This window comes from Salvelinus namaycush, chromosome 28 (genome assembly GCF_016432855.1).
Source record: "Salvelinus namaycush isolate Seneca chromosome 28, SaNama_1.0, whole genome shotgun sequence".
Lineage (NCBI taxonomy): Eukaryota > Metazoa > Chordata > Actinopteri > Salmoniformes > Salmonidae > Salvelinus > Salvelinus namaycush.
The window spans coordinates 38,564,114-38,852,471 of NC_052334.1; the positions used below are offsets into that span (position 1 = coordinate 38,564,114).

The window sequence follows — 288,358 nt, forward strand, 5'->3', positions numbered from 1 at the left end:
ACCTTACAGTGAAATGCTTACTTACAAGCGCTTAACCAACAACGCGATCAGTACTGTGCGTTGCCGTGAATTCCTTTGACTTGAGGACTGTGAAGAGACCCCTGGTGGCATGTATTGTGGGGTATGGATGGGTGTGAGCTGTACGTTATTTGACATACAGACAATCTGGAATTTCACAACTAGAAGAGAAGCAGTTAATCTCCTGCAACCCTCAACCAGGCAAATCTGGCATGCATGTGATGTTAGCTCTGTATGTGCAGTCAAGGGTTATGGCATTCTGCTCTGTTGAGCAAGCTACCAGTGAACTACCAGTGAAAACATTGCACTCTAATCACGTTAATAGCTACGCTATAACATCGCATTTCACTATACAGCCAATATTGGGGCCGTGAGTTGAAGAGTAAAACATAACATGCATACAATGACTACTGTACCTTACTGTACCTTACTGTACCTCGCCGCAATCAATATGTCAACACAAAGACAAATCCCATCTCTTCCTCTCGTTGAATTATATGATCCGCCCCACACCGTCATGCTATTCAGCCATTGGGACATCTGTGAGCTCGTGAACGCAACGATTGCTTATGGATATTGTCAATCATCAAGGAGGGGATTTGATTAATGCCCCGACTTTGATTAATGCCCCGATTGGTTAGCGTTGATTGCATTAGTTTTCAAAACGGTCTGCCTCCCGGGCGTGAGCCAAAGTCGGCTAAAACCAAAGTGATGTAGGGTTAAGCGCGTAGAATAGTATTCTGTGTTTTCACATTCAAAAGTGATTGATTTAGATAAAAACACTAACTGCCTTCTCAATGAAAACTAGTTTGAAAATTCGAGTATATGTTGTATGTTTCTGAACAACTCATCATGCTGCCTTGTTGACAGTGATGCCGAGCGGTGCAGATTTCTGTTTAACCGCTTTTGCCCGTTCACGTCGCGGGCCATAGGGCGGTGCACCGCGGATCAGCTTAATCGAACTTCCTCAGTGATGCAGACGGTTACTTTGAACAAAGATTAGTTACCTTTTCAGTAAGCTACTCCTGCATTTATTATTAGAGCTAATTAAATTAATGATGTCAACTCCCTAGAGAAAGAAATCACACACTGCACATGGTGTGGGGCGGCAGGTAGCCTAGTTGTTAAGAGCGTTGGGCCAGTACCCGGAAGGTTGCTAGATCAAATCCTCAAACTAACAAGGTAAAAAAAACTGTCGTTCTACCACTGAACAACTTGTTCTTAACTGACTTGCCGAGTTAAATAAATAAAACATAGGTCAACAAAAACAAACAATGGAGCAAATGCATCCCTAGTAGCACTTGATGCTGTTCAAGAAGAAGCGTTCCATTAAAGCTAGAGGCCAGTAGTAAAGTCTCCTACGATATCAATAATGTCCTTATTTCTGTCATGACAAGACACGAACTCATTTTGTAATTGAATTCTCACCATAGAATTAGGCTATTCGGAAAGAATTCATAGCCTAATTCTATGGTGAGAATTAAATTACAAAATGATTTACAGTTTAATACATTTTAGAATAAGGCTAATGGGGTCTGAATACTTTCCGACGGCACTAAGTGTAATGGAACTTAGTCTTGATCAAGAGTTAAGACCTAGCAAAGCAAAGCTCGGCATAACTGTCAACAAGGCAGCGTGCTGAGTTGTTCAGAAACATACAATATCCTTTTCCATAAAATATACTCGAATTTTCAAACTAGTTTTCATTGAGAAGGCAGTTAGTGTTTTTATCTAAATCAATCACTTTTGAATGTGAAAACACAGAATACTATTCTACGCGCTTAACCCTACATCACTTTGGTTTTAGCCGACTTTGGCTCACGCCCGGGAGGCAGACCGTTTTGAAAACTAATGCAATCAACGCTAACCAATCCGGGCATTAATCAAAGTCGGGGCATTAATCAAATCCCCTCCTTGATGATTGACAATATCCATAAGCAATCGTTGCGTTCACGAGCTCACAGATGTCCCAATAGCTGAATAGCATGACGGTGAGGGGCGGATCATATAATTCAACGAGAGGAAGAGATGGGATTTGTCTTTGTGTTGACATATTGATTGCGGCGAGGTACAGTAAGGTACAGTAATCATTGTATGCATGTTATGTTTTACTCTTCAACTCACGGCCCCAATATTGGCTGTATAGTGAAATGCGATGTTATAGCGTAGCTATTAACGTAATTGGAGTGCAATGTTTTCACTGGTAGTTGTTAGCTAACACACAGACACTTAGTTACTGCTGAGTGAGATTCATTGTTAGCCTGCTAGCTAACGTTAGCTACCGTAGTTAAATTGATGCGCTCGTGAACCCTGTGTAGGCAGTACAACAGGAATACTATACTAGTCAGACAACACCCATGACGCTGATCGTTGACCTTGTTAAGTCAGAGAAGCAAAGTTAGCTAACTAGGTTTTAACGACGTCAGATGGTTTTATAATATAGATAGCTAAGTTAGCAGTATGGTTTAGCCAGGCAGATGGCTAGCTTGTTAGCTCCAAGAACTGGCTGACTGTCCGACATGTTTTCTTACGAAACCATCGAAAAGGCGGTTAATACGAACCAAGTATTTGGCCTATATACTAATGGTTATTCTCCACATATTTGAAATACAATAGCAAAAAATGAAGTAACTAGTTAGAAATCGCTAGCTAACTGATAACGTTAGCTGTGTAGCTAGCTCATTATTCATTACTAACTCCTAGTCACCTACTCCTAGTTAGCAAATAAACCAGGTGCTTATTCATTACGCCGATTATTTTGCAAAACTTGTCTCAAACGAAACGGGGAGGGACCTACCTGAATTTGTCCAATATAAACTCTCGTTTTAATAGCAAAACATTTTAGTTGTTCAACTGTTTCGACTGATTAACGTCACACCCCAGGACTTATTGTCTCGCTGCCTGGCTTGGTGGACTTTGCCGTTGTTCATGACCATATTTCTGATTTTGTCTTTATTTCTTAGTGTTTGAATGGATATTACCAGGTCCACGGAGAAATGGGTAAAGCAAGACAAGGTTATTGTGGAGCCCTCTTACATTTTGTCATCTGTCAACGAATCTAGTTGGTGCACTTCTAATGCACCCTCAACTTTAAGTATAGCTAGGTTCATGTATTTAGTTAGCTGTTATGGAGTTGTTGGAACTCCTTTCCATATTTTGACGACATGATATGGAATATTATACATATACAAAGTGAGAGTGCATTAATTGGACAAAGAAGGTTATGAAACCTTGAATACATAAACATTCAGTTTGTCTCTGGGAAATAAATGGTAGTTGAGCTGGTAAACTAGCTACGATATTTCTCTAAACTACAATGTTCTCTCTATACTATACAACTGGTGTTTCTTAGCTATGTTGATGATATTTTTTTCCTGGCTGTTATTTTTTTTTTCTTCTCTTCATGAACAGCAATTCATTGTAATCTTATTTAATATTTGCCAAATACAGACTTTTTGCTAATATGCATCACCATAGCCTTTTATTATTTTTGACCACAATGGATCAGTATTGTGAAAAAACTAACTCTGGTCATCCTAGAGCATCATATCACAGACAACTCTAGAGCAGCGAATGGATTTGGCTGATGTCGATTTTTGTTTTGCTTTTTCAAGGAGAGGCCTCTGTCTTCCTCCATGATGCTGTCGAGTAAGAAGTCAGACGCAGGTTCATCTTCCTCTGCCGCTTCCACCTCCTTGGCGCCAGGGGGAGCTGAGCGGTCCCTTGAGGCCCAGGCCCCGGCCCAGGTGGGGGCCCCTCCCTTGGCCCCAGGCGCCGTGGAGATCAAAAAGAAGGAGCGGGCCTCTCCTAGTGGGGAACCTGGTGGGCCCCCGCAGCCCCACCTCCCTGGCCCCGGGGGGGTGGACCTGGACACGGCCGAGGGTCGCAGGACAAGCCGCCGCAAGCGATCAAAAGTAAACAACCTATAATACCTGTCCACCCATCTTAGCGCGAAATGGAATAAGTCACTCCAGGCATGTACCCCCATCAGCCCTAGACCAAGAGCACATTGAATGACTAATGATAAAGTTAATACAGTAATCTTGGTATGTCGATCTAATTAGTGGTGAACAACACCAGAGCAGTACAGGGAGCTTGACCATTTGCTTCATCTTAGGTGAGCCGGAACGTGGTTTTAATGGAGCGTTTATTGTGCATCTTGTTGCAGGTGGAGTACCGCGAGATGGACGAGAGCCTGGCCAATCTGTCTGAGGACGAATACTACTCTGAGGAGGAGCGCAATGCCAAGGCGGAGAAGGAGCGCAAGCAGGTGATCCCGCCACCGGCGCCGCCCATTGAGGAGGAGGTGGACAGCGAGCCTGAGGAGCCCTCTGGTGAGTGTGAGTTGGACTGTGCGAAAGTGCGTGCCTGCAAGTGCAAATGTAACATTTGGGCAGCGAAAGGTGTGTGTGTGTCAGGACGGGTGTTGAGGGTGGCGTGTTTGTCGTTTTTCAGGTGTGGAGGGAGCTGCGTTCCAGAGCCGGCTGCCCCATGATCGCATGACCTCCCAGGAGGCCGCCTGCTTCCCGGACATCATCAGCGGGCCCCAGCAGACGCAGAAAGTGTTCCTGTACATCCGCAACCGCACAGTGAGAACACACCTACTTCATTAACAAGACTTGCTTAGTTCTGGAGAATATTGTACATTTGAATTTGGGTCTGAAATTGTGGCAAATTATTTGTTTCAGCTCCAACTTTGGCTTGATAACCCGAAAATCCAGCTAACCTTCGAAGCCACAACACAACAACTTGAAGCGCCATACAACAGTGATACTGTGCTAGTGCACAGGATACACAGTTACCTGGAGAGACACGGCCTCATCAACTTTGGCATCTACAAGAGAGTCAAGCCTTTACCAAGTGAGTACATTAGCCTTTTACTATCTGCCTGCTATACTATAGTAACTGCATGTACAATGCTTATGCTCACATTTAGATATGGGCATTTCCATGTAAAAAAAAAAAGTCCCAAGAGCTGTTCATAGGACCACATCAAATTTGGTGTCAAATTAAAGCTGAGTCTGTTTTTTTTCTTTTAAAGGAAGGTGTGTATATACAGAGGTAAGGGGGTCTTAAAAAACAACTAGCAGAAAAGGTCTTAAATGCTATTAGTAATACATCAAAACACTGTTGAAGTAAAGACCACTGCGAACTAATATCAACATTTCATTTTTGCTATAATTATTATCCTTCTGTAAGTTTAAGAAATATTACCTATTGCCTTGTCATTCTGTTACCAAAACCCCACATATCTTTAAAGCCCCCACGCAGTCTTTGTAATGCTTTTACGTTTTTTAAATTATCACTATGTCTAATAAATCAGTTTATTTAATGAAAATAACTTCTAAATATATTTGTAATCATTTATTTCCTCCAATCTGATTGTGTGGGTGTTAGGGCATACGTTTGAATATTTTAACACACAGCCCTGATTGGCTGATAGGATGATCTAGAGCCCACCTCCTTTCCCAGATGAACAGTCATTGGTCTATTATAAACGGGTCACGTTGTGACGTCATGATGTGGGACAAAAGTTCCATCCCACCTGAACAGGCTGAAATTGCAGGCATTTGTTTTCATTTTTTTTTTACACGAAGTGCATTATCATAATGTTATTTCGACCTCGTAGTGTCGAAATATCATGAGGGAGTATAATGAAAGTTCACAGAAGTAACAAGTGAAGGTAGACCTACCAATTATTTATAGTATTTTTACTGATAAAGATGTGGTTTATGATTTATGAAGTGACCACAACCAAATTGGTAACATAATGAGTAGTAGAATGACTTCAACTGAATTGGCTACAATGGGAATCCATAGTAGTCACAAACCACAGTTGGATCACCTGCTACTGTCTTGCCTCCCACTGGCATACTGTTATGTTCAGCTAATAATTGTTTTATTTTTCTTTCTGTCGCGTGCTGGTCAAAGCAAGAGTGTTAAAACAGCCTGGACAACCCGCCCCCCTCTCTCTCCCTGTCGCTCTCTCTCTCCAGTTAATGTCACCTGTCTCGACCCTTACTGACACCTACCCATGAGCCCCCTCTTTCCATTTACTGTAACCAGCCATCTCCCCCACTGAGTACCGGACGTCCATGGACGCTGAAAAGTATTTGGTCAGTCCAAATCGGAACCAATTGTCGTTCTGCCCCTGAACAAGGCAGTTAACCCACAGTTCCCCGTTAAGCCGTCATTGTAAATAAGAACAGATTCTTAACTGACTTGCCTAGTTAAAGGTTTAATAAAAAAATGATATAAAGAATGTAGGTAATCTTGCATTTTACCAGAGAAAAGGCTAAACTGAGAGAATTTCCAGCGGAAAAGTACTTTCACATCAGTCGGAGCACTGTCTCCTGATAGAATGCTCCTTCGTGAATTCTCATCTGAGTAGAGAAGTGCAACTGAAGAAAAAAGCATCTAATCAACAGTGGCATTATTTTCAATTATAAAATGGGTTGTTTGGATCCTGGATGCTGATTGGTTAATAGCAAGGAGTTATAATTTGGGGGTTCAACCCTAAACCTCATGTGACTCAACATAATTTGTTTTTATCGATGTGTCAAAATAGCTGGTTATGTTTAATCACTCTGGTTCCCCTGTTCCCCTGTAGCAAAGAAGACAGGCAAGGTGATCATCATCGGAGGGGGTGTGTCTGGGCTGGCGGCCGCGCGGCAGTTGCAGAGTTTCGGCATGGATGTGACAGTACTGGAGGCCAGGGTGGGTCAATAGCGCATCACACATCGATACGAGCCCAACTTCATTGGGGCACGCTGTAGCAAAACACTTTGCAATTGAAAACTAACATTTTTCGTATTGGACAAGGTGAGAAATGACATCTGATTTCTTCCATTTTGTGCCAATTGAACACGACCTACATCTAACCTTCAGCTAATACAGTGATACTGACCAGTAATGCAACGTTTTGGCCTGGTGGAACAGCTAATGGTTAGGGTTTTCCTCTTTGTTGTGGTAATTTGGTTGTTGTTTCCTCTCAGGACCGTGTTGGGGGGAGAGTGGCCACGTTCCGGAAGGGCAACTATGTGGCTGATCTGGGGGCCATGGTGGTGACCGGACTGGGTAAGGCATTCATTCATAGACACACACACGTGCAGGTGGTAATGAACATTACACGGAAGTGAAAATGAATTCCTGTGCCATCCTGTCATCCCCCCCCCCCCCCCCCCCCCCCATGCAACAGTTCTATAACTCTAACTTTCCTATCCTGTCCCAATAAAAATCACTTCCATCCCGTGCTCATTTTAACATGCCCAAATCAGAAGTAACTTCCTCCGTGAGCTGCTCGTCTGTCTGTCCCCTGCTCCTTCCCTACGCTGCATTTGTTCCATGTGCTCTCTCTGTGTGTGTGTCCATAGCAACGGCTCCACTTGGACGAGAGAGAGCTATTTTCCATTGCCTGCTCAGCTGAAGGGCCTATTTTATTTATATATAGTGATTGAAAACAGAAGAACATGTGTTCCTGTTGGAGGGGCAGGGGGGTAAAATCATGTCCTTCTAAAACTGCTTATAACACACAACTCCGTTTAAAATAATTCCTGTACTGCCCGTTCCTGTGGGCTGTTAATCCTCTCCTGAACTTGGCTCTAGAATTTCACTCCAGTTCCTGTAGGAATCTCGCTGGAGCCACAAGACCCATGGGAGTCTTGTTCCTATGTCAACCTCTAATGTACATGATTGAAAGCCACTTTGAACAGTCATTTCAAATGGGCCTGCGATGACAGCTTCTCACCAGCAGATGGTGGTGTTGACCATGTAAATGTAGTCTGGGCCCATATGAGCCAAGTGTCTGAGTAGGAGTGCTGATCAAGGATCTGTCCATATACATTTCTTCATTATGACCTAAAAGGCCAAACTGATCCTATATCAGCACTCCTACTAAGACGCCTTGTGGATACAGGCCCTGATCAATGTAGTCTGAAGAAATAGGACTGGACAGGCAAATTACGGTTTATCACTTCTTTGTTTCATGGAAGACTGTAAAAAACGACAATTGAATATGAAACCGTGAGATTCCACAAATGTGTTTCAAATGATACCAAGTTTGGTCATATTCAGTTTGTGTCACATTCAATATTTGCAAATAAAAATCGCCGCTATCTATCCAGCCAGGCTGTTAAACTATGACATTACTTGTAGTTCTAACATTGCAATCTAATATAGTTTATGTGATATTGAGGGCATAGAACTAGTCTATAGATTCTATGGCGGTAGGCCAATATCCTGATGTTCTATCTGGTGTGTTCTAGGAGGGAATCCCATGGCGGTGGTCAGCAAGCAGGTTAACATGGAGCTAGCCAAGATCAAACAGAAGTGTCCTCTGTACGAAGCCAACGGTCAAGCTGTGAGTGTTGCATCGCTAGCTATTTGGGTCACTCACTTAGTTTGAGTTATGAGGTTTAGGCCACACACTGCATATATGCCAATGCACTGCAGTAGAGTGAAATGCTTGTAGAACATTATAACAAAATGAATTGTCGTATTACATTGGTGTTTTGGTGTCTCGTGCAAGCATGCTCGACTTTGAAGTGTCTGCTAACCACAAATGTAACCTACAACCATTGTACTGTATATAGAAATATTTTATTTATGTTCCCCCAATGTTAACTCTCTCTGTTTTGTTATTTACCTCTTGTGTTGAAGATGTTTAGATTTCATCCAGCACACCACTATGTGCTGTGTTAGCTAGCTGGGCCCTTACTTTGTCCGCAGGGCTGCTTGTTTCCGCGGAACGCAAGCAAAGCGCAGGGTGGATTCAGTTAACCACTTAGCAGGGTGGATTCAGTTAGCCGCTTAGCCTAGCGTGTCATCAACAGCAGCTCTGCCCTCTCTTTGTTGAGACCAGACTCTCCAAATGTGCTACCGCTAAACTGGAAATAACCAGCAGTGTCCTCTTCCAACTATTATTTTCTCCCTCTGTCATGCAGCGGTAGGATGTTTGGGGTTATTTTCAGGCCTGGGTCATATTCATTAGGGCCAAACATAGAAAAAACGTTTTTCAACCGAAAATGATTACTTCTTATTGGACAAGTTGAGGTAGTCCCTACCTGTCTCAGTCCATTTTATTTTGTTTGGTGCCTAATGAAAATGACCCTGTTCAGAGGTGGTAGTCAGGGATAGGGCAGCTGGTCACTCTCCACACAGCGCAACTGGTTTCCTTTTCTGCAGGGGAAGCTAATTAAGTGTCCTTTTTTCAAGTGTGGTTAAATCTGTTTAACATTTTAAAGGAAAGAGTCACACATTTTGAATCATATGACACAAAACTCATCATACCGGCTGTATTTCTGCCTGCTAGTGCGGCGAATAGTTCAAACACATGAACATATGAAATGACCCCGGGAATCGAGAGAACAACATTGCTCAGAGATGCACAAATACACCCGTTTTTTAAAATGTTATATTGTATCTTTCCTTTAAGTTTGTTTATTTAATTTGTTCATTCTCTCTCCTCTCGACCCCTCCCGTGTTTATCATCTGGTGGACCGCTAAAGGGTGAACGATGCACAAGTGTATGTATTGGTTTACTACATGATAACATTGTTCACCTATTGTTAATAATTAATGTTGAATCCTATGTCGGTACACTTTGAAGTAGACCGTAATAGAACTGGGTCTGTCCTTGAGTGTCCTGAAAGGCACCTGTCTGTTAACTGTCTGTAGAAGCCTTGTAGTCAGCAATAGCTTTTCTTTCACTTTTTTCCCAAGAGGTATATTTCTCTTGACCATGTCCCAGTGGTAGAGGAAGCGATTCCTTTCTAAATTGGATTGTTATTCCTTATGCCTGCATGTTCATGAATAACATAAAATGCTATAATCATATTGTTCATTATTAATATTCAATTCTAGAATCCTAATGTTCATTGTTGATCTAATCATCAGGTGCCCAAGGAGAAGGATGAGATGGTGGAGCAGGAGTTCAACCGTCTGCTGGAGGCCACCTCCTACCTCAGCCACCAGCTGGACTTCAACTTCCTCAACAACAAGCCTGTGTCCTTGGGACAGGCCCTGGAGGTGGTCATTCAGTAAGTGTTTTGTCCCGGCATTTTGTCCCGGCATATGCAGGGCGTGGCAACTTGCACAAATTCTGCGGCGATGGTTGTATTTAGTTTTTTAATAATAAATAAATAAAAATATCCCTCTTTCTCAACGGCACATATCAATTCTTAGGTGTTCTTTTGACTGGTAACTTCCAATAGGTTGCAGGAGAAACATGTGAAAGATGAGCAGATAGAGCACTGGAAGAAGATAGTCAAGACCCAAGAGGATCTCAAGGAGCTGTTGAACAAGGTGACCATGAGTACCACTGTATCTCAGAGGTCAAAAGAGCAACATAAGTAGCTTTAATGTAGATGCCTGTGGATGTACTCTTTCCCTCCTTTTAATCTGTTTTCTCCTCCTTTGTCTATCTACCTTTCTCTCTTCCCCCTCCCTCATTCTCTCAGATGGTGGGTACCAAGGAGAGGGTCAAGGAGCTTCATCAGCAGCACAAGGAGGCCAGTGAGGTCAAGCCCCCCAGAGACATCACTGCCGAGTTCCTGGTCAAGAGCAAGCACCGCGACCTCACTGCACTCTGCAAGGTGAGACCACTCATGCTCTCACCCTACTGTAGAGGCAGAGGATAGGTTTCTTCCATTTTTCCCAGACCTCAAGTGGACTCCTGATGTGGTTTAAGCATTGTTGTGGCCTTAGAACATCCTAAAACAGATTTGATAGGGCCCTACTTGTTCCATACAAATAGCTGCAAGCAGTTAATGGCACATTACTTTGATTACTTTCCCATTTGCTTATTTCTTTTTCCAAAACAAACTCCATTCTTGTACCGTGTGGTACTTCCTGCAGACTCACACACAACGTGGATAAGCCATACATTTAACAGCTGGAGTCATTAGCTGGAGCATCACCTATTTCTAGCCTCCAGACACAATTCGATTCAATTAAATGTGTTCTCAACGTATGTTTTCAATTCAACCATTTTTGGGCAATTATCAGAGTGTTTTTCAGAGCCTAAAATGAACACCTGCCAAATGTGGGTAGATTTTGGCATTGGTGGGTAAGATGTCTATTTCACCAGCCACATTGGCAGGTGGTCAGGGCTCCACAGTGTGCGCAATTCACTCGCATTTGTGAATAGAATGGTCAAGTAGGATCTGTGTACCCGCTGTTGATGGCATTTCAATCGACTAATGAAATAAATGTTACTCAGATTTCCCAAATAATTGTGGTCGTTATATAGCAAGTATCTCCTCCATTCAAGTCTTAACTTCATTTGAGTAAACTTATTAGGGGGAAATATAGAGCTTAATGATTATAGCCAACTTGCTGCCACAGTATGAGCTTAGCGTAAACCATGTTAATATATTAAATGGATGGATTGGATTTGGGTCATTTAAAGGGATACTTCGGGATTTTGGCAATGAGACCCTTTGTCTATTTCCCCAGAGTCAGATGAACTCGTGGATGGATTTTTGTATTTTTGTATTTTTTTTATCTCTGCATGCAGTTTGAAGGAAGTTGCTAACTAGTGCAATTGCTAACTAGCGGTCTACTAGCATGCTAGTAGATACCCATAGACCTGATAACGCTAGTTAGCATTGGCTCACAAACTAACTCTAACTTCTTTCCTACTGGAAACGGAGACATAAAAATGGTATCCACGAGTTCATCTGACTCTGGGGAAGTAGATTGCCAACATCCCGAAGTGTCCCTTTAAGCCAAGGAGACAGAAGTGTACTTGAGACCATAGGGGCACAGCCTAACTTTCACTTAAATCTAATTTTCACCTAATTTCCCATTGACGTCAATGCACGACTAAGTGAAAATTCGACATAAGTAGAACTAAGGATGTGCCTCAGAGACAAAAAATGGTAAACAAGACGGTTTCAGCAGCATGTGTTTGTGGTCCAATGCTTTGCCTGTGTGTATCATTAAAGGCAGTACAGCCTCACTTTCAGCGCAGATAAAACTCCACCTCAAGTGTATTTTCGGGAAGCAAGTTTAAACACAGCTGCTGTCTGAACTCGAGTCGTCTTTTGGTCGACTGCCTCCTGAAAAGGCACTTCTAAGGCTTGACTCAGCTTGGTCTGTCTGGCTGGAAATGGTGTGCATGCACACACACACACACACACACACACACACACACACACTGAGAGCGTGTGTTGTACTCGTACAGGCTAGAACGGGGTCGGGGAGGCCTTGAAGGTGGGTGTCAATGGCTGCACGGGTAGGTGATGAAACCTGGACAGGGTGACTCAGTCCATTAAACTGAGTGGGCTGACTTTACTTTTAACCTTCTTGTGTGCACAAATAGATGTACCCCAGTGTTTCCCGTTCTATTGCTCAGGTTGGCCCCCATGCCTGAAACCAGTCAACTTCAAATGGATTCCTGAATGCTCCATTGGCGGCCTTTGTGTCTTGCCAAGAAAAATAAATGCGCGCTCCTAGTTTTTTTGTTTTGTACCTTTACCACTTTTTTCCGCAATTGGTAGTTAGTCTTGTCCCATTGCTGCAACTCCCGTACTGACTCGGGAGAGGCGAAGGTCGAGAGCCATGCGTCCTCCGAAACAACCCTGCCAAGCCGCACTGCTTCTTGACACACTATTCGCTTAACCCGGAAGCCAGCCGCACCAATGTGTCGGAGGAAACACTGTACAACTGCCGACCGAAGTCAGCTTGCAGGCGCCCGGCCCGCCTACAAGGAGTCGCTAAAGCGCAATGAGACAACGACATCCCGGCCTTAGACCGCTGCGCCACTCGGGAGGCCTCATGTCTCAGTGTTAAACTCCTTTCTCTTCCCCTCTCCTGTAGGAGTATGATGAGTTGGTGGAGTCGCAGGTCAAACTGGAGGAGAAGCTACAGGAACTGGAGGCCAACCCACCCAGGTAACACTTGAACACCTTCGCTCCACTGTAAAGGGCTGCTGTTGTACTATTCTTTAAGCATGTGGGTGTGCTCTATCCTGGGTGCCAGTCTGTCTCTGCTCTTTCTTATGGAATTGTCGTGGCAATGTTTAGCTTGTCAATGACAATGGAGTAGGCTAAAGTACAAACAGATCTGGGACCAGGCTAGATGTGCTCGCATCCATCTGATCTTTTTTTTCCACCCTCTGCCGATCTCTCCACAGTGACGTGTACTTGTCGTCCCGGGACAGGCAGATACTTGACTGGCACTTTGCCAACTTGGAATTTGCCAATGCCACGCCCCTCTCTACTCTCTCACTCAAGCACTGGGACCAGGTACACTCGCACTCACTCATTACTCACTTAGGTCCAGTATGTAGCTTTGTAGTTGACCTGACCAAATTCACATAGAATGTGAGTTATAGATCTGTCATCCTCAATGAAAGCCATTCTGATAAGCGGTGGATCCATTCTATGTGTAATACTTCTATGCTCCTTGTCCTTAAGTTTCGCTTTTGCGTCTTGCTTTCGGTTTGTACACCAGCTTGAAATAGCTGAAAAATGTTTTTTTTTGGTTATTGAAAGTATTCAGACCCATTTGACTTTTTACACATTTTGTTATGTTACAGCCTTGTTCTAAAATTGATTAAATGGTGTAGTTTTTTTTCCCTTCGTCAATCTACACAGAATACCCAATAATGACAAAGCAAAATCAGTTTGTAGAAATTATAGGGGAAAAAAGAAAAAAAACTATCACATTTGCATAAGTATTCAGACTATTTACTTTGTTGAAGAATGTTTGGCAGCGATTACAGCCTTGAGTCTTCTCGGGTATGACGCTACAATCTTGGCACACCAGTATCAAGGACATTCAGAGACTTGCCACGAAGTCACTCCTACGTTGGCTTAGCTGCGTGCTTAGGGTCGTTGTCCTGTTGGAAGGTGAACCTTCGCCCCAGTCTGAGGTCCTGAGCGTTCTGGAGCAGGTTTTCATCAACAATCGCTCTGTAATTTGCTCTGTTCATCTTTCCCTCGATCCTGACTAGTCTCCCAGTCCCTGCCGCTGAAAAACATCCCCACATCATGCTTCTGCCACCACGCTTCACCGTAGGGATGATGCCAGGTTTCCTCCAGACGGGAAGCTTGGCATTCAGGCCAAAGTGTTCAGTCTTCATTTCATCAGACCAGGGAATCTTGTTTCTCATGGTCTGAGTCCTTTACGTGCCTTTTGGCAAACTCCAAGTGGCCTGTCATGTGCCTTTTACTGAGGATTGGCTTCCGTCTGGTCACTCTACCATAAAGGCCTGATTGGTGGAGTGCTGCTGAGATGGTTGTCCTTCTGGAAGGTTCTCTGATCTCCACAGAGGAACTCTGGAGCTCTGTCAGAGTGACCATCAGGTTCTTGGTCACCTCCCTGACCAAGGCCCTTCTCCCCCGATTGCTCAGTTTGGCCGGGTGGTCAGCTGTAAGAAGAGTCTAGGTGGTTCCAGACTTCTTCCATTTTAAGAATGATGGAGGCCACTGTGTTCTTGGGGACCTTCAATGCTGCAGAATTGTTTTGGTACCCTTCCCCAGATCTGCGCCTCGGCACAATCCTGTCTCGGAGCTCTACGGACAATTCCCTGGACCTCATTGCTTGGTTTTTGCTTAAACGTGCACTTTCAACTGTGGGACCGTATATAGACTGTATCCAGGCTGTATCACAACCGTTTGTGATTGGGAATTTGGCCCAGTGTTGTCCGGGTTTGGCCGGTTTAGGCCATCATTGTAAATAAGAATTTGTTCTTAACTGACTTGCCTAGTTAAATATGATTCTTAGCAACCAGGTAATGGTAGATTGATTTGTATATATTGCTGTGACGGTCATGGAATTTTGAATAATGGTTGTTTTGTCAGCCAAATGACCACGGTTACCCTAAGAACCATTTATATAGCAAAAAAAAATAAAAAATGTAGATTTTCTCCTCCGCTCCTGACTGCATGTGCAGAAACGTGATGTTCTATGTTTAGTGTTTTAGCTAAGCTGACAGCTAGCAGAGGGAATAGCTATATCAAGTCAGTGTTCCCTGTTTTTGGAAAGCCATTGGGTGCATGCAATTCATGATACTTGTTTGCTACCCCACATTGATAATGTGACTGTACGTCTGAGGGCATAGCTGGATTTGTTATTAGTGTCCCGCTCCTTGAATGCGGCAGCTTTAGCTCGGTGCGGATGTTGCCTGTAATCCATGGCTTCTGGTTGGGATATGTACGTATGGTCATTGTGAGGACGACGTTGTCGATACACTTATTGTTTTAGCCGGTGACTGAGGTGGTATACTCCTCAATGCCATTGGATGAATCCCGGAACATATTCCAGTCTGTGCTAGCAAAACAGTCCTGTAGTGTACATTCCACGTCATCTGACCACTTCTGTATTGTGCGAGTCACTGGTACTTCCTGCTTTCATTTTTGCATGTAAGCAGGAATCAGGAGGATAGAATCATGGTCAGATTTGCCAAATGGAAGCTGGGGAAGAGCTTTATCTATCTGTGTGTGGACTAAATGTGGTCTAGAGTTTATTTTCCTCTGGTTGCACATGTGACATGCTGGTCGAAATTAGGTATAACGGATATAAATTGCAATAAAGTCCCCGGCCACTAGGAGTGCCGCGTCTGGATTAGTATTTTCTTGTTTGCTTATGGCCTTTTATACAGCTTATTGAGTGCGGTCTTAGTGCCAGCATCAGTTTGTGGTGGTAAATAGACAGCTACGAAAAATATAGATAACTCTCTTGGTTAATAGTGTGGTCTACCTCAGGGGAGCAATAGCTCGAGACTTCTTTAATTTTATACATCGCGTACCAGCTGTTATTGACAAATATACACGCACCCCATCCCTCTTCCTGCCGATGCATGGAAAACGCAGCCAGCTTTATAATCTCAGTGTCGTCGTTCAGCCACGACTGTGAAACATAAAATATTACAGTTTTTAATGTCCCGTTTGGAAGGATAGTCTCGATCGTAGATCATCCAGTGATAACCATCTGTTCTATTGGCCAATGTGCAGAGGTGGTTTACCCACTCGCGGATGAATTCTCACCAGGCACCCCGACCTCCGCCACCTGTATTTCCGTCTTTTCTTCATGCAAAGGATGGGGATTTGGGCCTGGTCTCGGGGAAGCAGTATGTCCGTTACGTCAGACTCATTAAATAAAAAATCTTCGTCCAGTTCAAGGTGAATAATCGCTGATCTGATGTCCAGAAGCTCTTTTCGGTCATATGAGACAGTAGCAGCAACATTGTGTACAAAATAAGTTAGAAACAAACAAATAGCACAGTTGGTTAGGAGCCCGTAAAATGGCAGCCATCCCCTCCTGCACATTTTATTTTGAGTAAAGTTTGTCGCCTTAAAATGTTTTTACATCAACTTCATTTATCTATTTTTTTATATATAAAAACAGTTATTGCCATTTTATTTTCATGAGCTTCATCCATAATCGTCGGTTACACGATTATACAATTACTACAATTACTACAATTACGTTCTAGCCCTATATATTGCGCCTTTAAGATTTCTTCCTGCAGTACATGGACTTTCCCCTCCCTAAACCAATCCATCTTGTCCTGGAAATTCTCTCTCCTATTATGCACATCCATACTAGATCCGATTTCAAACACGTACTATACACGGCTATTAGACACCAGATCTTGTTGAATTCATTCCTTTCAAACCACCAGGCTATAGTCCCCGTAAACTGCAAGTACCCTTCTAAGCCCTTGTAAACCAATCAATCAAATGTATTTTTATTATCCCCTTTTTTCATCAGCAGTTTTCTCCTTGTCCCTGTAAACCATATATAACCCACATTTTGTGTTCTCCCTCCCTTTTTCTCCTGTCCAGGATGACGACTTTGAGTTCACAGGCAGCCACCTGACAGTGAGGAATGGCTACTCCTGTGTCCCTGTGGCTCTGGCCGAGGGCCTGGACATCAAACTGAACACGGCGGTACGACAGGTCCGATACACCGCCTCTGGTAAGTTTACAGGATATTTGTGGGTAGCTGCGTTTATGCTTGTTTGTCAATCTGTGTCTTTTTTTTGTGTTGTCTGTCTGGGTGTGTCAGTCTGTGTATTCCTTTGTTCATGTGTTACCTGTTAGTGTGTGTTAAACGTGTGTGTGGTGGGAAACCTGTGTGTGCAGGGCCAAATTAATGCAGGGCCTTATCAGGGCTGAAGCCCCTGGGCCAAGGCCCGTGGGAGGCCCAAGAGGCAAAAAAATAAAACATTGAGGAAATACAGTGCATTCGGAAAGTATTCAGACCCCTTCACTTTTTACACATTTTGTTACGTAACAGCCTTATTCTAAAATGTATTAAATAGTTGTTTCCCTGATCAATCTACACACAATACCCCATAATGACAAAGCAAAAAAAAAAAAAAAAATGAACTTTTTGCAAATGTTTAAGTAAATATTCAGACCCTTTACGCAGTACTATGTTGAAGAACCTTTTGGCAGCAATTACAGCTTCAAGTCTTCTTGGGTATGACGCTACAAGCTTGGCACACCTGTATTTGGGGAGTTTCTCCCATCCTCCTCTGCCGATCCGCTCAGGCACTGTCATGTTGGATGGGGAGCGTCGCTGCACAGCTAATTTTAGGTCTCTCTAGAGATGTTCAAGTCCGAGCTCTTGCTGTGTCAGTCAAGGATATTCAGAGACTTGCCCCAAAGCCACTCCTGCATTGTCTTACCTGTGTGCTTAGGGTCGTTGTCCTGTGGAAAGGTGAACCTTCACCCCAGTCTGATGTCCTGAGCACTCTGGAGCAGGTTTTCATCAAGGATCTCACAGTACTTTACTCTGTATTTCCTTCGATCCTAACTAGTTTCCCAGTCCCTGTTGCTGTTAAACATCCCCACAGCATGACGCTGCCACCACCCATGCGTCACTGTAGGGATGGTTCCTGGTTTCTTCCAGACGTGACACTTGGCATTCATGCCAGAGTTCAATCTTGGTTTCATCAGACCAAGAATCTTGTTTCTAATGGTCTGAGTCCGTTAGGTGCCTGTTGGCAAACTCCAAGTGGGCTGTCGTGTCTTTTACTGAGTGGCTTCTGTCTGGCCACTCTACCATAAAGGCCTGATTGGTGGAGTGCTGCAGAGATGTTTGTCCTTCTGGAAGGTTCTCCCATCTCCACAGAGGAACTCTGGAGCTCTGTCAGAGTGACCATCGGGTTCTTGGTCACCTACCTCAGTTTGGCCTGGCGGCCAGCTCTAGGAAGAGTCTTGGTGGTTCTAAACGTCTTCAATTTAAAATGGAGGCCACAGTGTTCTTAGACCTTTTTTTAATGCGCTGAAACTTTTTGGTACCCTCTGTCAGATCTGTTTCTCGACACTCCTGTCTCCGAGCTCTACGGACAATTCCTTCTACCTCATTGCTTGATTATTTATTTTTTGCTCTGACATGTACTGTCAACTGTGGGACCTTTTTTATATAGACCGGTGTGTGCCTGTCCAATCAATTGAATTTACCACAGGCGGACTTCAATCAAGTTGTAGAAACATCTCAAACATGGTCAATGGGATCAGGATGCACCTGAGCTCAATTTTGAGACTCATAACAAAGGGTCTGAATACTTTAGGTGTTTCTGCTTTTTATATGTTTTTATATTAACCGACACACTGAACAAAAATATATAAATACAACATGTTAAGTGTTGGTCCCATGTTTCATGAGCTGAAATAACAGATTGCAGAAATTTGTTAACATCCCTGTTATTGAGTATTTCTCCTCTGCCAAGATAATCCACCCACCTGACAGGTGTGGCATATCAAGAAACTGATTAAACGGCATGATCATTACTCAGGTGCACCTTGTGCTTGGGACAATAAAAGGCCACTCTAAAATGTGCAGTTTTGTCACGACACACACAAATGTCCCAGGTTTTGAGGGAGCATGCAACTGGAATGCCTACTGCAGGAATTTCCACCGGAGCTGTTGCCAGATAATTTAATAAGCCATAAGCCTCCTCTAACTTCATCTCAGAGAATTGGTCAGTACATTCAACTGGCCTCACATCCGCAGTCCATTTGTGTGGGAGAGCGGTTTGCTGCTACCAATGTTGCGAACAGTGCGCCCCGTGGTGGGGTTATGGTATCGGCAGGCATAAGCTACGGACAAGGAACACATTTTATTGCATTTTATCGATGACAATTTCAATACACAGAGATACCGTGACGAGGTCCATTGTCGGCCATTCATACACTGTCATCACCTCATGTTTCATTGGGATAATGCACGGCCCCATGTCGCAAGGAGCTGTACACAATTCCTGGAAGCTGAACATGTCCCAGTTCTTCCATGGCCTGCATACTCACCAGACATGTTACCCATTGAGCCTCTTTGGGATGCTTTGGATCGACTTGTAGGACAGCGTTTTCCAGTTCCCGCCGATATCCAGCAACTTCGCACCGTCATTGAGTGGGACAACATTCCATAGGCCACAATCAACATCCTGATCAACTCTATGCGAAGGAGATGTCGCATTGCATGAGGCAAATGGTGGTCACACCAGATACGGACTGGTTTTCGAATCTACACCCTACCTTTTTCTTTTTAAGGTATCTGTGACCAACAGATGCATATGTGAAATCTGTAGATTAGTGCCTAATGAATTTATTTTAATTGACTGATTTCCTTATATGAACTGTAACCTAGTAAATTCTTTGAAATTGTTGCGTTTTTATATTGCCCCCTAATATTGTACAATCTGTGTCGCTTCTTTGCCCTGGGCTATTTGTTTGAATTCAAGACCAGATTGATCTGTTTGTCGGAGTAGCCACTCATTTAGGTCATTTGTGTTGTATTAAAAATTATTCAGCTAATGTCTTTTGTCATGTAAATGACGTAGTATTGCATGAAATGCGTTTTTTAAAAGGCAAACTCTTTATTCGGAACCTGCAACCAAAAAAAATTCAATTTGTGGTAACCCTAAAACGCCTCTGCTGAACTGTAGCCTATGCCACATGGCAAATATTATGGCTTTATTATAAAGGGCCTTCTTCAACAGGAAATTTACGAAGCATTGAATTGCATCTGGTGCACAGATTTGTTTTGTGGGGGGGTGGGGACCTGTGTGTGTTTTGTTGTTTGACTAATTGCGTGTGTGTCTCTCGATCTCCAGGCTGTGAGGTGATTGCGGTGAACACACGCTCCACCACTCAGACGTTCATTTACAAGTGTGACGCGGTTCTGTGCACCCTGCCCCTGGGTGTCATGAAGCAACAGCCCCCCGCCGTCCAGTTTGTTCCCCCCCTGCCCGAGTGGAAGACCTCTGCTATCCAGAGGATGGGCTTTGGTAACCTCAACAAGGTACGGAAACACCCCTCCACTTGGCTTTGCCACACTGTCTGTTATTTTTGGTGTTTATCCATGTGGATTGAGATGAATGTAAGACTTGAGTCTTGCTGCTGTACAAATCGATGTCTAAAAAAAGCCTCTTGGCTCACTTGTTAGTAAACACCTAGGAAGCAAAGTAAAATCATAGATATTTCTCGCTGTCAAGACATGTATTTCACTCATTCACTCACCCTGTCAATTTACATGAGCATCTTCATTAGCATCCCGAGGCACCACTTTGCGTCCAGCATGAATCAGCCCAGGTGTTTTGTACATACACAGTGCAAAAAAACAAGGTTACCTCTCTCCCCAAAATAGCATTTTTATCCTGGTTTATATCACCCCTGGGAGGGAGAGTTGGAGTGTGTACGGGTGGGTGAGTGAGGGTTTTGTCAATCTGTTAGTAATCAGATCAGAATCCATCCTCCACTTTCTCTCTCCCTCCCTCTCTCTTTTCTCACTGAGCCCCAATGTGCATCATCTACTGCAGCGTTTCCATCTCCTAATTCGGCTGCAGCAGAAAATGCTGCATCATTATGCAATGTGGTGCCTCGTGGCCACCAGAGGGAGCGCTGCCTCTGGAAACAATTGAATAGAGCCTAAACTCCACAACCTTTTGGTCAGCAAAATAGTCATAATGAAAATATTTTTGTGTGAAGTGGGTCTTAAACAAATTAGACGAATATAGAACAGTCAGTTGGAACCATAGAACTGAATGATATAATCTCTATCTAATTCTGTGTTTAGTGCAATGATGAAATGCAGTCGCTCAGGCTTCTCACATTTGGTCAAGTTCCATCTTTCCCTCGGGTGTCTCTTATGAAACAGTTCTCTTCTGATTCATCTGACTCTTCAGGGTTCTTTCCATATAGTGAACAGTGCCAGATCACTAGCATCATCAGAAAGGCCCAGAGCTCAGAATTCCTCCCGCTCTCCCAGTCTCCATGCTCCGACCTGTTTTGTTACCTCGCCACAAGGCCATCAAACCAGACTTATTGCCCAACTCCAAACTTTGCCTGGGAAACTGCCCTGACTAGATTGTGTTTTTGGTGTGTATTGAATCACTCATGCTGATATTGTGTGTCCCTCCCGTCACTAGGTGGTGCTGTGCTTTGACCGTGTCTTCTGGGACCCTAGTGTGAACCTGTTTGGCCATGTGGGCAGCACTACAGCCAGCAGGGGAGAACTCTTCCTCTTCTGGAACCTCTACAAAGGTGAGCACAGTGAACCAGGCAATTCTCTCAACACTGTGGCAATTGGGATCTTTCTCAATCAAATGTAGTTTAAAAAGCCCTTTTTACATCAGCAGTTGAAGTGGTTTACAGACACCCAGCCTGAAACTCCAAAGAGTAAAGCAATGAAGAAGCACAGTGGCTTGGGGGAAAACTCCTATTTTCTTAGTTTTAAATGTCCGTCCTTTCATCTCCTTCATTGCACCGATCTGAAAGAACTGACCAGATGAAAGGCGGCCATAATGATGAGCTCCTTACACCATGTAGTTTTCAATTGTCAAGTCGTCCACAGTGCAGATGAAAGGGAGGACGCAAGGAGAGGCTGGATTTGTAAGCAATTGAGATCGAGACGTGGTGACATTTTGGATGATGTCACCCATTTTGACTTGGGACAGAATTTCATTCACCTATGCCTCTGAAGTTCATCAATGTGTTTCCCCCCCCCCCTCCCAGCACCCGTACTGCTGGCACTGATGGCAGGAGAGGCGGCTGGCATCATGGAGAACATCAGTGACGATGTCATCGTCGGACGCTGCCTCGCCATCCTCAAAGGCATCTTTGGAAGCAGTGCAGTACCTCAGGCATGTGCGAATTGGCTTTCTTTGGACATAGAAATAGAATTACACTCAATATGGCTGCTGGTCCACCCATCACGGAATGTTGACTTGAATCTGAATTTTTGTTATAGTTATGTTTCTACGAGTCATCTCAAACCACCAGTCAAATACATAATGAAAAAAGGTCATGTAAGCTAATCATATGTAGTTATTCATGTTGGTTAGCTTTGGAACTGTTTAGTATTTACCAACCATGCTTACTGGAATCTGATATCGGCATGGAAACTCACCGCTGTTTGTTGTCACGGCAGCCCAAGGAAACGGTGGTGACGCGTTGGCGTGCCGACCCCTGGGCGCGGGGCTCCTACTCGTACGTGGCGGCCGGTTCCTCTGGTAACGACTATGACCTCATGGCCCAGCCCATCACCCCTGGCCCCGCCATCCCCGGAGCGTCACAGGTAACACATCTGACCACTGTGATACATTACGAGACAGTTTCCCGGATAGACATTAAACTTAGTCCTGGGTCAATAAGCATGCAGTGGAGAATCTCCATTTTTAAAGTGCTTTCTGGTCCAGGACTAGTCTAAGTCTGTGCCCGGGAAACGGTACTCTATACATTACATATTAGGGATTAACACCGGTAACCAGGATCCTGGGACCACTTCACACAGGATCTTGGGACCACTTCGCACAGGCAAAATCCAAGAGAAACTTGGTTCTGTCTGTTTTCCACCAGACACTGGGAGATTAATTCACGTTTCAGCAGGACAATAACCTAAAACACAAGGCCAAATCTACACTAGAGTTGCTTACCAAGAAGACATTTGAATGATCCTGAGTGGCCTAGTTACAGTCTGCTTGAAAAGCTATGGCAAGACTTGTAAATGGTTGTCTAGCAACAATCAACAACCAATTTGACAGAGCTTGAAGAATTTAGAAAATATTATGTGCAAAGCTCTTAGACTTACCCAGAAAGACTCATAGCTGTAATCGCTGCCAAAGGGGATTCTAACATGTATTGACTCAGAACTGTGAATACTTACATAAATTATTTATTTATGTATTTCATTTTCAATACATTTGCTAATATTTCTAAAAGCATGTTTTCACTTTGTCATTATGGGGTGTTGCGTGAGAAATTGTGTGGAGAAAGTCAAGGGCTATGAATGCTTTCTGAAGGCACTGTATTAATTTAAACTAATGTTGAGGACAACGCAGCAGATGTGGGTGGCAGCGGAGTGAGGAGACGAAACAGCCTTTGGTCATAGAAAAAGTGCAGCGAGAAACTCTTAGTTATGATCAACTGAAGGATGAAAATATTGGAATATAGTAGGCTAATGGAATTGAAGGCATGTATCAAATTATTCCTTACACTGAAATTCCCAAAGTCATATCCAAATATTTAAAGCAATCGTGGTGTTTGTGTGTGTGGTCTCCTAGATTATCATTTCGGCACCGTTTTGATTGGGACAGTGCCATTGCGCTGCTTTGAGACAATCGTGGGGGACTCTAGATAACTAGACTGACACGGATAGATTTTTCACTGAATCTCTGTTTGGATATTCGGTAACAATTAGGCTGGGGAGGTGAGCGCTAATGATCATATATTAGCTGATCAGAACATTTTGCTAGCATGTTATACAAGTGGATTTTGTTCTTCAGCCTTTCCTACTCATGACCAAAAGTCTGTGACTTCTCTGATAATCAATCAATGTGATTTTTTTTTTTTTTCACTGAATCGGCCTGTAGAATCGGCCTGTGGTTAATTGATCTCTGGCTGGACAGGTGGAAGTGGTAGCTTATTTGTTTGCTCATCTATCGTCCCAATCTGACTGAAACCCAACATTTTGACTCCTGTCTGGCATGAAAATTCCTAACTTTGTTCTGTAATCCATTGGTTTTATTATCAAAGCACGTCTCGCCTGTGCACGTCAAAATACTGCTGTAACATTTCACCCGTCTCTTGCTGCTGCCCATAATGAGTGTTTCGGTAGGGAAGGTTTGATCAACAAATGGTATGAATATATATAACAGAACAGAGTTGGTCACCGTTAAGATGCGTTACCTTGATATTTAAACAATTTCCTTATAAACAAAGACGATAATCCTCATCTGAATCATTAAATGGCCCATTGCTCTAAGCCAATGAGAATGTTGAATATTACCACACGCTAGAAAGTCGCTCTGCACATTTCATGAATTTTTTGGGCCAATCCCATTCACTAAACCACCAGAGCATGTGTGCAAATCTCATCCTCCTTAGCCAACCCACAATTATTTGACCAAACCGAGTGGTTCCCGACACAGATGTTTTAGGGTCGTTCTGATGTTGACACACTAATTGACGGGAACACTCAAATTTATGTTTGGGATGATGAGTGTGTCGTTTTGATGGTTTAGTTTTATTATTTTTTTCCCATTTTTCGCAGCCTGTCCCTCGTCTGTTCTTTGCTGGGGAGCACACTATCCGGAATTACCCGGCCACGGTGCATGGTGCCCTGCTCAGCGGCCTGCGAGAGGCGGGACGCATCGCAGACCAGTTCCTGGGCGCCATGTACACCCTCCCCCGACAGGCCACGCCCACCGCCGCCCTTCAGCCCTCCCCCGGCGTCTAGACCCCTTTCCCTTTACAATGTCCTTCCATGTTCAAGTGATGTCAGTGACTCCTGTTAACAAAGACTCTTTAGATGTAAAGAATGTGCCTGTCATTTGTGTGTTTTGTTTTAACCCCACCAATGCTAATATATGGACAGAACAGTGAAACCCCAATGTACATTCCCAAAGGACGAGCCAGCACCAGCACATTACTTAGCCTGTTCTTGTCCCCTTAATATGATGACATCCACCACCACCTCACTAAGTCAACGCTGTGAGTCCTCATAGCTGATGCAGCTAGGCGGAACCTTCAATGGAAGTCTCAGATGGTTCAGTCTCCCTTCCGGCTCTGCTAGCTAACCTCCGTGCTGCTAGAGTGTGATCAGTCATGGATGAGGGTAGGAATTTGCCTATTTGGAGGGACAGATCTAAACCAGGGTCTACTATGAGCAGGGTAGCCAGTTCCTACCCCAGTAGCTGACCTTGTCCCAGCAATAAAGATGAATGGGCTGGAGAGGAGGAATGGAATCCAGAAACAGAGGGCAGCCGATCAAGCGCTGCTCCCTACCTACTGTACTTGTAAAGGGCAGGTGCGCTGCGCTATCTACCAACACAATTGCACTCACTCCCATTGAAACTTTTTCCCCCCCTATTGAAATGCTAGTTGCTGCAATGTTGTAGCCTACAAGTGTGTTGTATTGATTCTTTTAAGGCTAATGTCGCTAATGTTAGTTGTGTGCTTCCTGCTGAAGAGGACCTCTACCATGTAGGGTTGGAGTAAAGAAAATAGCAGTTTGTATTGAAATGCAAAGAGATACATACTATGATGATTGTTGAGAGAGAAATTAGTTGTGAATGTTTTTGTTAATTATTTTAACAGCTAGTTTTGATATTTTATTGTTATTGCATACTTAAAAAAAAACATTTTTGCCATAAAAATAAATACATCTTGTGTCAAGAAAATTAGTTTCTTACTGAACAAGTTCAGATGGTGTCTGCAGTGTTTCACTCAGCTTTCTTCCATTTCATCCCTAGTTAACACAATCCAGGTGGTTATGAGTGGAGGAGACTAGCTTCCTGACCAGTGTCTACACACAGTGTGCATCACAAGCTCTCATTTCTCCTGAAGTGTACACTCGTTCACTACCCACAAATCTAAAAGCATTGGATTGGGAGGCATGGGCTAGTGGGAGTTTCTGCCATATTTATTATACCAGTAATTTCCTTTTAAAATCAATATAGGGATGTGAACAAGTGCAGACTTTGGGAGGAAGGAGAGATCATTGGGACTCCCCACTAGCCACACATCTCTGACCTGCGTGGCCTTCTGTGTTTTATGTAGTGCTGACTCCCTGTCATCTTCCTGACCATTGGCCTGCTCCCTGGAGCGTGTATGCGTGTGGTGGCTGCGACAGGCTTTGGCAGCTTACGCCATTGTAGGGGTCTGATGGACCAATGGAAAAATTGCACTGGGAAGTTTGGGAACATAGCTCAGTGCCAATACCCCTATATTAGAGGGATTTTCCCTGTGCATAGAACTGTGGACCACAGAGGTTTGACTTAACTATGGTAACTTTGGTTGGAAATGTATTGAAATAGCTCTCAAGGTTGGCACTGGGTTATTTCCATGTGTGGTTTACCATGGGGCTCAGGGTGGCTGGTGGGCTTTGTATTATCTATACACACACACAAGTTTCCATTGCAGTTCGGAACTTTCCTCTCCTATGGGCAGGTGTGTGTCTCCCTGCTTGCGAGATATGTTAGACAAAGCTTTGAAGGAGGCTGCCTTCGGCGTGTCTGAACAAATCTCCAACAGCCATGTGACTCACACAGCAGCCTGTACAGATGCCACAGGTAGGGTGGAAATGTACCCAAGACTCTTGTCACGTGACAGTTCCAAGAATCAGCTAGAGGTATCAAACTCATTCCATGGGAGGCCTAGTTTTTTCATTTGAATTAAGACCTCGACAACCATGTGAGGGTGGTTCCTTGCTAATTCAGTGACCGTAATTCCTCCAAGTACATCGGAGTGAAAACCCGCAGACATTCGGCCCTCCGTGGAATGAGTGTGACACGTGGCCTACACTATTGATACTCAAACCCAAGTCAGGATGATAGAATTTATGGAAAAGCCTTAGATCACATTGCAGTAGATGCCAAAAGGCAGGTACTAACATGTTGCAAGAGTCATGTAAGCTTATGTTCATTTTAGTTCTGGAACCACTTGAAACACCTGCAGTCACATCCGCATAACATAACCTGTTTTAACAATTTAGCAATATTTACTAAATTAAACTGCTAAGGTTTTCATATTCAAAATTTGGTGGTTGAAGTGGAGTTTTCTTTCTCTGTACCAACTTACATAATTACCATTTTGCATAGAGTGATTTATTTGCATGCTTGACTTCACACATACTAGAATACTCAGGAAAACCTGCTCAGAAATTCACAAGTCCCTCCCTAGGACATGACCTTTAGACAAATTATGACCTTGAATGAGACCTTTTAACCCCTGGGTCCATATCCATAAAGCGTAGGAGTGATGATCTAGGATCAGGTTGGCCTTTCAGATCATAATTGATACGATTATATCGACTGGTGGGGTCCTGATCCTGATCAGCAATCCTACTCAGATATTTTGCGGATACGGGCCTTGATTTAGGGCTAGATTCAGTCCGTAGCACTAAAGATCCACGCTACAGCGCGATTGAAATTTAAAGGCAATGTTCCCTCGTTCGCGAAGACTGCATTTACCGTCAACACTTCATATGGCGTTTCAATGAAATGAAAACATTTTTGTGCAGACAAACTCATAAATATCCATGCTATCACAACTTGTGTCAAATGCACTCATTTGGATAGTCCAAATAGTATGAGCATCTACAGATGGACTATCAAATTTGTTGATAAGCAACTGCTTGTTAAGGTTAGGGTTAAGTTAATGGTTAGGACACGATTAAAGGTGAGTAGATAGTTGAAATATTACTGATAGTCCATCTGTAGATGCGCTACAGACTATTAAGATAAAGTGCTACCCATTAGTCTGAACTAGGCCAACCCATCAAGTTTGCAGCTGACGTTACTGATCCAAGCCACCAGCACCACTATAACCCTGATGCAAGACTGTCGGGGAACAATCCTAGCCTTCGCACAGCCAGGCAGTGCTGTTTAATAGCAAGGTGAGTGTGCTGACTGGGCATTCCACAAGGGTTTGTGGTTTCCACCTCTCACCTGATGTATTTGTCTGCTAGTTTGCTTATCTTGCACGTTGTCAAAAGCCTCTCTTTCGCCAAGTCTCAATTGCAGGTGATATAAAAGCAATGGAATTGTTGCTCTCACCCAAACACACTCGCGTGCAGTGCACTCACACGTGCTAGGGACTGGCGCTGTCAAATCCAAGCATGCAGAGGCCTTTAAACAAAGACCTAAACACTTGAGTGGACTTTTACACTTTCCCGTAACACAGAGGCATACACAGTACAGGTGCAAAGTATAGTCGACACGGACACAAAAACATGGTTACAAACAAGTTGCTTTTTTATTTGATTGGAATACATAGTCCGCTGTACAGTTGGCAGCTTTGAGAGACCTACATGCAGAGTGCGGGAAGGTTAAACATGCACAAATGTATTATTACTCTAGGACAGAAAAGCATCCCGCACAGTTTGCTGTGTATTACTGACACAGAAAAGCTTGGCGCAGCGACACCCATAATAACCTTTTTGATCTGATTTCATAACATACATTTCTCTCTTCGTTACATCTGTCAGTTCCCTCCCCCATTTAAGAAGCATTTCTATCCATTTATAAACACACTGCAATATAAAAACATGACTTCCAACTCCCCTAGTTGATTGTACAGGCCAAAATTCCCCTGTGTGTGTGGGAGTGTGAGTGGGTGTGTGTTGGAGAATATCCAGTTCTTTATAAGTGTGTGCGTGTGTGTGTGTGTGTGTGTCTTGAGGCCTGAACATCTTTTTCTTTGGCAGCATTTGCAAACAGCACACAAGATGAACAAACCCTGAATTTATGAGGGGGGGGGGGGCAGAGTAGCAAAAAACCTGGACTGACTGACTGATTCCTGAACCGCTAATAAAACAGGACGCCACATGGCAAATGACTTAAGACTGTTGACTCCTAGCAGACCCACTCCTGATAAAATGTACATTACTCTCATTCTTCAATGACTATGACACAAGGCTGGCTTCTGACAAGTCTCTCTCCTCTTGCCATCTCATAGCTCAAGGTCATGAGACATCTCTCGCACTAAAACAAAAAGAGGAAAGTACTCTCCAGGAATGCATTAATGAGAAAGATGCATACAGTATCTAGCAAAAATTACATCCTTACAATCAAAGAGGACAAATACTAAATATATTTCAATAAGGCCCACTTTACAAAATTACAAGATTTTCTTAAATAAAATCTATCCGATACAGCTTCCAAAATAAGACATCTTTTGTTTTACAAAACTGACACAAAATACATGGGCGGAAAACAAAAGAAAAACCCTCAAATTGAATATTTCCCCTTATTTCAGCACAAATAGTCGAAGAGACAGGGTATCCATCTTGGAAAACACTGGCGCTGTCTCACGGACTGTGAAATGGAAACACTGTGGAATGATTTTGGCACAATGTTAGAAGGCAAAGACACGGATGTGATCGAGTGCCATGCCTCACGAAATCATCACAATTGTTTAAAAAAAAAAATGAAGGACTTCATTATAATTTGTACAATAACAGTCCACAACTCCTCATGCTATCGGACGAGCTGTTGCTCCAAGCAACTTTTTCAATTTCAATCTGGCCGGTGCAAAAAAAAAAAAAAAATCACACACACACACACACACACACACACACACACACACACACAATATACATTCAGCAAAGAAAAATAATCACAAAGAGTGGAATAAAATTGTCAGGGACATGCGCAAAAGTGACTTTTGACAAAAGGGGGCTTACTTATGTAGGGTCTTTAGTTAAGTGCTGGTTAAGTGCAGATTACCGTTTCTGAAGTCCATTGACACCATGAACCCTCCACTTACAAAGGAGGCCTTTGAGGACCAATGCAAACTCATTCCAAAGAGCCATTTCCGGTCTCTGGCCTCCCTCCGTTAAGTACATTCTCCGCTACTTTGTAAGAGAGGAAAAAACAATGACGTGTAAATAACAGATGTTTATACACCAGAAGTTACAGAATGAGGAGTGTTAACCGTTCTGTTCTCACCTCAAAATGGTGGAGGTTCTTTCTGTCTAAACCTCGTATTTCTCCGACTTTCTCCTATCATACCTAATCTGACAATCTCCATACAGCAGTAATCTGAGCAGACAAAATATCTGTGATACTTACAATACCCAAACAGAGACATTTGGTTGGCTCTTCAGAACCATTGCCCTTTTTGAAATCCTGCAATACCTTATTTTGAATTCCAGCTGCGTGTGGACTCTCGAAAGACTCCAAAACAACATTCGTTAATACCCAGTTTACACTTGAGGACGTTCTGTGGTAAGGGGTGCTGATGACACATCCTCATCCCCTGCCTCTTCCCCAAATCAGAGCTCCTCAACGCACATCCACTCCTCTTGCTAACCCTTAGATGTGCATAGCGAGGCCATTTAGCAGTGGAAGTTATGGTAACGTTACGGTGAAGTGTTCATGTACACAGGGGCCATGTAGGGGAGAAGTGGACGTGCATTGCTGCTGGGGGGGATGGAGTTTCAGCCTTGCCCTTTAAAAAACGTCTTTCTTTGAAGCCCATCTCCGGGACGACCCTTGGAGAGCACATAAAACCTATGGTTTCCGACAGCTGCTGTCATCCTGGGACCCCCCCGACTCCCCTCGGAGTGTAGGGGGGCAGGGGAGACTGTATGGTGGGGGAAGAGGTGCTGGCCTTGCATCATAGGATCAATGATATGATGATACCCGACCCATGGCGACGTACGTCTATGGGAATGACCGTTGATGTGCACGTGCCTGGGCTCAACTTTGACACGGACCTCCGAAATCCATACCCTCTTAAAAAGGAGCTCAAGCTCACTAGCTAATTTACCTACTAATCAAAATATCCCCAGTGAGTGATTCACATCGAGAGTCTGCACAGACACTTTAATATGAGCATTATACATAAATCCCTTGGCTATGATAGACAACAACCACTAGCATGTGGATTTTGGCACATCAGAGCGGGCCAGTTTTGACTGGACACCCATCGACTGCCTCTGTCTCGGGCTAGTGCTGGCCGCTGCCAAATCGTCTCGATTTCCCCCCAGTATTTATAACCCTCCAAAGTCGAAGGGAAAGACGCGATTAGCTCCAGCCTTGACCTCCGAACTATCGGTTACCCGGGAGCTGTATATCAGTGTCTGCCGGCAAGCTTTGGCAGCCTGTAAAACAGCTCTCAGAACTAGCAATGCTTATCACGGGCATTAAGAATCGAGGCATTCTTGAGGTAGGGGAAGGAGGAGAGAAAGGGGGGAAACTGGAACCACTGTACTCTTCCCTTCTCAGAACCACTGTGCAGGACAGAAGTGACAAGGTCGGAAATACAGATTTGGAATGAGTGGCCGGCTGGCAGTCGTCATGCTGGTAACCGAGGAGGACTGGTCGCGGGGCCAAGTCATCACGTAGCCCTTGGCACATCAGCCCAGGGCTTCTGAACAGCATCAAGCGGTGTGCGTTTGCACTAAACACATGTTCGCAGACGGGCCAGAAGCCGTGTAAGGGGCCACATGGCAACACTAATGCTTTATGATGCTGAGCTGAGCCGGAGCCCTTCTAACAGGCGAATCGAAAGGGCAGAACATTTTGGGCAGCGAACATTTGTTTATGAGTCCCAAAACAAAACTATTCAATTCAAAAGATTGGAGGGTCTTGGTATTTTCTGGAAAATGTTCTTCTATGAAATATTCTCTCCAAATGTAAAAATCTTTGCAAATGTGTAATGAGCATTCATTATACTTGTCCACACAATAACCAGTAGACAAACCTTGACTAAAACTCTCTCTCTCTCTCTCATAACTCTAGAGCAGGATTATCACACACACAGCATTGACAGTAAGTGGAGGAATAATTATTTAAAAAAGGTAAACAAGTACATTGCTAGCTAGCAGGAGGGGAATTGCACCTCCAATTTCCACAGGGTTAGGGGAATACAAGGTGGTGATTTCAGGGTTGGTGGTCATTATTTTTGTATTCTGTGTGATGACTTCTTCCATTTCCCATTCTCAATACGCTATGAAATCTAAAGGCCTGTAAATGATAGGTCCCCATCACCAAACTGCAAAGGTCACAATGAAAAATAGGTATATGCATTTTGTAGTAAATAATTAATAAATATGAAAGCTACAGTGAAAATGCTGGTTGCCTGGTACTATACAGGTAAGGCTAAATTACAACAACTGACCAGTATCATGGGGAAACTTCTACCTCTCTGGTCAATCCCGCATAGTATACTTGAGATCTGACAGGCGAGACCTCTAAGAGAACTAGTGAACAAGCTGGCCGTGGAAGGATACGAACCGTATTACCACCTGTATTACCCCATTCCGGATCCAACGTCCTAGTCATTGCATAATAATACAGTGACTCTCCAATAGGATCTGAGGGGGAGATTCATTTGCTCTTTTGCTTTACAATGACAGCCAAGCCAACAAGCAAAGGCCATTCTCAGGTTCAGCTGCCATTCCTGAAGCGATATGGTAACCCTCCTACCAGAGTTTGTAGTTAGGAGTTTAGAGTTCACAGAGTATTGCCTGTATGAGTATTGTAGTGTGAATCAGACCTCAAAACTAGACTGGTGGTGTTTCTATGGCACCCCCATGATTTCTAGCCAGAGTGACACCAAACCCTCCCTTATCCAACAACAAAAAGTCCAGTTTCAATATTAAAACAAAATACATTTCTATAGAAAAAAAAAAAACAAGTTGAGTTGAGACGATTCGCACTGCGAACCCAGTCGCGTACATTTGGACTGATTGTTCCTTGTGGTGATTGGACAACACGAGCCCAATGCCTTGCTTCCTGTGCCTGATTGGCTGTTCACAGCAGCGCTGCAGAGTTTACAGCTCGATCCAGGTCAGCAGTTCCAGTCGGAGCCTGCATTCTGTGTCCAGTCCAGGGAGGAAGGTGTGCTGAAGCAAAGCACCCTAGGAATAGCAGTCCTCAGATGACTAATATTCAGTATATGCCCCCCCCCCAAGCTAAAATATGTGCATTCAATCATTCATCGAGTGCAGACAAAAGGGGTGGACCTTCTTTTCTGCCATTTGTCCCAACAGACCATCCGCTCTATTCCACAATTCCAGTTGGGGGGGGGGGGGGGGGGGGTGTGACGATGGTGAGCAACAGGGAGTGAATGACTGAGAAACAAAATGAAGCACAATTTGAAGGTTTGATCAAAGTCCTTGGCTATCATCTTCCGTAATGCTTAGGTACTGGTGTTGAAGGAGATATGTTGTATGCAGCCTATAAGTAAATAAGAATGTGCATCTATGACAGGGTCCTTATCTTTGTTGTTCTTAAAGCAGAGGGCATGCAGGGACACTGGAGGCACATAACTTCAAAATGCTCCTCTTATACATTACGTAGAAACATGCAAACTTCCGCAAAGCCCTACATTCAATCCTCTTTTAGGCCGACATTATGCATTCTCTGGGACGATAGTCATGTTTTGTGGGTTAAAAATGGCTTTAGGTGTGTGTGTGTGTGTACAATGTGCAAAATAATACCCTGCAAAAATGCTATGGTTGTCGGAAAAAGAACGACCAATAGTCGGTCGGGACAATATTTTGTGCCGATATTAGCCTTTCCTATTCTATCGGCGCAGCCGATTTCCCCTTTAAAGCCTCAGCGCACTTGCCTCTCGTGTGAAACTCCTGCAAGCCGGCACCGCTCATTGCTAGTTAGCCTGTCCTCAAGGAACCTCTGGGATGGTTGCTAGCTACCCACTCATGCTGCATATAAATTTAGCACACTTGAATAATGCCACATGGAATGTAGAAATGTTTAAAGTGTTAATTTACTGTTAGGCAAAACAATGTCCATACAGACTGCAGCACTTTACAAAGCAACATACCAATAGCTAGCGTTCATAAAGACAACTTTGCTAACGTCAGTTCACTACCCTAGAACTTTACTTGTGGTAGCTACCATAAAGCAAAACATGCTCATTTCAAAGCTGGTTGTCACCAAAAATGGTGTTAATAATTCACTGCTAAATGACTACATGAGTGGCCAGTGGTTTCTTCTCTCGAACTGCCTGGCTACATGAGTCCCGAGTGGTGTATTTTCTCTTAAAAAAGGTGCTACACCTCGAATTTCTCCCATGTGGAAGCTAGGTGAATTGTAACAGCACTAGGCTGCATTCAAAACAAATCTCCCCCTCCCCAGCATCCCATTTCCCCGTAACAAGGCGGAGGCTCACACTTTACTTCTCACACCTTTAACTTTTGGTTTTCGTCCACCAGCTTCAAACAGCTGGTAAAAATATATTTTTTGTTTTTGAAAAGATATTTCACAGCGATTTAGATGGTACAATGATTCCCTACACCAGTGGTCACCAACCGGTCGATTGCGAGCGACTGGTTGATCTCCAAGCATTTCTAGTCAATCACCAAACATTTCTGGGAAAAAACAATGATAAAGCCTTGCGTTCCTATTTTTTTTTTTTTATTGGTTTCTCGCTGTTGACGGTAAGTTTACCTGATTCAGCAGCCCTAGCGATGGGAAGGCAAATTTATCCTATTTTGAACCACGTGTCTGAAAGTAGAACTCCGACCTACCTGGCAGGCCCAGAAAGCAATTCAAGTGCACCTATAGGCCTACCGATGTCCAATCAGATAGCTCAGATCACTGCACTATTTCCTCGAGCAATAGACTGTAAAAAGAAGCAAAGTTGATACTGTGAGAGTTCAAAAAACATTTCAAACCATGGACTAGAGAGACTCAACAAATACATCAAAGAGTTTCTGTTTTTATGAGTAATTTCACGTTTAAGTTGCTATTCAGCACTGTCAATACTCTGTTCAACACTTTTATAAGCCATAAAATGCCCATTCTCCCTACTTCCACTCATGCTACAACCAGCACTGCTGCTGCAATAAATGAGTATAGCAAAGCTTGCGTTGTTATTATTAGTGGCTTGTCTTTTTTAATATCAAGGAATATTTCCCTTTCTCTGGTCATAGGAGTAACATGAAATAGTGCATGAAGCAGAAATACTGCAGTGAGACTTGAGTTTCGCCCTCAGATGGAAGACTGTGTCCCATTTTCACAGCAGAGGGAGGGAGAGCGAAGGGACGGTGAGTCGGGTGAGGTTCAACCTCACCGCTGCTCGCTCCCTCCTCAGACTGACCAATAGATGCAGGCAATCAGTCCAGTAAAAAAAAAGTATGCTCACTCAGCCTCTCAAGTAATACGACAAATGATCTATTACCAGTGTGATCATATATCTATAATTTCAAAATGAGAAGAACATTGGCACGGCAATTCAAGCATAGTCAATATGCAGTGATAATGCATTGGGCCTATAGCCTACTGCACAAACCTCATTGCTACATAACCATTTTTAACTGGTTAATGTTGCATAGGCTTACGTTTTTTAAGTCACGTTAAAAAAAAAAGAGCGGTAGATCTCGGCTTGCATTTTTACTCAAAGTGATCTCGACTCAGAAAAGGTTGGTGACCACTGCCCTACACTGTTAAGTGCTTGTTTTCTCACAAACTGAAATTGAGCGAACAGTGTAGAATTTTAACAACCGGTAAATGACCGAGCGACTTCTACATTGGCCGATTGACCCCTTTTCCACTAGATAACACAGCCAAAGTCAAAACAGCTTTCCCATTTTGACAACAGATGCCGCTCTGGCGGGAGAAATCACTAGGCGAATATCACAGCCAATCACAACACTGGCGGATAAGTAATACTGTGAAACACTTTCGTTCCATAATATTATGAAAATTTTCTGTAATTACAATGCAACAATTCAGAAGAATCCTATGTGTAGCACCTTTAAAGAGACAGCGCACGTCTTTATAAAAGAAGACAATAGGCTACTTTTAACATTTTGTTGATCACTAGGCCTAACAGGGTTTGGTAGACTACTTTCTAAATGGAATATGTTACCTGTCCAAAATTGTAATCAGTAACATAATAGGATGACTTTCAGTTACTTTTGGATTACTTTCCTCTTAAGAAGCATTCGAAGAAGACAAAAAGGATCCATCAAACACATTTGGTGTGTCATCATAGTGGTCTCTGACTTCTGGTCAGACTCCCTCAAGTGGAACAAACTTTACACTTGCACCTTTTTTCAATGATTCATTGAATGTCATTGAAAAAACAGAAAGGTATCACACTATGTTTTTCCCCACAAACATAATTGCTGAATTTAAAAGTAATCATCAAGTTTTTCAAAAGTACATGGTACATGTAATCAGTTACTCCCCAACCCTGAGGCTAACATGGTCCCAAATGGAAGGGAAACAGATTGTCATCTGTAGACCCATAGATCATTGAAATGAGCCCAAACGAGTTCAAAACCTGAATGCATGCAGTCTTATTGGGTATGATTTTACCTGTATTCTAAGAAGGCAAGCCTATGCCATCTTGATTTACCCAGTTTATCAAGAAATTAAGCATTCAAATCAACGATTACCATTATGTTATGTAGATAGATTCTTAAAAAAAAAAAGTTAAATTGATTGTATAATTGATTTATGGCTGTCTCTGGGAATTTATCAAAATGCTAAAATTCTATTATATTCATTATCGGCATAAAATATTGGCCATCGGCCTCCTTGACCTCCAAAAATCAGTATCAGTATAGGCCCGCCCTTAAACCCATATTGGTCGTTCTCTAGTTGTCGGTATAAAGCAAATGCATGGCTAACGCGCTCACCAAATTAAGTTTGAATAAGTCAAAGATCAGAGTAGATTTATTTTTAATCCAAGTAATTCACTCCCCGTTTCTGGTCACATGGGTACATCCTTTGTGCAGCTTAGGAGCTCCGCTGGGAAGTTCCAAAGTGAGGTCTTGTAACGGTCCACTCCAAAAGACAACAAATCCTTCCTTCCTGTGTCTCTCCTCCCCCCCCCCCCCACACACACCTCTAGGCCCAGTCACCCAAGTGATCATCTCTCCCTTGTCGAGTCTGAGGAATACATTATAATACATCTGGTAGGAGAAGATGCAGAAGAGGATACATTCACTGGTGGTGAGGTCCACACCAGAGCGATACTGTATAAGGGCATATTATAATACAACTGATGTTGTGTCTGTGCAAATGGAAGGGTGTGGTTGAAGGTTTCAGAGGGCGGCCATCTTGTTTTTGCACTCCGAGAGGCATGGGTAGGTGCTGGACAGGGACTTGAGATTTGTTTATTCTTCTGTATGGCTGCGACTGCTGTTGCTCGGGAATTTAGATATGCTTGATACAGTACATTTCTCCTTGTTGACGGGCTCCAGGCAGTTTGGGGGCATGGAGAGCTCTGGGGGGGAAAAAAAAGAGTGCACAAGTCGTATACTAAGAGAGGGCTGGGCGGCGTCATTCGAGTAGGAGTAAAACTTACACTTCCTTTGATTAAAGTAAGAAGTGCAGTCAAGCAGTCACTAGTGGCTCAGTCTGGAGTCACATTTTTATCCTCTGACGGAGTTCTAAAAAGATTCCCACCATAAAAATACAGTAGTTGTAATAGTCAAAAAAGTCAAATGTAATATCCTACCTGGACATTATGAAGCGGAGCTACTAAGACGGTTGGCCGGTTTAGTTGTCGGTCTGACGGTTGCTCCATGGTCGATTGCCGCGCCCGGTCATCCTCTCCGCATGGCCAGCCTGACCCCTACTGGACCACAGCTCTGGTCTGGAAGCCGTGGTTCCCGTTCCTCTGCTGGCCCCTAGGTCAGGCCTGGAGCTCCTCACTCTCTCCCTCTCGTAGGTACCCAGGTCACCGGGCGCCGCCCTCGTCCTCCGTGACCAAGAGCTGGGGTTAGTGTTGTCAGCAGCCTAGTCGCAGTGAAACAGAAACAACAAACACTTATAGGTCATTAACTCAACGGTCTGTGAGAAGTGAAACCTTGGCAAGCCGCTGCGACTGTGGATTTTGCCACAAAACAGAGGGAGAAAAAAAAAAAACTTAGACCGAAAACAAGACACCCCCGTGAGGAATTTATAATTTATATGGGTCTCGACTAGCAAATGAGCACCCTATAAAACTTGCTTGCATACCTTCACGCAACCTCAATGACCTTGTTCTAGGAAAGTGAGAGATGACAGTGCAGTTAGTAAACGTCTGAAAGCAAAGGCCTATGATTTCAGTTTTAAAAAGGCTGTAGTACTGTAATTAATGACAGGCCGCTGGAATCCCATCCTGCCTACCGCAGCAGAACGTTGCTAATTGCCCTTAATGGCCGCTCTGCGTCTCCTGGGGATGACGGGCAGGCAGACAAGAAGCCTGTTACAATGCAAGGGGCTGCCAAACGGGCAGGGCAGATCCAAGATGGCAACTTCCTGTTCTATTCATCCCAAAGGGAAGAAATGACCAGAGCACATTCTGCATTGACTACAGCATTACCGCTGAAGAGTTGGGTTATGCTGTGTTTTGAGTGTAACCATATGTAAATTATGCTTCATGAACACCAAATGTACAATGGTCATGTTCTTTTTTGGGGAATTGTTTTCAACACCAAACCACAGGATTATTTTCTGAGCCATTGAAGCTGCAACTCTTGACATTTTCCTGTGGATAGTGGAGATGACTCCTTATTCTAGAAAAAGATTATTAAAAAGATTCCGGGTTGGATGGGCCTACAAATATAGGTTATTTAAGTATTTCAGCTGAGTGGCTTAAATAAGGCAATGAGTGCAAAAACCCCAGAAGCTACTAGGGACATTTTCCCATAACTAAATTTTAATTTCAGAAAATATTTCTGCTTGTGGAATGTCGGAACGTTATAAATGTTGGTTAGGCAATTTGATCTGCCACATGAGCAGAGGAAATGTACTGGGAACGCCAAGTGCTGAGGCCCTCATCACAAACCTGCTTTGTTCCCGCTTCACTCAAATACCTTATGATTGGGGGCTGATATATCTTTTTTTGTAACAAAAAAAAAAACTAGATATCAAATCTGGCCCCACTTTTTGTTTTGAGATAAAGTGAAAAAGTTTGGGTGGGGTGTATTTCTTGAGTTAAGACAACAGACTTTTGATAAAGCCTCAGAAAATCACTCAGTTCTGAAAACACCCCTTCAGGCAGAAGTCATGAAAACGTTTTGGCTTATATTACAGCACAGAATCATGGCCAACTACACAGTTTACCTCAAGGACAACACAAATGGAGTGTTACATGCATTACATGCCTTGCAAAACAAGCCATTGCTTTGACATGAAAGCTGTCTAATTTTGGTTGCGTTTCAGAAGTACATCACTTAACGTTCCATGTTAGAAGCGAAGTGTGCCAAAGCTAGTCTCCAAGCAGACAATGCTCATTACACCCAAGGTAATACATTTCAGAGAAGCCTTAATTCAATCCGCTTATTAAAATGTATGTTTTGAGGTCTTTGTCCAGGGAAGACTTTAATAGCTCTAACATACCTTGTGGAACCCATTTCTCAATCACTTTTCTTACAGGCCATTGGGATCTCGTCTGATGTTTAAACCACCAACCAGCTCTCCTCCGTGGAATCGTCCAAGTTTAACTCCAGCGCAGATTGTTTTTCCAGGCTTTTTAGGTCAAGTCGGGCAAAAACCAACCAGAATGACAGCATGGGCCACGCATTTCACCTCGCTGCCACTGAGTTTGACTGACTCACACAAAGGATGTTTTCATATCGCAATCAGACAGATCGAGCTATGGTCCACAGCCAACCATAAGTTCACAGCCCATTCACATACCATCTGAGGTTTCTTAGTTTTACAGTGGGCTGCAAAAAACAACACTGACGTTCTGTGCTGTACTTGGAGGTGAGAATGGAGAGTTAGTGAGGCTGTATGCAGTCAGTCGCCATTTTCCCACTGGCCATTAAAACCACACAGAGACCCTTATAATCTTCAGTAGCTATTGATTATGTGGGGTTAGCCTGACAGAGGTCATAACAGGCAGAGGTTAAAACGTCTGGATCAACATCAATTTCTAGAAAAACAACTGATAGAAAAATGGACGCAAAAACGATGGCTGATCAATGATAGGCCTAGGCCTCATAGGCCTCATGATAGGCAGAGCTACTGTGCATTGTTGTTAAACACTCATTGATATAGCAAACCTTATAAAATGAACCATCACCCTGGGACAGCAGAGCTGTTGTATAGACCAGGGCTGACTCTATTTAGTCAATGGTTTGGTCGATAGGCTGTTGGTCGACCGAGATTTCTTTAGTCGAGCAGTCGCAAGACACCGGTCTGATTCGCGCCTGTCTCAGTGGACTAATCCAGGCCACGGGGATGGCACAGTCCATCACTCTAAGACAAGTGATACATAATATAACCATATACAATTTCAGTAAAAATAATTGTGCAACACTAATACATCTAATATTATTTTATAACAAATGTGTTTTCTCCCGCATTGGATACGGTCTCTGTCCGCGCTCCTGAATCATACTTTTCAGTGCGCCGTAGAATTGGCACCTTTCCCTATGTTGCTATGTGCATAATAGCAAAGTTAACCAGCATATTGGGATTGAGAACAATGGCAGCAGCAGCAGAGACGTGGAAACAACCCTTGCTTTAGCCTACGTGTCTAAGAAACTTTCGGAGAGGAAAGCAACTTCATTAGGTCTATAATCAATAGCCTAACTGTTAAATGTGCCTGGCTTTATAAATCATCCAAATATATCTACAGAAATAAGACAGATCCTGCTTCTGTTGACTGTTTGAGTGTTTGTTTAATAGCCTACTGATTCCGTGAGCACCAAGCCTTATGCAACGGCAAAATGTCAGAAAGCGATTTCACAGATTCTGCTGTTTTTAATCTTTGCTATGCTGTAATAAAGGCTTTAAATTTTTTTTGTCAGAACAGACTGGTATTACTTATAATTTATTTAGTGTTGTTTACACTGTTCCAAAGAGTAATTAATTATTTCATCTTTAATCAAATAGTGTGCTTAAAGCATCAGACAACTCAGTACATATGTAGTTGATTTTATTAAAAACACATAGGGTCTGTCTATATATGGAAAAATACTTTTAAAACAAGGACGACTCTCGGTCGACCAATATATATATATATATATTTTTTAGTCGGGGACAGCCCTAGCATAGACAAAATGAGAGAGATGTCCATGGTGGTTTTGATGGTCAACTATAATTCCCTTCTATATCCTAACCTTGAGATGCACATCTCCATGACAGTTGACAACGCAATTCCTGTCCATCCTATTGCCCTTCACCCAACCAATGGCTCATTGTAACTGTAAAAACACTACAATGATGCCTCAAGCCCTTTTCTAATGAATACTAACTACACAACTGGAATAAGAGAGGACGACTGCCTTTGGTGAAGTTAACAGAGAGAGGCATTTTGGAAACAAGCACTGTTGATTTGGAACAATATTCCCTTTGGGAGGGGTGCAGAGGCAACAATGAGTGATTGGAACACAAAAAAAAAATCACAACAAATTAGGTAGTTCATCAGGAGCACACAGCTGGTTTTGCACTTCAGGCACAAGTCGGTTGCATGGAAAGAGTTCATCCTATCAGGGAGGGCTAATGTGAGTAATGGGAAAGAGGATGGATGGAGGGGCTAAGATTAATGAACTGGACCGTGTTAAGTTCACGTGCTGGAATTGACTTGAGTTAAATGACCCTGAGGGCTCGCTCTCTCTCTCTCTCAGTTAAATGAATGGGACTCATTCAGGTAGGGATGAGGGCAGAGAGCCCATAGAGGTACGGGAAGCTGAAAGGGCCTTTTTTGGGGGGTGTTAGGCTGGTTTTAGGTGTTAGGCTGATTTCATTAAAGGCGTCCTCCAGCGATTCTTTAACTGTTCCTGTTATAAAGGGGATATCCCAAGTATAAATACAGTAAAGTACATTCACTAAAAGGGTAAAAAAATATATGTTTTTAGCAACATAGTGGCTTCTTTTTTTTTTAGACAACCCCAAACTTCAAGGAGTTGGTTTGATGGTCAAATGTGATTTCATCAGCCTCCCCCCTTGCTTAAGGAGCAATAGAAACCATAAGAGGAAAGACCCCCCCCCCCCCCCCCCTACTGACGGCTAACGAGGGGCAATTATAGATCTAAGGGCCGTGCTGCCGGCATGTTATTTATTTAATGTCTCGCTCGGCTGGAGATGAAAAGGTTGGTGGAGGGCTGGTGACCTTAGCATCGGAGCCCTGTGTTTGTTTTGACTGCGAGAGGAGCTGGGTAAGTTGCGTTGCACAATATCAAACAGAGCCTCGTCGGCCAACCAACAGATTAGACAATGACACTTCTGCAGCTTTGTTAAAGAGGGAGCCCTGACCAGACCCCTCATAATTAGCTGGACCCAGAAATGTACAGTTCAGAGGCTACAACCACAACAAGCATCACTGTTGTGTGATGACCCATAGATCTAGTCATGCCTGCTTAGTGCTTGTATTAAAGAAGCATAACTTGAGCTAGTATGAGCTATGAAGCAGACACAAAACGGCCCAGACAGACCATTCCAATGACAGCTTTATCAATAAGTTTGTTGTTTCCCCTTCATAAGATATGCGCCATGGAAGACAAATATGAACATGGCTGATAGGGATGAGGGGGCATTGGGGGGGGGGGGAGTTGTCATTTTCACCTTATCTATTTGAGGCCCTGTATAACCTTTAGCTGTATAACCTATAGATGTGCCTCCCCACTGCAAGAGGGGGAGAGGAATAATGAGGTCCTTTTGGCTAGAGCAGGGGTGTTCATGTGATATTTGAGTGACAAAAAAATAACATCTATGGGCTAAAAAAACAACTAAATAAACACATTTCTAGAAAGCATTATAGCTATGTGAATTGACATTTTATTTAAATTGAATGCATGCTTATCTCACATATCAGATTGACTCACATTCAACCAGTAAATGTGAACAAGTTTGTCTCTCGTGTCTGTTTTAATAAAAGTGAACGTGTCAGACAGTCGGCCTTCTCTCAGACATAATTGACCAGACTACATGCCATGCTTAATAAGCAGCTAAATATCTGACACCAGTTGTCTGCACTACATTGTGGGAAATGGAGTCAAATGGAGGCCAGCTACACGGAGGTGTGCCTTTGAACAATGCCCATCTTCAATTATGTCAGGAATAGCACACCGGTTGGCAGGTCACAGTTGGTAAGCTCTGGCACAAAAAATTACAAGGGGGGGGGGGAGAGGGGTCCTTGAAAAAAATAAAAAAATCCTCCCTGTTGAGGTCTTTTCATTTTCATCCTCCCTCTCTTTTTTGTCCCACCCTTTTCTCTTTGTGCTGACTTCAGCACCAGGAATCAGGCTCAGAGAACTGCTATGCTAAGCTTGAAGTTTTAGGCCCGGCGTCAGTGAAAAAGAGTGTCTGAACTCTCATGCAAAGTGGACACACCAGAAAGCTAGAGTTGGTGATTTCTGGACTATATTTTCCAAATAGCAAAGTAGGTACACACAGTGCTTTAATTGAGGGGGTGTGTGCCATACCCCTTTGTTAGCTTCAAGATGTCCTCCAGTGATTTTGTTAACGTTTCCTGTTGAAAAGATATATCCCAATTATAAATACAGTAAAGTACAGACACTAAAGGAAAAATATATGTTTTGAGCAAAAATTGAGTTTTTTTAGACAACTGCAAACTTCGAGTAGGACATTCAAGGAATAATTGGCCTTCACCCTTGCTTGAGGAAAAAATAGCAGAGCAATAGAGAACAAAAGAGAGAAAACAGTCCCACCCCCCCACTTGTGCCATGTCATGAGGATACCTGGACCACCTATTGAGATGTGCCTTTTGTTTAGTAAATCAGGTGTTAAATGAGGTGAAAAGGAGAATGAAATGCCACTAAGATTTAGCCCTTTTTAAATGTATTTATTTTTTACAGTGAAAATCTCAGAAATCCTTAGCAGAGGCACTCCAGAGACAAAAACGACAGCTGGGCCTGATTGAGAGGAGGGAGAAAAGGGTCAATCGTAACAGCAGTAGCCTATCAACATACTGTACAATTCCCCATGTGTGTGGCGCATACAGCCTAGTTTGAGCAGAACTATCGGTCGGGCAGCAAGCATGCGCAGCTCAAACAACTGGTTGTCCCGTGGAGCAGCTCACAGACGAATGACTGCGATAGAGTATTTAAAAAAAAATTTTTTTTTTAAAAGTATATTTATTTAACCTTTCTTTAACTAGGCAAGTCAGTTAAGAACAAATTCTTATTTACAATGACGGCCTACACCGGCCAAACCCGGATGACACTGGGCAAAATTGTGCGCCGCGCTATGGGACTCCCAATTAGAGGTCGACCAATTATGATTTTTCAACGCCGATACCGATTATCGGAGGACCAAAAAAAGCCGATACCGATTAAATCTGTATAATAATGACAATTACAACAATACTGATGAACACTTTTATTTTAACTTAAATTTAACACATCAATAAAATCAATTTAGTCTCAAATAAATAATGAAACATGTTCAATTTGTTTTAAATAATACAAAAACAAAGTGTTGGAGAAGAAAGTAAAAGTGCAATATTTGCCAAAGCTAACGTTTAAGTTCCTTGCTCAGAACATGAGAACATATGAAAGCTGGTGGTTCCTTTTAACATGAGTCTTCAAAATTCTCAGGTAAGAAGTTTTAGGTTGTAGTTATTATAGGACTATTTCTCTCTATACCATTTGTATTTCATATACCTTTGACTATTGGATGTTCTAATAGGTACTTTAGTATTGCCAGCCTAATCTCGGGAGTTGATAGGCTTGAAGTCATAAACAGCGCAATGCTTGAAGCATAGCAAAGAGCTGCTGGCAAACGCAAGAAAGTGCTGTTTGAATGAATGCTTACGAGCCTGCTGCTGCCTACCACTGCTCAGTCAGACTGCTCTATCAAATCATAAACTTAATTATAATATAATAACACACAGAAATACGAGCCTTAGTTCATTAATATGGTCAAATCCGGAAACTATCATTTTGAAAACAAAACATTTATTCTTTCAATGAAATACGAAACCGTTCTGTATTTTATCTAACGGGTGGCATCCCTAAGTCTAAATATTGATTTTACATTGCACAACCTTCAATGTTATGTCGTAATAATGTACAATTCTGGCAAATTAATTACGGTCTTTGTTAGGAAGAAATGGTCTTCACACAGTTCGCAATGAGCCAGGCAGCCCAAACTGCTGCATATACCCTGACTCTGCTTGCACAGAACGCAAGAGAAGTGACAATTTCCCTAGTTAAAATAAATTCATGTTAGCAGGCAATATTAACTAAATATGCAGGTTTAAAAATATATACCTGTGTATTGATTTTAATAAAGGCATTGATGTTTATGGTTAGGTGCAACGACAGTGCTTTTTTCACGAATGCGCTTGATAAATCATCACCTGTTTGGCGAAGTAGGCTGTGATTCGATGATAAATTAACAGGCACCGCATAGATTATATGCAACGCAGGACAAGCTAGATAAACTAGTAATATCATCAACCATGTGTAGTTAACTACTGATTATGTTAAGATTGATTTTTTTTTTTATAAGATAAGTTTAATGCTACTTAGCAACTTACCTTGGCTCCTTGCTGCACTCGCATAACAGGTAGTCAGCCTGCCACGCAGTCTCCTCGTGGACTGCAATGTAATCGGCCATAATCGATGTCCAAAATGCCGATTACCGATTGTTATGAAAACTTGAAATCGGCCCTAATTAATCGGCCATTCCAAATAGTCGGTCGACCTCTACTCCCAATCACGGCCGGATGTGATACAGCATGGATTCGAACCAGGGACTGTAGTGATGCCTCCTGCACTGAGATGCAGTGCCTTAGACCGCTGCACCACTCGGGAGCTGAAATAAATTGAACTAATTTCTCAAAACTCATGAAAAGAATGCATCAGTGAGTCATATATCCTCCAACTTTACGCCTGTTTGTGTGTGCCCATGTGTGTTGTAGCCAGTGCACATGCCGTCAATTCTAAGGCTTTCCCAAAACAACGTCCTGCTTATATGTTGACTCCAAAGTAGGCCTACCTGGCAGAAAAGTATCATGTAATTTGTAGCCTATCAATCAGGTGGAAATTTGTTTTTGCAAAGCATATTTTTCCAATTTTTTATAGTGTGATTTTGAGAGTGAAAACCTGAAAAGACTAGAGAACTCGGAAACCGGGAAACTGGAAATATGCTGAAATGCAGGCTCCGGTCAGCATTCCAAATAACATTTTATTGGTCGCATACAGATTTAGCCGATGTTGTAGCGAAATGCTTGTGTTCCTAGCTCCAACAGTGCAGTAATACCTAACAATACATACAAATCTAAAAGTAAAAGAATGGAATTAAAAAATATAGAAATATTTGGATGTGCAATCTTGGAGTCCGGAGTATAAATATGTATATACTGTAAATATTAAATGGGTAAAACACTATGTAAACATTATTAAAGTGACCAGTGTTACATGTCTATGTACATAGGGCAGCATCCTCGAAGGTGCAGGAATGAGTAACCGGGTGGTAGCCGGCTAGTGCCAGTGACTAAGTTCAGGGCAAGGTACTGGGTGGAGGCCGGCTAGTGATGGCTATTTAACAGTCTGATGGCCTTGAGATAGAAGCTGTTTTTCAGTCTCTCGGTCCTAGCTTTGATGCACCTGTATTGACCTCGCCTTCTGGATGATAGCGGGGTGAACAGGCCGTGGCTTGGGTGGCTGAGGTCCTTGATGACCTTCTTGGCCTTCCTTTGACATTGGGTACTGTAGATGTCCTGAAAGGCAGGCAGTGTGCTCCTGGTGATGCGTTGGGCTGACCGCACCACCCTCTGGGGAGCCTTGCGGTTACAGACAGTGTAGTTGCCGTACCAGGCGTAGATACAGTCTGACAGGATGCTCTCAATGGTGCATCTGTAAAATATTGAGGGTTTTAGGGGGGCCAAGCAGAATTTCTTCAGCCTCCTGAGGTTGAAGAGGCGCTGTTGCGCCTTCACCACACGATCTGTGGGGGTGGACCATTTCAGTTAGTCAGTGATGTGTACGTCGAAGAACTTGAAGCTTTTCACCTTCACGTGCTCCCTCTGCTGTATCCCAAAGTCCACAATCAGCTCCTTCATTTTGTTGACGTTGAGGGAGAGGTTATTTTCCTGACACCACTACCCCTGGGCCCTCACCTCCTCTCTGTAGGCTGTCTCGTCGTTGTTGGAAATCAGGCCTGCCACTGTTGTGTCGTCTGCAAACTTGATGATTGAGTTGGAGCGGGTGATTGAGTTGGAGCAGTCATGGGTAAACAAGGAGTACAGGAGGGGGCTGAGCACGCACCCTTGTGGGGCCCCTGTGTTGAGGATCAGTGTAGTGGAGGTGTTGTTGCCTACCTTCACCACCTGGGGGCAGCCAGTCAGGAAGTCCAGGACCCAGTTGCACAGGGCAGGGTTCAGACCCAGGGTCCCGAGGTTAATGTTGAAGGCTGAGCTGTAGTCAATTAACCGCATTCCTACATAGGTAATCCTCATGTCCAGATGGGATACAGTAGTGTGCAGTGCGATGGTGATTGCATCCTATTGGGGCAGTATGCAGTGGGTCTATGGTGTCAGGTAAGGTGGAGGTGACATAGCTTCAGAACAAAGTTGACTACAATTACAAAGTTGCCAATGTTTTTGCAATTGATACAAACAAGCGATATGGAGTTCTATTTTGCTACTTGTAAGCTACTGTCTATAATGTCTCAATATACACTGAGTGCACAAAACATTAGGAACACCTGCTCTTTCCATGACAGACTGACTAGTTGAATCAAGGTGAAAGCTATGATCCTTTATTGATGTTAAATCCACTTCAATCAGTGTAGATGAAGGGGACGAGACAGGGTTAAAGAAAGATATTTAAGCCTTGAGACAGTTGAGACATGGATTGTGTGTGTGTACCATTCAGAAGCTGAATGGGAAAGACAAAAGATTTGAGTGCCTTTGAATAAGGTATGGTAGTAGGTGCCAGGCACACTGATTTGAGTGTGTCAAGAACTGCAACGCTGCTGGGTTTTTCACGCTCAACAGTTTCCTGTGTGCATCAAGATTGGTCCACCACCCAAAGGACATTCAGCCAACTTGACAACTACGGAAAGCTTTGGAGTCAACATGGGCCAGCATCCCTGTGGAACGCTTCCGACACCTTGTAGAGTCCATGCCCCGACGAACTTAGGCTGTTCTGACGGCAAAAGGGGGTTCAACTCAATATTATGAAGGTGGTCCTAATGTTTTGTACACTCAGTGTATTTCATGTGCAGCCTAATGTGTGCAATTATGTGCCAAATCAGTGATTTAGTGTATTTTTATTGGGTAAGCATTAGAATAAGCCATCACAATATTTGCAGCCTTAAGTGGGAATATCCTCTACGTGCTCATCCATCATCAGTATTGTGAAATAATAATGTATAATGTTAAGGAAAGATTTGAATGGAGAAAGCTGATCCATTCTTTTGATCCTATTAGTATCGACACGTGTGCCAACGACGCACTTAGCGACCGCTCTCTCTGCGTGGTGTTTAAGGAAATATCGTTGGCCGTTGTAGGAAAAATGCATTGTTAAAAACACTCGTAAGCCTAAATTCCATCGCTATCGTGAAACCGGGCCCAGACTGTTTTCACAAGAAAGAGAAAAAAAAATGAGCTGAACATAACAGTATGCCAGTGGAAGGTAGGATAGTAATGGTTTGTGACTACTATGATTTCCCATTGTAGCCAATTCAATTGCAGAAATTCCATTACTGATTTGTCGGTAATTCCATTACCGATTTGGTAACAGAATGAGTTTTAGTCACTTAATTCGGAAACAAACTTGACATCAGTAAAAACACGAACTAATTGGTAGGTCTACCTTCATTTCTGACTTCTGTGAACTTTTATTATCCTCATTCCTCATGAGGGAGAGAAATTTGAAAATATCTCAAAGATACGTGGGTTTTTCGTAACAGAATTACAAGGCTGAAGGCAATGTTTCTTAAACTTACAGGAGGCAAAAAAATTATCCAAATATAACGGTTGATATTAGTTGGTAAATGTTGATGCATTTCTAATACCTTTTGAAGACTTTATCTGGTAGACCCTTGTCCATCTGTTCAACCAGAAAATACAAACATTTGCTTACTCCACATTTCTGGAATGGAAAAGGGTTGAAAAAAAATGGACTCTTTCACTTGACACCCAAAATGCACATGCTTCTATGAACTTCACGTTGGCGCTTATGGGTCCTTTTAGATGGAAATGCCCATATCCAACCAGACGTTAAAAGGCCTATTTTAACCATGAAAAAGATTTGTCTAAATTGAATTGTCCATGTTACACACAAGGATATACCATGACATTTGAAATGCTTAATTTAATAAAACAACACACTTTAGAATGTTGTATTTATGCATGGCGCACTGAGCTACTGGTGCTTCAGACGTCATGTGGCATGGACAGTATTGTTTACAGTTGCGGACTGTAAATGTAACCTAGAGTTCTGAGGATGCGCAAAGTGATTGTTTATTTTTCAAGGTAATTTTCTCTCTCATCAGTAATGCGTTGCGTTTTACATGAAAAGGCATTTTACTATTATAGGCCATTTAGCCCTTCGGTCAGCCCTGACAATGGTATGCTAATCAAATAGCGATTACAAAGTGGGTGGGTCGAGCCCTGAATGCTGATTGGCTGACAGCCGTGGTGTATCAGAACGTATACCACGGGTATGACAAAACATTTAATTTTACTGCTCGAATTACGTTGGTAACCAGTTTATAATAGCAATAAGGCACCTCAGGGGTTTGTGATATATGGCAAATATACCACGGCTAAGGGCTGCGTTGCGGCGTGCATAAGAACGTGCATAGCCCTTACACAGCCTGGAGGTGTGTTGGGTCATTGTCCTGTTGAAAAACAAATGAGAGTCCCACTAAGCCCAAACCAGATGGGATGGCGTATCGGTGCAGAATGCTGTGGTAGCAATGCTGGTTAAGTGTGCCTTGCATTCTAAATAAATCACAGACAATGTCACCAGCAAAGCATCCCCACACCATAACACCTCCTCCATATTTTACGGTGGGAAATACACATGCGGAGATCATCCGTTCACTTACTCTGCGCCTCACAAAGACATGGCGGTTGGAACCAAAAATCACACATTTGGACTCCAGACCAAAGGACAAATTTCCACCGGTCTAATGTCCTTTGCTCGTGTTTCTTGGCCCAAGCAAGTCTCTTCTTCTTATTGGTGTCCTTTAGTAGTGGTTTCTTTCTTCAATCATGAAGGACCCTCTGCACACATTGACGACAGCCACCCTCGAAGCATCGTTACCCATTGCTCCACAAAAGCCGCGGCTCTTGCAGAGCAAGGGGAACAACTACTTCAAGGTCTCAGAGCGAGTGACGTCACCGGTTGAAACGCTATTAGCGCGCACCCCGCTAACTAGCTAGCCATTTCACATCGGTTACATTAACATAATCACTAGTTAACTACACATGGTTGATGATATTACTAGTTTATCTAGCTTGTCCTGCGTTGCATATAATCGATGCGTTGCATGTTAAATTTATAATTGAATCACAGCCTACTTCGCCAAACGGGTGATTTAACAAGCGCATTCGCGAAAAAAGCACTGTCGTTGCATCAATGTGTACCTAACCATAAACATCAACGCCTTTCTTAAAATCAATATACAAGTATATATTCTTAAACCTGCGTATTTAGTTAATATTGCCTGCTAACATGAATTTATTTTAACTAGGGAAATTGTGTCACTTCTCTTGCGTTCTGTGCAACAGAGTCAGGGTATATGCAGCAGTTTGGGCCACCTGGCTCGTTGCAAACTGTGTGAAGACTATTTCTTCCTAACAAAGACAGCCAACTTCGCCAAACGGGGGATGATTTAACAAAAGTGCATTTGTGAAAAAAGCACAATCGTTGCACGAATGTTTCCTAACCATTAACATCAATGCCTTTCTAAAAAATTATACACAGAAGTATATTTTTTTAAACCTGCATATTTAGTTAAAAGAAATTCATGTTAGCAGGCAATATTAAACTAGGGAAATTGTGTCACTTCTCTTGCGTTCATTGCACGCAGAGTCAGGGTATATGCAACAGTTTGGGCCGCCTGGCTCGTTGCGAACTAATAAGCCAGAATTTTACGTAATTATGACATAACATTGAAAGTTGTGCAATGTAACAGCAATATTTTGACTTATGGATGCCACCCGTTAGATAAAATACGGAACGGTTCCATATTTCACTGAAAGAATAAACGTTTTGTCTTCAAAATGATAGTTTCCGGATCCATATGAATGACCTAAGGCTCGTATTTCTGTGTGTTATTATATTATAATTAAGTCTATGATTTGATAGAGCAGTCTGACTGAGCGTTGGTAGGCAGCAGCAGGCTCGTAAGCATTCATTCAAACAGCACTTTACTGCGTTTGCCAGCAGCTCTTCGCTATGCTTCAAGCATTGCGCTGTTTATGACTTCAAGCCTATCAACTCCCGAGATTAGGCTGGCAATACTAAAGTACCTATTAGAACATCCAATAGTCAAAGGTATATGAAATACAAATTGTATAGAGAGAAATAGTCCTATAATAACTACAACCTAAAACTTCTTACCTGAGAATATTGAAGACATGTTAAAAGGAACCACCAGCTTTCATATGTTCTCATGTTCTGAGCAAGGAACTTAAACGTTAGCTTTTTTACATGGCACATATTGCACTTTTACGTTCTCCTCCAACACTTTGTTTTTGCATTATTTAAATCAAATTGAACATGTTTCATTATTTATTTGAGACTAAATTGATTTTATTGATGTATTATTTTAACTTAATATAAAAGTGTTCATTGTTCATTCAGTATTGTTGTAATTGTCATTATTACAAATATATATATATATATATATATATATAAAATATATATATATATTTTATATATATTTATTTATTTATTTATTATTATTATATATATTTTTTTTAAATCAGCCGATTAATCGGTATCGGCTTTTTTTGGTCCTCCAATAATCGGTATCGGCGTTGAAAAATCATAATCGGTCGACCTCTACTCTGAACAGTTGAGGTTGAGATGTGTCTGTTAAACTCTGTGAAGCATTTATTTGGTCTGCAATTTCTGAGGCTGGTAACTCTAATGAACTTATCCTCTGCAGCAGAGGTAACTCTGGGTCTTCCATTCCTGTGGTGGTCCTCATGAGAGCCAATTTCATCATAGCGCTTGATGGTTTTTGCGACTGCACTTTAACTTTAAGTTCTTTAAATTTTCCGTATTGACTGACCTTCATGTCTTAAAGTAATGATGGGCTGTCGTTTCTCTTTGCTTATTTGAGCTGTTCTTGCCATAATATGGACTTGGTCTTTTACCCCTACCTTGTCACAACACAACTGATTGGCTCAAACGCATTAAGGAGGAAAGAAATTCCACAAATTAACTTTTAAGAAGGCACACCTCTTAATTTAAATGTATTCCAGGTGACTACCTCATGGAGCTGGTTGAGAGAATGGCAAGAGTGTGCAAAGCTGTTATCAAGGGAAATTGTGGTTATTTGAAGAATCTCAAATATAAAATATATTTTGATTTGTTTAACACTTTTTTGGTTACTACATGATTCCATATGTGTTATTTCATAGTTTTGATGTCTTCACTATTATTCTACAAAGTAGAAAATAGTAAAAATAAAGAAAAACCCTTGAATGAGTATGTGTTCTAAAACTTTTGACTGATAGTGTATATATATTTTTCGATTAGCATTTCAAATGCCCTTTCCATCCCTATTATGGGGTTATTTTCTGTTTATGGATCCTTATTTTATTTGATGGCAAACCCACCACTGGTGTACGTGGCCAAAGAGCTCTATTTTCATGTCATCTGACCATAGCACCGGTTCCAATCCAAGTGCCAATGCCATTTCACAAACTCCAGGCTTTTACATTTGTTGGATTATATGAAAATGGCAGGATAGTCGAAAACAGCCGCCGATTTTAACTGGCTCACCTCTCGGTTCATCACCATCAGGCTCAACCCCTTAGAACTTCCCCCTACATTGTGGACTTCAAAGCGCAAGCAAAGCAGCGAAAGTGATTTAAAAAAGGAAGTGAGTTTAGAAAATCTGAAAGTACGCATCTTAGAAATAGTTTTCACATATAAACTTTATATGCCTGAACTCCGAATCAATTTGGCTTCGCAAAAATAATATAGTTAGGGTGATTGGCAATTTTCGCAATCTAATACAACTGTCACAGGCTCGCTCCCTCACGGTTTCCACTAGCTTTCCACAGATTCCAGAGGCACAAAGTAAAAAAAATGAAGAACAAAACACTTTTTGGTCTTAATTTAAGGTTAGGCATAAGGTGTGGTTAGGTTTAAAATCAGATTTTAAAGAAGAGATATTGTAGAAATACACACGGTTTATGACTTTGTGGCTGTGTTAACTAATGACCACCTTCTCCCGCCTTGATTTAGAGCCACACCTGATGTTTGATTCACTCAGAATTTGAATTGATTAGCATGTCACTCAGTAAATCCACACCCCCTAACTGCCAAATAGTCCCAAACTGTTACTAGGCTCTATGCACCTGCAATTCAACCCCGGGGTCGAGGTTAAGATCCCTCCCAACGTGTTCTCCAATCTCATAAAGCATTTTAAAAAAGCTCAGTGCCTTTCCCTCGCAAGGTGAAGTATTGAAAGGTATTGAAAACAGGGGTGCCACATTTTTTTGGGGGGGGGAAATGCATTACTTGTAAAACAAAATCTTTCTCTGAGCAATTGAATTATTTCACTATTCAAATATCATTTAGAAAAAATGTTGAGCATATAAATATAGCTCAGTATTTGTAATATTTACTTTATACTGAGCACCACTTCAAGGACATTTTTATCATATTAATAGAGCCAAATACAGTATCCCTATACATTTCCTTGCCAAGACTCAATTACCAGATATGCAACAGGCTTAAGAACTATTGTAAGCAGATGGTATAAGAACAGTAACTTCTGTTGATTTTGAAGGGAGTATTTTTTTCCATTCTTCAAAAGACTGAAAATCCTGAGTATGTATCATTTGCCAAATGCTGGCAACAATCTGCTGTTCACCTTTTAGTCTGAAATTAAACAAATGGTGTTTTGTTTGAGTCAGATTAGTGGAGTGACAGAAATCTAAAAACACTGAGCAGAATTATTTCCTCATGTTTGATACTAAATTGTGGGGCCTCCACAAGGTCTGCTAATACTTTTCAAAGACAGTTTGTACAGAAGTTAAACTCACCATGGGTTGTGTCTGCCGGGGTGTGAGCTCCTGAGAACTGACAGGCTCGTGAGGGATACTCCTCTGCATAACTCCCTCAGTTGGTGACAGAGAGCTCTTGCTCCGGCGCACCGGCTCTGCAATGTCCCTGGTGGTCACCACACTGTTCTTAATCCTGCGCATGTACAGCTCTGCTGGCGATGGCTTGGCTGCCCGTGATGTTGAGGCCCCTGTGGCATTAACCTTCTCCTCCTTGTCCAGGACAGTGGTGGCGCGGTACGCCCTCCACGTGGTGGCCGACTCTACCTCATCCTCAGAACCCACCCCATCCAGCCTGGCTCCCTGGCCAGGCTCGTCCACGGATGCCGCCCCCCTGTTCCTCCAGGTGCTCCGCACAGTCAGGTTTCTCATCTCTGGGAGACCATCGTCCTGGGAGGTGTGGTGGCCGTGGTGTTGGCTCCTCCAGCTGGTGACGGTGGTAGTGCTGCTACTGCTGCTCCCGAAACCTGACTCTGTGTCGTTGTTGAAGTCTGAGATGGTCTCCGTTGACTGGAGGCTGAAGCTGCTTTGGGAGCGTAGGTGCGTCTCCGCACGGGCCTTCCCTAGCACCCCTGGTTGATCTGTTTCGTCCGGGTCATCCATGGATGGCCGGAGGGTGATCTCACTCTTGGGAATGGAGATCTCATAGGGGATGGAGATGCTCCCCCTGTGCTCACTGGGCCCGATGACAATGTTGCTAGTGGACGTGTGGCGTTCCTTGACTGGTGGCTCGCTGGATACACTGCTGCTGCGGCTGCTGGTCCTGGAAGAGCTGGGATCGTTGGGGTAGATAGTGATGCTGCTGGTCATCTTGTTGGTGGTCAGGACAGGTTTCGTGGAGATTTTGGGCTTGCCATTGGAGGTCAAGAACTCTGCCCCGACTCCGGATATCATAACTTCCTTCCTATCAATCTCCACAATGGCCGGCTTGATGACTGCCTTTGACCTCAGGGCCTCCCGTGGGCTGCAGACCCTGCGGACCTCTATCCCTGCTGGGGTGTGAGTGGGCTCCAGAGATCCTCCTTCTGCCATTAACAGCCTGTTCTGCTCCTCGTCAATAGAGCTCCTGGTGGAGGAATCCTCTGACTGGGAGTCTTGTAGGCGAGAGTATCTAGAGTACTTGGGAGGGTTGGAGGTTCTGCTACTCAGTGCTGCCACCTCAGACACAGGCTCTGGTTCTGAGGGCCTGGACCCAGTGGATTCAGTCTCAGAGGCTGAAGAGTGACCCTCAGACCCATGATCACTGACCAGCGGGGACACATGGGACTTGTAGGCAGTGTACGACCCATTGGCCTGTGAGAGGTTTGACACTGGAGGAGCCTCTTGAACCAGGTCCACAGACACCAGGTCAGACGCAGAAGCATCCTTTTCAGGAGGGGAGACTGTGTTGCTCTTGCTTGAGCTTTCAGGCACCACAACAGAATTGTTTGACTCACCGTCACAACCAACATTCAATCTAGAAAACTTATCCACTTGGCTCTTTTTGCTTTCACTCTCACTTGGTTTCTGAGATGTCTTCCATGGCTTCTGGTCATTAGCTGCTGGAGGGTAGCGATTAAGAACCGAGACCTTCTTGCTGTCACTCAAAGACGTGCTAACAGGAGTATGGGCTCCTCCCCTTGTTGTTTTGTCCTCCACCCTTCTCCCTATTTCTTTCACTACATTGTCAGAGGCAGTTGAGGCTCCAGTCTTTGGTGTCCTCCTGCTCTTGTGTGAAGGACTGAGTGCCCTCCTGACAGACTTCGGAGAACTTTCCTCAGAGTTGCTCAGCTCTTTGCTCCTCAGCTTGGTCTCCCTCTTGTGCTGCGGGGACAGCTCTCTGCTCTTGTACTTGGGGACGCCTGGCTCTGCAGCTGCAGCACTCCTGTACTTAGGCTTGTCCTGCCTGAAACCACCCCGGACATTGATCTCTTCATTCTCTGCCTTGCCATTCTCAAGGACCTTTGCTGGACTGCTAAGCCCTCCATTGCCGTGACTGCTGCCACTGCACAGCTGCATTCTAAGCTTCTCCACCTGATCGTTGAGGGCTCGGCTGCGGGACCTCTCCTGTTGGAACTTCTCCTGCAGCTCTCCGTTCTTTGACTCTGTGTTCTTGAGATTCTCCTCCACCAGTTCCAGTTGCTTCAGCCGGTTCTTCAGCCTCTCAACTTCCTGGGTGAGTTCCTTGACTTTGTTGTCTTCCTGGCCATCAAGGCTGTTCTTCTCGTTTTCTGACTTATTCCTTAGCCCAACGTCATCGCCCAGTTTCAGGTAGTCCACGCTCTTCTTGCGCCCTAGCTTGCTAGTCAGGCCAGATGAGAGGTCACCTTCAATGCGGAGGTCCCTCAAGTCTGTGCGGCTGGGATCTGCTCGGCCAATCCTGTTCTTCTGACAATCCAGCTTTTCTGTCAGTTTTAGTATACACTTCTCATCCTCCCTTTGCTTCTCCAGGAGCCTCTTCCTCTCACTCACAAAAGTCTGAGTGAGGCCCTTGAGCTGCTCCAGCTCCCCTGCCAGGAACTTCTCAGCCCGGTCCAGCCTTACCTCTGATGCATCCACTTCCATCACACGGGCCTTGAGGGCCTCAAGCTCAGAGGAGAGCTTCCGGGTCAGGTTCTTCTCTTCGTTGAGATTGAGGCACAGCTGGCTGCAGTCTGACTTGCTCTTGCCGAAGGCCTCTTCCAACTTCTCCAGCTCAGCCATCCTTCTCTGCAGGCGCTCAATCTCAGACTTTAGGTCCTTGGTCAAGCTCTCCTCCTCCTCCAGTTTCTCCCTCACTGTGCGGCAGAGATCCTCTGCCTTGCACACCTCCTCATCTTTGCCTTCAATCCTCAGCAGCCGCTTGCGCAGCGCCTCTACGTCGCCCAGCATGGAGGAGTTGCTGCCCTCTGCCTGGATGATCTTGTCCTGCAGATCCAGCAGCTCATCTTCAGACTTCTGGAGCTTGTTGGTGGCCTCCTCAAGCTCATCCAACCGTCGTCCCAGGCTTTGCAGCTTGTGCCGCAGGTGGCGACTCGTTATGTCTTTGTTTTCAGACATCACAGATATTATTGCTGTTGTCTTCTATATGGAAAGGGGAAATTATTTTACTACTTTTTGGGACGTCCACATTTGTGTGGCAGTCCTTCTCTGGTTAAAATGATGAGTCACAAGTCCGTAATGTTGAGTTGTGTTCAGTCCCTTTCTCCTCTCCACACAATGTCTTCTCCCTTTTTCTTTGGTTGGTTCTTATTCCCTCAACTCCCCTCAGCTTGATGGTCAACATGGGTGTCTATCACCTGAAAGAAAAAAATAACAGAGTTGCAACAAAATTAGAAATGATTACTGACTGACCTCAATGTCAAAGTGATTCTGAGGATCAGCAAACATTTCAGTAACTGTTGAGAACACATAAGAACCGAGAAGAGGGTGAAAGAGTGTAGTCCACAGAGAGTGAGAAATGGTTTGACTGTACATGATTGCACAGTGTAGCAGACCTGCACACTCAGCATATGATTTCACAGTTCCGCCTGATTACTGCAACACAAACCATGAGAAGAGCTGGGCCGGCCCAAACACACCCAGTAATGCAAAGTGCTCACACATAGTAAACGCACACAGTCACCTAGTCAGATGATTAAGAAGATCACTACAACCAAAATGACATGCTATGACAGCAATTCCACAAAGATACCTTTTACCTTGCCTAGTCGTATGGCCACTGGAGAGTAGCATTCAAAAGAACGCTACCCCCCCCCCCCCTTCTTGCCTCCTGCAGCCTCTGCCAATGTCCCAGCATTGATTTCTCTGCCGTTTTGCCGACAGCAGTACATCAAAACGACAAGCTTCCACTCACATGGCTGTCACCATGGCAACATGCATAGGGCATTGCTACACACACCACTTATGATCAGAACCATGGAGAGATACACTGAGTGTACAAGACATTAGGAACATGCTCTTCCATGACAGATTGACCAGGTAAAAACTGTGATCCCTTATCGATGACACCTGTTTAAATCCACTTCAATAAGTGTAGATTAAGGGGAGGAGACAGGTTAAATAAGGATTTGTATAAGCCTTGAGACATAAGCCTTGAGACATGAGTTGTGTATGTGTGCCATTCAGAGGGTGAATGGGCAAGACAAAATATTTAAGTGCCTTTGAACAGGGTATGGTAGTAGGTGCCAGGCACTCTGGTTTGTGTGTGTTAAGAACTGCAGCTGCTGGGGTTTTCACGCTCAACAGTTTTGCGTGTGTATCAATAATGGTCCACCACCCAAAGGACATCCAGCCAACTAGACAACGGTGGGAAGCATTGGAGTCAACACGGGACAGCATAATTGGAACGCTTTCGTCACCTTGTAGAGTCCATGCCCTGACGAATTGAACTGTTGAGGGCAAAAGGGGGTGCAACTCAATATTAGGAAGGTGTTCCTAATGTTTTGTGCACTCAGTGTATACAGTGCCTTCAGAAAGTATTCACAAGGGTTGTGCCGGTCATGAAATTTGGTCAGCCAGTGATAATAATAACTTCCGGTCTCACAGTAATTTACCATTAATTAACATAAACACATTTAGCATCTTCTGGCAGTATGTGTAGATCATACGTATATCTCAGCCCTGTATTTTTGTCTATCTCCCCATATTTTAGATCCAATCAGCTTTACTGCCAGTGTAACAGATGTGAAATTGCTAGCTAGTTAGCGGGTACGCGCTAATAGCGTTTCAATCAGTTACGTCACTTGCTCTGAAACCTAGAAGTAGTGTTGCCCCTTGCTCTGCAAGGGCCGCGGCTTTTGTGGAGCCATGGGTAACGACGCTTCGTGGGTGACTGTTGTTGATGTGTGCAGAAGGTCCCTGGTTCGCGCCCGAGGTCGGGGCGAGGGGACGTACTAAAGTTATACTGTTACATTGATGCTGTTGACCCGGATCACTGGTTGCTGCGGAAAAGGAGGAGGTTGAAAGGGGGGTGAGTGTAACGGATGTGAAATGGCTAGCTAGTTAGCGGGTACGCGCTAATAGCGTTTCAATCAGTTACGTCACTTGCTCTGAAACCTAGAAGTAGTGTTGCCCCTTGCTCTGCAAGGGCCGCGGCTTTTGTGGAGCGATGGGTAACGACGCTTCGTGGGTGACTGTTGTTGATGTGTGCAGAAGGTCCCTGGTTCGCGCCCGAGGTCGGGGCGAGGGGACGTACTAAAGTTATACTGTTACACATGGCCTTTTGTTGTTGTAACCTCACATGTTTAAGTTACCTGACTCGTGTTCTCTTGTTTTTGTTTCAAATTGCTTGTAAATGGTGGCCTGTATTTTTAGCCTGATGCAGAACTTTGGAACTTTTACATTTTAAAAAGTCTAATAAATCTATGTAATATAGCCTACACCAATGTTCGTCAACTAGGTTTGGCCTCTGTCTTAACAATTTTCTGAGCTAATAGTCGGCGGGCCAGAAAATAATTAGTGTATAATATTACCAAATTAATTGGCCTACACTACAAACTGAACAACATTTAACACTGAATGTATTATGTACTAATCATATGTGACAATAACATAATTTCGATCTGATTAAGCTCATAAAATCAGCATGTCTCTATTCAATTATTATTTTTGTCTATTTCTAAGTGCGTTGATTAGTGGGGAAAAACAGGTCTACGTAGCCACCTGTAGGCTACACTACTTTTTCCTAACGTCAACATTCTTTCAGAAAAATTTGCTGGATAGCAAGAGAAAATGTCGCTCTCAAAAAGTATCAAAAGAAAGGTGGAAAATGAAAATGGAAGTTTCAGGGAAGAACGTACAGAGCGATATGCATTCATCTTACCATATTTTCCCAATGCCAAGCAAGTGTGTCTTATTTGCAATGATTATGTTGCTGTTAGCGAATTATTAAATCTCAGACGTCATTCTGAGTCCCGTCACAGACAGAGGCCCAACACAGAAACATTGAAGCCTTAACTGCAAAATTACACACACACCTTTTTTGGCTGACATATTCTGTCACTTAAAAACAGGTTAAATATGTAGTTACAAGGAAGAGGGAAAACTGTTGTGGACATGGTGGGAAAAAATTGAGGCCTTACTAGGAAGCTTGAGTCATTCGATTTGGAAACGACAGGCAGAGGGTCCAGGCCGCAGCATTGTCACGGAGGTGGAAGATTTTCATGAAGCAGCTAACAACTTCTCCACCAGATTTGAAGACTATATCATGCCAAAAGATATTGTGTTTGTATGTGATCCTCTCAGTCCACCCAGGTGGAGAATTCTCCTCCCTTGCTAAGAAAACGATACCCTCAAACTGAAATGATTTAATTCCAGACATCGAGCCAAATCAGGGATGCGCTCAGGAGTGCCGAGTGCTTGTGTGCATTGTGGGCGGCATGCTCAGAGGAATACAGCATAATAAAGAAAATGTGCATTTTATGTGCTAACAATGTTTGGATCGACTTACACCTGCGAGTCCTCATTTTCCTCTATGAACGCAATCTAGACTCACGACAGGATCCGGCTTTCACATAAGTCAATCGAGGTTAAAATCACATATCTTACCCGACATCCACAAGATCGTGTCCGAGGGGAAATGCAACTTTTCCCATTGAGTAAGTAACTTAGCGGCCTATATAACTGTACGTAGTAAATACTAACATTATTGTGAGTGCTTATCCAGGAATATTTAGATCTCAATCTGACGGTATTTTCTGTTTATTATGTATGCTACAGTTTTGGCCAATTACAAATTATAAGTAGGCCTAATAAAAAAAGCCCACTTCTATTAGGCCATATCTTTTTTGTGAAAGATTCTGTTAAGCCTCATAGTCTAAGCCTACCTCAGCCAGTTAAGTTCTTTTATATAGACATACGCCCTCTTGTTGTTTGTAAAGTCAAATTACAATGAAGATTGTTGAAATGAATGACTTGACTGGTGTAGTTTTTCTCCATATGTTGCTGGGCAACACTGATATAACAAGTCAGCTATATGTTCAGCACCAGGCGCTGTTCACCTATTGATTGCGCTGCTGTTGCAGCTTTACGTTTCAGCAGCACCACAAAATGTTCCGCTGCTTGCTTTATTAGCCGACTCCTGCATTCTCTCTCCTCATGAAGTTAAAATTTAACTTTTGCATTGTTTAGGTAGGGTGACTTCCTTCGTGGGGCAATGCATTTGGGTTGAAAAAAAATATTCATAATTAATTTGGGGGGCTTTCGGGGGCCAAATAATATTTCTGGCCTATAACATCACAATAAATCCATTAGTTATTTAGACAGGTCTAAGGAAACATGGTATGAAGAAAATGTAACCTATTTCAGAAGAACAGAAGAGCTATGCCATATGGCTGTGGGCTTCACTAGTTCATTTAGAAGACAAGACTGGCTTAGAATTCCGTGGCATTATTTTATAGCATGAAGAATATAATTGAACATATCCTATATATATTTTATTGAGCTATTTTCTCCAAACGATTTCAGGGAGTGCGCACTTTCGGCTATTCTGTGTTGAGCGGTTAACAAAGAAACAAGTACTCCTATATGCTTCATTTAGTTACAGTGCATTCAGAAAGTATTCAGACCCCTTGACTTTTTCCACAATTTGCTACGTTACAACCTTATTCTAAAATTAATTAAATTATTTTTTTCGTCATCAATCTACACACAACACCCCATAATGACAAAGCAAAAACAGGTTTAGATTTTTTTGCAAATTTATTTTTAAAAACACAGATCACATTTACATAGGTATTCAGACCCTTTACTCAGTAATTTGTTGAAGCACCTTTGGCAGCGATTACAGTCTCGGGTCTTCTTGGGTATGACGCTACAAGCTTGGCACACCTGTATTTGGGGATTTCTCCCATTCTTCTCTGCAGATCCTCTCAAGCTCTGTCAGGTTGGATGGGGAGCGTGTCACTGCACAGCTATTTTCAGGTTTCCCCAGAGATGTTCGATCGGGTTCAAGTCCGGGCTCTGGCTGGGCCACTCAAGGACATTCAGAGACTTATCTGGAAGCCACTACTGCACTGTGTTGTCTTGGCTGTGTGCTTAGGTTTGTTGTCCTGTTAGAAGATTAACATTTGTCCTAGTCTGCGGTCCCGAGTGTTCTGGAGCAGGTTTTCATCAAGGATCTCTCTGTACTTTGCTCTGTTAATCTTCCCCTCGATCCTGACTAGTCTCCCAGTCCCTGCCGCTGAAAAACATCCCCACAGCATGATGCTGCCACCACCATGCTTCACCATAGGGATGGTGCCAGGTTTCCTCCAGACGTGACAGTTTGTATTCAGGCCAAAGAGTTCAATCATGGTTTCATCAGACCAGAGAATGTTTCTCATGGTCAGAGTCCTTTAGGTGCCTTTTGGCAAACTCCAAGCAGGACGTCATGTGCCTTTTACTGAAGAATGGCTTCCGTCTGGCCACTCTACCATAAAGGCCTGATTGGTGGAGTGCTGCAGAGATGGTTGTCCCTCTGGAGCTCTGTCAGAGTGACCATTGGGTTCTTGGTCACCTCCCTGACCAAGAATGGTGATTATGGGGTATTGTGTGTAGATTGATGAGGGGAAAAAATGATTCAATCAATTTTAGATTAAGGCTGTAATGTAACAAAATGTGGGAAAAGCAAAGGGGTCTGAATACTTTCCAAAAGCACTGTAACTTTAGTTGTGATACAAAGTTTGAGCTATACGTTTTGATTTTTAAAACATTCTAAGGCTGCATGATGTGACTAATGATGATTTGAAAAAAGTTTTATGAAAAGGCATGAGCTCTGCTTAGTTTTTGTTGCGCAAGCTGTACACAATTCTCTCATTCACAATTTAACATGCACTTAATAATGCCTCGAATTTCCTGGCTGCATTCCCTTTGGGTGCCATAATGCACCCTAAAAAAACAGATCAGAACGTTTAGCTTAAAATGTTGATTAACTTCTCTAGGGTAGGGGGCAGCATTTTCACGTTTGGATGAAAAGCATACCCAAATTCAACTGCCAGCTACTCATCCCCAGAAGATAAGATATGCATATTATCAGTAGATTTGGATAGAAAACACTAAAGTTTCTAAAACTGTTTGAATCATGTCTGTGAGTATAACAGAACTTATTTAGCAGGCGAAACCCAGAGGACAAACCATTCAGATTCTTTTTTTTTTTTAGGTCACTCTCTTTTCAATGAGTTTATTGGGAAACCAGATTTAAGCGAATTGCTTGCAATTCCTACGGCTTCCACTGGATGTCAACAGTCCTGAGAAATTGGTTGAGGTTATTCCTTTGTGTAATGAAGAAATCCGGCCATCTTGAAGTCGAGTCACTCTAGGTGTCCTGTTTGATTGAAGCGCATGACCAGAAGGCATGCTACATTTGGTTTTAATCCTGTATTGAACACAGATCATCCCGTCTTCAATTTTATTGATTATTATCGTAAAAAAATACCTAAAGTTGTATTACAAAAGTAGTTTGAATTTTTTTGGCAAAGTTTACAGGTAACCTTTGAGATATTTTGTCGTCACGTTTGAGCAAGTTGGAACCTGTGTTTTTCTGGATCAAACGCGCCAAATAAATGGACATTTTGGATATATATCGACGGAATTAATCGAACAAAAGGACCATTTGTGATGTTTATGGGACATATTGGAGTGCCTTAAAAATATAGGAGAGCCGCACACTCAAGGAGCTCAGATGCAAAAAATATTTAATTTACCAACGTTTCGACAGGCAAGCTGTCTTCATCAGGGTACAATTGGAGTGCCAACAACAGAAGCTCGTCAAAGGTAAGGCATGAATTATATTTTTATTTCTGCGTTTTGTGTCACGCCTGCTGGGTTGAAATATGCGTATCTCTTTGTTTACAATGTTGCTATACTCAGACAATAGCATCGTATGCTTTCGCCGAAAAGCCTACTTGAATTCTGACATGTTGGCTGGATTCACAACCAGTGTATCTTTAATTTGGTATCTTTCATGTGTGATTTAATGAAAGTTTGATTTTATAGTAATTTTCATAGTAATTAATTTGAACATGGCGCTCTGCATTTTCTCAGGCTTTTTACCAAGTGAGACAATAGCGTCTTGCCTAACTCAGATTTTTGGATATAAATATGAACTTTACCGAACAAAAAATACATGTATTGTGTAACATGAAGTCCTATGAGTGTCATCTGATGAAGATCATCAAAGGTTAGTGATTAATTTTCTCTATTTCTGCCTTTTGTTACTGCTCTCTTTGGCTGGAAAAATGGCTGTCTTTCTGTGACTTGGCTCATACCTAACATAATCGTTTGGTGTGCTTTCGTCGTAAAACCTTTTTGAAATCGGACACTTTGGCTGGATTTACAAGTGTAGCTTTAAAATGGTGTAAAATACTTGTATGTTTGAGGAATTTAAATTATGGGATTTCTGTTGTTTTGAATTTGGCGCCCTGCAGTTTCACTGGCTGTTGACAAGGTGGGACGCTACCGTCCCACATACCCTAGAGAAGTTAACTATTAAAGCTATTCTTCACATTATTAGCGCAGCAATGCACACAAGCGTGAATGTTCAATTGGCAGGAAAACACCACTCAAAAGTGACCGCAAATGTAATTATGCATGTAATGCATTAATTGTAAAGTTGCATTTTGATGGTGAGAATTATTTTCCTCAAACTGGAAACTCACACGCTGCGCATGTATGCCAGTTAGGCTCTACACCCGTTGTAAAGCGGATTAAATGTGTTTAATTTTAAGAATTTATTTGGCCACTTTAGTTCTGATTACAAACCTTATCAAAATACATAGGCCTATGGGCTAGGCTACATGAGGTGTGCAACTATGATTTGAAAATGTTGCAAAAATAAATAAATAAGCAATGCCTGTTTCTTTCCTTAAGCTGGGCATCATTCACAAGTGATATAGCTAATATTGTCAGACTATTCCTGATTTTATCTCGTCTTTACACTAAATAATGAATGTCTGTAATTTGTTTTGATTTAGAATGGACCATTAGCATGCACCTGTCTCAAAACAGGGGCAGGGGAAAAAAATACAAGTCATCTATGCACTTAAATAGCGAATGGAGGATGCTTTTCCCGTGGTTTATTTTCATGCCAGTTATACTCCTGTTTTAAAGAGAAGCAATGTGCTTAATATTAGGGAAGTTGAGAAATAAATAGTAGGCCTAGCCTATAGAAAGCTGATGGGATCCTCTTTTTATTAGAGGCCATCAAAACTCGTTTCTCACGTAATTGCATAGACTATAGAAAAGGTGCGCAACATGAACTCATGGGCCCTCATGAAGTGTTTGTTTAGATTTTCGATTACTTTTGCATTGATGTCAGAATGGTTAGAGGGACAATAGAGTGCGGAGTACCAGGCAGTTAGTCATTAGTAGCCTACCAAACTTGCTATCAGCAGCATCAGAGCTTGGAGAAGCCTAATAACCGTGACTAAACGGTCAAGTGGAATTTGACTGTTGTCATGACTAGTGACTGCTGGTGTGGCGGTAATATGGTCACCTTAACTTCTCTAGGGTAGGGGGCAGCATTCGGAATTTTGGATGAAATGCATGCCCAAATTAAACTGCCTGCTTCTCGGGCCCAGAAGATATGATATGCATATAACTGGTAGATTTGGATGGAAAACACTCTAAAGTTTCCAAAACTGTTAAAATAGTGTCTGTGAGTATAACAGAACTGATTTGGCAGGCGAAAACCTGAGAAAAATCCATTCAGGAAGTAGTTATTTTTTTGGTTTTGTAGTTTTCTATTCAATGCCATTACAGTATCCATTGACTTAGGACTCAAATTGCACTAGATGTCAACAGTCTTTAGAAATTGTTTCAGGCTATTATTCTGAAAAATGAAGAAGTAAGAGTAGTCTGAATGAGTGGACCGTAAAGTGTCACAGAGCTTTTTCATGCGTGAGACCGAGACAGTGCGTTTCTTGTTTACCTTTTAAATTGACGACGTTATTGTCCGGTTGAAATATTATCGATTATTTAAGCTAAAAACAACCTGAGGATTGAATATAAACATAGTTTGACATGTTTCTATGAACTTTTCAGATACAATTTGGATTTTTTTGTCTGCCTGTTTTGACTGCGTTTGAGCCTGTGGGTTACTGAAGAAAACACGAACAAAACGGAGGTTTTTGGATATAAAGAGACTTTATTGAACAAAAGGAACATTTATTGAGTAAATGAATGTCTGCTGAGTGCAACCATATGAAGATCATCAAAGGGATTAATTTTATCTCTATTTTTGATTTGTGTAACTGTTCTACTTGGCTGGTTACTGTTTGTAATGATTTGTCTAGTGGGCTATGTTCTCAAATAATCGTAAGGTATGCTTTCACCGTAAAGCATATTTTAAAAATCTGACACCGTGGTTGGATTCACAAGAAGTTAATCTTTAAACCCATGTAAAATATGTTTTGTTTTCTGAATTTTTATAATGAGTATTTCTGTATTTGACTTTGGCGCCCAGCAGTTTCACTGGCTGTTGAAGAGGTGGGACGCTAACGTCTCACGTACCCAAGAGAGGTTAATGCTTAATGGTTAACAGCCCTATTCACACCCCTTGGCCGTTTCCACATTTTGTTGTGTTAGACAGAATTTTCAATTGAGATTGTGTCACTGGCCTAAAGCTGAAATGTCTAAAGTCAATAAGTATTCAACCAATTTGTTATGGCAAGCTTAAATAAGTTCCGGAGTAAAAATGTGCATATTAAGTCACATAAACTCTGTATGCAATATTAGTGTTTAACAGGGCCCAAAATGTACTTTTTGCCCCACCAGCCAATCTGTTTTATCACCAGCCAAAATATTAGTACGCCATAATTACATTTAAAAAAAACTGATGACCATGCTTTGTAATGTTTCTAAAACAAGAAATGTATTCGTAAGAAGTAAATGTGGTAGACTGCTCAATTTCATTTCAGACCCGAGTCTTAACCAAAATATCAGAGACAGAATTTTCAGCTGCCCCTTTAAGGGTGGGAGGTTACCGTGGTAACGGAGCCACTTGAGCCATGTCACTGTCTGTGAGATTTGGGATGTGACTAGTAGTAGACCACTTTTATTCGTTATCAGTTGAGGCAGCAGATTCAAACTAACAATGAAAAACAACAGAGCTTATGTCTGAGTGTTGTGGAGGGTGCCCCTGGCTATCCGGAAATTAAGAAAATGGTGCCGTCTGATTTGCTTAATAATTATTTATACTTTTGATAGTTTAGTATATTTTAGCAATTACATTTACTTTTGATACTTAAATACATTTAAATCTAAATACTTTTACTCAAGTATTATTTTACTGGGTGACTTTCACTTTTACTTCAGTCATTTTCTATTAAGGTATCTTTACTTTTACTCAAGTATTACAATTGGATACTTTTTCCACCACTGCTTTTGACTCACAAATGCGAATGTAATGCTTGCACTGTAGAGCCCTGCAAATAGACCACCCGCCAATGTGGCTGGTGAAGTAGACATTTATACCCGCCAATCGCTAAATCTACCCGGATTTTGCGGGTGTTCATTTTATCCCCTGGTTTTTAACATAATTTTTGAATGACTACCTCCTCTCTGTACCCCACACATACATTTATTTAAGTTCCCTCAGTTCAGCAGTGGATTTCAAACACAGATTCAACCACAAAGACCAGGGAGGTTTTCCAATGCCTCGCAAAGATGGGCACTTGTTGGTAGATGGGTAAAAATAAAAAGACACTGAATATCCCTTTGAGCATGGTGGCAAATGTTGCAAAGCAATAAACTTTTTGTCCTGAATACAAAGTGTTATGTTTGGGGCAAATCCAATATATTACTGAGTACCACACCCCATATTTTCAAGCATACTGGTGGCTGCATCATGTTATGGGTATGCTTGGACTGGTGAGTTTTTCCAGTATAAAAAAGAAACGGAATAGAGCTAAGCACAGACAAAATCCTAGAGGAGTACCTGGTTCAGTCTGCTTTCCACCAGACACTGGGAGATGAATTCACCTTTCAGCAGGACAATAACCAAAAACACAAGGCCAAATCTACACTGGAGTTGCTTAACAAGAAGACAGTTAATGTTCCTGACTGGCCGAGTTAAAGCTTTGACTTTAATCTGCTTGAAAATCAAGACCGGAAAATTGTTGTCCAGCAATTAACAACAACGAATTTGAACGAGCTTGCAGAATTTTGCAAAAAATAAAAAAAATTGGCAAATGTTGCACAATCCAGGTGTTGAAAGCTCTTAGAGACTTACCCAGTAAGACTCACCCCAGTAATCACTGCCAAAGGTGATTCTAACATGTACTGACTAAATACTTATGTAATCAAGAGCAAGTTTAATTTTTCATATACAGTACCAGTCAAAAGTTTGGACACCTACTCATTCCAGGGATTTTCTTAATTTTTTATTATTTTCTACATTGTAGAATAATAGTGACGACATCAAAACTATGAAATAACACATATGAAATCGTGTAGTAAGCAAAAAATGTAAGATTCTTCAAAGTAGCCACCCTTTGCCTTGATGACAGCTTTGCACACTCTTGGCATTCTGTCAACCAGCTTTATGAGTCACCTGGAATGCATTTCAATTAACAGGTGTGCCTTCTTAAAAGTACATTTTTGGAATTTCTTTCCTTCTTAATGCGTTTGAGCCATTTAGTGGTGTTGTCACAAGCCATATTTGGTAAAAGACTAAGTCCAAGAAGATTTCAAATAAGCAAAGACAAACAACAGTCCATCATTACTTGAAGACATGAAGGTCAGTCAATCCGGAAAATTTCAAAAATTTACAATGTTTCTTCAAGTGCTGTTGCAAAAACCATCAAGGGCTATGATGAAACAGGCTCTCATGAGGACCGCTACAGGAAAGGAAGACCCAGAGTTACCTCTGCTGCAGAGGACAAGTTCATTAGAGCTAACTACACCTCAGATTGCTGACCAAATAAATGCTTCAGAGTTCGAGTAACAGACACAACTCAACATCAACTGTTCAGAGGAGACTGCGTGAATCAGGCCTTCATGGTCGATTCCAACCGCCGTGTTGGAAAATGACTACTAAAGGGATTGATTTTCTGAATCACCAACGTCAATGACCAACAAACTAGGCATCAAAGTATAATAATCCTAAATAGTGTGTCTGTGTGTATGAGTAACACACTTAAGCCTACTTGAATCCTTCCATCAGTTTTTTGAACGTTGGTCTATTGTATTCCAATGGGTAAAACTGTTCAACTGTTATTAGGGCCTGTTTCAACAGAGCCCATTTCTTTTTTTAATCTCATTTCATTTTGTGTATTGCCCCAACCACTCTGCCCACAAATCATTAAAACGCCTTGTTCAACATGAATCAAGTGAATTTCCAGGGAGCGTAAATATGGCAGTGATTATTTCATAAAACATCACATTTTAAAATCAAAGCATTTCGCTAAAGCAGTTGAATTATTCTCCTCTTTCATGAGGTCTGGTGGTTTTGTAATCTTTTGGGGATTGTTGGGAGTCTATTTTCAATTGAAAATAATGCAGAATGTATTTGCCGTGGTTCCCAGAACTTCCTGTCCAGTCCTAGGCCAAAACACCTATCCATTTTTTTTTTTTTTTACTGTTTCGTGTAACATCATTCAGATGTTGCCTGTTAAGTCTGGTATTCACGTATGCCATTCCCTCTTGAGTGTGTCTCATAAAGTCAAGTCTCTTGGGTCAGAACAGCTGAAAGTGCTCAGATCTCGGGCCAGGCCTGGTCCAAATGGCCCCAGTGGGCCGGACTCCCGTCTTGGCAGTCGCCCCCATATCGCTATGCCAGGTCGGTCCCAGCCTCCCCACTCTCAGACACGCACGCCAACCGCGCCAGCTAAACGCTTTTAAGAACCAGCAGTGCGTGCAAAGCGACTCTGGCAAGGCAGCATCTGCCAAGGCAATCAACATACCTGCGCTTATCGGAGCTATGGCCTCATTAGCTGCATTCATGCCAGCCTAACGGAGGGGCAAAGGAATGAGAGTCTGGCACACAACGTGAAGCGACAAGACTGCACACTTGGGTGCCCAAGAGGAACGAGAGGGGCTACACCCTTTCATTTTTTGGCTTCTCTAGACGCCCAACCTGCCACACCGTGCCGAACGCCAAACATTTTGAATGATTAGGCGATGTGGTCACAAGATTTGTCTCCATTATTATCGAACAATGGCAAAGGTGTGGAGTTGATTGGGCAAGAACAGGTTTGGAAGCAGTCGGGGGTGGGACGAAGGGGGTGCTGCTGAGGCAATTACAACGGCGACCAAATAGAACACGCTGTTTCATTCCTGAGAGAACATTGCTTTGTTCGTCAATTATGAGAAACCTGAAGGGGGAAGCTACAAATGCCCTTGTTTTCCTGAGCACATTCCTCACAACTAGGTCTGTTCATAACCAACCATAACACTGCAGTTAGAAAAACAAGAGACTGAGGGATGGACAGAAAGAGAATACTTACCATTGCCTCGGAGCTATTGATCGACAGACGTTGGTTTAACCGAGACCCCATCATCTGAAGTCATTGCCTCTGTACTGTACTCAACAACAAGGGAAATATTTAAAATAGAACGCCTGAACTTTTTAAACTCTAATTAATGTAATTGAGATAAGGGGAAAGGGGGCACTGAGTAACTGCCAAAAGGAAGAGAAAAAGGGCATTCTGGGTCAAATAACCAGGGCATTTCAAGGCTTGTATTTTAAGAGGGTCCAGGTCAGAGGGATAGAGGATTATATGAGGTGGGACTCAGTAAGGATCGGTACCTAGAGAGTGGCAGAGGACAAGATTCACTGCAAACTTGACAAGGAAGAGGCAGCAGAGAGGTGAAGACAAGCCGGAGAGGACAAAAGCGAGGGAACAGGACAAAAGCGATAAAAGAAGTGGAAAATAGAAAAAACACACAACAACAAAAAAATGGAGGAGCAAGAGAGCGTCATAAAGACAAGGAAACGGAAAGAGAGAAAGTTAGGAGTAGAAAGAGAGAAAAGAGTGAGAGAGGGGCCAGATCGTGTACTGGTGCCAACAACACCAAAGCGTTTTGGAAGTGAAAGCGCTCCCAGCCACTGGAGAAGCGAAGTGAGCCGCTGTTCTGTGCTGCACCAAGGTTACAATCATGCACCATATCATTAGGGCCTTAGCCACTCTCTTCCTGCCTGCAGCTCCCAGTACATTCTGTTCCCTCCATGAAAGAGGGAGGGAGAGAAATATTTTTTTTTTTACTTTCCCTTGCACTTGACTTTGGAAGTCTAGCCTCGGGTTCATATTCCTCAAACATTTGTTAATAACCGACGGCTCGGTGCCCGTAGCCAATGACAATGGCCTCAACCTCATCTTCTCATGGTCTGTCTGTGTGTGTCTGTTTGTGGTGTGATAGTAGCTAAGACACTGAGGCCTGTAAGTATGGGACTCTTGGCCGTCCTCAGCTGCGCTGCTGGATACTGGCAGGCCAGTGAAAGCAACAAGATGGTTGAAACCTGATGCTTGTGCTGCATTTTGTTTTTCCAAGAAAGAGAAAACCATCCCATAATGTTCGGTTTGTCATTTCTTGTGCTGTCATGTCTCTTTTTTCTTGCAGCTAAATATTTGTATTTTTTTTAAGTTATGAAAGTAAGTTTGATGTTTCAATAGAATCGTGGTTCAGGACTGTAACTGTTCATGAAATACAACTGAAATGGGACAAAAAATACATTTGATCTTTTCTCCTCGAGAAATGAGTGAAATGACTGTATACAGTATGAGTAATGAAATGTCCTCCTTCATAGACAAATAGAGTTGTTTACGCTAGAGTGCATCTGTTTTGACCATAGTGACATGGCGACTAAGATGATGCCGCTTTCCTGGGATGACATCAGTAACAACTTTTCCCAGTTGTCTAATGTTGCTCTGTTGTCTGTGCCCTTTCACAAAACAATATACAAACAAAGTAACTACTTTCACATTTTCATAACAGGTCCGTCCGTGCTACAAACCAATGCTGAATAAAATATAAAAATCGACAATAGCAAACACACATATTAAACTAATGCCATCGAGCCGTATTCAATAGTACATCATTATTTCCCCCCAATCTCTTCCCAAATCTCCCATTCAGTGTGTGCGGCATTCTTGAAACGCAACCATTCAATGTAGTCTGGTTTTGGAGTCGTTCGAAGTTGTCTGAATACATTGGGGTTTTCTAAGAGGAACAAGCTGGCCTCTTTACTTCAGGTTTTGCTATTCAAGGAGTGTTTTGTTTTGAGTCACAAAGCCGAAACGGCTGTCCTTCCAAAGAAAAGAGGGAAAGGGAGATTATTGGATAAATATTTGCATGGTACCAGAAGGAGAGAAAGAGGCCAGTCTAATCAGAGTAGTTATGCCCAGCACGTGCGCTATAATCTGCCTGGGTGTGGGTGACTGTCTCCCTGGACCCAGGTGGCCTGTTTTCAACCATCTAGCTCTGTGTGTGTGTGTGTGTGTGTGTGTGTGTGTGTGTGTGTGCGCGCACGCGTCCGAACGTCTGCATTGGTCTCAAAAGTGTTTGTGCACATGCGCTGAAGTGTGTGTAAACAGTATGTGTGAGTCTGCATGTTTGAGTCAGTGTGTGTGTCTGTGAAGAAGAATTAGTCAAATCAAAAAGAGAGGTGAGAGCGGGTGACAGAGACACATACTGAGACAGAAGAGAAGAGATAGGACAACAACGTTCTGCAGTGGTCTTGTGGTGTTTGACTCAGCTCCTTCAGTTCCATTCACTAGACACAAAAACAGTCTGGATTAACTCCTTACAAGGTTATAATGATCAAACTATTTGCCATCATTCCCTTCCCATCTCCTCTTCAATACCACCCCAGCAACCCACAGACTTTTTCTGGGTCCCCAATCAACCTGGGTATGCAGCCTCCCCCTGCTGTGGGTGGTAAGGCCCTGGCACAGATACAACCAGGCCCTGCTTCCACCCGCCAACAGCATACCACTCACAGAGATATGGGCAGGGAGGATAGAGAGTAAAGGCGTTCACATGCTTCCCATCCGAAACAGTTCGTGCACATACAGTATTACGACATTTTGTGATGTTTTTGTTTGTTTCGGCTGTTCGTGCACACATTTTTTCCCCTGAGGCAAGGCAAAGTTCGGTAGCCGAAGTCTACGCCCCTTCGTCTGTTTTTGGTCAACCGTAAGGATTCTTCAAATTAAATGTTTGAATGACAGAGAAATTGTTTATGCAAATTTTTTCAATTGAGAAATACTGCATCAAACATCTTAGATACAATGTGCCTTCGGAAAGTATTCAGACCCCTTGACTTCTTCCACATTTTGTTATGTTACAGCCTTAATCTAAAATGGATTAAATAAATCCTCCTCTGCAAAAACGTCAAAATGTATTAAAGATTTGAGTCATCAGATTAATTCGGACTATTTTGATTAAGTATATACTTGCTACGGCGCCTCAAGGGGGACAAACAGTACTATTGCCGCTTTTTTCTCGTTTTTCCAAGCGAATGCGTTTTAAGGGAGGATGCGAGGCACAGATGTTCACATCACCTAACCGAGTTCTGCTAGGAGCAAAACTAAACTAGCATGCAGAAACCATTAAAAGCACGAGGTAAGAGAGAAAGTATGAAAGAAGGCAAAAGAGTAAGATTTTGCCCAAAAACTTTTTCCTAACAAACTATTGACGATAACGAGACACCCTGAAAGAAAACAAACTATTACAAATTAGTTATCATTTTAGTTTACAAAAAAAGCAACCAAACGAGAATTCCATGTAAGACTAATGGACAGTCAATTTCACATGAAGTTCCTTTTCATCAATGCTGTCCAATCATAAGCATGCATGGCTTCGCAGAATATTTCATGCAATCCTGTCATTGGCCGATAACATCTTACAGTTGTGTGGGCTGCTCCCACACACACACACTTCAATCACTCGTGTCTCTTTTGAACTGATGCACAGCCAGGACACTTGTATCTTACCTCAATAATATCAAATACATTTTTGTTCATCTTTGCTTTCATATTTCTAATGCTATTCGCTGAATATTAGGAGTACAGTAATACTTAAGGATTTGTTGGAATGCTCAGATTATCCCCCTTTCAAGGAAATCAATGGTTATTTACCCCCTTCCAATGCTTATGATGGGGAGAAAAATCAGCTGTAAATTCTTTAACCGCTAGCCAAGGCTATATAGTCTACATGGTTAATTAGGACTTACATTGGTTATAATCTGCCACAATACCAACGATGCCAGCTAAGGTATACACGGGGATAGTAGGTCTAGTTGGACAAGGCTATCTTTGTACACGATGGACGTTAGAGGTAAATATTAATTATTTAATCCCCCCCAAAAATGCAATGAATGTGTGACTAAATTAGAGATGTGACAAAGTGACATTTTTCTTAACATTCAAGCTAAATTCATAAAATTCCACTTGAATTCACAACGCAGAATATGGAGGTCCTATTGTGTATGACCGCTAGGGGGCAATGAAGTTCTATCTACTCCAGTCATAGGCTGAATCTCAAACTGAACACGTGGCTGCTTAGCCCTTTATTGTGTGGCCACTTGCTGTTGATTGATTTCGCTTGTTGTAGAGTGCCTGCTGCTAGCATAGCTTCACTGACAAACACAGAGACGGAATTTTAGCTAGCTAGCTAGGGATCTTGGGCAATAGTTTGACAGCTTTCTGATGAAGTTGTAGACATGTTCCCAGCAGTCAGTCTGTACATCAGCATGTTTCCAAAGCACCAACCACTACGTTGTAACGTTGGGTCAGCTAAAAGCACAGTGCAGCAGCAGACTCACAAAGCAGGCGGTTGCCTTTCTCTGCCATTTTTCCAACGTGATGATGTGCGGAGCGATTTATATCAGTGGCAAATCATTTGAAAGATGCATATTCTCCTACTAAACTTACAGCATTGTTGCGTTAGTTATTTGTTACATTTGTATTTTTCCCTTGATGAGGACCTGTTTTGTTGTTTGGTTAGGGATTTAACGTCCTAATTTTGTTTAACTTTTAAACGTGACCAACCCTCGACTGACAACTAAAACTAAATGAAGGATGAAATTAATCGAAATGTGAAAACTAAAATATATTTTAAGGCTAAATCTAAAATAGCTGCCAAAATCAACACTGAAAGAGAGAGGAATGAAAACAGAGTGCAATTTACAACATGAGCCCTGTCAGCTTTCAAGTGACAGATGATTCTGGCTCTCCAAAATGTACGACCTGATCAAGGACATGACTTTAAACAGTACCAATATGACTCAGAGCCCCTAGGAGCCTGGCTGGCAGCCGAACAGCAGCAATATTAGCACGTCTCCATCAAAAGAAAGCACCAAAACATTAGCCCTTTGCTAGATAGCCCTCTTGCAATAGCAGACCATAGAGGAAGATATTTGGAGATCTGGGGAGGCTCAGGACACAGACAACTTGATCAAGCGGAGAGTGGGTGGACGTGAGTACCACATGAATAGCACTGACACGACTGGCCGCTCCTCCTTTTTGGCACACCAGTTGCAGCAGCTTGTGTGCATCTGAGGGCGACTGCGGTTCTTAAGCGCCTTCGTGGTCGCAGTCTCCAGTGGGAAGTGTTTACTGCTACCTCACGGGGACAGTGCCCCAACAATGGCTGCCGTTTCCCCTCAGGGCCTCTCAGCTCCCAATCAAAATATTTGTCCCTCCATACTTTAACCACGTCTGGAATGTCGGCCTAAGAGCTCGAAAAACGAACTGTTCAGGGGAACTGGGCAGCAAAACAAACAGCGACTGGTGTGAGTGGAGCGCCAGCCCTTAAGTGTCATAAACATTGTAAACAGTTAAATAGTGAGTGGGTTAGGACATAGGTACTTATGAAATAGTGGGTTTCATTTGGGATGCAGCAAGGGTCCGTGATGGTACCCACTTAAATCTAAATACAAGATGAGACTTATTTACAGTGCTCGGAGATGACATGGCGCCAGGGTCTCTTGAGCTATTTCCCAACTCTACAACTCCGTGATACAGTCTGGGGTCGAAAGGCCAGTGAACGACACTCTTTGACACGGAGACGCCACATGACTCCTAGGCCCTTGTCCCCAGGTCACATTGGAGTCACAGACAGACATATTGACTAGGCATCAAGACTGTGTGTGTGTGTGTGTGTGTGTTATAGCTTGAGGAACGGCAAGGAGTCGTATACCAGTTAATAATATTTTGGCTAATTGGTTTCACAAGCTAACGCTAATCTGATGTTGAAACATTAATTTAGCAAATTTTCACAATGCTAACAATTCTTGTTCCACCACACTTGCTCCCTCACAAACTTTCCAAATGCCCTGTTGTTTTGCGGTTACAGCTCATGAAGTATGCTTCATCACCTTCTCACCTACCTCTTCGCTGTCGGGGACGCGCTAGTGTTGTAACTGGCAAACTGCCTTTCCACTCTCCGCTGTCTTTCAGAGCGCGCAATGATGCCATAACTAGCAAGTAGGTTGTCTCTTCTATCTTCAGTCACATGCTGCCTTCTGTTATGTGAACGGATCTACACGAATCACGTAGTTGACCTATTTTGGATTAAAAACTGCGAAATACCCCGAAAGGTGTCTAGTTTGCATCCCTGCTGACAGACATTGATCACAAAAAGTGTGAAGTGTGATGATTATTAATGTTATAGTTATTGCTGATTCATAGGCCCACATTCGAGATGGGCACATTTGTTTGTGTGTGTAGCTGTTGTAACAATGGGAATGATGAACGTGAGTAAGAAAGATAGCTTTTAATTAAGGAAGTGTTGGGAATATAGGAATGTTGATCAGAGGGATGTCATGTTGTGAAACTAGCAGGTAGAGGAAGTGTACCAGCCATTGTGAGTCCAGCACTAAACACCCCCTCCCCTTCAGTAAGTTATGACGTCGCAAGCAGCCTTGGGCAGTTAAAGGAGAGAGAGAAGAGCTTACGCAACAGGCAGGATCGCAAAGTGGGAACAGACGGGCAGAGAGGGAGAGAGAGTATGGTCGTTATTGGGAGGCCTGACCCTGCATCGCTCACATAAGGCTACTTGTCTGAGCACACCGTACAGGTGCTAGGAACATACTGTACATACTTACACTCACATGATCGCTCATGAACACACATGCTAACTGACATGGTCTCTAGCACACACACGCACGGAAGCGCATGCACACACTCGACAGGTTCAATGAACACATATCGTACATACACAGCCTCAATAACCCTCAATACCACCAACACGTAACTAGGGATGTGCACTGTTATACAAATATTTAAAACATACATTAGTATACGAATACTTGTGAGCATACATTTTTGCCAGACAAAAGACAAGGCCTTTTTAACCAGATTTCAACACAGAAAAAGCTTTTTCTAAATGAAATAAAAAAGATCCATTTGACATTGTTACATACAAGGATATACCATAACATTTCAAATGATTAATTTCATCAAACAAAACGTTTTTATGATGTGCACGGTGCGCCCCATAAAAAGACCGGTAGCCGACCGATAGCCTTCACGTGTGCAGTTTGTTGTTTATTTTGGCCAATCAAAGCGGCAAAGAGCCTCAACGTATAGCAAGTACAGTGAGAGTTCACTAATGCAACGCAAGATGGAATTAAAAATTTGTGAAATTAAAAGTAGGCCACAACCAGCTAGCTAGCTATATGGCTGTAGCCGTGTTGCACATGCATCCCTCTCTCTCCCTTCGTCTGATCGCTACACACCGCCAACTATAACCTCTGCAGGCAGCTGCAGCAATAGAGCGAAAGCCTCCCACGCAGCAGTGCTCAGGTTAAAACCAGATTTTTAAACCTGGACGGAAAAGTTCATTTTCATTCTCTGTTGCAAAACGTTTTTGCTACATTGTGACCAAATAAACAGGGCCCTGGATGCGTTTGCTCAAACAGACTTAGTGTACACTGCTCACATCACAGTTAGGTAAGAGCCTCTCTACTGGAGCTCTAATCGAGACTAATGGCAGATTGGCTGCCTGGTGACGTGCTCAGGCAGGAATGCAACATGTGTCACCTTGTGGTGCTGATAACTGATAACACTGTGTTTGCTGAACATGGCAACATCATGGTGCTTGAACATGCTGTAACTAGGAGGAGCACTTCAATTAGTCGATAAGAGTGGTGGTGATTGGAGACCGTACCCATGGCCAGAGAGAGGGATGAGAAAATGAGAGATAAAAGGAGAAAGTGGCACGCACGCACACGCACGAGAGAGTCAGCGAGAAAAGACAAGAGAAATTCCCACTGTGTGCCACTGACTGGCAACCTACTGTTTACTTTGGCCGGCAGCAAACAAACGGTTTACAGAGGAAGGGACATTGGGAGCTCACTCACTGAAAGAACAATAACTTAGTTTCTACCCCCCACAGACTGTCTGACAACCAACAACCATTGACACACATAAATACACATGCTGAATTCCAAACTGTGGTGTACATTCAAACTCATACCAACACAACCGAGATCTCTACTAATTTACCATTAGACTAGATACACACACAGCTTGAAAATTCTCCACTTCTCTTACAGCATAAAGCCACTTTAATAAAATGCACAAGCATTTTCACACGTGCAATAAGAAATCCACACCAATTAAAAAACAAACATAACTCAATATCTAATTAAGTGGGCTATACAAGCCTAAATGGTATTTAGTATCCAGCACATTTACATTGATGTGAAGACAAATGTTGATTAATGTCCACTATCCTTGTCAAATAAATACAATCCTTAAAAATGGTGAGACGTTTCACTGCTTTTCTATATCCCAAGGCAGCTGAATCATCTCTGTTCTCCTCTATTGACTACCATCCACGTTCAAGGACAGAGAGAACAACCTCATTATGATTCCACCTCCGCCTACCACCCCCAATCTCTCCTCCCCCTCTCCCACTAGGCCAGAGAGGAGATGAGGGCTAATCAGTTAGGTGGCCCACAATGATGGATGGAGTCTTTACGAACCACCAAGTCTCCTGACACTTAACTGACTGCTTCCATACGTTGTCTATGTAGACACACACACACACACACACACACACACACACACACTAGGACACATAAAACCATTTATTTTTTTAAGAGTTGTGTTGTACTTGAGTGAGCACCAACCACCACGGAAATCTCAACCCCCCCCCCCCCACCCTCAGCCCACTATTTCTGCTATCAGCCTCCACAGACACTACCACCACCAGCCATAATAGATGTACCTGTCAGCATCAATGGAAGGGGGGGAGGGGGGGGTTACAGGGAGGGCACACTGGCACTGAGGCTCAAAGCGTTATACCAGCTCAAGGTTACAGCACAACACAAGGCAGGGACAATACAATACAGCAATATGACCATCAAGGACAGTGAGGACATTCTAATACGGAGGCCTTCCACCTTTTCACTCCCAGGCAAACACACATCTTTTCTTATCATCAGGTGAATGATAATGGCAAGGAGAAGTAATCAACATTTTAAAATGAAGAGATTCGTTAGATACCGTTTTGCATTATTTTGACCTCCCCATATTATAATTGGGAGAGGAAGTGTAAACTAAGCCTATTAGCTTGAAAGGAAACTCCAAACACATTTTCACTAAGAGCATCTGTTTAGCTGGTTAAAACAAAGGTTAGCCAAACATGTATGTCCAAGTGAAGAAAGCTTAACTTGGAGCACTGGTAGCCTATTTGCGGGTGCTTCTTCAAAGCCTATGTCAGATACTCCAGTAAGTTTAATTGGCTCCAATGAGTAGAACTTCCTCAGCATTAGGAGTTGAAAAATGAAGTTGATAACATTAGAAAGAAGATAGTCTTTCAGAAAGTATTCACACTCCTTGACTTTTTCCACATTTTGTTGTGTTACAGCCTGACTAGAACATTGATTAAATTGAGATTTTGTGTCACGGTCCTACAGGCAATACCCCATAATGCCAAAGTGGAATTGTGTTTTCTGAAATTAAAAGCTTAAATGTTTTGAGTAAATAAGTATTCAACCCCTTTGTTTAGGGATGCCTAAATAAGTTCAGGAGTAAAAATGTCCTTAACAAGTCACATAACTTGCGTGGACTCACTCGGTGTGCAATAATAGTGGTGAAGTTATTAAACTACCCTTTAGATGGTGCATCAATACACCCAGTCACTACAAAGATACAGGCGTCCTTCCTAACTCAGTTGCCGGAGAGGAAGGAAACCGCTCAGGGATTTCACCATGAGGCCAATGGTGACTTCAAAACAGTTACAGAGTTTAATGACTGTGGTAGGAGAAAAGTGAAAATTGATCAACAACATTGTAGTTACTCCACAACACTAACCTAATTGACAGTGAAAAGACGGAAGCCTTATCAAGAAGACAGTGAATGTTCCTGAGTGGCCGAGTTACAGTTTTGACTTAAATCCATCATGACAAAGTGAAAACATGTTTGTTTTTTTAATGTTAGCAAATTTATTAAAAATGAATACAGAACTCTCATTTACATGAGTACTCACACCCGAGTCAATACTTTGTAGAAGCACTTTTGGCAGTCGATTACAGCTGTGAGTCTTTCTGGGTAAGTCTCGAAGCGCTTTCCACACCTGGATTGTGCAACATTTGCGCATTCTTTTCAAAATTCTTCAAGCTCTCAAGTTGGTTGATGATCAGTGCCAGACAACCATTTTCAGGTATTGCTAGATTTAAGTCAAAACTGTAACTTGGCCACTCAGGAACATTCACGGTCTTCTTGGTAATCAACTTCAGTGTAGATTTGGCCTTGTGTTTTAGGTTATTGTCCTGGTGAAAGGTGAATTCATTTCCCAGTGTCTGGTGGGAAGCAGACTGAACCAGGTTTACCTCTGGATTTTGACTGTGATATTCCATTTATTTTTATTCTGATTTTGCCTGTATTCAGCTCCATTCTGTTAATTTTTTTTATCCGGAAAAACTCCCCAGTCCTTAACAATTACAAACATACCTATAACATGATGCAGCCACCACTACGCTTCAAAATATGGAGCGTGGTACTGAGTAATGTGTTGTATAAAGATCAGCTTCAATATTGCAAATAGGTTGTAACTTCCATCAAAGCTTCATTTCCAATCCCCCATATTTTTGGTAAATATAGATATTTAAAAAAAAAATTCCTTTATTAATTTTCACTAACTACCACCCCTCCTCTAATTGGAGTAAACTAATGGACAACACTTAGGCTTCTACATACTATATAGATTTTACTTGAGTAATCTTCTGTTTGTTTTTAATCCCATCCTTCAGCTACCCTCAACCCCTCCCATCCATCTCTGAAGAACATCCAGTTTATTTATATTTGCCATATACACTACCGTTCAAAAGTTTGGGGCAACTTAGAAATGTCCTTGTTTTTGAAAGAAAAGCACATTTTTTTGTCCATTGAAATATCATATTGATCAGAAATAAACAGTGAAGAGGCGACTCCGAGATGCTGGCCTTCTAGGCAGTGTTGCCGTGTCCTGTGTCTGTGTTCTTTTGCCTATCTTAATATTTTATTTTTATTGACCAGTCTGAGATATGGCTCTCTTTGTGACTCTGCCTAGAAGGCCAGCAGCCCGGAGTCGCCTCTTGTCTGTTGACGTTGAGTGCGGTGTTTTGCTGGTACTATTTAATGAAGCTGCCAGTTGAGGACATGCGAGGTGTCTGTTTCTCAAACTAGACACTCTAATGTACTTGTCCTCTTGCTCATTTGTGCACTGGGGCCTCCCACTCCTCTTTCTATTCTGGTCAGAGACAGTTTGCGCTGTTCTGTGAAGGGAGTAGTACACAATGTTGTACGAGATCTTCAGTTTCTTGGCAATTTCTCACATGAAATAGTCAATTATTTTTCTGAGAAATGAAGGCTAACAAGTTTCAGAAAAAAGTTATTTGTTTCTGGCCATTTTGAGCCTGTAATCAAACCCACAAATGCTGATGCTCCAGATACTCAACTAGTCTAAAGGCTAGTTTTATTGCTTCTTTAAATCAGAACAACAGTTTTCAGCTGTGCTAACATAATTGCAAAAGGGTTATCTGATGATCAATTAGCCTTTTAAAATTATAAACTTAGATTAGCTGACACAACGTGCCATTGGAACACAGGAGTGATGGTTGCTGATAATGGGCCTCTACACCTATGCAGATATTCCATTTAAAAAATCTGCCGTTTCCAGCTACAATAGTCATTTACAACATTAACAATGTCTACACTGTATTTCTGATCAATTTGATGTTATTTTAATGGACAAACAATGTGCTTTTATTTAAAAAACAAGGACATTTCTAAATGACCCCAAACTTTTGAACGGTAGTGTATTTCTAACTGTGCTGTTTCACAAAAAGTTCTGAACCTATATAGATTTTATGGACACGGTATACATTAGTTATCTTGTTTATAGTCCCACCCTTCAGTGCATTTGGAGTGCATTTGGAAAGTTTTCAGACCCCTTGACTTTTTACACATTGTTACGTTACAGCCTTATTCTAAAATTTAATTATTTCCCCCCCCTCATCATTCTACACACAATACCCCACAATGACCAAGCGAAAACCGGTTGAGATATTTTTGCAAAATGTACATAAGTACTCAGACCCTTTGCTATGAGACTCAAATGTTTCCATTGATCATCCTTGAGATGTTTCTAAAATTGATTGGACATGATTTGGAATGGCACACCCCTGTCTATATAAGGTCCCACAGTTGACAGTACATGTCAGAGCAAAAACAAAGCAATGAGGTCAAAGAAATTGTCCGTAGAGCTCCATGACAGGATTGTGTCAAGGCACAGATCTGGAGAAGGGTACCAAAACATTTCTGCACCATTGCAGGTCCCCAAGAACACAGTGGCCTCCATCATTCTTAAATGGAAGAAGTTTGGAACCACCAAGACTCTTCCTAGAGCTGGCCGCCCTGGCCAAACTGAGCAATCGGGGGAGAAGGGCCTTGGTCACGGAGGTGACCAAGAACCCGATGGTCATTCTGACACAGCTCCAGAGTTCCTCTGTGAAGATGGGAGAACCTTCCAGAAGGACAACCATCTCTGCAGCACTCCACCAATCAGGCCTTTATGGTAGAGTGGTCAGACGGAAGCCACTCCTCAGTAAAAGGCACGACAGCCTGCTTGGAATTTGCCAAAAGACACCTAAAGGACTCTGACCATGAAAAAACAAAATCAGCTCTACTACCTCTTAACTCAGCTATGAGAAGCCTGCAACTACCACCCATGATCTCAGTGAAGAAACAAATATATACTTAGGCATTACTATATCCCCCCTCTATTCACACTACTTGCAGGAAGAACTACTTAGAAACCTTTCAAAATATCCTAAGATATAAAATGATGGTCCGCTATGGCCTCTTTGCATGCTAGAATCTCAAATATTAAAATGAATGTCCTCCCTCGTATCAATTTTATGAGTTCCATGTTACCACTGTCTCCTCCTATAGACAATTGGTCTAAACTTGACTCCGTCATAAAGAAGTTAATTTGGAGGAGAAAGCGACCACAGATTAAATATGCAACACTAGAGAAAAAAAGCATCACATGGACTAATCTAAACTTTTATCACCCATCATTCCAAATGAATTTCCTGAAGACCTGGTTAAACCCAGAGGCTTCTGTTCCTTGGCGTGCTATAGAAGAGTCAATCGTTTCATCAATTAGATTACAATATTTATTATTTTCTGGATTGACTCCTAAAAATATTTGCATTATTGTTTCAACAATTTGAGCCTATTTCTGTGATAGGCTATGATGTATTGTTCAGTAGATTTACTATGTAATAATAAAAACTAATTATATCATGATTAATTAATTTATTGTACATTTTATGTTATCATATTGCCGGTGGGGGGGATTAAAAATGATATATCCATAAATGTATTGTATGAATCTTATGAATTGAAATAATACAATCTTGATGTAAAAAAAAGAACTCTCAGACCATGAGAAAGAAGATTCTCTGGTCTGATGAAACTAAGTTTGAACTCTTTGGCCTGAATGTCAAGCATCACGTCTGACGGAAAACTTGCACCATCCCTACGGTGAAGCATGGTGGTTGCAGCATCATGGGAGACTAGTTAGGATCGAGACTAGAGGTCGACCGATTAATCGTAATGTCCGATTAATTAGGGCCGATTTCAAGTTTTCATAACAATCGGAAATCTGTATTTTTGGACACGGATTTGGGCTATTTAAAAAAATAAAATGTTTAAGTAAGTAATGTAATGTAAGTAATGGAGGAATGGGCCAAAATACCAGAAACAGTGTGTGAAAACCTTGTGAAGACTTACAGAAAACATTTGACCTCTGTCATTGCCAACAAAGTGTTTATAACAAAGTATTGAGATAAACTTTTGTTATTGACCAAATACTTATTTTCCACCATAATTTGCAAATAAATTCATTAAAAATCCCACAATTTGATTTTCTGGATTTTTTTTTTCTCATTTTGTCTGTCATAGTTGAAGTGTACCTATGATGAACTACAGGCCTCATCTTTTTAAGTGGGAGAACTTACACAATTAGTGGCTGACTAAATACTTTTTTGCCCCACTGTATATCACAATTTTCTTTTACCAATTGTTGTCTTTAATACAGTGCTGATAGACAAGTTCCTTACAAATATAACACTTTGTATTCAGGACAAAAAGTGAATTGCTTTGCCACATTTTTTGCAGTATTACTTCATTGTCTAGTTGCAAACAGTATGCATGTTTGAGTATTTTTTTTCTGTAAAGGCTTCTGTCTTTTCACTCTGTCAATTTGGTTAGTATTGTAGAGTAGCTACAATGTTGTTGATCCATCCTCAGTTTTCTCCATTCACAGCCATTAAACGCTGTAACTGTTTTAAAGTAACCATTGGCCTTATGGTGAAATCCCTGAGAGGTTTCCTTCCTCTCTGGCAACTGAGTTAGGAAGGACGAATAAATTTGTAGCGACTGGGTGTATTGATACACCATCCAAAGTGTAATTAATAACTTCACCACGCTCAACAAAATACTCAATGTCTGTTTATATATTTTTACCCATCTACCAATAGGTGACCTTTGCAAGGCATTGGAAAACCTCCCTGGTCTTTGTGGTTGAATGCGTTTGAAATTCACTGCTCGACTGAGGGACCTTACATATAATTGTAAGTGTGGGGTACAGAGATGAGGTAGTCATTAAAAAAATCATGTTAAACACTATTATTGCACACAGAGTCCATGCAACTTATTATTCGAGTTGTTCCCAAATAAGCATAGGACTATGGGCTTGTGACTTGAAACAACCCACAGATATTTTTCAAAAGATGCTAATGATCCTCGATTCTTCTGTGGCTAAGTCAAACTTTCTGGTGAAGTATTTTGAATGATTATCTTTCTGTATAGACAGGAGTATTTACAGTTGAAGTCAGAAGTTTATATGCACTTAGGTTAGAGTCATTAAAACTCATTTTAATGAGGAGGAATGGGCCAATATTTACCCAACTTATTGTGGGAAGCTTGTGGAAGGCTACCTGAAACATTTGACCCTAGTTAAACAATTTAAAGGCAAAGCTACCAAATACTAATTGAGTGTACGTAAACTTCTGACCCCCTGGGAATGTGATGAAATAAATAAAAGCTGAAATAAATAATTCTCTGCTATTATTCTGACATTTCACATTCTTAAAATAAAGTGGTGATCCTAACTGGCCTAAGACAGTGAATTTTTACTAGGATTAAATGTCAGGAATTGTGAAAAACTGAGTTTAAATGTATTTGGCTAAGGTGTATGTAAACTTCCGACATCAACTGTATATCATTTTGGCAAAAGTATTTACTTCCCTATTGGTCCCACCGCTATGCCATTTCTCTCCTGTTTTATTAGTTTATTTATCAACTTTCTTTCTTTGTCCAGAAGCCAAAGGCACAATCCTAGTCATATTAGCAACCATCCTAGTTGTTGCATCTTTAGATTCCCCCTCTTTCTAAGTTTCTAACAGATTTTCATCTCTGTCACATATGGAACCACAATTGTTTAGAATGGTGCTTTTCTTCTTCACACAAATTGCATTTTGGCAAATGTTTGAAAATTATGGTTTTATTGGCTGATTCATTACATGAGTTGCATGTTGTCAAGATGCATTACCATAATCTAAAATGTCATTTCTGTCATTTCTGACACCCTAATAGGTTATGCATCCAATGCATATGGGTCCGGTAAATTTCTCAAAAGGCCGGTAAATTCAAATCTTCCCGGTCACGTTTTCCGGCGCCACATTTTCCTAACGGAAACCCTGGTGTGTGTGTGTGTGTAATGTATGTGTCAAGTAGACCGTAAGTATGTTAGTGAGTGAGCAAGAGAGAGTACTCATGTATGTCGGCAACAGCAAGTGAGTGGGAGAAGAAACAAAACAGATGCCCTCGGGTACAAGTCAAAGACGCTTCAAAAGGCGACTACAAAGGGAAACCCAGCCACGAGCTGCCCAGTGACGCAAGCCTACCAGACGAGCTAAATGCCTTTTATGCTCACTTCGAAGCAAGAAACCCTGAAGCATGCATGAGAACACCAGCTGTTCTGGACGACTGTGTGATCACGCTGTCCGTAGCCGGTGTGAGCAAGACCTTAAAACAGGTCAACATTCACAAGGCCGCGGAGACAGACAGATTACCAGAACGTGTACTCAGAGCATGCGCGGACCAACCGGCAAGTGTCTTCCTCTGACATTTTCAACCACTCCCTGACCTAATCTGTAATACCTACATGTTTCAAGCAGACCACCATAGTCCCTGTGCCCAAGAAAACGAAAGTAACCTGCATTAATGACTACCACCCCGTAGCACTTACGTTACCGCCCCCAGGAGGTAAGGGTAGGCAACAACACATCTGCCACACTGATCCTCAACATGGGGGCCCCTCAGGGGTGTGTGCTTAGTCCCCTCTTGTACTCCCTGTTCACCTATGACTGCGTGGCCAAGCACAACTCCAACACCCTCATTAAGTTTGTTGACGACAAAACAGTGGTAGGCCTGATCATCGACGAGACAGCCTATAGGGAGGTGGTCAGAGATCTGGCAGTGTGGTGCCAGGACAACAACCTCTCCCTCAACGTGAGCAAGACACAGGAGATGATCGTGGACTACAGGAAAAGGGCCAAACACGCCCCCATTCACATCGACAGAGCTGTCGTGGAGTGGGTCGAGGGTATCAAGTTCCTTGTGTCCACATCACCAACAAGCTATCATAGTCCAAACACACCCAGACAGTCGTGAAGAGGGCACGACAACACCTATTCCCCCTCAGGAGACTGAAAAGATTTGGCATGGGTCCCAGATCCTCAAAAAGTTCTACAGCTGCACCATCGAGAGCATCCTGACCGGTTGCATCACCGCCTGGTATGGCAACTACCCGGCATCCGACCGTAAGGCGCTACAGAGGTTAGTGCGTACAGCCCAGTAAATCACTGGGGCCAAGCTTCCTGCCATATACTAGGCAGTGTCAGAGGAAGGGCCCAAAAAATTGTCAAAGACTACAGTCACCCAAGTCATAGACTGTTCGCTCTGCTACTGCACGGCAAGCGGTACTGGAGCCCCACGCCTAGGTCCAAAAGGCTCCTTAACTGCTTCTACCCCCAAGCCATAAGACTGCTGAACAATTAACCAAAGGGCAACCAGACTATTTACATTGACACCCACCCCTTTTGTTTTTACACTGATGCTACTTGTTGTTTATTATCTATGCATAGTCACTTTACCCCTACCTACATGTACGACTAACCTGTACCCTCGCACATCGACTCGGTACCAGTACCCCCTCTATATAGCCTCGGTATTGTTATTTTACTGTGTTACTTTTGATTATATTTTTTACCTTAGTTTATTTAGTAAATATTTTCTTAGCCCTATTTCTTGAACTGCACTGTTGGTTAAGGGCATGTAAGTAAGCATTTCACAGTAAGGTCTACACCTGTTGTACTCAGCGCATGTGACAAATAAAATGTTTTTTTAAAGGTTGATTAACATATACCCTCTTCCTCCCTCTCTCCGTCGATGTCTTTTGTCAGTCTGTCTGGGTGCCAGCCCTCCCCGGTTGGCACAGCCTGGCAGCCAGAGTGTTGCCATCAGACACCCGCTGCGGCTGCAAGGTGGCACTGTGGGCGCATCAGATTCACTGCATCTCTTGTGCGAGAGGCCGAGAGAGAGGGGTGAGTAACTAAGTGTGGTGGGTGGTGGGGGGGGGCAGCATGCAAGACAGCATGTGAGAGAGCGAGCAAGCTACAACGCGGTGGGGAGTGAGCCCACAGAATGCTGAACAGGGCTTTGCCAGACCGGAACACTGCAGCAGGAATGCAGCACTCTCTTGCACTCATCATCACAGGCTAGAGGAGAGTGAGAAAGAGAGGGGGAGATAGAGAGAGAGGGAGGAAGATAAGAGTGGGAGGGAGAGAAATAAAGAGAGATGGGGAAAGGTAGGCAGAGAGGAAAATGAGAGCAAAAAGTGCTAGATAGATGCAGTAGAAAGAGCGGGAGGAAGATAAGAAGAGGGAGAGAAACAGAGGCGGAGTTGTGTAATGCTGTCGGTGGTGAATGGGGAACAGACGTCACACTGTCTGGCGTAGCTCTGCCGCTACGACAGAGCAGAGACGGGAGCCTCAACCCCCCCCCTCTTGGCCTATAATGCAGCGGTATTTAATGACACATCCAGTAATAAACCCATGGAAATAAACTGAGGAAAGGGGTGGAACTATACAGAGAGTGAGGAGGAGAGGACTCTAGGTTTCAGCTTACCTGCTACACGAGTCCACAGAGACAGACAGACCCATAAATGTGTCTGGGATATGCACACAGAGACAGCTTGATTGACACATTACTGTCAGAGCCATCTTTAAATATAGCTGATTACAATATATGTTGGGATATAGCCACTTTAGCCTCTACCACTGGGAGATATGACACAGCATATCACATTCATACAGTCTCTTTACTCAAATACAGTCTATGCCCTTTACCATGGCAACTAGGCTTGGGAGATATACCATATACCGGGGTATTTCGAAATACCGACGGTATGATTTCCAATACCGCAAAAAAATATAATACAACAATTATGTTGGAGGCACCCCCACCACGCAGGGGCACGTGCTACACCACTGCTTATAACTAAGTATAAGAAATCTGTGTCAAGTAAATGATATCCAGCTCAGAGCTCCAGCTGTGCATTTGGTTTGCTAACGTGCTAGCTAAGTGGCTAGACGTCAAGATCAAGCTTTTCGGTTACATCAAAGACATTCAATCCCTTCCTGGATCAAGATCCCCGTTGCCTAAATTGTTTTGTGCGGTAAAAAAAAAGAAATGGTGCCCCTTGTGTGCACATTTGGTAATACGTACACCCCGGTATGGTACAGCAACGGTATGAAAATCTGGATACCACCCAACCTTAACGACAACAACCCAATGGGAAGACCAATTAATAAAGGCCTCTATGGGATTAAACTGTCTCCTTTGAATACTTTATAATTTCACCACAGGTAGTAATTAGTCATAGACACTCCGCACAGTTACTAGCATGCTGAAGACAGTGCCTGTAGCCTGACTAGACCAGTCAGGCTGCATTTAGACAGGCATCCCCAATTATTTTATTTTCCCCCCCCACTAATTGGTATTTTGACCAATCAGATCAGCTAAAAAATGTGATTGGTCAAAAGACAAATTAGTAGAAAAAAAGATCAGAGTCAGGCTGCCTCAGTGATTTTATTTGGCTTCTCCCAGTGCTGAGTAAGTTTGACAGAGAGAGCACATTACCGGGAGGGTGTTACCAAGGGTCTCCAGGTGAGCCGGCACTCTGTGCGTGCGCTCTGTATATGTGCGAGTTTGACATTCCTTGCTGACCTATGTGTACAGGGAAGGAAACACGGCGCCAGATTGAGTGCAACACTGACCTGGCCCACCAGGAAACCAGCTCACAAAGGGTTCAGAGGTAAGGAACGGCCTTGGAATCCGGAACCTTCCCCACCACATTTTCTCTGCGTTTCCTCTTTCAACTGAGCAGCTGGACGCCGACTCATTGCCATACACACAGTATGGGAGTGTACGTACGCGCACACACCACACACGAGAGAGTCACTTTTTTTTTTTTTTAAGAAACAGTCAGTCAAAGGCAGACTGTCTGTTTCTCTCAAACTGCGACTGTCAAATAGAGACATTCGGTCACAGTTTGAATGAAACAGCATGTCAAAAAAGGCCAGTCAAGGTTAGATAGAGACGGTCCTGAGAGGGTGTTTACAGACGGACAGACAGACAGGCACACACACTAATATATGATAATATAAAGACTGAACTGTAGCTACTGTAAGCTTGTGTGTAAACATGGCCTTGACAAAGACATTCAAAAACACACATACCGTAAACTTACTTTCTATGGACACATCCTCGTGTTGGGTGCTAAGCAGCTGGTAAATGTCTGTCATCAGATGGTTTCACTAAAGGAGCTTCATCCACAAGCCCTATAACCAGAGGAAGAACACAGAGGACACACATTACTATGGGTTTCTCATGATTCTACCATATTAATGATTCATAGCTTAAATTTCACCATTGTTGTGCTAGGTACTGACTCGTAAGTCAGTCAACCGACAACGCCTTCAGTGTAAAATGAACCATTCATATTGAGGCATATTGGCTACGAGGTGGTCTGAGAAGTCGGTCAGATATGTGTCACATTTCGTTGCGCCTCAATTGTCTCATGCATGACCAGACAACTTGTTTTTGGCTGGCCCAACAGTGCTCCATTCATTCCATTCTATGTCTAGGGCTGGGAATTGCCAGGGACCTCACAATATTATCACGACACTTAGGTGCCGATACGATATATATTGCGATTCTATATGTATTGTGATTCGATACTGTCATTTTATTGCAAATTGATGTTCCAAACATGTGGTCCCGTGTGGCTCAGTTGGTAGAGCATGGCGCTTGCAACGCCAGGGTTGTGGGTTCAATTCCCACGGGGGGACCAGGGTTCAATTCCCACGGGGGGACCAGGATGAATATGTATGAACTTTCCAATTTGTAAGTCGCTCTGGATAAGAGCGTCTGCTAAATGACTTAAATGTAAATGTAAATGCAAACATATTGCTCACCATATGGTCTGCTGCAGAGGGACAAGAGAGAGCCATGAGCAAATTTGTTTTGATCAGACAAAGAAATACATTTTAAAAAAGTGCTGAAAACAAATTGGCTCCCTATTTAAAAAGGAGAACAAGCTATGAAGGAAAAATACTGGTTTTGGTGCAGGTACAGTCAACTAGCGCAAAAATAATGTGATATTGTCAAAACGATATCAAATCGATACTTGAGTCAAATATCGCTATAATATTGTCGAACAATTATATATTGCGATATGCAACTGTGTACATTTTTGCCCCATCACTACACACAACGTTGCCTCAATGTTCGACTCAACGTGGAATTTCTACTCAAAAGTGTGTCAAGACGAGTGATAACGAGGTCCTCAGAAGTATACTGTAATGTTGATATTGTCATGGCTGAAGTACATCATCTTTTTACCTAAATGTAACCACCAATTGACTCTCCTGTTACTACAACGTCAATGTTTCGGATCCCAGTTCGTTGGCATGTCCTTACAGATATTTCAGACACCCCAAAAGACCTCAGACATTGACCAGGGACAAACCCTCCATTTCACAACCAAATAAAGAAGTAAACAGGCTTGCACGTCATGACTCACCATTATTTTCAAGCCCCAAACACTCTGAAGTGGCCCTTTCCTCGCTCTGTGTGGTTTCCCTTAAATCATTGAAAACCAAATGGTAAACTGAACATCAGCCACATCCTTCTCGAAGGCGGCCTCGGCCCTCATCCTTTACACGCAGAAACATGCATCCCCCGTCTACGTCAGCTGAATAGTAGGGAGTATTATTACGCCATTTGCCTAACAATTTAAACTACGACCACTAGCAGAAAAACAGCTTGAGAAAGTACATCAAGTTACTTCAGAAATTGTACCTTTCCTTGATTACGCCAATGACATGCCTGAAAGCATAAGTAAAATACAGAGAAAGGCTGTACTAAGGGGACGAGAGCAGAGGAGAAAGAAAGTGTGTTGGGGGAGAGATCATGTAGCATTTCCTTAACTCAACATTTCATGGCCTTAAAATACACGCAGGGTTATTTTGCGCTGGGGCTGGTTTGCACGGGAGCCCATTTCCTGCGAGTGATTAGGGGGGGGGGGGGCTGTGGCTCACTCAAAGTTCTCGGGTTGTTTTGTCTGCGAGCGAAGTAAAGGAATGCCCAAATTAAACATGCTGAACAGGACGCCCTGAGAGGTATGAAGGCGGGAGGGTGGAGTACGACATGAAAAAAAAATAGAACACCAAATGGATGTAATTTGTAGGCGATTTACAAACCGCAAGTGCATGCCTCCTGCTCGTATTTGCATTCCATCAGATAGGGAAGTTGGACAGCAATGTTGTACCATATTGATAAAGCTGTCATATGCCCCGAAGGCAAGCAGCCTGCGAGCTCCTTCATTTCACTCAAAACCTGAAGGGCTTGTTGTAATGCGCTATTATAATAGGTTATCCCAAGATGAAAAGTACCCTCAAGTCTTCTTCTCTTTCAAACGGCTCGGCTTTTGTCCCGCACTGTACACCCAAACATAGGGAAGAGAGCGAATCTCAACAAATGAAAGCACAGTACTTCACAATTCTCATCGTGATCACCAACAGCAGTAATACTAGCCTACTGCTACTGCACTTCATTTCAAAATACTTACAGTACATTCCCCAGGCCAATGCACTCAACAGGGTGACTAACTTGGGTAAAAAGGTATTTCTTGGACTTTACCAACAATTCAGAATTGATTGGTATTGCTTTCTTGTAAAGGTCTGCTGCCCATTCAGGGATTTTGTGTTTGGCATGTGTGGGGGACCAGATGTCTCTTAGACCTCCAGCTCGGAGGGAGAGCAGATAAAACAGGACTTTAACTGCATTCTTTCATGGCCGATGCTGGGGCCCACCTATCCACACCCATCCTCAGACCAGCATGAGGGGAGGAGAGGGAAATGAAGGGAGAGGAAAAGTGGAGGAGAGGGAGCGAGAGATGGAGAAAGGGAAAAATCTAGAAAAAAAGGGAGGATGTGAGAAAGGGGATAGTTACAAAAAGTTGGTCGGTCCAAGTGGGTGGGTGAACAGTCACTGTGCCCTTGTTTGACCAGGGAGGGGAAAAACATGCCTCTGCGTGCCAGATGTGAGTTATCAAAGTAATCAAGGGCACCAACACAGTCAAATTAAAAGATGTCTGTCACTGAGGGAAGGAACGAGGATGCTGAGTATAGCAGCATGCCACAGTGAGAAAATGAGAATGAGCAAACCGTGGCTCCATTAAGTAACTGAATCCAACGTGTAGAACCATGACAGGGCATTGTTCAGTTCACAGCAAAGGGGAGGAGGGCCAGCTTGACAAAAAAATCCAGACACACACAAAAAAAGAATGTTGGATCATAAAAAAGCCTGGTATTCCAGAACACAAATGAGCTAGTCAGGTCTGGGAGTGTTAAGGATTCCTGTGGGGCAGGAGCTAGCTACCGTGGTAGCCAGGCCTTCCTGTAGCCTTTTTACTCAGGACAAAGGCAGGCCCATGTCACAGAGGCGGGGAGGGAAGGGCAGGAATGCCAGACGACGAAGTGCCTGACATATCCTAATATGGGTATATGCAGGTGCAATAAAACAATCATAGCGACACAGCTTAAATCACCTTGTGACACGACGAAAGTTGGCTACTGTACAAGGGAAAGTGGATTTCATGAAACCTACGAGCAAGACGGTGGAGAAAACACTCAAATGCTCTCTCACAACTCTTTGGGATTCTCTATTACTTTTCTTTGTAGTGCAGGACAAGGCTTAAATCTGTGTATGGGAAACCAAACCTATAACAGAGACTTCACACTTAACTCAAGTAGTACATTTTAAGCGTAATATGGAACTTTAGCAGAAAATGTGACGTGATGCGAGTGAGCTACCAATGGGCATGGGAAAAAAAGAAGGAGATGAAGGAGTGGTATATGAGAGGAAGCATGAGGGCCCTCCAGATGGCGGGAGAGTGATGCCTCACACATGGACCATGTGTTGCCTCAGCAGACCCCTTCACCAGAACGGGCCAAAGTCAACACAGCACTCCAACCAGAGAAGTCAGAGAGAACGGATCAAACAGTGATGACGGCCCTATTTCTGTCCCCCAACGCCTGGATACAGCAAGACCCTGCGACGTGAAAACGAGCCAGCAGCTTCGAAATATTCATTCAAAACAGAGCAAAAAAAAAGTGTGGTTCACCAACCATTCTATTTTTATGGCTATTTAGCTTGCGCTGCGAGACTGCTCGCATGAGGAGTTTCAAAAGCAAAATGGGCTGGCTGGAAAGAGAGAAACCCAACCAACTCGTTACACGCTGGCCCTTTTCAACGCGCTGATGGAGTTCGAGATGAGTCGTCTCGAAAATAACACTGAGGGGGGGGGGAAGCGACGTATGGGCACGCCATTGACGAAAGCTTCCATCCATACACGTTAGCGCTTATGCAAAGCAAAATAGAGAATAAGTCACTTGCATAGCATCAGAAGAAGATAGGAGTACACTCCGAGTGAGGGGGGAGTAAAAGGGGGTTGGGTCGCCCTAGCGTCTGAAAATTCCTTACCCTGAGAACATGAATATTTTCTGATCACAAGAAATTATCCGGAGAAGGAATTTTATTTTGAAAGCCGCCTGTTAGATCCCAGGTGGAAGAGAGACGGGTGCAGGGATTGTACATGTAGGCGCTACGTTACAGTGCTGGAGGGAGAACAACAGAAACACAGGTCCATATCCATTATCCCACAGGATTGCCGTACCACATCAACAAGAGTCATCCCTGTCCAGCCAGCAGCAAACATAATTGACAAGGCTAGTTTTACACAGTTTACATCCAGACTAGATGCGTCAGTCCGTTCAAACCAACCTGAAACGTCCCAACCTTTTAAAGCTACTAAAATACCCTTAAAGAGCAACTCCGCCACATTTCAACCTCATATTCATTGTCTCCATTATCTCCAGCACAAAACCAGTGGCTACATATGTTTTACCCAATGACATCAACAAAAGTTAAACATTTTAAAAACAGTGATTATCAAACCCTACGAGATCTCAGTGACGTGGGGAGCAAGAAAATACCCTCCCTCTGCAGGTTTTGAAAAATCACAATTTCTTACTCCTTCAAGGGTTTTTCTTTATTTTTTCTACATTGTAGAAAAATAGTGAAGACATCAAAACTATGAAATAACACATGGAATCATGTAGTAACAAAAAGAAAGTGTTAAACAAATCAAAATATATTTTAGATTCTTCAAAGTAGCCACCCTTTGCCTTGATAACAGCTTTGCACACTCTTGGCATTCTCTCAACCAGCTTCACATGGAATGCTTTTCCAACAGCATATGTGGAGTTCGCTTGTTGGCTGCTTTTCCGTCACTCTGCAGTCCAACTCATCCCAAACCATCTCAATTGGGTTGAGGTCGGGTGATTGTGGAGACCAGGTCATCTGATGCAGCACTCAATCACTCTCCTTCTTTGTCAAATAGCCCTTACACAGCCTGGAGGTGTGTTGGGCAATTGTCCTGTTGAAAAACAAATGACAGTCCCACTAAGCGCAAACCAGATGGGATGGCGTATCACTGCAGAATGCTGTGGTAGCTATGCTGGTTAAGTGTGCCTTACATTCTAAATAAATCACTGACAGTGTCACCAGCAAAGCCCCCCCACATCACACCACCTCCTCCATGCTTCACAGTGTGAACCACACATGCGGAGATCATCTGTCACCTACTCTGCGTCTTACAAAGACACAGGTTGGAACCAAAGAAAATCACACATTTGGACTCCAGACCAATGGACAAATTTCCACCAGTCTAATGGCCATTGCTTGTGTTTCTTGTCCCAAGCAAGTCTCTTCTTCTTCTTATTGGTGGTTACCGGGCAGCAATTTGACTATGAAGGCCTGATTCACGCAGTCTCCTCTGAACAGTTGATGTTGAGATGTGTTTGTTACTTGAACCCTTAAGCATTTATTTGTGCTGCAATTTCTGAGGCTGGTAACTAATGAACGTATCCTCTGCAGCAGAGGTAACCCGGGTCTTCCTTTCCTGTGGCGATCCTCATGAGAGCTAGTATCATCATAGCGCTTGATGGTTTTTGCGACTGCACTTTTCCTCATTGACTGACCTTCGTGTCTTAAAGTAATGGACTGTCATTTCTCTTTGCTTATTTGAGCTGTTCTTGTCATAATATGGACTTGGTCTTTTACCAAATAGGGCTATCTTCTGTATACCACCCCTACCTTGTCACAACACAACTGATTGGCTTAAACGCAAGGAAAGAAATTGCACAAATTAACTTAAGGCACACCTGTTAATTGAAATGCATTCCAGGTGACTACCTCATGAAGCTGGTTGAGAGAATCCCAAGAGGTGTGCAAAGCTGTCATTAAGACAAAGGGTGCCTACTTTGAATGATCTCAAATATAAAACATATTTTGATTTGTTTAACACTTTTTGGTTACTGCATGATTCCATGTGATATTTCATAGTTTTGATGTCTTCACTTATCCTACAATGTAGAAAACAGTAAAAAGAGGTATAAAGTAGGTGTGTTCAAACTTTTGACTGGTACTGTAGGTAGACATTGGTTTGGTGCTGGAGATAATGCGAGAGGTAGAAAAGTGGCAGAGTTGCCCTTTAACCTTGCTAGCCTCCGAAGACACATGATCTGGAGTAGGAGTATTACAAATGACAAGAATAGGGAAAGCACCATATTTTCTTTGAAGGTACTTTCTCAGTGTTCTGTTACTTACTGCCCCCCCTCCAGGCAACCAGCACAAACCATGGTACTGCCTGCGAACCAACAGAGACAGTGGATTTATGAAACCAGTTATGGGGGTGGATGTTGATACAGGTGTCGGTGTCATCCCTCTCCCACCCTCCTGCTCTCTCTCCCCCCTTTCGTTCTCTCCATCTGCAGGGTCGGGCCAGAAGAGGGATTTCTGTCATTCAGCCAGACTAAGCCGGCTACCAGAAGCGCTCCCTCGCTTTCTCCCTCTTTCACACGCATGAGTTACAGTGCGACTGACACACACACGGCCCGATAGGGATGTGTAAAACATGCAGGGTGGTTGCCACAGCAACGTGAGCCAACGGGTCATAAACACCCCCTCTTCCTGGATCCCAAGGCTGGACGGAGGCCACGGCTGTTATCTCAGGGGCCGAGTGACATCACTCAGTGAGGACTCATTCACATGCAGTCCAGCAGCTCTCCCTCCTTCCTGCTCCCCGTTCGGTTGATAACAGAGAGGACCTGAGGAAGAGTGGGTGTAAGACCAAGACGGTTTGTTTACCTGGGGCTTTAGTTGGCTTACAGCGCCTTCAGAAAGTATTCACACCCCTTTACTTTTGACACATTTTGTTGTGTTACAGCCTGAATTTAAAATCAATTAAATTTAGATGTTGTGTTAATGGCCCACACACACACACACACACACACACACACACACACACACACACACACACACAATACCCCATGTCAAATTGGAATTCATTTTTACAAATGAATTAACCATGAAAAGCTGAAATGTCTTTTGTCAATAAGTATTCAACACCTTTGTTATGGCAATCCTAACAAAGTTCAGGAGTAAAAATGTGCTTAACAAGACACATATGTTGCATGGACTCCCTCTGTGTGCAATAATAGCGTTTAACATTATTTTTGAATGACTACCTCATCTCTGTACCCCACACACAATTATCTGTATAAGGTCCCTCAGTCTAACAATTAACTTCAAATACGGATTCAACCACAAAACCAGGGAGGTTTTTCCAATGCCTTGCAAAGGGCACCTACTGGTAGATGGGTAAAAATATGTAAAACAGACATTGAATATCCTTTTGAGCATGGTGATGTTATGAATTACACTTTGGATGGTGTATCAATACACTCAGTCACTATAAAGATACAGGTGTCCTCCCTAACTCAGTTGCCGGAGTGGAAGGAAACCGTTCAGGGATTTCACCATAAGGCCAATGGTAACTTCAAAACAGTTACAGAGTTTAATGGCTGTGATAGGGAAAACTGCAGATGGATCAACAAATCAAATTTTATTAGTCACATGCGCCGAATACAACAGGTGTAGACCTTACAGTGAAATGCTTACTTACAAACCCCTAACCAACATTGCAGTTTAAAAAATCTGAATAAGAACAGTGTAGTTACTTCACAATACTAACCTAAATGACAGAGTGAAAAGAAGGAAGCCTGTACAGAATAAAAATATTCCAAAACATGCATCCTGTTTGGAATAAGGCACTAAAGTAAAAATGCACAAAATTTGGCTAAGAAATTAACATTTTATCCTCAATACTAAGCGTTATGTTTGGCGCAAATCCAACACATCACTGAATTCTACTTCATATTTTTAAGTATGGTGGTGCATGCATCATGTTATGATTGTCATCGGCAAGGACTAGGACGTTTTTTCAGAATAAAAATAAATGGAATATCACAGTCAAAATCCAGAGGAAAACCTGGTTCAGTCTGCTTTCCAACAGACACTGGGAGACAAAATCACCTTTCAGCAGGACAATAACCTAAAACACAAGGCCAAATACACACTGGAGTTGCTTACCAAGACAACGTTGAATGTTCCTGAGTGGCCTAGTTACAGTTGACTTAAATCTACTTGAAAATCTATGGCAAGACTTGAAAATGGCAATGATCTACAAACTTGACTGAGCTTGAAAAAAAAAAATTATAATAATTTTGTACAATCCAGGTGTGCAAAGCGCTTAGGAACTTACCCAGAAAGACTCACAGCTGTAATCACTGCCAAAGGAGATTCTAACATGTATTAACTCAGGGGGGCTAATTTTCATACATTTTTTACAAATGTAAAAAAATGTTTCGTCCACTTTAACAGAGTATTTTGTGTTGATCGTTGACAAAAAAATACAATTAATTTTAATCAAATCAAGGGGTGTGAATACTTTGAAGGCACTGTACGCCATATAAATAAAATGACCAGATTCTATTTATATGGGCTTACTTGTCTATAGCAGGTAGGGCTCTCTCTGTGTCTAAATTATGAGGTGGGTTGGTTGATAGTTGCTCCAGGTTGTTAACCAGATGCCCTCTCACTCTCTCAAACACCAAATACACTAATCACAGCCCACTCTCTTCTTCTCTTCAATCCTCCCTCTTTCCCTCTGGTGAAGACTAGAATCCAGCTGCCCAAAAAATAAACAAGGCATGGAATGAGTAAAGGAGGAACTGCCAAGAATGGAAAATTACACATTTTACCCACGTCTCTCCCTATCCATCACTATCCATCCTCACCTCACACACTTTGAAGCGCGAGTACAATCTTGAGGCACCTCTGGCAAAGTCAGTCAACCACACATTTCAATCAATCAAGTTTATTTCATATAGCCCTTCGTACATCAGCTAATATCTCGAAGTGCTGTACAGAAACCCAGCCTAAAATCCCTAACAGCAAGCAATGCAGGTGTAGAAGCACGGTGGCTGGGAAAAACTCCCTAGAAAGGCCAAAACCTAGGAAGAAACCTAGAGAGGAACCAGGCTATGAGGGGTGGCCAGTCCTCTTCTGGCTGTGCCGGGTGGAGATTATAACAGAACATGGCCAAGATGTTCAAAATGTTCATAAATGACCAGCATGGTCAAATAATAATCAGGAATAAATGTCAGTTGGCTTTTCATAGCCGATCATTAAGAGTTGAAAACAGCAGGTCTTACAAATACAAATACAAACATTTGCTGTCAATGTCTTCTCAGAGTTCCTACGAAAGCAGCAGCTAGCTAGCGCTGTAAGAGACCGAATTCCAACACGAGCCCCCAGATGAACTCCTGGCGAGGCTGGACCGACCTGCCCTCTGTTTTTAGTTCTCCATGCCTGCTGTTGGCAGAGGACCATCTCGCCCGAAAAGGCAGCAGAAAGTAAGAGACCAAATATTGTTAAAAAAGAGAGATGCTTTGGAACATTTGTCCAGCTCAAATACCATGGTGCGGGAGTTGAAAGAGACCGATTACAATACTCAAAATGGTATAGTGCTCCGTGTAGAGCTGAGTGATATGGACAAAAATCCATATCGCGATAAATTGCCTCAATTGATGCGATAACAACAAATAGAACGATAACTTTATAACAATGTGCACCAGTTTTTTATTATTATCCTTTAAACTACTACAATGGTTGTAGCCTTCTATTGTCCTATTAACAATCACCCATATCAGCAAACTTATTTCATTTCAAACTTCACATTTCTCTAGTATAGGCTACTTATCGTAATGAACGTTACCAGCTAAAATGCCTGTGATAAGTGATCAGTATGGTCGGTGTCGATCATTTTCGATTTATCGTCCCAGCTCTAGTTCAGAGTATAAACGGTAAAATTCTAGTGAGAGGCCCCAAATAATACAAATCAATTTTCTAATTTTCCTTTCTGGTGGAGTAGCTTCAGCATGGAGCAGGTGTGTGTGTGTGTGAGGCGCGCGGTCATGGAGCAGTGACTGTTTGATGAGGAACCTTATCATTGTGACATCATGGGCTGGATAGAAATAGTCTACCATCTTCAGAACTAAATAATTGCATTGTCTCATAAAATAGAGAAAACGTATAATATTGTTTGTTCTACGTATCATAAAGCTGTGATTGATAATAGCCTATTCAAATAACATTTTGAATGGAACTTGTCGTTTGATCGGGAGAAAGCCATGCATAAAACAATGAAGTTAGCCTTCATATAGGCCTCTCGAATGGAGAGAGAAGGGAAAGGCTAAGTTATGACATTTTTACAGCCAAACACAAGATAGTTAAGGAGTGTCCGTTATAATAGGTTTAGACTATTGCCTAAAGCCAATGCATCCGACAGATAGAAACGATATCTGACTGGACATTGGTGGAATTCTCCATTCTTTCTGGCCTACATTCCTCTATTGTGTTCTGTATCACATATTTATTGAAATAGACTATAGCAAATAGGACTAGGCAAATTACTTGGAGTGTCACATGTGTGCTGTCCTGCTGTGCACTGGGAGACGCCGTTCTATATTGTGGAGGGCCAGCCATGTTCAAATAGGCTGAACCGTCATCTGTCACATCACGATGTCATCCCCATCGATAGACGATGCCTGTCAATCATAGTCGATAGACGATGCTATCGTAATGTTGCCCAACCTTAACACACAATGTTAAGGACATTAATAACAAGTTTCTATCCATACATCCCTTTAAAGGATGAACGGTTCAGATTTCTCTTTTCAATAACTTCCAAAAATACTCCTGGAACAAGCTGAAAAGGAGGGTGGACTCCTCGTGTGAAAACAGCCTAAAGGGACACGTCGGGAGCCGCAGATAATGGGTGGGAAATGTTTTTTTTTTTTTATTGCCCCTTTAAAATGCACCAACACAGAAAAATCTAAAACATTAAACGGGTCATCATGTAACTAAGCAGGAAACGTATTATATTCTGGTGTCGCAGCAACATCAACAAAATGTGTCTGTTTCAATGATAAAGAAATGGAGGATTGCTAAGCAGGCCAAATGAAAGTTAACCCCCTTCTGAACATTCCTTACTTTCTAATGCCTTCACATGGTTTACAGGTCAGTTCATTTAGGCTATGATGGAGGATAGCAGGCTTTAGAGGTCCATAAATATGTACTACTGGGGCAACGAAACGTTTTGTAAGTCTGATGCGTGAGCCTCAATTTTGGGATAATTCGTAACGATTTCAGATATAGGTGCCAAAAAAAGATGCCTGAGAAACTTCGGTAAAAAATCTGAGGCAATGTTTTAATCACTTCTGTAGCCTCCTTGTACTGACCAAAAAGTAGGCCTTAAAAAAAACTTACATTAAAAACAGTAACAAACAAGTGAGGTGGAGGTAGAGACCAACAGAAAGACCAAGCAGCAGTAGGCCTACAGCTAGTGGATCATATGGGTAAATAATCCAGAAAGGTAGTTTTTACAATCTCTGTACTGACCAATTCCTCACATTCAAACACATCACACCCGTTATGCCAGCCGCTAATGCTCTGTCTGTCAAAAGCTTGTATCGATTCACAATACAAACGTGGAAGCCACGGAGAGATTTTCCCAAGGGCACCTTCTACGGCAAACGGAAAGGCTACAAAGTGCAGGGTGTGAAAATGAAGTATTTATTGGCTCAAGTAGGTTTTGGTCAATTTAGCAAAAGCCAGCTAATGCTAACAGTTTAGTCAGACAGACAGCCTTGTCATCTACAAAGGCAAGAAAATATTTACTATTACAATTGGGCACACTCAAATAGAGCGTTTTATTTGAGCCATGAGGTTGCTCATAATTATAAGGAAGGACAACAGTTATCTGCCAAAGCTTGGTATTAACATACTGGGTTGCTAGCTTGTCACAAGAGTAAGAAAGAGCCACATGTATACTAGGGCTGGGAATTGCTGGGGACCTCAACGATCCAATATCACTGTACTTTAGGTGCTGATACGATATATATTGTGATTCTCACAATTCTATATGTATTGTGATTTGATAGCGATCCGATGTTCCAAATATGTTGGTCACAGTAGGACAAGAGAGCCATGAGAAAACGAGTGTTGATCAGTCATGGAAATAAAAGCACTGAAAACAAATTGGCTCCCTATTTAAAAAAGGAGAAGCAGCTATGAACAGAAAATACTAGAGTTTTGGTGCAGGTACAGCTAAAACTATTTTGCAATAGTAAAAACAATATGATATATAGTCAAAAAAAATATCCAGAAATGTAACTATCGACCCCCCCCCCCCATCATCACTAATGTATACAAGGAACTTGACATGTATTAGTTCTGATCCAGTTGAATTCCAGGAACAGGCACTTAAAAAAAAAAAAAAACTTTATTTAACTAGGCAAGTCAGTTAAGAACAAAGTCTTATTTACAATAACGGCCTAGGATCAGTGGGTTAACTGCCTTGTTCGGGGGCAGAACAACATATTTTTACCTTGTCAGCTCTGAGATTCAATCTAGCAACCTTTCGGTTACTGGCCCAACGCTCTAACCACCAGGCTACCTGCCGCCCCACTTACATACATTGAGAAAAGAGTTAATTGATCAACTGGTCAGATCAACTTGTTGATTCATCATGATCCTTGTGGTCCCAGAGCTCTGACTATATTGACAGTAACTGACGTCACAAAGCCACGTGCTCCATCAAAGCAGGCCACCTAGAAAACGCTGCTCGTCGCTCCACAAAGAGTCCTTTCCCTCCCTACCCACAATCACCTGCTGCTTGGGTGAGCATCAATCCCCCATCAGTGGGTTGAAAGAGGTTTGCAAGATCCAATCGGAACGTCCAATAATGAGCAGTCCATGCATGCTTTAACACCAACAAGGCCAAAGTCACCGCAAAAAGGACATGCCAACACAAAGCCACTCACGACTCAATCATGTTGGCCCCTTAGCCGTATTGTACCTTTTATCTTGCCACACACACACACACACCTCGCCGCTTGTGGCATACTCAAACCAAAATGTATCAGTTCCAAAGGGTTGGAAGGCTAAATTAACTTACACCAAATGAAACTCAAGTCCCCCCTGGGCCTTACGTCACAGCCCTGTTAAACGTTAAACATGATACAGCATGACAACAGTGACAGGCGACCTAGATTAAGCCATAGCGCAAAGCTACACCACGAGAGGCAATATATTGTGTCCCTCACAGGATTAATGGGTCGTTCCATTTGATTTCAATGACTTTTTGACCGCAACAGTTTTGATTTGAACAACAAACAAAAAATTCTATACATATTTGCCCATGGTAGAAGTGGTCAGAAAGTAACTTTTTCTGAATACCAAAATATTTAGGAGATAGAAGTGCTCAAAGTTGACCCATTTTCATACCCCACCCTACCATGAGGCATCCATGTCTTCATCACTGGAAAAGTTCTTCTGAGTTTGATGTCATTTAAAAGCTTACAAAACAGGGTTGTCAAACTATTTTATAAATTTCTTTTAAAAAAAGTTATGAAATAGTCATTTTTAAACTTTTAATGTCAATTATCCTCACATATGTTGTAGCTTAGATCCTATTTTAAATCATCTGAGGTGTGTGTTGTACCCACCACCAGTTGAGACACAGCATGCATGCTCTTAAATACAGGGTGGTTGTTATGTTTTGGCTGATAAATGTACTAAAATGGGAATACAATTTAAAATGGCTACTTTCAAAAAAGGTAGCACAAATATGGTTGGAGATCCACACATCAGAGAATGTTGACTTGGATGGGAAGATCAGATCTATACTGTCAATCATCCATAGGAAACCTATTGAAATATAGAAAATAAAAATTCCCCTTTTAAGTTGACATTTGACAGTGGGTGGACCGGCGGCCATCTTTGTGGTAGTAATTAGAAGTAAACATTACTATTCAATTTCCATGTACCAGTTAAATTGCTGTGGTTCTAAGGGATATGTAAATTCTATAAATTATACATTTGAAGTCAGAAGTTTACATACACCTTAGCCAAATATATTTAAACTCAGTTTTTCACAATTTCTGACATTTAATCCTAGTAAAGATTCACTGTCTTAGATCAGTTAGGATCACCACTTTATTTTAAGAATGTGAAATATCAGAATAATAGGAGAGAGAATTACTTATTTTAGCTTTTATTCCTTTCATCACATTCCCAGTGGGTCAGAAGTTTGCATACACTCAATTAGTAGTTGGTAGCATTGCCTTTAAATTGTTTAACTTGGGTCAAACGTTTCAGGTAGCTTTCCACAAGCCACTCCAATACCTTGACTTTGTTGTCCTTAAGCTATTTTGCCACAACTTTGGAAGTATGCTTGGGGTCATTGTCCATTTGGAAGACCCATTTGCGACCAATATTTAACTTCCTGACTGATGTCTTGAGATGTTGATTCAATAAATATATATCATTTTCCTGCCTCATGATGCCATCTATTTTCTGAAGTGCACCAGTCCCTCCTGCAGCAAAGCACTCCCACAACATGATGCTGCCACCCCCATGCTTCACGGTTGGGATGGTGTTCTTCGGCTTGCAAGCCTCCCCCTTTTTCTTCCAAACATAACAATGGTCATTATGGCCAAACAGTTCTATTTTTGCTTCATCAGACCAGAGGACCAAAAAGTACGATCTTTGTCCCCATGTGCAGTTGCAAACTGTAGTCTGGATTTTATATGACGGTTTTGAAGCAGTGGCTTCTTCCTTGCTGAGCGGCCTTTCAGGTTATGTCGACGTAGGACTCGTTTTACTGTGGATATAGATACTTTGGCACCTGTTTCCTCCAGCATCTTCACAAGGTCCTTTGCTGTTGTTTTGGGATTGATTTGCACTTTTCACACCAAAGTACGTTCATCTCTAGGAGACAGAACGCGTCTCCTTCCTGAGCGGTATGACGGCTGCGTGGTCCCATGGTGTTTATACTTGCATACTATTGTTTGTACAGATGAAAGTGGTACCTTCAGGCGTTTGGAAATTGCTCCCAAGTATGAACCAGACTTGTGGAGGTCTACAATTTTTTTTCTGAGGTCTTGGCTGATTTCTTTTGATTTTCCCATGATGTCAAGCAAAGAGGCACTGAGTTTGAAGGTAGGCCTTGAAATACAGCCACAGGTACACCTCCAATTGACTAAAATCATGTCAATTAGCCTATCAGAAGCTTCTAAAGCCATCATTTTCTGGAATTTCCAAACTGTTTAAAAGCACAGTCAACTCAGTGTATGTAAACTTCTGACCCACTGGATTTGTGATACGGTGAATTATAAGTGAAATAATCTGTCTGGAAACAATTGTTGGAATAATGACTTGTCATGCACAAAGTAGATGTCCTAACCAACTTGCCAAAACTATAGTTTGTTAACAAGAAATTTGTGGAGTGGTTGAAAAACGAGTTTTAATGACTTCAACCTAAGTGTATGTAAACTTCTGACTTCAACTGTATATACCAAAGTATGTGGACACCCCTTCAAATGAGTGGATTCAGTTATTTCAGCCACACCCGTTGCTGACAGGTGTATAAAATCGAGCACAGAGCCATGCAATCTCCAAAGAAAAACATTATGATGGTTTTCAAACACCACAACATAATTTTCAGTCACATCCTTGTCTGAAGGACAAGTAGATTGACAGGTAAATGTCAAGCCCTGCAGGTTTTTGTTCGAAAGTCTCAAAGAACACTACCTGCCCCAATACATAGTGCCAATTGTAAAGTTTGGTGGAGGAGGAATGGTCTGGGGCTATTTTTCCTGGTTCGGGCTAGGCTCCTTAGTTTCGGTGAAGGGAAATCTTAAACCTACAGCATATGTGCTTCCAACTTTGTGGCAACAGTTTGGGGAAGGTCCTTTCCTGTTTCAGCATGACAATGCCCCCATGCACAAAGAGAGGTCTATACCGAAATGTTGTCGAGATCATTGTGGAAGAACTTGACTGCCCTGCACAGAGCCCTGACCTCAACCCCATTGAACACCTTTGGGATGAATTGGAACGCTGACTGCAAGCTAAGCCTAATCGCCCAACATCACTACCCGACCTCACTAATGCTCTTGTGGCTGAATGGGAGCAAGTCCCCCGCAACAACGCTCCAACATCTAGTGGATACCCTTCACAGAAGAGCTGGGGCTATTATTGCAGCAAAGGGGGGACCAACTCCATATTAATGCCCATGATTTTGGAATAAGATGATCGACGAGCAGGTGTCCACATACCTTTGGTCATGTATTGTATTTCTATGATTGAAATGACACCCACCCTGCATTCAAGTGTATGCTGTGTCTCAACCCATGGCGGGCACAACAAACACCTCAGATCATGTAAAGTAGGGTCTAAACTACAATTTGTGGTTGTTAAATCAAGAAATGCTCAAGTAGTTTGACAACCCTGTTTGTAAGCTTTTAAATGATATCCAACTCAGCCGTTTATATTTTCCAGCGATTAAGACATGGATGTCTGATGATTGGGTGGGGAATGCAAAATGGGCCAACTTTGAGCACCTCTATCCCCTAACTGTTTTTGCATTCAAGTCCATAAAGTTACTTTTTGACCAATATGTACGCTTCAGTTTTGTTGAAATTTAAAGGGGTGCGGTCCAAAAGTGATTGAAATCAAATGGAACGGCCCTATTCTCATATCACAATGAATAAAGGGGTCTGGGCGGAAAGGAGATAAATACCTGATTAGTCTTTTGCATGACTCTATGGACACAGGCGTGGGTTTCAGTGTCCAGAGGCTAGTTCACTGTGTTGTAGTGGAAATGGAAAGTAACATGTTATTTTAATATCTGGTTTGTCTGGTAACAACGACGTATAGTAACTAAAAAAAACTATTCTGAATAAGTCTTGCCAGTGCCAAAGTCACCCTGGCCTATACAGGAATATACTGTAGATTAGTACAGGGTAAATATAGCGTAGTTCTGCCCGGGGTGACATCTTTAGAGTGACAACGGCTCTGCCCCAGTAGGTCAAAGGCCGTTCTTTAATGAGTGAGTGAACAGCGGTGTGAACTGGGAACGCTTTACTGACACTCTCAATCTCTAGGATCTGAAGACCGATCAGCGGCGCTGCAAGAAAGTACAGACAAGTGGTTTGAACTCCAGCTGAAATCACAGAGACAAGCCCTGTCACCCACCCGCCACTGATAAAAGCGCGGCTGGCAGGAAAAGGGTTAAGGGCCACTAACACTTCCCAGGGTACTGAACATAGAGGTACCATTGGGGGAAAAACACCAATAAACAGACCCAAAAGGCAAAGCCCAACAGGCGAAGCCAGTGTTAGCAGACTCCATAGAGGCATTTATAACCCTCCTTAACACACACAAGGAATGTCAAAAGCATAAATCCATTCCCCTTGCCGGCGCTAAGGCAGCAGTGTCCAGCTGGCCTGTGTAGCATCAACACGAGCCCGTCCCGGATACTCAGGCCATCATTACATTATCACAATACATGTGGGCTGTGTGCTTCATTAAACTCAATATGACTAATCTGTGCTATTTCAGGGAGAACCATAAAAAAAAAACATCCTCTGTATCGTTGACTATGCCGTCCCAGGGAGGGGTAGCATTCTAGGAGTGAAAGCACTTCACTAAAATACAATTTTAGACTTATACAATTAAGGGCTATATGCCATTACAGTTCAATAATACACCAACTCCAGAGCACTTCCTCCTTAATGTGCCAAGTGGTCTGAAAAGCCGAAAGGCAGAAAACCACAATTTTCTATTTAATCCCCACACTAGTCATTGAGCCACTCCGTAATCCACAGGTCCGCCTAGTAAGTCTGATAATTACACTTATTGGACACCCATAATGATTAGCCTTTGGTTTCAGCCAAAGGCAGCAGATGCCATTTCATTGCATGCTTCCATCAAGTGGAAAACGAATCATGTGTAAGCCCAGCTTGTAAAAAGAGAGAAGGAGGGTAATAATTACTTTGCATGGGCGACACACTTGGCCACTGAACAAACTCTGCCCCTTCGCTTGCTTTCACTCTGTAGCATAAAAAGTCAATTCTACAAAGTAAACTGTAAGGATTCAAATTCTCAGCAATAGTTTTTATACTACGTTATGTACACTCAGAAGTAAACTGAAAGAGTGACAACACCAAAGGAAAAACACCAGAGACCTACCAAGTGACCAGTCAAAGGTGAAAGTAATGTTTGCTACAATAGACTGGCACAAAGAGTCCAAATGGAGGTGGAACAGGACAGCACTACTTTTTGTACTCTCTACTTGGCCAATGTTCGTACAGGCAGGATATGAAGGGATTGCAATTCAAGTGTCGAGGTTGCTTTGTTTGGCATTGTAACCTCTCAACGGTTTAGCATGAAGACATAAAATGTCATTTTCCTTGGCTGTCAGGTCTACCAGGTAGGAAGTGGTTTGTATCTACAACATTAATGCCTGTGTACTTCTGAATTCCTACTTACGCCAAAAGGGACATGCACATACAGTGAACCTCCAATGCATGCAGCTGTGCTTATCTCCCAGTCCAACTTGATTGTACTTGTGTTCCCACCATCAGAAGGGGTGGAAGCAGTAGCAGAATTGGTAACTGGCTCTGGGACTTACTGGAAAGCGATCAGTGAATTGCCTTCATGTCTGAAACAGGTCAAGGCAGGTCCCCTCTATTTTTCTCCCTCGCTCTCTTTTTACAGGCCCCACCTTCCAGATTACCATTCCACTGCTGCTACTTGTACTGCAGCTGGGGGTGCATTGCTGTTCAGACTCAGCGTTGCACCTCATTCCTTTGACACTCGTTATAAGTAGCCTACAGTGCATTCGTTAAGTATTCAGACCCCTTCCCTTTTCCCATATTTTGTAACGTTACAGCCCTATTCTAAAATTGATTAAATATTTTTTGTTTTCCTCAATCTACACACTATGCCCCATTGTGACAAAATGAAAAACAGGTTGACATTATTGCAAATGTATAAAAAAATAAACAGAAATACCTTATTTACATAAGTATTCCTTTGCTACGAGACTAAAAATTGAGCTCCGGTGCATCCTGTTTCCATTGATCATCCTTGAAATGTGTCTACAACCTTCATGGTAGAGCGGCCAGACGGAAGCCACACCTCAGTAAAAAGGCACGACAGCCCACTTAGAGTTTGCAAAAAGGCACCTAAAGACTCTTTGGACTGAATGCTAAGCGTCATGTCTGGAGGAAACCTGGCACCATCCCTACGGTGAAGCATGGTGGTGGCAGCATCATGCTGTGGGGATGTTTTCAGCAGCAGGGACTGGGAGACTAGTCAGGATCGAGGGAAAGATTAACGGAGCAAAGTACAGACATCCTTGATAAAAACCTGCTCCAGAGCTCTCAGGACCTCAGACTGGGGAAAGGTTCACCTTCCAATAGGACAACAACCCTAAGCACACAGCCAAGACAACGCACGAGTGGCTTCGGGACTCCAGCAATAGAGCCCGGACTTGAACCCGATCGAACATCTCTGGAGAGACCTGAAAATAGCTGTGAAGCAACACTCCCCATCCAACCTGACAGAGCTTGAGAGGATCTGCAGATAAGAATGGGAGAAACACCTCATATACAGGTGTGCCAAGCTTGTAGCGTCATACCCAAGAAGACTCAAAGCTATAATTCCTGCCAAAATGTGCTTCAAAGTACAAAAATGTCAGTATTTCGGGGTTTTTTTGTTAACATTTCTAAAAACCTGTTTTTGCTTTGTTATTATGGGGTATTGCGTGTAGATTGATGAGGGGAAATAACAATTTAATACATTTTAGAATAAGGCTGAAACTTAAAATGTGGAGAAAAAAAAAGGGGTCTGAATACTTTTAACCATCATGATTGGTGGAGTGCTGTAGAGATGGTTGTCCTTTTGGAAGGTTCTCCCATCTCCACAGAGGAACTCTGGAGCTGATTTAGAGCGACCATTGGGTTCTTGGTTACCTCCCTGAACAATGCCCTTTAATTAAGAATGATGGAGGCCACTGTGTTCTAGGGAACCTTCAATGCTACAGATTTTTTTGGGGTGGACTCCAATCCAGTTGTAGAAACATCAAGGATGATCAATGGAAACAAGATGCGCCTGAGCTCAATTATGAGTCTCATAGCAAAGGATCTGAACACTTAGGTAAATAAGGCATTTCTGTTTTTTAATACATTTGCAAGATTTTTTAAAACCTGTTTTTGCTTTGTCATTATGGGGTAGTGTGTGTAGATTGAGGAAAACATTTATTTAATCAATTTTATAATAAGGCTATAACGTAACAAAAATGTGGAAAAATCAAGGGGTCTGAATACTTTCCAATTGCACTGTACATAGTTGAAGTCAGAAGTTTACATACACCTTAGCCAAATACATTTAAACTCAGTTTTTCACAATTCCTGACATCATAGCAAAAATTCCCTGTCTTAGGTCCGTTAGGATCACCACTTTATTTTAAGAATGTGAAATGTCAGAATAATAGTAGAGAGAATTATTTCAGCTTTTATTTCTTTCATCACATTCCCAGTGGGTCAGAAGTTTGCATACACTCAATTAGTATTTGGTAGCATTGCCTTTAAATTGTTTAACTTGGGTCAAACATTTCGGGTAGCTTTCCACAATAAGTTGGGTGAATTTTGGCCCATTCCTCCTGACAGAGCTGGTGTAACTGGGTCAGGTTTGTAGAACTCCTTGTTCGCACACGCTTTTTTAGTTCAGCCCACATATTTTCTATAGGATTGAGGTCAGGGCTTTGTGATGGACACTCCAATACCTTGACTTTGTTGCCCTTAAGCCATTTTGCTACAACTTTGGAAGTATGCTTGGGGTCATTGTCCCTTTGGAAGACCCATTTGCGACCAAGCTTTAAATTTCTGACTGATGTCTTGAGATGTTGCTTCAATATAGCCACATAACTTTCCTGCCTCATGATGCCACCTATTTTGTGAAGTGCACCAGTCCCTCCTGCAGCAAAGCACCCCCACAACACGATGCTGCCACCCCCGTGCTTCACGGTTGGGATGGTGTTCTTCGGCTTGCAAGCCTCCCCCTTTTTCCTCCAAACATAACAATGATAATTATAGCCAAACAGTTCTATTTTTGTTTCATCAGACCAGAGGACATTTCTCCAAAAAGTAAGATCTTTGTCCCCATGCGCAGTTGCAAACCATAGTCTGGCTTTTTTATGGCGGTTTTGGAGCAGTGGCTTCTTCCTTGCAGAGCGGCCTTTCAGGTTATGTCGATATAGGACTGGTTTTACTGTGGATATAGATACTTTTGCACCTGTTTCCTCCAGCATCTTCACAAGGTCCTTTGCTGTTGTTTTGGAATTGATTTGCACTTTTCACACCAAAGTACATTCATCTCTAGGAGACCGAACGCATCTCCTTCCTGAGCGGTATGACACCTGCGTGGCCCCATGGTGTTTATACTTGCGTACTATTGTTTGTACAGATGAACGCGGTACCTTCAGGCATTTGGAAATTGCTCCCAAGGATGAACCAGACTTGTGGTCTACAATTGTTTTCCTGAGGTCTTGGCTGATTTCTTTTGATTTTCCCATGATGTCAAGCAAAGAGGCACTGAGTTTGAAGGTAGGCCTTGAAATACAACCACAGGTACACCTCCAATTGACTGAAATTATGTCAATTAGCCAATCAGAAGCTTCTAAAGCCATAATTTTCTGGAATTTTCCAAGCTGTTTAAAAGCACAGTCAACTTAGTGTATGTAAACTTCTGACCCACTGGAATTGTGATAGTGAATTAAGTGAAATAATCTGTCTGTAAACAATTGTTGGAAAAATGACTTGTGTCATGCACAAAGTAGATGTCCTAACTGACTTGCCAAAACTATAATGTGAACAAGAAATTTGTGGAGTTGTTGAAAAACAAGTTTTAATGACTCCAACCTAAGTGTATGTAAACTTCCGACTTCAACTGTATGAGATGAGATGAGTAAAGCATCATGTAAACATTATTAAAGTGGCCAGTGATTCCATGTCTATGTATATAGGGCAGCAGCCTCCAAGGTGCAGGGTTGAGTAACCGGGTGGTAGCCGGTAAGTGACGGCTATTTAACAGTCTGATGGCCTTGAGATAGAAGCTCTTTTTCAGTCTCAGCTTTGATGCACCTGTACTGAGCTCGCCTTCTGGATGATAGCGAGGTGAACAGGCCATGGCTCGGGTGGTTGATGTCCTTGATGATCTTTTTGGCCTTGTGGGTGTGTGGGTAGATGTGGGTAGTATTTTGTTAATGTTGAGGGAGAGGTTATTTTCCTGGCACCACTCCGACAGGTCCCTCACCTCCTCCCTGTAGGCTGTCTTGTCATTGTTGGTAATCAGGCCTACTACTGTTGTGTAGTCTGCAAACTTGATGATTGAGTTGAAGGCGTGCGTGGCCACAGAGCCATGGGTGAACAAGAAGTACAGGAGGGGGCTGAGCACGCACTCTTGTGGGGCCACTGTGTTGAGGATCAGCGTAGTGGAGGTGTTGTTTCCCTCCTTCACCACCTGGGGGTGGCCAGTCAGGAAGTCCAGGACCCAGTTGCACAAGGCGAGGTTCAGACCCAGGGCCCTGAGCTTCATGATGAGTTTGGAGGGTTAGGGTTAAGCAAATTGCAGTGGGTCTAGGGTGTCAGGTAAGGTAGCGGTGATTTGATCCTTAACTAGCCTCTCAAAGCACTTCATGATGACAGAAGTAAGTGCTACGTAGCGATAGTGATTTAGTTCAGTTACCTTTGCTTTCTTGGATACAGGAACCATGGTGGACATATTGAAGCAAGTGGGGACAGCAGACTGGAAAAGATTACAGACATTCAAAAACTCCAGCCAACTGGTCTGCACATGCTTTGAGGCCGTGGCTAGGGGTGCCGTCTGGGCCGGCAGCCTTGTGAGGGTTAACACGCTTAAATGTCTTACTCATGTCAGCCACGGAGAACGAGAGCCCACAGACCTTGGGAGTGGGCCGCGTCGGTTGCACTGTGTTATCCTCAAAGCAGGCAAAGGTGTTTAGGTTGTCCAGGAGCAAGAAGTCGGTGTCCGCGACGTGTCTGGTTTTCCCTTTGTAATCCCTGATTGTCTGTAGACCCTGCCACATACGTCTCGTGTGTGAGCTGTTGAATTGTGACTCCACTTTGTCTCTGTACTGACGTTTTGCCTGATTGATTGCCTTATGGAGGGAATAACTACACTTTTTGTATTAAACCATATCCTCAGTCACCTTGCCATGGTTAAATGCGGTGGTTCACGCTTTCAGTTGTTTGTAAATGCTGCCATCTTTCCAACGTTTCTGGTTTGGGTTGGTTTTAATAGTCACAGCGGGAACAACATGCCCTATACACTTCCTGATGAACTCAGTCACCGTGTCCATGTATATGTCAATGTTATTCTCAGAGGCTACCCAGAACATATCCCAGTGCGCATAATCAAAACAATCTTGAAGCATGGATTCCAAATTGGTTAGACCAGCGTTGAATAGACCTTAGCACATGTACTTCCTGTTTGAGTTTCTGCCTATTGGAAGGGTGGAGCAAAATGGAGTCGTGATCTGATTTGCCGAATGGCGGGCGGGGGAGGGCCTTGTAGGCATTTCGAAAGGGGGAGTATCAGTGATCTAATATTTTACCAGCACGAGTACTACAGTCAATATGTTGATAGAACTTCGGTAGCGTTTCACTCAAATTTGATTTGCTTAAATTCTCAGTTACAATAAATGTGGTCTCAGGATATGTGGTTTCCAGTTTGCATAAAGTCCAGTGTAGTTCCTTGAGCACCGTCGTGGTATCGGCTTGAAGGGGAATATACACGGCTGTGACTAAAACCAAAGATAATTATCTTGGGAGGTAATATGGTCAGCATTTGATTGGGAGGTACTCTAAACTCCAAACTGATTGGGAGGTACTCTAAACCCTTTTTCAGGACCCTATCTTTCAAAGATAATTCGTAAAAATCCAAGTAACTTCCCAGATCTTCATTGTAAAGGGTTTAAACACTGTTTCCCATGCTGTTTCCCAACCATAAACAATTAATGTACATGCACCTGTGGAATGGTCCTTAAGACAATAACAGCGTACATACGGTAGGCAATTAAGGTCACAGTTATGAAAACTTAGGACACTAAAGAGGCCTTTCTACTGACTCTGAAAAACACCAAAAGAAAGATACCCTGCTCATCTGTGTGAATGGGCCTTAGCCATGCTGAAAGGAGGCACGAGGACTGCAGATGTGGCCAGGGCAATAAATTGCTATGTCCGTACTGTGAGACAGCGCTACAGGGAGAGGACGGACAGCTGATCGTCCTCGCAGTGGCAGACCACGTGTAAAAACACCTGCACAGGATCGGTACATCACACCTGCGGGACAGGTACAGGATGGCAACAACAACTGCCCGAGTTACACCAGGAACGCACAATCCCTCCATCAGTGCTCAGACTGTCTGCAATAGGCTGGACTGAGGGCTTGTAGGCCTGTTGTAAGGTAGGTCCTCACCAGACATCACCGGCAACGTTGCCTATGGGCACAAACCCACCGTTGCTGGACCAGACAGGACTGGCAAAAAGTGCTCTTCACTGACGAGCCGTGGTTTTGTCTCACCAGGTGTGATGGTCGGATTCGCGTTTATCGTCGAAGGAATGAGCGTTACACCGAGGCCTGTACTCTGGAGCGGGATCGATTTGGAGGGTCCGTCATGGTCTGGGGGGGTGTGTAACAGCATCATCATACTGAGCTTGATGTCATTGAAGGCAATCGCAACGCTGTGAGTTACAGGGAAGACATCCTCCTCCCTCATGTGGTACCCTTCCTGCAGGCTCATCCTGACATGACCCTCCAGCATGACAATGCCACCAGCCATACTGTTTGTTCTGTGCGTGATTTCCTGCAAGACAGGAATGTCAGTGTTCTGCCATGGCCAGCGAAGAGCCCGGATCTCATTCCTATTGAGCACGTCTGGGAACTGTTGAATCGGAGGGTGAGGGCCATTCCCACCAGAAATGTCCGGGAATTTGCAGGTGCCTTGGTGGAAGAGTGGGGTAACATCTCACAGCAAGAACTGGCAAATCTGGTGCAGTCCATGAGGAGGAGATGCATTGCAGAACTTAATGCAGCTGTGGGCCACACCAGATACTGACTGTTACTTTTGATTTTGACCCCCCCTTTGTCTGTGGAACTTTCTCAGTTTATGTCTCAGTTGTCGGATCTTATGTTCATACAAATATTTACACATGTTAAGTTTGCTGAAAATAAACGCAGTTGACAGTGAAAGGATGTTTCTTTTTTTTTGCCGAGTTTAGGTTGGGTGAACAAAAGGACTTGAGTTTCTGTATGTTATCACAAATCACACCATGAGTAGTTAATCATGAAACATACACCACCACCCTTCTACTTCCCGGAGAGTTGTTTATTCCTGTCTGCGCAATGTATTGAGAACCTGTATGGACAGAGACAGTATATGCCGAGAGAGCCATGATTCCGTGAAACAGAGTATGTTACAGTTCCTGAAGTCTCTCTGGAAGGAGATCCTCGCCCTGAGCTTGTCTACTTTATTATCTAGAGACTGAACATTAGTGAGTAATATACTCTGAAGTAGAATCCAATTCGGGAAAGTAATCCTGGTAAGTTATCACCGTTCTGATATCCAAAAGTTCTTCCCGGCTAATAATGTAAGAAATAACACCCACAAAAAAAATACTGCAAAGTTGCTTACGAGCTAGAAGCAGAGCTGCTTTGTCTGTCGGCGCCATCTTACTCTTAGTGCATCTTACTCTATTGGTAAAGTGAAATCGTAACTGTAGCCAGTTTGTGGAATCTTTGGAAAGCTCCCTTCCCATGTGAAGTAGATCTATGCAAATAATAATGGACGACGCCTGCCATCAATCAAGGAAATTCGAAGTTGTCTATCATGTATCAGGCTGACCATTCCCTGCTGTATTCACAATTTGAGCAATGACCTAAATACATTTGATGATTTTTCCATAGAGGTCAAGTTTTGAAGATAATTCCAATTATGGCTGTCAATATAGTCTACTTGGGAACTAGCCCTTGATCATGACTCAGTTCCATTACATTACACACAAATCATTGGACAAAAAAGGCTCTTCTGTAGGGGGGTGACAAGACGTCACAAAAGTGTTGTCACTGAAAAATACTGTTGGCTACTGTGTTAAAACAGTTTACAGTAAGTGTGTATTTTGCATTTGTGAAATGTTGATGTGATATGAAAGTAGAGGGATTTCTGTTTCTAGAACCATACCGCAATTGAGAATTGATTCACGTTTAGATGGAGTATTTGGCTGTTATGGCTTCCAGAGCCAATTCACCCCTTAAAACAGAACATGTAAGGTCCTTGGACTAAGGAGTAATGTTAGGCTCCTTTAGTCCAATACTAGGCTACTTGGGAACCAGCTAAAATATTATCTGTCAAGTGTCAATATAGATAACGGGCTTTTACTGCCATCTTGTTCAGACCAGTAATTTTATTTATTTATATATATAATTATTTTTATATTTTTTTACTGTCTAATTTAGGCTATACTGTGAACTAAATCTTCAAAGTGACAGTGGACTGTACTGCCTTAAGTGGAAAGTGGGATTTTCCGAATTGTGGAAAGGTGGCTGGCTACTAGTGTTGCAAATTCATTTCAAGAAATCGCCTGAGCCGGATGATACATTGTTCGAGGAAAATATTTATGTTCCTGTTCAGAAACCCCAACATTCCACCCAGAGAGTGGCACATCCCCATTGAACGTAAGTGTGCTAGCCACTCGTAATCATAATGATAAAGGCTACATTTAGTTACAATGATCTACAAACGCTTAAAACGAGAACTTCAAACTCCTACACATTTTTTAACCAGCTGGCTGCTCAGCAGGGCACAACGTTGTGGAAAGTTCAGATAGAAATATTGAAATCTGGAAATATGTAGCACTGTACAAACATGTTCTCGGACTTGAATAATATGGAATCACATCACTTCTATTCGTGACATTTCATTCTGCAACATTCCACACGTTTGCCTACTGAACGTGGCCCAAGTTTTTAGCTGCAGTCCGGTGTTTCATGAAGGCTTCGTTTTAGCTGCGGCAGAAGAGCAGGGGGAGGAGGGGTAAAAACTTGCCGCAGTTCGGAGTATGCCTGCCCGTGTCGAACTCAGGAAGTTACAGTACCATCGTTACATTTGTTCATTGATTTAGTAATACAAGTAGTTTTATATTTATCAAAACACTAGTTCACCTACCTTGCCATGAAAAAAAATCTGCGATAGTCCCCAAATTGATTCGCTTTGTGTCGAAGAGTTCCGACAAGATGACTCTGTAGGTTTGAACCAAAGACTGAACACAAGTTCTTTCACAGATATTACTGGTACATCAGCGGGACAGGGTTTGTTTTCCTCCTGAACTGCCTTCGTTGCTTCTTCCCTCCACTCCCTGCGCTGTAGGATCAAACCATCACATTCCACGGTGTCCCTAACAATGAAAAATGTGGGTTTTCCTTTGCGCCGGTGGACCCACCCCCTGCATGACTAGTAGGGTCTGACCGCGACAAGAACGCCCTTCCCTGCTGAACGCCCTTCCCCGCCTCTCCTCAAGTCTAACTGAATAAAGAGCGAAAACATGCCGAATTCAAAGGGAAAGGAACATGAGACAGGAGACTCTTTGAATATTAGAGCATAGGTTTCAACACATTGCGTTGCTTTCAAAATGATGACAGAGCAACAGACCTAAGTGGAAGGAATGTACCAGGAAGGCAGCAGTTTCAGAGAACTTTGCAGAAAAAACGTGTGTATGAATTTGGTCTGTCAATGCACAATATGGGATATCATATCATTTACAAATGAATGAGTCTTCTTTCATAAAAGACTCATACATTTCAGGCTTTTGGGAATAGGAATAGGCTTTTTCCATAATTGGATCACTCTGTAAAGTGTCCCGGGAATGGCATTTTGCCGTGGGTCGTGCAACTTTTTTTTGGCAACCACCTACCTGGTAATTTGGGGAAATCAAAATGCTGATACCTGGTTGCCCAGCTTGGCAACCACATTTCAAAATAATTGGCTGGCCCTGTATTGGTCCATATCTGGCCTGTCAATGGAAAAGCAGCAGTACAGTGCTAATCAATGTGGACCCAGAAAGAGGAACATAACTGTCATCACCACAGACTTATATAATCAACTGTCATCACTAAGCAGAGAGGCCAAAGTGCGTCTGTGTCTCACTGTACGCATGTGACAATAGGGGCCAATCAACACAATGCGCCTACACAGAACGTGTTATTTGACTCCTCCCGCTGCCCATAGTCTTGGCTCAAACATGGCCCACACACATTTGATTGGCTATTTATTAACCAAAAGCCCCAGATGTTGGATGATTTATCCTACTGTCGTAGGCTACACCTTCTCTTATTACGTTTCAGTTGCTGTGACTGAAACTTAACCACGTAATGAAGTATTAGATCAAGTATTTTATCTGTGGAGTGTCTCGCCTCCCGTTTACATTTAGTATCTACGTATTTCAGCAGTACATACCACTTTTTTAGCCAGCAGGAATGAACACTTTGATATGTAGACTAGACATGGTGTATAGAATTTGATTTGATTTGATTTTGATCATGTCTAGTCTAAAACTAGCCATGAGTTAGTTGGGTGATTCTCACAAAACTGGCACTTAGCAAAAAAGCCTTGAAAAATAAATAAACACATTTCCACCATAATTCCTCTTGGATCAATATGATTAGGATCTGTAGTTAACTATTTTGTCATTATTGTTATGTTTATTGATCAGATATTGTGCATTTTACCACAATTTCCACAACTACCAATGCAACAATTCTCATTACCACAATAGTTTTCCAAAAAAGTCCCAAAAAGTAATAAACAAATACATTTCTAATATTTTTTTACATTCCTCACCTAATGAAAAACATAACACTGAAAACAAATATATTTAAAATGTAAATATACAAATGTATTCTGAATCTTGTTTTTTTAATCATAATTACTTGTGTGTACATGTTATTTTTATGTACATATAATTGGATAAGGAACAAAAGGATCACTACCAGATTAAGCCAAAATTACTTGAGTGTACTTTTTATTTTTCGTAATATTTCCTAAATATTGGTTCATTACGCTAATGATAATCAGGTTTCGGAGAGGAAAATGCGTGTTTTGGTAATGAGTGTTTAATAGTTTGCCATATTTTATTTTTTTACTGAGCTCTATTAGAGATTCAGTAGCCCAATACATCATCAAACTGTGTCATTTCTTAATCCCAAATGACTTCCATAAAACGAATTAATGCAATCGGCTAAAATACCCCATATTGTAGCATAAGTATAAGTACTCTAATTACGTGCATGTGTTTTCAAAAGTCAAAAGTAGATTTTGTCACGTCTACTCTTGCTCCCCCTCTCTGGTGCTCGTTTTCGCCAGTTTATTCATTATTTCACACACCTGCCACCATTGTTACGCACACCTGCGCCTCATGAGACTCACCTGGAGTCATCACCTTCCTGATTACCTCCCCTATATCTGTCACTCCCTTTGGTTCTTTCCCCAGGCATTATTGTTTCTGTTTATATGTTTCATGTCTGTACGCTACTCGTGTTTCTTGTTTTGTTCCATGTTTATTTATTAAATTCACTCCCTGTACTTGCTTCCCGATTATTAGCGTACACATTACAGATTTAAGCATACAAATTGACTTTTTTAGAAAAAGTAAGGTCTTTAGAGGTAATATTGGTGTATTAGGACGTGGATATGTGTGGTTCTAAGGTATTTCTAAATTTAATGACAACCTATGGCATAACATGATATGCCTATAAAGTATCTACATATGTGGGACATGGACGAAAAACTGTCTTGGGATATCAAACAACAGTATAGGTAAGTGCTAAAACAGGTACACATGTCAAAATGGGGGATGTTCTCCTTTAGCCATTTTCTGCAGTCGAATGACCAATGCGCCCTCTAGTGGCCTCATGGGTGGGATGTTATTCATATTCTTCATAATTTCATAATGAATAAATAAATAAAAAAATCTATGTCAAACGGTTTTCCTATATTTCAGTCTTTTGTAATGTACAGTGCATTTGGAAAGTATTCAGACCCCTTCACTTTTTGTTACGTTACAGCCTTATTCTAAAATGGATGACATAATTTTTTCCCCTCATCAGTCTACACACAATACCCCATAATGACAAAGCAAAAACTGTTTTTTAGAAATGTTTGCTAATTTATAAAATAAAAAAAACCGAAATACCTTATTTTCATAAGTATTCAGACCCTTGCTATAAGATTCGTAATTGAGCTCAGGTGCATCCTGTTTCCATTGATCATCCTTGAGATGTTTCTATAACTTGATTGGAGTCCACCTGTGGTCAAGTCAATTGATTGGACATGAGTTGGAAAGACACACAAATGTTTATATAAGGTCCCACAGTTGACAGCACATGTCAGAGCAAAAACCAAGCCATGAGGTCGAAGGAATTGTCCGTAGTGCTCCGAGACAGGATCGTGTCCAGGCACAGGTCTAGGGAAGGGTACCAAAACCAATTCTGCAGCATTGAAGGTCCCCAACAACACAGTGACCTCCATCATTCTTAAATGGAAGAAGTTTGGAGCCACCAAGACTCTTCCTAGAGCTGCCACCCAGGTCAAACTGAGCAATCGGGGGAGAAGGAACTTGGTCAGGGAGGACACCAAGAACCCGATGGTCACTCTGACAGAGCTCCAGAGTTCCTCTGTGGCGATGGGAGAACCTTCAAGAAGGAATACTATCTCTGCAGCACTCCACCAATCAGGCATTTATGGTAGAGGGGCCAGATGGAAGCCACATGACAGCCCACTTGGAGTTTGCCAAAAGGCACCTAAAGGACGCTCAGACCATGAAAAACAAGAGTTTCTTGCCAATTGTCACGTCTAGAGGAAACCTGGCACCATCCCTGCGGTGAAGCTTGGTGGTGGCAGCATCATACTGTGGGGATGTTTTTCAGCAGCAGGGACTGGGAGACTAGTCAGGATCGAGGGGAAGATTAACGAAGCAAACTATAGAGAGATCCTTGATGAAAACCTGCTCCAGAGCACTTAGGACCCCATATTGGTGTGAAGGTTTACCTTCCAACAGGACAACGACCCTAAGCACACAGCCAAGACAACGCCAGAGTGGCTTCGGGAAAGGTCTCTGAATGTCCTTGAGTGTCCTAGCCAGAGCCCGGACTTGAACCCGATCGAACATCTCTGGAGAGACCTGATAATAGCTTTGCAGAGACGCTCTCCATCCAACCTGACAGAGCTCGAGAGGATCTGCATAGAAGAAGGGGAGAAACTCCCCAAATACAGGTGTGCCAAGCTTGTAGCATCCTACCCAATATGACTTGAGGCTGTAATCGCTGCCAAAGGTGCTTCAACAAAGTACTGAGTCAAGGTTCTGAATACTTATGTGAATGTTTTTTTTTACATTTGCATGAACTTAGAGTGTAGGTTGATGAGGGGAAAAAACAATTGAAAACATTTTAGAATAAGGCTTTAACGTAACAAAATGTGGAAAAGGTCAAGGGGTCTGAATACCTGACGAATGCACCTTTATGGTAGAGTGGCCAGAGTGTAATAATGGGATGCAAACTCAAAATGGAACACATTTCAACTCTATATCTGACATGGTGCAGGTGTCTTGTTTTTCTAAGCCCATAACCAACGTGTGTGAGGTGTATACTTTTGTTTCAAAGTAGATGTGTTTAAGACGACCAAGAAACACTCTGTGTGACCCTGATTTAGCTCACTGCAGTAAAAGGTGGGGGGGGGGGGGTTGCTCCATATTGTGGCTTTAAGTAAATTAAAAGGGGTTTATATAACCATATTTAATGACAACTCCTACTTAGTCAAATAACCAATGTTTTACAAAAAATCTGTACAATAGCTGTAAGCAGTGGTCCTAGTAAATAATGAAAGTTTCCAGCACAGCACACCCATTGACTAATATTGATTGTACAGAACACATTCCTAATATTGAGTTGCACCCCCTTTTGCCCTCAGAACAGCCTCAATTTGTCGAGGCATGGACTCTACAAGGTGTCCATCGCGTTCCACAAGGATGCTGGCCCATGTTGACTCCAATGTTGTCAGTTGTCAAGTTGGCTGGATGTCCTTTGGGTGGTGAACAATTCTTGATACAAATGGGAAACTGTTCAGTGTGAAAAACCCAGCAGTGTTGCAGTTCTTGACACAAACCGGTGCGCCTGGCACCTTCTGCCATACACCGCACGTAAATCTTGTGTCTTGCCCATTCACAATCCATGTCTCAATTGTCTCAAGGGTTAAAAATCCTTCTTTAACCTCTCTCGTCCCCTTCATCTACACTGATTGAAGTGGATTTAACAAGTGACATCAATAAGGGATTATAGCTTTCACCTGGTCAGTCTATGTCATGGGAAGAGCAGGTGTCCTTTTCTGTTTTATTCAAATAAGTTAGTTTTTTCTGAAGTAACATTTGATTAAATAACCTGAGAATTGAATAGGGACGCATTTCAGTAATGAGAATTTGCGGTGAGAATGTGCAAAATTTAGGCAGAAATGTTAAATGTATTTAAAATAAGACACTATGCCATACACTAGGTATCTTAGTCTTCAGAACAATAGTTGATTGTTGCAGATGCATTATGGTTTTCAAACTGAATTTGTTACTGTCAAAGTTAAAACTGGTTTCATGAGAATCACCCAGCTAGCTTTTGTTTCTTGAGTAATTTTCATTTAAGGGCCTCTAAAAATGGGTTTGTTTATGAGGTCAAAAGCAGAGGAGGAAGAGCACGGAAACAGTTTTCCCTCTAATCGTTGTTCAACTGAACATGAAAAACGAAGTCCTTCATTGCTTAGTGTAATTAAAAATCTGTGGTTGAGCATCATTATGATCGCTGAAACAGTAGGATGAACATATTTCATATCCAAAGTACCCACGTATCCATGACCTTTTATGACGCTGCGGTGACTAAACTGTTCTGTAATAAAAACACACCTTGATGGAATCTCACAGAGAATCCATTGTGTATCCCTCGTTAAAACGAGCTGCATTCAACCCCATTAAATAAAATACTCTTGGCAGATTGTCTAAATTGCTGTGATCATATTGTTTTACACAAGGGGAGGTGAATGCAACATTCATACTGTAGCTGTCTGTCATTGCTGAAGACGCCAAATAGGTAAAAATAATCAAAGAAATGAAATCCCATCAATAAGTCTTATTAGCTGTTGGATGTTCACATCCAGGCATGCCCAGACACCAACAAAAACGTGTCAGGAAAGTGAATGACAACCATCCTTGTAATTTGCATGCGTGAGTGTGTGTGTGTACATGTATGGGCTATGATTATGTGTGTGCATATATGTGTGTTTACATGAATGTGCGTGTAAGAAAGAGAGGGTGCACTTAAAAAATCATCAGATTCTACAGGGACTGGTGTGCTCTGTAGTCAGAGAGGGCTATAAATATCCTGGTATACCCTTGAAGGAGAGGCAAAAGGAAGGAGGACAGCACACCACTTGAAACGAGACGAGAGATGGAGAGAAGGAAAAGCAGAAAAACAGTAATAGAGAGGAAGAGAATGATTGAGAGAAAAAGAGAGCGAAAGGGAGACAGAGGGTGAGAGAAAGTAAGACTGGGGATAGGTAGAAGACACAAGGAAAATAATAAGGTATTGGAAGAGCTGTGTAAATGTCCTTCATCACAAACAGCCATTGGTAAAAATACTTAACATCTGCAGGTGTAAAGCTTTAAAACTTGGTAAAAGCATTTATAATGTCATATAATGAGGCTATAATGTGTTACATCTCTATGTATCAAAATTGAAACTGATTGAAATTGACTGCATGGTAATAATACATGGGTCACATATGTTCAAGTCTTACCATGCAATATACTGTAACTGCATGATGATGCATTGATACTGCAGGCTAGGTTAAGTGCTATCCAAACATCTAGACTCAACCATGTCATATAGATCGTGATGCATTGCATAAACCTAAGGCGATTTGAAGGAGCATGCTTATAGTAATAATTCCCAGAAATGAGTCAGTGCCTTCTCTCACAACCAGTTTCATAGGAAGAAAGAGAAGATGATTCTGTTACTCTGCTCTCTCTCTCTGTCTGTGCGTAATCGTAGGGGATTAAAAGGATTAAAATGTACTTTGCAATCAAACCCAGTTTAATATTCAGGATTGAAATATTCTCCTGTATCTAGAATAAATATGTCGAAACATGCATTTGTGTTATGAATACAGCAATGGAGTCGAATCACATCCGTGCTTCAAAGCTTTGACCATCCCACATAGTCTATTAGTCTATGAATTGAAGGCAGGCTGATTTATCATATTTATTTGAATTAAAGACAGGTGGAATTCTGCTCTGTTACACAAATTCTCTTCAAAATGTAGGCATGTAGCCTCACTACTCCAGAGGTACAGTATGTACAGTAAACCTCAGTGTCAGCTCCTATCTGGAGGTGAACACAGATCAGTCTTTAACAGTTCACCCTTGCATGCCCCATCACTGTAGGAGCACATTCCATTGCGGTAAATCTGTCTCGGCAACTACAGTATATAACCTGCCAAAAACGTTTCATCCCAGCCCAGCAGCCCTACCGCAAGGCAAAGCCCTACCCATTTATCTTTTCTTTCCTGCTTCGTCTTAAGTGGGCCTGTGCTTACGGCGAGGCCCGTGGAGATAAAATATCCTTGCAACACTTTCATGTCTGCCAGAAAGGAGAGGCTGGCGATGAAACGGGAGTGACCGTGAAAGGTGTTCACCAGGAGGCGCTCCAGCAGCCTCTCTCTGGAATGCAACCCCAAGCGTCTCCCGACCGTCTCCACGCTATCCCATAAAACCCTCTGGGCTCCTGCCAACATTTTCCTGGTGCTATGCACACCTGGACCCAGTCAGGGAGCCCTCGACTCATCCAAAGGGTTTGGGAAGTTGGGAGATGGGGAATTCCATAGGTTGACCTACGCAACAACACATATCATCATCAGACAGAGCTGGCCTCCATGCATTAGTGTTGATAGATATGAAAGGTAGTGTAGAGATGGAGAATATAATAAGTGATGGTTGGTGGAGGCTAAAATGTGTACACTTCTATGCTTTTTTGTCTACCATAGCCAATCATGTAGTACATCTCCCTTCTTAGAAGCCTGCTGTCCTGATGATTTTTCGTTCTTGACTATAAACTAAGAGACTGGCAGACAACCTGGCAAGGCAGGTATGTACACTCTCCAACCAACCAGTGTAAATTGATCAATTAAGTGCCAGGGAGAAAAGAAAACCAGCAGGACTGCAGAACTCGAAGGCCTGAGCTGTACCTCTGCTGTATTATCCTCACACACACACACACACACACACACACACATACACACATACACACATACACACACACACACACACACACACACACACACACACACACACACACACACACACACACACACACACACACACACACGGTTAATAGTATCAACTGCTGTACTCCTCCTGTTCGTATGACACTGTAAAGTCTCTTTCAGATGTGTGTCTTTAATCCAATAAGGTCTTGCCATAACAGCTGTAAGAAACACTACCCTAGGGTGTGACAGTCTACACTACATTTAATGTACTGAGACTACAGAACCCACTACTCCACCACAGCCTAGACCAGGGTTTCCCAAACTGGAGGTGAACAGTCCTCTGGCCCCAAGGGGTGCAAATTTTGGTTTTTGCCCTAGCACTACACAGCTGATTCAAATAATCATCAAGCTTATCTCCCTTAAAACATTTTGCTCCACACCCAATGTTCACTCTCAAGGCGTAGTAAAAACGGCTATTTTATACCCTCTAGTGGCTGAGTATGTCGGTCTTGATAACCACAAAGTCTCTATATCGTGTTCTCTGCCAACCTTAACAACAGCAATATGGTTAGAGCTTATGCTTAACCTTAAACCAGGAATTACACTGGTGGCAGTGGCACCAAGATGGTGGGTACATTGGTATATATGGGCATGTGCCTGTATGGACCCATGTATTTGAGGATAGGGGAAAGTAGTGCAAGGAGAATGTCATTAACCACCGAGAGAAATCCAGAAGAAGGCTGCAAAGCCTAAAGGTCTGTGTACGCTATCCCTGATGCAGTGACAATAATAACAACAATGAACAATTAAGTAAGCTTTATGCAACATCTTTTTGAGTACAGACCCCGCACCGTTTATTTGTTCCATTTCTGCTGCTATTCACAGGTTTCACGCACCAGCCAAGCTTCTGTGAGAGCATGATGGACCCCCTTTGATTAGTTTTCAGGGTCATAAAATAGGACTTCACATAGTGGGACACAGCATGCCATCATGTCTGTTGTGACTCGGCACTATACATTGTGGGGAGCAGCAGGCACCAGGGCAGGCAATAAACCTACATTCTTACCACTTAGTCTTAGACTATCTGGTCTGCTTTTATTGTGATCTGGATAGGGAAACAATAACCCCAGTCATAAGCCTGATTCACACTATCGTGCTGAACCGAGCCAATCCAAGCCAAGCTGTACTGGGCTGGCATGGCATCCGCTATATTTGCTGGAACCGTGCTAAAAAGGACAAGGTGAAAAGAAAATATCTGAGCCAGCACAGTATGGTTCCCATCGACCCTATAGTGTGAAATCAGGCAATAGTGTAGCAGCAGAAAGTGAGAGCTGTAACAGGGACTCAAACCGTAGCGCCTAACGTACTATACCAAAAAAGCACAAGCCTCTGGGTAGAGACAGTACAACGCTCATGTACACTGGTTACAAGTGTACTCACACATTCACACTCTGCCATACACTCAAAAACGTGATATTTCCTTTGTTTTATATGCAGTATATATCCACACTATGAGGTTGGAATAATACTGTGAAATTGTGAACGTTATGATAATGCCCTTTTAGTGTAATAGCTGTTTGAAAAGACTGCCTGAAATATCAGCCAATTTTGGTGGGATTAAGTTTTTGCCTGCCTGATGAGATCACCAGGTGGTAAATGAGTTTATAGACCAATAAGAAAGCAACGTAGCATGCGTAGAAAGCTGCCTTAGCAGAGTTTTTCAGGGGAAAAGGAAGTTAGATTGGAAATACTGTATCCCTGAAAACGCATTTTCAGTCCTAGCAACATTTTTGCTTGAGAAATTGCTCTTTGCTAAGAAGCTCTTTCTGACGATTTTCATTGAAAACAATCACAGTAAAGTACTTAATTATTATCCAGAAGGATTTGGTATCCCATAGGGCGACGCACAATAGGCCCAGCACCGTCCGGGTTTGGCCGGAGTAGGCCATAATTGTGAATAAGAATTTGTTCTTAACTGACTTGCCTAGTTAAATAAAGGTTAAAATAATAATAATAATAATAATAATAATATTCAGAGGAAAACTGCTGCATTGGACCTTTAACAATATCGCCCAGTTGGGGAGAGAGTGACAAAAAGACCAAAGCACAGAGTATGTTTCAGTCTCTTGCACCACCCTGTGGTTATAATGTGGGATGGCAGTAGTTCCCGTAAAGGACTAATTAATTATAATGTGGGTCCAGACAAAGGCAGCTGCAAAGTGCATCTGTAGAGCCCTGAGGGAGTCTTCGAATGCTAGTAATATTACTAAGGTTGTAAAACAAATATTAAAGGGGCAATCTGGGATTTAAAAAAACAACAACGCATTTACCCAACCTCTTTTTGGTAAACAGCTGAGGGATGGGGCTAGAGAAATGTAACCACTCTCAAATTCCTAGACGGAAAAATAGATACACAGACTGACCGTCCATGAGATCAAAATGATAGTTTAGTTTAGTTTTGAAGCTATACAATGTTTGTTTACAAACAGAGTAATACAAACTTATTTTTTGGGTTCTGATGGGGATGCGTGATCATTGATGTTCCAAGATGGCAGCATGTCAAGTCGTTTGTCTCTGACTAGTACATTTTAACCTACTAATAACCTATTTATTTATGGTTGCGTAACTTCGTTGTTGTGTAGTGCAAACTATTTTAATTTTGCTGGTGTAAAGATCACGGGTCCTCCTCAACTCGACACGTCATTACTTGAAGTTTACCAAAGTAACCCTATCTCTGGCTGGCCTGAGTTCCTCCTTCGTCCGCGGAGTGTCTTGCCCAAGCTGCTCCTTTTTGCTCTTCGCCTGGCTGTCAGTGGCAGCTCAACAATCCCCAACCCGTTCTCTCTATTGCCCTCAACACCCAATCTACTCACACCCGCAAACACTCACATTCAGACTCACACATACACGCTGTCCCTCTCTCCCCTTACCTTCGTTGGCCTCTTATTTTTTTTATTTTATGTTTTTGTCAGAGAAAATGACAATTTACGTGGTATTGCTTTGTGCACTGACATTACTGAATTCTGGAGAAAACGAAAATTGTCGCAGGGTGAGTACATCTGACAATGTGCTCTCCCGTCCATTAGACATTTTGTCTGCAGGAACTCGCTCTTTTTTACTCGGTCCACTCGTCCAAGTGCCGATGCATTTGTGGCATGACTACCAAAGTCTAATGGTTTTAAATGACTGTTTTGTATTGTCTGGAAACTCACTTGTAGAATTCGCTTGCAGTAGGTCTCTTAAAAAAGAGAAGCCGTGCAAGGTTATTAACTTCTTATGGCTGCAGGGGCAGTATTGAGTAGCTTGGATGAAAGGTGCACAGAGGTGCCCAGAGTAAACGGCCTGCTCCTCAGTCATAGTTGCTAATATACAGTGGGGCAAAAAAGTATTTAGTCAGCCACCAATTGTGCAAGTTCTCCCACTTAAAAAGATGAGAGAGGCCTGTAATTTTCATCATAGGTACACTTCAACTATGACAGACAAAATGAGAAAAAAAAATCCAGAAAATCACATTGTAGGATTTTTTATGAATTTATTTGCAAATTATGGTGGAAAATAAGTATTTGGTCAATAACAAAAGTTTATCTCAATACTTTGTTATATACCCTTTATTGGCAATGACAGAGGTCAAACGTTTTCTGTAAGTCTTCACAAGGTTTTCACACACTGTTGCTGGTATTTTGGCCCATTCCTCCATGCAGATCTCCTCTAGAGCAGTGATGTTTTGGGGCTGTTGCTGGGCAACACGGACTTTCAACTCCCTCCAAAGATTTTCTATGGGGTTGAGATCTGGAGACTGGCTAGGCCACTCCAGGACCTTGAAATGCTTCTTACGAAGCCACTCCTTCGTTGCCCGGGCGGTGTGTTTGGGATCATTGTCATGCTGAAAGACCCAGCCACGTTTCATCTTCAATGCCCTTGCTGATGGAAGGAGGTTTTCACTCAAAATCTCACGATACATGGCCCCATTCATTCTTTCCTTTACACGGATCAGTTGTCCTGGTCCCTTTGCAGAAAAACAGCCCCAAAGCATGATGTTTCCACCCCCATGCTTCACAGTAGGTATGGTGTTCTTTGGATGCAACTCAGCATTCTTTGTCCTCCAAACACGACGAGTTGAGTTTTTACCAAAAAGTTATATTTTGGTTTCATCTGACCATATGACATTCTCCCAATCTTCTTCTGGATCATCCAAATGCTCTCTAGCAAACTTCAGACGGGCCTGGACATGTACTGGCTTAAGCAGGGGGACACGTCTGGCACTGCAGGATTTGAGTCCCTGGCGGCGTAGTGTGTTACTGATGGTAGGCTTTGTTACTTTGGTCCCAGCTCTCTGCAGGTCATTCACTAGGTCCCCCCGTGTGGTTCTGGGATTTTTGCTCACCGTTCTTGTGATCATTTTGACCCCACGGGGTGAGATCTTGCGTGGAGCCCCAGATCGAGGGAGATTATCAGTGGTCTTGTATGTCTTCCATTTCCTAATAATTGCTCCCACAGTTGATTTCTTCAAACCAAGCTGCTTACCTATTGCAGATTCAGTCTTCCCAGCCTGGTGCAGGTCTACAATTTTGTTTCTGGTGTCCTTTGACAGCTCTTTGGTCTTGGCCATAGTGGAGTTTGGAGTGTGACTGTTTGAGGTTGTGGACAGGTGTCTTTTATACTGATAACAAGTTCAAACAGGTGCCATTAATACAGGTAACGAGTGGAGGACAGAGGAGCCTCTTAAAGAAGAAGTTACAGGTCTGTGAGAGCCAGAAATCTTGCTTGTTTGTAGGTGACCAAATACTTATTTTCCACCATAATTTGCAAATAAATTCATAAAAAATCCTACAATGTGATTTCCTGGATTTTTTTTCTTCTAATTTTGTCTGTCATAGTTGAAGTGTACCTATGATGGAAATTACAGGCCTCTCTCATCTTTTTAAGTGGGAGAACTTGCACAATTGGTGGCTGACTAAATACTTTTTTGCCCCACTGTATGCATATTATTATTAGTATTGGATAGAAAACACTCTGAAGTTTATAAAACTGTTTGAATGACGTCTGTGAGTATAACAGAACTCATATGGCAGGCAAAAACCTGAGAAGTTCCACTTCCTGTTTGGATTTTTTCTGAGGCTGGTAGATTTTCAACCAAGCTCCCATTGACATTACAGCGAGATATGGATGAGTTTTCACTTCCTACGGCTTCCACTAGATGTCAACAGTCAATAGAACTTTGATCACTCTGCTGTGAAGGGTGGCCAAAGGAGACAGGAATGAGTAACCACTGCCATGAGGTGACCACGCTTTGACCATGCGCGTTCACGTGAGAGGCAGCTCCGTTCCATCGCTCAACTGAAGTCAATGTAATTCTCCGGTTGGAACGTTATTCAAGATGTATGTTAACAACATTCTAAAGATTGATTCAATACATCGTTTGACATGTTTCTACTGACTGTTACGGAACTTTTGGACATTTCGTCACGTTTTAGTGAACGCGCTTTGTGACTTTGGAATTGTTTACCAAACGCGCTAACCAAAGTAGCTAATTGGACATAAATAACGGACATTATCGAACAAATCAAGCATTTATTGTGGACCTGGGATTCCTGGGAGTGCATTCTGATGAAGTTTATCAAAGGAAACATTTATCATGTAATTTCTGGTTTCTGTTGACTCCAACATGGCGGCTAATTTGACTCTTGTTCTGAGCTCCGTCTCAGATTATTGCATGGTTTGCTTTTTCCGTAAAGTTTTTTTGAAATCTGACACAGCGGTTGCATTAAGGAGAGGTATATCTATAATTCCATGTGTATAACTTGTATTATCATCTACATTTATGATGAGTATTTCTGTTGAAACAATGTGGCTATGCACTATCACTGGATGTTTTTGGAACTAGTGAATGCAACGCGCCAATGTAAACTCAGATTATTTTATAAATATGAACTTTATCAAACAAAACATGCATGTATTGTGGAACATGAAGTCCTATGAGTGTCATCTGATGAAGATCATCAAAGGTTAGTGATTAATTTTAGCTATATTTCTGCTTTTTGTGACTGCTATCTTTCGCTGGAAAAATGGCTGTGCTTATTGTGGTTTGGTGTGACCTAACATAATCGTTTGTAGTGCTTTCGCTGAAAAGCATATTTGAAATCGGACACTTTGGTGGGATTAACAACAAGATTACCTTTAAAATGGTATAAGAAACATGTATGTCTGAGGAATTTTAATTATAAGATATCTGTTGTTTTGAATTTGGCGCCCTGCATTTTCACTGGCTGTTGTCATATCATCCCGTCACCGGGATTGCAGCCATAAGAAGTTTTTAAACAGAGGTGCCTAGTTATTCTTCTTTTGTTGATATCAGGTAACTTGCAACCTAACCCTGGCCCTGATATGCAATGTCTCCAAACCTCCTCTGATTTTAAATCAAGATCTGCTTTTGGTATTTTTCATTTAAATGTACGCAGCCTGTTGTCAAAAATTGATGGGGTTATGATTTGGGCTAAATCAACTGATGCTGATGTAATTGTGTTTTCTGAAACCTGGCTCAGCAACTCTGTTTTTGATAAGGATATTTGTATAAGTGGTTACAATGTTTATCGCACTGATCGGGTTAAGAAAGGTGGGGGGTGTGGCTATATATGTAAAATCTAAATTCCATGTAAGTGTGGCAAAGTCTGAAACTATTTGTAAACAATTGGAATTTCTTGCTTTGAATATTGAGGTTTCAAAGGGTCTTTCTATAACTGTGATTGGCTGTTATAGACCCCCCTCTGCTCTCGGTGATGCATTTTTTCTTTGACGCACCTTATGTCTAAACTTCTTTACAGTGAAATGATCTTGATTGGTGATCTCAACTGGTGTTGGTTAAAGCCGGTGTCTGATGATTTAAAAACGTTTTGTAATTCCATGAATCTTACCCAGTTGATTAACTCACCCACTGCCCAAATCTTAAATGCCCAGATAAATCTACCCTGATTGATTTGATATTGACAAATGTTCCACATAAATATTCTGCTGTTGGTGTTTTTTGTAATGATTTAAGTGACCATGGTGCTGTTGTTGCTGTTAGAAATACTAAGGTTCCTAAGACAAACCCACGTTTTATTCGTAAGAGACATTTTAAGAGTTTTAATGAGCAGGCTTTCTTTCATGATTTGTTTTATTTTGACTGGAGCAAGATTGAGCTTATTCCTAATGTGGAAACAGCCTGGATATTCTTTCATGATGTTTTTTTTTACAAATAGTAAACAAACATGCCCCATTCCGCAGGTTCAGGGTTAAAGGGCGGGCTAATCCATGGTTTTCTTCTGAGCTGTCTTGTATTATTCACGACCGTAATCTAGCCTGGGCTAAAGCAAGGAAATCTTGTTCTGATGCTGATTGGCTTATTTTTAGGCAGTTAAGAAACAAGTGTTCTTTTCTTCTCAGGAAGGCCAAGTCTGAATATTTTATGTCTGTTACCACTGATAACCTGAATGACCCTAGAAAGTTTTGGAATGCTATTAAGTCTATGTCTGGTAACAGTAATGTTAATGAATTACCGTCATGTGTTTTGAAGGACTCTGTTGCTATATATGACAAAACTGAAATGCTGAATTGTTTCAATGAGCACTTTGTATCATCTGGTAGGCTGTTTGATTCAGTGTCCTCTGTCTCTGTACAACCCTGTGTGGATGAACCAGTGTCCTCTGTCTCTGTACAACCCTGTGTGGATGAACCAGTGAGAGCTGGTCAAACTTTTAGCTTTTTGCCATTCTCAGTGCAGGTGGTACATAAAGCCCTGAAATCCTTAGATCAAAGAAAGCCTGCAGGTCCTGATCTTTTGGATCCCTGCTTTTTAAATCTGGCAGCTGATTTCATAGCTGAACCACTTACATATCTGTTCAATCTAACCCTGGAATGTAATGAAATTCCAAAGATCTGGAAATCAGCATTTGTCCTACCACTTTTAAAAGGGGGAGATCCAACTCTTTTAAATAATTATAGGCCAATCTCAAAGCTGTCACCACTGGTGAAAATACTTGAAACCCTTATGAGTGAACAGCTAAAATAGTTTTTATTTACTAACTCTATTTTATCAATGTACCAATCAGGCTTCAGGAAGAAGCATAGCACAATTACAGCAGCCATGAAGGTTTTAAATGATATCACTGAAGCCCTTGACAAAAAACAGCACTGTGTCTCACTTTTTATTGATCTCTCTAAGGTTTTTGATACAGTTGATCATGCTATACTAAGGCAGAGATTGTTGAGTGTAGGTCTTTCGGAGCATGCAGTTGCATGGTTTGCTAACTATCTGTCTGATAGAACTCAGTGCACTCAATTTGATGGGCTTATGTCTGTTAAATTGTCTGTCCTCAATGGTGTGCCCCAAGGCTCTGTACTTGGTCCTCTCTTATTCACTATTTATATAAATGATTTAGACAAAAATGTAAAAAACTTCATTTTTATGCTAATGATACTGTTATTTACTGTTGTGCCTCGTCTCTTACAAAAGCTTTCCAGAACTTGCAAACTGCTTTTTATACTGTTCAACATACCTTGTGTCAATTGAAGCTTATCCTCAATACTGACAAAACTAAACTAATGGTGTTTTCTAATGCAAGAAATAGACCTCTGAACCTTTCACCTATTACTACCTGTCAGGGCAAGGAGATTGATGTTGTAATCTCATATAAATATCTTGGAATTCTAATTGATGACGGCCTCTCTTTTAAATTGCATATTCAACAACTTACAACAAATTTGAAGCTGAAATTGGGATTTTATTTTAGGAATAAGGCCTGTTTTTCTTTTGAAGCCAGAAGGAGGCTAGTATCAGCTACATTTATGCCTTTACTAGACTATGGGGATATTTTATATATGAATGCTTCCGCTCAGTGTTTGAGATCAATTGACACTCTTTACCATGGCACTTTGAGATTTATTTTAAACTGCAAAACCCTTACGCACCACTGCACTTTGTATACCAGGGTTGGCTGGCCTTCTCTAGTCACTCGTAAACTCAGTCACTGGTATACTTTTATTTACAAAGCCATTTTGGGTTTGCTACCTTTTTATTTGGGTATTTTTATTGTTCAGAAATGTGGTGGGTACTCTCTTCGTTCGCTGGACTTTATCCTGGTAACTGTTCCAAATGTCCGAACTGAATTTGGTAAAAGGTCTTTTATGTACTCTGCGCCATCGTCTTGGAACACCTTACAAAATAATTTTAAACTGGAAGAACTTGTCCCGATTGGTGTTTTTAAATCACTGATGAAGGATTTTGAGGCTGATTCCCTGACCTGTCAATGTTTTTAATTTCCTGTTTTTGATTTTGTTATACTCTTGTGAATTCTATGGTCTTTATTAGATTACTTGTAGTTTTTCATGTTGTTTGTCTGTAATTTTTGTAATGACTTGGTTCTGCCTATCTTGGCCAGGACGCTCTTGAAAAAGAGATTTAAAATCTCAATGAGCCCTTCCTGGTTAAATAAAGGTTAAATAAATAAATAAAATAAGACGGTTGAACTAAGCTCATGAGGCATTTCTAAGTTATATTCTTCAAGAGTCAAGGGCTATCGATCATTAATTTAAAAGTTAAAAAATGGATGTACCAATCCTGGATTGCCCCTTTAGTGGAACTGAAAGTGGCACAGACATTTTTCTCGGGTCTCTTGCTGGATTTTTTCCATCACCATTATTGTAAATGCAATTAAATAATCAGAGATTTCCGTACATGGCCTGGGCCCGGTTTCCCAAAAGCATCTTAAGGCCTATTAGAGCATTCATAGGAGCAGAATTAAATCATTTCCGAGCTGTTTCCCAAAACCATCGCTATTAACGTTACAGTTGAAAACGCTCTCTCAGACCACGAACAGCTAAGTGCGCCATTATATGTTTTTAAACATAGAACCACATGGTTTATCCGTCTCTCTGTGACCGGAGACATCTTCAGACAACAAACTCAAAGTTTCCAATGTCTCTGCAATTTATACAAACAAGCAACGTAAATGTTCATGTTCTAAGTGGTTGAGTATAGAAGCCTCGTTCCTACTATAACATATATGGTCTGTTGTAACCAACTATCACTGTCATCATACCATGCATACAATGAACAAACGCAGAGAGGTGTTGCCTAAAGCTCAAACAGACTTGGTAAAGGGTACACTGCTAGGCCCAGTTCAAAAGCAGGCTAGAGATTGCATATTCTACAGTCATCCACAGTTGCAGGTCACAAAAGATGACACAACTATTGTACCCCATCAGAACCCAAATTACAAGCTTGTTTTGAGGATGTCATGGACTTTCAGGCCTTGTATCTAGAGCTCTGTATATGAATTTGAGAGGAGTTCCTTTTACCTAGCCCCATTCCTCCTCAGCTGTTTACCAAAATAAGTGGCAAATCGCATACTTTAACTTTAAGCCAATGATATTGGATTTTAGTTTTTTGAAGCAGATGCCCAGAGGGGGAGAAGAATAACAGCCGTTAATGACTAATAGAACAAGATAGCTATTAGCAATTTGTCATGAATGTTGTCTTAGGGATAAGATTACACCACAGGGCGTGTGAGAGAAAGCTGCGGTCCTGGCATGTCCTGATTAGACTAAGTAAGAACATCACTCCTTAAAGCTACAGTCTGTGATTAAAAAACAACAACAAAGTGGCCGCCGCCACTTATTTTGGTATGCAGCTAAAGGGATAGGGCTACGGAAAGGTAACCCCACTCAAATCTATAGATAGTGCTCCAAGACTGGATGTACCAATCTCAGACTGTAGCTTTTATCAAGAAAGTCTAATAATAAGTGTAAGAGTTTTGCTTCAACCAGGGACCCTCTGAACACATCAACAACTGCCTCCCATCGTTACCTATCGCTTCACAAAAGCCATGGCCCTTGCAGAGCATGCCTCAAAATTACTTTGAGGCTACCCAGACTAATGCAAATAGTCTGGGTAGCCATTTGATTAGCTGTTCAGGAGTCTTATGGCTTGGGCGTAGAAGCTGTTTAGAAGCCTCTTGGACCTAGACTTGGCGCTCCGGTACCGCTTGGCGTGCGGTAGCAGAGAGAACAGTCTATGACTAGGGTGGCTGAAGTCTTTGACAATTTTTAGGGCCTTCTTCTGACACCGCCTGGTATAGAGGTCCTGGACAGCTTCACTATCTTGCGTGCGGACTAGCCTAAAGCCTATGCTCTGTTCAGTTTGAGAAGGAGAGCACGAATATCCACACTATGAGGAGATTTCATTTAGAGTCCCTCTTTTTAACACACCCTCCTTCCATACAATCCATTATATACAATTGCACTAAATATGATTTGAATAATGCAAGATTTTAAATCCCAGCAGTCTTTAAAATGACATTCAGTAGCAAAATATTTTCAAAAAAATATATAATTGGAATATAACTAATAACATTAAATAACATTGGAATATAACATTTAATAACAATAACTTAACTAATTAATTCAGTGTAACATTATGTGGCAACTCTCTTATGCTCTGCTAGTGAACGATTATAATTTGTACATAGGTCACTAATAAAGGTATCCCCAGTAAAATTGGAGCACAACTCATGAGCCCACCTCCTGCACTGCTCACACCTAATCCAGTCCCAACCTGTGACTGAAAACAGGGGGAGAGATGCACACTGAAAAGCTCTCTCTTAAAAATGTAGCCAGCTATCTAGCTATATGAAATAAAATGCTGTGTAAAATAGCTAAAAGGCTATAAAGTAACATTAACTGTAAAGCTATCAGTCACTAGTGGAAACATTTACGTTATCTTTTTAATGTATTTTACATCAGACGATCTGGTAATAAGGTTGCTACAGTAGCTAGCAATCCTAACAGTTTATTCTAACTAGCTAGCTGGCTAGCATTTACTGCGAGTGAAGTTGCTAACTAGCAGGCTAGCATAATCTAGCACTAACTGGGTTAGACATTGTCTAAATGACAGGTAGAAACACATTCATAACCATAAAGGGGTAACCTGCCCCCAGGGGCCAGTTACCACCTAGTAAGGGGGGGGGCGAGTTGCCCCCAACACACTCATCCAACATATTACTACTTTACTCAAAACGTATCTACATTTTTCTCTCAAAACAAGGGGATTATTTATTTTAAGGCTTTCCTACTTGTATATTTACAAAACAATTGTAAATCCAACGTAATTGGAATATATCTACAACTTACCACAAAATTGTTTTGTTGAAATATCTCCAAAAGTTGTGAGCAAGAGCAGTGGCAGCCAGGAAAAGTGTTGGGGGAAATAATTTGGTGACATCTTATGGTCTTAATGTGAATTACAATGGGGTCCAGTTACCCCCAAGTACCCTACAGGTGTGTTCTTTTTTTAAACCCATAATCATTTCAAAGTGGATTTGCTTAAGACTACCGATAAATACTCTGTGTGACCCTGATTTAGCCCACTGCAGTAAAAGGTAAGATTTTGAGGAAAATAAAATGGATCCGTTTATATAAAGTGATCTATAACAGCGCTTTGGTCCACAATGCTTTATGCTAGAAACAAGCTGTAAAATACCCGGGAAAGACGCGACTCCGATGCATATGGGGATATCTGTGAAGACAGACGCTGGGAGACGAGAAGCAAGTACAGGGAGTGAATGTTTAATAAATAACCGACATGAAACAAAACACAGACAGTGTCTGGACAGGGGGAACAAAATGACATTAATGCTGACACGGGGATGAAACTGAGGAATAGACAGAAACGGGGGAGGCAATCAATAAGTGTTGGAGTTCAGGTGAGTCCAATGAAGCGCTAATGCGCGTAACGATGGTGACAGGTGTGCGTAATGATGAGCCTCCTGGCGCCCTCGAGCACCAGAGGGGGGAGCGGGGGCAGGCGTGACAATATCATTGTTTAATTTCCTTGACGTTCAGAGACTGAGCTACAACCTTCTATAGTAGAGGAGACAAAACATGGTATTTGCTTGGGAAGTAATCTAATTCTATCACTATCAATTGATTAAGCTATTCACTTTCTGTAAAATAGAATATGTTTAAATCCAGACAGATTTTAAGGAAACCCTTGTGACGTTCTTTCATTGGGTAAAGCCATGGAAGAAGAGTAGCCAGCAGTTAAAGCTTACAATTTTCTGTGTCGGTTGGCCTACTCTGTCTGGGTTGGAAAGGTAGGCCTAGCTTTTGAAAGTAACATGCTCAGATTCCTAATGACGTCTCAGATGTAATTACAGTGAGATCCAAAAGTATTGGGACAGTGACACATAGAGTACCAGTCAAATGTTTGGACACACCTACTCATTCAAGGGTTTTTCTTTATTTTTACTATTTTCTACATTGTATAATAATAGTGAAGACATCAAAACTATGAAATAACAAATATGGAATCATGAAGTTACCCCCAAAATATTTTATATTTAAAATTCTTTGCCTTGAATAAAGCTTTGCACACTCTTGGCAGCTTCATGAGGTGGCATGCTTTTCAAACATTCTTGAAGGAGTTCCCACATATGCTGAGCACTTGTTGGCTGCTCCACCTTCACTCCGCGGTCCAACTCAGCCCAAACCATCGCGATTGGGTTGAGGTCAGGTAATTGTGGAGGCCAGGTCATCTGATGCAGAACTCCATCACTCTCCTTCTTGGTCAAATAGCTCTTACACAGCCTGGAGGTGAGTTGGGTCATTGTCCTGTTGAAAATAATATTAGAGTCCCACTAAGCGCAAACCTGATGGGATGGCGTATTACTGCAGAATGCTGTGGTAGCCATGCTGGTTAAGTGTGCCTTGCATTTTAAATAAATCACAGACAGTGTCATCAGCAAAGCACCCTCACACCATCCCACCTCCTCCTCCATGCCTCACGGTGGGAACCACACTGTCACGCCCTGACCATAGAGAGCCCTTGGTTCTCTATGGTGTAGTGGGTCAGGGCGTGACTAGGGGTGTTCTAGGTTATATATTTCTATGTTGGTGCTCTTGGTATGGTTCCCAATTAGAGGCAGCTGATGTTCGTTGTCTCTAATTGGGGATCATACTTAAGGGTTCCCTGTTCCCACCTGCTTTGTGGGATATTGTTTTTGAGAGAGTGCATGTAGCACCTCAGTACTGCACGGTCGTTGTTTGTTTCTTGGTTTGTTTTAAGTTTCACTAAAAATAAAGATGTGGAACTCCAATCGCGCTGCACCTTGGTCGTCTCTCCACACGCCCGTGACACACACATGCAGAGATCATCCGTTCACCTACTCTGCGTCTCACAAAGACACGGCGGTTGGAACCAAAAATCTCAAATTTGGACTCATCAGACCAAAAGACAGATTTCCACCGGTCTAATTTCCATTGCTCATGTTTCTTGGCCCAAGCAAGTCTCTTCTTCTTAGTGGTGTTCTTTAGTAGTGGTTTCTTTGCAGTGATTCGACCATGAAGGCCTGATTCACACAGTCTCCTCTGAACAGTTGATGTTGAGATGAGTCTGTTACTTGCACTCTGTGAAGCATTTATTTGAGCTGCAATCTGAGGTGCAGTTAATTGCCAATTTCTGAGGCTGGTAACTCTAATGAACTGAACCTCTGCAGCAGAGATAACTCTGGGTCTTCCTTTCCTGTGGCGGTCCTCATGAGAGCCAGTTTCATCATACCGTTTGGTAGTTTTTGCGACTGCACTTGAAGAAACTTTAAAAGTTCTCGAAATTTTCCATATTGACTGACCTTCATGTCTTTGCTTATTTGAGCTGTTCATGCCATAATATGCACTTGGTCTTTTATCAAATAGGGCTATCTTCTGTATACCAACCCTACCTTGTCACAACACAACTGATTGGCTCAAACGCATTAAGAAGGAAAGAAATTCCACAAATTAACTTTTAACAAGGCACACCTGTTAATTGAAATGCATTCCAGGTGACTACCTTATGAAGCTGGTTGAGAAAATGCCAAGAGTGTGCAAAGCTGTCATCAAGGCAAAGGGTGGCTACTTTGAAGAATCTCAAATATATTTTGATTTGTTTACTACATGATTCCATGTGTTATTTCATAGTTTTGATATCTTCACTATTATTCTACAATGTAGAAAATAGTAAAAATAAAGAAAAACCCTTGAATGAGTAGGTTTATCCAAACTTTTGACTGGTACTGTGTATATATATGTTGTCTCTCTACTCCAGCACTTTGGATGTGAAATGATACAATAGCTATGAAGTTAAAGTGAAGACGGTCAGCTTTAATTTGATGTTATTTTCATCCATATTGGGTGAATTGATTGAAAAGTACAGCAATTTTTGTACATAGTCCCCCCATTTTAGCGGACCAAAAGTATTGGGACAAATTCACTTATATGTATTAAAGTAGTAAAATGTAACTATTTGGTCCCATATTCCTAGCGTGCAATGACTACATTAAGCTTGTGACTGTACAAACGTGTTGGATGCATTTGCTGTTTGTTTTGGTTGTGTTTCAGATTATTTTGTGCCAATAGGAAATAATGCTAAAAATGTATTGTGTCATTTAGGAGTTACTTTTATTGTAAATAAGAATGGAATATGTTTTTAAAGACTTCTACATTAATGTGGATGCTACCATAATTATGGATAATCCTGAATTAGTAGTGAATAATTCAACCCCTTGGGTTGTGCCGTGGCGGAGATCTTTGTGGGCTATACTCGGCCTTGTCTCAGGATGGTAAGTTGGTGGTTGAAGATATCCATCTAGTGGTGTGGGGGCTGTGCTTTGGCAAAGTGGGTGGGGTTATATCCTGCCTGTTTGGCCCTGTCCGGGTGTATCATCGGATGAGGCCACAGTGTCTCCTGACCCCTCCTGTTTCAGCCTCCAGTATTTATGCTGCAGTAGTTTATGTGTCGGGGGGCTAGGGTCAGTCTGTTATTTCTGGAGTACTTCTCCTGTCTTATCTGGTGTCCTGTGTGAATTTAAGTATGCTCTTTCTAATTCTCTCTTTCTTTCTCTCTCTCGGAGGACCTGAGCCCTAGGACCATGCCTCAGGACTACCTGGCATGATGACTCCTTGCTGTCTCCAATACACCTGGCCTTGCTGCTGCTCCAGTTTCAACTGTTCTGCCTGCGGCTATGGAACCCTGACCTGTTCACCGGACGTGCTACCTGTCCCAGACCTGCTTTTTTCGCTCTAGAGACAGCAGGAGCGGTAGAGATACTCTTAATGATCGGCTATGAAAAGCCAACTGACATTTACTCCTGAGGTGCTGACTTGTTGCACCCTCGACAACTACTGTGATTATTATTATTTGACCATGCTGGTCATTTATGAACATTTGAACATCTTGGCCATGTTCTGTTATAATCTCCACCCGGCACAGCCAGAAGAGGACTGGCCACCCCTCATAGCCTGGTTCCTCTCTTGGTTTCTTCCTAGGTTTTGGCCTTTCTAGGGAGTTTTTCCTAGCCACCGTGCTTCTACACCTGCATTGCTTGCTGTTTGGGGTTTTAGGCTGGGTTTCTGTACAGCACTTTGAGATATCAGCTGATGTAAGAAGGGCTATATAAATACATTTGATTTGATGAGTGAGAAAGTTAGACAAATATCATGCCCCCAATACATGCTAACCTCTCTCCATTACAATAAAAGGGGAGGTTTGCATTTTTGGAGGGGTATGACTTTCTCACTCATCATTATTCACGATTCATTCAGGATTATCTGTAGCATCCAAAAGATTCATTCTGCTAATATGTAAAATGACTTAGAATTGCATGACATTTTTATAAAAGGCTATTGTTTCTCAGACCTGTAAATACTATGACAGATTCATGCAATGCTTTTACTATAAATAAAGGAGATCTTTCCACCCCTACTCTTGTCCACGGTGGTCTGCGAACCCACAACCAGACCTTCTGGCCGGCAGCCCTGTGCGCTATCAACATTTCTGTCTTGCCATAAAATGCTTACACAATTTCTAAAACTGCATATCTAAGGCTCTGGTCTGTCCAATACGTGGGGGAAAATGGTAAACATGCTCTCTGCTATCCACGTTATATTTTAATTATTATTTTGGGTATAGGAGAGGGTCACTTTTTTTAAGCGTCAGGGAGGGTTTAGGTAAAATATGTTTTGCTGAAAGGGGAGGACCATCCATTTTCATTTCAGAGAGGTCCGATTTTCAGAGAGGTGTCTTCTTATAAATAACGTTCACAACCCTTACTATGCTCGTGACCAATGAGTAGATGGGAGGGGCAGGACAGGCAGTGCGTCAAGCCTCTCAAATAAAACCAAAAAAACTGTCTACACAGACTCCGGAGATGCCGGTTGATGAGCGGGAGCAGCTTGGATGAAATGATTGAATAACAATTATGTGTACATTTATTTCGTAGCGCTCGCACACGCAGCCTGGGCGGTCTAGTCACGGAGTCAAGCGCTTCGTGGTGGATTCATTAGAGGAGTTTCTCTAGTTTCAAGAAACTTTATTATAATATATACATGTACTAGGCTATAGATACAGTATGTTTACGATTGTAGCCTAAAATACGCTGGTTTCAAAATAATAGTGTGGAACACACACACTTGGAAAGACTAACACAGTGAGAAAGGAGCCACGCACTCAGGTAAGCCATCTTTCTTACTATTTTCAAATAAAATGTAATTATATTGTTACATATGGGAACATCTTTTTTCCCAAAGTTGCCAAGTAAATGCTAATATTGTACTATTCTGCTTGAGATTTCAAATGTTTTGCACTGGTCTTTATAACCTGTGAATATGTTTGATAATTTATCATTATTTATTGTTTAAAGATTCAAACAAATGTGCACACATGGCGAACATCTTTCATTGCATTTATAATAAATGTCTAGAGCCATGCAGCGAAACCTAAATTATTTCATACAGTATTAGAAAACATTATACAAGCAGTTCTTAAAAGGGCAATCTGGGGTGGTACATCCTTTTTTTAAACGTTTGAAATAATTATATATAGCCATTTATTCTTGAAGAATTTATGAATACCTCATGAGCTTAGTTTAACTTTCTTAGTTAATCTTGTTCTAATCTTGTTTTATTCCATTGTTTGTCCTTGCATCCATAGCTCCTTCAATGAATTTGAGTGGTTAAAATTCTTCCAGCAATACTGCTCTGCTTTTTACCAAAAAAGTGTTGTTTGAATCCCAGAATGCCCCTTTCAGCAAGACAGGCCTTTCTCTGTGCTGGTTGCTGATAATAAGCAGAATCTACTGCACACCCAAAACCGATTAGTGAAGGTGCTGTATGCAAAATGCAAAACTGGAGAAACAGGAAAATAGGGTCCTGTAGGGTCAGCCCTAATTTGTGTGCTCTCTGACACTCGGAGTTGCATGGTAAATGGCCCAGGAACACAAGGAAAGCACAAAGGACAATGCCCAAGGACTAGCCAGCCTGTCCCCTGCTGAGGGCCCAAAATGTATCTCTCTGCTACAGTATCCAGAGGACTGAGTATTGAATGAGTGATAGAAAAGTACTATATTATCCATATTTAGTATCTATTGTTCACTGAGGATAACTCTGATGCTATCTAAACTGAATAAAAATATGAACGCAACATGTAAAATGTTGGTCCCATGTGTCATGAGCTGAAATTGTTATGCTGGTGAATGAGGACCCAAAAGCGACGTAATAGAAACAGAGTCTTTATTCCAGTCTTAAACAAACAATGATTCTCCTGGATATTATCAAAGGTAAATCCAAAACAGGAAACTGAAATCCTCTCGTCAGAAGAGAGGAACGACTGGAGACGCGACCACAGACTGCAGGTCGCTTCAGGAAGGCACAGGCCGTAGCTGACATAGACACCTGCTCACACGCAGCATCTGAAGAAGGCAAAAACACGACAGGGCGGAACAAGGACACAGAACAGCAAACATCAAACAAGAATCCGACAAGGACAGAAGCGGAAGACAGAGGGAGAAATAGGGACTCTAATCAGAGGGTAAAATAGGGGACAGGTGTGAAAGAGTAAATGAGGTAGTTAGGAGAATGGGAAACAGCTGGGAGCAGGAACGGAACGATAGAGAGAGAGAGCGAGAGAGGGAGAGAGGGAGGGGGAGAGAGAGGGATAGAAAGAGGGAAAGAACCTAATAAGACCAGCAGAGGGAAGCACAGGGACAAGACATGATGATCAATGACAAAACATGACAGTACCCCCCCACTCACCGAGCGCCTCCTGGCGCACTCGAGGAGGAACCCTGGCGGCAACGGAGGAAATCATCAATCAACGAACGGTCCAGCACGTCCCGAGATGGAACCCAACTCCTCTCCTCAGGACCGTAACCCTCCCAATCCACTAAGTACTGGTGACCACGTCCCCGAGAACGCATGTCCATGATCTTCCGTACCTTGTAAATAGGTGCGCCCTCGACAAGGACGGGGGGGGGGGAGGGAAGACGAACGGGGGCGCGAAGAAAAGGCTTGACACAGGAGACATGGAAGACAGGGTGGACGCGACGAAGATGTCGCGGAAGAAGCAGTCGCACAGCGACAGGATTGACGACCTGAGAGACACGGAACGGACCAATGAACCGCGGAGTCAACTTGCGAGAAGCTGTCGTAAGGGGAAGGTTACGAGTGGAAAGCCACACTCTCTGACCGCGACAATACCTAGGGCTCTTAATCCTACGTTTGTTGGCGGCTCTCACAGTCTGCGCCCTGTAACGGCAAAGTGCAGACCTGACCCTCCTCCAGGTGCGCTCACAACGTTGGACAAAAGCCTGAGCGGAGGGAACGCTGGACTCGGCGAGCTGGGACGAGAACAGAGGAGGCTGGTACCCAAGACTACTCTGAAACGGAGATAGCCCGGTAGCAGACGAAGGAAGCGAGTTGTGAGCGTATTCTGCCCAGGGGAGCTGTTCTGCCCAAGACGCAGGGTTTCGAAAAGAAAGGCTGCGTAAAATGCGACCAATCGACTGATTGGCCCTTTCTGCTTGACCGTTAGACTGGGGATGAAACCCGGAAGAGAGACTGACGGAAGCACCAATCAAACGACAGAACTCCCTCCAAAACTGTGACGTGAATTGCGGGCCTCTGTCTGAAACGGCGTCTAACGGGAGGCCATGAATTCTGAACACATTCTCAATGATGATTTGTGCCGTCTCCTTAGCGGAAGGAAGCTTAGCGAGGGGAATGAAATGTGCCGCCTTAGAGAACCTATCGACAACCGTAAGAATCACAGTCTTCCCCGCAGACGAAGGCAGACCGGTAATAAAGTCTAAGGCGATGTGAGACCATGGTCGAGAAGGAATGGGAAGCGGTCTGAGACGACCGGCAGGAGGAGAGTTACCTGACTTAGTCTGCGCGCAGTCCGAACAAGCAGCCACGAAACGGCGCGTGTCACGCTCCTGAGTAGGCCACCAAAACCGCTGGCGAATAGAAGCAAGCGTACCCCGAACGCCGGGGTGGCCAGCTAACTTGGCAGAGTGAGCCCACTGAAGAACAGCCAGACGAGTAGAGACAGGAACGAACAGAAGGTTACTAGGACAAGCGCGCGGCGACGCAGTGTGAGTGAGTGCTTGCTTTACCTGTCTCTCAATTCCCCAGACAGTCAACCCGACAACACGCCCCTCAGGGAGAATCCCCTCGGGGTCGGTAGAAGCCACAGAAGAACTAAAGAGACGGGATAAGGCATCAGGCTTGGTGTTCTTATTTCCCGGGCGATAAGAAATCACGAACTCGAAACGAGCGAAAAACAACGCCCAACGAGCTTGACGTGCATTAAGTCGTTTGGCAGAACGGATGTACTCAAGGTTCTTATGGTCAGTCCAAACGACAAAAGGGACGGTCGCCCCCTCCAACCACTGTCGCCATTCGCCTAGGGCTAAGCGGATGGCGAGCAGTTCGCGGTTACCCACATCATAGTTGCGTTCCGATGGCGATAGGCGATGAGAAAAATAAGCGCAAGGATGGACCTTATCGTCAGACTGGAAGCGCTGGGACAGAATGGCTCCCACGCCCACCTCTGAAGCGTCAACCTCGACAATAAATTGTTTAGTGACGTCAGGAGTAACAAGGATAGGAGCGGATGTAAAACGCTTCTTGAGGAGATCAAAAGCTCCCTGGGCGGAACCGGACCACTTAAAGCACGTCTTGACAGAAGTCAGAGCTGTGAGAGGAGCAGCCACTTGACCGAAATTACGAATGAAACGCCGATAGAAATTAGCGAAACCGAGAAAGCGCTGCAACTCGACACGTGACTTAGGAACGGGCCAATCGCTGACAGCCTGGACCTTAGCGGGATCCATCTGAATGCCTTCAGCGGAAATAACAGAACCGAGAAATGTGACAGAGGAGACATGAAAGGCGCACTTCTCAGCCTTCACGTAGAGACAATTCTCTAAAAGGCGCTGGAGTACACGTCGAACGTGCTGAACATGAATCTCGAGTGACGGTGAAAAAATCAGGATATCGTCAAGGTAAACGAAAACAAAGATGTTCAGCATGTCTCTCAGTACATCATTAACTAATGCCTGAAAGACAGCTGGAGCATTAGCGAGACCGAACGGCAGAACCCGGTATTCAAAATGCCCTAACGGAGTGTTAAACGCCGTTTTCCACTCGTCCCCCTCTCTGATGCGCACGAGATGGTAAGCATTACGAAGGTCCAACTTAGTAAAGAACCTGGCTCCCTGCAGAATCTCGAAGGCTGACGACATAAGGGGAAGCGGATAACGATTCTTAACCGTTATGTCATTCAACCCTCGATAATCCACGCAGGGGCGCAGAGTACCGTCCTTCTTCTTAACAAAAAAAAACCCCGCTCCGGCGGGAGAGGAAGAAGGCACCACGGTACCGGCGTCGAGAGAAACAGACAGATAATCCTCGAGAGCCTTACGTTCGGGAGCCGACAGAGAGTATAGTCTACCCCGAGGAGGAGTGGTCCCCGGAAGGAGATCAATACAACAATCATACGACCGGTGAGGAGGAAGAGAGTTGGCTCTGGACCGACTGAAGACCGTGCGCAGATCATGATATTCCTCCGGCACTCCTGTCAAATCACCAGGTTCCTCCTGAGAAGAGGGGACAGAAGAAACAGGAGGGATAGCAGACATTAAACACTTCACATGACAAGAAACGTTCCAGGATAGGATAGAATTACTAGACCAATTAATAGAAGGATTATGACATACTAGCCAGGGATGACCCAAAACAACAGGTGTAAAAGGTGAACGAAAAATCAAAAAGGAAATGGTCTCACTGTGGTTACCAGATACTGTGAGGGTTAAAGGTAGTGTCTCACATCTGATACTGGGGAGAAGACTACCATCTAAGGCGAACATGGGCGTGGGCTTCCCTAACTGTCTGAGAGGAATGTCATGTTTCCGAGCCCATGCTTCGTCCATAAAACAACCCTCAGCCCCAGAGTCTATCAAGGCACTGCAGGAAGCAGCCGAACCGGTCCAGCGTAGATGGACCGACAAGGTAGTACAGGATCTTGATGGAGAGACCTGAGTAGTAGCGCTCACCAGTAGCCCTCCGCTTACTGATGAGCTCTGGCCTTTTACTGGACATGACATGACAAAATGTCCAGCAGAACCGCAATAGAGGCAAAGGCGGTTGGTGATTCTCCGTTCCCTCTCCTTAGTCGAGATGCGAATACCTCCCAGCTGCATGGGCTCAGTCTCTGAGCCGGTGGGAGGAGATGGTTGAGATGCGGAGAGGGGGAACACCGTTAACGCGAGCTCTCTTCCACGAGCTCGGTGACGAAGATCTACCCGTCGTTCTATGCGGATGGCGAGTGCAATCAAAGAGTCCACGCTGGAAGGAACCTCCCGGGAGAGAATCTCATCCTTAACCTCAGCGTGGAGTCCCTCCAGAAAACGAGCGAGCAACGCCGGCTCGTTCCAGTCACTGGAGGCAGCAAGAGTGCGAAACTCTATAGAGTAATCCGTTATGGATCGATCACCTTGACATAGGGAAGCCAGGGCCCTGGAAGCCTCCTTCCCAAAAACTGAACGATCAAAAACCCGTATCATCTCCTCTTTAAAGTTCTGATAATCGTTAGAACACTCAGCCCTTGCCTCCCAGATAGCTGTGCCCCACTCCCGAGCCCGACCAGTAAGGAGTGATATGACGTAAGCGATCCGAGCTCTCTCTCTTGAGTATGTGTTGGGCTGGAGAGAGAACACAATATCACACTGGATGAGAAAGGAGCGACACTCAGTGGGTTGCCCAGAGTAACATGGTGGGTTATTAACCCTAGGTTCCGGAGACTCGGAAGACCAGGAAGTAGCTGGTGGCACGAGACGAAGACTCTGAAACTGTCCTGAGAGGTCGGAGACCTGAGCGGCCAGGGTCTCAACGGCATGACGAGCAGCAGACAATTCCTGCTCGTGTCTGCCGAGCATTGCTCCCTGGAACTCGACGGCAGTGTTGCGAGAATCCGTAGTCGCTGGGTCCATTCTTGGTCGGATTCTTCTGTTATGCTGGTGAATGAGGACCCAAAAGCGACGTAATAGAAACAGAGTCTTTATTCCAGTCTTAAACAAACAATGATTCTCCTGGATATTATCAAAGGTAAATCCAAAACAGGAAACTGAAATCCTCTCGTCAGAAGAGAGGAACGACTGGAGACGCGACCACAGACTGCAGGTCGCTTCAGGAAGGCACAGGCCGTAGCTGACATAGACACCTGCTCACACGCAGCATCTGAAGAAGGCAAAAACACGACAGGGCGGAACAAGGACACAGAACAGCAAACATCAAACAAGAATCCGACAAGGACAGAAGCGGAAGACAGAGGGAGAAATAGGGACTCTAATCAGAGGGTAAAATAGGGGACAGGTGTGAAAGAGTAAATGAGGTAGTTAGGAGAATGGGAAACAGCTGGGAGCAGGAACGGAACGATAGAGAGAGAGAGCGAGAGAGGGAGAGAGGGAGGGGGAGAGAGAGGGATAGAAAGAGGGAAAGAACCTAATAAGACCAGCAGAGGGAAGCACAGGGACAAGACATGATGATCAATGACAAAACATGACAGAAATAAAAGATCACAGAAATGTTCCATATGCACAAAAAATAATTTGCAGTAGGTACAACCGGCCTCACAACCGCAGACCACATGTAAAGCGCTATGTGGGTGAGCAGTTTGCTGATGTCAAGGTTGTGAGCAGAGTGCCCCATGGTGGCAGTGGGGTTATGGTATGGGCAGGCATAAGCTACAGACAACGAACACAATTGCATTTTATCGATAGCAGTTGTAATGCACAGAGATACCGTGACGAGAAAATGGCGCCGGAGCAGAAGACAGACGTTTTACGTTCCCCCAACCGATTGTGTTTTTTGTTCGTTTATCTGCGTTGTTTGTAACTTATTTTTTTTACTATTTTGTACATAATGTTGCCGCTATCGTCTCTTATGACCGAAAATAACTTCTAGACATCAGGACTGCGACTACTCACCACGGACTAGCAGAATCCTTTTTCTTCTTTCACGACTCTGACGAGCCCGAGGCGGAGGATATACGGCTCTCTCGGCGTTCCACACCATAGTGCCCTCAAAGCTCATCAATAAGCTAAGGACCCTGGGACTAAACACCTCCCTCTGCAACTGGATCCTGGACTTACTGACGGGCCGCCCCCAGGTGTTAAGGGTAGGTAACAACACATCCGCCATCCTGATCCTCAACACAGGGGCCCCTCAGGGGTGCGTGCTCAGCCCCCTCCTGTACTCCCTGTTCACCAGTGACTGCACGGCCAGGCACGACTCCAACACCATCATTACATTTGCCGATGACACAACAGTGGTAGGCCTGATCACCGACAACAACGAGACAGCCTATAGGGAGGAGGTCAGAGACCTGGCCATGTGGTGCCATGACAACAACCTCTCCCTCAACGTGATCAAGACAAAGGAGGTGATTGTGGACTACAGGAAAAAGAGGACCGAGCACGCCCCCATTCTCATCGACGGGGCTGCAGTGGAGCAGGTTGTGAGGTTCAAGTTCCTTGGTGTCCACATCACCAACAAACTAACATGGTCCAAGCACACCATGACAGTCATAAAGCGGACACGACAAAACCTATTCCCCCTCAGGAGACTGAGAAGATTTTGGCAGATCCTCAAAAGTTTCTACAGCTGCACCATCGAGCATCCTGACTGGTTGCATCACTGCCTGGTATGGCAACTGCTCGGCCTCCGACCGCAATGCACTGCAGAGGGTAGTGCGAACGGCCCAGTACATCACTGGGGCCAAGCTTCCTGCCATCCAGGACCTCTATACCAGGCAGTGTCAGAGGAAGGCCCTGAAAATGTTCAAAGTCTCCAGCCACCCTAGTCATAGACTGTTCTCTCTGCTACCACACGGCAAGCTGTACCGGAGCGCCAAGTCTAGGTCCAAGAGGCTTCTAAACAGCTTCTACCCCCAAGCCATAAGACTCCTGAACATCTAGTCAAATGGCTACCCAGACTATTCACATTGCCCCCCCCCTCTCTCCACACCACTGCCACTCTCTGTCATCTATGCATTGTCACTTTAATTAACTCTACCTACATGTACATACTACCTCAACTAACCGGTTCCCCCGCACATTGACTCTGTACTGGCACCCCCCTGTGTGTATATATATATATATATATATATATATATTTTTTTACTGCTCCTCTTTATTTACTTGTCACATTTATGTCTTATTCTTAACCATATTTTTGGAAACTGCACTGTCGGTTAGGGGCTCGTAAGTAAGCATTTCACTGTAAGGTAAGGTTGTATTTGGCGCATGTGACTAATAAAATTTGATTTGATTTGAGATCCTGAGGCCCATTGTCATGCTTTATCTGCCACCATCACCTCATGTTTCAGCATGATAATGCACGGCCCCATGTCACAAGAATCTGTACACAATTCCTGGAAGCTGAAAATGTTCTCAGTTCTTCCATGGCCTGCATACTCAGCAGACTCACCAGCCGAGCAATCAGCCTGTCACCAACCCTTTGGAAACATTTGGAAAAAATTGTGTTTGACCAGATACAATGCTATTTTACAGTAAACAAATTGACAACAGACTTTCAGCACGCTCATGGGGAAGGACATTCAACAACCACATCACTTACACAAATGACTGATGATTGGCTGAGATAAATTGATGATAAATAGATTGTGGCGGCTGTTTTGTTAGACTTCAGTGTGGCTTTTGACATTACTTGTATCTGTACAGGGTGGACTCTGAATTACTCTATGCAAAGTTTTATTGTCTTCTTGTCACGCCCTGACCTTAGTTATCTATGTTTTCTTTATTATTTTGGTTAGGTCAGGGTGTGACGAGGGTGGGTATGCTTGTTTTGTATTGTCTAGGGTTTTTGTATGTCTAGGGGTGTTTGTAAGTCTAGGCTTATGTAGGTCTATGGTGGCCTGAATTGGTTCCCAATCAGAGGCAGCTGTTTATCGTTGTCTCTGATTGGGGATCATATTTAGGTTGCCATTTTCCCTTGGGTATTTGTGGGTTCTTGTCTATGTGTAGTGGCCTGTCAGCACTCATTTGTATAGCGTCACGGTTCGTTTTTGTTATTTTGTTCAGTGTTTCTTCTTATTAAAGAAGAATGTACGCATACCACGCTACGCCTTGGTCTCCTCCTTTTGACGGCCGTGACACTTCTCAGGAATTGTGTCTTATTACTTTGGTCTCATCCCTCACACAATCCTTTAAATGCTGTGACACCATGTGGCGATTGGGCCTGGTAATGTTTAGGTTACTGTAAGCTTGGTATTGTTAGATTGGTCAATGGTGGTTGGTTTTGGGTTGAAAGGTTACACCTTCAGATGTTGTAAATTGAATTAAATGTTGTTGTTCTCTCTCTTGTATCCTGTATCTAAGTTGTAGGTTGTATGATCAATTCTCATTTCCTTCTGGCCTAATAAGCATCTCTTATGTTCATGCTTTGTCTTCTAATTCTTTGGAACTTAAGCTTTATGCCTTGTATGTGAGTCCATTCAATGTTACTTAAATATCTGCCTTTGATATAGAGAATTCTCAGACCAATTCTTGCTAGTCAACGTCAACTCATTGCATCATGCTTGCTTGTATATTTTAATTACCTTTATGAAGTCAGATAAACATTATAATAGGCTAATTGCTTAGTCCAATTATAAGTCGCTGTCACGACTTCCGCCGAAGTCGGCCCCTCTCCTTGTTCGGGTGGTGGTCGACGTCACCGGCTTTCTAGTCACCACCGATCCATGTTTTGTTTTGTCTGTATTACACACACCTGGTTTCAATTCCCATATCATGTTCCTTATTTAACCCTCTGGCATACCTTTCTGTTCTGTCTGTGATTGTTGGGGTCTTAGTGGTTCGTGTAGGTGTTATTCTGTCTGTATTTTCCTTATTGGAATATTGCTTGCCTTTTTTGTGAGTAAACTCAGTTGTTTTGCTCAAACCTGTGTCCTGCGCCTGACTCCTCTACATCTCTGCACCCAATCGTTGACAGTCGCATGTTGTCACGTTCCTGACCTGTTTTCTGTTGTTTTGTATGTGTTTAGTTGGTCAGGACGTGAGCTGGGTGGGAATTCTATGTTGTGTGTCTAGTTTGTCTGTTTCTATGTCAGCCTAGTGTGGGTTCTCAATCAGAGACAGATGGTAGTCGTTGTCTCTGATTGAGACTCATATATAGGAGGCTTGTTTTGTGTTGGGATTTTGTGCGTGTTTGTTACCTGTCTCTGTGTTTGTGTTCTGCACCAGATAGGTCTGTATCGGTTTTGCACATTTGTTATTTTGTAGGTTGTTTGTAGTGTTTCTCTTGTGTTTGTATTAAACATGTTTAACACTAGCCGCGCTGCATTTTGGTCCTCTCCTTCACCCCTGGAAGAGAACCTTTACAGAAACACCCACCAAACCTGGACCAAGCAGCGTGGCAACGGGCAGCAGCAACAGCAGCAGCGGTACCAGGAGGAATGGTCATGGGAGGAAATCATAAACGGAAAAGGACCCTGGGCAAAGGTGGGAGAGAATCGCCACTCTTGGGAGGAGAAGGAGGCAGCCACAGCCCAGGAGCGCTGGATTGAGGAGGCAGCACGTAAGAGAGGCTGGAAGCCCGAGAGGCTCACCCAAAAATTTCTTGGGGGGGGATAAAGGGGAGTGTGGCGAAGCCGGGTTGGATACCTGAGCCAACTCCCCGGGCTTACCGTGGAGTGAGAGGGCGTCGTACTGGTCAGACACCGTGTTATGCGGTAAAGCGCACGGTGTCCCCAGTACGCGTGCTTAGCCCAGTGCGGGCTATTCCACCTTGCCGCACTGGGAGGGCTAGGTTGGGCATCGAGCCGGATGTCATGAAGCCGGCCCAACGTATCTGGCCTCCAGTACGTCTCCTCGGGCCGGCGTACATGGCACCAGCCTTACAGGTGGTGTCCCCGGTTCGCCTGCATAGCCCAGTGCGGGTTATTCCACCTCGCCGCACTGGCAGGGCTACGGGGACCATTCAACCTGGTAAGGTTGGGGAGGCTCGGTGCTCAAGAGCGCGTGTCCTCCTTCACGGTCCGGTATATCCGGCGCCACCTTCCCACCCCAGCTCAGTACCACCAGTGCTTACTCCACGCACTCTCCCTATGGTGCGTGTCTCCAGCTCAGTACCACCAGTGCCTACACCACGCACCAGGCTTCCAGTGCATCTCCAGAGCCCTGTTCCTCCTCCCCGCACTCGCCCTGAGGTGCGTGCCCTCAGCCCGGTACCTCCAGTTCCGGCACCACGCATCAGGCCTATAGTGCGTCTCAGCCGGCCAGAGTCTGCCGTCTGCCCAGCGGCGCCTGAACTGCCCGTCTGCCCAGCGGCGCCTGAACTGCCCGTCTGCCCAGCGCTGTCTGAGCCATCCGTCTGCCCAGCGCCGTCTGAGCCATCCGTCTGCCCAGCGCCGTCTGAGCCATCCGTCTGCCCAGCGCCGTCTGAGCCATCCGTCTGCCCAGCGCCGTCTGAGTCATCCGTCTGCCACGAGCCATTAGAGCCGCCCGTCTGTCCCGAGCCATTAGAGCCGTCCGTCAGTCAGGAGCCGCTAGAGCCGTCCGTCAGTCAGGAGCCGCTAGAGCCGTCCGTCAGTCAGGAGCCGCTAGAGCCGTCCGTCAGTCAGGAGCCGCCAGAGCCGCCAGCCAGTCAGGAGCCGCCAGAGCCGCCAGCCAGTCAGGAGCCGCCAGAGCCGCCAGCCAGTCAGGAGCCGCCAGAGCCGCCAGCCAGTCAGGAGCCGCCAGAGCCGCCAGCCAGTCAGGAGCCGCCAGAGCCGCCAGCCAGTCAGGAGCCGCCAGAGCCGCCAGCCAGTCAGGAGCCGCCAGAGCCGCCAGCCAGTCAGGAGCCGCCAGAGACGCCAGCCAGTCAGGAGCCGCCAGAGACGCCAGCCAGTCAGGAGCTGCCAGAGACGCCAGCCAGTCAGGAGCTGCCAGAGCTGCCCTACAGTCATGAGCTGCCCTACAGTCATGAGCTGCCCTACAGTCATGAGCTGCCCTTCAGTCATGAGCTGCCCTTCAGTCATGAGCTGCCCTTCAGTCATGAGCTGCCCTCCAGTCATGAGCTGCCCTCCAGTCATGAGCTGCCCTCCAGTCATGAGCTGCCCTCCAGTCATGAGCTGCCCTCCAGTCATGAGCTGCCCTTCAGTCATGAGCTGCCCTTCAGTCATGAGCTGCCCTTCAGTCATGAGCTGCCCTCCAGTCATGAGCTGCCCTCCAGTCATGAGCTGCCCTCCAGTCATGAGCTGCCCTCCAGTCATGAGCTGCCCTCCAGTCATGAGCTGCCCTCCAGTCATGAGCTGCCCTCCAGTCATGAGCTGCCACTCAGTCCGGAGCTGCCACTAGTCCGGAGTTGTCCCTCTGTCCTGAGCTACCTCTCTGTCCTGAGCTACCTCTTTGTCCTGAACTACCTCTCTGTCCTGAGTTGTCTCCTCTATTGTAGAGGGGAGTTGGTGAAGGTTCCTGGACCATGGTCGGGGGCGAGGGTCGCCACTCAAGGGACGCTAAGGAGGTGGACAAAGACAATGGTGGAGTGGTGCCCTCGTCCACCGCCGGAGCCGCCACCGCGGACAGATGCCCACCCAGACCCTCCCCTTGAGTTTTAGGGGTGCGCCCGGAGTTCGCACCTTGAGGGGGGGGGGTTCTGTCACGTTCCTGACCTGTTTTCTGTTGTTTTGTATGTGTTTAGTTGGTCAGGACGTGAGCTGGGTGGGAATTCTATGTTGTGTGTCTAGTTTGTCTGTTTCTATGTCAGCCTAGTGTGGGTTCTCAATCAGAGACAGATGGTAGTCGTTGTCTCTGATTGAGACTCATATATAGGAGGCTTGTTTTGTGTTGGGATTTTGTGCGTGTTTGTTACCTGTCTCTGTGTTTGTGTTCTGCACCAGATAGGTCTGTATCGGTTTTGCACATTTGTTATTTTGTAGGTTGTTTGTAGTGTTTCTCTTGTGTTTGTATTAAACATGTTTAACACTAGCCGCGCTGCATTTTGGTCCTCTCCTTCACCCCTGGAAGAGAACCTTTACACGTGATGTATATACTCGACTGACGGAAAGCATAGCTACTATTAAAATACATTTTTATCTGACTGGAAGTGTACAGACTGAAGTGGCAGCAAGTCTTAAACCTGAAATGGTTGAACATTTTGTCATGTCTTTTTGGTCTGTTTTCCTCTGTAGTCACTGCTAGTTTTGAAGCCTTTGTTAAGGCCTCTAGAAGTGCATGTAATTTAAAACACCAAATATCCATTGATATGCTGTAATGTGTAAACACATTACCTAGCAGCCAACCTGATTGCACTAATCCCTTGTAATTACAGTAAAATACTGGGAAATACAAACTCCTCCCCTTAATGAATTTCATTCATCCATAATTTTTTTTCAGTATAAACAGTCAATTTAACGGTATTGTACTGTTATTAAACAGTACTTGCTTTGAAACCATATTTATATTACAGTAGGTGTACTATAGAATGAAATACAGAATTTTGCTTACCACGAGCTGCCTGTAAGCTACTGTCAATTTAACAGTAACCCCTATACAGTGCATGATATTCAGCCCATTGAGTCATCCCTACCAAAATATTTCTTATCTAACACAACTCAGGATAAGACCCAGATGCAGATATACGAGGCAGACAGTTTGAAATGTCAGGTCAAGCCAGGCAGAGGTGGAAACGAGACAAAGGGCTGTGAGACAGAGGTTTGATCCTAGATACATGAATAGTGGGATGTATACGGAGGGTGCGGTGCCAATAAAGGGCCGATAAAACTGCTAGGGGAAAGTTTACGGGACTCCACCCGGAGGGGCAAATCCCGAGTGGACAGCCATACCCTCTGCCAAAGACGATATCTGGGAGCAGCGACGGACGAACATCTGGGCCGATGGTATGCTGACCTCTTGTTCAGGGAAGAGCGGGGGCTGATATCGCATGGAACACTCGAAAGTCGAGAGACTAGTGGCCAAGCAGAGAAGGGTGTTGCGGGCGTATTCCACCCACATGTGTTGTTGGCTCCAGGTGGTGGGGTTGGTCGAGACGAGGCACCTAAGCATATTCTCCAGGTCTTGATTGGCACGCTCTGACTAGCCGTTGGACCGGGTATGAAACCCGGAGGACAAGCTGGCTCGATGACCCAATAAGGGTGCAGAACTCTTTCCAGAATCGGGACGAGAATTGATGACCACAATCAGAGACAATGTCGGCAGGGAGTTCATGGATTTGGAAGACGTGCTGCACCATGAGCTGAGACATCAGGAACCATAGTGGGCCACCAGAAGCGTTGTCGAAGGAAGGCCAGGGTTCAACGGGAGCTAGGATGGCAGGTGAGCTTGGAGGAATGAGCACATTCCAGGACCTGAGATAGGGCTGAATCAGGGACAAACATCCGGTAATCTTGACAATTAAAAAATCATTAAAGTAGTTGGCAATATCAGTGGGTTTAATGAGCCATCTGATTCAATGAATGATGAAGCTGAGTTTGCCTTTTTGCCCAACAGTTCTTTTAAGGTGCTCCAAAGCTTTTTACTATCATTCTTTATATAATTTATCTTAGTTTTATAGTATAGTTTCAACACTTCCACCACTGGCATTTCTGTCTTTTCTGTAAATGTTATAACCTTGTATTGCTACCACTGTATCATCAAAGGTATTATCTAAGTGAGTTTCAGAGAGAGTCAAAATATGAATGTCATCTGTTACTAGCAAGTTATTTACTTCATTAACCTTGTTTCTTAGGCTACATATGTTAACGTGGGCTATTTTTGAACACTTTTCTGGGATGCTTGATTGTTTTCATTGTTTTACTGGGTAGCTTAGCAGAATTAGACATGCTCATGCTGTTTATGTTAGTGCAGGGTGAGCTGCACACATGGGACTTCCAACTACGTCACACCGCCTCAGTGCTAACACTATAACTCTGGTTCATAGGCACATGATTACTGCATACAATAGCTGTGGGATCAGCAGAGGCATTCAGCGCAGTTAGAGGGGCATAAATTAGGTTACTTACATTGCGTCTTCCAACGCCCCTGGGATAATGTACATTTGCTGAAACATTATGACAACTCAGTGACACAATGGTAGGAATTTACTGAGCTGGGCTTGGGTCATTGATAAGTAATTGTCTCAATGCAGCCTTATAATGCTGTGAAAGGATCCAGGAACCCAAATGATTTGGATGGATCCCATCCTCCTTATCAAATGAGCTTTGTTTCCAGAAGGTATCAAAATTGTCAATAAATGTTACACCCACAGAGCTGAAATAGTCTCGTAGCCAGTTATGGGGGGCTAAAAGTCTGCTGAAACGTTCAATGCCACACTCAACCCCATCAGTTCTTTAAAATCCATCGTCAGCTGTTCTGAGCTGCCCTTCATAATGTCATTGAATCCCACATTAACTATGATAGACTCAATTTCCTGATGCTGATTTAAAATGTTTGGTAGCAGCTTATTGATATCCTGTACTCGTGCTCCTGGATAGCACAAAGGTTTTGCCCAACGGACTGAGACATTACTCACCATTGAACCGCCCAATACAACGGCCGGAGAAGGGAATGGAGAAATCTGACCATTCCTACCCCTCACACAATTCTTTGAACCTTTCACGGATCCACGAGAAGCAGGATAGCGTATGCCCGCTGCTTCCCCCGATAGGTCCAGACCTCCCACAGAAGGCAGTGCCCGTCAGATCCAGAGAGAGGGAAAGGAGCCGAACTCGACAACGAAGCCACTGCTGGAGTCAGCGTATTTGGAGTCAGCACCGCCAGCGCAGACACAGGCAATCCCAGCGATGAAGGCGCAGGTAGATCAGGTACCAGTGCAGCGACGCTATTCCGAATGTCAATCTGCTCCTAACCTCTCACAACCACTGCCGTCCGCTTAGCAGCATGCTGCTGCCTTTGGTTTCCTCGACTTGTGACATGGGACCAGCGCTGATTGGAACAATCTTCTTGCTGTTCTCTGTCTACTTCATTACAAGATGGAGTAGGAGAAGCAGATGGAGACAATTTCCTTGGCAGGCAAGTTATAGGTAGCGCCATTCGGATAGGGACAGATTGTAACGGCGTTCCTCCTCCTCTTCATCCGAAGGCGATCTCTTCCAGCTCGGATCTCCTCCCATGTGTAGCAACCTTTTCCATTTAACACGTCCTCCCATGTCCACTGCTCGAACTCACGCTGCTTGGTTCTGGATCGGTGGGTGGTTCTGTAACGGCGTTCCTCCTCCTCTTCATCCGAAGAGGAGGAGCAGGGATTGAACCAAACTGCAGCGTTGTATTTAGACATAATGAATTTATTTAAGTGTAGACGAAAAACACGAACTTCACTTGAATACTTACAAAATAACAAAACGAATGTAGACAAACCTGAACATACGAACTTACATATAACACGAAGAGCGCACGAACAGGAAAAATGACTACATAAAACGATGAACGAACGAAACAGTCCCGTATGGTGCAAACAAACACAGACACGGAAGACAACCACCCACAAACAAACAATGTGACACCACCTACCTTAATATGATTCTCAATCAGAGGAGATGAAAACCACCTGCCTCTAATTGAGAACCATATTAGGTACCCATTAACCAACATAGAAACAGAAAACATAGACTGCCCACCCAAACTCACGTCCTGACCAACTAACACATACAAAAACTAACAGAAAACAGGTCAGGAACGTGACACAGATGACAAGGCTGGAAAACATCCATCAGGCCCGAGCGGCGTCCAGCCATAAGAGTTGAGAACGAGAAAGTTCCAATTTGCATTTTCCCCGTAAGTGTCACGATCGTCATATAAGCACACATACAAAACAAAACAATATCCCACATCGCAGGTGGGAAAAGGAACACACTAAGTATGATCCCCAATTAGAGGCAACGATTATCAGCTGCCTCCAATTGGGAACCATACACATACACCAACATAGAAATATACTATCTAGAAACCCCCCTAGTCACGCTCTGACCTATTACACCATAGAGAACCCCGAGGGCTCTCTATGGTCAGGGCGTGACAGTAAGTTAGTGCAGAATTTGCTTGCTAATCGTAGGCACCTCATTCCTGTATTCCTCTGCAAGCAAACAATTGCTTCATTTGAACTCTGGATTGTCAATACAGTGGAGTCGACCATGTGTGAATGTTGCTGTTGTATGTTTACAAGGCCTATGCCAAACATTAGGAATGCCTTCCTAATATTGATTTGCACCACCCCCCCTCCACACACACACACACACACACACACACACACACACACACACACACACACACACACACACACACACACACACACACACACACACACACACACACACACACTGATTGAAGTGGGTTTAACAAGTGAGATCAATAAGGGATCATAGCATTCACCTGGTCAATCTATTTCATGGAAAGAGCAAGTGTTCTTAATGTTTTGTACCCTGTATATATTTAGTGTATAATGTATATTTACTTATCAGATCGGACTTGCCGTAACTGAAGTTCCCTATATTTTTTTTCCTACAGGGCTGTTTTCTCTTTCATTTCAAGTTTAAGAAAGACAAGTCTTAACATGTGAAATATTAAAACATTTACACTCAATTTCTTTGTACTTCTTTTCCTTGGAAAAGGGTTTAGGATTTACTGGAACCAGGACATATCCACCCTTAAGGATTTTAGTGACGTAGTTCCTCCGGATTGTGGGAATCCCATTGAACTGACCAGGGTAAGTGCAGTTCAACCTTTGTTTCCTCTTGCGCTCACTTCCCATTCCTAAGTGAATGTCACTAGGGCGGCCAAACAGTTATGCCACATTAGGCAAAGCATCAGTCCAGATATCATGTCATTCCATACAATATCATAACACCTTTTATAGAGACTTTATTATTTTTCTAATACATGAGTTGTTAAGCCACTCAGTAGGGCTTATGAAGCCTTTATAGCCACATTTTTTGTAAATACAAAGTAGGACCCCTCTTGTTATTGTCTGTTATACTGATGACAGAGCAGGAAGACATTAGTCTAGATTTGACTGGAAATATGGTCATCATTCACTCATCATCACAAACAGAGAGCACAGTGTCGAAAGTCCACTAAAGTGAATATTGCAGTGAGTCTTGAAATATGACTCTAATAGGAAGTGTTTTTCTCACAGAGGGAGTTGCTATTGCAAAACCAATAGTGGAGTCGACCATGGGGATAAAAGAGGACTTAGTAGTGACCACGGCTGTGAACTTTGTCGGGAACGGAAACTTCCTGGACTCGGCGTTCCGCTACACCCTCTTCCCAGTGTTCTACGGTGTTGTGTTCATCCTTGGGCTGATAGCCAATAGTTACGTGCTGTTCGTGCTGTGGCGCCTACGCGATGCCAAGGCCTTGAACGAGATCTGCATCTACATGGCCAACCTGACTGTGGCCGACCTCCTCTTCGTGTGCGCCCTCCCCGTCTGGATTGGCTACTACCATCACGGTGGCGTCTGGCTCTACGGCGAATTCCTGTGCCGTGTCACCGGCGTGTTCTTCTTCATCAACACCTACTGCTCCATCCTCTTCCTCACTGCCATCAGTATCAACCGCTACTGGGCCATCACGCGCCCGCTGAACGCCGCCTCGTCCGACCATTGGTGCCGTGGGGTGGTCGTCACAGCGGTCATCTGGGTGGTCACTCTGTCCATGTCTGTGCCATACCTCTTGAAGACGGGCATCCAGAAGGACGAGAGGAACGTGTCGCGATGCTTCGAGGGCTACCACCATGAGACAGATGGCGAGAAGCGGCTGGTGGCCGCAACCCACCTTATCATTGTGGGGTGCTTCGTCTTGGTCTTCTTCCTCGTCGTAGTGTGTAATCTGCTAATCGCCCGGGCGTTACTAGCCCAGTCCCTTACCCAGGCTCGGGGCTCCAGTTCCTCCAAACCCCGGGGGGTGAAGGGCCGGGCCCTGCAGATGCTGTGCGCTGTGGTGGGGGTGTTTGTGGTGTGCTTCCTCCCCCACCACATGGTCCAGGGCCCCTGGACCCTGGCTGTGCTGGAGATCAAGGAGGGCTGGGGCAGCACGGAATGGAACCAGAAGACCAGGCAGTGGTTGAACGACGCCCACCAGGTCACCCTGATGCTGATGGGGCTCAACTGCCTCTTAGATCCCGTGGTGTACTGCTTCGCCACCAGGAGGTTCCACATGTATATCAAGGACCATCTGAAAAAGGTGGGGATGGGCAGAGGCTGCTCGGAAACAGCCATCACACACATCCCATAGTGGAATGCAAGAATGTGAGCCAGCGGCTCCATCGTGAACAGCAGCAGCTCAATAATTAAAGTCCTTCACTGTAATGGAAAACTGTAATTTATATGGTAAATTTGGGTATTATCAACAGTAAAATACTCCTAACGTTTTACTGCAGCATAGTGTAAATTGTTGTGGGCGGGGAAACAATTGCTTTATTTTGAATGGTACTGTAATTCCACCCCACAGAATACAGTACTGTACCGTGTCAAAAACCTTTTGACCACTTGTGGGTGCATGTTATTGTTGTTTCTGGCTTATTAACATATTTTGAGCTGTGTCTTGTAAGAGGCTATATTTGTTGCACCCATGAGTGAAAATGCTGTACCAATTTAACTTATGTTATAGGAGACAGATTGTACAGGGGACAGATTTTAGTGGCAGTGAGTCTTAAACCTTAAATGGTTGAGCATTTTGCCATGTCCTTTTGGTCTGTACCCCTGTAGTCGCTGCCAGTTTGGAAGATTTTGTTAAGGCCTCTACAGGTGCAAGTAATATAAAATACCAATTATGCATTAATATGCTGTGGGATGTTTACAACCAGATTCATCTGGTTTTCAAGGGAAAAGGAAAGAGAGCTATTTGCAAATAGTCTGGGTAGCCATTTGATTAGCTGTTAAATTTCACCACCTCTCTTTCTTCCTGTTCTTTTTCTCTTTGAGCGTAAACAGAGTATAAAAGCAGAAGTTTCATAGGGAACTTGAGCTTCTATAAATGATAGATTCACCCCTTATACAATTCCCTCTGGAAGGACATTAAAGGGCTCTATTCAGAAATCCTCATTATTCCGTTGAATGATTTAAAATTTGAGCGTCATTATTTCTATAAGGCCTATACTTTCTCGTTCTGAACTTCTAACCTGAGTAGGACGGGTCTGGCTTTGCGACAATGATCAAGAGCAGCTGCTCACCGATATGACAGCCCCAATGCAGTTACACCTCCGACACCGCCAAAACATCAGCTATGCGGGTGTCGGCTATTGCCGGTTAATGCTGATCTGATTGAATCTAGGCCTAAGGGTCCCACTGTTCAGCAAGAGTAGGAGCAGGGCAAGTTTCATTCAGCCATCAGGCTGCTGAACAGTGGGACATAGGACAGATATAGATGGACAGTAGGCCCCAGAGACTTTGAATATGTGAAAATGTAAATGTGTGACTTGTGTACTAGCTTTCCAGTTTTCCGTACTGGATGTAATATATTGTGTTGTGTTTGTGTATTTGTATGCTGACACCAGAACATGAATTTACATGTAAATGGACAAAGTATATCGTATCATATCGTATTTGTTTTGCAATTTGTACGATTGCAAAACAAATACTGGGAGCCAAGAAGTACTTTTTAAAATGTGATGAATTGCTATTATTGTTATTGCTATTATTATTGTAAAGAATGGTGGAGTAACAAGCTTTTAAGGTCATTTTATGAGGCTGGTAAACATCCTACTGGGCACAGATGTCAATTCAACATCTATTCCATGTTGGGTCAGCGTAATTTCAATGAAATGACGTGGAAACAATGTTGATTCAACCAGTATATGCTCAGTGGGATGTGATGAACGTGATGACTTCTCAGCTGTCAGCTGCTGAAGTATAAACAGAGACGGTTTATGAAGGAAGTTGACCACTGGTATAAATGTTGCACTCTTTGTATGTGATGCAATTGAAACATATTGTGTAACGCTGTACTGTATTCTCAAATAAAACAAATATCTAACGGTCACGGCCGTTAAAAGAACTGGACCAAGGTGCAGCGTGGTGAGCGTACACTTTCTCTTTATTGAAAAAAATTACACCGAACAAAAACAATAAACACTACAAAAACTAACCGTGAAGCTACAGGCTATGTGCCCTAAACAAAAGTTAACTTCCCACAAAGACAGGTGGGAAAAAAGGCTACCTAAGTATGGTTCCCAATCAGAGACAATGATAGACAGCTGTCCCTGATTTGAGAACCATACCCGGCCAAAACATAGAAATAGAAAATCATAGAAACACAAAACATAGAATGCCCACCCCAACTCACGCCCTGACCAAACCAAAATAGAGACATAAAAAGGATCTCTAAGGTCAGGGCGTGACACTAACAGATATATTGTTATTGAAATACCAGTTTAATTTATCAGATGCAGTAGGGATGACCAGGGATGTTTTCTTGATAAGTATGTGAATTGGACCATGGTCCTGTCCTGCTAAGTATTCAAAATGTAAAGAGAACTTTTGGGTGTCAGGGAAAATGTATGGAGAAAAAAGTAAAGTTTCTTTAGGAATGTAGTGAAGTAAAAGTAAACGTAGTCAAAAATATAAATAGTAAAGTACAGATGCTCCAAAAAACTACTTAAGTAAAAATACTTTAAAGTACTACTTAAGTACTTCATTAACTTTAAATAATGTGGTTGGGTCCTGTTATAACACGTACTACTTAAGTACTTTACACCTCGCTCGTGACAAGGTGGTGTAGACGTCATCACAACAGGCCGTACTGTAGGTATCATCCCAAGGTGGAGGAGGTAGCATCCCCTTTCATGAAGGTGAGGCACATGTCGCTGTAGGCTCACTTGGTTTCACCAGTTCATATAGACTTCTCCCTCATCCCCAGTCTGGGCCTGACTCCTCACCATAATGGTGATAGCAGACACTACATCTAATGACTGCATGCATGTGTCTAATAACTACAGGATTGTGGTCCACTACATATTGTTCGGTAACGATTTCTTTGACTACATATCCATAACGCATTCATTACACATCTATAAGCATTTCATGAACTTGTTATAACAGGACCCAACCACATTACATGTGAATTAAGTGTATCCATAGCATATCTATATGCAATAAGTTTTCAGTTTCAGTTTTCAGTTCACTGTTCTCTGGTAGGGGGTCCTGTGTGCACTGGGCATTACTGACTCAAGTGAATGAAATTAGTCTAAAGGTTTGTTCTTTTGAGTCAAAGATCAGTCAGTAAAAAGAGCTGAACTTCCCATCATTACCTTAAACAGGACAAATTATGAGACAGAAACCAGTTGCGTTTTGACTGCAGAAGAGAGGTGAGAGGTCAGTGTTACATCACTTCCTGGTGACAATCCAGCCAAAGCGTTCTTCTGGCTTCTTAGCTATTTTTCTGTTATTAAATGTGCAACATTTCGGGTGTTACTAGCACGGTCCCCTACCCAGGCTCGGGGCTCCAGTTACTCCAAACCGAGGGGGGTGAAGGGCCGGGCCCTGCAGATGCTGTGTGCTGTTGTGGTTTTTTTTTGTGGGGTGCTTCCTCCCCCACCACGTAGTCCAGAGCCCCTGGACCCTGGCTGTGCTGGAGATCAAGGAGGGCTGGGGCAGCACGGACTGAGATCAGAGGACCAGGCAGTGGTTGGACGACGCCCACCAGGTCACCCTGATGCTGATGGAGCTCAACTGCCTCTTGGACCCCGTATTGTACTTCTTCACCAACAGGAGGTTCTACCTGTACGTCAAGGACCATCTGAAAAAGGTGGGGAGGGATGAAGGGTGCTCTGAAACAGCCATCACACACGTCTATGGTGGAGAGCGAGAATGTGAGCCAGCGGCTCCATAGCGAACGGCAGCAGCTCAAGAATTAAAGTCCTAGAACGTAACGGAAAACTGTAATTGATACAGTAAGTTTGGGTATTATCAACAGTAAAATAACATTTTACTGCAGCATAGTGTAAATTGTTGTGAGCGGGGAAATAATTGCTTTATTTTGAATGGTACTGTAATTCCACCCCACAGAATACAGTACTGTACCATGTATTTGGAGCACCAAAAAATGTTTGCACCCATGAGTGAAAATGCTGTACCAATTGTATCTCACACTGTATCTTACACTTTATTCTTGTGACAGACTTGCGACTTCAATTTCACCACCTCTTTCTTCCTGTTCTTTTTCTCTTTGAGTGTAAACAGAGTAGAAAAGCAGAAGTTTCATAGGGAACTGGAGCTTCTATAAATGATAGATTCACCCCTTACACAATTCCAAGAGGTGTGTGTGGTGGTGTGTGTGGTGCGATGTGAAATAGTATATCGTTGTTGTGAGCTGCGGCCATCTGGAATGAGATAAAGGGCTCTACACAGTAAGATCCGCCATAGCAGACATCTGCATAGCGGTGGTTTTGGCGGTGTAGGAGGTGGAACTGCATAGAAATGTCAAATTCACAAGCAGCTCCTAAAGCGGACATTGCTATTGGCTGCATGGAGTCGCATTAAGATAAATCCCATGCAACCTTGTTTAACCACCCTACCAAGGTAGGGAATGGTCAGGTGGTCAAACAAGGCTTGAATACGGGCCAGATGTTACTCCCAAGTATCTGCATAAACCACTACACCGTCCAGATCAACAGCGCACCCGACCAAGCCGGAGACAACCCTATTCAAAAGCCGCTGAAAAGGCCAAAACTATAACCAAATACAGGTACAGACCTGAGGGTGTAATAAGGGCAGAGATTTCAAGAGCCCTACTCATCAGTGGCACCTGCCAATAGCCCTTTAACAGGTCAAACTTGCTCACAAACTTCGTTACTCCGACCTGATCAACGTAGTCCTCCATCCGAGGAAGAGGAAATTAATCTGGCTTAGTGACACTGTTTACCTTACTGTAGTCCATACAAAATCTGTTTGTCCCATCTAGTTTACTGACCAAGACACAGGGAGAAACCCAGCTGGAGAAAGAAGGCTCTGCAATATCACTCTCCAGCATGTAGCTGATCTCAGCATCCAGACAGCGCCGTTTCTCTGAAGAAACTCTATAGAACCGCTGACGGATGGGGTCAGCATCCCCAACGTCAGTATCGTGTTCTGTTAAGTTTGTACGTGTAGGCGTATCAGAAAACAAAACCGGAAAACTCTTAATCAGACCGACCAACTCATCTCTCCTATTAGCAGGTAGATGAGCGAGAATGCTATCCAAAACACCCAGTGATTTAATTCTTCAATCTACCCTGCAGTACGCAATCATTGGGACTAGGGACATCCTCCTCACGGACATACCATGACAAAAAGAAGAACCCAGCGATGTAACAGTACCGGCCAAAATAACAGGTTTACCGTCCTCTGCGGACTCCCACTGTTCAGCCCCAGAGGAATGTGCGTAATAGGGTTTTAGCAGATTTACATTGCACAGTTGGTACGCTTTCCTCCGTTTCAGAGTGGCAACTAGATAGTTTTGCATAAACGGCGCACAACCGTTTATGGACCTTGAAACTTGGCTTGAAAAGGAGAACCAACAATTGGCAGCAGAGCAAGAACCTAGTCACCTAGACTAAAGTGACGAGGCTCAGCTCGCCGTTCAATATTCCTTTCATCTTCCCCTGTGAAGTTGACAGCTTCTCTTTATCCATCTCACCGGCGGCGTATAGGCGTCACACACATGAGATAACAGAGACTGAGGTGGCTCGGAAGACTTCCATTCATCCTGGAGTACTACTAGAAGCCCACGCAAACTATGTCCGAACACTAGGTCTTTTGGACTGAAACCTGTGCTCTTCTGTGAAACCTCCCAGGCGGCTAACAGTAACCATGGCAACCCCTCCTCGCAGTCCGTCTCCGTACAACAAGCTCTCAACAAAGACTTACGTGTTTGATGGAAACGTTCCAGCGCTGCTTGACTCTGAGCGTGATAGGCGCTAGCCAAATCGTGTTTAATATGGAGCTGTTGGAGAACCTGACCAAACAGATTAAAGGTGAAATTCCTTTCTGGTCTAATGAGGGAGAGGTGCATCTGTGACAGCCGAAAGTCAGACACTGTAGTGGTTTTCCAACAGCAAGGCTCAGATCAACATGGCAATGAGGGGATTCTATTCAACTGGCCCAAAAAGAATGCAATGACTTTTATTTCTTTTTATTTAACCTTTATTTAACTAGCCAAGCCAGTGAAGAACAAATTCTTATTTACAATGACGGCCTACCCCGGCCAAACCCGGACGACGCGGTGCCAATTGTGCGCCGCCCTATGGGACTCCCAATCACAGCCGGTGGTGATACTATCAGAACTCAGGATAAGACCCAAATGCAGACAGCTAGAATCACAGATGTTTATTGTCCCAAACAGGGGGCAGGCAAAAGACAGGTCAAGGGCAGGCAGAGGTCTTTTATCCAGGGCAGAGTCAATAAGGTACAGAACAGCAGGCAGGCTCGGGGTCAGGGCAGGCAGAGGTTCATAATCAGGTCAGAGTCAGGCAGGTACAGAACAGCAGGCAGGCTCGGCGTCAGGGCAGGCAGAATGGTCAGAACCGGGGAAACTAGGAAACAGAAACTTGAGAAAGCAGAAAGACGGGAAAGACAAGACAAGACAAGACGAACTGGCAACAGACAAATAGAGAACACAGGGGATAATGGGGAAGATAGGCGACACCTGGAGGGGGGTGGAGATAAGCACAAAGACAGGTGAAACCAATCAGGGTGTGACAGATACAGCCTGGAATTGAACCAGGGTCTGTAGTGACGCCTCTAGCACTGAGATGCAGTGCCTTAGACCACTGCGCCACCCTGTGCAAACTACGCCTTCTATATCCCCATATCACACACTCACGATCTGAAAACATAAGGTGTGTACAATGAAATGGTTAGAGAGAATTCTCAAATATCACATTCATTTGTATTCCCTGTAGCTTTAGAATTGTGGCAAGTTTGGATCCTGTTTCAGTCACTTCTTTGAGCACGTTCGCATGGGTCAAACAAAAACACCCTAACAGGCTGACTACACCGCTCACGTCGCGTGCTCGAGCGTTGCAAAATAAATGTAGAAATCTATGTTATTCAATTATTGCACCCACACTGCTCGCGCGCGCGCGCCTACGAGCGTCTGCGTTGCCAAGGGCTAAATAGAAGTCAGTTCTATTTCTGACGCAGATCGCGCTGCAAGTCCTGCCTCTCCCATCTCCTCATTGGTTTGTAGAAGCAGATACCCACGTGCCATCTCCTCAGTGGTTATACCCACGTGGTTGACTGAAAGACGAACGAGGTCAGTGGCGGTAATGCACCTAATTTATGAAAGTTGCCAATCGCAATATAAAGTCAAGAGAAGAAAAAGCCTGGAAGGAGGAAAGATGACTAGATAAACGATTTGGTTGACCGTTTTATGTGTGGATTAATTGGTGGAGTAGAGGACCTTGTGCATTTCAGGTAAAATAACAACTCAATGTTTATATCCCAGGACAAATTAGCTAGCAACAGCAAGCTAGCTAAATAGGACACATTAGCTAGCAAGTGCAAGCTAGCTAGCTAAATTGCCATAAATGTTTAATGCTTTTCGACCAGCTGGTTTGGGTTCGGTGTTATGGTTGGTTGACAAATAGTGCCTCCCACAATGCAGGCGATAGCTGCATGGTGCAGTTGGTGAAGAGCAACTGCAGTGACATTAAGGCTACTTCATCAAAAACTGCATGACCTTTGATCACATGATTTTTGCGTCAGCAATCCAGGGATTATATACAGTGGGGAGAACAAATATTTGATACACTGCCGATTTTGCAGGTTTTCCTACTTACAAAGCATGTAGAGGTCTGTAATTTTTTATCATAGGTACACTTCAACTGTGAGAGACGGAATCTAAAACAAAAATCCAGAAAATCACATTGTATGATTTTTAAGTAATTAATTTGCATTTTATTGCATGACATAAGAATTTGATCACCTACCAACCAGTAAGAATTCCGGCTCTCACAGACCTGTTAGTTTTTCTTTAAGAAGCCCTCCTGTTCTCCCCTCATTACCTGTATTAACTGCACCTGTTTGAACTCGTTACCTGTATAAAAGACACCTGTCCACACACTCAATCAAACAGACTCCAACCTCTCCACAATGGCCAAGACCAGAGAGCTGTGTAAGGACATCAGGGATAAAATTGTAGACCTGCACAAGGCTGGGATGGGCTACAGGACAATAGGCTCATTTTTAAAAGAGAGGTTGGAATCAAGTATGAAGCCAAGGTACTTAAAATCATATACCACCTGGAGCTTCTCCCCTGACACATAGACATCTGGCTCAGTAGCATCTGTTGCCCTCTTTGTGAAGAACATGCAAACCGTTTTTTTCACATTGAGATGCAAACACGAGTCCTGGACCATTACAGTAGTGAGTTCTTGTGCAGCTTGTTGTTTGCTCTTTGAATGCACATATATCACTGTATCATCTGCATACATTTGAACTTCAGACCCAGTACAGACAGAAGGCAGATTATTAATGTACAGGCTGAACAGGAGGGGCCCCAGTATTGACCCTTGGGGCACGCCCACATCATAGCTAAGAGTGGGCGACAGCTCCTTGCTCACTCTGACACACTGAGTTCTGCCTTCAAGGTATGATTTCATCCATCTCAAGGCATCGGGGGAAAAGTTGAACTTGGACAATTTTGAAATGAGAATCTCATGGTTAACTTTTACCGCCTCAGAAACCCGGATCCGGGATCACCCCCCACCCCCCCCACACTGATTAGCATCGCTAGCATAGCGTCACAATTAAATAGTAGCATCTAAATAGCATTAAATCACAAGTCCAAGACACCAAATGAAAGATACAGATCTTGTGAATAAAGCCACCATTTCAGATTTTTTAAATGTTTTACAGGGAAGACAAAATATGTAAATCTATTAGCTAACCCCGTTAGCAAAAGACACCACTTTTCTAACTCCATCAGTTTCTTACTCCATCAGGTGCTATCACCAATTCGGCCAAATAAAGATATTGATAGCCACTAACCAAGAAAAAACCTCATCAGATGACAGTCTGATAACATATTTATTGTATAGCATAGGTTTTGTTAGAAAAATGTGCATATTTCAGGTATAAATCATAGTTTGCAATTGCAGCCACCATCACAAATCTCCCCAAAGCGACTAGAATTACTACAGAGAGCAACGTGTATGACCAATTTACTCATCATAAAACATTTCTTAAAAATACACAGCTCACAGCAATGGAAAGACACAGATCTTGTGAATTCAGACAATATTTCAGATTTTCAAAGTGTCTTACAGCGAAAACACAAAAAATCGTTATATTAGCATACCACATTTGCAAACGTTACCCGAGCATTGATTCAAGGCAAAATGGGCTATAGCGTTATCATCACCAAAATACATTAATTTTTTCACTAACCTTCTCAGAATTCTTCCGATGACACTCCTGTAACATCATATTACACAATCCATATAGAGTTTGATCGAAAATGTGCATATTTAGCGGCACAAATCGTGCTTACACAATGGAAATAGTGTCCAACTACTCAAGCAATCTGCCCGGCGCCATTTTGAAAATACAACTATTTTTATCGAAAACTATTCATAAACTTGACTAAAAAAATACAGGTTGGACATGAAATGAAAGATGCATTAGTTATTAATGCAACCGCTGAGTTAGATTTTTAAAATTAACGTTACTAGACATACAGTGTGCGTTACAGCCAGACTAGTGCCGCAATAATGGCGTCACTAATCGCCATTATTGAGTTTACATTTTTCCACATAAAAACGGAATAACATCATAAATAGCTCTTACTTTTCGACGAGCTTCCATCAGAATCTTGGCCAAGTGGTCCTTTGTCCAAAAGAATCGTTGCTTGGTTGTAAAACGTTGCATTCAACTTCTGATATAGCAGCTAACAATAGCTAACAATAGCTATTTTGCCCCAACGTGTCCAAATCCTCAAGACGCAATACTGAGGAAATTCCGAAAAATAGCAATATACTCGCATAATCTGATATAACTCGGTTTAAAATAGCTTCGTTATGATGTTTCTAACACCTATATCGAATTAAATTACAGACGGATACATCTAACGTTGATAACTGAGCGTTTGAAAATGGCATCCTGAGGTCCCTTTCTGCGTAATGGTCAGCGTCGAAAAGAAGGCTACCCTCACTCCTTGGCCTTTTATAACCTCTGAGAGCTACGTAGCAAGCCCATTCCACTTCTCATTGGTTACTGACATCCAGGGGAAGGCGGGTGCAGTTCATGTCGTTCCATAGGATACACACAGACCTTTAAAACTGATCTGAGACCAGAGCTTCGCTCTCAGACCTTCGCAGTACCTGTCATGGATTTCGCTGTAGAAAGAGTTCTGGGTCACCCACAGACATAATTCCAACGGTTTATGAAACTAGAGAGTGTTTTCTATCCAATAGAATTAATAATATGCATATTGTACGAGCAAGAATTGAGTACGAGGCAGTTTAATTTGGCAACACCCAGAAAAAATAAATGCTAACTGCTCCCCCTATTGACAAAAGGTTAACAGTATCAAAAGCCTTCCTTAGGTCCAGAAACACAGCCCCAACAACGCCCCTTTTGTCCATCTTGGACTTCACATTTTCCAGAAGAAAGCAGTTGGCCGTTTCTGTGGAGTGTTTCGCTCTGAAGCTAAACTGAATGGAGTGTAATGTGAAGGGGCTGCTGTTGAGGTGGGCAATCGGTTCTGCTACACACTTTTCAACAACCTTTGACACCACAGGTAGTATACTAATGGGCCTGTAGTTACTCACGTCAGCAGGGTTGCCCGATTTAAAGATAGCCGACTTCCATACCGTTGGAAACACCCCGAGACCAATAGATGTGTTGGTGACCTTAGTAATGGGGCCAATGAGTGACTCTTTGTAGTTTTTAACCTGTTTGGGCTGCAGGGGCAGTATTGAGTAGCCGGATAAAAGGTGCCCATTTCAAACGGCCTCGTACTCAATTCTTGCTCGTACAATATGCATATTATTATTACTATTGGATAGAAAACACTCTCTAGTTTCTAAAACCGTTTGAATTATATCTGTGAGTAAAACAGAACTCCTTTTGCAGCAAACATCCTGACAGGAAGTGGAAAATCTGAAATCGATGCTCTCTTCTAGGGGCTGCCTATTAAAGTCCTTGATATTTAAAAGTTTAGATGCACTTCATACGTCTTCCACTAGATGTCGATAAGGAGTGAGAGAAGAAATGGAGTGTGTAACTTGATCTGGACTCAAATCATAGCTCTTGGCATGACGTGTCACCAGTTTCCTGTTTTCTGGAGAGCGCGAGCAGGGACCTGGATTTGCCTTCTGATAAGCTGCCGTTATGGACGACTAATATCTCCGGCTTTGATTTTATCTGATACATGTGACAATATCATCGTAAAGTATGTTTTTTCAATATAGTTTAATCAGATTATTGAAATTTGTTCGGGAGTTTTGCCGTGTTCCGTTCTCTTCCGTTTGTTGACATGGAGAGATTCGCGCCACTTGGCAAGTGTGCTTGCTAAATCGAGAGGGAAAAAGGCCGTTCTAAATCCAAACAACGATTGTTCCCGACAAAGGACCCCTTGTACAACATTCTGATGAAAGATCAGCAAAAGTAGGACCCATTTTATGATGCTATTTCATATATCTGTCGAACATGTGAACTAGTCGTTTGCGCCCAGCTTTTGGGTACTCTCTCGCTATACCTAAGCTGTATGTCGTAATGAAGTTATTTTTAGAATTCTAACATGGCGATTGCATTAAGAACTAGTGTATCTATCATTTCCTATACAACATGTATTTTTTAGTTATGTTTATGAATAGCTATTTGGTCAGAATATGTGTGTCAGAAAAAGTGTCAGAAAAATATCCGGACGTTGTGGGAAAAAGATGCTACCTTAGCACAATGTATAACCACTGATTTCAGCTCTAAATATGCACATTTTCGAACAAAACATAAGTGTATGTATAACCTGATGTTATAGGACTGTCATCTGATGAAGCTTATTAAGGTTAGTCAAAAATTATATATCTTTTGCTGGTTTGTTACGATCGCTAACTTTTGCTACTGGGAAATGGCTTGTGTTTCTGGCTATTGTGGTAAACTAATATAACGCTATATTGTGTTTTCGCTGTAAAACACTTAATAAATCGGAAATATTGGCTGGAATCACAAGATGCCTGTCTTTCATTTGCTGTACACTATGTATTTTTCAGAAATGTTTTATGATGAGTATTTAGGTATTTGACGTTGGTGTCTGTAATTATTCTGGCTGCTTTCGGTGCAATTTCTGATTGTAGCTGCAATGTAAACTATGATTTATACCTGAAATATGCACATTTTTCGAACAAAACATAGATTTATTGAATAACATGTTATAAGACTGTCATCTGATTAAGTTGTTTGTTGGTTAGTTTGGTTGGTTCTTGGTTAGTTAGGTTGGCTTTGTGCATGCTACCTGTGCTGTGAAAAATGTCTGTCCTTTTTTGTATTTGGTGGTGAGCTAACATAAATATACGTGCTGTTTTCGCTGTAAAACATTTTAAAAATCGGACATGTTGGCTGGATTCACAAGATGTGTACCTTTCATTTGCTGTATTGGACTTGTTAATGTGTGAAAGTTAAATATTTCAAAAATATATATTTTGAATTTCGCGCCCTGCACTTGAAGTGGCTGTTGTCATATTGTGGCCGGCCTCGGTCTTGCAGCCAGAAGAAGTTAAGAAAGGTAGAGTCCAGCCCAAACACATCTTTGGCTTTAGAGTTCTTTAGTGAGCTAATCACCTTGTTCACCTTTGACTCAGAAACCTCCCTTATGATGAAGACAGGTTGAGTGTCATTTACTAGCACTGAGCCCAAGAAACCAGTGGAGGGGTTCTGTGTCAGTACCCTGACAGAGTCAATAAAGTAGGAATTGAAGGCTATTGCTATTTCGACTGCATCCTGTGTTAAATTGTTATTCACCATGATTTCTAGTCTTTTTGCAGTGTTACTATGGTCTTTCCCTGTTAACTTTTTTACATTCTCCCAGATCAATTTAGAATTTCCCTTTGCTTCACCAATTATGTTAATAAAAAAGTTTGCCTTTTTTAGTGGTAAGGAATAAGCAATATGATGATAAGTGATAAGTAAGATTTATTATTTGTTATATTATCATTAGTATTATGTTTAATGTTTTGATGTTGTCTGGGTATTTTTGTTTATTTTTTTCTATCTTATTGTCCTCAGTACTACCTAACTATAAAGGGGTGCGTAACTGGTGGCAGTGAAGTCAGACGCAGGAGAGCAGAACTACGTAATAGCCAGAGCAGTTTAATTTCAAATCCAACAGCATAAAGAAATAACCAACATGGGTACAAAACCCGACGCGCACCAGTAAACAAGTGCACAAGCACTTACAAAAAACAATTCCACACAAAAACATGGGGGAACAGAGGGTTAAATACACAACACTTAATGAGGGAAATAAGAACCAGGTGTGTAGGAAAACAAGACAAAACAAATGGAAAATGAAAAGTGGATCGGCGATGGCTAGAAATCCGGTGACGCCGACCGCCGCCCGAACAAGGAGAGGAACCGACTTCGGTGGAAGTCGTGACAGTACCCCCCCTTGACGCGCGGCTCCAGCAGCGCGCCGACACCGGCCTCGAGGACGAACCGGAGGGCGAGGTGCAGGGCGATCCGGACGGAGACGGTGGAACTCCCGCAGCATTGAAGGGTCCAACACGTCCTCCACCGGAACCCAGCATCTCTCCTCCGGACCGTACCCCTCCCTTTCCATTTGTTTTGTTATGTGGTTAATTCCTGAAGAGGATGCTCCTCTCGTGGTCATGCATATACATATTCTTATTCATCCCTTTACATTTGTGTGTATTTGTGTGTATGAGGTAGTTGTTGTGAATTTGTTAGATTGTTTGTAATATATTACTGCATAGTCGGAACTTGAAGTATAAGCATTTCGCTACACTTGCATTAACATCTTCTAACCGTGTGTATGTGACCAATAACATTTGATTTGATCAGATGCAAGCTTCTGGGAAAAAGCCACATCGATCATGATGAAGGTCTGCGTATTCAAATTACGCAACACAACGAGAAAGTAAGAAGAAACAGGGATGTTCTCAAGCAGTTTATCAGCACCACTGCATTTTGGGGCATGCAAGAATAGGCTTTTAGAGCACACAACGAGAGGGAAAGTTCCGCGAACAAGTGTAACTGCAAGGAGCTTGCAACGGTAATTGCACGTTACGATGCTTTACTTGCTGAACATATGGAACTTTCTACTGTCTTTTCTGCAATGTCGAAATCAATTCAGAATGATTTGCTTCCATCGCATCATCCATTAAGAGTTAGATTAAAGAGAGAGGTTGATGCATTATTTAGCAAAAATGATAACACAATCACTCTGGACAGACACAAGAAAAAACGAATTACATAAATGTTGCAGCATTCTAGGCTACACCTAAGCATGAGAGATCTGACATGCTGCATGGGATGAAAACGAGAAAACGTTTCAGTCTGATCAAATGTAGGCTACTAATAAGAGCAGATGCATACAGCCTATGTGCACTGTCCATTTGGTCGGGGTAACTAATTGGTAACGTTATGTATTTATAGTCCATTTGTGTGTCAGGAGAAAATGTGAATGTGATCAAATGTGGTTTATATTCAAAATTGGGCTGGCTAGGCTGCCTATACGTTTTCAATCCAAAATTATTAACTGGAATTATGAGCCTTACAGTTGCATAGGCCCTGTGAGTTCTAATGTCTATCACTTGTTGTCTCTGTATGGGTAGAGGAAATCCCCCTCCTAATCTAGTCTAAATATAACTCATATGAACAAGTATAAGGTTGCTGCAGTTTGACAGGGTTTTCATCCCGCCCAGGGCCAGGAGTTTTTTTCAGTTTTTTAAAACCATGTGACCTAATTAGGAAAAACTGGTCCCATCATAGCCCTTATAAAACCTTTTTACAACTGATGAATCACTGTCATACCTAATAGGGTCCCGAGTTTTCCTGGTTAGGTTAACAGAGAAGGAAAAACTCTGGGCCCCAGATGGTAAAAATTGCCCCACCATGCTGGGACCTATGGTGCCACCAGTGTGCTTGTCACGACTTCCGCCGAAGTCGGTTCCTCTCCTTGTTCGGGCGGCGTTCGGCGTCGCCAGTCTTCTAGCCATCATCGATACACTTTTCATTTTCCATTTGTTCTGTCTTGTCTTCCCACACACCTGGTTTCAATTCCCTCATTACATGTTGTGTATTTAACTCTCTGTTCCCCCCATGTCCTTGTCCAGAATTGTTTATTGTAAGTGCTTGTGCACGTTTATCTGGTGTGCGACGGGTTTTGTACCCATTGATTGTTTGTTCTGGATTTCCGGTGGTTTAAATTATTAAACTGCTCCATTGTAACCCAGTTTTGCTCTCCTGCGCCTGACTTCCCTACCCAGTACGCACCCCTTACATAATTCCGGACCCGTATATGGAGTCAGCAGGAGCAGGTACCTCGGGTTTAGGGGTGGAGGAGCGCGGCGATGCTCCACCATCTTGGCACCGCCATGGACCACATTGTCCAGACAATGGACCGCTGGGAGAGACAGGGAGTTCTTCCAGCGCCTCCACCAGCACAACCGGGGTCTCCACTACTCGCCCCCCCCCCCCCCCCCCCTCTCCTTGTCCCAGTGGGATTCGTCTCTCCCTTCCCCGGGAATACGACGAGACGGCTGCGAACTGCCAGGGGTTCCTGTTGCAGCTAAACTTATACCTGGCAACCGTCCACCCGGCTCCTTCGGGCCGTGAGAGGGTGTCCGCCCTCGTTTCGTTCCTCACCGGGAAAGCCCTGGAGTCACACTGCCGGTCGGTGCCGGGTTGGTTCCCCTGGGGATCGAGGCAGCAGGCAGGGCGCTCTGGCGTTACGCCAGGTGAGCCGGCACCATTCTCGCCCAGAGCCCTCTGTTGCACATATGTTTTTGTATGTCACTTTTCCTGAGTTTTCCCCGCATTCCCAGCATAAGGCGCTCGTCGATTCAGGCGCGGCTGGGAATTTTATAGATAGATGGTTCGCCCATAGTTTAGGGATCCCCATTGTTCCCGTGGCTGTGCCCTTCCCCGTTCATGCCTTAGATATCAACCCTGACCCTAATGGTTGACTTAGGGAGGCCACCTCTCCTCTGGGTATGGTGATGCAGGGGGGTCACAAGAAGAGAATTAGTCTCTTCCTCATTGACTCTCCTGCGTTTCCCATGTTGCTAGGCCTACCTTGGTTAGCTTGTCATGACCCCACTGTTTCTTGGCAACGGAGGGCTCTCACGGGGTGGTCGCAAGAGTGCTCGGGGAGGTGTTTAGGAGTTTCCGTTGGTGCTACTACGGTGGAAAGTCCAGACCAGGTCTCCACCGTCCGCATTCGCCCTGAATCTGCCGATTTGACTCAATTACCACCCCATCGACAGGGGGATTGTGGGATAAATCTCCTGGTAGACACCGCACTTCCCAGGAGTCACGTGTATCCTCTGTCACAAGCGGAGACGGCGGCTATGGAAACATACGTCTCCGAATCCCTGTGTCAGGGGTACATTCGGTCCTCCACTTCACCCGCCTCCTCGAGTTTCTTTTTGGTGAAGAAGAAGGAGGGAGGTCTGCGCCCGTGTATTGACTATCAGATCACGGTGAGGTACAGTTACCCGCTACCTCTCATCACCACAGCGATTGAGTCAATGCACGGGGCGCGCTTCTTCACCAAACTAGATCTCAGGAGTGCTTACAACCTGGTGCGTATCCGGGAGGGAGACGAGTGGAAGACGGCATTCAGTACGACCTCAGGGCATTATGAGTACCTCGTCATGCCGTACGGGTTGATGAATGCTCCATCAATCTTCCAAGCCTTTGTAGACGAGATTTTCAGGGACCTGCACGGGCAGGGTGTAGTGGTGTATATTGATGACATTCTGATATACTCCGCTACACGCGCCGAGCATGTGTCCCTGGTGCGCAGGGTGCTTGGTCGATTGTTGGACCATGACCTGTACGTCAAGGCTTGTTCTTCCAGCAGTCCGTCTCCTTCCTAGGGTACCGCATTTCCACCTCGGGGGTGGAGATGGAGAGTGACCGCATTGTAGCCGTGCGTAATTGGCCGACTCCCACCACGGTAAAGGAGATGCAGCGGTTTCTTGGCTTTGCCAGTTACTACCGGAGGTTAATCCGGGGTTTTGGTCAGGTAGCGGCTCCCATTACTTCACTGCTGAAGTGGGGCCCGGTGAGTTTGCAGTGGTCGGCTGAGGCGGACAGGGCTTTTGGTCACCTGAGGACTCTGTTTACCTCGGCTGCTGTGCTGACCCATCCGGATCCCTCTTTGGCGTTCATAGTGGAGGTGGACGCATCCGAGGCTGGGATAGGAGCCGTGCTCTCTCAGAGCTCGGGTACGCCACCGAAGCACCGCCCCTGTGCCTTCTTCTCGAAGAAGCTCAGCCAGGCAAAGCGAAACTATGACATGGGGGACCGGGAGCTGTTGGCTGTCGTCAAGGCTCTGAAAGCGTGGAGACATTTGCTTGAGGGGGCTAAACACCCTTTTCTCATCTGGCCTGACCACCGTAATCTGGAGTACATCCGGGCAGCGAGGAGACTGAACCCTCGCCAGGCAAGGTGGGCCATGTTTTTCACCAGTTTTGTGTTCACCCTTTCCTACAGACCAGGCTCCCAGAACGTGAAGGCAGACGCATTGTCCCGGCTGTATGACACAGAGGAGCGGCCCATGGATCCCACCCCCATACTCCCAGCCTCCTGCCTGGTGGCGCCGGTAGTGTGGGAGCTGGATGCGGACATTGAGCAGGCTTTACGTGCAGAGCTCGCTCCCGTCCAGTATCCCGCTGGGCGTCTGTACGTCCCGTCTGCTGTCCGTGACAGATCTATTGGGCCCACACGTCACCTTCCTCTGGTCATCTTGGGATCGGTCGGACAGTGCGCTATTTGAGCGGGAGGTACTGGTGGCCTACCTTGGCTAAGGACGTGAGGGTTTATGTTTCCTCCTGCTCAGTGTTCACCCAGTGTAAGGCTCCTAGGCACCTGCCCAGAGGGAAGCTACACCCCTTACCCGTTCCACAACGGCCTTGGTTGCACCTGTCGGTGGAATTTCTTACCAATCTCCCCCCTCACAGGGTAACACCGCAATCCTGGTCGTTGTGGATTGGTTCTCTAAGTCCTGTCGTCTCCTCCCTCTGCCCGGTCTCCCTACGGCCCTACAGACTGCGGAGGCCTTGTTTACGCACGTCTTCCGGCACTACGGGGTGCCTGAGGATATAGTGTCTGATCGAGGCCCCCAGTTCACATCTAGGGTCTGGAAGGAGTTCATGGAACGTCTGGGGGTCTCGATCAGCCTCACCTCAGGGTTTCACCCCGAGAGTAATCGGCAGGTGGAGGGAGTAAACCAGGATGTGGGCAGGTTTCTGCGGTCTTATTGCAAGGACCGGCCGGGGGAGTGGGCGGCGTTCGTGCCCTGGGCCGAGATGGCACAGAACTCGCTCCGCCACTCCTCCACTAACCTCTCTCCCTTCCAGTGCATACTGGGGTACCAGCCGATTCTGGCGCCTTGGCATCAGAGTCAGACCGAGGCTCCTGTGGTGGACGACTGGTTCAGGCGCGCGGAGGAGACATGGGAAGCTGCCCGTGCTCACCTTCAGCGGGCCGTGCTGCGCCAGAAAAAAGGCGGGAGACCGGGTCTGGCTCTCGACCCGAAACCTGCCCTGCCGGAAGCTGGGTCCGCGGTTTGTGGGGCCATTTAAAGTCCTGAGGAGACTGAACGAGGTATGTTATAGGTTACAGCTTCCCCCGGATTATCGTATTAACCATTCCATGTGTCTCTCCTCAGGCTGGTGGTGGCTGGTCTGCTCCAGCAGTCTGAGGTGCGGGAGGTTCCTCCGCGTATACTGTGCGAGCCATCGTATACCGGTGTATACTGTGCGAGCCATCATGGACTCCAGGTGTCGGGCGAGGGGCCTTCAGTACCTCGTGGTGTTGGAGGGGTACGGTCCGGAGGAGAGATGCTGGGTGCCGGTGGAGGACATACTGGACCCTTCCTTACTGCAAGAATTTCACCGTCTCCACTCAGATTGCACTGCGCCTCGTCCTCCGGGTCGTCCCCGAGGCCGGTGTCGGCACGCGGCTGATGTGTCAACTAAGGCGGGCACTTTGTTTTCCTTTCTGAACTGACTATGCTTAATGAGCTGGGACTGTCGGACTGAACACTTCATCCATTTTCCGTATTTTGTGACAGTATTATTTTTCCCATTTTATCACTGCACTTCTGTAGAATCTCTTTGTTTTTTTCTTTCTCTTACTCTCTCGAAATATAATAGACATGTTTTGTATTTCATTATGTTTGTTTACTGTCGGACTCGGACAGTTGGTCTGTTTTGTCAGCAACATTGTTGTAAGCGGTTGTGTAGTTGCGCACTTGCGGGTTTGTTTGTCAAGGGAAATTTGGTGTGTTTTTTGGTCACATTTAACCTGTGTTATGTGTTAAATGATGCAACATGATTGCACAAATTTTCCATTAAATATGCCAGGCAGCCCAGGCTCTGTCGCAGCCGGCCGCGACCGGGAGGTCCGTGGGGCGACGCACAATTGGCTTAGCGTCGTCCGGGTTAGGGAGGGTTTGGCCGGTAGGGATATCCTTGTCTCATCGCGCTCCAGCGACTCCTGTGGCGGGCCGGGCGCAGTGCGCGCTAACCGAGGGGGGCGGGTGCACGGTGTTTCCTCCGACACATTGGTGCGGCTGGCTTCCGGGTTGGAGGCGCGCTGTGTTAAGAAGCAGTGCGGCTTGGTTGGGTTGTACTTCGGAGGACGCATGGCTTTCAACCTTCGTCTCTCCCGAGCCCGTACGGGAGTTGTAGCGATGAGACAAGATAGTAATTACTAGCAATTGGATACCACGAAAATTGGGGAGAAAAGGGGATAAATTATTATTTTTTTTTTAAATAAAAAAAAAAAAAATATGCCAGGCAGTGGTGTAGTGGAGGTTATACGCAGGTATACACCGTATACCCACTTTTTTTGTAGGCATTGCATATACTCACTTCTTAATCCCAACTGATGCATATCAAGTTGTGTAGTGGACGTTTAAGCTGTATCAATTACGTAGTATGGCAACTTAATATCAGGAAGGTGTTCCTAATGTGTGGTATACTCAGTGTATGTATTCACCAGCGCTGTTCTGAAGTCACTGTCCGCCATTAAGATATTCCTCATAAGAAACAGCCTCTATAGGAATTATTGTGAATTTACAGTATTTCAATGTGATGTTTCAAGGACAAAAATACATGCAAACCAGAAATACCTTATTTGCATAAGTATTCAGATACTTTGCTATGAGACTCGAAATTTAGCTCAGGTACATCATGTCTCCACTGGTCATCCTAGAAATGTTTCTACAATTTGATTGGAGTCCACCTGTGGTAAATTCAATTGATTGGACATGGTTTGGAAAGACACACACCTGTCTATATAAGGTCCCACAGTTGACAGGTGCATATCAGAGCAAAAACCAAGCAATGAGGTCAAAGGAATTGTCCGTAGAGCTCCGAGACAGCATTGAGGGTCCCCAAGAACACAGTGCCCTCCATTTTTAAATGGAAGTAGTTTGAAACAATCAAAACTCTTCCTAGAGCTGGCTGCCAGCCAAAGTGAGAAATCGGGGGAGAAGGGCCTTGGTCAGGGAGGTAACCAAGAACTTGATGGTCACTCTAACAGAGCTCCAGAGGTCCTCTGTAGAGATGGGAGAATCTTCCAGAAGGACAACCATCTCTGCAGCACTCCACCAAACAGGCCTTTATGGTAGAGCCACTCCTCAGTAAAAGGCACATGACAGCCCGCTTGGAGTTTGCCAAAAGGCACCTAAAGGACTCTCAGACCATGAGAAACAAAATGATCTTGTCTGAAGAAACCAAGATTGAACTCTTTGGCCTGAATGCCAAGTGTCACTTCTGGAGGAAACCTGGTGAAGGAGCGTGGTGGCAGCATCATGTTGTGGGGATGTTTAACAGCAGCAGGGACTGGGAGACTAGTCAGGATCGAGGGAAAGATGAAAGGCGCAAAGTACAGAGAGATCCTTGATGAAAACCTGCTCCAGAGTGCTCAGGACCTCAGACTGGGACGAAGGTTCTCCTTCCAACAGGACAACGACCCTAAGCACACAGCCAAGACAACGCAGGAGTGGCTTTGAGACAAGTCTCTGAATGTCCTTGAGTGGCCCAGCCAGAGCCCAGACTTGAACTCCATCAAACATCTCTTGAAAGACCTGAAAATAGCAGTGCAGCGAGCAGTGCAGCGACCCGATCCAACCTGATAGAGCTTGAGAGGATCTACAGAGAAGAATGGGAGAAACTCCCCAAATACAGGTGTGCCAAGCTTGTAGTGTCATACCCAAGAAGAATCGAAGCTGTAATCACTGCCAAAGGTGCATCAACAAAGTACTGAGTAAAGGGTCTGTATACTTAGGTATATGTTATATTTTCATTTAAAACATTTTAGACATTTGCAAACTTTTCTTAAAACCTGTTTTTGCTTTGTCACTATGTGGTATTGTGTGTAAATTGATGAGGGGAAAAAATTACTTAATACATTTTAGAATAAGGCTGTAACGTAACAAAATGTGGAAAAAGTCAAGGGGTCTGAATACTTTCCGAATGTACTGTATGTAATTGAGAGTAATTCATGGATACTCTGTGCACCAAATGACTGAGTGATAAAACGTTTGATCTTTTAGATTTGAATAATTTTCATTTAGATTTTTAAGGTTAACCACATTACCATGATTTTGAAATACAAAGATAATATTATGATGTATGTATATTTTTGTATATGTAGATATTATTTTTCTTCAGGATTTTAGAAATCCTCCCACAACCCTATTCTCCCGAAACCCCATTTTCATATCAGGCGACCCCACATTGAGTTGCGACCCTTAGTTAAAGAACAGCTGGCCTAAGGACAGAGGAGGAACACTCAGCTGAACTGTATTGACATTGATGTGCCACAGGCTTACACTAAAATCACAAACAATACAAACCTATGCTAAAAAGTACTACTTTGATAATGTGAGGCACCACCACATGACATTATCTTTTTGTTTTAGTACTTTGTCGCTCTCACACCATCATTAGCACCCATCCTATCCTCATCAGCAGAGCTCTCTCCTAATGGAACAAATCTCATTAAACCGAGCTGCTTTCCAAGTTTAGCTGACACGAAGCAAAATATATTGGATTCATATGAAAAATAAAGTGAATGTTATGATAAATGAGTAGATTACCAGTAATAGGAAAGGAAATGATCTAGACCGTGTGGATGGGGCTTTGTCGCTGCTGGCCAAGTTATGCCCAAGATGTTGCTGTAAGCACCCGCTCTCGCCCGGTGCTCACATTTTCCAACACACCCTGCTCAACCAACCTGTGCCAGCTCCAGACGACAGATAGGGTGTTGGAGGTGGCCACACCCCATTTGGTCATCTCCATGGTGACCAGGTCCTTGGGTGTGGCTGACACCCACATATATGAGAGTCTCTCTTTATATTATTTTTAAAAAATCTTATTTTTATTAAGTTTGGCAGGGACAATGCACAACAAAAACATAAGTCTCAGAGCACTGAACATCTAAACATGGAAACATTATATACAAAACAGACAAGATAAAAACATCAGACATTTAAAAAAAATCTGAGATCAGGACATAGAGACATTTTTCAACATAGAAGTCAACACAATGTCTGTTGGATAGAATTGTAATATATCTATAAAAAAAAATATATAAAAAAAATATTGAACATAACCCAGTTAATGCACCGATTGAAAATTGGACATGTATATCCAAATGTGTCTTCCGTTGCATTAAAAGTTGGGTGAAAAATCTGTGAGAGCATGACTGATTGGACTTAATGAATAAAAAATCTCAGTCGAGAAGGTTTGGAAGCTGTTATGCGTTTTCTGAGCAGAGTGTAGGTCATTCCATTTCTTAGCTGCTTTGAAGAAGGCAGATTGTGCAAAGGTGGTGGACTGTCTGGGGATGATGCAGTCCCCCTTGGTGGAGGTTCTTGTTACCCTGCTATTTTGCTCGGAGCAGAGGTTTACAAAAACCATTGGCGTTGGAGGTGCTATTTTGTGAGTTGTCTGAGAACAGAATTAAGTTGTTGAAACTTAACAGTTTGAACTTGGTGAGCATATTACAGTGGTGAAAGTGCCAATGTTTTTTTTGTCTAGGATTTTGAGTGCTTGTTGGTAGTGTTTTGAGAGGTTTCAGGGATGGGACCAGCTGGTGATGCAGTACAAAATACGTAAGAAGACCATAGCATGCAAGAATATCCTGGAAGTTGGGATTAAAGATGATGCCAAGGTATTTGAGACAATACGGAGACATTCTCCATAACAGATGTTAACTTGGTATCCGCTTGTTCAGCACTCTTTCAATGGGTGTAGATGACCGTGTCGTCAGCGTACATCTGGAGATTTGCTCCCTGGCAGATCCACATCAAAAAGCAGAGCCACATCAAATAACAAAAATACTCATCATAAACTTTGATGAAAGATACATGTTTTACATAGAATTAAAGATACACTTGTTCTTAATGCAACCGCTGTGTCAGATTTCAAAAAAACTTTACGGAAAAAGCACACCATGCAATAATCTGAGACGGTGCTCAGATATAAATAACATTTCTCCGCCATGTTGGAGTCAACAGAAATACGAAATTACATCATAAATATTCCCTTACCTTTGATGATCTTCATCAGAATGCACTCCCGGGAATCCTAGTTCCACAATAAATTGTTGTTTTGTTCGATAATGTCAATTATTTATGTCCAAGTAGCTACTTTTGCTAGTGCGTTAAGTACACATTTCCAAACGCTCGTGCAAGTCCCGCATAACGTCGGACGAAAACTTCAAAAAGTTCTATCACAGGTCGAATAAACTTGTCAAACTAAGTAGAGAATAAATCTTCAGGATGTTGTTATCATATATATCCAATAACGTTCCAACCGGAGCATTCCTTCGTGTCTATAGAAGTAATGGAACGCAAGGCGACATCATGAGGAATGCGCATGACCAGGAACTGGCAATCTGTCAGACCACTGACTCATTCCCCTCTCATCCGGCCCCACAACACAGTATAAACTTCATTCAACGTTCTACAGACTGTTGACATCTAGTGGAAGGCGTAGGAAGTGCAAACAAATCCATATCTTCCTGGGATTTGAATAGGTGATGAGTTGAACATCAACCAGCCTCAGAATTTCCACTTCCTGTTTGGAAGTTTGTCCCCGCCATATGAGTTCTGTTATACTCACAGACATAATTCAAACAGTTTTAGAAACTTCAGAGTGTTTTCTATCCAATAATATGCATAGATTAGCATCTGGGACAGAGTAGGAGGCAGTTCAATTTGGGCACGCTATTCATCCAAAGTGAAAATGCTGCCCCCTATCCCTAAAAAGTTACGGGTTAATGCCACACGGTCAAGGTTAGGCTTGCACAGATCGGGAGGACCGTAGGAACATTCCTATGGTTGAATTGTCCTTCTAACCCTAACGGTTCCGCCGCTGTCCCCCTAAAGCACCTGAAATTTAGGGCCAGGCTTCATTATGGGCCTACTTTTTTTCACGTTCGCTGCGCTCAGACCGAGCGAGCTACGGTCAAGCGGGGCATCTCGTTGAACTCGGCACTGCCTAGAGATTACGGTAATGCCATTGCAGGCTCTGTGTGTCTTTAACCTCTCTTGGGTACATGAGACGTTAGCGTCCCACCTCTTCAAATTCAGAAAACAAAACATATTTTACATAGGTTTGAAGATTAACTTCTTGTGAATCCAACCACGGTGTCAGATTTAAAAAATGCTTTACGGCGAAAGCATACCTTACGATTATTTGAGAACATAGCCCACTAGACAAATCATTACAAACAGTAACCAGCCAAGTAGAAGAGTTACACAAGTCAGAAATAGAGATAAAATTAATCCCTTGCCTTTGATGATCTTCATACGGTTGCACTCAGCAGACATTCATTTACTCAATAAATGCTCCTTTTGTTCGATAAAGTATCTTTATATCCAAAAACCTCAGTTTTGTTTGTGCGTTTTCTTCAGTAATCCACAGGCTCAAACGCAGTCAAAACAGGCAGACAAACAAATCCAAATTGTATCCGTAAAGTTCATAGAAACATGTCAAACGATGTTTATATTCAATCCTCAGGTTGTTTTTAGCCTAAATAATCGATAATATTTCAACCGGACAATAACGTCGTCAATTTATAAGGTAAACAAGAAAGGCACTCTCTCGGACTCGCGCATGAAAAAGCTCTGTGACACTTTAGGGTCCACTCATTCAGACTGCTCTTACTTCCTCATTTTTCAGAATACAAGCCTGAAACAATTTCTAAAGACTGTTGACATCTAGTGGAAGGCATAGCAAATGCAATTTGAGTCCTAAGTCAATGGATACTGTAATGGCATTGAATAGAAAACTACAAAACCAAAAAAAAACGACTTTCTGAATGGATTTCTCTCAGGTTTTTGCCTGCCAAATCAGTTCTGTTATACTCACAGACACTATTTTAACAGGTTTGGAAACTTTAGAGTGTTTTCTATCCAAATCTACCAGTTACATGCATATCATATCTTCTGGGCCCGAGAAGCAGGCAGTTTAATTTGGGCATGCATTTCATCCAAAATTCCGAATGCTGCCCCCTACCCTAGAGACGTTAAGCCCCGCACTGTGTCACTCCATCCTTGGTGTGTGTGTGTGTGTGTGTGTGTGTGTGTGTGTGTGTGTGTGTGTGTGTGTGTGTGTGTGTGTGTGTGTGTGTGTGTGTGTGTGTGTGTGTGTGTGTGAGAGTTTTTTCTTTGACATCTGTTGGGAGAAATGACTGATTTACAGTTCATGAGGGTTGCCTAATCACACATATGAAGTTTTGGAAAGATATGCCCTTTTTATCCCTTCGAAACAGCCCCTATGACCCCAATTTAAGGCACTTCCGGTTGACACAGGAAGCATCACCAATCACCAATTGTATATTGTACCATTTCTCTTAAATTCCGATAGATAAATGTCTGGTTCTTTTTTTCCTGACACTGTAGGTTCATGTACTTTGACGTGAAGCGGTCAAAATAGCGCTCTATTTTCGTTTTTGACCTTTAATCCCAGAAAAATGGCTTTAACTCAAAAAGCCTTGAGGCCTCGATGCCATCTTGTTCGGGGCTAACTGCCCATTATGCCAAACCTATGCTCACCAAGTTTCGTCTTCGAAGTCTTTTCCATTTAGGAGAAATGGCCATGTCGTGATTGGTGATGTTTTGTACATTTGCAATAAGATTCCATTCGCCATCTGCTGGAATTTACCGGGACAGCGGAAAAATGACCAAAATGTGAACATTTTATAAAACGGAAACCGAATGTCCGAGAGACTTGGTTCGATGACTTCCCGGAAGATCTGGCCCCGGTGCACGGCCCGCCGCTGTCGGCAAATTTTAGAAACATTCGTGGACGTCTAGTAAGGGGCCGTACATTTGCAATATGGAGTTTCTCATCAATCATACAGCAAATGCCGAAAAGTGCACTTCATGTATGGAAGGCTGCCAGCCGTTTCACCCCTCCTGGCCCTGCTGTTTGTGATGATGAGTCCCAGTCTGGAGTGCAACACCCCTTGCCATTTCCATCTGAGGCAGAGTGCTTCAAGTTGTTTCTGACAAAGGAGCTGGTGGGAGACATAGTAGAGACCAATCGCTATGCCTTGCAGCTACAGGAGAAGAGAGAGCCAGGAGTGGGGGGGACATCCACAATTAGTGAAATGTATACATTCCTGGTGACAGTAAAGAAGAACTCCCTAAGGGAATACTGGAGCAGAGATCTTATGTTTGCACCTCCTTTCTTTGCCACCTTCTTTTCCCAAGACTGCTTTCTAGTTCTGCTGCTATGACTGCATTTCATCAACAACGCTACTACCATCCTAAATGACCCGTTATACAAAATAAGAAATGTTAACAGCTGGCAGTAAAGTGCCATGACAAACGAGACGTCCATGTCCTCTCCACTGTCCATACAGCAACCATGTCGGCCACAGGGAAGGTGGACCACCTGACGGGAGAGAGAAACAAACCAGACAGAGAAACATCAAACCAGACTGCGTGCTTGACTATAACCTCAAAATGGGGGCAGTGGATAAGGCTGACATGATAAACAGCTTTGTGGAATGCACTCAGAAAACGACCAAGTGGTATAAGATATTTTTCCATTTTTCCAGGGTAGCTTCAAAATACAACATGCCAATACTTCTGACGCATTTAGCATTGTTTTACAAAGCTAATAGAAGAATGTAACTAGCTACATAAGCACGATTGAATATAACACCATAAAAGGTGAATAACATGAGTAACGTTACCTCGCGTGTCCGCGGTTATAAGGAATATACACAAATATATTATGCTCCATACACACAGTGAGCTACAGTAGAAACAGTATAACATGACACACAGAAACTATTATAATGTAATAAGGCACTTACTTTGATAGAAGTAAGTCTACGCAGTCTGGATTTGAAGATGGGTGTCTGTAGTGACGCCTCTAGCACTGAGACGCTGTGCCACTTGGGAGTCATAAGGCCAGGGTAGCTTCAAAATACAACACATGCTAATACTTCCCTGACGCAATTAGCATTGTTTTCCAGAGCTAATAGAAGAATGTAGCTAGCTACCTAAGCATTGAGTATAACACCATAAATGAGAGAACGTTATAACATCACGTGCATAAAAAAACTCACGCTGGGGCGACCGTTAGAGAGTTGACCAAATCTCCTGACACATTTTTTAGGAATCACAATTTTGAGAGAAATCACAGATGGCTATTTCAAGAAACTACATAAGATCCCCTTTCAGTTAATATTCATTATTTCCATTATTATTTTAACTTCTTTGGGCTGCAGGGGCAGTATTGAGTAACTTGGATGAAAGGTGCCCATTTCAAACGGCCTCGTACTCAATTCTTGCTCGTACAATATGCATATTATTATTACTATTGGATAGAAAACACTCTCAAGTTTCTAAAACCGTTTGAATTATATCTGTGAGTAAAACAGAACTCATTTTGCAGCAAACTTCCTGTCAGAAAGTGAAAAATCTTAAATCGAGGCTCTGTTCCAGGGCCTGCCTATAAATGTGCTTGATATCTATTAGTATACATGCACTTCATACGCCTTCCACTAGATGTCAATAGGCTGTGAGAGGTGAAATGGGGTTTCTAGGTATTTCTATGGTCAAAAGATAGAGCTTGGAATGACATGACCCCAGAATTCCTTTATTCAGGAAGCGCATAAAGGTCACCAGTATTGGCTTCTGAAAAGCATTCGCTATAGACGTCTTATATCTCCGGCTTTGATTTTATTTGATAAATGTGACAATATCATCGTAAAGTATGTTTTTTCAATATAGTTTAATCAGATTATTGAAATTTTTTCGGGAGTTTTGGCGTGTTCCGTTCTCTGAGTTTGTTGACGATGGAGAGCTTCGCGCCACTTGGCAAGTTTTGCTTGCTAAATCGAGAGGGAAAAGGCCGTTCTAAAACCAAACAACGATTGTTCTGGACGAAGGACCCCTTGTACAACATTCTGATGGAAGATCATCAAAAGTAGGACCCATTTATAATGTTATTTCATATATCTGTCGAACATGTGTACTATTAGTTTGCGCCCAGATTTTGGGCGCTCTCTCGCCATAACGTAAGCTGCATGTCGTAATGAAGTTATTTTTAGAATTCTAACACGGCGATTGCATTAAGAACTAAGCTATCTTTAATTTGCTGTCCAACATGTATTTTTTAGTAAAGTCTATGAATAGTTATTTGATTAGAATAGGTGAGTGTCAGAAATTTATCCGGACATTCTGGGGAAAAGATGCTAAGTTTTCCCAATGTATAACCATGGATTTCAGCTCTAAATATGCACATTTTTGAACAAACCATATATGTATTGTGTAATATGATGTTATAGGACTGTCATCTGATGAAGTTTGAGAAGGTTAGTGAAAAAATTAATATATTTTGATGGTTTATTCGATATCGCTAACGTGCCTAACGAATCAATGCTGTTGTGTGGTTGGCTATTGTAGTAAGCTAATATAATGCTATATTGTGTTTTCGCTGTAAAACACTTAAAGAATTGGAAATATTGGCTGGATTCACAAGATGTTTGTCTTTAATTTGCTGTACACCATGTATTTTTCATAAATGTTTTATGATGAGTATTTAGGTATTTCAATTTGGTCTCTGTAATTGTTCTAGCTGCTTCGGTGCTATTTCCGATTGTAGCTGCAATGTAAAACTATGATTTATACCTCAAATATGCACATTTTTCGAACAAAACATAGATTTATTGTATAACTTGTTATAAGACTGTCATCTGATGAAGTTGTTTCTTGGTTAGTTTGGTTGGTTCTTGGTTAGTTAGGTTGGTTTTGTGCATGCTACCTGTGCTGTGAAAAATGTCTGTGCTTTTTTGTATTTGGTGGTGAGCTAACATAAATATACGTGGTGTTTTCGCTGTAAAACATTTAAAAAATCGGACATGTTGGCTGGATTCACAAGATGTGTATCTTTCATTTGCTGTATTGGACTTGTTAATGTGTGAAAGTTAAATATTTCTAAAAAATATCTTTTGAATTTCGTGCCCTGCACTTGGACGGGCTGTTGTCATAAGTGTACCGACACCGGGCTGCAGCCATAACAGGTTTAAGCACTTTTTTGAAGAGTTTGAAATTGAGATCCTTTGCTCTGGACAAAGGCATTTCCGGGCACAGTGCTGACATGGAAATTAATAATATTGAAAATCCCAAAACTAATATTTTCCCTGCCGTACAAAGATTGCCCCAACTTTCAAGAATCCCTGCATTATGTTTCATGGTGGGGTACACGAATGTTAAGAGCAGTTATAAGTAAGGTTTGTTATCACACACACAGACTCCTGCAGGACTACTTTTAGGCCTTGAGTCTCAATCTGCTTAGAAGAGATTTCATGCTGAGCTATCCTGTCCCCCCTCAGATTTTCTAAGAACAAAAGCAGATGTTTCCACTGTGAGATAGTAGAGATGATAATTCTTAGCCCCCTGCACCTACGGTGTTTGGTACATTCATTTTTAGACAATTCAATTAATAATTTATAGCTATTGATTCTTCAAGAATATGACTTATAAATGTCTCATAATAGTTCAGAATTTCAAAGTGTTTTAATTTCTCCAGCCTGACCGCTCAGCTGTTTACCAAAAAAAGTGGTGGGGTGCCGCTTGGTTGTTTTTCAAATCCCGGGTTGCCCATTTAAGGCTGGGCACAACACCATAATAGGTAAATGTATTACTCTTATTCATATCATAATGAACTTTTACCAGTTGAATATACACTCACTGGACAGTTTATTAGGTATACCCATCTAGTACCGCCTCAGAATCCCCTTTGCCTCCAGAACAGCCTGAATTCTTTAGGGCATGGATTCTTCATGGTGTCGGAAACGTTCGTTGCTCAATTGTTACCTAACGTGTGCCAGGAAAACATTCCCCACACCAGTACCCCACCGCTACCAGCCTGTACCAGGCAGGATGGGTCCATGGACTACGCCAAATCCTGACTCTGCCATCAGCATGACGCAACAGGAACCGGGATTCGTCAGACCAGACAATGTTTTTCCAGTCCACAATTGTCCAGTGTTGGTGTTCGTGTGCCTACTGGAGCCGATTCTTCTTGTTTTTAGCTGACAGGAGTGGAATGCTGCAATAGCTCATCCATGACAAAGATCGACAAGTTGTGCATCCCAAGATGTCGTTCTGCACACCAGTGTTGTACTGCGCCATTATTTGTCTATTTGTGGCCTGCCTGTTAGCTTGCACGATTCTAGCCATTGTCCTTCGACCTCTCTCATCAACGAGCTGTTTTCGCCCACAGGACTGCCACTGACTGGATGTCTTTTGTTTGTCACACCATTCTCGGGAAAACCCTAGACACTGTCGTGTGTGCAAAGCCCAGGAGTGTGGCCGTTCCTGAGATACTGGATCTGGTGTGCCTGGCACCGACGATCAACGTCGCTTAGGTCACTCGTTTTGCCCATTCTATCATTCAATCGAACAGCAACTGAATACCTCAATGCCACGGCCACGTGGCTCACTGTCTGTAGGAGTGATCAATACCTAATACCATTTTCCTGTAACTAATTAACTGGCCGGTGAGTGCAGACACCAATATAATACTTTTTCATATTGCAACTTTTCTGATATATTGTTTACAAATATGCAAATGAGGCAGTATCTAATTAAATATGTGCATATACTGCAAAAACTGGATGAAGTCAGCCTTAATATTTTGGTTTCATTTTGTTAAGACACTCCAAGACCGGACTGTGAATATATACTTTTTAAAATCTGTTAGGGAGCATGAACCGCTAGCGGGACACCTACGACAACATCCGGTGAAATTGCAGAGCGCGAAATTCAAAATACAAAAATCGTGATATTAAACATTCATGAAAATACAAGTGTCATACATCATTTAAAAGTTTAACTTCTTGTTAATCCAACCGCGTTGTCAGATTTCAAAAAGGCTTTCTGACGAAAGCATACCATGTGATTATCTGAGGACAGCGCCCCACATCAAAAACTTTTTCAACCTGCACAGGCGTCACATAATCACAAATAGCGATTAAATAAATCACTTACCTTTGAAGATCTTCCTCTGTTTGCAATCCCAAGGGTCCCAGCTACACAATGAATGGTCGTTTTGTTTGATAAAGTCCTTCTTTATATCCCAAAAAGTCTGTTTAGTTGGCGCCAATGATCTCAGTAATCCACTCGTTCAACATGTATACAAACAAATCCAAAAAGTTACCGGTAAAGTTCATCCAAACAAGTCAAACGATGTTTCTAATTAATCCTCAGGTACTCTAATATCTAAATAAATGATAATATTTAAGATGAAGATTAGTATGTTCAATAGGGAAGATAAATAACGAAGAACGCGCACCTCATTCACGAGCCAACAAGACTACTTTTCTAATGAGAGACACTTTGGAAAAACTACAACTACTTGCTCATTTTTCAAAAAACAAGCCTGAAACCATTTCTAAAGACTGTTGACATCTAGTGGAAGCCATAGGAACTGCAATCTGGGAGGAATTATTTTGTTTATCCCATAGGCTAGCATTTGAATGGCCTGTGACCTCAACAAAAAAATTCCGGATGGATTTTCCTTGGGTTTTCACCTGCCATATCAGTTGCGTTATACTCACAGACATTATTTTAATTCCAATGCTACCAATTATATGCATATTCTAGCTTCTGGGCCTGAGTAACAGGCAGTTTACTTTGGGTACGTCAGTCATCCAATATTTCTAACAATAACCAGTATGCTAAAGAAGTTAAATCTTTCTATCCATAAAATACTAAAGTCATGTAAGTAAACTGCATTTTTGGTGCATATTTCTAAAGAAAATGTTACTGAGAATCAAAATCTGATAACATATCAACAATTCCCTCTATAGAAGTCTGGAGAATATATCTAAGGATAACCACACTAAATTAGTGAATGCAGATGCTTCTGAAGCTGATAAAAATGTGTTGCCGTGTGGGAAGAATCTGACTTTCAGATAATGGCAGTTAAAGACAAGTACACTGAATTTAGCACACCGATCGCCAAACGCCTATTTAGTCTCAATCACAATCTCTTCAAAGTAAGTTTCTACATATAGTCCAGTTTGTAACATTCTCTATGAAATGGGTTTTTAATTGGTGTATGATTACATGTAGTGAGCTTTGAAATTACTGATTTATGTCCATTTGAATATGGTTAAAATTCATGACATTTCTATGCTGGTAATATGATAAACTAAAGAAAATATACATTTGCATGAAGTTTTTTAAATGTTTATGTTTACTTTTTGAAAGTACTAATATTAAAAGACCAAAATACCCCCAAATATCAAAATTGATAAGTACATGCAAAAATGTAATTTCAGCTTGAGGTGCCTTGCTTAATGAATACATGTCTATCTGTGTGTGTGCATGTGCATGCTTGTGTGTGTGTGACTGTCTTCCCCCAAGGCTTTAATTATACTGTCTGTGACACTTGTTACGCTGGATGCTTCCTTCCTAACAGCTACCACAGTCCTGGATGTCGCTATGGGGACCATGCTGTCATCCACTACCACAGTTCACCCAGAGGTGTCTGACTGTCATGGTCCCATTGGCCGGTTTTAACTAGTTTTGTTTTCATGTGGATGGTTATCTGTAAATTATTGCAGCATGGAATGGTGAAAATGAATCTGTTCTCATAAACGTATGGAAACTTACCTAGCTTATTTGTACTGTTTGTACAGCCAAGAAAGTAGAAACAACTCACACGAAAATAGATCCTCTGTAAATGAAAAAGTGATGTGTTTGGCATGTATCCAGTGTCTCTGTCCCCTCCCATCACTTTAGTAGGTCAGGTCACATAGTTTGGTGGAACCTCTTGACCTGTCTAGTTTAGAAATGTATCAAATCAGACTGTGGGTCTCTTTATAGTGGTGGGAACTATAGAACCCAACTGGGAAGTAGAAATCAACTCAGTGGTCTTTTACCTGAGATGGGAAGATTGGGGTAACAGATTACTCGATTACTGGTCGAGTCATAAGCTACCAAAGACTCAAAAATTCAGACATGATACCTCTCTGTTTGTCACTCAGGATTAAGGAGATAGATTGGAGGTAAGGCCCTGCTATAGACAAGTCCCCCCTTAACCCAGCTGCACCAATGTGTCAGAGGAAACACCTGGCTACTGTGTCAGTGTGCACTGCACCTGGCCCACCACAGGAGTCACTAGTGCACAAGGATATCCCTGCTGGCCAAGCCCTCCCCTAACCCTGATGACACTGGGTCTCCCAGTCATGGCCTGGACTTGAAGCCAGAATCTCTAGTGGCACAGCTAGCACTGTGATGCAGTGCCTTAGACCACTGCACCACATGGGAGGCCAAGTCTTTCATTACTTAAAGAATCTCAAAGCGTTTTAAAGTGGGGAAAAATAAATGCAATTTTTTTAAAGGAAACAGGAACATGCCATATGGGCCATTTTGGCTCAGACAAGGCGTAGTTGTCTGAGCCTAGAATAACTTCTCAATGGCTTAATCTTTCTGTATCGGTTTTAGGTTTCTGACTACCCAGTTTTGGATTTCCTTTCAGGTACATCAATGACTCTAGAGTTTTTCCAAGCTCACCAAGTCACTCTGAGAGATCCATGTCCATGTCTCCATAGTGGTGTGTTCTACAATGTAAGACAACACAATTGCCCACCCTTACTCTAGTTGAGATGTACCTGCAAGTTTTATTCCCCCACAATGTAGGGACTTGGCCACTGGGTGCCGCCATATCCCCATGCATTTAGCCAGGTTTCCTATCAGAGCTCAATGGACTGAGAAAGAGCACATAGGGACACACATCTCCTATAGGCTGAGATTCCTACCTGTCCAATATGGGGACTGAATGCGCTCCTGAATGTATTAAAGTTCACCAGGGAGAGGCTGCAAAGATTAAGAAAGGTAGATTCTCAATTGGGGAAAAAGTCAGCCCTCTCCTTCGTTCTTCTCTACTCTGTGACCCGGAACCCGATAAGTGTTTGAGTGATTGAGGAGTGTCAACTCGTTAGTAGACGAATGAAGGAGTCTACTCCCATTTGAATCAGCTGTTGTTTTATCAAAGGAGAAAAGCATTGACACATTTAAAAACAATACGCTTCTTATCCTTTTATGCATAAAATATCTTGCATGACTAGTTTAATTCTGGGTTTTCGTCACCTTTAGGCATTTATTTGGGGATTCCACCTCATTTGCCTGATGATGCGCGAGTGGAGAAGATACAAGCGCATTTGTTTCCATGTTTCCTCTCTTCTGCTCCTCGATTACCTTTGACCTTTTTAAAAAAGAGGTGAGGAGAGAAAGGCAGGAGGAGTAGAGGAGGCGAGCAAAACCAATTGAGATTCTCCCAAAGGCTCTGTTATGTGTCCCTATAGTATCGTGTCCCTCTGGTGACATATAATACTAGAAATATATAATATCTTTATGAGTGAACACATGCATGACTGAACCTTTACAATGTATGAATAAATCATTTGATTTAGATACTTTAGTATATGAAGTGTATGTGGACACCCCTGTATAATTATTATTATTATTATTGACCAGTAGTGCTATCTGCAGGGTTAGTTCCAGGTTAAGTGAAGGGAAATCTTATTTGTATTTATCCTTTATTTAACTTGGCAAGTCAGTTAAGAACAAATTCTTATTTACAATGACGGTCTTGGAACAGTGGGTTAACTGCCTTGTTCAGGGGCAGAACGACAGATTTTTACCTTGTCAGCGCTGGGATTTGATGTAGCAACCTTTCGATTACTGGCCCAATGCTCTAACCACTAGGCTACCTGCCGCCCTGCTACAGCATAGAATGACATTCTAGACGATTCTGTGCTTCCAACTTTATGGCAACAGTTTGGGGAAGGCCCTTTCCTGTTTCAGCATGACAATACCCCCGAGCACAAAGCGAGGACCGTACAGAAATGGTTTGTCGAGATCGGTGTGGCCTGGCCTGCACAGGGCCCTGATCTCGACCCCATCGAACACCTTTGGGATGAATTGGATGCCAACTGCGAGCCAGGCCTAATCGCCTGAACTCACAAATGCTCTTGTGGCTGAATGGAAGCAAGTCCCCGCAGCAACATCAAGTGGAAAGCCTTCCCAGAAGAGTGGAGGCTGTAATAGCAGCAAAAGGAGACCAACTCCATATTAATGCCCATGATTTTGGAATGAGATGTTTGACGATCACCCGCGTTAAATACGTTTTTAACCTCTAAAGGTATTTCCTGGTTAAAATGAAGGTTGAATAAATAGAAAAGTCTGTAGAGTATGCAACTAGAGGTGGGTATGAGTTTATCTCCATATAATTCATTAATAATTAGTGCATTGTGTTTGCAGCACATCCAAACACCACCCTCTGGTGCCTCTATGACTGTATACACCTTGAGGTTGTCATTATTCTTTTACAGTTGAATAGATAATCTCTGGCGCATTTGCTTTTTAAAATGACGAACATTACACCCATGGGTGTAATAGCTATTAGGTTATTACAAAAATAAAATACATTATGGAGATTTTCTGGGTAAGAGGCACAATGACTACCATACGCAATCCAGAATTAGTACTTTTTTTTTTTTTTACTTTGAATTGTTTAATAATATAATGTATGAATGCCTCCTGGGCTTAGTTTAACTGTTTTACTTTGAATTCCAGATTGCCCTTTTAAAAACTAAGAGTGGGAGGCTGGGAACAGGAACTAAAATCATTTCTGCATCGCTTTTTGATGGATTCCATTTCCTCTCTCCGGTGTCACGCGTCAGGCATCTCGAGAGATGACGAGAGGCTTCCTTCTGTTTTTCTGTCAGGCCGTGGGAGGCGACAGGAGTGGGGACGGGCTGCCAGAATCCATCTTCCTCCCTCTTTACACCACCCTCCCTCCGTCCCGCTCCATTCCCCAACCCTCCACTTCAAACTTCTCATACACTTCAGTGTCGACAACAACAGTGACAAGTGGGAAATGGAGATGGAACCATTTTATGAGTGGGAGTAGAAATGATCATAACTCCTTCCCTTTGGAGAATAGAGCCACGCACGCACATACACAGGTTTGTGTTTGTCTTTGACTGTCCTATTACATGACTGTGTGGATGAATATCTGTGTACATGTGACTTTGTGTGTGTGTACATGCTTGTGTTGATTGGGTTGAGCATCTGTGAATGCGTTTTGAGTGTGTGAACATGTGTGTGCGTACTTTCCTGTGTACGTGTGTGCGTGCGTAAATATGTGTTCGTGTCTGTGCACATGCATTTGTGTGTGTGTGTGTGTGTATGTATGTACATGCATGTATAAATTAATGTGTGTGTGCATTTGTGTGTGTGTGTGTGTGTGTGTATTTGTGTACTCATCCAACTCACCCAGGATCCATCATCCCTGGCTGCCTTGCAGTGCATGGTGCTGATCTGCGTTGCAGCCGCCCTGGTGAACAGATGTCAGGGACTACTGATAATGTCCCTCCGCAGAGCAGCAACAAATTACGGACCAGCGCTCCGGAATATAACCTTCAGATTACAGATGGCCTGTATCACGGGCCCTGGTTTACAAGATGTAAATGCTATAGGAAGAGGTAATCCAGTGGGGGAGTAAGGGGGAGAGAGAGAAGGAGGGAGGAGTAACAGCTGGCAGGGGACACAGGGCGGAGGGAGGGTGGGGGTGCGGGGTGAGACTACACTGATACACTGATGTTGGGATGATGGCGATGTTGTGTGTTTGATATGCTCCAGAGGAAATCTGAAATGGAACAGATCATCGTTACATGATGTGGGTGCACTGGATACGTATCCCCTGGGGCTAAACTATAGTGATACAGAGGCATAGGGATAGAACGGAGACGTATTATTGTCTCAATGTACAATGGTGATGTTTTTGGGGTCAGGGATAGGGTGTGAAGGAGGTCCTATACTTACATAATCCCCTTCCTCTTCTCTCTCTGTGTGAAGCTACACATGGCCCACATACAGTACGGCTCAACCTCTAGTGTGGTAAGAGCAGGGATGATTTCATGTTTTACAGTAAGGATGATTACAGTATTATACATTGAAAGTATTTAAATTGGGAACTCTGGTGCCAGGATAATGCTTTAAATTTACAGTGAAATTCTCCCAGAAATCTAAATGTCAGATAAACAATACATTTGTACATAAAATACATTTATTCAAATTGATAACAACATTAACAACACATTAACAACAGAATTGACAATAGAAATAATAACAGTTAACACATATGTAACCAAATAAGAGCATCATTACAACACTAATTATATTGTGTGCCTGTGTGTGGGGGGGTGTGGGGGAGCGAGAGAGTTAAAATTGGGATTGGGTACAATCCTAGCTCTTTCATCAGGGGCAAATCTATTCGGGATAAGGGTGTTCAGAGGTGGTGAAACACACAACGGGACAGTTTGGGCAGGAGAGCATCCAGGAGAGAGAAGTCAGCGCAGCATCATGTGTTCCTCATGGGGCCCCGTAACAATCCTCCTCAGTTCTGATTTGTCAGCTCTTCTCACCCCTATGACAAGCATAGAAAAATAAATAATAGCATGAGAGACCGATGACCCCAGGGCTGTGGGTAAGAAGATAGGTGACAAGTGACATATCAAGCTGGTGTCGTGTGTGTTTACTTACCTCACTAGAGGTTTTAATTCAAACTCAGTGAGCTCTTGGACGAGTGGGGAAATTAACAGTAAGGGTTGAGAACAGCTGGCTTCCTCTGGGCCACTTTGTCATGCACTTTATCCCATCTTCATGGTTCATCATCTTGGGTTGTGTCGAACCAGGAATCTGTAAAGCCATAGATCCAATATATTATATGCATATTCATCTACATTTCAGCACCAACTGGTATATTTTTTGTAGATTATTTTGTCAAATGTTAGGGTTAGGAAAGTGTTTGAATCATAAACCGTGTTGGAGAACCTTTATGCACATAATACTATAATGGCGAATCAAAAATAAAGTGGTTTAATTCCTCCTGAAAGTTCTCATTCAAGTTCAGTCTATGAATTATTGGAAGGTGGAAAAAAGTGTGCAATGGTTTTTTGAACAATAGCCCTATAAATCTACCCTAATCCTCACTAATCATGGGACTGTATTACAACAGTCAATCGTCGTGAACTGTGCGCCAGGCTACAGGTTTAATTTGAGTTCCATAATAACTCAAATAGGCTACATGTCCCAAGTTATTGCACAACGTTAACCTAATATGATCCACTATTGCTAGCGAACCTCAGGAACAACTACACGGACATGACAGAGGAAAGAAAAGTAAACAGAATGGAATGATGCAAAATGTAGGCTACAAATTAAAGGCAAAAAAACATGTTACAAATTGGGATTAACATACAATAGTGAATTTGTCTCCCAGTTTCTGTTGGAAAGCAGACTAAACCAGGTTTCTCTAGGATTTTTCCTGTGCTTAGCTCTATTCCGTTTATTTTTATCCTAAAAAAAACTCCCTAGTTGCTGCCGATGATGAGCATATCCATAACATGATGCACCCACCACCATTGTCAAGGCTCAGGAGAAGACCCAGATGCAGACTGTTTCGAAGTAACAAAAGTTTGTTTATTACAAAAACAGGGGGGCAGGCAAACGACAGGTCAAGGGCAGGCAGAGGTCAGTAGTCCAGAGCAGAGTCTGAAAGGTATGGAACGGCAGGCAGGCTCAGGGTCAGGGCACGCAGAGGTCAGTAATCCAAGGTGGTGTGACAAGGTACAGACAGGGAAGGCAGAATGGTCAAAAACCGGGAAAGCTAGAAAACAAGAACTAGAGGCAAAAAGAAGCACGGGGAAAACTGCTGGTAGGCTTGACGAAACAAAATGAACTGGCAACAGACAAACAGAGAACACAGGTATAAATACACTGGGGATAATGAGGAAGATGGGTGACACCTGGAGGGGGGTGGAGACAAGCACAAAGACAGGATAGGGGGGCGCTGTTTTCACTTTGTAAAAAATCGTTCCCAAATTAAACTGCCTCGTACTCAATTCTTGCTCGTACAATATGCATATTATTATTACTATTGGATAGAAAACACTTTCAAGTTTCTAAAACCGTTTGAATTATATCTGTGAGTAAAACAGAACTCATTTTGCAGCAAACTTCCTGTCAGGAAGTGAAAAATCTGAAATCGAGGCTCTGTTCCAGGGCCTTCCTATTCATTTGCTTGAAATCTATGGATATACATGCACTTCATACGCCTTCCACTAGATGTCAAGAGGCAGTGAGAGGTGGAATGGGGTGTCTAGCTTGATCTGAGGTCGAACAAGAGCTCTTGGAATGACGTGACCACTATTTCCTTTGTTCAGCAAGGCGCGGGAAGGAACCCTGGATTGCGTTCTGAAAAGCTTTCGTTATAGACGGCTAATATCTCCGGCTTTGATTTTATTTGATACATGTGATAATATCATCGTAAAGTATGTTTTTTCAATATAGTTTTATCAGATTATTGAAAGTTTATCGGGAGTTTTGGCGGTTTCCGTTCTCTGCGTTTGGTGAAGATGGACAGCTTCATGCCACTTGGCTAGCTTTGGTTGCTAATTCGACAGGAGAAAAGGACATTCTAAAACCAAACAACAATTGTTCTGGACTAAGGACCCCTTGTACAAGATTCTGATGGAAGCTCAGCAAAAGTAGGAACCATTTATGATGTTATTTTGTATTTCTGTGGAAAATGTTTAGTACTATTTTCCGCCCTCATTGCAGGCGCTGTCTCGCTATAACGTAAGCTGTATGTCGTACTAAAGTTATTTTTAGAATTCTAACACGGCAATTGCATTAAGAACTAGTGTATCTTTCATTTGCTGTACAACATGTATTTTTTAGTAAAGTTTATGATGAGTTATTTGGTCAGATTAGGTGAGTGTCAGAAATATATCCAGAGATTCTGGGAAAAGTTGCTACGTTTTCACAATGTATAACCACGGATTTCAGCTCTAAATATGCACATTTTCGAACAAAGCATAAGTGTATTGTATAACCTGATGTTATAGGACTGTCATCTGATGAAGGTTGTCAAGGTTAGTGAAAAATTATATATCTTTTGCTGTTTTTTTGCGATCGCTAACTTTTGCTGCTGATTGTGGTTGTGTTTTTGGCTATTGTGGTAAGCTAATATAATGCTATATTGTGTTTTCGCTGTAAAACACTTAAAAAATCTGAAATATTGGCTGGATTCACAAGATGTTTGTCTTTCATTTGCTGTACACCATGTATTTTTCATAAATGTTTTATGATGAGTATTTAGGTATTTCACGTTGGTCTCTGTAATTGTTCTAGCTGCTTCGGTGCTATTTGTGATTGTAGCTGCAATGTAAAACTATGATTTATACCTGAAATATGCACATTTTTCGAACAAAACATAGATTTATTGTATAACATGTTATAAGACTGTCATCTGATGAAGTTGTTTCTTGGTTAGTGACTAATTCTATCTCTATTTGGTCGGTTTTGTGCAAGCTACCTGTGCTGTGAAAGAAATGTCTGTGCTTTTTTGTATTTGGTGGTTGTAACGGTCGTCTTGTGGTGAATGAGCGGACCAAGGCGCAGCGGGTGATGAATACATAATGAATTTAATAAAGAAAAGAATAACGATGACGAAGCACACTTTAGAAATTACAAAATAACAAAACGAACTAAACAGACCTGAACATGAGAACTACATGAAACGAAGAACGCATGAACAGGAAAAACGAATGCACGAACGAGACAGTACCGTGTGGTGCAACAAAACACAGACACAGCGACAATCACCCACAAACAAACCGTGAGAACAGCCTACCTTAACTTCTTATGGCTGCAAGGGGCAGTATTGAGTAGCCAGTTAAATCGTGCCCATTTCAAACGGCCTCGTACTCAATTCTTGCTCGTACAATATGCATATTATTATTACTATTGGATAGAAAACACTCTCTAGTTTCTAAAACCGTTTGAATTATTTCTCTGAGTGAAACAGAACTCATTCTGCAGCACTTTTCCTGACCAGGAAGTGGAACGTCTGAAATCGATGCTCTGTTCTTCTTCATGCCTATACATGGGCACAAGACCTATTAGTATACATACACGTCATACACCTTCCTCTGGTTGTCAAGAGGCTGTGAGAGAAGAAATGAGGTGATTATCTCGATCTGAGTTGGAACACATCATCTTGGAATCTCGTGTCCACCATTTTCGGTACTCTGAATAGCGCGAGCTGGACAGTGTGATTGCCTTTTGTTTAGCTTCCGTTATAGGCGACTACAATCTCCGGCTTTGATTTTATTTGATACATGTCACCATATCATCGTAAGGTATGTTTTTTCAATATGGTTTCATCAGATTATTGAAATTTTTTCGGGAGTTTTGCTGTGTTCCGTTCTCTTCCGTTTGTTGACATGGAGAGTGTCGTGGCACCCGGCTAGCGCGCTTGCTAAATGAAGAGGGAAAGTGTCCGTTCTGAATCCAAACAACGACTGTTCTGGACAAAGGACACCTTGTCCAACATTCTGATGAAAGATCAGCAAAAGTAAGACCCATTTTATGATGTTATTTCATATATCTGCCGTAGTCGCCGGCGCCCAAGTGTTTCTGGCTATTGTGCTAAGCTAATATAACGCTACATTTTGTTTTCGCTGTAAAACACTTGATAAATCGGAAATATTGTCTGGAATCACAAGATGCCTGTCTTTCAATTGCTGTACACTATGTATTTTTCAGAAATGTTTTATGATGAGTATTTAGTTATTTGGCGTTGGTGTCTGTAATTTTTCTGTCTGCTTTCGGTGCAATTTCTGACTGTAGCTGCAATGTAAACTATGATTTATACCTGAAATATGCACATTTTTCTAACAAAACATATGCTATACAATAAATATGTTATCAGACTGTCATCTGATGAATTTGTTTCTTGGTTAGTGGCTATTTATATCTTTATTTGGTCGAATTTGTGATAGCTACTGATGGAGTAAATAACTGGTGGAGTAATGAAACATGGTGTCTTTTGCTAACGTGGTTAGCTAATAGATTTACATATTGTGTCTTCCCTGTAAAACATTTTAAAAATCGGACATGTTGGCTTGATTCACAAGATGTGTACCTTTCATCTGGTGTCTTGGACTTGTTAATGTGTGAAAGTTAAATATTTAAAAAATATATATTTTGAATTTCGCGCCCTGCACTTTGAGCTGGCTGTTGTCATAAGTGTACCGACGTCGGGCTTGCACGCCAAACAGGTTAATATGGTTCTCAATCAGAGGAAACGTCAAACACCTGCCTCTAATTGAGAACCATATCAGGCAACACATTTGACCCAACATAGAAACACATAACATAGAATGCCCACCCCAACTCACGCCCTGACCAACTAAACACATACAAAAACAACAGAAAACAGGTCAGGAACGTGACAGAAACCCCCCCCCCCCTCAAGGTGCGAACTCCGGGCGCACCCCTAAAACTCAAGGGGAGGGTCTGGGTGGGCATCTGTCCGCGGTGGCGGCTCCGGCGGTGGACGAGGACACCACTCCACCACTGTCTCTGTCCCCCTCCTTAGCGTCCTCTGAGTGGCGACCCTCGCCCACGACCCTGGCCTAAGAATCCTCCCCAAGGCACCCACATGATTTAGGAGGTAGCTCAGGACAGAGAGGTAGCTCAGGACAGAGAGGTAGCTCAGGACAGAGAGGTAGCTCAGGACAGAGAGGCAGCTCCGGACAGAGAGGCAGCTCCGGACTAATGGCAGCTCCGGACTGAATGGCAGCTCCGGACTGGGTGGCAGCTCCGGACTGAGTGGCAGCTCCGGACTGAGTGGCAGCTCTGGACTGAGTGGCAGCTCCGGACTGAGTGGCAGCTCCGGACTGAGTGGCAGCTCATGACTGAGTGGCAGCTCATGACTGTAGGGCAGCTCATGACTGTAGGGCAGCTCATGACTGTAGGGCAGCTCATGACTGTAGGGCAGCTCATGACTGTAAGGCAGCTCATGACTGGAAGGCGGCTCTGGCAGCTCCTGACTGGCTGGCGGCTCTGGCAGCTCCTGACTGGCTGGCGGCTCTGGCAGCTCCTGACTGGCTGGCGGCTCTGGCAGCTCCTGACTGGCTGACGGCTCTGGCAGCTCCTGACTGGCTGGCGGCTCTGGCAGCTCCTGACTGGCTGGCGGCTCTGGCAGCTCCTGACTGACGGACGGCTCTAGCGGCTCCTGACTGGCGGACGGCTCTAATGGCTCGGGACAGACGGATGGCTCAGATGGCGCTGGGCAGACGGATGGCTCAGGGCAGACGGATGGCTCAGATGGCGCTGGGCAGACGGATGGCTCAGATGGCGCTGGGCAGACGGATGGCTCAGATGGTGCTGGGCAGGCAGGCAGCTCAGACGGCGCTGGGCAGACGAGCAGTGCAGGCAGCTCAGACGGCGCTGGGCAGACGAGCAGTGCAGGCGGCGTTGGGCAGACGGCCGACTCTGACCTGCTGAGGCGCACAGTAGGCCTGGTGCGTGGTGCCGGAACTGGTGGTACCGGACTGGAGACACGCACCTTAAGGCTAGTGCGGGGAGCAGGAACAGGGCACACTGAATTCTCAAAGCGCACTATAGGCCTGGTGCGTGGTACCGGCACTGGTGGTACCGGGCTGAGGGCACGCACCTCAGGGCGAGTGCGGGGAGAAGGAACAGTGCGTACAGGGCTCTGGAGACGCACAGGAGGCTTGGTGCGTGGTGCCGGAACTGGAGGCACTGGGCTGGAGACACGCACCACAGGGAGAGTGCGTGGAGGAGGAACAGGGCTCTGGAGACGCACTGGAAGCCTGGTGCGTGGTGTAGGCACTGGTGGTACTGGGCTGGGGCGGGAAGGTGGCGCCGGATATACCGGACCATGCAGGCGTACTGGCTCCCTTGAGCACCGAGCCTGCCCAACCTTACCTGGTTGAATGCTCCCCGTAGCCCGTCCAGTGCGGGGAGGTGGAATAACCCGCACTGGGCTGTGTAGGCGAACCGGGGACACCATGCGTAAGGCTGGTGCCATGTACACCGGCCCAAGGAGACGTACTGGAGGCCAGATATGTAGAGCTGGCTTCATGGCACTTGGCTCGATGCTCAATCTAGCCCGGCCAGTGCGGGGAGGTGGAATAACCCGCACCGGGCTATGCACACATACAGGAGACACCGTGAGCTCTTCCGCATAACACGGTGTCTGCCCGTACTCTCGCTCTCCACGGTAAGCTCGGGGAGTTGGCGCAGTTGGCGCAGTGGTGAGCTAACATAAATATACGTGGTGTTTTCGCTGTAAAACATTTAAAAAATCGGACATGTTGGCTGGATTCACAAGATGTTTATCTTTCATTTGCTGTATTGGACTTGTTAACTTCTGGCTGCAAGCCCAAGGCCGCCCACAGTATGACAACAGCCAGCTCAAGTGCAGGGCGCGAAATTCAAAATATATATTTTTTAAATATTTAACTTTCACACATTAACAAGTCCAATACAGCAAATGAAAGGTACACATCTTGTGAATCCAGCCAACATGTCCGATTTTTAAAATGTTTTACAGCGAAAACAGCACGTATATTTATGTTAGCTCACCACCAAATACAAAAAAGGACAGACATTTTTCACAGCACAGGTAGCATGCACAAAGCCAACCTAACTAACCAAGAACCAACCAAACTAACCAAGAAACAACTTCATCAGATGACAGTCTTATAACATGTTATACAATAAATCTATGTTTTGTTCGAAAAATGTGCATATTTCAGGTATAAATCATAGTTTACATTGCAGCTACAATAAGAAATTGCACCGAAAGCAGCCAGAATAATTACAGACACCAACGTCAAATACCTAATTACTCATCATAAAACATTTCTGAAAAATACATAGTGTACAGCAAATGAAAGACAGGCATCTTGTGATTCCAGACAATATTTCCGATTTATTAAGTGTTTTACAGCGAAAACACAATATAGCGTTATATTAGCTTACCACAATAGCCAGAAACACATGCCATTTCCCAGTAGCAAAAGGTTAGCGATCGTAACAAACCAGTAAAAGATATATAATTTTTGACTAACCTTGATATTCTTCATCAGATGACAGTCCTATAACATCAGGTTATACATACACTTATGTTTTGTTCAAAAATGTGCATATTTAGAGCTGAAATCAGTGGTTATACATTCTGCTAACGTAGCTACTATTTCCCACAACGTTCGGATATTTTTCTGACACTTTTTCTGACACACATATTCTGACCAAATAGCTATTCATAAACATAACAAAAAAATACATGTTGTATAGGAAATGATAGATCCATTAGTTCTTAATGAAATCGCAGTGTTAGAATTCTAAAAAATAACTTCATTACGACATCCAGCTTCGGTATAGCTAGAGTACCCAAACGTTGGGCGCCGACAACTAGTTCACATGCACGACAGATATATGAAATAGCATCATAAAATGTTTCTTACTTTTGCTGATCTTTCATCAGAATGTTGGACAAGGGGTCCTTTGTCCAGAACAGTCGTTGTTTGGATTTAGAACGTCCATTTTCCCTCTTGAATTAGCAAGCACACTAGCCAAGTGGCACGAATCTCTCCATCGTCAACAAAGTCAGAGAACGGAACACGGCAAAACTCCCGAAAAAATGTCAATAATCTGATTAAACTATATTGAAAAAACATACTTTACGATGATATGGTCACATGTATCAAATAAAATCAAAGCCGGAGATAGTAGTCGCCTATAACGGCAGCTAAACAGAAGGCAAATCCAGGTACCACCTCGCGCTCTCCAGAAAACCGGAAATGGGGGACACGTCATACAAAGAGCTTGTATTCCATTTCAGACCAAGATAAACACTACATTTCTTCTCTCACCGCCTCTTGACATCCAGAGGAAGGTCTATGAAGTGCATGTATACTAATACGTATCATGCCCATTTATAGGCAGGAAGTAGAACAGAGCCTCGATTTCAGACTTTCCACTTCCTGGTCAGGAAGTTTGTGCCAAATGAGTTCTGTTTGACTCACAGATATAATTCAAACGGTTTTAGAAACTAGAGAGTGTTTTCTATCCAATAGTAATAATAATATGCATATTGTACGAGCAAGAATTGAGTACGAGGCCGTTTGAAATGGGCACCTTTTATCTGGCTACTCAATACTGCCCCTGCAGCCCAAACAGGTTAATGTGTGAAAGTTAAATATAAAACATTTCGCGCGCTGCCTTTTCAGTGGAATGTGGGGCGGGTTCCGCTAGCGGAACCCAGGGGCTAGACAGGTTAAACAGATCAGGGTGTGACAACCATGCTTGAAAATATGAAGGGTGGTACTCATTGATGTGTTGGATTTGCCCCAAACATTTGCCCCAAGCTTTGTATTCAAGACAAAAAGTTAATTTCTTTGCCACATTTTTTGCAGTATTACTTTAGTGCCTTGTTGAAAACAGGATGCATGTTTTGGAATATCTTTATTATGTACAGACTTCTGTCTTTTCACTCTGTCATTTAGGTTAGTATTGTGGAGTAACTACAATGTTGTTGTAGTTACCATCCTCAGTTTTCTCCTATCAGAGCCATTCAACTCTGTAACTGTTTTAAAATCACCATTGGCCTCATGGTGAAATCCCTGAGCAGTTTCCTTCCTTTCCAGCAACTGAGTTAGGAAGGACACCTGTATATCTTTGTGGGTGTAATGATACACCATCCAAAGCGTAATTAATTAATAACTTCACCATGCTCAAAGGGATATTCAACATTTTCTTTTTTTCTTTTTTACCCATCTACCAGTAGGTGCCTTACTTTGCAAGGCATTGGAAAACGTTAAGTGAGCTATATCACTCCAATATATTGGTATCACTCTGCGGCAGAGGGATACATCCGAGGTGAGGATTTACAGATTTACTCCTGTGTACACCTGTGTCAAGGCTGGGGTCCGCCCCTATATATAGACCCCATGGCCACGACACACATTCTCTACATACTTTTTGAGGTGCCTCTAGCACCGTGAGGAGTGGAGTGATGCATATAGCTCACATAACCGTGGTTACATACGTAACCTTTTATGTTTCAATATATTGGATCACTCCAATATATTGGTATACCCTTACCAGATTTAGTCCCAGCGCGGGACCGAAATGCAGGGGCCATCTATGTGGAATGGGGGCCCCGGCACAGTCCCCGGGAAGGGGAGGCGACGCCCTGGGCCGCTGAACCAACCGCAGAGGGAGGTGCCACATTTACCCGATAGTACATAGCAAAGGTGCAAGAGGAAGCCCAGCTGGCCGCAGCACCGATATCAACAAGGGGCACACCTTGTGTTGAATGTGCCACCACAAATCCCAGCACTGGCCTGCCAGCCAGGCGGTATGCTGTCATAATAGTGTCCACGATCCAGTGAGAGAGCCTCTGCTTTGATAACCCAGCCCCCAGGACTCTCTCCCCATAGCAGATAAAGAGCTGGTCTTTTATTCTCACTGACCGTGCGAGGGCACTGACCGCACAGGGCACAGCATGCCGGAGGGAGGCCCAGACTCCCCAGACACTGCCAGGGGGTTGTAAGTAGACAGGATAAAAGGGATGTGCTCATAAAAGGGAGTACCCACGCCATAAAGCAATTCACAACACACACATAGAACAAGCCAGTCGGCAAGTTGTGTAAGGTAAATTCCAGTTTGTGGCAGCACCACAATACTAATGGATGCACACGGAGTCGAAGTGTAACTCTAACGAAGCGCAAGTACGACAAACCACGGGCAGAAGATACAGATCAACTGCGACAGCGAACGGATATGAACATCCGAACATACTTTTAAACCTTCTTTAGCTTATGTTGCAGATAACTGAAAAATATACCACAATACATTCATACACCAAAACAAGGTTACTCTAAAGTACAAAATAAAGAAAAATAGAAATGGCACATGGAAAAAAATAGCTGTCACTTTGTGCAAAGATTCTCAATTAACTTGATCTTGTAACCTTGGTAGAGGAAGAAAAAAAACATCAAGAAAATTATCAACATTTACCAATGAGATCAGATGATGACTCTAGACCAATACATAGGTAGTCAACAGTGTCGTAAGAGTCCACACGGAGCTAAACGCATATATACACACAACTAAGATCTTAATCTTGAGAGGAGGGGCTGGCCATGTGGCCAGCTGCAAACAGCCAGTAAGTATACTTCCACGCAAGATATTACACTTTCTGGTGACTTACCAAGCAAACTTCAGAAAGTTTGTACCTCAAACCATACAGACGTCCGCCGAGAAAATGAAAGAGAACGTGTCGCGGCCACGGGGTCTATATATAGGGGCGGACCCCAGCCGTGACACAGGTGTACACGAGAATACATTTGTAAATCCTCACCTCGGATGTATCCCTCCACCGCGGAGCGATACCAATATATTGGAGCGATCCAATATAGTAAAACATAACCTCCCTGGTCTTTGTGGTTGAATCTGTGCTTGAAGTTAACTGCTCGACTGAGGAACCTTAGAAATAATTGTATGTGTGGGGTACAGAGATCATGTTAATAACCTCTTGATGCTAGAGGCCTGCTGGAGGTCATTTTGCAGGGCTCTGGCAGTACTCCTCCTTGCACAAAGGCGGAGGTAGCGGTCCTGCTGCTGGGTTGTTGCCCTCCTACGGCCTCCTCCACGTCTCCTGATGTACTGGCCTGTCTCCTGGTAGCGCCTCCATGCTCTGGACACTACGCTGACAGACACAGCAAACCTTCTTGCCACAGCTCGCATTGATGTGCCATCCTGGATGAGCTGCACTACCTGAGCCACTTGTGTGGGTTGTAGACTCCGTCTCATGCTACCACTAGAGTGAGAGCACCGCCAGCATTCAAAAGTGACCAAAACATCAGCCAGGAAGCATAGGAACTGAGAAGTGGTCTGTGGTCACCACCTGCAGAATCACTCCTTTATTGGGGGTGTCTTGCTAATTGCCTATAATTTCCACCTTTTGTCTATTCCATTTGCACAACAGCATGTGAAATTTATTGTCAATCAGTGTTGCTTCCTAAGTGGACAGTTTGATTTCACAGAAGTGTGATTGACTTGGAGTTACATTGTGTTGTTTAAGTGTTCCCTTTATTTTTTTGAGCAGTGTATTTATCGAACAAAAATAACATTTGTTGTGTAACTGGGAGTCTCGTGAGTGCAAACATCCGAAGATTATCAAAGGTAAGCGATTAATTTTATTGCTTTTCTGACTTTCGTGACCATGCTAATTTGGGGCTAGCTGTTGTAGCATTGATTGATACACTCACAAAAGCTTGGATTGCTTTCGCTGCAAAGCATATTTTCAAAATCTGACAAGATAGGTGGATTAACAACAAGCTAAGCTGTGTTTTGGTATATTTCACTTGTGATTGCATGATTATAAATATTTTTTGTAATATTTTGCTCCCTGCAATTCAGTGGTTGTTTAGGAAAATGATCCCGCTAAAGGGATCCGTAGCGCAGAGAAGTTAAACAACTTATTATGTGACTTGTTAAGCACATTTTTACTCCTGAACGTACTTAACAAAGGGGTTGAATACTTATTACATTTTTTATTAAAGCTGCAATATGTAACTTTTTGGATGACCTGACCAAATTCACTTAGAAACATGAGTTATAGATCTGTCATTCTAAATGAAAGCAAGTCTAAGAAGTGGTTCATCTGTTCTATGTACGCTGTTTCTATACTTCCCATTCTTAAGTTTCATTTTTGCATCTTTTATTTTCAGTTTTGTACACCAGCTTCAAACAGCTGAAATTACAATATTTTTAGTTATTGAAAATATATTTCACAGCGGTTTGGATGGTACAAGGATTCTCTACTACACTATACATTACTTGTTTTGTCACATGAACTGAAATTAGGTGAACTATTAGAAATGTTGCAACCTAGAAATGGCGGAGTGATTTATGCATATTGAACCTTGAATTTGTAAATATTTATTAAAACAAAATTTCTTTTTGACATTGTATTGTGTGTAGATCAGTAGCACAAAATATACATTTCATCAATTTTAAGAGCTAGGTAAATTAATAATCTGTTTAGAAGGGGTTTGTAAAGACGAATGTGAAACCAGTCATATGGAAGCAAACTGAAAATCATATCAACATGGCCCCTTTTCCACAACTATACATAGCTGTGCCGTTATTTAGAATTTAAATTGTATGAGCTCATAATTTGCGTTGATGAAACTTGGAGACCCAAGCTACAGAGCCTTCAGAAAGTATTCATAGCCCTTGACTTTTTCCACATTTTGTTATGTTACAGCCTGCAGTTAAACTTCTTGACGCACGGATCCCTTCATCAACAACCGCTTAATTACAGAGCGCCAAGTTCAAAAAAATGTGCTAAAAATATTTATATTCATGAAATCACAAGCGCAATATAGCAAAACACAGCTTAGCTTGTTGTTAATCCACCTGTCGTGTCAGATTTAGAAAATATGCTTTACAGCGAAAGCAATCCGAGTTTATCGATCACTAGACAAAACATTAAGAACACCTAGCAGCCATGTAGATTGGTCACGCAATAAAATTAATCGCTTACCTTTGATGATCTTCGGATGTTTGCACTCACGAGACTCCCAGTTACACAATAAATGTTCCTTTTGTTCGATAAAGATTTTTTTTATATCAAAAAACCTCCATTTGTTTGGCGCGTTATGTTCAGTATTCCACAGCCTTAGGCAAGTCATCAAGGCTTGACGAAAATTCCATATAGTATCCGTAAAGGTCGTAGAAAGATGTCAAACGTTTTTAATAATCAATCCTCAGGTTGTTTTTAACATCAATAATTGATAATATTTCAACCGGACTGTAAACTATTACAGAAAGAAAATGTCGAGCAACCAGTGTCGCGCGCAAGAACTAAGGGAGGGACATCCGTCTATCCACTGACGCGTTTTGATAAATCTCGCTTATTTTTCAAAATAAAAGCTTGAAACTATGTCTAAAGACTGTTCACACCCCGAGGAAGCCACATGAAAATGAATCTGGTTGATATCCCTTTAAATGGACGAAAGGCAGGCAATGGAACAGTTAATTTTCAAAATAGAGTCACTTCCGGGTTGGATTTCCTCAGGTTTTCGCCTGCAAAATCAGTTCTGTTATACTCACAGACAATATTTTGACAGTTTTGGAAACTTTAGAGTGTTTTCTATCCTACTCTGTCAATTATATGCATATTCTAGCATCTGGACCTGAGAAATAGGCAGCTTACAATGGGAATGTTATTTTTCCAAACATAAAAATTCTGCCCCCTAGCTTCAAGAGGTTAACTTCTTTGGGACTGGGGGGCAGTATTGAGTAGCTTGGATAATAAGGTGCCCAGTGTAAACTGCCTGCTACTCAGGCCCAAAAGCTAGAATATGCATATAATTAGTCGATTTTGATAGAAAACACTCTGGAGTTTCTAAAACTGTTTGAATGATGCCTGTGAGTATAACAGAACTCATATGGCAGGCAAAAACCTGAGAAATCCAACCAGGAAGTGGGAAATCTGAGGTTTGTAGTTTTTCAAGTCATTGCCTATCGAATATACAGTGTCTATGGGGTCATATTGCACTTCCTAAGGCTTCCACTAGATGTCAACAGTCTTTAGAACCTTGTTTCAGGCTTCTAATGTGAAGGGGGAGAGAATAAGAGCTGTTTGAATCAGGTGTCTGGCAGAATGCCATGAGCTCAGTCAGGCTCACGCCCGTGAGAGGTAGCTGCGTTCCTTTTCCTTTCTAAAGACAAAGGAATTGTCCGGTTGAAACATTATTGAAGATTTATGATAAAAACATCCTAAAGATTGATTCTATACATCGTTTGACATGTTTCTACGAACTGTAATATAACTTTTTTGACTTTTCGTCTGAACTAAGCGATCGCGCATTGAGCATTTGGATTACTGGGCTAAACGTGTGAACAAAAAGGAGGTATTTGGACATAAATTATGGACTTTATCGAACAAAACAAACATTTATTGTGGAACTGGGATTACTGGGAGTGCATTCCGATGAAGATCATCAAAGGTAAGTTAATATTTATAACGCTATTTCTGAGTTTTGTGACACCTCTCCTTCTTCTCCTTCTTCTCTCCTTCTCCTTCTTCTTCTGGAAAATGGCTGTATGTTTTTCTGTGACTTGGCGCTGACCAAACATAATCGCAAGGTGTGCTTTCGCCGTAAAGCCTTTTTGAAATCTGACACAGCGGTTGCATTTAGGAGAAGTTTATCTATAATTCCATGCATAACACTTGTATCTTTTGTCAATGTTTATTATGAGTATTTCTGTAATTTGATGTGGCTCTCTGCACTTTCACCGGATGTTTGTTTGAGACAATGCATTTCTGAACATAAAACACCAATTTCAAATGAGGTTTTTGGACATAAAGATTAACTTAATCGAACAAAACACACATTTATTGTGTAACATGAAGTCCTGTGAGTGCCATCTGATGAAGATCATCAAAGGTTAGTGATTAATTTAATCGCTATTTCTGACATTTGTGAGCCCTCTCCTTGGCTGGAAAATGGCTGTATGGTTTTCTGTGACTAGGTGCTGACCTAACATAATCGTTTGGTGTGCTTTCGCCGTAAAGCCTATTTGAAATCGGACACTTTGGCTGGATTTACAAGAAGTTTACCTTTAAAATGGTGTATAATACTTGTATGTTTGAGGAATTTTAATTATGGGATTTCTGTTGTTTTGAATTTGGCGCCCTGCAATTTCACTGGCTGTTGGCGAGGTGGTACGCTAGCGTCTCACATATCCCAGAGAGGTTTTAACAATACCTCTCCTCAATTTATAAATTACAGTGCATGGAGAATGCTGTTATTTCTATCAGAAAAAAGCAAGTAGAGACTTTTTCCGCTTGAAACCGGCAGGTTCTCTCTACCTTATTCATGGTTTCCTCGCGTGTAAATGTGGTGGAATTATGAGGGAATTAAGTCAATGTCAGAATACAGCGTATCTTTAGACGCACCTCCGCCACACCTTCATTTCTTTGATCTCCACCCACGAACAAATAGCGGGTGAATAGCATGCTATACTCATGCTTAAGTTCAAGGTCAGAATACGCATAGAGAGAAAAGTAAATAAAAATTGAATTACTTTCCATTTAAGCAAGCTTAATTTTGGCCGGTATTCCCCCCTATGGCACTCAGAGGCTGCGGTACAGCGAAGCCTATCATCACAACAATTATTATCTGGGAGACTTTTTTCTAGGTCGCACAGCAAGATATTAACAAGCAATTTAAAGCAGACCAAAATGGCTTGTATAAACTTGAGCTAGCTAACTATAGCTAGCTAGCAAACGTTAGGCAGCTAGCTTGAGTTTCTTAAGGCTAGGGGGCAGTATTCGGAAGTTCGGATGACTGAGGTGCCCAAAGTAAACTGCCTGTTACTCAGGCACAGAAGCTAGGATATGCATATAATTGGTAGCATTGGATAGACTCTGAAGTTTCCAAAACTGTTAAAATAATGTCTGTGAGTATAACAGAACTGATATGGCGAAAACCCGAGGAGAATCCATCCAGAATTTTTTTAAATGAGGTCACAGTGCATTCAAATGCTTGTCTATGGGATATTCAAAGGAATTCCTCCCAGATTGCAGTTCCTATGGCTTCCACTAGATGTCAAAAGTCTTTAGAAAGGGTTTCAGGCTTGTTTTTTGAAAAATGAGTTAGTAGTTGTAGTTTTTCAAGGTGGCTCTCATTTTGACTGTAGTCTTGTGGCGCGCATGGATTAGGGCGTGCACTTCGTTATTTATCTCCGGTATTGAACATACTGCATTCCGTCTTAAATTGTATCGTTTATTTACATATTAGGGTACTTGAGGATTGATTAGAAACAATTGTTTGACTTGTTTGGACGAAGTTTGTTGGTAACTTTTCGGATTCCTTTGTCTGCATGTTGAACGAGTGGAACGGGTGGATTACTGAATCAAACTCGCCAACTAAACTGACTTTTTTGGGATATAAAGAAGGACTTTATCGAACAAAATGACAATTTATTGTGTAGCTGGGGCCCTTGGGATTGCAAACAGAGGAAGATCCTCAAAGGTAAGTGATTTATTTTATTGCTCTTTCTGATTTTTGTGACGCCTCTGCTGGTTTGGAAAATGTTTTTAATGCTGGTGTAAGCGGGGCGCTGTCCTCAAATAATCGCATGGTATGCTTTCGCCGTAAAGCCTTTTTGAAAGCTGAAAAAGCGGTTGGGTTAACAAGAAGTTTTTAAACGATGTAAGACACTTGTATTTTCATGAATGTATTTTGAATTTCGCGCTCTGCAATTTCACAGGATGTTGTCAAGGTGGGTCGCTAGCGGCACGCCTAGCCCAAAGAGGTTCTATCTAGGTCGAGTAAGGAAACGTACAGTAATTCAAAGTTGGTTAGCAATAAAGATATTTATAAATAAGTCAAGGAACAGCAGCTGCTGAAAATACTATTCCACTTCACAGCAGGTTCAAGAAGATATTTACAAAAATTGTTTGAGTTTCATGTGTCTCACCCAACAGCACGAGGTTGGCGCCTGAAACTGATCATTTAAATCTACAGTAGGCTTAAAATATAACTGTAAAGAAATAGTGTGTTAGAGTGATATTTACACTAGGCTTCCATTTACAGTTAAAAACAGTATTTTACCTATAATGCAGTGCAACCTACAGCATTAATGCTCTAAAACAGATTCCCAGTATTTTACTGTGCATTTTACTGTTGAAATTACAGAAAAGTCTTACCCAAACTGCCTCATGTTCTTTTAGTATGTGAGGGAGAGAGAGTTATAGAAACCCGTCTCATTTGATCGTTTGACTCACACAGGTCACACAGCAAATGGACAACAACCGGGCGAACAAGCCACACTCATCCTTTGGAAAGATTCCCCTTGGAAAGATTCCCCTCCTCTCTCTCTTCCTAACCCCCTCCCCACCCCTCCCTGCATCCTTTGTCATTTATTATAATTCCGATCTCCTCGCTTGTCATTAGCAAGCTGCCTGCTAATGAATTTTCTTATCTCCCAACTTCAATGGCCGCCATGATAAGGTTTTTATTCATTTTAGTATTAGTGAGCCAGATGAGAGAAAACAGAGAAAAGCGAGAAGAGCGGAACATCGCCTGGGGATGAAGGAGAGAATAGACTGACTCTCGGTCCAAACTGGACCTATCCTTCTCTTATGGTATGTATGGGGGAGGATGAGAGTATTCACAGAGTGCTAAATGAAGAGATATGGAGACAAACAGGTGGTATTGTAAGAACGAGAGAACGAGGGAATGAAATTGTATGTGTATGAGGGCAAAAAGAAAGTAAAGAATGGTATGGAACGGTAGAGAGAAGACGATAAGGGATTGAGAGGAAGAGAACATGCCACTTTGAGAGAGGGGGAATAGAAAAGGAAAAGAGAAAAGAAGAGAGAGAGAGCAGATGGGAGTGTTCTGGTCTGTTGCGACTGTTCCTTAGTGGAATTAATGTCCATGAGAGGGTGGTCTCGACCCACTTACTCCCTCCTAACTCCATCTGCACCCCCCTCCTGCCCCCTATAGGTGCCCGTGAAGGGTGTGCCCCTAGCAGCAGTTAGTTACCAAGTGGCCCATGTCACCCCTCACACAGGGGCATCCTCCTCCAAAACAGCGCATGTTGGATTAAAAGTCTCACACACACAGAAACACACACACACAGTGATGTAAGTACTTCGGTAAAAAATACTTTAAAGTACTACTTAAGTACTTTACTTTACTATTTATATTTTTGACAACGTTTACTTTTACTCCACTACATTCCTAAAGAAAAAACATTTTCCCTGACACCCAAAAGTAATCGTTACATTTCAAATGCTCAGGCAGGACAGCAATATGGTCCAATTCAAGAACCTATCAATATAACGTATTGTCTTCTCTACTGCCTCTGATCTGGCGGACTCACTAAACACAAATACTGTGTTTGTAAATTATGTTTTAGTGTTGGAGTATGCCTGTCTGTCCGTAAATTTAAAAAACATAATTTATCCTCTCTTGGGTAGGGGGCAGTATTTTCACATCCGGATGAAAAGCGTGCACAAAGTAAACTTTTGGGAAAGTTTATTAGTAACGTTTGGGATTCATTTTGTATGCATTTTGATGGAGGGAAACTGGGTGGATTATTGACTGAAGCGCGCAAGCTAAACTGAGTTTTTATGGATATAAAGAAGGACATTATCGAACAAAAGGACCATTTGTGATGTAACTGGGACCTTTTGGAGTGCCAACAGAAGAAGATCATCAAAGGTAAGGCATTTATTATATTGCTATTTCTGACTTTCGTGTCGCACCTGCCTGGTTGAAATATGTTTTTCATGGTTTTGTATGCGGGGCGCTGTCCTCAGATAATCGCATGGTGTGCTTTCGACGTAAAGCCTTTTTGAAATCTGACATAGCGGCTGGATTAACAAGAAGTTAAGCTTTATTTTGATGTATTACACTTGTGATTTTATGAAAGTTAAATATTGATAATTCTGTAGTTTGAATTTCGCACTCTGCAATTTCACTGCTCATAAGAAGATAAGGAATTTGATGTAGAATTTACTTTTACTCAAGTATGACAATTGAGTACTTTTTCCACCACTGTACATTTAAAACCAGATACTTTTAGACTTTTACTCAAGTAGTATTTTACTGGGTAATTTTATATTAAGGTATCTAGAACTTTTACTCAAGTATGACAATTGAGTACTTTTTCCACCACTGCACATACACACATATACCCGCTCGCCCGCACACACACATGCACACACACACCTCCCTGCACCACAACCTGTTAAGTGTTAAACACATACTCCTGACACCCCTCCTGTTAACGCAGTGTGTCTGGTGTGTGATGAAGTGAAAGGGAGACTATGGAGCTATGGAAATAAAAGAACACTTAATGTGACATAATGTATTCACACGTTTAGCACTGATATAAGAGAAGAAGTGGATAACACCTGTCGTGTCTTTGACTATGCCAGATTAATTGCTATGACATGCTATTCTATCAAATAATTTCTCCGTAATTAATATTACCTGATTGAACTAATCATGTAAATGTTAATTAACTAGAGAGGGACACCACGAAATAATATTTATAGAGCTGTTATCTTTCGAATAAACTCTTAAAGATTTAGTAAGATTTTACATCCATAACAGTCACATTAATCGTCATTTTATTCAGTCTCATCTGAAAGTTGTAAATCCTTGATTATCTGCAAGAATCCTGGCTAACAAGTTGAATCAGCAATACAAAATTGGGTTTAATTATTTATTTACTAAATACCTAACTAATCACACAGAAACACACATACACAATTAAATCACAACTTGATTACAAAGTGCCGTCATAAAGAAAACGTCCCTAGCGGGCGGAATAGACATGACAGCTTGTTACACAAAGGAAAGGGGGGGGCTGGGTTTTAGTGAAAGAGCGGGAGACTGGAACATAGGCGAATCTGTGTTATCGTAAATACAGTATCTTATGCATTCTAAATTACCACCCATTTGAAAAGGAAAATGCAATAAATATTTACTCTGAGCTGCGCTTCAGTAGGTTGGTGGTAAATGGACCGTGTCGCCAACCCGAGTCCTCTGTCCTTTGAAGAATGTCTCTGGTGGTCACTGGATACGTTGTAGTAACGTCGTTGTGTAGTAGACGGGATACTCTGACTGTCCTTCCTAACCTGCGTTTGTAGCAACTGTTGCTAACTCAACGGCTAGGAGATATCACTTCTGTAGTGAATACGAGTTCAAAGTTCATACCATTCACAATCAAAGTCCATGCTGCTGTTGGCTTAGTTCTGTAGTTATTATCTGAACCATTCTGACACCGGATCGTCATCCTGGTGTGCCCGGAACAGGAAGTTATATTCTTGTCAATGGCTTTTATAGTGGAGGGAGAGGGGTGTGTCTGAAAAGTCTATTACCCATGTCTCTTCACAGGGGCGGGCCCCTAGTTGAGCAGAAGCCCAAACTTATGAAAACACATCTCTCATTTGGAAGCTAAAATTAAATTTCATCTCTTCACAAATAATTTCATATTCAAACATTTGAATTAAACAACAATTCCATGTGAATCCGATACCTCTGACGTTTAGACTTTCCACAGTAGAGTTTATGTCATTCTATCATTGATGAGAATGTGTCAGAGGGCAACCGAACTGACATAATATACCTTAAGTACCACCGCATATGTTCAGTTGGTCGGATTACCAGAATATAGTTCATTTCCCCCAACTTCTGATGTTACCCAGAATCTCTATGTTAACCCATGGGTTTCCTTATGTCACATCAGTTATAGTAGGGAGAGAGAAAAAGGGGGAAAGAGGTATTTATGACTGTCATAAACCTACCCACAGGCCAACGTCATGACACACACCCCCCCCCCTACACACAAATACACACACACATCCCACTCACCCCCCCACCCACCATCATGAGCCATCATCAGGGGTGACAAATAAAGCGAATCCAAAGCTGAAGGTCACAGTAAGGTAAACTACCTATTTGACCTGAAGACAACCCCAGTAGGAAAACCATGAGTGATACCTCAAGCAAACCATCGCACCACTACTCCATCAATAGGCCTTTAGTGTCTCTGAGCCCGGACCAACAGTACTGTAGAGGACAGAGAGGTGTTACTGCACATCATACACCTCTGGTGTAACTGGTGCGCTTCTTGTGTAGTTCTGGTTCTGTTTAGCACGAGCAGGTCCAGCAGGTAAGACAGCTATTTGGCATGGCTGATGGAACCAGCTACCACAGGACCCAACAGCTTCATTACACCCGGCCATTTGAAACCAGCAGCCATGGTCATGTGAGAGCTGCTGCCAATGCTAACTGTCCACATGTCCTGCTCTGTGCTTCGGGGGAGACAGTTATTGCTTCAGGAGGAAAATTGGAGTGTGAATCGCACGTCCCGGCCTACACATATGGCTCTGTTTTTCTGTCTTGGATGAGTAGAGGAGAGAGAGAAAGAGAGAGTGTGAGAGAGAGAAAGAGAGAGAGGAGAGGAGGGAGGGAGAAAAAGAAGGGAAACTTTAATTTGTTTTCTGAAGCCTAGCGCCCATTACAGAAATGTGTTTACCAGTCTCGACTCTGCCACATTAACAACACTTGGTTGCCTCTCCCAAACAAACTGCCTGAAATAGGTTCATAATTGACTCATGTATCCTCCAAATGTCCTCATAGCTTTGGCTGTTTGGGCTTCGTCTGTCTGTCTGTCTGTCTGTCTGTCTGTCTGTCTGTCTGTCTGTCTGTCTGTCTGTCTGTCTGTCTGTCTGTCTGTCTGTCTGTCTGTCTGTCTGTCTGTCTGTCTGTCTGTCTGTCTGTCTTCCCCTCTCTCTCTAGTCTGAAGACTTCAGTTTGTCACGCTGATGAAGGGCTGACCCAAAAGTGTCATGGTCCAGTAGAAGGGTGGCTTCACACTAAAGAGGAACTAATTCGTCAAAGGTGAAACGAGCTGGAACTGGCCTCACTGTAATGGCATTTTCCTTAGAAAGACCCCTATAAACACAGAGGTCTGTGTACTATTGATGATGCTGCACATAGTGGAGCCGTTTTGACATCTACTTGTCAAAGTGAGCTTTGCAGGTTCCAGCTCATAGGTTTCATGGGAAGTAAGGACAAATTTAGAGGGCATGTTTATCGTTCAAGGCTTGAAATAGGAGGGTTTGAGGGGGTATGAAAATATGATATGATGTTATATGCGTGTGTGTCTGTGCCCCCAATCTTTTCTCTCAGCAATCATTTTTGGTTCACTAATCCAGTGGCTCATCCCTTTGTTTCAGATGACAAACCCAGCTGCCAAAAACATGAACACAATAAAAAAAATCCTTCTCAAACAAAGAAACAAGCATTATTAACCTAATTCTTTGATTTCAACTTCAATCGCCTCTGTAACGTGGGGGATTGAACCGTAGATAACTATTCCTGTAGCCCGAAAATACACCACCTTTTTGTATACGTGTGTTAAGGTCCTCGGGACTAATCTAAAACACACAGGTTCTTTAACATCAAGGAGTAGCGCGTGGTAATAATATGCAGAGGTAGCAATCACTCCTTATGAGTTACACAATACACACCAATATCTTTGTCTTCGGCTCCAGGTACCCGGTCCCGGGAAGCTCTCGTACAAAGTCCCTATCACAGGACAAAAGAAAAACATTATATGTACAAATCCACAATTCAATTCTATAGAGGCCTGAGCCATGGCATACACACAGATGAGATCAATATTAATCACAGGCAAAGAACATGTTGCATAACACCACAGGAGGGCGTACCCAGGGAGAAGGAGAGCAGGTTCAACTGGCCAGGTTAATAAATACTGAAGGCCTCACCAACTGCGTTGCGATCTTTGCGTCCAAAATCCCGAAAAAATACAGATGACGATTTTGACGTACGAAACCATTCACACCAAGTCAGATGCATTTTTTCCCTCCCCAATGGTCATTCTCAGTGCAATATGTCGTTCAAAGTGGCTAGACGGGACGCAGTGACGAAAGAAAAATCATACACTACTGAACTGGAAAAAAAACAAGCTACTGAAAACATTAGCATAGGCTATTCATCCTATAGGATGAATCATGAAAGGAGCTTGGCTACATTTCATTCAGTTGCATCCCATTTAAGAGAGAACACAAAACTGGCACCTGTCGTCATTCCTCGCACATATGCTGACGATTATGTCGCTTGCTGCCTACAGTTTCCTTTCTATCTGATTAAAGAGATGAAGTCCAGACAAGCTAGGCCTATTTTAGGAAACTTTCTGAATGGACATATAGAATTTGTGAACTCATACACGCACACCCACCCACCTAAAAAGGACCCGTCAATCAAAGCAGACTGCAGCGCATCTCAATCAGACACATAAGCAAATTACATATCTAATTTCCCCAAAACTTATTAAAAACCTTGCCTTAGCTTCAAATCCTTTCTGTATGATATCAAAAAAGAGTCTACATTATAGGATGATGCTAAATCAATGCAGCCTATCCTATGAATTGACGAAGGGGAGATATAGACACAGCTGTGATACTGGCTAGACCTACAGTACCAGTCAAAAGGACACACATACGCATTCAAGGTTTTTTATACATTGATTAACAGTGAAGACATCAAAACTATGCAATAACACATATGGAATCATGTAGTGACTAAAAAAGTGTTTAACAAATCAAAATATATTTTAGATTCTTCAAAGTAGCTACCGTTTGCCTTGATGACAGCTTTGCACACTCTTGGCATTCTCTCAACCAGCTTCACCTTGAATGCTTTTCAAACAGTCTTGAAGGAGTTCCCACATATGCTGAGCACTTGTTGGCTGCTTTTCCTTCACTCTGCGGTCCAACTCATCCAAAACCATCTTAATTGGGTTGAGGTTGGGTGATTGTGGAGGCCAGGGCATCTGATGCAGCACTCCATCACTCTCATTCTTGGTCAAATAGCCCTTACACAGCCTGGAGGTGTGTTGGGTCAAATGATAGTCCCACTATGCGCAAATCAGATGGGATGGAGTATCGCTGCAGAATGCTGTGGTAGCCATGCTGGTTAAGTGTGCCTTGAATTCTAAATAAATCGGTGTCACCAGCAAAGCACCGTCACACCATCACACTTCCTCCTTCATGCTTCACGGTGGGAACCACACATGCAGAGATCATCCGTTCACCTACTCTGTGTCTCACAAAGACACGGTGGTTCGAACCAAAAATCTCAAATTTGGACTCATCAGACCTGATATTTCCACCGGTCTAATGTCCTTTGCTCGTGTTTCTTGGACCAAGCAAGTCTCTTTTTCTCATTGGTGTCCTTTAGTAGTGGTTTCTTTGCAGCAATTCAACCATGAAGGCCTGATTCACGCAGTCTCCTCTGAACAGTCGATGTTGAGATGTGTCTGTTAATTGAACTCTGTGAAGCATTTATTTGGGCTGCAATTTCTGAGGCTGGAAACTCTAATGAACTTATCCTCTGCAGCAGAGGTAACTCTGGGTCTTCCTTTCCTGTGGCAGTCCTCATGAGACACAGTTTCATCATAGCTCTGGATGGTTTTTGTGACTGCACTTGAAGAAACTTGAAAAGTTCTTGAAATGTTCCAGATTTACTGACCTTCATGTCTTAAACTAATGATGTACTGTCATTTCTCTTTGCTTATTTGACCTGTTCTTGCCAAAATATGGACTTGGTCTTTTACCAAATTGGGCTATCTTCTGTATACCACCCCTACCTTGTCACAACACAACTGATTGGCTCAAACGCATTAAGGAAATAAAGAAATTCCACTATTTAATTTTTAACAAGGTACACCTGTTAATTGAAATGCATTCCAGGTGACTACCTCGTGGAGCTAGTTGAGATAAAGTGTGTGCAAAGCTGTCATCAAGGCAAAAGGTGGCTACTTTGAAGAATCTCAAATGTAAAATATATTTTGATTTGTTTAACACTTGTTTGGTTACTACAAGATTCCATATGTGTTATTCAGTGGAGGCTCCTGAAGAGGATGCTCCTCTCGTGGTCATAGGCTTATAGGGTTTTTGGCTGGGCACTTGAGGGGTGGCAGCATTGAAACAGGTTTATGGGATTGTCCCGATTTCTTACCTGGACGCCAATCGGCTGTTGAAGGACGCTAAATGAGCATTATGGGTACAGCAGTGGAGGCTTCTCAGAGGAGGAAGGGGAGGACCATCCTCCTCAGTGAAATTTTATGAAAATATAAAGTGAAACACTAAAAAAGTTATCCTTTTTAGATAAAACTATACTAAATATATTAATATGTCACCAAATAATTGATTAAAACACACTGTTTTGCAATGAAGGTCTATAGTAACTTCAACAACACTCTCTGGGGTAGCACCATGGTGTAGCCGGAGGTCCTCCTCTGAGTACATTGACTTCAATACAAAACCTAGGAGGCTCGTAGGCCTCACCCCCTTCCATAGACCTACATGGTAATTATGACCACTTCCTGAGGACGTCCTCCAACCAATCAAAGCTTTTTACCAGTATGAATTGACAAGTTATCCATCCAATCATAGGATTAGAATCAGAGAATGAACCTAGTGTGTTGTATGGGGGTTGTTCCGCAGAGCATTATTGGGGGGTTCTATGTGATGAGAAGCTTGGTGACATTATTGGATAGAGATTGAAAAGTGACAATTGAGCATTTTTGGGATATTATTCAATTCAAATTCATTTCTTCAAATTACAGGAGACAGAGGAGGTAGGTTATAAATGTTTTTCTTGGTTATATAACTATATTTTTGTATCCAGTTAGTGCAATTTATTTAAATTTGCCTTTCTGACTTCAGTAGCAAGTAGCTAGCTAGCTACCAGCTCGAGTGGACCTTTCTCCACCAACGCTTCCGCAAATGTTGTTGACTTTTTGTTGAAGACCCCCTTTCATTCTCTGGGGTAGACGGAAAAGGTGCGAATTAAAACTGATTGTTGACCTCTGCCTGAGAAGGATGAAAAGGTGAGGGCGTTCAATACCAATTGGTATCAAAGGTATAGCTGGTTAACAGGTTACATCAAGTTGACTGTATTGCTGGCCTTGCCTGCTTTTTGGAAAGTCTGAGCCTTGGGCGAAAGAGGTACACTGACCTGAAAAACATCAATCTTTCAGCTAAATGGCAAAACAAAAGCAGGGAGTATTTCAAAGCCCACATCAGATTCAAGGTACTGGGAAAAAGCCGTATCAGTCATGACGAAGGTCTGCATATTCAAACTGTGCAACACAACGAGAAAATTTGAAAAAAGCGGCTTATCAACACCACTGCGTTTTTGAGCATGCAATAATTGCCGTTTAGAGGATACGATGAGAGAGAATATTCCGCTAACAAGTGCAACTACAAGGAGCTTGCAGCGGTAATTGCACGTTACGATGCTTTACTTGCTGAACATATGGAACTTTCTACTGTCTTATTAGGATGTCGAAATCAATTCAGAATGATTTGATAGCTTCCATCGCATCATCCATTAAAAGTTAGATTAAAGAGACGTTGAAGCAGCGCATTTGTTTGCGCACGCTCAAGTAGACGTTCCACTTTCGATTGTTGTGCCTATGGCGGCGAGTGCAGACGAGATTTTAGCTTGCTCCGAGTAACCTTAACTTGTATCCCTCTCAAACTTACTTAAATGTAACATAACTTGGCTTATAGTAAACACAATAGAGAATAACGCTTCGTTGACCCCTAATTTGATCTGAAACTTGGAAAAATGGAAGAAAAAAATGTGCGAAAGAGCAAAGGGAGGAGAAGGCAGTTGTTAGCTGAGCACTCATACATCGGAGAAAAACCACCACTTGACTCCTCAGGAGTAGAAATGGAGGAATATGGACATTCGGTTGATTCTGAAAATCCAGTCAATAGTCCCGCACCCAAAAAGACACAGTACGAATTGTCTTTGCGTGAACTACAGGTCAACATAATCCATGCTGTCTCTGCAAAGATAAATGAAAGAGCTGATGTTCTGGGGAAAATGATACGCGAAAACACATAAAGAAATCGTAGACCTCGAGACCTCTCTGAATCATGCATACAAGAGTATCGAAGAGCTTAAACTTGCAAACACTGCTACTTCTGAGAAATGCACTGCACAGGAAGACCATCGCCGACATGCAAGAGCGCTTATCGGAAGCAGAGCGATACCGGAGAAGGTGGGGGCTACGGCTTTACGGTGTCCCCGAGGACCAGGGTGAGAATGTGAAGTTCATAGTAAGAGACATCTGTAACCGTGTGGCACCAGACTTCCCCGATGGATATATGGATATAAATTGAATGATTTACAGAATCAACTAGATACATTGTATGAGGAAAAGGCTAGAGGAGCCTTCATAAGATCGAGAAAACAATGGCTTGAAAAAGGTGAAAAGAACAGTAGATACTTTTTTAATTTGGAAAAGAGGAGAGGGGAACTCAACACACTTCGGAAACTTAAGATTAATGGGGTTACCACTGAGGATAGAGAGTTGTTATCAGACTTTACCACTAAGTTTTATGAGAATCTTTAATCCTTAGATAATTTGAGTGACTCTAAGGATCTCCTTGATTCTATAGAGAATGTTAATTCGGTTAGTGAAAAATTCAATCGGTCTTGTTGCCAAGATTTATCCATTATGGACATCCAGTATGGGGTTGCTCAGTTAAAAAATAACAAATCTCCAGGTTGTGATGGATTTTAACCTCTGAATTTTACAAAACCTTCTCTGAAGAAATAGCACAATTTTTACTTGAAACCCTTAAGGAGGCTATAAAGAAGGGAGAACTGCCTGCCTCTCTGAAGCAAGGGGTTATTACTCTTATACATAAACCACACAAGGATCTCTTAAATATTGATAATTGGCATCCATTCACACTCCTAAATAACGACTACAAAATTATAGCCTTAATCTTTGCGAAAAGGTTAAAGTCTTGCTTGAATGATCTGATTGGTGAATGTCAATCAGGGTGTATGAAAGGGCTCCATATATCTAATAATCTGAGGCTGGTGTTAGACTTGGTTGAGTATTGTGATCTATTGGATGACTTCCCTGTTATCCTATTTTTGGATTTTTCCGAAAGCATTTGATACAGTAAGTCACAATTTTATCTTTGATTGTCTTAAGCATTTGAAGTTTGGTAATTTTTTTGTTGATGCTATTAGAACTCTGTATAATGGTGACAATATCTGTATCAAACTCTGTCATGGAACATCGTCAAGTTTTAACATTTACAAAGGAATACAACAAGGTTGTCCAATCTCACCTTTTTTATTTTTGTTAGTATCTCAGATCTTCTGCTCATTAGTTCATCAAAGTCAATTTGAAGGCATTACATTCCAGGCCAGAGAGATCAAGATATCCTAACTGGCAGATGACACCTCACTTTTTTTGAAAAATGTGTCACAAGCTAGATTAGCATTGGATATCATAGTTTCTGGAATATTATACCTTATTTTGTTTTTCAGAAGTTCGGAGGGCTTAATATTTTTACTACAATGTCCATATATTGTGGGTAAACTTCCTGTGAAATTGGTGGCTTTTCACAAGCAGGCTTTAATGTGCCTGGTTTTGCTGTATAAACACAACTTTTCACCTCATAAATGTTTTATATGGAACAATGGGTTGATTTTACATAGAAACAAGATGTTATATTACCATAACTGGCTCTCGAAAAAACATTGTCCTTATATTAGTGGGAATCTATTTACGTTGAGAGAATTTATGGAAAGATACAACTTTGAGGTTTCAAGCTAGGAATATGACACTGTTATTAAAGCTAAACCTAGTGGGATAAAAACTTTACTTCAGAATAATGCGTATTTTGGAATATCTCCGATTCACAGCCATATCCAGGTGAATGGCATAGGTCTACTAGATACGAAATTCAACAATCGTTTATTTAGGGATATTTTCTACAGGAAGTCTATTCCCTCTGCGATATTCTGTTGGGCTTCATTGTTTGATGTAAACTGACGCCGTGTTTGGCTCACGTCACACACATTTATGGTGACCAATAAAGTAAAGGAGATCTCCTTTCAGATTATCCATAGATTCTATCTGTGTAATAGCTTGATTTCTAAATATATACCTGATGTTACCAGCGAATGCAGTTTTTGTGAACTAGAAACTGAATCTATTGAACACTTATTCTGTCATTGTTTATATAGTGAAGTGTTCTGGACTGATGTATTACTATATCTTGGCCTCAAATTGCATACAACCATTGAAATTTCTAAGTTTGACATATTATTTTACTACACTGATTCCACAATTGAACGTGAGTATGTCATAAATCTCATTATTTTATTAGGAACATTTTTCATACACAAATCAAAATTTATGAAGAAAAAGCCCCTTTTCTTAATGTTTTAATCTGATTTGGAAAACTATTTAGAGTCATTAAAATGTATACAAAACAAAATGTCAAAAAAATGTATTCGCTATATGTCTGAATTTGAATTGATATAATGTGGATTTTTAACATCTTTTTCTCTTATTTATTTTTGGAATCCCTCTGGCTGTTATGTTTATGATTTGCATGTTACTGTTGAATAAAAAAATAAAAAAATAAAGACGTTCCACTTTCAAGTAGACGTTCCACTTTCAAGTATTTAGCAAAGATGACAACACATAATAACTCCGGACAGACACAAGCAAAAACTCATTACGTAACTGTTGCAGCAGCCTAGGCTACACCTAAACATTATGGGATGAAAATGAGACCATTTTTCAGTCTGCTCAAATGGGGTGGCAGGTATCCTAGTGGTTAGAGTGTTGGACTAGTAAACAAAAGGTTGTACGATCAAATCTCTGCGCTGACAAGGTAAAAATCTGTTGTTCTGCCCCTGAACAAGGCAGTTCCTAGGCCATCATTGAAGATAAGAATTTGTTCTTAACTGACTTGCCTAGTTAAATAAAGAAAAATCTAGATTACTAATGAGAGCAGATGCATACAGCCTTTGTGTGCTGTCCATTTGATCAGGGTAACTAACTGGGAATGTTTGGTATTTATAGTCCATTTGTTGGTCAGGAGAAAATGGGAATGTGATCAAATTTGGTTTATATTCAAAATTGGGCGGCCTATATGTTTTCAATCCCAAATTATTAACTGGAATGAATCAATCAGCATAATAGTGATGACAGATTTATATATATTTTTTATAAGGCCTACAGTTGCATAGGCCTGCATGATGCAAACATGCATAAAGCAAGCTCAGCCCTGTGAGTTCTATTGTAAATCAGTTGTTGTCTCTGTGTCTAGGTAGAGGAAACTCCCCTCCTGATCTAGTCTAAAAATAATTCATATGAACTAGTATAAGGTTGCTGCAGTTTGAAAGGGTTTTCATCATGTGACCTGATTAGGAAAAACTGGTCCCATAGTTCTTATAAAACCTTTTAGAACTGATTAATCACTGTTATACCTTATAGGTTCCAGAGTTGTCCTGGTTAGTTAACAGACAAGGAAAACCTCCAGGCCCCAGGGAGTTAAAATTGCTCCCCCACTCTGGGACCTGTCAGGGTTCGTTTCCTTGTTCCTTGTCAATCATTGGCTCATTGGTGAAATTAGCATTATGATAATATCTTTAATTAAATCATTCAAAAACCTGTATTAATGCAATTGCAGACAGAAGTTGGCAACAGGAACATAGCACACATGTTTCCGAGTCAGTTCTGCATCAAAGAAAAGGTCCCAAGTTATTCTTTTAAACCCGAAGTCCAGCCTTGATGTCAATGCCTATGTCATTATCTACTACTTATGAGACCAAAACCATGCCTAATCAACACTAAAACTCTTGTTTATATAGCTATCTAAAAGCTTGATTGAAGAAGTGATGACCACCACTCCGCTACCATTGTCAACTCTCTCCTGACATGAACTGAAGCCACGTCTCATGTGCCTGCTCATCCACTGGCACATTAAATGTTTCCTCTCCCAGCACTGTGAGTACCCCTATCAATTTTCTCTCATTACTGTATGTAGATTCAATCACATACATTATTACACATCAATGATTTTAATCCTCATCCTCATTCTTAGCTCTTTTGATTAACTGTGTAGTGTTGTGTTATTGTTTTTTGTCTTCCCAATCAAATCCTGTCCTGCACTGAAGTCGAGCCTCTGAACACCTCAACTCATGCCTCATATCATAATTCAATCACTGCTGTGATCCCTTGCCAAAACGGTGTAAGTAGCCATCTCATTCCCATTCCCCATAATATTGTACTATAAATGTCTTTATTTGTCACGACTTCTACCGAAGGTAACTCCTCTCCCTGTTCGGGCGGCGCTCGGCGCTTGGCGTCGCCGGTTTACTAGCCGCCACCGATCCCTTTTTCCTTTTCTGGTTGTTTTGTCTGTGTTCCTTTTCACACCTGGTTTCAATTGCGTTTATTTCTGTGTGTATATAGGGCACCTGTTACCTGCCTTATTTCGTGCGGGATTAAGCTTGTGGGTATTTTGCGCTCGTTTATCGTTGATGTTTCTTGTTCTCGTTATTACGCACGTGTAGTTTATTTTCGGAACTGAGTTTGTTCCTCCGTGCGTTTGGCACGAGTTTCTGTTTTGTTTTCACTATTTAGGCACTGTGATCTGTGGGACCTTATTTAGACAGATCTGTGCCAATTTTGTATTGGTGGACTATGTATAATTAATTATTATATTAAACACGCTTCTCAGTAATCCCTGCTCTCCTGCGCCTGACTCCTACACCTCTCACCGAGACGCACGTTATCACAGAATCCCGCAACATATATGGAGTCAGCAGGAGCAGACGCACTCCCAGGGTCCGTGGAGGAGCGAGTTCAACACCACACGGCAGTGTTACACCGGCTGGGGACCGCCATGGATCAGGTGATGGCGACGATGGAGAGATGGGAGAGAGGTGGCCTTCCCACACCTTTATCAGCCCCACCCCAATCAGTACCACTACCCTCTCCTTCATTGCCTGAGCACAGTGGGATTCGACTCGCCCTCCCGAGGGAGTACGACGGGACGGCGGCAGGGTGCCAGGGGTTCTTACTCCAGATGGACCTATACCTGGCGACCGTTCGTCCGGCTCCTTCGGGAGGTGAGAGCGTGAACGCCCTCGTCTCCTGCCTCTCAGGTAAAGCCCTGGAGTGGGCCAACGCGGTATGGAACGATCCTGACTCGGCGAGGGACCACTACCCAGAGTTCACCCGCCGCTTTCGGGCCGTGTTCGATCACCCACCTGAGGGTCGAGCGGCGGGTGAACGGCTGGTCCATCTGAGGCAGGAGAAGAGGAGTGCTCAGGACTTTGCTCTAGAGTTCCGGATCTTGGCCGCTGGCGCGGGATGGAATGACAGGGCCTTGATCGATCACTATAGGTGTAGTTTGCGTGAGGACGTCTGTAGGGAGCTGGCCTGTAGAGACACCACCCTCTCCTTGGACCAGTTGATTGACATGTCCATTCGGTTGGACAACTTGCTGGCGACCCGCGGACGTCCAGATCGGGCTCTGTCAGTTCCATCCCCCAGCTCCACCACTCCAACACCCATGGAGCTAGGAGGTGCTGCAGCGAGGGCGACCGGAGGAGGGGGCCTTCCCTGTGCCAGCTGTGGTCGCAGAGGGCACACTGCTGACCGGTGCTGGGGGGTCCTCCAGGGAGTCGAGACGCCAGGCCGAGCACTGCTCGGACACCTCAGGTGAGTCGGCACCAGACTCACCCAGAGCCCCCTGTTGGTCACATGTATGTATGGATTGTTTTTCCTGAATTTTCCCCTCTTTCCCGGCATAAGGCGCTAGTAGATTCAGGCGCGGCGGGGAATTTTATTGACCGCGGTTTAGCGCACAGGTTAGGGATCCCCCTTGTTCAGCTTGACAAACCCTTCCCAGTGCACGCCTTAGATAGCCGACCATTAGGGTCAGGGCTAGTCAGGGAGGCCACGGCTCCACTGGGTATGGTCACGCAGGAGGGTCATGAGGAGAGAATTAGTCTCTTCCTCATTGATTCTCCTGCGTTTCCGGTGGTGTCGGGGATCCCCTGGTTGGCCCGTCACAACCCCAGGATTTCGTGGCAACAGAGGGCTCTACAGGGGTGGTCGAAGGAGTGCTCAGGCAGGTGTGTAGGAGTTTCCATCGGTGCTACAACGGTGGAGAGTCCAGACCAAGTCTCCACCGTGCGCATTCCCTCAGAATATGCCGATTTGGCTATCGCCTTCTGTAAAAAGAAGGCGACCCAATTACCACCTCATCGACGAGGGGATTGTGCGATAAATCTCCTGGTAGGCGCTGCACTTCCCAGGAGTCACGTGTATCCCCTGTCCCAGGAGGAGACGGTGGCTATGGAGACATACATATCTGAATCTCTGGGGCAGGGGTACATTCGGCCCTCCATCTCACCTGCCTCCTCGAGTTTCTTTTTTGTGAAGAAGAAGGAGGGAGGTCTGCGTCCGTGCATTGACTATAGAGGTCTAAATTCCATCACGGTGGGGTATAGTTACCCGCTACCTCTCATTGCCACGGCGATTGAGTCATTTCACGGAGCACGGTTTTTCACAAAACTGGATCTCAGGAGTGCATATAACTTGGTGCGTATCCGGAAGGGAGATGAGTGGAAGACAGCGTTTAGTACCACATCCGGCCATTATGAGTACCTCGTCATGCCGTACGGGTTGAAGAATGCTCCAGCAGTCTTCCAATCTTTTGTAGACGAGATTCTCAGGGACCTGCACGGTCAGGGTGTGGTGGTTTACATCGATGATATTCTGGTCTATTCCGCTACACGCGCCGCGCATGTGTCTCTGGTGCGCAAGGTACTTGGGCGACTGTTGGAGCATGACCTGTACGTCAAGGCTGAGAAATGCTTGTTCTTCCAACAGGCCGTCTCCTTCCTTGGGTATCGCATTTCCACATCGGGGTTGGTGATGGAGTGTGACCGCATTGCAGCCGTGCGTAATTGGCCGACTCCAACCACGGTAAAGGAGGTGCAGCAGTTCTTAGGGTTTGCCAACTACTACCGGAGGTTTATCCGGGGTTTTGGGCAGGTGGCTGCTCCCATTACGTCACTGCTGAAGGGGGGGCCGGCGCGTCTGGGGTGGTCGGCTGAGGCGGACAGGGCTTTTGGTCACCTGAAGGCTCTTTTTACCTCGGCTCCCGTGCTGGCGCATCCGGACCCCTCTTTGGCATTCATAGTGGAGGTGGACGCATCCGAGGCTGGGGTTGGAGCCGTGCTCTCCCAGCGCTCGGGTACGCCACCGAAGCTCCGCCCCTGTGCCTTCTTTTCTCGGAAGCTCAGCCCGGCGGAGCGAAACTATGACGTGGGGGATCGGGAGTTGCTGGTTGTTGTCAGAGCCCTGAAGGTGTGGAGACATTGGCTTGAGGGGGCTCAACACCCTTTTCTCATCTGGACTGACCACCGTAATCTAGAGTACATTCGGGCAGCGAGGAGACTGAACCCTCGTCAGGCAAGGTGGGCCATGTTTTTCACCCGATTTAGGTTTACCATCTCCTATAGACCAGGCTCCCAGAACGCTAAGGCAGACGCACTGTCCCGACTATATGATACGGAGGAGCGGGCCATCGATCCTGCGCCCATCCTCCCGGCTTCTTGTCTAGTGGCACCTGTGAGGTGGGAGGTGGACGCAGACATTGAGCGAGCATCGCGTGTTGAGCCTAATCCACCACAGTGTCCAGCGGGACGGGTGTACGTTCCACTGGAGGTTAGAGACAGGCTAATTTGGTGGGCTCACACGTCCCCCTCTGGTCACCCGGGGATCGGTAGGACGGTGCGATGTCTTAGTGGGAAGTACTGGTGGTCCACTTTCGCCAAGGACGTGAGGGTTTATGTGTCCTCCTGCTCAGTGTGCGCTCAGTGCAAGGCTCCTAGGCACCTGCCCAGAGGGAAGTTACAACCCCTTCCCGTTCCACAGCGGCCTTGGTCACACCTGTCGGTTGACTTCTTGACCGATCTGCCACCATCACAGGGCAACACCACGATCCTGGTCGTTGTGGATCGGTTTTCTAAGTCCTGTCGTCTCCTCCCTTTGCCCGGTCTCCCTACAGACGGCGGAGGCCCTGTTTACTCACGTCTTCCGGCACTACGGGGTGCCTGAGGATATTGTTTCTGATCGGGATCCCCAGTTCACGTCCAGGGTGTGGAAGGCGTTCATGGAACGTTTGGGGGTCTCGGTCAGCCTTACCTCTGGGTTTCACCCCGAGAGAAATGGGCAGGTGGAAAGAGTGAACCAGGATGTGGGTAGGTTTCTGCGGTCGTATTGCCAGGACCGGCCAGGGGAGTGGGCGAAGTACATCCCCTGGGCAGAGATGGCCCAGAACTCACTCCGCCACTCCTCTACGAACCTGTCGCCCTTCCAATGTGTGTTGGGCTATCAGCCGGTCCTGGTCCCATGGCATCAGAGCCAGACCGAGGCTCCTGTGGTGGACGATTGGGTGAGACGCTCAAGGGAGACCTGGGAGGCCGCCCACGGGTACCTTAAACGGGCCGAAGGGCGGCAGAAGGCCAGTGCCGACCGCCACCGCAGCGAGGCCCCGGTGTACACACCGGGGGACCGGGTCTGGCTCTCGACCCGAAACCTGCCCCTCCACCTGCCCTGCCGGAAGCTGGGTCCGCGGTTTGTGAGGCCATTCAAAGTCCTGAGGAGAATAAACGAGGTGTGTTATCGGTTACAGCTCCCCCCTTATTACCGTATTAACCCCTCGTTTCATGTGTCTCTCCTCAGGCCGGTGGTGGCTGGTCCGCTTCAAGAAGATGAGGTGCGGGAGATCCCTCCGCCCCCCCGATACGCGCCGGCGTATGCAGTTCGGTCCATACTGGACTCGAGGCGTCGGGTTGGGGGTCTTCAGTACCTCGTGGACTGGGAGGGGTACGGTCCGGAGGAGAGATGCTGGGTGCCGGTGGAGGACGTACTGGATCCACCTATGCTAAGGGAGTTTCACCGCCTCCATCCGGATCGCCCTGCGCCTCGTCCTCCGGGTCGTCCTCGAGGCCGGCGTCGTCGCGCTGCGGGAGCCGCGCGTCAGGAGGGGGGTACTGTCACGACTTCTACCGAAGGTAACTCCTCTCCCTGTTCGGGCGGCGCTCGGCGTCGCCGGTTTACTAGCCGCCACCGATCCCTTTTTCCTTTTCTGGTTGTTTTGTCTGTGTTCCTTTTCACACCTGGTTTCAATTGCGTTTATTTCTGTGTGTATATAGGGCACCTGTTACCTGCCTTATTTCGTGCGGGATTAAGCTTGTGGGTATTTTGCGCTCGTTTATCGTTGATGTTTCTTGTTCTCGTTATTACGCACGTGTAGTTTATTTTCGGAACTGAGTTTGTTCCTCCGTGCGTTTGGCACGAGTTTCTGTTTTGTTTTCACTATTTAGGCACTGTGATCTGTGGGACCTTATTTAGACAGATCTGTGCCAATTTTGTATTGGTGGACTATGTATAATTAATTATTATATTAAACACGCTTCCCAGTAATCCCTGCTCTCCTGCGCCTGACTCCTACACCTCTCACCGAGACGCACGTTATCACATTATTAGAAGCTTTAGGTTAAAATAATTGCTCTTTGACAATTTTTTAAACACACTTTGAAGCCTCTGTGCGTTCCGCACATATACCACGGGTCTCCCATCCTCCTTATTGTTTTAAAGCAACCAGCCTTTACTGGTGTTATTTCATAATTTTGATGTCTTCACTATTATTCTACAATGTAGAATTTTTTTAAATAAAGAAAAATCCTTGAATGACTAGGTGTGTCCAAACTTTTTACAGGTACTGTATATACCAGTGGTCACCAACCAGTCAATTGCGATCGCCTGGTCGATCTTCAAGGCATTTCTAGTCGATCACCAATAATTTATGTAGAAAAGCGATTAAGGTTTGCGCTCCTTTTTTAAAATCGTGTTGAGCTGTTGCCGGTAGGTGCACTTGATTCAAAAGTCCTGCACACCGGGTAAGCAAAGTGTTCCCATGAGACAAACTCCTGCGGACAGGCTAATCTGTGACTAAATTGAGTGCACCTACTGCGCTGCCCAATCGGATAGCTTAAATCACAGTGGCTACAGAGCTTCCATGACCCTAGCCACAGCCAAGTTTAATAGGCTACCAGCCTATGTAAGGTTTAATAACTTTTAAAAACATGACCACAGAGAGACTGTCAACGAATACAGCAAAGAGCTGCTGTTTTTATGAGTCAGTTCATGTTTAAGTTTATATTCAAAACTGTCACTGTTTTTATTCAACACTATTACAAAACGCGCTTCTCTGTACTTCCGCTCGGGCTGCAGCTGCTATGAATGAGTAGCCAAGTATCGATAGTACTGCATTTTATTATTATTAGCATTTTATTATTTTATTATTATTATTATTATTAATATGAAGGAATATTTCACTTTCTCTGGTCATAGGACCAACATGAATTTGTGCATGAGGCAGATGCGGTGCGACTTGAGTTTCACCATCAGGTGGAAGACGGTGGAATTCAGACACTCTGGCATCTTTCTAGAGCTCCGACTTTGACCTGAAGATCACTGACGTCGTGATTTGACCTCGTTGACCATCAGATGCAGGTACCATCAGTTCAGTAAAAAAAAGCTATTTATTTCAATTCATGCTCCTCAGTGCCTCACAAGTGCTAAACCAACTGATCTATTTTGTTATCTAAGCTCGAGTTTTGAAATATAATATGGTCTGATTAACAATATTGGCAGGCCAATCACATAGCCAATATGCTGTGATAATGTATTAGGCCTTCTGCCCAAACCTCATTCCTACAACTGTTTGTGTGAGGTTAATGTAAAAAAATAACATCTGAGCAGTAGATCTCAGCTTGCTTTTTGACTGCGAAAGTGATCTTGACTCAGAAAAGGTTGGTGGCCACTGGTATATACTGTATAATCGGGAAATGTACATAGTGAACTCGTACACATATGAAGATGAAATTGACAACCATTAGAAAATAGAGACACGCACTCAACCTGTCCATAGTGTAATGATCAGCCATTGGTCAACTTTAGTGAAGCAATCGGTGGTTATGTTGACACTACATTTTAATTTGAGTGCAACCACTTATTGATAAGGGTAAACTCCGGCGGATATTTTTTCGTCTCTGTCTTTTAAGGTTGCCTGTAGCACAGGTGGTCGCCTAGATTCACTTTAGCAGGTCCATAATATATCATATATAGGCTATAAGAATGATATATTCATATATGAATTAACTTCTAACTTACACATCTCTCTGTCTCCTTCACTGTTCCCTTCTTGTGCAATCACACATCTACGCTGGCAACTCCACTGGCCGATCTCTTCCCTACTCTTTCTAGCTCTTGCATTAGTAGCCTATATATAACCAATGAACAGCAATATAGTTTGAAACTTATGTGAACGGCGTCATAAACAAGACGTGTGCTTGTATTTAACTGATTTGGTGAGAAAGGGCCTTAATTACAGTCAACAATCTCACACACCTGGTACTGACAGAGTCACAAAGCTGCATTCACCAACTCTACAATTCCATACAGTGGGAAGAAACAGTATGTGAACCCTTTAGAATTACCTGGATTTCTGCATAAATTGGTCATAAAATGTTATCTGATCTTCATGTAAGTCACAGCAATAGACAAACACAGTCTGCTTAAACTAATAACATACAAACAATTATAATTTTTAATGTCTTAATTGAACACACCGTGTAAACATTCACAGTGCAGGTTGGGAAAATTATGTGAACCCTTCTCTTTAATACCTGGTTGACCCTCCTTTGGCAGCAATAACCTCAACCAAACATTTTCTGTGTTGTGGCTCAGACCTTCACAATGGTCAGGAGGAATTCTGGACCATTCCTCTTAACAAAACTGTTTCAGTTCCACAATATTCTTGGGATGACTGGTGTGAACCACTCTCTTGAGGTCATGCCAGAGCATCTCAATCGGGTTGAGGTCAGGACTGACTGGGCCACTCCAGAAGGCGTATTTTCTTCTGTTCAAGCCATTCAGTTGTTGATTTACTTCTTTATTTTGGGTTGTTGTCCTGTTGCATCACCTAACTTCTGTTGAGCTTCAATTGGCGGACAGATAGCCTTATATTCTCCTGCAAAATGTCTTGATAAACTTGGGAATTCATTTTTCCATCGATGATAGCAAGCTGTCCAGGCAGCAAAGCAGCCCCAAACCATGATGCTCTCTCCACTATACTTTACAGTTGGGAGGAGGTTTTGATGTTGATGTGCTATGCCTTTTTTTTCTCCACATAGTGTTGTGTGTTCCTTCCAAACATCTCGACTTTAGTTTCATCTGTCCATTGAATAATTTGCCAGTAGCGCTGTGGAACATCCAGGTGCTCTTTTGCGAACTTCAGACATGCAGCAATGTTTTTTTTGGACAGCAGTGGGTTTTTCCATGGTGTCCTGCCATGAACACCATTCTTGTTTTGTGTTTTACGTATCGTAGACTCGTCAACAGAGATGTTAGCATCTTTCAGAGATTTCTGTACATCTTTAGCTGACACTCTAGGATTCTTCTTAACCTCATTGAGCATTCTGCGCTGTGCTCTTGCAGTCATCTTTGCAGGACGGCCACTCCTAGGGAGAGAAATGTCTCCATTTATAGACAATTTGTCTTACAGTGGACTGACTTTCAGCGATACTTTTGTAACCCTTTCCAGCTTTATGCAAGTCAAGAACTCTTAATCTTAGGTCTTCTGAGATCTCTTTTTTTTGAGGAATGGTTCACATCAGGCAATGCTTCTTGTGAATAGCAAACTCAAATTTTGTGAGTGTTTTTTATGGGGCAGGGCAGCTCTAACCAAAATCTCCAATCTCGTCTCATTGATTCGACTCCAGGTTAGTTTGAGAAGTCATTAGCCTAGGGGTTCACATACTTTTCCCAACCTACTCTGTGAATGTTTAAATGATGTATTCAATATAGACCAAAAAAAATACAATAATTTGTGTGTTATTAGCTTAAGCACACTGTGTTTGTCTATTGTTGTGACTTAGATGAAGATCAGATCATATGTTATGTCAAATTTATGCAGAAATCCAGGTAATTCCAAAGGGTTGACATACTTTTTCTTGCCATTGCATATCCCAACCAGAAGCCATGGATTACAGGCAACATCTGCACTGAGCTAAAGGCTAAAGCTGCTGCTTTTCAGGAGCGGGACACTAACCCGGACGCTTATAAGATATCCCGCCACTACCCTACTATCGCCAATAAAGGACTAAGATTGAATCTTTTGATGCTCGTCGGATGTGGCACAGCTTGCAAACTATCATAGATTACAAAGCCGCGAGCACCCAGTGACGCGATCCTACCAGATGAGCTAAACACCTTCTATGCTCGCTTCGAGGCAAGCAACACTGAACCATGCGTGAGAGCACCAGCTGATCCGGATGACTGTGTGATCACGCTCTCCGTGGCCAATGTGAGTAAGACATTTAAACAGGTTAACATTCACAAGGGCGGATTACCAGGAAGTGTACTCCGAGCATGCACTGACCAGCTGGCAAGTGACTAACACTGACATTTTCAACCTCTCCCTGACTCCGTCTATAATACCTACAGTTGAAGTCTGAAGTTTACATACACTTAGGTTGGATTAAAACTTGTTTTTCAACCACTCCACAAATTTCTTGTTAACAAACTACAGTTTTGGCAAGTCGGTTAGGACATCTACTTTGTGCATGACACAAGTCATTTTTCCAACAACTGTTAAAGACAGATTATTTCAGATATAAATCACTGTATCACAATTCCAGTGGGTCAGAAGTTTAAAAACACTAAATTGACTGTTCCTTTAAACAGCTGGGAAAATTCTAGAAAATTATGTCATGGCTTTAGAAGCTTCTGATAGGCTAATTGACATAATTTGAGTCAATTGGAGGTGTACCTGTGGATGTACTTCAAGGCCTACCTTCAAACTCAGTGCATCTTTGCTTGACATCATGGGAAAATCAAAAGAAATCAGCCAAGATAATTATAGACCTCCACAAGTCTGGTTCATCCTTGGGAGCAATTTCCAAACGCTTCAAGGTACCAAGTTCATCTGTACAAACAATAGTACGCAAGTATAAACACCATCGTGACACGCAGCCGTCATACCGCTCAGGAAGGAGACGCATTCTGTCTCCTAGAGATTAACGTACTTTGGTGCAAAAAGTGCAAATCAATCCCAGAACAACAGCAAAGGACATGGTGAAGATGCTGGAGGAAACAGGTACAAAAGTATCTATATCCACAGTAAAACGAGTCCTACATTGAAATAACCTGAAAGGCCGCTCAGCAAGGAAGGAGCCACTGCTCCAAAACCGCCATAAAAAAGCCAGACTACGGTTTGCAACTGCACATGGGGAAAAAGATCGTACTTTTTGGAGAAATGTCCTCTGGTCTGATGAAACAAAAATAGAACTGTTGGGCCATATTGGTCATCGTTATGTTTGGAGGAAAAAGGGGGAGGCTTGCAAGCCAAAGAACACCATCCCAACCGTGAAGCACGGGGGTGGCAGCATCATGTTGTGGGTGTGATTTGCTACAGGAGGGACTGGTGCACTTCACAAAATAGATGGCATCATGAGGCAGGAAAATGATGTGGCTATATTGAAGCAACATCTCAAGACATCAGTCAGGAAGTTAAAGCTTGGTCGCAAATGGGTCTTCCAAATGGACAATGACCCCAAGAATACTTCCAAAGTTGTGGCAAAATGGCTAAAGGACAACAAAGTCAAGGTATTGGAGTGGCCATCACAAAGCCCTGACCTCAATCCTATACAAAATTTGTGGGCAGAACTGAAAAAGCGTGTGCAAGCAAGGAGGCCTACAAACCTGACTCAGTTACACCAGCTCTGTCAGGAGGAATGGGCCAAAATTTACCCAACTTATTGTGGGAAGCTTGTGGAAGGCTACCCGAAACGTTTGACCCAAGTTAAACAATTTAAAGGCAATGCTACCAAATACTAATTGAGTGTATGTAAACTTCTGACCCACTGAGAATGTGATGAAAGAAATAAAATCTGAAATAAATCATTCTCTCTACTATTAGTCTGACATTTCACATTCTTAAAATAAAGTGGTGATCCTAACTGACCTAAGACAGGGAATTTTTACTAGGATTAAATGTCAAGAATTGTGAAAAACTGAGTTTAAATGTACTTGGCTCCGTTGTATGTAAACTTTCGACTTCAACTGTACATGTTTCAAGCAGAGCACCATAGTCCCTGTGCCCAAGAACGCCAAGGTAACCTGTCTGAACCTGTTCTGAACAGATAATCAAATGACTACCCGTACTATTTGCATTGTCCCCCCAACCCATTTTTACTTTGCTGCTACTCTCTGTTTATTATCTATGCATAGTCACTTTACCTGTACATACATGTACATTTTACCTCAATTACCTCGACTAATCTGTGCCCCTGCACATTGACTCTGTACCGGTACCCCCTGTATATAGCCTCGCTACTGTTATTTTTTTGTTGTTTTATAATTTTTTTGTTATTTTTACATTTTCTTATTTTGTGCGCTTTCTTAACACTTATTTTTCTTAAAGCGCCATTGTTGGTTAAGGGCTTGTAAGTAAGCATTTCACCTGTTGTATTCGGCGCATGTGACAAACATGATTTAAATGGATTTGAATGACTATTGCCCTGTAGCACTCACATCTGTAGCCATCAAATGCTTTGTAAGGCTGGTCATGGCTCACATCAACACCATAATCCTAGACACCCTGGACCCACTCCATTTCACATACCACCCCAACAGATCCACAGATGACGCAATCGCTATTGCACCCTACACTGCCCTTTCCCACTTGGACAAAAGGAACACCTATGTGAGAAAGCTATTCATTGACTACAGCTCAGCGTTCAACACCATAGAGCATTCCAAGCACATCACTATGCAAAGGACCCTCTGCAACTGGATCCTGGACTTCCTGACGGGTTGCCCCCAGGTGGTGAGGGTAGGCAACAACATATCCGCCATGCTGACCCTCAACACGGGCCTCTCAGGGGTGCTTGCTTAGGGCCCTCCTGTACTCCCTGTTTACCCACGACTGTGTGGTTGTGCACAACTCCAACACCATCATTAAGTTTGAACGTGGACAACAGGAAACTGAGGGCTGAGCACGCCCCAAATCACAGGGACGGGGCTGTAGTGGAGCGGGTCGAGACCTTCAAGTTTCTCGGTGTCCACATTTCTAAGTGTCATGGTTTAAACACACCAAGACAGTTGTGAAGTGGGCACGACAATGCCTCTTCCCACTCACTTTTTTGCTTGGGCCCTCAGATACTCAAAACGTTATATAACCGTACCATGGAGACCACCTTGACTGGCTGCATCACCCCTTGGTATGGCAACTGCTTGGCGTTACAGAGGGCCAAGTACATCACTGGTGCCAAGCTCCCTGCCATCCAGAACCTCTATACCAGGCAGTGTCAGAGCAAGGCCCTAAAAATTGTCAAAGACTCCAGCCACCCAAGTCATAGACTGTTCTCTCTGCTACCACATGGCAAGTGGTACCGATAAACCAAGTCTAGAACCAACAGAACCCCCAACAGCGTCTACCCCCCAAGCCATAAGACCGCTAAATAGTTAGTCCAGGTAGCTATTTGGTTAACTATTTAACTATCTGCATTAACGCTTTTTGCTGACTCATCACATACGCTGCTGCTACTGTCGGGGCAGCAGGTAGCCTAGTGGTTAACAGCATTGGGCTAGTAACCGAAAGGTTGCTAGTTTGAATCCTTGAGCCGGCAAGGTGGAAAAATCTGCCGTTCTGTCGTGCCCACTTCACAACTGTTAACTCCCTGGGCGCTGATGACGTTGATTAAGGCAGCCCCCCCCCCCCCCCCCCCCCGCACCTCTGATTCGGAGGGGTTGGGTTAAATGTGGAAAACACATTTCAGTTGAATGCCTTCAGTTGTGCAACTGACTACTGTAGGTGTCCTCTTCCCTACTATCTGTCACTTTATTCCTAGTTATATGTACATATTTACCGCATACCCCTGCAGATCAACTCGGTACTGGTACCCTAGAGCCATCCCAGGGGGAGAGGCAGGCCCCCACCACCACCACAGCTAAAGCCACCCCAGGGGGAGAGGCAGGCCCCCACCACCACAGCTAGAGCTACCCCAGGGGAAGAGGCAGGCCCCCACCACCACAGCTAGAGCCACCCCAGGGGGAGAGGCAGGCCCCCACCACCACAGCTAGAGCTACCCCAGGGGGAGAGACAGGCCCCCACCACCACCACCACAGCTAAAGCCACCCCAGGGGGAGAGGCAGGCCCCCACCACCACAGCTAGAGCTACCCCAGGGGGAGAGGCAGGCCCCCACCACCACAGCTAGAGCTACCCCAAGGGGAGAGGCAGGCCCCCACCACCACCACAGCTAGAGCTACCCCAGGGGGAGAGGCAGGCCCCCACCACCACCACAGCTAGAGCCACCCCAGGGGGAGAGGCAGGAACTCTCCTCTGACACGAACACACCTTCTGGAGTTCTATCGCTCTCTAACTTGCCCTCTCCCTCTCACTTCAAAACTGAACCGACTGAAGGCCCACACACTCACATGCTCCGACACGTGCCTTTATTGGTTGACAACATTTCGATTCAAGCGGACCTTCTTCAGGACTGTGCAGGCTCAACATTCAACCTATGTGACGGCAATGAGCCTCAGCGTGACGGCGTTGACACGCGGCAGTTAACTCTGTCACAGAGCGACTCCTTGTGAGTCACCTCCGGCAAACTGACTACCTGTGGTGTAATGGGGAGAGAGAAAGAGAAAGAGAGAGGAGAGAAAGAGAGTATGCTCCCAGTGTGTTTTTGTGTGTAAGGATTGGGCCTTGAAAGAGAGGATTTTGAGGCAATCTGGTTTGAGCGGAAGGCCTGGAAGCTAATCTGCTGCCCCGGAGCTGATAAGACCAGTCCGCCTTTCAATACACCTCGAATAAGATCGATCATCCCACACACACACCCTGCCTAAAGATTTTGTGTGTGTGTGTGTGTGTGTGTGTGTGCATCCCTCTGTGTGTGTGCGCATCCCTCTGTGTGTGTGTGTGTGTGTGTGAGAGAGAGAGAGAGAGAGAGAGAGAGAGAGAGCAGGATATATCTGATAAGGGGAAGAAATGCAACTTGGGAAGGCGAGGGGTGTGGATGGGGGTGTAGAGTCCACGCTCGGTTTGGTCTGAACAGACAGAACAGATGTCTGTCGCCATGGCTGTGTTTGCAGTATTGACGGCTGGGTGACCATGGAGAGGAAGGCAATGAGAGACACAGAGGAGGAGAGAGAGAGGGAAAGTCGGAGAGAGAGGTTGTGGTGACAGTGCCACACATATTAAATGAAACTTAGTGATAGACAACACTATCTGTGCTCTGCAGCAGCAATGTTTCAAGTAAAAAATGTATTAGTCGTATGTATGGGATATGCATGGTGAACTTCATCCGATGAAATGCTTTCTTGCAGGTTCCTTCTCGACAATGCAACAACAATAAGAAATAAGAAAATGTAAGAATATGGCTTGTAGATAGAAACAGTCTCTGAGTCTGTTGGTATCCGACCTCATGCTCCATTTCCGTCTGCCCGACGGTAAGGGAGAGAACAGCTCGTGGCTGTGGTGTGTGGGGTGCTTGATGATGCTGCATGTCATCTTCATGCACCGGTTTGAGTTGATGTCCTGGATGGGTGGGTGCACAATCCCAGTGATGTACTGGGCTGTCTTCAGGGCCTTGCGGTCGTGGACAGAGCAATTCCCGTACCAGGCAATCAGTCAGGGTGCTCTCGGTGGTGCAGAGGTAGTATTTGGAGAGGACTCGGGGCGGAATACTGAATTTCTTCAGCCGCCTTAGGAAGTAGAGAAGCTGCTTCGCCCTATTGACAACAGAGGTGGTGTTGTCGGTCCATGACATGATGTATTCAAACCTTTTGGAGGAATTCAAGAAGCAACTTCCTGAGATCTTCAACTTTCTCCATCATTCTACACCTCAAGCTGCTCCTGGATCCTCCCCACTCTGGCCCGGCCCTCTCCTCGTGGCACTGGAAGCTGTTATGGATGCGTGTGGCGAGCGCTGTGGCGGTGTGGCATCATGGCGTCCGTCTGGCTCCTGCTCTAATAGGCCCTAAACTCTCGTCATCCTGACAGCTAATCAATGGCTGACTTTGCAGGGTGCCTAAGGAGTGCCAGTGCAGACAGGGAGATGCTGCTACGGAGTGCCAGGGCAGACAGGGAGACGGGTGGCTGTGGGTAGCGAGGGGAGGAGGGAAAACGGGGTGAGGGGTATAGGCCAGGGGCATTGGAAGATATGGGTGATGGGAGCGAATAGCAAGTTGGCAGTGGCATCTCCAAACTGGCATATCTCTCCCAGATACCGATGTGATGTGTGCATATGAGTGCAATATATGCTCTATTCTGACTTCTGTGGTCTTTATGTTTAACTTTTGTGCCACTCTCCAATTGACAACAATGGCCGCGTTTACACAGGCAGCCCAATTGTGATATTTTTTCCCGCTAAGTGGTCTTTTGACCAATCACATCAGATATTTTTCAGAGCTGATCTGATTGGTCAAATGAGAAATTCCTTTTAAAAAAGGTCTGAATGGGGCTGCCTGTGTAAACGCAGCCAATGTATGATTTATATAAAAGTCTGAATTGGACACAGCTTTCTCAAGTCTGAATCATATGCAGACAATATTTGGCAGCGTTTACACAGGCAGCCCAATTCAGATTTTTTCCCCCCTCACTAATAGATTTTTTTCTCAAGTCAGATCAGCTCTTCTACCAACAATTAGGCAAAATATTAGAATTGGTTTGCATGTATAAACGGAGTCTTATGGTGTGTTCAAGACAACTCAGTACTTCCATAATCAAATCAAAATCAAATCAAATTGTATTCGCCAAATGCTTCGTAAACAACTGGTGTAGACTAACAGTGAAATGCTTACTTTCTCCCTTCCCAACAATGCAGAGAGAAAGAAAATAATAGAAAAGTAAAACACGTAAAAATAAAAGCCATTTTAGTTAAACAATGAGTAACGATAACTTGGCTACATACACGGGGTACCGAGTCCATGGCCACCCAAGTCGGTCTATGACTAGGGTGGCTGGAGTCTTTGACAATTTTTAGGGCCTTCCTCTGACACCGCCTGGTATAGAGGTCCTGGATGGCAGGAAGCTTGGCCCCAGTGATGTATTGGGCCGTTCGCACTACCCTCTGTAGTGCCTTGCGGTCGGAGGCCGAGCAGTTGCCATACCAGGCAGTGATGCAACCAGCCAGGATGCTCTCGATGGTGCAGCTGTAGAACCTTTTGAGGATCTGAGGACCATTGTCAAATCTTTTCAGTCTCCTGAGGGGGAATAGGTTTTGTCGTGCCCGCTTCACGGCTGTCATGGTGAAGCTCTCAACCTTCTCCACTGCAGCTCCGTCGATGAGAATGGGGGCGTGCTCGGTCCTCTTTTTCCTGTAGTCCACAATCATCTCCGTTGTCTTGATCACGTTGAGGGAGAGGTTGTTGTCCTGGCACCACACGGCCAGGTCTCTGACCTCCTCCCTATAGGCTGTCTCATTGTTCGGTGATCAGGCCTACCACTGTTGTGTCATCGGCAAATTTAATGATGGTGTTGGAGTCGTGCCTGGCCGTGCAGTCATGAGTGAACAGGGAGTACAGGAGGGGGCTGAACACGCACCGCTGAAGGGCCCCGGTGTTGAGGATCAGCGTGGCGGATGTGTTGTTACCTACCCTTAACACCTGGGGGGCGGCCCATCAGGAAGTCCAGGATCAAGTTGCAGAGGGAGGTGTTTAGTCCCAGGGTCCTTAGCTTATTGATGAGCTTTGAGGGCACTATGGTGTGGAACGCTGAGCTGTAGTCAATGAATAGCATTCTCACATAGGTGTTCCTTTTGTCCAGGTGGGAAAGGGCAGTGTGGAGTGAAATAGAGAATGCATCATCTGTGGATCTGTTGGGGCGGTATGCAAATTGGAGTGGGTCTAGGATTTCTGGGATGATGGTGTTGTGAGCCATGACCAGCCTTTCAAGGGTCTTCATGGCTACAGACGTGAGTGCTACGGGTCGGTAGTCATTTAGGAAGGTTACCTTAGTGTTTTTGGGCACAGGCACTATGGTGGTCTGCTTAAAACATGTTGGTATTACAGACTCGGACAGGGAAAGGTTGAAAGTGTATGCATCTCTGTGTGTGGTCCAGAGTGGTCCAGAGTTCTTTTCCCTCTGGTTGGAAATTTAACATGCTGATAGAAATTTGGTAAAACTGATTTAAGTTTCCCTACATTAAAGTCCCCGGCTACTTGGAGCACTGCCTCTGGGTGAGCGTTTTCTTGTTTGCTTATGGCTGAATACAGCTCATTCAATGCTATCTTAGTGCCAGCCTCTGTCTGTGGTGGTATGTAAACAGCTACAAAGAATACAGATGAAAACTCTCTCGGTAGGCAGTGGGGTCTACAGCTTATGATGAGAAACTGTCCCTCAGGTGAGCAATAGCTCGAGACTTCCTTAGATATCGTGCACCAGCTGTTGTTTACGAAACTACTTAGAACACTGCCCCTTGTCTTACCAGACGCCGCTGTTCTATCCTGCCGGTACATCGTATAACCAGCCAGCTGTTTGTTGATATTGTCGTATTTCAGCCACGACTCCGTGAAGCAAAAGATGTTACAGTTTTTAATGTCTCGTTGGTATGTTTAATCTTCCCAGTAACTCGCCCCTTAACTTGTCCCCAGTGATGTACTGGGCTGTCCGCACTACTCTCTGTTGCGCCGTGCGGTTGGATGCCAAGCAGTTGCCATACCAAGCGGTGATGCAGCCAGTCAAGATGGTCTCAATGGTGCAGCTGTGGAACCTTTTGAGGATCTATGCCCATGCCAAATCTTTTCAGCCTCCTGGGGGGGGGGGGGGGGGAGAGGCATTGTCATGCCCTCTTCACAACTGTGTGGGTGTGTCTGGACCATGATAGATCCTTAGTGATGTGGACACCGAGGAATTTGAAGCCCTCGACCCACTCCACTACAGCCCCATTTACGTGAATGGGGGCGTGCTCGGCCCTCCGTTCTCTGTAGTCCGTGATCAGCTTGTTTGTCTTGCTGACGTTGAGGGAGAGGTTGTTTTGGCACCCCATTTCCAGGTCTCTGACCTCCTCCCTATAGGTTGTCTCATCATAGGTGATCAGGCCTATCACCGTTGTTGGCAAACTTAATGATGGTGTTGGAGTCGTGTGCAGTCACACAGCCTGAGCGTGGAGGATGTGTTGTTGTCTATCCTCACCACCTGGGGATGGCTCATCAGGAAGTACAGGATCTAGTTGCAGATGGAGGTATTCAGTCCCAGGGTCCTCAGCTTAGTGATGAGCTTGGAGGGCACTATGGTGTTGAACGCTGAGCTGTAGTCAATGAACAGCGTAGGTGTTCCTCTTGTCCAGGTGGGAAAGGGCAGTGTGGAGTGCCTCAAAGCGAGCATAGAAGGTATGTAGCTCGTGTCACTGGGCAGCTCTCGGCTGTGTTTCCTTTTGTAATCCGTGATAGTTTGCAAGCCCTGCCTCATCTGATGAGCCGGTGTGCTAGGATTCGATCTTCGTCCTGTATTGACACTTTGCCTGTTTGATGGTTCGTCAGAGGGCGTAGCAGGATTTCTCATCTCTCTCCACACACGGTCTTATTTATACACCAGCAGAAACCAGAAGCAGACTTGATGGAATAACGTCTGACATGTTTTAATGCTGTGAGATGAAGGCCTAACAGATTATACTGGTGGGGCTTTAATGGGGCCGGTGGAGAGGAATAGAGCGCTAACGCTATAGAGCTAATACCAGTAGATGGATGGAACTAATGCTAACGCTACGCGGTCAGTGCAGTGACAGGACTCGCTTTCCTCCTCCCTCCTATGTATTCGCCTCTGAAACCCAGGATCGCATTTGTAATCTCATTTTAAATACACAAATCCTGAGCCGCAATCCAATCAAACCTATAATACCCCCGCTAGGTCCGCGGACCGCCCAGCAACACAGATGCCGAGAGAGCTGCCCCGCCTCTCGCCTGTCACACACACTCTAAAGTAAACACAAATACACACACACTTTTACAAGCAAATACGTAGCAATACCTAAGTCAGTGGATGGTTCATAATCATGGCTGGAATAGAGCGAATGGAATTGCATCAAACCATGTGTTTGAAGTATTTGATACCATTCCACTAATTCCGCTCCAGCCATTACCACGAGCACATCCTCCCCAATTAAGGTGCCACCAACCTCCTGTGACGTAAGTGCTCTCACAAATACACACACACACATGTACATGAATACATGCGCACACACACACATACACACACAAATGCACAAACACGCACACTCTGCCCTCTCTGATACCCAGCTGTGGTGTTTAATGCTGTCTCTGAGGGATTTAATCCAGATTACAAGGTGTAAAGTCAAAGTTTTTCTCAGAGCGCTGCCTGCCGCTCGCACCACAGGAGGTTGGTAGCACCTTAATTGGGAAGAACGGGATCGTGTTAATGACTGGACTGGAATAGGTGGAATGGTATCAAATACACTGCTCAAAAAAATAAAGGGAACACTTAAACAACACAATGTAACTCCAAGTCAATCACACTTCTATGAAATCAAACTGTCCACTTAGGAAGCAACAATGATTGACAATAAATTTCACATGCTGTTGTGCAAATGGAATAGACAAAAGGTGGAAATTATAGGCAATTAGCAAGACACCCCCAATTAAGGAGTGCTTCTGCAGGTGGTGACCACAGACCACTTCTCAGTTCCTATGCTTCCTGACTGATGTTTTGGTCACTTTTGAATGCTGGCGGTGCTTTCACTCTAGTGGTAGCATGAGACGGAGTCTACAACCCACACAAGTGGCTCAGGTAGTGCAGCTCATCCAGGATGGCACATCAATGCGAGCTGTGGCAAGAAGGTTTGCTGTGTCTGTCAGCGTAGTGTCCAGAGCATGGAGGCGCTACCAGGAGACAGGCCAGTACATCAGGAGACGTGGAGGAGGCCGTAGGAGGGCAACAACCCAGCAGCAGGACCGCTACCTCCGCCTTTGTGCAAAGAGGAGCACTGCCAGAGCCCTGCAAAATGACCTCCAGCAGGCCACAAATGTGCATGTGTCTGCTCAAACGGTCAGAAACAGACTCCATGAGGGTGGTATGAGGGCCCGACGTCCACAGGTGGGGGTTGTGCTTACAGCCCAACACCGTGCAGGACGTTTGGCATTTGCCAGAGAACACCAAGATTGGCAAATTCGCCACTGGCACCCTGTGCTCTTCACAGATGAAAGCAGGTTCACACGCACATGTGACAGACGTGACAGAGTCTGGAGACGCCGTGGAGAACGTTCTGCTGCCTGCAACATCCTCCAGCATGACCGGTTTGGCGGTGGGTCAGTCATGGTGTGGGGTGGCATTTCTTTGGGGGGCCGCACAGCCCTCCATCTGCTCGCCAGAGGTAGCCTGACTGCCATTAGGTACCGAGATGAGATCCTCAGACCCCTTGTGAGACCATATGCTGGTGCGGTTGGCCCTGGGTTCCTCCTTATGCAAGACAATGCTAGACCTCATGTGGCTGGAGTGTGTCAGCAGTTCCTGCAAGAGGAAGGCATTGATGCTATGGACTGGCCCGCCCGTTCCCCAGACCTGAATCCAATTGAGCACATCTGGGACATATTGTGTCGCTCCATCCACCAACGCCACATTGCACCACAGACTGTCCAGGAGTTGGCGGATGCTTTAGTCCAGGTCTGGGAGGAGATGCCTCAGGAGACCATCCGCCACCTCATCAGGAGCATGCCCAGGCGTTGTAGGGAGGTCATACAGGCACGTGGAGGCCACACACACTACTGAGCCTCATTTTGACTTGTTCTAAGGACATTACATCAAAGTTGGATCAGCCTGTAGTGTGGTTTTCCACTTTAATTTTGAGTGTGACTCCAAATCCAGACCTCCATGGGTTCATAAATTTGATTTCCATTGATAATTTTTGTGTGATTTTGTTGTCAGCACATTCAACTATGTAAAGAAAAAAGTATTTAATAAGAATATTTCATTCATTCAGATCTAGGATGTGTTATTTTAGTGTTCCCTTTATTTTTTTGAGCAGTGTACATCAAAGACATGGTTTCCAGGTGTTTGATGCCATTCCATTGTTCCGTTCCAGCTATTATTATGAGCCAATCTCCCCTCAGCGGCCTCCTGTGGCACACACACACACAGATTATCTTCGAGGGCAGGGCAAAGGCCAGCCAGGGTGGCGTATGCGTCCCGCGACCTGATTCAATACGGCCCGCGGAATCATGCTCAGATCACATAATTTGCGATAGTAAAATTCTGAAAAACGTATTTGTTATTCAAATTAAAAGTCCAATGTAGGGTGGACATCAAAATATTTCTTTATTGAGGTATCAGGGAAAGCTGTGTGCAAAGAGAACATCGCTGTCTTGAAAGACTACCTCTTGCCCCGACACTTCCAGACAAAGCATGCAGAGAAATATAGGAATATATCTTCCGTTGCAGAGGGCAAGTTCATCGAAAGAGTTGCTTTCTCAGTTGCAAAAGCAGCAAGGACTTTTCACAAAACTGCATTCAGCAAACGATGAAATTGCGAGAGCTAGCTATGTACTGTCCCACAAAATTGCTAAACATAGCAAGCCCTTCACTGAGGGCGAATTCATTAAATAATGTTTAATTGACTCTGCAGCAATACATTTCCCCGACAAGAAAGAGCTGTTTGAAAATGTTTTCCTGTCAAGACGAACAGTGACACGGCGTGTTGAGGACATCGCAGAGAATATGGAACAACTGTTGAAAGACAAGGTAAAGGATTTCACATATTTCTGCTTGGCACTGGATGAGAGCAGTGATGCACGTGACATGGCGCAGTTGTTGATATTCTTACGAGGCATAACCCCAGACTTTGAAATTACAGAGGAGCTTGCTTCAGTGCAGTCAATGAAGAGCACAACCACAGGGAAATATTTATTGGAGGAGGTTAATAAGTGTGTGGCAAAGCTGGGACTGAGTTTTGAAAAGTTATCCAGTGTGACCACTGATGGGTGCCCAAACTTGACAGGCCTTTTGAAAAGGATACAAGATCGACTAGCTGAGCTGAACCTAGATCAGAAAATTATTTTCCTGCATTGCATTGTTCATCAGGAGGTGCTCTGTAAATGTGTTCTGAAAATGAGCCATGTTGTGGATACAGTCACTAAAGTGGTAAACTTCATAAGAGCAAAATATTTAAACCACAGGCAGTTGTCTCACTCCCCTACCACACAAACTATATATTAAATTGGCCAATTTTTTTATATATATATTTGTAATAATGACAATTACAACAATACTGAATGAACACTTTTAATTTAACTTAATATAATACATAAATAAAAACCAATTTAGTCTCAAATAAATAATGACCATTTTTCAATTTGGATTAAATAATGCTAAAACAAAGTGTTGGAGAAGAAAGTAAAAGTGCAATATGTGCCATGTAAGAAAGTTAACGTTTTAGTTTCTCGCTCAGAACATGAGAACACATGAAAGCTGGTGGTTCCTTTCAACATGAGTCTTCAATATTACCAGTTAAGAAGTTTTAGGTTGTAGTTATTATAGGACTATTTATCTCTATACCACTTGTATTTCTTATACCTTTGACTATTGGATGTTCTTATAGGCACTATAGTATTGCCAGCCTAATCTCGGGAGTTGATAGGCTTCAAGTCATAAACGGAGATGTGCCTCAAGCATTGCTAAGAGCTGCTGGCAAACGCAGGAAAGTGCTGTTTGAATGAATGCTTATGAGCCTGCTGCTGCCTGCCACCGCTCAGTCAGACTGCTCTATCAAAAATCATAGACTTAATTATAATATAATAAACACACAGAAATACGAGCCTTAGTTCATTAATATGGTCAAATCTGGAAACTATCATTTCGAAAACAAAACGTTTATTCTTTCAGTGAAATACGGAACCGTTACGTATTTTATCAAACAGGGGGCATCCATAAGTCTAAATATTGCTGTTACATTGCACAACCTTCAATTATGTAAAATTATGGCAAATTAATTATGGTCTTTATTAGGAAGAAATGGTCTTCACACAGTTCGCAACGAGCCAGGCAGCCCAAACTCCTGCATATACCCTGACTCTGCTTGCACAGAACGCAAGAGAAGTGACATAATTTCCCTAGTTAATATTGCCTGCTAACATGAATTTCTTTTAACTTCTAGGCTAGGCCCCTTTAAAAAAGAATTCTGCCTGAATGACGTGCTCAAAGTAAACTGCCTGTTGCTCAGGCCCTGAAGCCATGATATGCATGTAATTGGTACCATTAGGAAGATAACACTTTGAAGTTTGTAGAAACGTTACAATAATGTAGGAGAATATAACACAATAGATATGGTAGGAGAAAATTCAAAGAAAAAACAACCTGATTTTTTTTTGAGAGAGACTATCCTCTTACAATGGCAAGTATAAGGGCATACTGAAAATTAGCTCTCTTGATGCAATTCCTACGACTTCCACAGGGTGTCAGCAGTCTGTGTTCAAGGTTTCACGCTTGTAACTTCAACAACGAATAAGAAATAACAGTTTTAGTAGAAGGACACAGTCTTGGAAATTCATGTTTGCGCGCGCCATGAAGACAGGACGCACCTGCTAAAATCGGTTTCCTATTGAACATACTTATTTCCGTAAGAAATATTATAGGTTGATTACATTTTAGGGTATCTGAGGAGTAAATAGAAACGTATTTTCGGGTTCCTCTCTCTGCATGTTGAACGAGTGGATTACTCAAATCGATGGTGCCAACTAAACAGACTTTTTGGGATATAAAGAATCATTTTTTCTAACAAAACGACACTACATGTTATAGCTGGGACCCTTTCTATGACAAATAAGAGGAAGATTTTCAAAAAGTAAGTGAATATTTAATCGCTATTTGTGAATTTATGAAACCTGTGCCGTTGGAAAAATATTTTGATGTGGGGCGCCATCCTCAAACAATTGCATGGCATGTTTTCGCTGTAATAGCTACTGTAAATCGGACAGTACAGTTAGATTAACAAGAATTTAAACTTTCAACCAACATAAGACACTTATATGTACCTAAATGTTTAATATCCATCATTTTTATGATTATTTATTTGATTTGCATGCCCTCCAGTTTCACCAGAAGTTGTCCCCGCTAGCCAGCCGCCTAGCTGTAAATATGCAGGTTTTAAAAAATATACTTGTGCATTGATTTTAAGAAAGGAATTGATGTTTATAGTTAGGTACATTGGTGCAACGACAGTGCTTATTTCGCAAATGCGCTTGTTAAATCATCACCCGTTTGGCGAAGTAGGCTGTGATTCGATGATAAATTAACAGGCACCGCATTGATTATTTGCAATGCAGGACAAGCTAGTTAAACTAGTAATATCATCAACCATGTGTTGTTAAAACCTCTCTAGGATAGGTGGGACATTAGCGTCCCACCTGGCCAAAATCCAGTGAAAATGCAGAGCGCCAAATTCAAATAAATTACTATAAAAATTAAACTTTCATGAAATCACACATGCAATACACAAAATTAAAGCTACACTTGTTGTGAATCCAGCCAACGTGTCAGATTTCAAAAAGGCTTTACGGCAAAAGCAAACGATGCTATTATCTGAGGATAGCACCCCAGCAAACAAACACAGACAATCCTATTTCAACCCTCCAGGCGCGACACAAAACGCAGAAATAAATATATAATTCCTGCCTTACCTTTGACGAGCTTCTTCTGTTGGCACTCCAATATGTCCCATAAACATCACAAATTGTCCTTTTGTTCGATTAAATCCGTCGATATATATCCAAAATGTCCATTTATTTGGCGCGTTTGATTCAGAAAAACACTTGTTCCAACTCGTGACTGCAAAATTTCTCATAAGTTACCTGTAAGCTTTGTCCAAACATTTCAAAGTACTTTCCTAATCCAACTTTAGGTATTTTTTTACGTAAATAATCAATCAAATTGAAGACGGGATGATCTGTGTTCAATCCTGGAGGAAAACAATGTGGAGAGTGCTTTTCAGGTCACGCGCCTCTATCAAAGAGTACACTTCTCTCGAGCCTCGTTCTGAACAGTGCTACTTCATTTCTCAAAGGAAAAACCTCAACCAATTTCTAAAGACTGTTGACATCCAGTGGAAGCGACAGGAACTGCAAGAAAGTCCCTTAGAAATCTGGAAAGTGACCTCCAAAACAATTATTCTATGGTTTGTCCTCGGGGTTTCGCCTGCCAAATAAGTTCTGTTATACTCACAGACATCATTCAAACAGTTTTAGAAACTTCAGAGTGTTTTCTATCGAAATCTACTAGTAATATGCATATCTTAGCTTCTGGGCCTGAGTAGCAGGCAGCTTACTCTGGGCACGCTTTTCATCCGAACGTGAAAATACTGCCCCCTAGCCCGAAGAGATTTTAACATGTGATTATGTTAAGATTGATTGTTTTTTATGAGATAAGTTTAATGCTAGCTAGCAACTTACCTTGTCTCCTGCTGCACTCACGTAAAAGGTGGTCAGCCTGCAACGCAGTCTCCTCGTGGAGTGCAATGTAATCGGCCATAATCGGTGTCCAAAAATGCCGATTACAGATTGTTATGAAAAGATGTAATCTGCCCCAATTAATCGGCCATGCCGATTAATCGGTCGACCTCTAACACAAAACGTGAGATGGCTGAGTTTGGGGAAGATGTTTAAAAGGCTGTGGGACCTGAAGTCGGAGATTCCTTTAATTTGCAAAAATTCTCCCAGCTGCATGATAAAGAATGGTTGGCTGATTTTGCCTTCACCGTGGACATCATGGCCCTCATGAATGAACAGAATTCCAAACTACAAGGGAAGGGGAAGCCTTCAAGGGAAAATTACTCCTCCTAACCCGCCAAGTAGAAGCCAACAATCTCACCCACACTACTAGTCTGTTCCCTATCAGATGACCAGCGGGAGAAGTATACATCGCTGCTGCAAGCTTTCTCGTCGTTTTGAGGATTTCAAAGTGTTGGAAAATGACATGTTGTTGGTTTCCTCTCCTTTCACCGACCTGCAACTTGAGCTTATCGATCTTCAGTCTGATGCAGTGATTGGAGAACTATTCAAAACAATTTCACTGACGAGGTTCTATGCATCTCTCGATGAACAAAACTTTCCAAAGATTAGGAGTCATGCTCAGATATTTGTACTGTTTGGGTCAACCCTTGTATGTGAACAGACATTTTCAGTGATGAAATATAACAAGTCAAGGCACAGATCATCTCAGCTGTCAGCAATCCTGCGCATAGCGACTTCAGAAACTATACCTGACTTCACTGCTCTAGTCAATGCCCATCACAGACTTCACTCCTCACACTGATTGAGTAGTTTAAATGTAATGTTGAGCTCTCTCTCTTGTGGTTTTGTGCATACCTGTTAACAGGAGTTCTGTCCGTGGTGCTGAATGCACAGTGTACTGTACTTTTCCCTCTGTGTAGTTCATTGCATGTTTAATAATGAAAAACCTGCCAAAAGTAGAAAATGGATGTGGTTTATTTCTGTGCATGTTAAATAAGTAGCATATCTGGATGTGATTTACAGTAAATATATCTGTCACACAGTCATACACATGATGTATAATCCTGTAATATGATTCTGGCCCGCGATGGCAAACATATATTCTAATGTGGCCCTCCATGGAAAATAATTGCCCAGGCCTGCTCTAGGGGAAGCTGTGTGTCAATGACAGTCCAGCTGGAGGTCTAAACACACAACAAGGTATCACCGTTTTACTCCAAAATTTGACGTTTGTACATGTCTATGGGTGAAGTCAAGGTAAATGTTTTTTTTCCATCTTTGCATTGAGACACTGTTACCTAACTCAGCAAAAGTGAAACATAAAACACGAGTCGGGCTGGGGGGTTTCACATCTCATTAAGTTAAGGATAGGGTTAAAATAGGGTTACGATTAGGAATTAATTCTGAGCGGTTAAGTTAAGGGTTAAAGTTTGGGAAAGGCTTAAAACAGAAAAACTAAATCTGATTACCTACGCAACCCTCTGCGTCAGAGTGTGGCTTTTAAGCCCATCCACCATCCCCGTTCACAATGCCTTAGCAAGTCAGCAGCCTACATGAAGGTAATAGCGCTTACCGTTGCCCCTAGTGGCTGGTTTTGATTACATTTCTAGACGTTCTTGGGAACTAGAGCGATATCCCTGCAACACATGCTAGATTGACCCAGCTCTCACTATCAGACCGTTTCTCGCTCTCTCTCTCTCCCTCTCAAGCACTTTTAGATAGTTCCCTGGTTCTGTCATTTTTGCAGAAGCTTCAATTGTGGCCAATGCAATTACAAATACAAGGGGTGTGGGGGGAAGGTGTCATGAAATGTATCAAAGAAAAACTATGTTCCCAATATGTCATAGAAAAAAGAAAAGAAGAGACATGTAGAGTATTGTCTTAACTGAAATATGAACAAACACAAAGAGAGCCCAAGACCCGTATTCACAAGGAGTCTCTGAGTAGGAGTGCTGATCTAGGTGCTGGCCCCAATGTCTGTATTATTATTTGTTATTTATTTAACTAGGCAAGTCAGTTAAGAACAAATTCTTATTTACAATGACGGCCTACCGGGGAACAGTGGGTTAACTGCCTTGTTCAGGGGCAAAACGACAGATTTCTTACTTGTCAGTTCGGTTATTCGATCCAGCAACCAACGCTCTAACCACTGGGCTACCTGCCGCCCCATAATCTTATTCATTATGATCTAAAAGGTAAAACTGATCCTAGATCAGCACTCCTACCCTGACCTCTAGCCTCCCACCCTCCCATGATCATATCAGCCTTGTTAATCAAATAAAAGTCAAGAAAATCAAGAACCATAAGGGACCAGACAACACTGAACGTTCACAATCCCATTCATTCGCTATCACGCTGGTATGAGGATTGGGAAACGGGCGCAGAAATGCGTAAAAGTTTTTTTTATTGTACCCAAATTACGGCGTTCCGTGTAAAGGCACGGGGACGAAGACCAAACAAACACTATACAAAAACACAGGGTTGAAACCCAAACAAAAGAGCTACCTCGAATAATTAACACAATGATTAACACACAGGACGAGACCCGTAATCATCTGCGCAATCCACAGTGGCATGAAAGCCAAACATACCGCTCAGGAAGGAGACGCGTTCTGTATCCTAGAGATTAACGTACTTTGGTGCGAAAAGTGCAAATCAATCCCAGAACAACAGCAAAGGACCTTGTGAAGATGCTGGAGAAAACAGGTACAAAAGTATCTATATCCACAGTAAAACAAGTCTTATCTCAACATAACCTGAAAGGCCGCTCAGCAAGGAAGAAGCCACTGCTCTAAAAAAGCCAGACTACGGTTTGCAACTGCACATGGGGACAAAGATTGTACTTTTTGGAGAAATGTCCTCTGGTCTGATGAAACAAAAATAGAACTGTTGGGCAATAATGACCATTGTTATGTTTGGAGGAAAAAGGGGGAGGCTTGCAAGCCGAAGAACACCATCCCAACCGTGAAGCACGGGGGTGGCAGCATCATGTTGTGGGGGTGCTTTGCTGCAGGAGGGACAGGTGCACTTCACAAACTAGACGGCATCATGAGGAGGAAAATGATGTGGATATATTGAAGCAACATCTCAAAACATCAGTCAGGAAGTTAAAGCTTGTTCGCAAATGGGTCTTCCAAAGGAACAATGACACCAAGCATACTTCCAAAGTTGTGGCAAAATGGTTTAAGGAAAACAAAGTCAAGGTATTGGAGTGCCCATCACAAAGCCCTGACCTCAATCCTATAGAACAGGGGTGTCAAAGTCAAATGGACGGAGGGCCAAATAAAAAATTTAGCTACAAGCCGAGGGCCGGACTGTTCGAATGTTCATTGAAAAAATTTTAAATGACGCATATAGTCTAGTGAACCTAATTGAACCTACTGAAAACCTAACAAATATATTCCAATATGATCAGATAAATAAAGCAATATTTTCTTATGGCTCTGTCAGTAATCTTTAATTTTCAACAGACACAAAAGACAAATTTCCTTTATATAAAAATCCCCATAACATGAACATTAAATGAAAGAAACCGGTATTCAAGGCACCATCAGTAGCCTATATTTTCTATTTTAGCAAAAGTGGGCTAAATTTACTTCAAAGAAAAAAACAATAATAGCAATTTTCTATCATCCACTCAACTGAAATATTTTTAAAATATAATTGGATTGAAATACAATAAAATAAAGTGCAAAAATCTAGCCTTTTGTAGCCTTTGTTCCATGTCCATATTCTTGTTTTTGTCCGCGTGTTTCGTTTCATAATGTCGTCTCAGATTATACTCTTTCAGTACCGCCACACTTTCTCCACACAGAAGACACACAGGTTTTCCAGCTACCTCCGTGAACATATACTCCGACTCCCACCTTGTTTGAAACCCCCGGTTCTCAGTGTCCACCTTCCGTTTTGCCATTTTTGATGGGTATCTGAAAGTTAATTTTACTGTGATGCTGACGACTGCTGTGCCAATAAATATTGAAATGAAGCAGCCTACTGCTCGGTGCGTCACCGTTGCATTGTGGGAAATGTAGTATTGGTGCGTGTAAAAGATCTGCGGGCTGCCGGCTTGCTGCGGTCTGCGGGCCGGTTCTAATAATAAATCAAGATCATCCCAGGGGCCGTAAAAAACCTTCTCGCGGGCCGGATGTGGCCCGCGGGCCTTGACTCTGACATATGTGCTATAGAACATTTGTGGGCAGAACTGAAAAAGCGTGTACGAGCAAGGAGTCTTACAGACCTGACTCAGTTACACCAGCTCTGTCAGGAGGAATGGACCAAAATTTACCCAACTTATTGTGGGAAGCATGTGGAAGGCTACCCGAAACATTTGACCCAAGTTAAACAATTTAAAGGCAATGCTACCAAATACGAATTGAGTGTATGTAAACTTCTGACCCACTGGGAATGTGATGAAAGAAATAAAAGCTGAAATAAATCATTCTCTCTACTATTATTCTGACATTTCACATTCTTAAAATAAAGTGGTGATCCTAACTGACCTAAAACATCGACTTTTTCCCAGGATTAAATGCCAGGAATTGTGAAAAACTGAGTTTAAATGTATTTGGCTAAGGTGTATGTAAACTTTCGACTTCAACTGTACTTCTTAATCATGGCCTCTAAAATGGCCTCCCTGGCAGTCACCTCCTTCTCCCGCTTCCACATCTGGACCCTCCTGGGAGAGAGAGGGGGTGATGGCGTGGCTGTGGCCTCCGTCCGTGCTGACTACGGTGGGGGGGGGGGGATATGGATAAGGATAGCTTTCAGCATCAAACATACTAGCTACATGTAAAGGCCTGTAAAAGGTATTATGCCAATTGCAGTAAATTTCTCTTGAATACTTGTACCTTTCTAACATTTATATCTTCAAACTTACATGAATGTTCCAGTGAAGCATATACATGTTCCCTATATTATTTCTTATGGTTCTCCGACTTATTTTTCACCTATGCAGGTGACAGCTGCCCTCCAGCTCACACTCCTTCACGTAGATCCTGAAAAGACATAAGATGAAGTACAACGTTGACCAAAACATTAGTGAAGTGGAGTTGTGTGAACGTTCTGCAGATAGCTAGACTGCCACATACTTTATCAAATTAGAGTACCAAGGTGAAACAGTAATGAGTGCAGCTTACATTGTTTTCACCATAACAGGTTATGAGAACTAGAAGAAAAGAAAAGTGTTGGGACCAGCACCACTGTGGAAAATAGGAATGTAACTGTATACTACCGCATTACTGACGTTAGCTATAGCTAGTGGCAGTGCATAGTGCAGCGGCAAGAGAGCTAACCATGGTCAAACGACTTACTCAAAACCTGTTTGCGGCATTTCTCCTGCCGCGTTTTCCACTGAATTAAATGAACACAAGCCCTGATATTTACAACAAGTAGCTAGTTAACTAGGCTAATGTTAAATATGAAGTTGTCGCTCAACAGCAAGCAAGTAGCTAACCCTGTAGCTAAGGTTACTGTTCAAGCAGCTGTAACTTCTAGTCCTACTAAAGCACGTAGCTAGCTAAAGGCATGGCAGGCAGCAGGCTGCAGATCTGTTTTCAAGAATGTAACGTTACGATGAAATAGTCGTAATCATTTTACGGAGAACAAAAGCTACGTACATTTGAACACCACTGCAGAAGCTTCGCTATTCGCCATCTTCCAAGTTTGTTTGTTGTTTACTTGGAGAGATCTAGCTATCAAAACTCGCAACTACCTTCTTCCAATGCATTGTGGCTCTGAAATTCCCCAAAAAGTGTGCAGAGAATTCTACTAGATGAAAAACCAAAATAAGTATAACATCCTGGCATTTAAAGCATAGTACATTTTCTAAAATTAAAATACTATAAAACATTCTATTTCGCTTAGTGAGAATACATCATGCGTGATTGTGTTGTTTTACGCTATTCGTTGATTTTGGTAATGCATTTGCATATCTAATAGATCAGCTGTTGTCAAATCCGAAATGAGTATGACATCCTAGCATTCAATTTGTCGCATACTATATAAAAAAATTATTCACATACTCAAGCAGCCTACTATTTAAGACACAATTATGAATATTCAGACACGGCCACAAATATTCCACCCAAAAATACATCAAATTCCCTTTTGCTTAACCCGGAAGCCAGACCAATGTATTGGACGAAATACCGTGCAACTGTGCCTGCCACAGGAGCCACTAGAGCGTGATGGGACAAGGACATCCCGGCCGGCCAAAACCTCTCCTAACCCAGACGATACTGTGCCAATTGTGCGCCGCCTCCCAGATCTCCCGGTCGTGGCCAACTGCGACACAGCTTGGGATCAAACCCAGGTCTGTGGAGAAACCTTAACCACTGCAATTCACTGCCTTAGACCGCTGCGCCACTCGGGAGGCCCAGAGCTCAGTGACTTTCAATTTGGCACTGGCATAGGATGCCACCTTTCCAACCAGTCAGTTCGTCATAATTTCTGCCCTGCTAGAGCTGCCCTGGTTAACTGTAAGTGCTTTTATTGTGAAGTGGAAATGCCTAGGAGCAACAATGGCTCAGCCGCGAAGTGATACCGTAGGCCACACAAGCTCACAGAACAGGACTGCTGAAGTGCTTAGCACATAAACATTGTCCTCGGTTGCAACACTCACTACACAGTTCCAAACTGCCTGAAATGGGTTTCATTGGCCCGATCAGCCAACAAGCACACAAGCCGAAGATCACCATGCGCAATGCCAAGTGTCGGCTGGAGTGGTGTAAAGCTTGCTGCCATTGGACTCTGGAGCAGTTGAAACGCGTTCTCTGGATTGATGAATCACGCTTCACCATCTGGCAGGCCGATGGACAAATCTGGGTTTGGGGGATGCCAGGAAAACACTACCTGCCGAATGCATAGTGTCAACTTTAAAGTTTGGTGGAGGAGGAATAATGGTCTGGGGCTGTGTTTCATGGTTCGGGCTAGGCCACTTAGTTCCAGTGAAGGGAAATCTTAATGATACAGTGTACAATGATATTTTGTGGGGGAGTTTGGGGGAGGCCATTTCCTGTTTCAGCATGACAATGCACCTGTGCACAAAGCAAGGTCCATACAGAAATTGTTTGTAGAGATCGGTGTGGAAGAACTTGACTGGCCTGCACAGAGCCCTGACCTCAACCCCATTGAACACCTTTGGGATGAATTGGAATGCTGACTTCGAGCCAGGCCTAATCGCCCAACATCAGTGCCCGACCTCACTAATGCTCTTGTGCCTGAATGGAAGCAAGTCCGCGCAACGATGTTCCAACGCGGAGGGTTTCCTTAATGAGCTTTGATTTCCTTTTTCTTTTCATCATACCAATGCATCATACAATTATGTAATTGTACTATTTAATTGGAATCAGCTGGTGGAAACAAGAAAGAAAAGTTTGGCTCGCTAAATCCTGCTAGTGTGAGAGTATAACAACACGTAGAGCAGTGGCCACCAACCGGTCAATCGACTGGTCGGCCTTCAAGGCATTCCTAGTCAATCACCAAACATTTCTGTAGAAAAGCCAACAATAAAGGTTTGCGCTCCCTTTCATTTTTTCTTCATGTTGTGTTGTTGGCGGTAGGCTGGGAGGTCTGTGGCTACATGAGACTTCATAACTTTTAAAACCATGACCAGAGAGAGACTGTCAAAGAATACAGCAAAGAGCTGCTGTTTTTAAGAGTGATTTCATCTTTACGTTTTCATTCAGCACTGTCAAAGCTGTTTATATTCAACACTATCACAAAACATAAAACGCGCTTCTCCCTACTTCCACTCGCACTGCAGCTGCAGCTGCAATGTGTATTGATAGCCCTGTGTTTTTATTATGAGTAGTAGCTCGTTGTGTCCATTTTAATAGGGAGGAATATTTCACTTTCTCTGGTCATAGGAACAATTTGAATTTGTGCACGAGGCAGATGCTGATGCGGTGCGACTTGAGTTTCGCCATCAGGTGGAAGACGATGTCCCCTCTCTGGTCAGTCTCACTGGAGGAAGGGAAGGAGAGAGCACAGACCGTGAGAGGCAGACCCTCTGCGGAAATCTCAGACTTACTACTTCAGTGCGTTCAAGACAACTGGGAATTCCGAGTCGGAAACTCTGGCATCTTTCTAGAACTCCGTTTTTCCGACCTGAAGATCACTGACGTCATCATTTTAACTCGTTTTTTCCCCGAGTTCCCAGTTGTCTTGATAGCACCGTGACCATCAGTCCAGTAAAACAAAAAAGTTAATTATTTGGTAAGTATTTAAATTTATGCTCAGCCGTGCCACGCAAGTGCTACACCAACCGATGTATTTCGTTATCAAAGCTCGAGTGTTGAAATATAATATGGTCTGAGAATAACTGTTTTTACAGAACTGTTTTTATTAGGTTGTTACATTTTTGAAGTCATGTATAAAATAAAATAAATCTGAGCGGTAGATAATGCTGTGATAATGTATTAGTCCTACTGCACAAACCTCATTCCTACAGAACAGTTTTTATTAGGTTAATGTAAAAAAAAAAAAAAAAAGTCAAGTTAAAAAATTATTCTCAGCGGTAGATCTCAAATTGCTTTTTGACTGCGAAAGTGACCACTTACGTGGAGGAATGTATGTTTGTTTGTGTGTGTAAGTGTACACAGGTATTGGGGTTTGTCTGTACGCAGTGTGTGTGTGTGTGTGTGTGTGTGTGTGTGTGTGTGTGTGTGTGTGTATATCGGGTCCCCATTCTGAAGGGGGGTGGAGGTGTAACATCATGTCACATTGGGGAGGCAGCCTTCAGGTGTGACAGAGCACTTCTCAGGTTATTATCCGCTGTCATTGTTTAATTCCTGCTCATTAAACGCACCAGACAATGATGAAGCACCTCAATCCCCAGCAAGCTTCTTTGTCTTTTTCCCTCTTCTCACTATCTCTTTTTCGTTCTTTTTGTGCCTTTGTATCACGCTCAAGGTCGATTTGACAAAGTCCTCAGTCCCACTTACAGCTATTTTCAGTCACATTGGCACATTTTCAGATGTACAGCGCCCTTCGGAAAGTATTCAGTTCCCTTGACTTTTTCCACATTTTGTTACGTTACAGCCTTATTCTAAAATTGTTTAAAAATATAAAAATATGCCAGTTTAATTTGAGGATAAAAATGTTGACAGCTGCGCCATACCGGTTGCAAAATAAATGGGATTTTCGATGTACCGATTCCATGGCACATGGTTAATGAACTGGTACAAAAAACTACATTTGCTTTAACACTTAGAGTTTTTCTATTTAAATTATTATATAACATTCTTGCCACCAACAGAATGCTATATATGTGGGGAAAGGGGGATACCTAGTCAGTTGTACAACTGAACACATTCAACTGAAATGTGTATTTCATATTTAACCCAACCCCTCTGAATCAGAGCAGTGTGGGGGGCTGCTATAATTGACATCCACATCTTCGACACCTGTGGAACAGTGGGTTAAGTGCCTTGCTCAGGGGCAGAATGACAGATTTTTACCTCGTCAGCTCAGGGATTTGAGCCAGCAACCTTTCAGTTACTGGCCCAACGCTCTAACCACTAGGCTACCTGCCAGCATACAACAATCTCAGCTCTGTAGATTTTGCTGTGAAGAGACAGAATCAATAGATCATTTATTCTGGTATTGCCCCTATGTAGCTTTTTTTCTGGTCACAGGTTCAGATATGGTAAAAAAAAATCACAACATACACTTCAAATTAACCAAAAATGATGTAAAACATCACAGCATAATTGAAAAATATATATGGCACATGGAAACCAAACGAGGGTGGTCTACGGTGATAAGTGGGATGGGCAGAGAGTGGCTGGGATTAAAGAGTTTATGTTTGGTAATGTATTATTGTTATGTGACTGCTTTATATACAGTTGAAGTCGGAAGTTTACATACCTTAGCCAAATACATTTAAACTCAGTTTTTCACAATTCTTGACACTTAATCCAAGTAAAAATTCCTTGTCTAAGATCTGTTAGACTCACCACTTTATTTTAAGAATGTGAAATGTCAGAATAATAGTAGAGAGAATGATTTATTTCAGCTTTTATTTATTTCATCACATTCCCAGTGGGTCAGAAGTTTACATACACTCAATTAGCATTTGGTAGAATTGCCTTTAAATTGTTTAACTTGGGTCAAATGTTTCGGGTAGCCTTCCACAAGCTTCCCACAATAAGTTGGGTGAATTTTGGCCCATTCATCCTGACAGAGCTGGTGTAACAGTCAGGTTTGTAGGCCTCCTTGCTCGCACACACTTTTTCAGTTCTGCCCACAAATTTTCTATAGGATTGAGGTCAGGGCTTTGTGATGGGCACTCCAATACCTTGACTTTGTTGTCCTTAAACCATTTTGCCACAACTTTGGAAGTATGCTTTGGGTCTTTGTCCCCATGTGCAGTTGCAAACCGTAGTCTGGCTTTATGATGGTTTTTGAGCAGTGGCTTCTTCCTTGCTGAGCGACCTTTCAGGTTATGTCAATATAGGACTCTTTTACTGTGGATATAGATACTTTTGTACCTGTTTCCTCCAGTATCTTCACAAGGTCCGTTGCTGTTGTTCTGGGATTGATTTGCACTTTTCACACCAAAGTACGTTCATCTCTAGGAGACAGAACGCGTCTCCTTCCTGAGCGGTATGATGGCTACATGGTCCCATGTTGTTTATACTTACGTACTATTGTTTGTACAGATGAACGCGGTACCTTCAGGCATTTGGAAATTGCTCCCAAGGATGAACCAGACTTGTGGAGGTCTACAATTATTTTTCTAAGGTCTTGGCTGATTTATTTAGATTTTCCCATGATGTCAAACAAAGAGACACTGAGTTTGAAGGTAGGCCTTGAAATACATCTACAGGTACACCTCCAATTGACTCAAATGATGTCAATTAGCCCATCAGAAGCTTCTAAAGCCATGACATTTTCTGGAATTTTCCAAGCTGTTTAAAGGCCCAGTCAACTTAGTGTATGTAATCTTCTGATCCACTGGAATTGTGAGACAGTGAATTATAAGTGAAATGATCTGTCTGTAAACAATTGTTGGAAAAATTACTTGTGTCATGCACAAAGTAGATGTCCTAACCGACTTGCCAAAACTATAGTTTGTTAACAAGAAATGTGTGGAGTGGTAGAAAAACGAGGTTTAATGATTCCAACCTAAGTGTATGTAAACTTCCGACTTCAACTGTAAAAGTACCATGTATGTAAAATGTGTATGCAAAATGTATATGCAAAATGTATGTATATGTGGCAGAAAAGCTGTAAAAAAAACAAAAGATATTTGTCCTCCGAAGAGGATTTCCTAGAGCTAGCCGCCCGGCCAAACTGAGCAATCAGGGGAGAATGGCCTTAATCAGGGACGTGACCAAGAACCCGATGGTCACCCTGACAGAGCTCTATAGTTTTTCTGTGAGATGGGAGAACCTTCCAGAAGGACAACTATCACTGCAGCACTTCACCAATCAGGCCTTTATGGTAGAGTGACCAGACGGAAGCCACTCCTCAGTAAAAGGAACATGACATGACAGCCTGCTTGGAGTTTGCCAAAAGGCCCCTAAAGGACTCTCAGTCCACGAGAAACAAGATTCTCTAGTCTGATGAAACCAAGATTGAACTCTTTGGCCTGAATGCCAAGTGTCACGTCTGGAGGAAACCTGGCACCATCCCTACGGTGAAGCATAGTGGTTGCAGCATCATGTTTTGGGGATGTTTTTCAGCGGCAGGGACTGGGAGAAAGGATCAAGGCAAAGATGAACGGAGCAAATTACAGAGAGATCCTTGACGAAAACCTGCTCCAGAGCGCTCAGACTGGGGCGAAGGTTCACCTTCCAACAGGTCAATGACCCTAAGCACATAGCCAAGACAACGCAGGAGTGGCTACGGGACAAGTATCTGAATGTCCTTGAGTGCCTCAGCCAGAACCCGATCGAACATCTTTGGAGAGACTGGAAAATAGCTGTGCAGCAACGCTCCCCATCCAACCTGACAGAGCTTGAGAGGATCTGCAGAGAAGAATAGGAGAAACTCTCCAAACGCAGGTGTGCCAAGCTTGTAGCGTCGTACCCTAGAATACTCAAGGCTGTAATCGGTGCCAAAGGTGCTTCAACAAAGTACTGAGTAAATGGTCTAAATACTTATGTAAATGTGATATTTCAGTTTGTTAATTTTTATAAATTAGCAAAAATTTGTACAAACCTGTTTTTGCTATGTCATTATGGGGTATTGTGTGTAGATTGATGAGGGGAGGATACTATTTAATCAATAATAAGGCTGTAACCTAAGAAAATGTAGAAAAAGTTGAGTGGTCTGAATACTTTCTGAAGGCACTGTAAGTGGCATTTTTTCAAAACTCTAAGTATAGAGTACATCTGATACAGTATCGCCTGTCTCTCTGTTTGAAATTCAGTAGCTTTCGGTGTATCAATGAAATTCAGAGAGTGAGTGGAATATATTGTTATATACAACCCAGGTATTTCAGCAGTAAATTGTACAATACACTATAATTCCAAATGGTAGCACATAGAGCAGGGATCATCAACTAGATCAAGCCGCGGGACAATGTTTGTCTTGCGGGTGGCAGGAATCAACAGGGTCAGCAGGTAGCCTAGTGGTTAATCGAAAGGTCACTGGTTCAAATCCCAAAGCTGCTCAAGGTGAAGAATCTGTAGATGTGCCATTGAGAAAGGCACAAAACCATAATTGCTCTTGTAAGTCACTCTGGAAAAGAGTGTCTACTAAATGACTAATGTCAGCATAATTTGTACACTGTCCCTATTATACTTGAACAGATGTTTTTATAAAAATCCCTTGGAGCTGATTTCCTGGTGTTTTACAGTCTATTATTTCCAACAATAATGTAAAAAAATATTATTTTTTTTAAAATACATTTTTGTAAACTTGGGTGGGCAAATAAAACAACCCGCAGGCCAAATTCGGCCCATTTTGGGTAACCCTGACACACTCTTTCCCCTTTGTCCTATTGAAGCACACTGGCTGATGGAAAATGATGATGTAGTCTTTACAGCCACATCCATACATGATTTGGTTTTACCTTCCAACATAAATTGTCAAAAATAGATTTATGAGGTTCAGCAGTAATCAAACTATGTACATTAACTATGCACTACATAATGTTGGTTCAATAGTTTTCCATTTTGATTAAGTGATAGCTAATTGTATTGTTAACAAATGACAAGAAAATCATATCAAAAGTAAAGTGAATATTGCATTTTGAGAAGCAGATACTTAGATTGAATCCAAATTGAAAGAGGGATTTGGTGCAGTGAACAAGTGACTTTGCATTTGTTTGTTGTACTCAGTGAATTGAAAATGTAGAGTTTTTAAACATGAGCCATTTTGATGATATTTTGACATTTTTGTGCTTAGAGATTTGAAAATGTTCCAGAGATTTTTTTAAATGGCACCAAAGTGATTGAAATATACAGTAACCACTTCTTCACACATTCAACCCTCTTACTGAAGAGGAAATCTAGTTTCAATATGTCTTCATGTATTTGTGTTCTCTGTTTCTCATTGTCATGTTGCATTGATCTGGTGGTCCTTGGGAACAGCTGTATTATGCTAGAGATATTTTGGGAAGACTTTACAGGCGAACGACGACAGAGAGGGTGTGTGTTTTTATACATGTGCATGCATGTGTATGTGTGCTCGTGCAAGCCTTGTTGTGTTTTTGCTCGTGCAAGCCTTGTCGTGCGTGCGTGCGTCTCTGTGTGTGTATGCCGTCCCCCTAATAGATCACACTCTTTCCTTTCTTGGGGGCCACCACTGTTTTGTTTAGTCTGATGTTTTATTTTGACTCCTGTATTCTTGTTTTTCATTTTCATTTCTATAATTGTAAAGCAACTTTGGTTCTTTGAAAAGCTTTTTAAAATTCCCATGTATTATTATTATATGTGTGTCTGTGCGTGTGCTTGTGCTTGTCTGTGCCTGTGTGTCTTCATCTGTCTGTATGTAGCTAGGCGGTGCCACCTGACAGCGATGGAGCATAGCGTAGTGGAGACGAGAGAAAATGAAGAGACAAAAAGAAGCTCTCTGGTGTAATTATGCTCTCATTTCATGGCCAAGTGTACAGTGGATGTGACGAGCCTGCACAACGCCTCATTACAATCATTACTCTTAAGAAATACTAACACACTTTCTCTCTCTTACCCTGCGGTGTTCTCACCATGTTATTTTTTTTAGAATATAACTTTATTTAGCGATTATGCACTGTCGATGATACGGAGACTTGTCTTTTGCTGACACAGTATCCACCCCACTGTTCTAGTCTAGTCCTGCTGTATTATGCATGACTACCCTCTAGCAATATACATAACCATACCACAGTACTGTAGTTGGACACAGAACTGTCTTCATAATACTTTTCCCTTATACATTGATATTGTCTGAGACTCTAGTACCACCTACTTCTTTGCAACTTTAACCTGTATTTAACTTGGCAAGTCAGTTAAGAACAAATTCTTATTTGCAATGACAGCCTGGGAACAGTGGGTTAACTGCCTTGTTCAGGGGCAGAACGACAGATTTTTACCTTGTCAGCTTGGGGAATCAATCTAACCATTTGTTTACTAGTCCAATGCTCTAACCACTAGGCTACGTGCTGGCACAGCACTCCTAATTACAATAGCAGCAGCTGTAATGGCTACGGTGAGGAACGACACCTGCGCTAGGTGTGTGGCAATTATAGGTTCACATAGGTGTCTGGAGGTCCCTGTCTACTGCATGTGTTGGAGTGCGAGCGCATTTGTGTGTTGGCATCAGTGTGTGTGTGTGTGTGCGTGCATGTGTGTTAGTGTGAACATCAGTGTGTGTCTGCAAGTATGTGTGTGTACGCCTGCATGTTTGTGTATGTATGTGGGCTCCTGTGTGTGTGGCTCCTTCCTGTAATGTGTACAGAGGGCAGATATATCTTAATTAGGCCGCTCCTGGTATGGAGATGGCACCCCACAGAGCCCTACAACAGGCTGGTAGAGTAGGATCATCACCCCCTCACTGGGTGGGAGGAAGGGAGAAAGAGGACGGAATTGTGTTTGTGCCCATGCATAGTCTTAACTTTCCCTTGCTTTCACGCTTTGCCTTTTTTATTTATTTATTATTTTTTGGGGGGGGGGTGTTTAGAACCATCAGTCTCATCGTAGTCATGATGGGACTGATAATATCCTAGCAGTCACGATGGGACTGATGGTTCTAAACGCCCACATCAAAATGCAAAACATTGATTATGGTTGATTATTGCGGGATGTTTGTCTTTATCGATAAGGAATCAGACAAACATCCCACAGTAATCAACCAGGATTATGACACGCGGGAAGTAGGGGTGCTGAGGGTGCTGCAACACCCCTGAAAAATCGTAATAAAAAATATATATATTCATAAAAATATTTTTTCACAAAAGTACTGCACTAGACCTTTACTAGTATTATCAGACCGATATAGACGCCTATAGCGCATGGGCAACACCTTTTTTAATCATCTCCACATTGTCAAAAAAGGTAGTTGTATAATTAAGAACACTATCTTGCAGGATTCAATAGTTTGAATTGTAAGAGTTGTTACCGTGTCCCTTTCTCTGAGATTGTCATTCTAAAGGAATCCAGAAAGAACAAAACCCTGCACTCAAACGTTTACATCAAAAGGTGCAAAGACATTTTTCTTGATCAAATAAGATGGAAAACAACCACTTTTTGTGCAGTTTTAATTTACCATCCTTACCAACCACTTCATGTAAATGTACATTACTGTATTGTACATAGGCTGGTCATCTAGGTTCCTACCTGTGGACTTTACATCACCATGAAGAAAAACAATGCACAATACAGTAATTGAGTACATTGAGACATAAAGTGGTTTTTGATGATGTGGCTCAGTTGGTAGAAAATGGTGCTTGCGAATGCCAGGGTTGTGGGTTTGAATCCCACAGGGGACCAGTGCGAAAATTAATTCCTTCACTATTGTAAGTTGCTCTGGATAAGGGCATCTCCTAAAATGAGTGAATAGATCATTTCAGTTTTCACACAGAAATAAGTTGCATTTGCAAAGTATTTCTAGAAACTGGAGAACATATGCTGCATCAAGCAAGTATTTTCATATTCCCCAAGTATTATCAGATTGTTGTTTTGTACAGATAATTATCAGACTCAAGTTAGAAATGCTGGTAAACACTCAAATACATTAAGTTAAAATTTGTTCACAAAAGTAGTGCACTGGGCCTTTACTAGTCCTGTATTAGAGGACCGATATAGACGTCTTCAGCACGGGCAATTCTCTCCTCGTCAGCAAAAACATTGCAGCAGCCCCCCGCCCCCCCCCCCAAACTACTTCCAGCAGCTATGCAGGGTACTCCACAAAAAGGATACTCATCTGACTTATATCCAGTTAAAATAAAATAAGCAGAGAATACAACCTTTCGAATCAATCCTTCAACATAATCAATGAAGTGAGAGTATAACAGGTTGCATTTTGCCAGACAGGCCCTCTCCTGTTGCTCAGTGCACTGTCGAGAAAAATAGGTCTAATGTGACGATTAAACTGTGAGTGTTGTCACATACTACCTCATGTGCTAGTCTAGATGAATGGAAGGCAAATGCAGATGCATCTACAGACTCATTACAGTAGCATCTATTCGCTTCATTAGCGGCCCTCCTGCTAATGTGTCGGCACTGTGCGCGTGAGTGTGTGTGAGGAGAGAGAGAGACAGCGTGTGAGTGTGTGTTTGCTAGTATGTGTGTGTGCTTGTTAGTCGTGTGTGTGTGTGTGCTTGTTAGTCACTGTGTGTGTGTGGGGGGGGGGGGGGGGGGGGAGGGGCGGTTTCAGTTTAGATGTACACTAAAAACAGGTGCACACTTGTTGGGAGGAGCACATGTGTAGCAATATTTATGATTCTTAAGGCTGAGCACTCACAGCAGCACTCAGCATGAATCTATCTGAAGAGAGTCAAGAGACCTCCACTTACTGCACTACAGAGAGCCGTGGTCATTATTAAAAACACAAGAGTTCCACCATGCACAGTGCTGCACAGTAACAAGTAACACAGTAACACGTGTTCCCTGGTAATATTGGGGGCAAACATGGTTATAGTATTAGATATCATATACAGTAGTCATAACGCAGCCTACTGCCTTTTAGATTTAGCCATAACCTACTACATTTATTACAACCTGTTATTGTAACTTTTAATATGACTCTTACCATCCGCAATGGTATATTTAAGCAATAAGGCCCGAGGGGGTGTGGTATATGGCCAATATACCACGGCGTAACGCGGAGTACCTTGATACAGCCCTTAGTCGTGGTATATTAGCCATTTAGCACAACTCCCCCGAGGTGCCTTATTGCTATTATACTGTAAACTGGTTACCAACGTAATTAGAACAATAAAAATATTGTTTGCGACATATGGTATACGGTCTGACATACCACGGCTTTCAGCCAATCAGCATTCAGGGTTGGAACCACCCGGTTTATAATCATAGTTGAGTAGGTGGGCTCTCTCATCTGTGTGCTTTATGTCTATATGTTTGCAGCATAGGGGTTGGGATCTCTTTTTCTTTCTGGGTAAGAACCCATACAGTGCCAACCTCTGAGCTGGTGTCTTCATACAGAGAGCCAGAGGTCCGGGAGCCCTCGCTCACACACACTGTCTGATACCATGGCAATTAATGGGGCGGTAAATGAGATCGTTACTGATGTGTTGTAGCAAGGTGAGCAGAGGTGCGAGCGGGGAATGGGGTGGAGGTGTGTGTGAGGGGGGGGGTGCGGTTGGAGTGGAGAGGTTGTGATCGTACATTAGAGAGAGTGCCAGACACAGAAAAACACAAACAGACATTGGTGAAACAGGCACAGAGACCATTAACTTGCTGAGGCAGAGCCCCTGGCTCCATCCCCAATGGCACCCTTTTCCTCTATGGACTCTGGTCAAGGTAGTGCACTACGTAGAGAATAGGGTGCCATTTGGGACAGAACCATAGATGGAGACCCATTTGTAAAAGTTACCTGAACTTTATATATAGCTCTGGTCTGAGGTATATCCTATCATCCCTGTGGACACATAACAGCAACATACAGGAAGTGGTTGATAAATGGTTAAAACAGCCTCATTACTAAAGGTAGGCTACTGTATGTAAGTTGATGAATGTTCACCAAATGTTTGGGTAGTTTATCATTCCTACGTTTGTTTATTAGGGTAAGGCCAAACCATCTGGCCTAGGGGGGAGGCTCAACACCCCCCCACTCCGACGGGTCTTGGCACATACCATTCTACTATATGTTCGGCTTCTCTGCTGACAGCAAGACAGATCTGAAGTGCTGAGTATCTCCAGTAGCTCCCGTTTCCCATTTGCCTGTTTGTTTAGTTGAGTCCGGGTGATTGCAGTGGTGGTGGAATTGAGCTGGCAAGTGCAAGTTGGGCTAGCCTCCCTCGGGGCCTATTTTCTCTGAGTTTCAGGTGGCTGCAGCATCGGGGAAGCGACAGCATCCATTTATATCACTTAATCCTGGAGACACACCATTAGGGTGAGAGGCGGGGAGAAGACACACATGGGTTAGACTAAGTAAATGACCATGTTAGACGACATGCTATTATCTCCCTCTCGACGAGTGACTTTGGGGAACAATTAAATGTGACTTGTATTCCCAGAAGTGGACATTAGTGTATTTGTATTTATGTGTAGGCAGGCTATACGTGAGGGGGACATAGGAAGTGCAGCCAGATGCACTTGTATATCTTTCTGTGTGGGTGTGTGTGTGGGTGTACTGTGTGGAGCAAGATAAAAGTTTAGCTCTGTATCATTCTCCCTGCTATCATAAGATTACCTGCTTCCAAACCAGCTACATTTTATTTTCACTGGCCCTTGCCATGCGTTCCAATAAACAAAAGGGTGTTGTGGGTAGTGAATTTCTGCACATGAACATTAGAGCGTGTATATTCTGAAACTGAAAGTGTGAAAAGGTGAGTTTTTTTTGTGTTAGGACATTTTCGTGTGTGTGTGAGTGTGTGTGTTGCGTTTTCTTTGGATTGATTTCAGAGCAGGCTCCAGTGCTTGGATGGCAGAGTCTCGCATCATGTCGCCGTAATCCGTGGAACCACATGCGACACATGCCTTCAATCTGTATTCTAATCTCCACTCTAACCAGGGGAACAAAGAATGGCAGCTCCACCAAATCTCATGACTCCACCAGGCTTTTGCAATCTGTTCCACAGTCGCAGACAATTCTCACCCCCCATGATAAACTGTTATACAGGTTACAGTCTTAATCCACGGTTTGAGCTGTTATTGTTGCACAACTATCATCAGCAGAGACACAATATTACATTTTCTTCAACAGATTGAGTTTTGACTTCAGAACCAGTGAGAATATATATATTTTTGTTTATGTGTTGCTGTTAATGTCTTGGGCCAAGTTATTAAAAACAAAATAAATAAATAAATAAGCCCTGCATGCATCATTCGTTTAATTTTTAAAATATTGGAACCATAGAGTGACTTCAGAAAGTATTCACACCCCTTGACCTTTTCCACATTTTGTGGTGTTACAGCCTGAATTGAAAATGGATTACATTGAGATTGTGTCACTGACCTACCTACACACAATACCCCATAATGTCAAAGTGGAATTATGTTTGTAGAAATGTTTACAAATTAATTAAAAATGAAAATGTGAAATGTCTTGAGTCACTTTGTGAGCAATAATAGTGTTTAATAGGATTTTTGAATGACTATCTCATCTCTGTACCCCATACATACAGTTAATTGTAAGGTCCCTCAGTCAAGCAGTGAATTTCAAACACAGATTTAACCACAAAGACCAGGGAGGTTTTCTATTGGTAGAAAAAAAAAAATATTGAATATCCCTTTGAGCATGGTGAAGTTATTAACTACACTTTGGATGGTGTCCTTCCTAACTCAGTAGCCGGAGAGGAAGGAAACCGTTCAGGGATTTCACTATGAGGCCAATGGTGACTTTAAAACAGTTACAGAGTTTAATGGCTGTGGATGGATCAACAACATTATAGTTACTCCACAATACTCACCTAAATGACAGATTGAAAAGAAGGAAGCCTTTACGTGCATCCTGTTTGCAATAAGGCACTAAAGTAAACATGTGGCAAAGAAATTAACTTCATATCCTAAATACAAAGTGTTATGTTTGTGTCAAATCAAACACAACGTACCACTCTTCATATTATCAAGCATGGTGGTTGCTGCATCATGTTATGGGTATGCTTGTCATCAGCATAGACTAGAGAGTTTTTTTAGGATAAAAAAACAGAAGCACAGGCAAAATCCTAAAGGAAAACCTGTTTCAGTCTGCTTTCCAACAGACACTGGGAGACAAATTCACCTTTCTGCAGGACAATAACCTAAAACAAGTTCCTTATCAAGGGAACATTGAATGTTCCTGAATGGCCTGGTTACAGATTTGACTTAAAATCGGCTTGAAAATCTATGGCAAGACTTGAAAATGGCTGTCTAGCAATGATCATCAACCAACTTGACAGCGCTTGAATTTTTTTTTAAATAATCATGGTGTGCAAAGCGCTTAGAAACCTAGCCAGAGAGACTCACAGCTGTAATCGCTGCCAAAGGTGACTCAAAGTGTAACGGTTGTTCTCCTCCTCTTCGTCCGAAGAGGAGGAGTAGGGATTGGACCAAAGCGCAGCGTTGTTATATGACATAATGATTTATTTAAATGATAGACGAAACACGAAAACACTTTAACAAACTACCAAAACAAATAAACGATGTAGACAGACCTGGACTTGAGAACTTACAATAAACGAAGAACGCACGAACAGACTACATGAAACACAAACGAAACAGTCCCGTGTGGTAGACATACAGACACGAGATACAACCACCCACAACAAACAATGTGAAACAACCTACCTATATATGGTTCTCAATCAGAGGAAAACGTAAAGCACCTGCCTCTGATTGAGAGCCATACAAGGTCAATTAAACCTGACACTTAACATAGAACAAACAACACAGACTGCCCACCCAGCTCACGTCCTGACCCACTAAACACAACTATACAAAAGGAAAACAAGGTCAGGAACGTGACACAAAGGTGTAAATACTTATGTAAATTAGACATTTCTGTATTCGTTATCAATAAATTAGCAAGAATTTCTAAAAACATGTTTTAACTTTGAAATTATGGGGTATTTTGTGTAGATGGCTGATAGAAAAAAAATGAATTTAATAAATTTTGAGTTCAGGCTGTAACACAACAAAATTTGGAATAAGTCAAGGGGTATGAATCTTTATTATTAGATTGCCTTTAGCAATCTCTCTCTCTGTTTCCAACCGAAGAGAATTTATCTATCACCTACATGCTTTTATTTTTAACCCCCCCAACCGCCACCATTTTTCTAAGAATGTCATATGCTTATGTTGTATTGAATATTAATATGCATTATGTCATATTAAAGGTGATTAAATAGGCCAGATATTGACTGAATTAGTTATTTACTCAGTTGTCATGAAGGCTTTATGAGTTGTCTAAATGTTCAGTGGGTTACTTACAACCAAATAGCTGAATACAGCTTTGCAAAGAGATTTTATGCCTCTGTATTTGATGAGTGACTGCATGAACATGGTGGCCATTTTTAAACGGCAGGTGCTAACATCGTAGACATAAAGAGGTTGATGGTATATGTCATTGAAAAGATACAACCAGTCCCTTCCTCTATCGCTGCCACATAATAATCTGTCCTTCTCTTCCTCCCATACCAACTAGAGATTGCCCTGATAGCAAGTCTTGGTGAAAACGCGGGCTAAGTTTCCATAAATTGTCACATGAAAAGGGTAATAAAGTAGGAGATCAAATAGTGGCGAGACCTGTGAAGGGTATTACCTTTGGGTATTGATTTATAATCCCAGATTCAAGGGACCTTCAGCTACTGTGGTACAGGTGACTGGCCTCAGCCACAGGCAGATATGCAGTCTCGCATCAGAAATATTTTGCAATGCAATAATGCATAGTCAAAAGTAGTTTAATTGCACCTTAGAAAAGAACACAGAATTGAATCGTTCATATTAGCTAGTACTGCAGCCTTTCTCGCCTAAATGGGGCTATACTCTAACACATAATACTGGTGGTGTGTTCGGAGACACTATAACATTAGCAGCTAATGCTTGATGTTGGTTTCCATTATGGGTGTATGGATGTGGGATAAATGGAGACGTCATCGCATAACTACGTGGCTACAAGGCAGATGATATTACACCACCACAAACGGGTAAGGTGAGACCGCTCCCTCCCTCTCTCTTTCCCAGATCCTGCTCCAGGGGGAGCTAAATTAGCACGTCAGTGTGGGTAAATGTTGACACACTGCACAGCTCTAGAAACTGTCCTGACGGGTACACCAGGGTTTGAGCCAGCCTGACGCACAAGTCTAGCACAGGGATATCACACACACATACATACATACACACAGAATGTTTCTATACATGCAAGCACACATGGCAACCGTGTAAGGATTGTGTGCGGAGAAGTATCGGAGTCAAGCGCAGGACACAGGTGTTGAGCGAAACCACAGTGTTTTACTCAAAATATAGGCAAAAGTTCCACAAATGGAAATAATCACAAACACACACGTAATCATCACAACCACTAACGCACAAACAATCACGGACAAAACAGAAATGAAAGCCAGAGGGTTAAATAGGGAACATGATGGGGGAATTGAAACCAGGTGTGTATAATACAGACAAAACAAAACAAAACTGAAAAATGGATCGATGGTGACTAGAAAGCCGGTGACGTCGACCGCCGAACACCACCCGAACAAGGAGAAGGGCCGACTTCGGCGGAAGTCGTGACAAACTTGCTGTCATGTTTGCATTAATTTACATATCAAAGGATCCCCCCACCTCCATATGCCCAAATGCACACACATAGAAGCAAACATTTTCTACTAGACAGTGCACATGCTGATAGTTTGTTTCATCTCAATGTCATTCTTCCTCTCTTCAGCTCTTTCTTTGTCTCCTTCCCGTTTCTATTCTCCCCCTCTCACGATCACATACACGGTCACAAATACAAACATGCACACATGCACATACAGTACACACACACTTATACAAACAGTGTGCACACACCCGCAGCTTGACTAGTGCCTGCGGTGTGGGGACAAGCAGTCAGCTGTCACCATGGCAACCAGACGCAGTCACCCTCTTGCAGTCTCAGGCATACACACACAAACAAACACACACATATGCGCCGCAGGTGGCGTCCTCAAGACAGGCGGGCAGGATGGGTGTGGGGGCAAGCAATGCCATTCTGCTGCACTCGTCTGCCAGTCAGTCAGCCGATCCCTCCATCCATCCGTCCGTCACTCAAGCCGGTACTGCCCATGAAATCGGATTCCCTGTCACTGATTCTCCACTGGAGATTTCAGAGAATCAAATGTGACAGCAAACAAACATTCAAGGTACTGAGCAAACAACCAGTGGAGATGACGAAATGAAAATCAATGAGGAGATTAAAATGAATTTAGCCTGTGCCCAACCTCGGGCAGCCAGACTTTGCTTAACCCCAGAGCCAGGCGTTGGGTCTTTGCTATCCCTATCCCTACTAATGTGTCAGGCAGATACCCCCACAACCCCATTTCTCCAACCCTCTCCCCCCTTTTTTTTTTTTTTTTTTTTTTTTTTTTTTTGGGGGGTGGATCAGCTTAATATTGCGGAAAGAATGTTGCTTCCAATGTAATTGTCTGCATCATTTCCAATCCCCCATATTTTTTGGGGTAAATATATATATCCATTCACGTATGCATACATATACACATATATACATACACATACCTACATAGACATACTTTTTTTAAAGAGTATACCTTTATTATTATTCCCCGCAAACCCTACCACCGATCCCCCAATTGGAGTAAACTGATAAACATTTCTGTTTTTACCTTCAATTTATACATCTTATACACATTTTACAGACACAGTCTACTTTATAATAGTTCTCTCTTGTTTGTTCTTAGTCCTTCCTCTATTTCTGTTGTCCATCCAGTTTGATTTCCACTTGTAACTGTGCTATTTCACAATAGCTCCGCACCTATACACATTTCACAGATCCCGTATGCCCTACATTGTTTATCTTGTTATTAGTCCCACCCTTCAGCTCCACTCAACCTTTCCCATCTATCTTCCAACATCATCCATTTCGGATTTTTATTTGCCATATATTTTTCAACTGTGCTGTGATGCTTCACAAAAGATTTGAATCTTCCTATTCTCATAGCTTCCACGGATTGTAAATTAAAAATAAACATTTTTGCTAAAATAATTATTATATTATTGATTGATTGACTATGGCTTTTCAAATCCCCCAGTATTGCTATCTGTAGCGTTAGTTCTACGCAAATGTTGCAATTCTTCAACCCTCAACCCTCTCCCCCCTTCAATTTCCCTCATCCATCTCCCCTCTCACCATCTCCTCGCCCGTCTCATTTATCCTCTGCCAGGGGCTGCGTTTGCACATGCGGTTGCCGTGTTTATTGGACAGTTAATTACATTTAATCAGCGGATCCCCGTGTGTGAGGCTTTGCCCCGGGTGGCTGAGGGATGGATGCTGACAGCGGTGGCATGCTCGGGTCATCTGCATTTTCAGATCTGTCTGGGGGGAAGGGCCTAGTCAGACCCCCCCAACCCCCCACCACATCGCACCCCTTCCCTTAACTGCCTCCGCCGAGGGTTTGTCACCACAGTGTCACTTTGGGTGGCATGTTATCTCTGCGTTAACTCACGCCGGCCGACAGGCCTCTCTTCTCCATGCTGGTGGTCGGAGAAGCACATTGATTGTACGCTTTGGCCTCCGGGCATCATGGGAGAGAACGGAAGACAGTGAGGAATGTCAAGGATAAAGGAAGGGAAAATGGAGATTCGAGTTAACACATGGAGTTCATGTGGAGAGATACATTGTGGATAGATGGATTAATAGATAGATGGATTGGAACGACAGAGAAACTGACAGACGAACAGACAGACAGAACGTTTTATTTCAGCAAGCAGACAACGCGATGAAGCCAATAGGCCAGAAGAAAATAAGAAAATAGCAGATTTAACCATGGGGTAAACACAGAGCACAATCACGCCATTGCTTTTTGTAATCACATCATTGAAAAGCAATCTCTCAAGGTGTTTGTACAGGCTCATGCATTTAAGTGACAACAACACAGTCGACAATGAAGTCCCTGGGTACTCAATGGAAGCTATGTGCAACGCAGAGGCAAAAAAGCATCAGCGTCCCAGACATCTTATTACAGCAATGCTCATTGTCCAGGAAATAAAGCCAATAGCTCTCACTAGGTATTTCCATCAGGCCGCTATACTTTGCGAGCTCGTCACCTTAAAACTGAAATCCTTAGTGGTGAAACTGCCACGTCCGTTTGCGATACTATAACAGCAATGAAGTTACTGCAAACAACCAACACGTTTTTCCCCCCCCTCTGGCATCATTGCACGCGTGATAGAAGAGCAGAATATGTACTGCAATTTTTTTACAGGATTGCACGAAGGTCCACACCTCCGCTTTTCCCCCCTTCTGCGGAGTCCATCTTTAAGGTAATATCCATTTATTCCACTGGATATTTACACAGGCAATTCAGGCTAAGTGACGTGACAAGGGGGTTACATCAGTACTCTTTAAACGAAATTGTAAGGCTCAACTTACTGGTTGAATTGGTGTTTTTGACTCTTGGCTCTAGGTGCCAGCAGAACTACCTTAGCATGTGAAAAGTCCTTCCCAATAAAACTCATCAGCTTTTAATAAAATTATATTGGTTTTACCTATTAGCGTTAAAAGAACCATAAACCCAGTTTACGGCCCGTGTCTTGTAAAAGCTACTGTAGGGTGACCGTAAACAAAGCAGTAAACAACGCTTGTAGACTAGAGCTGTAATGGAGATTGAGATTGTGCATGCATCCATTCGTTCTCTTGATGTGCATTTTGTATATAGCTACCTCAATTACCTTGTACCCCTGCACATCGACTCGGTACTGGTACTCCCTGTATTTTTACTCATTATTGTTATTGGTCATTCACTGTGTGTTTATAGGTAGGCATTTCCCTTTTAGTTTACACCTGTTGTTATCGAAGAAGGTGGTATTTGTTAAATTTTTTATTTGAGTTTTAAAGCCGCAGATACAATGGTAGATATCCTGAGGCCTCTCACCTCAAAAGTACAGCCCATTGTCGCTTAGACAGCGGATATATTTCCTATATATCGGAGGATGCATATTCCCCTTATTAGAGGAATAGGCATCAATAACAGCTGTCTGGTAACTATGTGATATTTCACTTTTCATTTCAACTCTCTTCACAATTATCTCTGTCTTTCCATGCCCCTCTTTCCGCCTTCTCTTCCTTTCCTTTCATCTACTTCCTATCCCTCTCGTCATTTCCTGCCCTCTTCTCTTTCCCTCTTTGGCTCAGTCATACCCATTCAACAGGCCTAGCGTAGGGGAAATGTTTGACTTGCCCAGTTCACACTCCAGTTTCAATTATAAGCCGTTCTTCTTCTGAACGAGCCCTCTCTTTTTTAATTAGTTTCTGGAGGACAACAGTTTGAACGTGAGCTTTGTTCCTGATTTATAAAGCATTTAAGGGTGGGAAAAAAACAGAAAAGTCGGGTTAAAGAAAACAGGCTTCATCCACAAAGGCGGTGTCAGGGAGAGAGCGGCCCGTGATTAACTTTCATTTCCTGTGCCTTATTATTCCTGCCCCAAATGAAATTTCAGTCGCACAGATAAATCTTTCCCCTGCACCCCCACCGCTACCACCGTCCTGTAATAGCTCACGCGCTGTTATCGGTCTGTGTGTGTGTGTGTGTGTGTGTCAGGAAATAAGGTTGTCAAGCCGCCAGAGGTTTAATATACTGTATATATAGGACGTGGGATGGCTAAACAGTTGATATAAGGAGATCAATAGAATCGCATGAATCAGAGAGAATTTAATCACATTCTCCAGCTGATTTATAGATGGACACATAGATAAGTAGATATTGATGACCAAGAGCGATTTAGCTGCCCCCATAATTCCATTGAAGTGCAGAGAGAGGATGTCCATTGACTCCCAAGCACCAAGACTCAAGCCTAGAGGCCTACACGACAGCTTGCCCTTGGATTCATAGTGGGAGGCCAAGTAATATTGAGTCAAGTGTCAATCAATTAGATGGTAATACCTTAATCCATGCCTATAATTACAAACCTCTTAAGGATCGGACCCTTTTTTTCAATTTTCGCCTAAAATGACATACCCAAATCTAACTGCCTGTAGCTCAGGACCTGAAGTAAGGTATGGTATAAGGTAAGGCATATGCATATGCTTGATACCATTTGAAAGGAAACACTGACGTTTGTGGAAATGTGAAATTAATGTAGAAGAAAATAACACATTAGATCTGGTGAAAGATAATACAAAAACATGTTTTTCTTTATTTTTTTATCAGCTTTGAAATGCAAGAGAAAGGCCAAAATGTATTATTACAGTTTATTATTATTATTATTCCAGTATTCCAGTTATTCCAGACGCAATTCAGATTTTGGCCACTACATGGCAGCAGTGTATGTGCGAAGTGGGGTGACAGGTAGCCTAGTGGTTAGATCGTTGGGCCTGTAACCGAAAGGTTGCTAGATCGAATCCCCGAGCTGACAAGGTAACAATCTGTCATTCTGCCCTTGAACAAGGCAGTTAACCCACTGTTCCTAGGCTGTCATTGTAAATAAGAATTTGTTCTCAACTGACTTGACTAGTTAAATAAAGCTTTTCTGTTGTATCAAGTCTGCCCAAATGTGCCTAATTGGTTTATTAATTCAAGTTCATAACTGTGCACTCTCCTCAAACAATAGCATGGTATTATTTCACTGTACTAGCTACTGTAAATTGGACAATGCAGTTTGATTAACAAGCATTTAAGCTTTCTGCCCATATCAGATTATCAGGTAAGACCCAAGTGCAGGAGTGTTGAAATAACAATGTTTCTTGCAACAACAGGGGCAGGCAAATGACAGGTTAAGGCAGGCATGGGTCAATAATCCAGAGTAGTGGGGCCAAGGTACAGGACGGCAGGCAGGCCCAGGGTCAGGTCCGGCAGAGGTCGGTAATCCATAGTAGGGGCAAAGGCACCAGATGGCAGGCAGGCTCAGAGTCAGCACAGGCAAGGGTCAATATCAGGATGAGAAAAAGAGACAGAGTAAAAGCAGGAGCTGAGACAAAACGCTGGTTGACTTGAACAAACAAGACGAACTGGCACAGACAGACAGAAAACACAGGTATAAATACCCAGGTAATAAGGGGGGGAAATGAGCGACACCTGGAAGGGGGTGGAGACAAGTACAAGTGAAACAGATCAGGGCGTGACACAGGGAAATGGGAAATTCCCATTTCCTGGGAAATGTTCTTGTTTCTTACAACCTCATGCTAATCACATTAGCGCACATTAGCAGAACTGTCCCGCTGGGGGGGGGGGGGGGGTAAATGTGTTACTTTCCTTTTCCCTTCTCCTGTCTAGGCCTTATCTACTGTATATATCTACTGTATATATTCCTGTTTGTTTTTTTAACATGGCTTTAGATTTGGAATGGAGCCTATTGGGAAGCTAAATTCAGGGTTTCAAAACAGACAGTCAAGTCACCTTACCTGTCAATCAAGGGCCCTCCTGTGGGCTGGAAGACTAAATTAAAAAGCCCTTGAGTCCACCATTTAATTCTCTTTTATGCGTCTGTCATCATCTCATCAACAGACATGAAACAAGGACCCCCAGAGAGACAGCTTGAGGATCCCACCGCTGCCGCCAAAGTGTGCGCATTGACCTCGATTACGACGTAAATAAACGACTCTCGCTCCGGGGGAGCCACTTCTGTTCTGTTCCACTCACCCTCCCATCCCTCCATCCGTGGGCCATCCCTCTGTTCCTCATTAGAAAGTGCATTGAGAATGTCACACCAATTTAGAGAGTTCTCGTCTGACATACGCCATGTTGTTTTTTTAATGGCGCAACTGTATAAGTTTTACGTGCCAACCCATCAGGCTCTTCTCAGGCCCCTTGAAGGGGGAGAGGAGCCAGAATCTCTGACCTGCTGTCGTCCCCCATTGTTAATTAGACCTATTCACCAGCCAGCTGTTTATAATAAAATTTATATGGAGTGGTGAATAGCTCAGATAAAAATAACAGATACATCAGCAGGCGCGTAGGAGCGTTACAACGAGCATGTGGTGTAAAATACACAAAAACATAAAAAGCTCATTAAGGAAGACAATAAAGAAAGAAGTCGAAAGCCCTGAGGGCTTGTCACCATCTTGAACTGAGCCCTGGAAGGACCTCGCCCGCCTTTCTCCCCCTTCTCACTCTCCCCTCTCTATCTCTCTCACTCCCTCATGTTTGCTTTAGAAAGACTATCAATTTGTACCCTCTGTTTTTTTCCTCTGTGCTCTTCCAATGGCGGGTCTTCTGTTGCCATGCAGTTTCCGGCTGCTGGCAGCTGAATCTCAGGAGAGGAAAGGGGGTAGATGGAACAAGTTTGTCTCCGGTAGGGTTCTGGCACACTGCCTTGACCAATGGAACCAGCTGTGGCGAGGAGACAACAGCCTAACACACACACAAACACAGTCCTGCAATGTAGAAGATGTTTAATACGGCTCAGAGCTATTTAAAATACACGTAATTAAGTCAAATGCAAAGCAGATCATTATTTGAAAGCTGTTTGCTCCCTGATGGGCCAGTGCTGGCTATGAAGTCACAGGAACAAAAGGCACCCTGGACCAAGTGGAGACCGGCAAGATGGCCCCCGAACATGGCCTCCGTGTCAGAGGATAAATGGTCAGACTCCTGCCATGCACTTTCATCTCACTATATATTTTTTTACATCACCATATTTTACAACTTTGAAGGCCAAACAATTAAATTATAGTGAGTGAATTTGAGCAGCATGTAAGCTGACTTCATAGCACTCCAACAGAACAGGGGCACAGCACAGCTTCAAAAGTAAATATCAAAGGACTGCCAGGAGTCTAATTGCCATCTTTACCCATGAGGTCTATTCCCATTCGGGTCCACTTTTATTTGAAGCTCAAAGTACTACAAGAGAGATGATGTATTTGGTATTGCAAAGTGGACTCACTGAAGTTAAATTAGTTATATGTATTTATGCGAAATATGATGCACTTTGGCTCATTGACACAGCGTGCTTGACAATTTAGTCAACTTTGAACATATTCAGCATTTGAATGAATTGACGCCAACGGGAGACAAGCTGATAACCAGGGACTTGTTTATTAGGACACACAATGGAAATGGGTATGCAACTAAAGCAAAAATGAATATAGTCCCTCCATTTCTTTGTCTTTTTTTTTTTTGTTTGGTGCCAAATGAACATAACCCTCAACTGCCAACATAACCATGGTTTCTCAAGGACAGAGAGATGACGTGGCTGCAGAGGATTGAGGATGCGGCTCAGAAGGGGCGATAGTTCCAGCTCAGTTCCATCTGAGGTAATGCTCACTGAGGTAAATCAGACCACCCCTTTAACTGCTTGAAGGCCTCTCCCATGTCAGCCCTTAATTAACTATTGACCGGGCCACTAACGGAAACCAAGCAGCAGGAGATTAAAAACAAAAAAGCCAAACTAAAGGCTAATGGCCCGAGAATCTGATACATCCCTTTAAGGCCCTTTTCACGGCTCTGATCGGGTCTCCGTTTCAAATCCGCACTTGGATGGGCCGGCCGGAAGCCGCTGCTAGGACTTCAATGCTCTCTCAATATCAATATCCTGTGCAAAGCCTGTCTGGTGTCTTGTGCTTTGTGTGTGTGTGTGTGATGCTGGCTAGGAAAAACAAAGCCACAGACAGAGGAAGCAATGGCTGTAGCCTCATCAGTAGGCCAGTCGATGCAGGGGCCTGTAGTGTTGGCATCATTAGCACCAGGGCACAGGGAGCCAGCTCAACTCCCATAACACACACTTCTACTGGGACACGGACGCTGCCCACTGACTGACAAGGGCTAGTATTTAAAGTGCACCCTCCCACACATACTTAAAAGCAGATACATAAAAGGTAGGAGAACTGGAAAGACACAGACATAGACACAGACACAGACACAGACACAGTGAATGTAAAATAAGGAGAAAGATACCGATACATTTCCAAGCGTAACATTGCAACTGTATACAATGGAACTGATGAGCCACCTCAATCTTTCTAATCTCTCGCTCTCTTTTCCATGCTCCCTCTCTTCACCCCTCTAGCAGCTCCCCCCTCTGTCTGTCTATGTCCTTTCCTTTGTGCGATGGTAATTGCAGTTGTCTGACTGAGCCAAACTCCCACCCTGGGAATGCCAAGTCGCCCGCCGTGTGGTCGACATGTCACGTGACCCTCGCGCGCCGCTCTCCTTTATGACCACAATTAGCAGCTAGGTAGGCTGTCAAACTGCAAATTAGCATTTTAACGTTAGCATTTAAAGTAAGATTTTAATGTTATCGCCCACTCCCTTCCTCTCATCCACGCACGGTGTGGAGTGA

The 288,358-nt window shown here is 43.2% G+C and overlaps 3 protein-coding genes across 4 annotated transcripts; 2 read left to right on the forward strand and 1 right to left on the reverse strand.

The window, feature by feature from the left end:
- Positions 1–2,021: 2,021 nt before the first annotated feature.
- On the forward strand, positions 2,022–25,678 carry kdm1a (lysine (K)-specific demethylase 1a). Of its 2 annotated transcripts, none has more exons than XM_038967565.1 (20): positions 2,022–2,096; positions 3,633–3,932; positions 4,184–4,352; positions 4,474–4,607; positions 4,707–4,878; positions 6,629–6,735; positions 7,014–7,095; positions 8,283–8,377; positions 9,525–9,542; positions 9,913–10,055; positions 10,230–10,320; positions 10,476–10,610; positions 12,838–12,911; positions 13,154–13,265; positions 16,812–16,944; positions 20,090–20,277; positions 21,404–21,518; positions 21,990–22,117; positions 22,405–22,551; positions 24,526–25,678. In XM_038967565.1, the coding sequence occupies exons 2-20, from the start codon at positions 3,654–3,656 to the stop codon at positions 24,709–24,711; spliced, it is 2,508 nt and encodes an 835-aa protein (XP_038823493.1). In that variant the 5' UTR covers positions 2,022–2,096; positions 3,633–3,653; the 3' UTR covers positions 24,712–25,678. The 2 variants fall into 2 exon arrangements, with proteins under 2 accessions (XP_038823493.1, XP_038823494.1); XM_038967566.1 differs by having other exon boundaries at positions 4,187–4,352.
- Positions 25,679–35,288: 9,610 nt separating this feature from the next.
- luzp1 (leucine zipper protein 1) lies at positions 35,289–117,962 on the reverse strand. The gene is made up of 5 exons (XM_038967018.1): positions 117,747–117,962; positions 90,375–90,465; positions 54,105–57,379; positions 37,419–37,699; positions 35,289–37,184 (listed from the first exon to the last, which is right to left on the reverse strand). Exons 3-4 carry the CDS (start codon positions 57,138–57,140, stop codon positions 37,460–37,462), a joined length of 3,276 nt encoding a protein of 1,091 aa, XP_038822946.1. The 5' UTR covers positions 57,141–57,379; positions 90,375–90,465; positions 117,747–117,962; the 3' UTR covers positions 35,289–37,184; positions 37,419–37,459.
- A 25,134-nt stretch (positions 117,963–143,096) lies between these two features.
- Positions 143,097–164,219, forward strand: LOC120023815 (platelet-activating factor receptor-like). The gene is made up of 3 exons (XM_038967933.1): positions 143,097–143,392; positions 160,843–160,937; positions 161,367–164,219. The coding sequence occupies exon 3, from the start codon at positions 161,405–161,407 to the stop codon at positions 162,461–162,463; it is 1,059 nt and encodes a 352-aa protein (XP_038823861.1). The 5' UTR covers positions 143,097–143,392; positions 160,843–160,937; positions 161,367–161,404; the 3' UTR covers positions 162,464–164,219.
- Positions 164,220–288,358: the final 124,139 nt, after the last annotated feature.

Coding starts and splice junctions, on each gene's coding strand:
- luzp1 (XM_038967018.1), bottom strand. CDS start 57,140: ATGTCTGAAAACAAAGACATAACGAGTCGCCACCTGCGGCACAAGCTG. Junction 37,700..54,104: donor CCCGGCAGACACAACCCATG/GTGAGTTTAACT, acceptor CACTGCGACTAG/GCTGCTGACAACACTAACCC.
- LOC120023815 (XM_038967933.1), top strand. CDS start 161,405: ATGGGGATAAAAGAGGACTTAGTAGTGACCACGGCTGTGAACTTTGTC.
- kdm1a (XM_038967565.1), top strand. CDS start 3,654: ATGATGCTGTCGAGTAAGAAGTCAGACGCAGGTTCATCTTCCTCTGCC. Junction 7,096..8,282: donor CATGGTGGTGACCGGACTGG/GTAAGGCATTCA, acceptor GGTGTGTTCTAG/GAGGGAATCCCATGGCGGTG. Junction 22,118..22,404: donor GAAGCAGTGCAGTACCTCAG/GCATGTGCGAAT, acceptor TTGTCACGGCAG/CCCAAGGAAACGGTGGTGAC.